This window comes from Pelobates fuscus, chromosome 1 (assembly GCF_036172605.1).
Source record: "Pelobates fuscus isolate aPelFus1 chromosome 1, aPelFus1.pri, whole genome shotgun sequence".
NCBI lineage: Eukaryota > Metazoa > Chordata > Amphibia > Anura > Pelobatidae > Pelobates > Pelobates fuscus.
The window spans coordinates 469,216,482-469,504,839 of NC_086317.1; the positions used below are offsets into that span (position 1 = coordinate 469,216,482).

General features: G+C 42.9%; 2 protein-coding genes across 13 annotated transcripts; both read right to left on the reverse strand.

The window, feature by feature from the left end:
* Window positions 1-2,571: 2,571 nt before the first annotated feature.
* On the reverse strand, window positions 2,572-220,369 carry CREBZF (CREB/ATF bZIP transcription factor). Its single transcript, XM_063431474.1, has 2 exons — window positions 220,364-220,369; window positions 2,572-3,279 (listed from the first exon to the last, which is right to left on the reverse strand). Exon 2 carries the CDS (start codon window positions 3,112-3,114, stop codon window positions 2,572-2,574), a length of 543 nt encoding a protein of 180 aa, XP_063287544.1. The 5' UTR covers window positions 3,115-3,279; window positions 220,364-220,369.
* Window positions 35,420-119,559, reverse strand: SYTL2 (synaptotagmin like 2). 12 transcript variants are annotated; one of them, XM_063431382.1, is made up of 21 exons: window positions 119,335-119,559; window positions 85,009-85,382; window positions 76,708-76,862; window positions 75,301-75,457; window positions 74,047-74,122; window positions 72,859-72,976; window positions 67,848-68,600; window positions 67,051-67,098; window positions 64,484-66,112; window positions 62,189-62,248; window positions 57,130-57,219; window positions 54,275-54,328; window positions 51,054-51,148; window positions 46,810-46,929; window positions 45,767-45,936; window positions 44,054-44,156; window positions 43,350-43,511; window positions 42,571-42,649; window positions 39,379-39,478; window positions 37,128-37,333; window positions 35,420-36,579 (listed from the first exon to the last, which is right to left on the reverse strand). In XM_063431382.1, the coding sequence occupies exons 2-21, from the start codon at window positions 85,107-85,109 to the stop codon at window positions 36,434-36,436; spliced, it is 4,422 nt and encodes a 1,473-aa protein (XP_063287452.1). In that variant the 5' UTR covers window positions 85,110-85,382; window positions 119,335-119,559; the 3' UTR covers window positions 35,420-36,433. The 12 variants fall into 12 exon arrangements, with proteins under 12 accessions (XP_063287452.1, XP_063287469.1, XP_063287461.1 ...); XM_063431399.1 differs by having other exon boundaries at window positions 75,301-75,376; window positions 119,335-119,558; XM_063431391.1 differs by lacking the exon at window positions 119,335-119,559 and adding an exon at window positions 88,408-88,458.
* Window positions 220,370-288,358: the final 67,989 nt, after the last annotated feature.

Consider the following 288,358-nt stretch of genomic DNA (forward strand, 5'->3'; position numbering starts at 1 on the left):
CAATGTTTCAACTAGGAGTCAATTCTTACACAATGAGATATCCCATCCTCAGGACAATTCATCATATATTTAGAAGTTCAGACTTTCATGAATTCCAATACTTGCATTCAAACATCAAGAAGAAATATAAGAATTCCTGATATTACCTCGGTTTCCTCATGTACCATACTACCTTTTAAAACAAAGCACGACATGTGATCAGCAGCTGGTCCCGGATCTTCCTCCCCATACAGCTGAATCCACTTTAGCATAAAAGAAAATAAGGATGCTAAATACACATATTCAATGAAAATAAATGAGATTTCAAAAAGAATAATGGAGTGTGTTGTGGAACAATGGCAGATGAAAATAACTCAGTTTGTGGTCTCTGGTACACTGTATAGCTTTAGGAAATATTGATACAGATTGCTACTCCACTGGGGACCAGTCTTGATTCTACAGCGATAGACTGTTCAGCATCATAGAAATTAACCCTCAAACCTCTGCAGTGGCTTAAATTAGAGGGACAAAGGTTTAAAAATAATATCAGGAAGTATTACTTTACTGAGAGGGTAGTGGATGCATGGAATAGCCTTCCAGCTGAAGTGGTAGAGGTTAACACAGTAAAGGAGTTTAAGCATGCGTGGGATAGGCATAAGGCTATCCTAACTATAAGATAAGGCCAGGGACTAATGAAAATTGTGCAGACTAGATGGGCCAAATGGTTCTTATCTGCCGTCACAGTCTATGTTTCTATGCTGAGGTTAAGAAAACACTGCTCAATGCCAAATATGCATAACACTGTTAGTTATGTTGCAAGTTAGTAAAAGCATTTAAAATAAATCTCTCATGACTACACCCTGCATGGCAATATATGTTCATTTAAACAGTCAAAATAAAACCAGTTGTAATTGCCAAAAGAAATTACGTAAACAGGTTTCTAATGGAGAATAGTGAATACTGCCGCAACAACACACTTTGAATTCTTTGTGAAATCTCACTTTACAAATACAGTGCAAAGATTTAACAATTACACAAAATATAAACATTGTGTGCAATGTATAAAAATATTCAGCTTTCTGGGCTTGTGAAAGTACTGCATTTTTTTATGGATGCCGACAAGCTGTGATGAAGGAAGGGATATTCGCTAAACATCTTACTGGGCACAATAACCCATGCGTACTTTTTGACCTCTCCAACACCAAGTTAGATTGACAGCTCCATGGAGTGAACAGATATCACATAGCCAAAAAGTTAACGGAAAGCTGGACATTTGTTATCTATTGCTACAAAATGTACATGCGAGATGTGCTTCTCTGTAACGGACAGAAATTTGCCATAGATTTTGCTATCTTTAATGAGTTAACTAGCCTTTGCTACTGATGCCCTTTGAACTTCATAGTTTGATAAACCTAAAACCATAATGGCTACATTTGGCACTGCAGCTGTCAAAACATTTACCAGTGATGCTTAGTCCCCTACATGAGCTTTATGGGCAAATGTGTTCAGTAAATATTCAGATAATCCATGCTACCATAAAGGCATTAAAACTATTTAAGGAGGCTCTCTTGAGAATACAGAAAGCTAATGGCTGCAATGGACAGAATAAAGACTGCCAATGCTTCACCAGCCACAGTTTATACAAACTTTGCATCGTGTGCCCCTTGAACAAAATGAATAAGCATAATGGAATGCAGTTAAGCTCTGCAAAATACTAGTGAAAAAAAAAACCTTAAAATGAGGGTCAGTATCAGGTCTGTATTTTTGCTAGGTTAAATGTTGTAGATGCAGCCATTTGAGTGTACTGTTTGCACAAGAACATATCAATAGGTGATTTTAAACTGTTTACAACTCTGCAACATGCAGTGTCCAAAGACTTAAGTTTGCAAAATACAAAGTAAGTTTGTATTTTCACATGGACACAATTGCTTACATAAAAGCACAGATTTGTAATTATTTATAGGGATCCTTACCAGGTTGCGATGCGGAATCGACTGCTCTTTAACTCCTACAACTGAGCAAGGCGAGAAATCACCTAAAAAAGAAACTGTCAGAGAGGTTTACTAGCATTGTATAATGGATGCAGACAATCTTCATGCAGTTGCACCATAAAAAAAAAAAAAAAAGGATTAAACTGTTATTGCAGGCACATTTGAGCATTTTATCACCACTCATAACCATGTCCCACTTAATAAAAATACAAATCTTATCACTCAGTTAACCCTTAAGCAGTAAATTATGGTCTAGCTGTGTAGAAGATACCAATAACTATTCGCCAATTCCAAGTGGTCCAGCATTCAGCTACAATAAAGTTTTCTTCTCATTACAAAAAGTATAAACCACTAAGTGGGTGAACAGGAACCCAGTAAGACCTCCCACAGCCTGTGTAGATATTCCCCATGATGCTCAGCAAGGATTGGCCTACATTTCCCATGGGGCTCAGTAGTCATCCAGTTAGACAGGCCTCCTGGGAAGCATAGCCCTCCATAAGTGCTGGCATTATGGGAATGGCTGCAGTTAGAGCACTAGGAGTGCCATCATGGACACAGTGTCTATAGTAACAATCTGTCCTCTGGCTGAGCTGCTGTAGTCCTACATTTTGGTGGCAGACACGGCCTTCCTGGCACACGAGGCGCAGAACTCCACGGACACCTTCTCCCTGTCCACATGCAGACACACTCCGCAGGGGTGGGCTCCTTCTCCTGCTTCCCTGGCTTGATCTAAGTCCTGGCGGAAGCCTGGCAGAGCGTAGTCATGGTCGCCTCCTGACGTGGCGGGGTCGAGGAAGAGTGACGTAGAGAGCCTGACCCCGCCCAGCCCCGTCAGTCTGCCCAGCAACTGGGAGAGCGAGCTGTCATTGGCCAGCACCGCCCGCAGGTAGCGCGCCTCCTGCTCCAGCTCGCGCACCCGCGCGCCCAGGGCCTGGCGCTCCCTCTGCAGCTGTTGATTCTCGCCGGTCAGGCGCGCGACCGAGCTCTCCAGGCCGCTGACGTACTCCTTCTTGCGCAGGCGGTTGAGGCGCGCGGCCAGCGCGTTCTTGTTGCCCTGACAACGGCTGCGATTCCGCGGGAAGGTTGGGGTTGCGGTGGGCGCCATTTTGTCGGAGTCCACGCTGGCGGAGCAGTCAGCCACCATGTTGCCGTAGTCCGTCTCGGCCTGTAGTCCGTGCGGTCCGTCCACAAACCCCACGATTTGCTGCAGGAGATCGGCCAGCGGGGCGCCCTCCGGCCCGGCCTCTTCCCACCAGTGACAGGATCCGCCCAGTAACTCATCCAGCTCCGCGGCCGGGGAGAGCTCCCCCTCACAGTCCGGGCTGCTCCTCGCGGCGGGCACCGGAGTCCTGTCAGATCGCTGGGCGGGACCGGGAGCCTTCCTGTGCGGCCTGCGGGCGGAGCGGCGCCGTGAGGCCGTGCTGGGGGCCATGGCGGAGCGAGCTCTCAGCCGCCGGTCTCTCATCGGGAATCAGCGGCTCAGGAACCTCATAGCGCGGGCGGGAGGGGCAGAGTATGTCAGCCTTATAGGGGGCCCCTCGGTGTATAGAGCCGGTATGTCCGTGTGGCCGGGCCCCTCGGTGTATAGAGCCGGTATGTCCGTGTGGCCGGGCCCCTCGGTGTATAGAGCCGGTATGTCCGTGTGACCGGGCCCCTCGGTGTATAGAGCCGGTATGTCCGTGTGGCCGGGCCCCTCGGTGTATAGAGCCGGTATGTCCGTGTGGCCGGGCCCCGTGAGGTGATGCGTGTACGTCAGAATTGACAGCAGTAACGTACTAATGGCGTCCGACTGCCAGCACCGGAAGTTATGTACCGGAAGTTGCTGTCCGTTCACGTGTTACCAGGGGGCGGGGTGTATGATGGTGCAGCTTGTCCTGGCTGTCACGTGGTGGCAGGGGCGGGGTTTACCTTAGTGACAGCAGCTTGTCCTGGCTGTCACGTGGTGGCAGGGGCGGGGTTTACCTCTGACTGGGTGTTGCCAGGGGGCGGGGTTATGACCTGCTCATTAACATGTGGCAGGGGGCGGGTTTACCTCAGTGACTGGGTGCAGCTTGTCCTGGCTGTCACGTGGTGACAGGGGGTGGGGTTTGCCTCAATGACTGGGTGTTACCAGTGGGCGGGATTATGACCTGCTCATTAACATGTGTCAGGGGGCGGGTTTACCTCAGTGACTGTGAGCAGCTTGTCCTGGGTGAAGCTCAGTGCGCCAGCCATTGCTAATCCTGTCACTACCCTAATCAATGAATCCCTGGTGTCTGGATACAAACTATGGGAGACTGTGAGAGTTGTACCCATCCATAAAAGTGGTGACAATACTTTGGTTTCTAACTATCGCCCGATATCATTGCTCCATGTATTGTCAAAAATCTTAGAAAAATGTGTCCATACGCAACTATGTGACTATTACCAACAATCAAACTATCTGACCCCTGATCAATCGGGCTTTCGTCCAAATCACTCAACTTCGCTTAAAAGTTTGCAATAACATCCAAACTGGCATGGAACAAGGAGACCTAACTGGAGCTATTTTCCTTGATTTTGCCAAGGCCTTTGACACAGTAGACCATGGCATTCTATTGCAAAAACGTAAAAACTCAGGCATTGGTGAACGTTCGCTAACCTGGTTTCGATCGTATGTTTCAGACCAATTACAATGTGTGGCCATTTCTGATAGCGCTTCCCTCCCTTTTTCAGTCACGTGTGGTGTTCCCCAACGCTCCATTCTCGGCCCTCTGCTATTCACATTATTTATAAATGATCTGCCCAACGTCTGCAAATCCTCAACTGTACACATGTACGCAGACGACACAGTAATCTACGCTAGTAAACCCAAGCTACCACAGCTTGAGGCTGTGCTCCAAAACCAATTCACAGAGGTAGAAAAGTGGAAAGCGGATAACAACCTCTTCCTAAACACTGACAAACACTGACAAAACCGTTACAATGATCTTTGGAACTGTACCTACAAAATCAACAATTGTGTATCAGAACAAATCAGTGACGGATCCAGAGCCTGATCTCGGGCGGGGCACTTGTAGATTATTTAAATAAATAATCCAGACACAATAATCACTACAGCTCAGTGTTTATGGTTATGGTGTTCACTCTCGTGAGATCCAAAACGTTTCTGTGGTACGTGCTCACGAGAGAAGGACCAGGAGGAGCTGCAGGCTGAGCTCCTGGGTCTTCCCTCCCCTGCCGGCTGCCAGCAAAGTGCATCTCTGATCTCCCCTCCGGTCCATGAAGGCACATTGCAGTGCCGGCGCCTGCATGTGCTGGCAGGGGACAGGGAGACCCTCGGTCTGCTCGGTTTTCTCAAAAGGGGGGGAGGAGGCAATTACCCTGTTGCCCCCCACCTGGATCCGCCCCTGGAACAAATTCAAATCGCACACTGACAGCAGTCTGCTTTTTTCAATATCTAGGTATGTTGCTAAACTATCCTTTGGCCATCACATTGAAAAAATCTCTTTTAAACTTTACCCAAAACTAGGTGCCCTGTACAGAAACAAATCCTGCCTAAGCCCTACAGTAAGGAAACGGATAGTGCAACGGTCATTGATTATGGGGATGTAGTATGTGCACCTGCACCGCAAACCCACCGTAATAAATTTAGAACGTTATATAATTCGTTCTGCCGCTTTGTACTTTACCCACCACTGTGACATGTTAAAAGAGCTAAACTGGCTGTCACTGGAATCCCAACGCACTCTTCATCTTTCCAGCCTTGAGCATAAGAGCATTTCTGGCAAGCTCCCACCCTACCTGACTAGAATGCTCTCCCCAGCTGTTCCCATCTCCTATAACCTCCGATCCAGTACTAGCACGATATTTAGCATACCGCAATTCAAAAATAAAGTGTCTCAATCCTCCTTTTCCTACAGAGCACCGCAATTATGGAAAAACCTCAGGGACACAGTCAAATCTTCATTCAATCTAAAATCTTTTAAGAGGTCTATAGCAATATACCTCAGCACAGAATGCACCTGTCATGGTTTAATATATTTATTACCTGTTATGTATTAAATGTATGTGTGTGTGTATATATATATATATTGTTTGTATATTGTAATATTGTATCCTCTTGTAACAATGCAATGTTTTGTGGACAAAGGCCCAGGACATATTTTAAAACGAGAAACATCTCAATGTATCCATCCTGGTAAAATATTTTATAAATAAATAATAAAACTAGGTGGCAGGGGGCAGGGTTTACCTCAGTGACTGGGTGCAGCTTGTCCGGGTTGTCACCTGGTGGCAGGGGGTGGGGTTTACCTCAGTGACTGGGTGCAGCTTGTCCGGGTTGTCACCGGGTGGCAGGGGGTGGGGTTTACCTCAATGACTGTGGGTGCAGCTTGTCCTGGGTGTCACATGGTGGCAGGGGGCGGGGTTTACCTCAGTGACTGTGGGTGCAGATTGTCCTGGGTGTCACGTGGTGGCAGGGGGCGGGGTTTACCTCAGTGACTGTGGGTGCAGCTTGTCCTGGGTGTCACGTGGTGGCAGGGGGCGGGGTTTACCTCAGTGACTGTGGGTGCAGCTTGTCCTGGGTGTCACGCGGTGGCAGGGGGAGGGGTTTACCTCAGTGACTGATGGTGCAGCTTGTCCTGGCTGTCGCATATAGAGTTATTCTCCAAACTGAGCAGATTTAGACCTTTAATACCAAAATCACTGAATTGGAAATTTTTCTACTCCTTTTTTTGTTATTTTGGCAAAAATTCTGATAATTTTGGATATGGATAAAAATTATAGAAATTGTAGAGAATTGGTAAATCAGTTTGATACATAGCGCAGTTGGATATTTTCTCTATTTAAATGTGTCCATCAGCAGGTTTTTGTTAATTGAATAATATTTTTACAGAAATACCAGTGGGGAAAACTGATATTCAATTAGCAAACGTGAAGGATTGGTTTAACGTGGTTATTCAAGTGAGAATTCTAAGTGAATTTTAATTTGGCTATTCTGGCTTTAAATTTCGAATTTATCTTGTATTCGCACTTTTAGTGAAAAACGCTGCCAGTATTATAACAAGTACAAACGTGCTTTATTACAAGGTTTATAGAGCCTAGAGCTCTTTGGCCTCATTCTAGTTTTGGTGAAAAATATAGCTGTATTCTGACCGGAATTGGAATTCTCATATTTTAAGGATCACTCAATTCAGTGGGCTTTTAGTTTTAACCCTGCAATCAAAAACATTGCTGTTTAGTACATATGGCATTGTTATGATTGGAGGGATAACACACCTATAGTGAGCACAGAGTCAGACTCCGTTCTTAATAAATTGCTGCTCATAGTATTTGATTGGCGCAGTGTGACAATTCCACACACATGCTCTAGCCTCATTGAATTGGAAGTCATTAACCTTGATAATCTCAGCCAGGACGGCAGCGAAGTAATAAAGATATGTAACACTTGCTTTTCACTTCACATATGATGGGGGGGGGGGGGGCACTACACGGTTAACTCTTGTGTTGCCAAGAGTATTTTTTTCATCTGTTTGCAAGCTGGCTGATAGTCTTGCTAGCGGCAAGTAATTCAGATTTTTAAAATCCAGACCCTCATTTTAAACGTCCAGGTTTGGATATCCGTCATCAGGCAGCTGTTAGTCCTGCTGCAATCCGGATATATATATTATACTTCTTCAAAAAGGCATATAAATTAGGCATAAACAGTTAGTAACTTTCCTTCCCTCTCCTCCACCCACATGTCACTAACCTGCTTCACTTATTTTCTCTCTAAATTTGTCACATAACTTTCATGACTCGTATTACATTGTAAACTCACCTTGCAACTGTAACGGATTGCCTGGCACCCCGACTAGGTACCTTCCATTGACGGATGCTCATAGTGCTTCCCAAGGGCTCCAAGCACTCCACTAGACAACATAACCACCGCAGACCCCACGAACTGCCGTAGCTTGGTTCGGGTCTCGCCATCTTCCTCCTGCTCTGGGCCCAAGGTCAGAGACCAGCTTCTAGTAGGCAGATCTCTCCTAAATCCAGAGAGCAGGAACAGGAACAAGCTCTTACAAGAGCTTACTGTGGGGAGTATAGTGATTATAGCAAACCCCAGAGTGTAGGTAGTTCTCCAATCCCCCAAACATGAGCCAAGGCTTCATGAAGGGCAGAACAGGTCTGTTTAATTCAAGCCAGCACTCACAATTTATACAATTCCTCAGACCAGAGGCACACCCCCTGGGCCTAATGGAACACAGGCACACAAACCAATCAGAACAATACAACAATGTCTAACCCTCCCACATACAGCACACAAACCCTGCACATGATCCCATGCCCAAAACAGTTCCATACACTCGACGGCAAAACACTGCTGGACAATTTAGGATGGCTGTCGCCACATGTTTGAATCTGTTCCAGTTAAAAGTCCAAGGGGCAGAAACACTGCCTTTAAAATCCAATATGCCCAAATAGTGTTTTTAAAAGGGCAATATATCCCAGGGGCCATAGTCACAGGGCAAGAGGCTGGCAAGCAGGCCTCTCCAAACCCCAGTGACTAAGGCGCTTTCGTCACAGCAACTATGTAGTAAGAGTAGATAAAGTGCGCAGTACAGGATATGTGAAACCAATCTAAAAGCTCTAAAACACCTAGGGTGGAATGACCAAAAACTATGACCAAAAGGTTATAAATTATACATACGTAAGGTGGAGCTGTAGAGATCGATAAATGCTTACATCTATAACAAGAACACAGAAAAAACAAACAGCGCAATATTGTCTGTACATAAATTCTGCAGTAATATATATATCTGTCACGATTGGTAGGGAACCCTAACTCATAGACAGAATTGCAATACCGGTCCTTAGAATGTCCAGGATATGCAAAAGGATAGTCAAAGTACAAGCCAAGGTCAAAGGGAAATAGAGAGACGAAGATACGAGGAGACAAGGCGATGTCAGGAAGCAGAGAAGACAGAGTAAACATAAGACAAGCCAAAAATCAGTAACCAGAATATCCAGACAAAGTAAAACGCGCTATTGGGCTAAGTAAAGACCACAACAGGGCACTGAGGCAAGGGGGAGGTTAGCTTATAAACACACAGGGTGTGTCTGATTGGCTAACCTCCAATTAGTGTTGATCACAGCACGTGGGAGGCGTTTCTTCAGTTGTTATCTCTGAGGATTATCACTGTGTGCCGGATCTCATGACCGACTATATGAGGAAACTGCCTTGGAGCATGCAGCATCAGAAACACTGTCAGTCTGGGGAGCGCCGGGGCGGGGGACATGACAATATCACTCACAAGAGCAGAGTCATGTGGCTCGCGTGTATAGCGCAGTGGGACCATTACCAGGATGTCCCCATCCTTCTTCTCTTTAATCTCTTGTGGGATTAAAGAATATACACATACACAGTTACGCACTATGTTGTGCCCCTCTTAATTTCCTGAGCAGAATCACCACCACTTTTGAACCTATTAATGAAGATTTGAGGAAGTCTTCAGGGTGGATTTACTGCCTAAGGGAAGTTTTATTTTATCTACTTTACCTTTACACTGAATATTTTCACAAGATATTTGCACTTTATATTCTGAAAATTAATTTTAGGTTGTGATTGTCACTATATATATAAATTGATATCTTTGTTTTACTATTTGCAGGTTGAGGTCAGATATTAGAAGGAGTGCCTCATCGTTTCAAAGCTTCAAGCTTTTAATATTTGGTCTGTGTTGAGGATGCAAGTAGTCACCAACTCTAAAAATAAGGCTTGTTTTCATGTTTATTTTAATTGTTTAAAAACCAATAAAATGGCCATCATTAATGTTACCAATTGCCAGTTTCCATGCTAAAGAAAGTAATGTTTTATTATGGCAATTACCTGCTTCTGTGAAGGTTACCATCATCTTAAATACAGTCGCCATGAATAAAGTTTACAGCTACTTCACCTAGGTGTAAATAAAGTAATAAAAACAGTAATTTTACTTACCGTAAATTCCTTTTTTCTTAGTAATACAAAAGAACCAAACGGAGAGTGAATAATGCAAAGAATTTAATCTATATGAAAGAGGAGGGAAAGCCAGTACTGCCACTATACTAAGAAAAAAGGAATTTACGGTAAGTAAAATTACTGTTTTTCCCTACGTATAGTGGCAGTACTTACAAGTGGGATATAGCAAGATCCCTGCACAAAACAAAGGGTGGGAACTCAGCAGGCCACAGCTTGTAGCACCTTTCGCCCAAAAGCAGCTTCAGATGATGAGAATATGTCCAGCCTATAATGCTTGATAAAGGTATGTAAGGAAGACCAAGTAGCAGCTTTGCAGATGTCTTCAGGTGAGGTGGCTGCTTTTTCAGCCCAGGAGGTCGCCATAGCCCTAGTGGAATGAGCCTCTAAGGGGAATCCCTTTTGGATTGATAAGCCAACCTGATTGTATTTGTCAGCCATCTGGCCAAAGAGGGTCCTGAGACAGCACAACCCCTGTTAGTGCCTTGAAAGTATACAAATAGATGATCTGAGGATCTAAACCCCTGAGTCTTCTGAAGATAGATCTTCAGGGATCTTCTAACATCTAGGAGATGCCACTTTCTTTCCAGATCCGATGTAGGAGATTGACAAAAAGCCAGCAGGACAATAGGTTGGTTAATCTTTTTGCGATATCCGTCAGGTAGAGGTACCGTACATTCCAGACAACATAAGTGCTTAGATTTGCTTGTGGCTTTTTTCGGAACAGATGCTGACATCTTGTCTTTATCTGTCTTATCTGGAGATACAGGACTGGACATATCTGTGGGGAAAACACCAAAATAAAATAATTCTAGGAGCATGCATAATGAAAGGTTGAAAAGGAGAGTTTAAATAGTTAAATCTCACCTCAAATCACCTGAGATCCATGTAGGAGGGCTGGTGACACGGAGAACCAGGACTGTACACCCACCCTTGGTGTCAGGAAGGTCCTGCACAGCTTCATAAGTCCAAATGTTGAATTTGGGGCCAAACACCGTTTTGCGCATGCTCAGTAGCGCGATTCTGTGTTCGGTGGAACGCAACGCCTCCCGGGCGTGCGTTCCACCGCTGTGCGCATGCGTAACGAGCAATGGAGGACCGCCCGGGAACTCTTTCAGAAATGCCACAAAAGCCAGTACCCGGCCGCGTTCCGTAACGCGAACCCGGAAGTACTATTGCCGCTCAGTTCCCGCCAGGGAAGCTATCGGGCACTCACCTCCCGGTCAGCAACCTGTGCTGACCGCACCAAATCTCCACCTGCACTGTGGGGGAACCGGTCCGTCCTGTTGCCGGGACAAGAAGAACTGGTATGTGACTCTGGGTTACAGATTATATGGAGGCAGCAGGCGGAGCACAGCAATTCAATTCTAAGAAGGGGGAGCTTCTTGTCCAGAACCATAAGGAACATCCCACTTGTAAGTACTGCCACTATACGAAGGGAAAAACAAGTTACTGACTGTAATCTCCCAGTGCATCCTATTTGAAGAAGAAATGTATTCAATGTCTTATTTAAAAGTACAATTAAGAAAGTTGTTGCTTCCTATCTAAAAGCAGTTATGATAACATTGAGAAATGAAAAACCAGTGTCATAATGTGGCCACTACCACTTTAAGACCCTCCGGCAAGTGTTTCTTATCTATGTCTGTGATGTTTGTGTCCACCATGGTCAGTACCACAATGTCCGCCTTACTTCACATTCCATCCTGCTAACTGAACGCCTGTTTCCTGATATAGGTCAGAGCTTTAGGACGTTTTAAGTAAATACACTGACAGGAAGTGGGTTGTTTTTAGGGCACATCTTATTAATATTGGTTAATGTATTTTAATGTACTCCACCTTTTTAGACTCATGTCTAACTGAGTAGTTACAAATAATGTCTAACAATGCAAAATATGTATCAAATGAAGTGTGATCCTTCCTCACAATGATTCACTCAATAAACAAACCTATTTCTTTAACCCTTTAAGGTTGACAGGCGTACTTTACCAACCTGCAAAATGTGTTCTTTAATGGTGCAATGTAATTATATATATATATATATATATATATATATATATATATATATATATATATATATATATATATATATATATATATATATATATATATATATATATATTAATATCAAAATACACTTAGAGGGAAATTACATTATTTTATTAATTATATATTGAGGGACCTGTCTAACAACCTATGCGGAAAGTCCAGAGAATTTAATGTAATTGTCATTCCTGGGCTGCTATACAATTTCCTAGGCAATATAGGCCCAGCAAACCAATCTGGCAAATTTCAATGTGTAAAAACTGAAAAGGGGAAAAGTGCTCTATTTGACCCTTTAACTTCCCAAAACCTGTACATTGGGGGTAATGTTATACTCATGAGACATTGTTAAACAGAAATGTGTATTTTATTGCTGTAACGGACCGTTTCAGCAGACAAGGGGTTAAAATCCGTTTAGGCGATAATCCCCTTTCCCATAGACCAGCAGCTACTGCAATCACCAATCTCCCGAACTGCAAACTGTACGAATTCACCAACTCCCAAACTGCAAACACACGAACCCTGGAATCAGCCGAACAGGAAAAGCATACAATCCACTTACACTCCTGGCAGTCAGCATACAATCCAATTCCCCCAAAGAACGAGACGACACATCGCTTTGAGGGTTAAGCAGGAACTGTTTTACTGAGGGCTACCTGCCCAGTATTTATGCAGGTCTCCCACCTGGTGGACACTCCCCTAAGGGACCAAATGGGAGACTGAAACAGCAGACAGACATGCATCACTTTAGTACATACAGCCACAATACTTTCCCACAATGCATTCTGGCCAGGGCCGGACTGGGCATTAAAAGCAGACCTGGAAAAAAATGTTTTACCAGCCCCATAATGCGTCGCGCCAGCATAGTGTGCAGATACAGAGTTAGAAAAGAGAACTTAAAATTAAAAATTATTACTCCAACGTAAAAAAAAGCACTCATATGGTTCAAAATAAACAAAAGTGCTGATTTATTTTAAGCAGATGTGCCTTTGCATGTAATCAATGTTTCAGTCCAACTACCATGACATATTAAGGAAAGCTTGGTAATGGGACTGAAATGGTGAATGTATGTTGGGCACAACTGTAAAAAATTGACGTTATCTTGTTTATTAATGACATTTCTCTGTGTATTATGCATATATAAATGTACATTAATATATGTGTAAATATAATAGACATAATTATATATATATATATATATATATATATATATATATATATATATATATATATATATATATATATATATATATATATATATATATATATCTAATACACACATTAATATACATGTCATATACCAGTGGAGGATCCAGAGCCTGATCCCGGGAGGGGCACTTGTAGATTATTTAAAGAAAAAATCCATGCACAATAACCACTACTGCTCTGTGTAGTGGTTATGGTGCAAGGAGTGCCGGTGTTCTATCAGTCTGCTATACCTCGTCAGATTTCTATACCCTCGTCACTTCCGGGGAGGGGAAGCAGCTGGATCCTGTGCTGCACATGCGTGCTAGCACTCCTGCTACTCCTCCACAGCCAGGTCCTGGAAGGTAAGTAAAAATAGTGTTACACTTTCATTATATTTAGTGCATTCACTAAGCTTAGGCACACGGGACATTTAGGGTTAAGTGAGGGTTCAAATTAGGGTTAGGTAAGTGCTTCTAACCTCTCTCACTCTCTATTCTTACCCTAACCCTTGGGGTAAGGGTTAAAATAGAGTGTGAGAAATCCCTATTTAGTGATATTCCCCTATTGTGAAATATCACTAAATGTGAACAAGTCCCTAATCCTAACTCTAATTTGAACCCTAACATTACCCCTAAATGTCCCATGTCCTAAGCTTAGTGAATGCACTAACTATAATGAAAGTGTAAAACTAGTTTTACTTACCTTCCAGGACCTGGCTGTGGAGGAGTAGCAGGAGTACTAGCACGCATGTGCAGCACAGGATCCAGCTGCTATCCCACGCATGCTTAAACACTTCTACTGAGTTAACATCTACCACTCCAGTTGGAAGGCTATTCCATGCATCCACTACCCTCTCAGTAATGTAATACTTCCTGATATTATTTTTAAACCTTTGTCCCTCTATTTTTGAGACTATGTCCTCTTGTTATGGTAGTTTTCCTTCTTTTAAATATAGTCTCCACTTTTACTGTGTTGTTTCCCTTTATGTATTTAAAATGCTTTTATCATATTTCCCCTGTCTCGTCTTTTCACCAAGCTATATCCTTTAACCTTTCCTGGTGAATTTTATCCTGCAATCCATGAACCAGTTTAGTAGCCCTTCTTTGAACTCTCTCCAAGGTATCCATATCCTTCTGAAGATATGGTCTCCAGTACTGTATCCAGTACTCTAAGTGAGGTCTCACCAGTGTTCTGTACAATGGCATGAGCATTTCCCTCTTCCTACTGCTAATACCTCTCCCTATGCAACCAAGCATTCTGCTAGCATTTTCTGCTGCTCTATTACATTGTACATTGTCATTAACAGCCAGAAACTGGAGAACAAGAAATGTGAATTAATGTATAGCTATTTATAAGCTTAACAAAATCTCCATTATCTTTTCCATTTATTTTGCAGAAGACAATGTTATTTGTCTATTTTGTATGTTTTAAAAATACATTATCAGTGAAGAGTAGAATAAATTTTATCCCATTTGCGAGACATAAAATTGTGATAATGTATATTTGTGATATAAGTAAGAATTACATTTTGAGATGTTAGATATAAATTAATAAAATAAAGAACAACAGTCAGGGATAGCGTCTGTCTCCACGGGCACAAGTCTGGTGTGGGAGAAGTGGTGGGCTAGCCACTGCGGGGCACCCACGGAGTGAAACGTTCGAGGCCTGTGCAGACAAGATGAGCATGTTAGCCTTTTATTATTTTTCTCTAGGGAAAGCATAGGGCCAGTTAATAGTTGTTGTACATGGGCTATTTGCAGCCTCCATTGCATTTCTACCAAGTCTTGATTTCTGATGTATCCTCCATTGCTACATCACCTGACTGCTCCCTTACCTGCCCACCCCCGCTTACTCCTTCCACCGATCCCTCCCCTTCATCTACAGTCCCCCACTTTCTCCTCCTACTCCTCCCTATACTCCACCTTCTCCTCTCTCCTCCTACTTCTCCTCTACTCCTCCTCCTACTCCTCCCTCTACTCCACCTTCTCCTCCTCCTACTCCTTCTTCCTGCTCTTACTCCTCCCTCCTCTTCCTACTCCTCCCTCTACTCCACTTTCTCCTCCTACTCCTCCCTCTACTCCACCTTCTCCTCTCTCCTCCTACTTCTCCTCTATTCCTTCTTCCTACTCCTCCCTCTACTCCACCTTCTCCTCCTCTTACTCCTTCTTCCTGCTCTTACTCCTCCCTCCTCTTTCTACTCCTCCCTCTACTCTACTTTCTCCTCCTACTCCTCCCTCTACTCCACCTACTCCTCCTCCTACTCCACCTTCTCCTCTTCCTACTTCCCCTGTCCTTCCTACTCTACCTTCTTCCCCTCTCGCTCTATCCCCTACTCATTCCTCAATCTCCCCACTACCATATCCAGGCCCGGACTGGCCATCGGGCACACCGGGCAAATGCCCGGTGGGCCGCGATGACCGTGGGGCCGAGGCCGGCAGGGGAGATCACAGGATCTCCCCTGCCAGCCCCTGCAGGGCCAGCTCTACCCGAGCGCCAGCCCTGCATAGTGCCTCCATGGGCCGGTGGGGAGATCAAAGATCTCCCTCACCGGCCCAGAGACACTCAGGTGCGGCCGCCGGCTGGGGAGTGTGGGAGGGAGGCAGGAGAGAGGACCGGCGGAGCTCTAGCCAGCAGCTCCGCCGGGTCCTCTCGCGAGGTCTGAGCGTTGCCGCGGTAACCGCGGCAACGCTCAGATCTCGCGAGAGTGAACTCTAGCCTGCAGGGGGCTAGAGTTCACTCTCACCACAGGACCACCAGGGAAGAATGGCAGCAGGGCACCCCTCCTCCCCCCAGGCAGAATGGACCCCCCCTCCTCCCCCCAGGCAGAATGGACCTCCCAGGATAAAGGTAAGAAGGGGGGGGGATATAATTATTTTTTTTTCTTTTCTTAATACAAAAATATATTTAAATAAAATATACATTCACACTCACACACACAGCACCCCCAGACACACACAGCACCCAAACACAAACAGCACCCCCAGACACACACAGCACCCAAACACACACAGCACCCAAACACACACAGCACCCAAACACACACAGCACCCTCAGACACACACAGCACCCAAACATACACAGCACCCAAACATACACAGCACCCAAACATACACAGCACCCTCAGACACACACAGCACCCTCAGACACACACAGCACCCTCAGACACACACAGCACCCTCAGACACACACAGCACCCAGACACACACAGCACCCAGACACACACAGCACCCAGACACACACAGCACCCACAGACACACACAGCACCCAGACACACACAGCACCCAAACACACACAGCCCCCAAAAACACACACAGCCCCCAAACACACACAGCACCCGAACACACAAAGCACCCCCAGACACACACACAGCACCCAAACACACAAAGCACCCCCAGGGTTCTGTGTGTGTGTTTGGGTGCTGTGTGTGTTTGGGTGCTGTGTGTGTTTGGGTGCTGTGTGTGTCTGAGGGTGCTGTGTGTGTCAGAGGGTGCTGTGTGTGTCAGAGGGTGCTGTGTGTGTCAGAGGGTGCTGTGTGTGTCTGAGGGTGCTGTGTGTGTCTGAGGGTGCTGTGTGTGTCTGAGGGTGTTTTTATGTGCCGTCACATTCTAGGTTTCTAATTTTCTTTGTCTGTTAACTCACTGAGGGTTATTTTATATATTATATATATAATATATAAAATAACCCTCAGTGAGTTAACAGACAAAGAAAATTAGAAACCTAGAATGTGACGGCACATAAAAACACCCTCACATACAGCACCCCTCTTACATACACACACTGCGCCCCTCACACATACAATAAGTCCAAATATATATATATATATATATATATATATAAACACACACACACACACACTACAGCACCCCTCACACTGCACCACTACACACATTACGCTCCAGATACACGCTAGATCCCTTACCCTATATGCACTCTTAAGCCTCTACACACACACACACACACACACTCTCCTATACACACTGGGTCCTTTACACACACTACATTCCTTGTCAGCAAACACATACAACATTCTCTAAACACACCCTCTCTACAACCCCTACACACACTACGTCACCTATACACACACACTACAGCCCGTATGCACACACTCGCTACATCCCCTATAACACTATGCCCCCTATATACACACTCTCTACAGCCCCTAGCCACACATATTACACCACAAACACAAATGAAATTTACCTATTTACACAATACCACACCACACTCTACACACACGCAATCCCACAAGCACGCTCTAAACATATGCACCACACACTTTCCTGGCCCTTTTGTCCTCTGGTATCCCACTTGTGGAGACACCAGAGACAATTTAAAAGCAAACACAGCGCAAGCATGTTATTAAATTTGCTTGCGCTGCGCAGAACAAATTCAGGGCCTTTTTCTAATGCCAGAACTCTTCAGCGGAGCTCTGCGCATTGAACCAACATGCTCACTTTGAGAGGGGGCGTGCTTGTCATTAGTGATAACAAAACACACCCTCTCTGGCCCCGCCCTCTTAGGGGGCCGCTCTGATTGAAAAATGCCCGGGCCTAATTTTTTTCCCAGTCCGGCCCTGACCATATCTATATCCTTTATATGCCTCCTCCCTTCTTATTCCTTACCAATTTCCTCCGCTCATAGACAACTCTGCCTCTACCTGACAACATTATATTTTGAAGAAAAGTTGCTCTGGACACTCTTCCGCCACTTCCCAGGGGGGAATACCACACTAACGAAAAAATTATTCTAACGAAAAATTATTCAGACTGGTGGAGGTGCACTTCATCATGAAAGAACTGTTTTGGGCACTCTCAAGGAAATAGTGCGGTCCTGACCCAGATTCCCATGGAAGTAAGACACCTGTAAGGGAGGTGGCTGTCCCTCATGTTTTTTCTTCACTAAGTCCCCAGAAATCTCATGAAAGGAACCTGACTCATTAGAACAAAACATGAACAATCAATTTACAACTCTCTACAGAGGGGGGTCAGTAAGAGAACTGTAAATAGAAAGACAAATGCCCCCCAATCTCACACAGAAATAGGTGAGGAAACCTCTTCTACTGCTCCTCATGGTTGCTTTGAACAGATGAAAGAAGAAACAAGACACCTTTCAACAGAGCATGCAGTAGCTTTACCAGATCCTGACTCCACTCTGTTTGCGGATAAAGAGGAAAGGTACTGTAACGGATCGCCTGGCACCCCGATTTGGTACCTCCGTTAATGGATGCTCCTAGTGCTTCCTGAAGACTCCAAGCACTCTGGCAGACACCACAATCACCGAATCCGAGAAACCTTTTAAATTCTCCCAAGCATATGAATACTGTAGACCATTGAATAGGAACCATACGAATAGGCTTGTACTCCTAGCAGTCAACTGGAACAGCATGCAATAAATCCTTCCCCCAATAATGAGACGACACTTCACTTTGAGGGTAAAACAGGAACTCTGGACTGGCTCATCCAGCCTGGCTTTTATTTCCAACTCACACATACAGGCCACACCCAGGGGGAGGCATAAAAGAACCAATTACATAGATGTTACCTCCCACACATCCCCTCCCCTTAGTGTGACACATAATCCCATTATGCATACAGTGTAAAATATACTTTTACACAACTATCATAACTTTAAAACCATACATCACATTCACATAAAAATACATATCCACAATCAATCCATTCAGGGGAACAACATATTAAAAAATGGCATGAATCCGACCAGGGGTTCAAAAGTTACTAAAAGTATCTTTTGTTCCTTTCTGGCTGGCAGAAAAAACATCCCCACAATGCACCCTGGTTTCCTCCCTTCTGCCCTGGAGTTAATTGGAGAAGTAATCCAATTACCCAGGACTAAAGGCAGACTCCATTAACCACATGGTTGCAAAACAACATAAAACACTTTAAAATACATAAAGTCACATTTACACATAACACACAGACATTTCACCTATCCCCAGATAGCTGGGATCTGCACGCACAAAACTACCGAATAGCGCGCAGATCCTACTCACACAGTACAATTGCCATGGAGCTAAAGTCTTTCCCATAGTCTTTCATTATATGAATAGGCTCCATGGTATGGCTATCTGGGGTATCACATTCCCATAAAGTCTGGTCCATAGTCCAAAGGCAAGAGGCGGGCAATCAGCCCCCTCCAAGGACACGTGGCGAGGTCGGTTTCGCCACACTTCTCCCCTTTACCCCCCAGACTAACAGGGTACTTGACCTCCTGCCGGTCAGTGCCCTTGTTAGTCCAGCAGCCCACCCACAAGACAGAAACAGCAGAGCAGCCCACCCACAATAAACAGTTACTACACCTGGGTGAGGGAGAATCTTGTCCAGGTTCAGGTGCCTCACCACGGCTGTGTGGGGGACTGGTAGGCTGCCTTGGTAGGTTGCTGAGGGGGCAGAGACCAGCGGTACTATGTCCTGTTGCCAGCACTACCACGGGAGTAGTCTGGTTGGAGCCTGGTTGCTGGAGACCGACTGTCTCCCCTTTAAATACACCGCTCTGCTGCTGGAGACCGACTGTCTCCCCTTGAGTTACACCGCTCTGCTGCTGGAGACCGACTGTCTCCCCTTGAGTTACACAGCTCTGCTGCTGGAGACCGACTGTCTCCCCTTTAGTTACACAGCTCTGCTGCTGGAGACAGACTGTCTCCCCTTTAAATACACCTCTCTGCTGCTGGAGACCGACTGTCTCCCCTTGAGTTACACCGCTCTGCTGCTGGAGACCGACTGTCTCCCCTTGAGTTACACAACTCTGCTGCTGGAGACCGACTGTCTCCCCTTTAGTTACACAGCTCTGCTGCTGGAGACAGACTGTCTCCCCTTTGGCTAAACAGCCCTGTTGTGGGGGGGCAGGACCGACTGTCCCTACCCCCTGTGCTGGAAGTGCAGAGACCACAGTCCCATCTGCACAGGTGTGGGGCTTACAGTCTCCCCCTGGTACATTAAGCTGCCGCTGGGGAGAGGTGGTAACCAGCTCCTCTCCCATTAGAACACTCTGCCGCTGGGGAATGGAGACTGGGCTCTCTATTCCCTGTACATTAATGATCCGCGGCTGGGGAGAGGTGGTAACAATCTCCTTTCTCTGAACTGTAACCTGCCGCTGGGGATCTGGGCCGACTGCCCAGCATCCCTGTAGGGCCGGTAGAGAGACCGCAGTCCCATCTCCACCTGCCATCTGTGGGTCTTCCCAGGACCAATCCGTGAGGCCCCGCAACATTTGTGAGTAAGGGCCCGGTGGAGAGACCTTGGTCCCATCTCTACCTGCCTGTTGTGGTTCCTCACAGGACCAGTCTATGAGGACCCCCACTTCGGGTTCCTCCCGCCGCCTCAGGGAAAGACGGCTAACCTCCTCGGATGCAGCCTCTACTCGGCTGCTGTACCGCTCCTGCTGCTGAGCATACTTCCTCTCTTTTGCCAACCGGAATTCTCGGTCCAGCCTTGTGTTTCGCTCAGCCATGACCTGGTTCCAGATCACCCGGCGTGTCTCCATGGGTATATCATCCCCATACTCGGCCACTCGCTGCCTCACCTCGGCCAGCCAATCATCTCCAGAGCCAGAACCTTCCATACTTGTCTGCTCCCAGGGGCGCTGCACGACTGCTAGCGTTGCCCTCAATTTGTAAATCCAAACAGTGTCTCTGAGCTGCTTTACCTCGCACTAGGACGCCATCCCACCGCTGCCACCAATGTAACGGATCGCCTGGCACCCCGACTTGGTACCTCCGTTAATGGATGCTCCTAGTGCTTCCTGAGGACTCCAAGCACTCTGGCAGACACCACAATCACCGAATCCGAGAAACCTTTTAAATTCTCCCAAGCATATGAATACTGTAGACCATTGAATAGGAACCATACGAATAGGCTTGTACTCCTAGCAGTCAACTGGAACAGCATGCAATAAATCCTTCCCCCAATAATGAGACGACACTTCACTTTGAGGGTAAAACAGGAACTCTGGACTGGCTCATCCAGCCTGGCTTTTATTTCCAACTCACACATACAGGCCACACCCAGGGGGAGGCATAAAAGAACCAATTACATAGATGTTACCTCCCACACATCCCCTCCCCTTAGTGTGACACATAATCCCATTATGCATACAGTGTAAAATATACTTTTACACAACTATCATAACTTTAAAACCATACATCACATTCACATAAAAATACATATCCACAATCAATCCATTCAGGGGAACAACATATTAAAAAATGGCATGAATCCGACCAGGGGTTCAAAAGTTACTAAAAGTATCTTTTGTTCCTTTCTGGCTGGCAGAAAAAACATCCCCACAATGCACCCTGGTTTCCTCCCTTCTGCCCTGGAGTTAATTGGAGAAGTAATCCAATTACCCAGGACTAAAGGCAGACTCCATTAACCACATGGTTGCAAAACAACATAAAACACTTTAAAATACATAAAGTCACATTTACACATAACACACAGACATTTCACCTATCCCCAGATAGCTGGGATCTGCACGCACAAAACTACCGAATAGCGCGCAGATCCTACTCACACAGTACAATTGCCATGGAGCTAAAGTCTTTCCCATAGTCTTTCATTATATGAATAGGCTCCATGGTATGGCTATCTGGGGTATCACATTCCCATAAAGTCTGGTCCATAGTCCAAAGGCAAGAGGTGGGCAATCAGCCCCCTCCAAGGACACAGGTACCATACTGGATTTGCTGTTGCTACAGAAGATCAGGTACGTCAAGCATCTTCACTTTCCTCACCCACATCTGCTCAAGACGCTGAATTGACAGCCTTCTCAGTGGCATACAAAATGCCTGAAGGAAGACATGCCAATACCTACACTGACTCAAGATATGCCCTGGGTGCAGCACATTATTTTGGATCAATCTGGAAGATAAGAAGCACCACTCAGCTGACCAAAAGCTGCCAACCAAGCCACAAGTGCACCAAGGGAAGTGGACAGAATGGTGTCCGCTAAAGAAACTTCTATACTCACCATGTAGGTCCTACCCACAGATCTCAAGCTTCTGAAAGAATGACAAGCAGCTGCTGACCCTGAAGAAATACAAAGCTGGAAAAACAGAAAGGGGCAACCCTTGAAGACGGGCTGTACTCCAACACTCTCAAGTTCTGTTTACCCAAAAACATGTACTGGGCAGTGGGCCCATGGAACTTTATACCTATTCAAGACCCTCATGAACTCTTTGATCTCTAAATACTCTAAAGCACCTAGAATTACTCCTCTAATCATCAGTTACTGCCGATCCTGTGTTATTTGTGCCAAGGACAGCTCAGGCAGAAGAGGAGGAGAATCCTAAGCACCTAGCTAACTCTCACTATCCCTTTCAAGAATCCAGGTGACAAAGAGCTGCTGGGTCAAATATGCACTAGTTATAATAGACATTTTGTCAGGATGGCCAGAAGCCTAGCCGGTCATCAATGTGACAACCAAGACCATATACCCAATAGTGCATTGTGAAAGTTGCAGAGATCACTCAGTGGATTCATTGTTCCAGATTGAAGACTCTCTCTCTCTCTGCAACATGAGAAGTAACATTTGTTGATTTTGACACACTTTTGACTCTAAAGGAAAAATGACTTGTTAAAAAAAATAAAAAGATACCAACAAGTAGGTGTTTGATGGCCATAATAATGCCTGACCACCTGCCATCGATGGAAAGCCGAGGACCCCAAAAGGAGACCTCGTGAAGCTAAAAAGATCCAAACGCCAAGCTTCCTCAGGATTATCTGCCCATCCTGAGTTTGTGGTGATATTAATATTGACTAAATGATCCGAGTCCACCTACGCTGATGTAGCGTGGGACAGGTTTAATACTACGATGCATAAGCAAATGTGCCCTAGCCAAGGTTATTATGTCCATACACATAATACATGACAAGGTACTCTTGACACACCACATTCATGCTTCAGAACACAAAGAGGAGCACCCCATCTAAAGGGAAAGTTTGACACATATATATATTGATGCCATAGGTGTGCCAAGGGGGGTACCAGATGATTTTGCAGTAAAGGGAAAGTTTGAGTCCATTTTCCCAAACGTCACTGCTAATAATAATATTTTGATTTGCATTTATTATATCTATTGCAACCAACCATGTTTACCTGTCACCATGACTTGTTGTGCCTATACTCCAGATAACACAGGTCCATATGGTAATGTAAGCTTGTCTATTTTATGATGTCCCTCTGAAGAACTAAGAAGACTTTAAGAACCGTTACTTCATAGGGTTTTGTGCCTTTGGGCTAACCTGTCTTCTGAAACTAACCAATAAAGTTTATCTTTTTTAGAATCTAAGATTTCATAGGGGGGACTGATGTAGAATTATTTAAAAATCACACACAGCACCCACAGACACACACAGCACCCAGACACACACAGCACCCAAATACTCACAGCACCCAAACACACACAGCCCCCAAAAACACACACAGCCCCCAAACACACACAGCACCCAAACACACAAAGCACCCCCAGACACACACACAGCACCCAAACACACACAGCACCCAAACACACAAAGCACCCCCAGGGTTCTGTGTGTGTGTTTGGGTGCTGTGTGTGTTTGGGTGCTGTGTGTGTTTGGGTGCTGTGTGTGTCTGAGGGTGCTGTGTGTGTCAGAGGGTGCTGTGTGTGTCAGAGGGTGCTGTGTGTGTCAGAGGGTGCTGTGTGTGTCAGAGGGTGCTGTGTGTGTCTGAGGGTGCTGTGTGTGTCTGAGGGTGCTGTGTGTGTCTGAGGGTGTTTTTATGTGCCGTCACATTCTAGGTTTCTAATTTTCTTTGTCTGTTAACTCACTGAGGGTTATTTTATATATTATATATATAATATATAAAATAACCCTCAGTGAGTTAACAGACAAAGAAAATTAGAAACCTAGAATGTGACGGCACATAAAAACACCCTCACATACAGCACCCCTCTTACATACACACACTGCGCCCCTCACACATACAATACGTCCAAATATATATATATATATATATATATATATATATATATACACACACACACACACTACAGCACCCCTCACACTGCACCACTACACACATTACGCTCCAGATACACGCTAGATCCCTTACCCTATATGCACTCTTAAGCCTCTACACACACACACACACACACACTCTCCTATACACACTGGGTCCTTTACACACACTACATTCCTTGTCAGCAAACACATACAACATTCTCTAAACACACCCTCTCTACAACCCCTACACACACTACGTCACCTATACACACACACTACAGCCCGTATGCACACACTCGCTACATCCCCTATAACACTATGCCCCCTATATACACACTCTCTACAGCCCCTAGCCACACATATTACACCACAAACACAAATGAAATTTACCTATTTACACAATACCACACCACACTCTACACACACGCAATCCCACAAGCACGCTCTAAACATATGCACCACACACTTTCCTGGCCCTTTTGTCCTCTGGTATCCCACTTGTGGAGACACCAGAGACAATTTAAAAGCAAACACAGCGCAAGCATGTTATTAAATTTGCTTGCGCTGCGCAGAACAAATTCAGGGCCTTTTTCTAATGCCAGAGCTCTTCAGCGGGGCTCTGCGCATTGAACCAACATGCTCACTTTGAGAGGGGGCGTGCTTGTCATTAGTGATAACAAAACACACCCTCTCTGGCCCCGCCCTCCAGGTGACAAAGAGCTGCTGGGTCAAATATGCACTAGTTATAATAGACATTTTGTCAGGATGGCCAGAAGCCTAGCCGGTCATCAATGTGACAACCAAGACCATATACCCAATAGTGCATTGTGAAAGTTGCAGAGATCACTCAGTGGATTCATTGTTCCAGATTGAAGACTCTCTCTCTCTCTGCAACATGAGAAGTAACATTTGTTGATTTTGACACACTTTTGACTCTAAAGGAAAAATGACTTGTTAAAAAAAATAAAAAGATACCAACAAGTAGGTGTTTGATGGCCATAATAATGCCTGACCACCTGCCATCGATGGAAAGCCGAGGACCCCAAAAGGAGACCTCGTGAAGCTAAAAAGATCCAAACGCCAAGCTTCCTCAGGATTATCTGCCCATCCTGAGTTTGTGGTGATATTAATATTGACTAAATGATCCGAGTCCACCTACGCTGATGTAGCGTGGGACAGGTTTAATACTACGATGCATAAGCAAATGTGCCCTAGCCAAGGTTATTATGTCCATACACATAATACATGACAAGGTACTCTTGACACACCACATTCATGCTTCAGAACACAAAGAGGAGCACCCCTCTAAAGGGAAAGTTTGACACATATATATATTGATGCCATAGGTGTGCCAAGGGGGGTACCAGATGATTTTGCAGTAAAGGGAAAGTTTGAGTCCATTTTCCCAAACGTCACTGCTAATAATAATATTTTGATTTGCATTTATTATATCTATTGCAACCAACAACGTTTACCTGTCACCATGACTTGTTGTGCCTATACTCCAGATAACACAGGTCCATATGGTAATGTAAGCTTGTCTATTTTATGATGTCCCTCTGAAGAACTAAGAAGACTTTAAGAACCGTTACTTCATAGGGTTTTGTGCCTTTGGGCTAACCTGTCTTCTGAAACTAACCAATAAAGTTTATCTTTTTTAGAATCTAACATTTCATAGGGGGGACTGATGTAGAATTATTTAAAAATCACACACAGCACCCACAGACACACACAGCACCCAGACACACACAGCACCCAAATACTCACAGCACCCAAACACACACAGCCCCCAAAAACACACACAGCCCCCAAACACACACAGCACCCAAACACACAAAGCACCCCCAGACACACACACAGCACCCAAACACACACAGCACCCAAACACACAAAGCACCCCCAGGGTTCTGTGTGTGTGTTTGGGTGCTGTGTGTGTTTGGGTGCTGTGTGTGTTTGGGTGCTGTGTGTTTCTGAGGGTGCTGTGTGTGTCAGAGGGTGCTGTGTGTGTCAGAGGGTGCTGTGTGTGTCAGAGGGTGCTGTGTGTGTCAGAGGGTGCTGTGTGTGTCTGAGGGTGCTGTGTGTGTCTGAGGGTGCTGTGTGTGTCTGAGGGTGTTTTTATGTGCCGTCACATTCTAGGTTTCTAATTTTCATTGTCTGTTAACTCACTGAGGGTTATTTTATATATTATATATATAATATATAAAATAACCCTCAGTGAGTTAACAGACAAAGAAAATTAGAAACCTAGAATGTGACGGCACATAAAAACACCCTCACATACAGCACCCCTCTTACATACACACACTGCGCCCCTCACACATACAATACGTCCAAATATATATATATATATATATATATATATATACACACACACACACACACTACAGCACCCCTCACACTGCACCACTACACACATTACGCTCCAGATACACGCTAGATCCCTTACCCTATATGCACTCTTAAGCCTCTACACACACACACACACACACACACTCTCCTATACACACTGGGTCCTTTACACACACTACATTCCTTGTCAGCAAACACATACAACATTCTCTAAACACACCCTCTCTACAACCCCTACACACACTACGTCACCTATACACACACACTACAGCCCGTATGCACACACTCGCTACATCCCCTATAACACTATGCCCCCTATATACACACTCTCTACAGCCTCTAGCCACACATATTACACCACAAACACAAATGAAATTTACCTATTTACACAATACCACACCACACTCTACACACACGCAATCCCACAAGCACGCTCTAAACATATGCACCACACACTTTCCTGGCCCTTTTGTCCTCTGGTATCCCACTTGTGGAGACACCAGAGACAATTTAAAAGCAAACACAGCGCAAGCATGTTATTAAATTTGCTTGCGCTGCGCAGAACAAATTCAGGGCCTTTTTCTAATGCCAGAGCTCTTCAGCGGGGCTCTGCGCATTGAACCAACATGCTCACTTTGAGAGGGGGCGTGCTTGTCATTAGTGATAACAAAACACACCCTCTCTGGCCCCGCCCTCTTAGGGGGCTGCTCTGATTGAAAAATGCCCGGGCCTAATTTTTTTCCCAGTCCGGCCCTGACCATATCTATATCCTTTATATGCCTCCTCCCTTCTTATTCCTTACCAATTTCCTCCGCTCATAGACAACTCTGCCTCTACCTGACAACATTATATTTTGAAGAAAAGTTGCTCTGGACACTCTTCCGCCACTTCCCAGGGGGGAATACCACACTAACGAAAAAATTATTCTAACGAAAAATTATTCAGACTGGTGGAGGTGCACTTCATCATGAAAGAACTGTTTTGGGCACTCTCAAGGAAATAGTGCGGTCCTGACCCAGATTCCCATGGAAGTAAGACAGAAACCGACAGCTGTCCCTCATGTTTTTTCTTCACTAAGTCCCCAGAAATCTCATGAAAGGAACCTGACTCATTAGAACAAAACATGAACAATCAATTTACAACTCTCTACAGAGGGGGGTCAGTAAGAGAACTGTAAATAGAAAGACAAATGCCCCCCAATCTCACACAGAAATAGGTGAGGAAACCTCTTCTACTGGTCCTCATGGTTGCTTTGAACAGATGAAAGAAGAAACAAGACACCTTTCAACAGAGCATGCAGTAGCTTTACCAGATCCTGACTCCACTCTGTTTGCGGATAAAGAGGAAAGGTACCATACTGGATTTGCTGTTGCTACAGAAGATCAGGTACGTCAAGCATCTTCACTTTCCTCACCCACATCTGCTCAAGACGCTGAATTGACAGCCTTCTCAGTGGCATACAAAATGCCTGAAGGAAGACATGCCAATACCTACACTGACTCAAGATATGCCCTGGGTGCAGCACATTATTTTGGATCAATCTGGAAGATAAGAAGCACCACTCAGCTGACCAAAAGCTGCCAACCAAGCCACAAGTGCACCAAGGGAAGTGGACAGAATGGTGTCCGCTAAAGAAACTTCTATACTCACCATGTAGGTCCTACCCACAGATCTCAAGCTTCTGAAAGAATGACAAGCAGCTGCTGACCCTGAAGAAATACAAAGCTGGAAAAACAGAAAGGGGCAACCCTTGAAGACGGGCTGTACTCCAACACTCTCAAGTTCTGTTTACCCAAAAACATGTACTGGGCAGTGGGCCCATGGAACTTTATACCTATTCAAGACCCTCATGAACTCTTTGATCTCTAAATACTCTAAAGCACCTAGAATTACTCCTCTAATCATCAGTTACTGCCGATCCTGTGTTATTTGTGCCAAGGACAGCTCAGGCAGAAGAGGAGGAGAATCCTAAGCACCTAGCTAACTCTCACTATCCCTTTCAAGAATCCAGGTGACAAAGAGCTGCTGGGTCAAATATGCACTAGTTATAATAGACATTTTGTCAGGATGGCCAGAACCTAGCCGGTCATCAATGTGACAACCAAGACCATATACCCAATAGTGCATTGTGAAAGTTGCAGAGATCACTCAGTGGATTCATTGTTCCAGATTGAAGACTCTCTCTCTCTCTGCAACATGAGAAGTAACATTTGTTGATTTTGACACACTTTTGACTCTAAAGGAAAAATGACTTGTTAAAAAAAATAAAAAGATACCAACAAGTAGGTGTTTGATGGCCATAATAATGCCTGACCACCTGCCATCGATGGAAAGCCGAGGACCCCAAAAGGAGACCTCGTGAAGCTAAAAAGATCCAAACGCCAAGCTTCCTCAGGATTATCTGCCCATCCTGAGTTTGTGGTGATATTAATATTGACTAAATGATCCGAGTCCACCTACGCTGATGTAGCGTGGGACAGGTTTAATACTACGATGCATAAGCAAATGTGCCCTAGCCAAGGTTATTATGTCCATACACATAATACATGACAAGGTACTCTTGACACACCACATTCATGCTTCAGAACACAAAGAGGAGCACCCCTCTAAAGGGAAAGTTTGACACATATATATATTGATGCCATAGGTGTGCCAAGGGGGGTACCAGATGATTTTGCAGTAAAGGGAAAGTTTGAGTCCATTTTCCCAAACGTCACTGCTAATAATAATATTTTGATTTGCATTTATTATATCTATTGCAACCAACAACGTTTACCTGTCACCATGACTTGTTGTGCCTATACTCCAGATAACACAGGTCCATATGGTAATGTAAGCTTGTCTATTTTATGATGTCCCTCTGAAGAACTAAGAAGACTTTAAGAACCGTTACTTCATAGGGTTTTGTGCCTTTGGACTAACCTGTCTTCTGAAACTAACCAATACAGTTTATCTTTTTTAGAATCTAACATTTCATAGGGGGGACTGATGTAGAATTATTTAAAAATCTTTATTGCACCTGTATTGAATTATTGTACTAACTCCATTTTAATCTCACATAACCTCACATTATGACAGACCCTCCATTTTGTCTACATTACATGACAGAATTTCCTAACAGCATTTAGTATAATGAATAGAGACTGTATTTTCTATAAAGACATGACTAACCCCGGAATTGCTGAATCTCCTGTAATTTGCAACATAGTATAATCTGAAGGCCATGAGAACACTGTACTAATGAAATGTTCTATTCATAAAAAGAACCCTGAGCCTGATCACGAGTCTGACATCACTAACTACCCAAAATGGCTAGCCGCCAGATTCCCCCTCCCATCGAGTAAAGACGACATCCCATGATGGGAGGGTGCCCCACTAGTCACTCAAATCCCTGAGCCAATTAATAATATTGATGGGTGGACATTGACATAGCCACTTAACATTTAATCCAATTAATGATGTTTATTTGTTATTATCTGATATTCAATGATGATGTCATTTTGGTCTTATAAGGGCCTGCAAGCCTGTTTTTTGCCCAGATGCCATTACATTTTCTGAAGTGCTTTTAACCTGAACTCCATGTGTCAGTGTGAACTTACTTCTGCGTATATGCAATTTAATCATCTCAGATTTGGACAGGAACAGATAGACATTTAAACATATTTGTTTATTTCTAAATTAATCTACATCACAGACATGTAACATATCCCCAGATAGCTCAGGTCTGAGTGCACATTATCAGGTGAATGGCACTCAGACCACACGAATACAGTTTAATTGCCATGGAGCTTAAGTCTTTAATTATACGAACAGGCTCCACGGCAGGCTATCTGGGTTAAAGCATTCACATAAAACAAACTACCGAATTTACATGCATTCGTTTAATCCATACGAATTAGAACCAGGGGCTGGAGGTTCAGCGGTGCCTGCACGTAAAAGTGTCCGTATTTGGTGCATGAAAGCCGGGCAGAAAAGCGCTGGCTTCCCGGGGAGCTCCAGAACACCGCCACCTAGCGGCCGCTAAGTGTAACAGAGGCCACCCAGTAACAATCAATTAAGCTGCGGTTAACCGCAGCTTCAGGGAGGTAAATTTGCAGCACACTACAGCTTCTGGGTGGTCAATTAACGGCGCCGGTCGGCTTCCCACGGCTCTGGGGAGGTTGCAAACAGGCTGTTTGTTCGGTAGATAAAATCTACTGAATGGCTGTGCAGAAAGGGAGAAATAAATCCTTCTGCACAGTGAAATTAACTCTTTAGCTGCCGGTCCATAATCTAAAGGCAGCAGGCGAGCAACCAGGCTTCTCCAGTTCACAGTGGCGAAGTTGGTTTTGCCACAATTGCAGTAAAAGCTAACAGTATTATGACATTCACAGTTAAAATACCACGTGGAACTTAAAAAATCTATTGAACAGCGCTACGGAATCTGATGGCACTATATAAATAATAAAATAATAATAATTAAAAAAATTAGAAAATGTCTTAATTTGTCAAATTTTTATATTTTATTCATATTAGGTTATGTTTCATATATAATTATTGTGAAATTAAAGTCCTGTTTCGCATGAACAAAATTATATATAATAAGTGTGGGTACAATGTGGATTGTGGTTGAACAGACATATAGCTCAAATGCTAGGTTTTGTTTTGATCAGAACTTGTACAATTGCCTCCGACCATAAGGGGTTGAGAGAATACAATGCCTTTTGCTTTTGTGATGGATAATCTTTAACACAGTATATATATATATATATATACTATAAATATGTGTCATAAATATCGCAAGACAGGTGTATGCAAACACCGAGGGTAACAGAGTCAATCTGAAGACCAGATAAAAGTAATTCCGGAATAAAATATAAATCCTTTATTAAACATAAATGTAATTGCCATCTAGTTAACCAATCATAAATCATGTTTCAGAATCACGAAGGTGGCAATTGTTCCGGATTCTGAACTGTGGGGCATTTTATTGGACAATTATATGCTAATTTTATATCTCCATGGTAAGTTAATATAATGCAAATTTTAATGATCTACGCATGTCATAAATTATTTTAACAGGGATAAGTGTGTAAAATGCTACTTTAATGCCACCATGCCTTTATACTATGTATTTTCAATAAGATAGACTTATTATAATTGTGAAATGTTAGATAACACAGAGACAGATTAAGATTGCCCAGGGCACTAGACAGTATGCCTGATTGGAACCCTGCTTAGTTTTGTGAATGAGGGTGGCTATTGCTAGATGATGTGTGGGTGGAGGCTGAGTGTGGCGTGTGGTGGCTGACTGTGGCTGTATTTTGTGTGTGGAGGATGACAAGTGTGGCAGGGTGTTGTGTGCTTTGGTGGAGGAGGATAAGTCTGGGGGTGATCCCCACACATCTATTATTTTCCATTTTCCCTAATTCCTTTTGATAGGAGGAGGTGATATACTTGGTTGTCCACTGGAGGGCACTCTAGGATGGATCCCTGTTGGCCAGGTGCCAGGTTGTGGTTTTTACCCCTATCAAATGCAGATCAATTTTAGAGCTTGTCTGCTGTCCAAGCACTCTGTCAGTGACTCAGAGAGCTAGCTGTAGTATTCTTCCCCTCTTTAGAAGCACGGGGAACTCTTAAATGTTTTCTGCACCTTGAGGTATTGAGGTGGTGCAACACTGAGCAAAGATGGACCTCCAGGAACAGGCAGGGTCCTACAGGGTTTAGGTAGCTCCCTATTGGGTAATCCAACTCTGACATATTAGTGATATATATGTGTATATATATATCCCTTCCCCCTGGATAATCAACCAGGAGCATCTCATGCTGGTTTATATACTCTATTCTTATGTCATATAAGGTAAGATTATCCCACACGTTCAGTTTCACTCATCACAAAAGATGAATAGCTCTTAAAACTTATTGTAACTGTACCATGTTTGCCATCAGTTTATACATAGCCTAGTGCAAAGTATAGATTGGAAGAGCCAAACTCATGGAACATAGAAAAATAGAATGTGATGGCAGATAAGAACCATTCGGCCACTCTGTCTGGGTCCAAGTCTAGCTGACAAGCAGTGCCCTCACAGACCTAGTGGCAAGATGTTAAAAATAAAATTCCCCCCAGAACCCTCTTTCCCTGGGCAGCACCCACACACGTTATATATTCCTGGACACCTCCAGGTCGTAAAATCCACTCCTGGAATACAGCATGTTAAAGTTTTACCAGGTCGCAGCTAGTCTCTGGGGCTTGTGGCTGTTGAGTCATGGTCTCACAAAATGTGATTCCTGTGGCTCTGAGCAAAGACTAAACCCCCACATTTTATACAGTTGTAATAAAAATTATTCAACCCCCATTGAAAAATCAGGTTTGTCAAAATATACAGACTTTCAGCGGTTTGCAATGAACCAATGAAACAAAAGCAATTGCAATAGTGAATAATGAATGCTTCAAGTGATTTCCCCAAACTCAACTTATAATGACTTCTCCAGTATCAAAATTATTCAACCCCTTCATGGCAAGTATCTTTAGCACTGCTTCAATGTTTTCCTATGGGGAAGTCTGGACGTGCACACAGTGCTTGCATCACAGGTCCCCGATATGCCTCAATGAGGAGCATTGGATTGGAGCATTGTGAAGGACATCTCCACCGTGACATTGCTGGAGGTAGAGAGGCAAGTACAAAGCTTTATATTCCTTTTGCAGGCACGCCTATCTAACTACAGACAGAGACAAAGTGTTAGGAATACAAATTTGTATTCCTAACTCTTCAGTGTTCATTTACATAACTTAAATTACACCTTATTTATAGAAGATATTGATAACAAAATAGTGACATATTCCATAGTCCTAAAAACATAATATCCTCTATGTTCTCGTATGTGTATTGATATGTTGACACTTTACCATGGCACAGCTTATACTACATCACCCTCACATTGCCGTCATGGACACACATGCCTATACACACTTACACACAGGTGCACAGTGACACACATTGACAAATACAGACACAGTCGCAATGTGTGACAGGGTGTATGTGTGTTTGAGTGTGTGTCTGTGCGGTCTGTTTATTTTTATATCATTTTTATTTCGTTCATCAAAATTTTGAACAATACAAAGATTTCCAGAAGCGTACAATACAGTTTAAGTCATAGTAAATTACAGACATGGTTAGTTTACAATCGGACACATTAAAAATGATAAGGTTGTGCCCTGAAACCAGGTAATAATGGTTAAGTGTCCTAGAAGATATGATTTATGTACGTCCATGTCATAGATGAACCTTTTTTTCTTTACAACGTTAAGTGTGGATGTATCGTGATGTCAACATCGATTTTACACATCGTGTGAAGGTTTGAGCAGGAATAAAAATCCTGTCCGAAACAGATACAGCAGTGGGGTGGGTGGTTTGTTTATGTGCCCAAGAGTGTGTATCTGACAGTGTGTAACCTTGTGTGTTAAAGTGTGTCTCAGCATACGTGTGTGTATGGGCAGCTGCTTGTGATTTTTGTGTGTTGTGTTTATGAAGAGGCTGCATTTCAGGGAGTATGTATGACGGAGTGTCTTCAGGGGGTGACAGACAGCGAGGGGGGACGAGTGAGACAGGGTAAAATGGTGTTAAGTGTGTAGGGGTGACTATGTATGGGGGAAGGCTGTGTTTTTGTCCAGCCTCCCCACACTGCGTATGAGATTTCTCTTTTGAACCTGGGCTCAGTGGTTGGGTGATACAAAGACAATCTGCTTTGAGGCATTACTTACCCTGTTGAATTATTGGTTTTAAAGATTTTTCCCCTTTAAACCATATGCAGCCATATACACTCTGGCAAAACTCAAGGCACTGTGTTTTATTGTAAATGTTTTCTTCCGATGGTAGTTGCTGAATTTTTCTGACTTCATAAAACGTCCATCAGGCTTTTCTGTGATTCTTTCCATATGATTTTCAGATTCTTTCTTTCAAGCTTAGCAACAATTCACCAATGCAGCAGCTTGTAACAAACAAGTCTTTATTAAATACAAAATTACTAAAACTGGAACACGCAGTGGCTCGTCGCTAGATGTTTTTCATGCCAACCGTGGCACATAATCAAACCTATAATCTCTGTAACGGAGGATTGCAGCATTTTAGACCCATCAGGTAATGCTAGTGGAGCTTGTTGCCCTAATGTTTTATTTTATGCTGGATTCTTAAGCCTTTTTTTCTCCTGGGCAGGGAGATTGGCAATAATCCATTCTCTGCGGGTACAGTGGGCAACCTCGTGGTTCGAGACAGGGAGCCAATGTATAGCTATTTTGTATGCCCTGGAACATGAAGTGTAGTAACCTGCGGAAATGCTCCAATTGGCTGGAGCTAGGGAGACAGTTACTCATGGTTCGCTCCCATTGGACACAGACCAGAAGTGCTTGGCTCTGTGTCCCAGTACCAAGCCCTCTGATACCCTCTGCTGGCCATGGACCACTCACACATGACAACCATCTCCAAATCAAACGCATGCTTTCATTGAGCAATATACATTGTGTGCTTTGGTGGGAGTTTTGCAGCCGTTTTATAGGCATCACAAGGGCTGGGGGGCATTTTCCTCTCTGCATCATCAATTTTACAGTCATGTAATGTTGTAAAGGTACTTGTAGTGCTGGGCCAGGGGCAGAGTACCATGCACACATTCATCTATGAAAGCTATATTCACCTATAGTTGGTCAAGCATACATGCCTTTTATGTTTCATATGATCACTGCGTCAATACAGAACTTCATATTTATCAATGACATTTTAAAAACATTATAAATGCCTTGACCCAGGGGTTGCGGTGATCGAACCATACCTTCACTTTACCAGACTGACTAATAAAAAGGGTGGAGAAACTCAGCTTACTACATCTAAGAGTTAACATTTTCATTCCCAGGCAACCTATTGGGCTGCAAGTAATAAAAAAGAAAAACCACAACTAAAAAGACATTTACCAGAATTAAATCATTTTATTGAGATCGTTGCCATATATTTACATATTTATTCTAAAAGATTTTTGCATATCATTTTTCCTTTGTACAGTACCCAATATGCATGTAAACAGCAGCCATTATATCAGTATATGCTACATCATTTATTTAAAGTATAGAAAAGGAACGAACAGACAGGGAAAAAAATCTGAACAATCCACCTTCACAATCCATAAACCCTCAAACAAAACCACACAGTATGTGGCATTCCACTTCATAAAACAATTTATTAAATATAAAAAGTATTTATAACAAATGAATATTTACCATATTTTACAACGTTTTGCCCTTTCCCCATCAGAGGTGCACATGAAGTGAAAGGACCTCTAAGGTAGCGTAACAATATAAGATGCCGTCACGAAAAGAGTAAAGAATAGGAAAAAAAAATAAAAAAATATCCACATTTTATTGTGAAATACAGCTCTGTAGTTTTTTTAGGATTGTTTTTTTGATAGCAGCTTCATTGGAAAAAAAAAAAGTTTTGATTTGAACAATTATTACAATTGAAATCTTTTTTTTTTAAAGGGTTCGGCTGGGAGGACATTTCCCCCCCGAGCTGAAAAAGCCTACTGGTAAACAGTATCATGAAAATCAGCGCAGTCAATCAAAAGCCAAGCAGAGATTCCCTGCACAATAACAGTAGAGATTAACAGGCCAGACATATATATCTTAAAAAATAGCTTTGGCAAAATTAGTAAAAACTTGTCTTCGGCATATCAGTGTCAGACGGGTCACACAAAACACCCAGATTATAATGCAGTTATATTCTATAACCACAGGTCAATGAAAGATATTTTATTAACAGGAAACAATGTTACTGGCGTAATCGTTTAACCCAATACATGCATTCTAGACCCGCTACATCTTTTAGTAGGAGGTCCAAACTGGACGTGTGGTTGGAAGTGCACCTTCTGTTATGGTAGTGAACGAATGACTGGACTATACTATTGGAGTGATCGTGAATGCATAACTTTTATTTGGCAAGCTTGGCCATTTTTAGCATCCTTAGTGGAAGTACACCTTCAATCCAGGTGTTTGAAGATTTAATCATTTTTTCCCACAAAGCCGCCTCCTCTGCGTTTGAATCCATCCAGTCTACAGCCGTTCCATAACTCTTTCCTAAAACAGAAATACACATTATAATAAATGTATTAATAGAGTTTTCCTGACACTCTGGATTTCAGCTTACCTTGGTCTACCGGGTCTTAGAATGACCACACTCACCCAATTTATATTGGTCTCTCTCCTTTATGTTTGTCTCTTAGCTGCTTTTTTTCTCAGTAGCCTTGTCCTTACCCACCAATCTCGCTCTCTCTCAGAGCCTCCATCTCCATCTCCAAGCCAAAGCCAACCCTTCTTTTGGTTTCCTTATGCCCATCTCTTAGCCTCCCTTATTTAGGTCTATCTCTCTACAGCCCATATAAACAGGTTTATCTGCACCTGTATCTGCTTATGTGGGACTAACCTTATGAGACTTGGTATATATCACAGCTTTCCTCATTTCCCCTCCCGTACAGTTTTCCACCCACCAGACAGATCCAATCACCACAGTGTGAAATGTGGTCCGGGAACTATACTCCCACTGCTTACCAAGTCCATACATTAATTTTGTAGGCCATGTATCTTTTTTTGATAAAGGTTCCAATGATGGTGAACTTGAATCATACCTGTTCCAAGGCCAATACGCAAGCCTCCCAAAAAGTGATTTGTTAGTTTGTTGTGGTCCCAAACTGTGAGTTCCACACAGGCCTCTGTCAGGTCTTCTCCTTTAAAACCATCATAAACCATTGTATGATTGAACACTGGATTGGGCGTTTTGTCCACAGTCCGTGTTTTCTGACGACTTTTTCTGCTTGTGTCAGGAAGTATTGTGCTAGGAGACAAAATGAAGACTAGCATAAAAATTCTATTGTTTCCACTAAAGTTTGACAAGATAATAGTTTACCTCATTAGCTATCAATTTGATTTGGGTGCAGTTTTGTAGATATTTAGCATATTAATAGCAAAGTGTTAAAGTCTAAAGCAATGAACATTTAACTCCCTCTAATATCTCCTATCACATTGCCTTCTGGAATATGCACACTGTGTACATCATCACTAAAACTACTGCTGTCCATGATGGTACATGCATAAATCTACTGGGTCTTCGAACGACCACACTCACCACATTTATATCTGTCTCTCTCCTTTATTTTTGTCTGTTAGCTGCTTTTTTTCTCAGTACATGATGGTACACACATAAGCCCATCCTTGCAAGCTCACTGTCTTGGTGTTATCTTTGATTCTGGTCTCATCTTTGCACCTTACATCCAGTCTGTTGCCAAATCCTGCAATTTTCACCTTAAAAACCTTGCCTGGCACTGCCCCTTTTCTTACACTAGATGCTGCTAAGGAGCTTGTTCATGCTCTAGTAATCTCTCGATTGACAACTGTAATTCTTTCCTAAATGGTCTCTCCAGAAACCAGACTGGGTCTCTGCAGTTCACCACCCGGCAGATTTTTCTCTCCCTTTGCTCCTCTCACACCTTGCCCCCTCTGTCAGTCATTACATTGGCTTCCTGTACCCTATTAGGAGTCAATCCAAAATACTTACACTTACCTATAAAGCTCTAAACAACTCTAATCCCCGTTACATTCTACACTAATTCGTAGGTATGCCCCTTTATGATCTCTCCACTCTGCCGGTGGCCTTCAGCTCTCTGCTGCCCATACCCTTACTGCTAACTTGTGCTTGCAAGACTTCTGGTGGGCGTCTCTTTTTTTGGCCTGCCTACCACCATCATACTCTCCTCAAATCTAAAGTCATTTAAGAAGTCCTTATGACCCATCTCTTTAGAAAAGTATATGGCCTCCCAGAGTAACTTCTATTTCACAAACCTGTCTCTTGCTATTTTTATTTAATAATTTTTTTTTTTTTTTTTTTTTTAAGGGTGACACTCCACTCTCACCATCCAATTCCGCCAGTTTCCACCTTGTTGCTATCTTCCACTCTGCCCTTCCTGTTATTTTTTTTTTTTTTTATACACTGCCTCCTCTAGACTGTGAGCTCATTTGAGCAGCGTCCTCATCAACCTATTGTTCCAGTAGCATTTTGTAATGGTCTCATTTATTCCTCCTTTATAATATTGTTGAGCACTGCGGAATAAGTTTCTGCTATATACATGCTAATAATAAAATATACAGTAAAATCTCCATATCATTTGCAGTTCTCTAAAAACACCTTACCTTTCATACAATTTGACATTAATGGCATATACAATACTTTAATGTCTGTTTAGAAAAGTACACACACGTCGACATAAAAATAAAGCTTAGCCTTTAAATCAGTGTTCTCAGTCTTTGTTGTCCCAACCGTACCACATGGGGGCAGTGCATATTTTAGAACGAGATGTTGCTGAACTGCTAGCAAAAAGTATATAGATAATAAATCTATTTAAAAATATGGTGATTCTTCTCACCTGGACCTGTCCACCTTAAAGCGGTGGTCAAGCAGTACCCTCTAATTTAGTATCTCTAAAGTCTCTTTGGTAAAGTTACATGTCTTTAAGGCAAGAAAAACATTGTTGCCGTTAGAAGACCTATATTAAAGAAGAAATCTTTACTTCCTCTAAGCCATTTCAATCTAACTAGGACTTCCCACCTCCCGTCTCTCAAACTGTGACTTTGTAGTTCGTGGAGAATGAGAGAATACTTTGCACAGTCCCATTCACAAAATAATGGAAGGGCTGTCCAATTTCTAGTACCAACAGAATACAGCTTCCAGTTGATTCAACAGTTCCACTCAGATCACAGGTCTGACCTGGTTTGGAATATTAAGGTGATATAACAGCATACCGGGGATCCGATGTAGCCTTTTTCAGATACCTGAACAGATCACGATCAGAATGTTGGTAAAAAGTAACATTAAAACAAAATTACCATTTAACGAATGAGTTTATTTTGTTTCCTCTGAGCATGGGGAGCTGATTGCAATCTTTGATCCAGATGTGAACTTCGCCAGTTTGGGAGGTCTTTACACCTGCTGTGGGGATATTTATGGGATGATAATATTAAACAGTTGAGAATTGCCCACTATTTCAATTCTCTTAGATCTAAGAGATCGTTATCATGTAAGTGAAATGTATTCCATACAAATAAAATCACAATTTGTTATACAAATAGATATAATTTATTGTGACAAATAAAATAATAATAATATTAGGCAGCATGCATGATAATAATCAGTGAATATTTAGTATAACATAAGCATGCAATACAATGGCTATACACAGTACAAAGCTACAGCATCAACTGTCAAGACAAGATTTATGGGGTACTTCACAGACAGAAAATTAAACTTCACACAGTCCAGCGAAAAGTCGTAAAACCTTGGCTAACAGTTAAATCAACTGAGTAACCCTTTCAATGCTGGCTAGATCCTCCTAGGCATATAATATCCTAGTCTCATGTAATTTTCAATTAAAATAACATTCAAACCAGCTCATTAATCCATTTCCTGGAACCATCCGATAAGAATAATCTACCAGATTCTATAAGCCGAATTTTAATTTGCCTAAAAAGATATCTTATCTTATTTAGAGCAAATCAATACACCTGGATAAAAACAGCTGTATGCCAACACGTGATAATATCACATTAATATATAATTATTCTTAATTCCACCTGCAGAATGGAATGGTTATAACTATATATTCTTTAGTTAACTAAGATTTCTAAATATTGAAACCTGACCATGATTTATCCAGTCATATATCATGCTATTAGATTTTTAATTAATTTAGATTAATTAAATAAAACCAGCATAATTACCAGTTAAGTAGATATTCTCATCAGAGGAGTAGGTAGTCCCAGAGTGAATATCTGTGCTGGATCTCTCTGCATGTCCGAATCTGAAAGCCCAAACTAAACTCTCTTCCCTTTGTCCTAACTTTTTAAAGGGAAAGATTCTCTGTACGTCATCAGTTGGTATAACCAATAGGATACTAGAGGTGTGGTCAACCTGCAGATTGCAATTTAGGTATTTGGTCCATAGAGGGCAGTCTCGTCTCACTAAACCTTCCTATCCAGGAAAGAGTTAACTTTTCCTGATGACGATTTTGACGTCATTTGGTTTATCTAAAATGACTACCATAACTTAAATTTGCTGTCAGTTCAAAGCGTTTGCCTCAGTCTTTGTGGCAACGACTTTGATCGTAATTTCTAAAATTGACAGTTCTAAACTCAGTTTCACCCCTTACTTACAATGGGACCTTGTAAAATGTAGAAAGTAACATTAATTACTTTGTCTTCTCTGTCACTAGTGTCTGTGTTTAAAATTATTTCTATTCTATTAACATTTAGACAGAGCATTCCACCCCCCTGCTTCAATGCTTATCACTTGGCTTGTTTATATAATGCATTCCTTAGCTCAGGCTAGTGGTTAGTTACAGAAAGGATAGACATTTTGTGTCTTTGTTAGCCTGAAGATCCAAAATGGAGTCCCGCTCTGTTCTGAGTGACTCTGGCAATATACACTTTTCATTTCTATCTTAGCACAAAATGTCTGCCGATATAAATATCCTGACACTGCATAAAATTGAGATGTTTTAATTTACCAATTGGATCATTTGTCATATTATGCTTCTCAAAATTTACAGGTAGAAAATCTTTAAGAAAAACAGATATAAACTTTCTTTAGGAATATTGAGGAAAGATGTATTTAAACACGAGATGGCTTGCTTACACTTGCTCTGTAATAGGTGTGATCGAATATGTATGGTTGTAAACCCATTAAAGTGGTCATGGTGCCTAGAGCCTGTATGTGCATTGTTTTATTATGAATAGGGATAAAATGTAATGCCTTTGCTGTCGGAGTTCCGGGTTTCTGTTAATTTAATGCAAATTTTCATGCACACTGTGCCGTTCATTGGCAGCAGAATCCGGCATGACATCACCCGGCATGACAGGAGCATCTAAGGTAAGAGGGCATATCGTTGCTAAATGGTTTGCTCCAATACCAGAGAACCAAACAGGGTACTCCTGGCATCATTACTACAATGGGCTGTAGTGGCTGTGATGCTTGAAGTGACCCTTTAAACACAAAGTTTTAGATCACTTTAGAGCAACTCCATTCTATTCAGTTGGAACACTGCTCTTGGTCATTGTTAGGGTAGCAAAATACCAGGGGATTTGAGCTCAAAAGAAAATGTGGTGATTACTACACAAAAGCAGGCATGTATTGGTGTGGCGCATGTGCATGGATGTGTTTGGGAATGCAGAGTTGTGTTGGTGTGTGTGAATGTAGTGAAATATGTATGATATGTTTGTGTGGATAAAGGGGGTAATGTGTGTTGCGTGGAGGAGTATAAATGTGGTTGTTTGTGATTTCCAAGTGTCCCACCTAACTCTTATGCTCTTTGTGCCCTCTACCCCTTGTGTCTCTATGTCCCACAGTTCGCCTTGTCCAGTGTGACCCATTATCTCACGGATATTAATCTATCTCCTTAAAGGCTCTTTGATCTGTGATGGAGCTCAAGGACTAGCTAGTGTATGTTAGGCTGCTGCTGCAATGTTGCTCCCCCTGCCTGGTCTAATTTAGTGCAGGCCAAGAGCTGAGCACTCTGTTTAAATAGAGACTTTGTAATATGACATCCTGTTGTGGAGTTTCTACGTACAATATTCTTCTGCCAGTGCTTGGTGAAGGGGAGGAAGCCAGAAGCGGCAGTAATTCTTCCCAACCGGCTGGCGAGAGATTTGAGGCTCTAATCCTCCCAACACTACGTAGTGACTCATAGGCTAGCTCTCTAAATACATTATCTGCAAAGTTCTGAACAGGTGAAGAGTTCAGTAATTCCCCAGTGAAATTCAATAGCACTTATTTTGCACTAGAAACCTATTAAAGTTCTACAAAAAGTTTTCACCACATTCAACACAAAGGACGTTACATTTAAATGTGGCTGGGTCACTTTACTTTACATTTAGCTGAATTCTACCATCCACAGTCATTTAAATGAGTGAAATACAAAGGTTTTGATTGTATAACTTTTTGTATACATCACACAGACCACTTTTAAAAGAGTTCATGTTCCAATGACTTCTAGAAAAAGCAAGCTTCATAAAGTAGTTACATACCAGGACTAGGCTCCGGAACATATTTCAAAGACAATCTCATCTCTCCTCTTTTTTCCAATCCAATGCCAGCTGCTGGTGTCTGAGAAGATGGGAAGAAGTACAATTCAAGACCAAACTGTGCAAATCATCAAGAACAAGTCTGCATTTTTCATTTTAGAATGATGAAAAACATTTATTAAAACCCCTGCAGATTCATGAGTAGAAAACAAATATACATAAAGTATACGCTAAACTGAACAGTAATATCAGATATAAAAGAGGTTGTGGAAATGTACAGAGGTCTAAGCTTGGTGGGATGGTGATGTAACTGGTACATCATAGTTTGAGGAAGTGGCAAGGTTGTCCACCTGGTTATGTCGCAAACTGATGTCACAACTTTCAACCATTTACATGGTAACCTGATAAGGGAGAACTTCATATGTGCTAGTTAAAGGGCCTAAAGAATTGAAAGGAGATTAGGAAAGAAGATTGTAACGGTGGAGAAGGCTCTAACATGGACAGAGAAGCTTATAAGGATTGTTGTAGTTACTGTATCAAAAGGGTGAGAAAATCGTGTGGGGCATTAAATGGAGTGAGGAAAAACAAGAGTCAAATGGTGCAACAAAGTAAAAAGACAGGGGGAGGGGAAGGGAAGGGGACTCCACAGGAAGTGGGTCTTTAATTCTTACCCAAAAACCCGACTTACATATTCATTATTAGTCTACCTAGATCACCATTGATTCTCAGTACTACAGTATTATTTAATAATATGAATAGCATAATGTGAACTTGTTCCTCACCCGTGGCTGAAGTGGATACCAGTTCATCTGCTTGTTATTCCAATCCCACTTATCCAAAGCAATCTCAACTTCACCAAGGAAACTATTGCGACCAAGTGCATCATTGTGCCAGACAGAGACGTTTAGTCTTTGAGTCTGAAGTGCAGCCTTGTCGATTTTATACTGAAAGGAAACAAGAACGTCATTGGGAGGGTTTCATGAGGACAATACAGCAAGCCAAACATAACAAATACATGGATCTCTCCGACACTCTAGCATTATATATTAAAAAAATGTATTTAGAATGCTGGAGTGTTTCTTTAGAATTGACAGTTTCTTTACAATATTGTTATCTTTACTAGTAGACACATCGCCATATATGTTTTGATACCTGTAAAGTAAACCTAATTGTTTTTGGTTAGTTTTTTTTTTTTTTTTTTTTTTTTTAAACTGTCGTCATTCATCAGAACAGGTTTCAGAGTCCTGTACTCTAATGGGGATCAAATATGTTAACATCAAGATCTTTACCAACTACTACAACCCTTAAATTCTTACAAAGGAAAAATAAACAAAACAAGAACACTCAGAAAGATACTGTCGGAGGTTGATGGAAGCTAAACTCAACTGCTGACGTGATCACAACCAGCCAAGTAAACCAATGGCTTATCCTTAATGGGGTGAATAAAAATAAACAAGTGGGGTGGCTTTAATATCTGAAATCTTACTCGAAGTATTTCATTGTACGCAGGATTTAAAGTCTTCTTCTTGACAGCGGTTTTTCTTTTGCCCATTTTGGCTTTTTCTGGCAATAAATAGCTTTTCACATACCTGACAAGAGAAGAGAGAAGGGTTACTTCACCAGGTAGATTTAGGAGTGTTTTAAAAAGGGCTCTGTTCTATACACCATACTCTGACGTCTTCAGCTTTATCTACACTAAAAAAAACATGCATGTCGACAAAGATATTTATCATGGGTCCTATACATTGGATAGTCAATATAGTCTCTTACGAATGTAGTACAGAGTTTTTCGGATTCTTTGTGGTGTACATGGAGTACTGCAATAACCCTTACTAGACATTGTTGTACCAGTGATAGGGTAAGAAGTTTGGCTCAATGTTTTCATAGATACTATTTGTTATGTCAAAAGAAGGAGAGGGGGTGGTGGGGGGAGAGACCCTCCAGATTATATTATAAGGGTCATTTAAAAAAGATTAAAGGCTTGCCCATAGAATAATTGATTGGATGATCTAAACAGGCATATACAATTGTACAGCTCTGCAGAATTTGTTGTCGCTTTATAAATGCCAGTAATAATAATATACAAGCTAGACTTACTTCATATACACATTCATGTGATTTAATATTCAAACATAAAGCAGAGACACTGCACAGGGGAAACAAGGAAGTCACGGTAATAATGATTAAAGCGTGGGCATTTGTGCCTTTGCCCCCCTTCCTTATGTTAACAATATCAGTAGTTCATTAAAAGTTACAAAACCATGATTGGAAAGATTAGGAAATCCATTTAAAGAGTATGACAAACAAGTCTTTCTAACATGAAATATATAATCCATTACTTCCCGGTTCTGTTTTATTTATGTTTTTTACTACTTTGGTTAAATGCACCATTTGTTAGTCTGTAACCAACATCGATCAGGCCATTTAGTAAAACGCTAACACGTTTCACCACAACATGGGTCTTTCTCAAAGTGTCCATGTTCTGGTGAAATGCGTTAGTTTGACAGTTATATTCTGTTTTTATCAATTTATTTTATTGCATCAAAATATGGATATTATTCCCAAGACCCCTGTTTTATTCCAAATATCTGCTGGATTCCAGGTCTATGGAATGAGCAAAACCTTAATAGCTAGTCAGTGGATTTTCACATAATTGCACTTATTTTAACACAGTGTGCACTATAGATTTATTTTTTGTTTTCTGATGTATTGATCATGGAGGAGACATGGCACTATCAAAATATCCTAGAGTGGGGAATATACCACTTCACGCTGTTTAAAAAGAGCCATTTAGAAGGCTCCATTACATGTGAGTGCAATTTCACATATTTAGCTGTCCCATACCATCACGATTTACCATACTATATAGTTTTTTTTGTTTCATACGTTGGACTGTCCACTTGGACAAAGAAATACTACAGATCTTTAAACAGGGATTGTACATCAATTCAGAGCCATCCTCCACTGTCCCATTTTTCTTATTCCATATACCATCTGAGGACACATCAAAGTGCTACTCCCACTTCTCCCTACAAGTATCTCCTATTTTACCAGACAAGAGATTCCAAATGTTGAGCTGCCACCAGTACCCTTTTAACGCAATTTTTTTTGCCTGTGTTTTCATTTAGTCTTAGATTACTATGCCAAGATTGCAAATTGTATCGCCTGCCTGGGCTTTGATTGGTCAGATTTTACTTACGGGTCAGAGCGTTGCCTCTTAACATCTCCGATCGCCAAATCCTTGCACTGTGACACAAAGACATGGAATTCTTTCAGCTGATCCACGTAGTCAATGGCAAACTGGATGTTGCCTTTTATGTCCACATTACCAAAATCTCCACTGTAGATGCTCATGACACTTCCGCTTACCTAGAAATTCATACAATTAATGAATTACTAGTAAAGAAACAATATAATTGGGGGATATTTGTGAATTATTTAAATGCATTTAAGTAGGTGATGTCCACAACATCTGGAGTTCCAAAGACCACCTACACCTGGCAAAGATGCACTAAGCCTCTTTAATGTGACAGTCATATTATGGACAATATAATCCAATGCGCACTTGACTGAGTGAATACTTTGAAACTCAATTGGTACCTGCAGTTCCTGCCAGCATGGACAGGCCAAGTCAATGTAGACACAAAGATCCCCCGCTTTCTGTTTACCTAATTTTCCAAGCCGTGTTCGGTATTAGCCAAACTTAATATAGAGTGCAGCGCAGCAATGTAAAACACCCTCTCTGTAGCCAATTACTGGCTTTAGTAAAAGTAAAAAGACCCACTGAGTTCCAATACGCATACTTAACATAGTTCAAAGATTAAGATATTCTACATGTCTAAACATCCCTGAAATATGTCAAGTTACAGAAATTTTAACAAGAAGTTTTTAGGAAATAAATAAGTAAATAAATAAAATCTATCCTCCCTGCCAACTCCCCTTTGGGGGGTCTCAAATTCAAAAATAATTTACATTTTAGGGCACAATATCTGTAATTCTCATGTTCTCAGTTTGGCTATTTTGAAATTAAATAAAAATAAAATAAATAAATTAAAAAAACAGAGGAAAAAACAAAACAATTTATCCCATCTAGTCAGAGACAGAATTACAAGGATACATGTTGTACAAGGAAGAAAACCACATGCTAGAGTTCCAATTCATACAAGTTAGATACAGTGTTACTAGGAGTACCATATACACAAGGACAGGATTAGTATAAGCAATGTGTTACAGTTTACATACAGAGGACATGGACGCCATGCCAGAGGAGCCACTAAGATTGGTTAGAGAGCTGGGACTCTTCTTGTGTTTGCCACTCTGAAAACTGTTTTCTGATGCAGAATCTGTGTCTCTGCCATCGGTCTAGAAGACATTACATACAGTCATGGAACAGCACAATGTACACAGCGCAGTGCCACAAGCAAATAATGCATTTTCAGCCACATAGGTGGATAGATTAAACAAACATACAGCAATCCTGCGTGAAGACGGCAAAGACTGTTATAAAGCTCAACATTTATAAAACTCAAATAAGTAGACTTTCTACTGATAAAAATGCTACAAAACAACATTTAATTCTACATTTGTTTTCACACATTGTACTCTTAAAATTGTGTTTAGTCATTGCATTCATTTAGCATAACTTGTAGGTTATCATTTTTTGTTAACTGAGCAGTGAATTGAACAGAAAGTGTACGATTTAAGTCTATGGGGAACATGCAGCGTCTCAATGCAGAGCATGGAGACATTGAATGGAGGTGCTGCACGATGTGCAGCTCTAGACTAGGAAACACCTCTAGGGACCATCTGGGTGACAGCCACTAGTGGTGCTTTCTCTGAAAATGTAGCATTTTCATTGCCGAGCCTGCATGGACAGGCTATAGACACCTTAACTACGACATTAAGCAGTATTGGTGCTGGCGACTATAGTGCCCTTTTAAGCGGTGTGCTGTACGTTTTTTTTTTTTTTTTTTAATCTAATATTCCTATATGCAGGAACAGAGTCCTATTTAAACAAGAGACAAATAAAAAACAAATGAACATAAAAAACAGCAGTGTTTTATACATTCTGTTAGAGAACATGCATACATGCACCAACACAAAGAAGTGCAAACATAGGTTAGCAATCATTCCCACATACCACAAACACAGAAACCCAAATAACATTCCTTTTAGAATATGTACAGGTTGACAAAATGCCCATATTTAAACAAAGAGCAATAGAACATCCACAGCTCCTGTCCAAGTTCTCTACCTCCCCAATTTCCATTGCAATACCAGGATCTTGTGCCGTGCGCTTCACTTTCTATGAGAGCAACAAGGCATCAAGATACTGCCACACAACTTGTCATGGGGTGCAAAGATAATAAACAGCCAGTCACAACTTCCCTCGTAAACATATACCATACAGATGTATTCACTAAACACCAAGATGCAGTGAATTAAAGAAATTGCAGAATTTAAGCAAAAACTTGTGACAATGGCCGATTTATAGAACATTTCCAAATCTGATAAACAGTAGACATGTGCAATTTGTTTCGGTCCGAATATGAATTCGGACGAATTTCGGGCAATTCGGACATTCGGGTCCTTCTGAATGTCCGAATTGCCTAAGTGCCGATTTCCCGAAGTTCCGAAATGACCGAATTTCCAAAGTGTCGAAGTGCCTAAGTGCCTAAGTACCAATATACTTACCCACTGAAAGAAGAAGAATGTTACGTTGTATACAATTTTAAATAAAAAGTATACAAACATAGCCAGGATTCAGCTGTAAGCATTTGCAACACTTACATTCAAATAAAATGTAAGTTACTTGGCCAGTCAGTGTAATGACAGGAATGAATAAGTAGATAACTCCCTAATTCCCACGGTATTAGGAAGCTATCTACTAAAAGGCTGAAAGACCTAAATTGGTCTTTCAGCCAAATTTAGTAAATTATGCCCCTACTCGCTTTTCAACTAAAAGGGGGACCAATTGCCCCCCCCCCCGGCCCCCACCCCTGAGTGGCGGGTGGGGGCCCTAATGTAAAATAATGGGGGGTACCTTTAACTAAGTACCTGTAAAAAAAAAAAAAAAAAGGTACTATTCGATGTTTTCTTTCTTCTAAAATCTTTTTTCAGCCCCAAAAAAGGCCAAATAAAAAAACCATAATAACCGACGCAATTAAAAAAAACTAAACAAAAAATAACTGCAAAAAAAAAAAAAATCCATCTTCACCCATGGAGGGCTCCGCGCAGACTGAGCTCTGCAGGGCGGGGCAAGGCTTGTAAAGCCTTGCCCCGCCCTGCAATTAGGCTCAGGGCACTCTGATTGGTGGGTTTAAGCCAACCAATCACAGTGCTCTGACAGGTAAATGAAGAGACTGACAGGTAAGTTGGTGGTAATTGGTGGATTAAGTAACCAGAGTTATGAGTCAAATTACACAGCATGGGGAAAATCCAAAGAACTTTCCCACGCTGTGTAAAATGACACAGAGCACTCTGATTGGTGGATTTCAAACCAACCAATCAGAGTGCTGTGACCGGTAAATCTAGAGACTTACCTGTCAGTCGCTTCATTTACCTGTCAGAACTGTAACGAGAATATACCCCTACACGCAGGATCCAGCTAAACAGAAGGCAGAACAGAGGAGAGATACGTCTACCGGACCTTAGAATGGCCGGACTCGACGTATATAGGAGAAGTACAGAGTCAGGAACAATCCGAGGTCAATGGCACAAAGAGACAGCGTAAACGAGGACAAGCCGAGGTCTGGTACACAGGAAACAGCAAGCCGGCAAACAGAACAGACAAGGAAAAAGCGAAAACGAAGTCAGAATACAAAGCCAAGGTCAAGTACGGAGGAACACAACTGAACACAACAAGCGCTAAAGGGAACTGTAGCAGAAACCAAGATAGGGCAAGGAACTAAGGGAAAAGGGTGAGTGTAAATAGGTTCAAAACTAATGTGATTGGCTCCTGTCACTTCCACACCCCCAAAAGGTAAGTGTATGGGGTGTGTGGGATGACAGGGGCCAATGGGAGCCTTTTGGCAATTTAGGCTCCCACTGTCTCTTTAAGAGCGCGCCCGAGACTCACGGCGCGCTCTTAGATTCAGGCAGGACATGTGACCGCATCTCGCGGTCACTGCCCACCTTCCTGTCTGAAGCGTCGGATGAGCCGCGCGCGGCTCGTGCAGCCGCAGGAACGCGCGCGGCTTGAAGAGAGGACCGCGGCCGGCCCCTGGGAAAGGTGAGTAACGCTACAAGAACACTCTGATTGGATGGCTTAAACCCACCAGAGTGCTCTGAGCCTAATTGCAGGGCGGGGCAAGGCTTCATAAGCTCAGTCTGTGCGGAGCCCTCCATGGGTGAAGAAGGATTATTTTTTTGCGCTCTTTTTTTTTTTTAATTGCGTTGGTTATTATGTTTTTTTTATTTTACCTTTCTTGGGGCTGAAAAAAAGATTTTAGAAGAAAGAAAACATCGAATGGTAAGTTTTATTTTTTTACAGGTACTTGGTTAAAGGCCTCCTCATTATTTTTAGGGTGAGGGGGTAGGTAGGGGGATAATTTTTTTTGGGTGGGGGTCGGGGGTGACTAGGAGTTTGGAGACCCCTAGTCACCTGGGGGTGGACAATAGGTCCCTCCCCATCATTTTACTTTAGGGCCCCCACCCGCCGCTCAGGGGTGGGCGCCAGCGGGGAGGACATTAGTTCCCCCCCTTATTAGTATTTAGGGCCCCCACCCACCGCTCAGGGGTGGGGGCCGGGGGGGGGGGGAGGACAATAGGTTCCCCACCCCCCCATCATTTTACTTTAGGGCCCCCACACGCCACTCAGGAGTGGGGGCCGGGGGGGGGGGGGAATAGGTCCTCCTTTAGTTAAAGCGGTGGGGGTTCGGGAGGGGGACCCTATTTTTTTTTTTTTTTTTTTAAACACTGTTTACTAGACATGCCCCTACTCACGGTATAGCGAGTAGGGGCAAAATTTACTAATACAAAGTCATTTTTACTTAGTATTAGTAAATTTGTCTGAAAGACCAATTTAGGTCTTTCAGCCTTTTGGTAGATAACACCCTAATACCGTGGGAATTAAGGAGTTATCTACTAAGTGGCTGCAAAATAAGTACCGAAGTCCCGAAATGCCGAAGTTGCTGAATTTCCGAAGTGTTAAAGTGCTGAATTGCGAAAATCCCGAACCGAACCGAAAATTTTCCCCATGCACATGCCTAATAAACAGTGATTCGTTTTGAATTGAAAGCAGATTTTTAGAATTTAGGTTAATCTAGCAGATTTGGACATGTTCTCTATTGACTTGTATTCACAAGTTGGCTATTACGACCAAACTGGTTTCAGTGCTATCAAAAAGTGCTTAGAGGGAACACCAATGGTATGGCTCTCTCTTTGACTGTATTCACAGATTGGCTATTTTAACTCACAGTTTACAACAATATAAAAATATAATTTGGTACACTTTGCCCATGTACTTTATTTTTTAAAAGACATACCTCCTCGTGAAGAAATGCTGGCACAGACTTGCTCATTTGTTTGAGTTTCTCTGGATTTGAAAACTGGCTTTCTTGAACTTCGATATCTGTAGGAACTAAACATAACCAGTGCTCTTTAGATCAGTCTTTAACTCACATTAGTTTATATGCACTATTACATATACTGGTTTATGCAGAATTAGAAATCCCTCCCATACTTCATTTAAAGGGTTAAAGTATTAACTTAAATATAATTAAATACTATCAAATTAATCATAGTCTGCCAGTTCTTCCATCTTCCACACTTTAGTGTGTCTTTAAACTTCTGGACTAATTGTGGCTTGTGCCATCATCAGCTGGTCTCTAGGGATACTTTTGCAAAATGGAGTTCCTTATTCATTAAAACTCAACCAAACTGTATTGAAAACCCACGATTAATACAAAATATATCCAATATCTGTTTCAAATAAGTGCTACATGAGTATTGTAATATTAAAGCTGATCTGTTCTTTTCAGTATTTCGTAATTATATGTTCTTTATAAAATACTGATTAAGGCTACGTTAGGATTGTAATAAAATGCCAACGTTATCCAAAGAGACCACAAGACAAAGTATGGACTATTTTGTCTTATAGACAAGCCTGAGGTTGACATAAAGACAGAGAGTTCCGCAGTCAACTTTTGTCCAATCTCAGCATTTGTCCTAAGTAATTGTTGTGGGATTCAGACATTGATCTATGAAAGCTCCGACAGTTTCACAAATAAAGCACGAGCCAGAGAGGACCGGCAGGATGAAGATGGTGACACCTTTAGCCCCATAAGGACACATGACATGTCAGGATTCCCTTTTATTCCAGAAGTTTGGTCCTTAAGGGGTTAAATAAGCGGGAAGGGAAAAAGGAAAAACAAAACTAAAAAACAAACAAAAAAACACCACTGGACACCCAAGCTGTCACGGATATGGAAAGACCCCCGAAAACGAAAGATCTGCTTTTAATATATGGTCTTTAAATAAACCAACAATATACAATAGAAATAGGCATCACAGTGCAGCAATTTCAAACCGTGAGAAGTTAAAAATCCCTAAAAATGGTACACACATGAAAACAGAACTGATATGTTGATAGGTTAGCTCTAACTTAATTCCTCTAGCCCCATTCCCTCAATGATCGTATTATTCAGCAACTAGGGCATTGTTAGAATCCACTCTGCTGGAGCTAGTTTGTGTCAACTAGAGCAGTACTTTGCCTTATGAAGATCTTTGACATTCATACAGATTACAGTATGGCCTATTGCTCTCTTTTTTTTATCTTGAAAGTAAATTTTACCAAAGACATACTTGCTGAATTATACTACCATTCAGGGGAGGAGACACTGGAACAAGCCCAGAGGCATTTATGCAACATTTATTAGCTCCGTTTCATGTGAGTGTCCTATTTTTAGGGACTGAAATCTTTTAGAGTTTTGAAATTGCTGCATTATATTTCCTTTTTTTTTTTTAGCCTGTAATGTTCATTATTTAAAGACAATATACAATAATAAATGTGCAACACGAGTATAGTAATAATAAAACAAATACTGGGTAGAATAACCAAAAAGACAAAAAAAATGTATAAAAAGGTTACTTGCGCTCTATTCCAAATCTGTATGGAATGTGGTAGCAGCATTCAACAAATCGGAGAAATATACATTTGTACACATATACATACAAACGCGCGCACACACACACACACACACTAATAGCACCGATACACAATTGCATGTTTTTGTTTGTACTGGGAGGCAGAATAGAGCAGCAAAATCCATGCATTGCATAACCAAATACACTGGTGCATAAAAGAGTTCACTCATTCCTAAAAACATTCATCACGTCCATGCTGTGTCGAGCTGGTCTGTGACTGAACAAAGTTGTCACAGGCAATAAATAATCCACTCCGTAGAAAGATGTAAGATTGCAGTTTCCATAGAGCGATTAAAGAAACCTGTCTTGCAGGTCCTTTGCTCTCATTCCAGGTAAATAAGCTGGATCATCACGTAATCTGCAGTTTTATAGATTCCGAGAGACACATGCATCTCGATCCAGCTAAACCAGAGCTACATTGTGTATAAACCTGCTCGCTACTGCTAAACCAGTGTGGCTTCAATTGTACTTAAACAAAGGCTTCAAACTTAATGCCCAAAGGTCAACTAAATCAGTATTTACAGAAGCACGAAATAGAGTCATGGCACGCCATTGCATAGTCTTTTCTCACCTAGTTTATGACAATTGGGCTTTAGCTGTTTCACTGGATCTTTAATAAAATTAAAAATAAAAAAAAATTGAATTTTTTTTAAACAAAATTTACAATTGTATGCCTATGCTCTCCCAGCTCAGAAAGCCCTGCCTCTCTGCTACCTCCATGATATCGAGGACGTTTCCTTTCTCCGTATAAGCTTCATCCAGGTCTGGACAGCAACGATGGGCTGCATGTACTGGGTGAAAACTGTCACCACTGCGCACACCGGCAGCCCACCACAGCTAGACATCTATATTAACTAGGAGACAGCAGGAGGGATGCTGAACTTCTCCAGGAATTCTCAGTATTTCATAACATTCCTCAAAAACTACTTGCAAGAATCCAGAAGGAAAAACCACTTCTCGCACCACAATTATTATTAAGCTATATAGCAGTTTATAATAAAAGTGCCCAGAGTATCTCTCCAAATCATCCTGCCCTTTCATTCTCTCCTTTATTCTGGTTTAGTTGCTCACTCCGTACTGTTTGCAGGCAATTACAGACCACAATGTCTTAACTGCTCCTCCTCTAAAGAAAAAAGGATGCTCAGTGTGAACAGATACCATACGCAAAGGAAGCCTTCTCTTCCTGATCAAAATAAACATGGGTGAAAATAAACCTAGCTGGATGAAGCCAATCGTTTTTCTTTTTAAACAGACCCCGTTCAGAATTAATGTCCTGTTTACACTTTGCCTTTGTTGTTCCTTTAAGGCCAAAGATTCTCAAACAAAAACCGTAACCATTTGAACAAAAACTAAATTTTCTTTATCTTATTAATCTTATATTTTCTATTTATATTTCACCGACAAGTTATCCCAAACTACATATTTTATTTTTCATGTATAACTATTCTCCTATTTTTTCTAAGTGATTTTCAAAGTGATCATTCAGGATCTCTCAATTTATTTATTTATTTATAATTTTATTAAAGGTTTAGAAAATATATATATATATATATATATTTACCTAATGGAGCTTCAAGTTCCAAATTTTCTTTTAGTTCGGGCATCTCTTCTTCATCTGTGCAGGTAAGAGAGTGCAAAGAGTTAATCATGCAAGAGAAACCACATTTTATTTAGATATTTACCTTACCTTAACTTACCTTAAATGCTAGAAACAAGAGGAGGTATAAAACAGTAATGAGTGGATAGGGAATTGCAGGCAGTGATCCGCGGCAGGCACATATTTAACATGCAAATGACATGTTGGAAATCACAGCCAATATTTCCACACAAAGCATAATCTAGCTTCTGTGAAGTTAAATATAAACGGTATAATCCAAATTGACTATAATTCTATTTATTGGCTCACTAAACCCTGCCCCAATCTCTGACACAGGACTAGACTAATAGTCTAGTTTGTATCTTATACTTATTATATGTGAACCTTCCAAATGGCATCCCCTGCGTACATATAGGTGCTCCAATGCGCATGTTTGGAAAATAGAGAGTCTGGCTTTAAATGCTGCAATGGGACAGTTTAAACTGCATATAATGGTCGGGTAAAGGGTAATTGGCCAATTTATTAGTTTCCAGCTATGTCAATGGGGTTACTTCTGACTCCTCCTTCTGATTCATAAACACTGTATTAATTTGTCCACTTTATCTGGTAAGAACCCATCATATTAAAAATTCTAATTGCATTTAACAATATATGTGAGTTATTTGGATAGATGGATAATCTGTAACCATTCATCTTAAAACCTGTAGATTATTAGGTTTGTGGCACTAATTCGGTATTTACTGTGCTAGTGAAATCAGCAGCAAACGTATGGATGTTGCATTTACCTGAAACTTGGGTCCCAGACCCCCAATGCCAAACATGCAGTCACTATTAGTTTATATTTACACGGATAGCACAGATCTCTTAGAAATTAGTTCTTAAGTTAAGATCGCAGCTAACTGTATGCATGCTTGCAATTTGATGACAACAATGCATGGATTCAAATAAATAGATTACCCATAAAGAAACATCGTGTCCTATTCAGAAAGCAGGGAGATACTTAAGGATACATACACCGCAAGACAAAAACGGAACTTCAGAATGACCAGACCAAGGAAGCAATCTATCTGCCAACATACAGTGTCAGAGCACTTCTCAATGACGATTCGAGCCAAGCAACGTCACTTTACCATAAAATGCCAGTCCTGATCACGTTCAATCTGCATAGCATTTATTCCCTTTTTTCAATAATCATGTCTCAGCAGATACTTTCGAACAGTAACAAGGAGAAATAAAATAGTTTATCTAAGATTTTTTTCGCCCTTTATATCAAAATTAGACACTTACCTATATCAAGAGAGTCAAAACAATTAGAAGAAAAAGTATTGTAAATTATCTAGTGTGAAAATAAAAAACTTATGCAGCATTGTAGGAGAGAGACTGAAAAGTTCTAAAAAATTTTTTTAAAAAAAAGTTATTTCATTGTGTAACTGAAAATATACTAGAAAGTTGTAGATATAGTTTTCATAGCCACTTAAACATTAAAAGGGATATAGTACTATGAAAATTCACATCCAAAAAAATCTGCATCTGAGCAGGTAGCACTCCGGCTGGTAATGAGATTCAAATGATCAAAGGGCTCTGTAATGTACAACGAGGAAATGTCACAAAATACCATACGGATATGATCATTGTAAAACCAGAAACCTTACCAGGTAATCCCCCACTGGTTTGATAATCATATACATAATGGATACAATGTGATACATCCCCTTCAAACTTGTAGTCATGCATTTTATTTAAATATGCATTTTCTCAATCACTATACATCACATTCATTGGAAAACTCCCTTTAGAATGATGAACACACATGCATGGACTCAAAGAGATACCTGTAGTCTGTGTTGGAGAAAAATACAGACAGGTGCATTCTGAGAAAGAGATACAAACATGAGAGCATATGAAATGTCAAATCGGATATTAAAACAAAATCTAATTTAACTGATGATCTGCAGTGCATGGAAACACTCACTTTGGGAGCTTTATTTTTTTCATTATTATAAAAAAAAAAAATGGTTAAAGAAAAGCCATCTATAGCTTTTGTATACAAATAGACCGTTTGAACTACATTTATAGGTGTTGACCGTTTACAATTATTTGAGGAGGTAATGAAAGATGCAACAAAAAAAAAAATTTAGTGGGGAAGGGAAAAAAAACCAACACATTTTTAAGTTCTAAGCAACCAATCAGAAAAGTGATATATTATTATCACGGACCAGAAAATGCAAAGATGAAAAAAAAATGATTAATGATAACCTCCTGCATTTAATAAGACACACCATTTGTCTAAAATGTGTTTAATAAAACCAAACTAAAAATAAACAAATGTTCGATGCAATCTGTTCCTATTTCATAACGGGACTCTGCTTGTCAAGACAGTTAATACTAGTGACCTTTAAATGATTCACCGATCTGATATTGTTAATAATTAGTTAGGTCAACGATGTTTTCAATAATGATTGAGAAAATGACAAAAATCCAGAAGAAAAACAAAAAGTAAAAAAAACAAAAACATCACAGAAGTTTTAGATGTATTTCAACCTCTCATGCAAACCCATTTAATACATAGATGTGACCAGAGGGTTGGGTTTCATAATATATTGGAAACGGATCATATTTAAACATGATCTGATGGAAAATAAATCCAGAATTTCTGGCAACATTATGCATTAAATCCCAGGAATCGAGGAGTCAAAGGACACAACCCACTTTTAGTTGTAACTTAGTGGTTAGTGTGGCAGGCATATAGACATGAGATTAGAGCATGTTAGCTAGTTTAGTAGGGCCTTAAAGAGATAGCAGACATGCCACATTCTCACTTGAACTTGGTAGGGCCACATCCTGTACAGGTTTGGCAAGTGTTTTAGCTTCACTCCTTTTCAACGCGCTCAAAATTGGATTGTTTGAACCTGTTGTAAAACAAAGCATGTGAGGTCTACGTAGCAAATAAAAAATAAAAATAACTAAAAAATTATTCATAAGAAATCCTGATTTTACCATGTTTTTTTTTAAATAAATAAATAAAAAAATCTAAATTGATTGGTTGGTTCTGTATGGAGAATTGGGGAGACTTCTTTCGCCTACATTTTGTAATTTACTTGAATTGTTTTTTTTAAATCTAATTGTGCCATTTACAAAGACAACCACATATATGTATATAGAATGGCACCAAAGAACAAAAATAATAATTTTGTGGGAGAAGATCATAAATAAGGGTATTATAGAGTAATTCGGTCAATTAGGATTTCTTTTGATACAATTAAGAAAACAAGGAAATCTAATAAAAACCTACTACACATTAATTAGGAAATATTGTGAAATAAAACCTACATTTTTTTCCACCTTCTGAAGTGATATATCCGGTGAGCACAAAGTCCACACTTTTGGACATCTCTCGTCGGTATGGAGTTTCGAGGAAAAGCTCCAGAGTACTCCTCCTTAGTGAGCTGTTCGACTGATTAATGGGTGTACTACTTCTTGATGATGTAATGAGTGTGGATTCAAACTGGTCTTCAAAAACTGTAGATTTTTCTCCATTTTGAGAAAGATTTCTGCCCAGTCTTCTGTCTGAAGACCTACTCTCCAATGTTTTATCACCAACAGGTGGAGTTTCAGAGACTGCATATTCCAACGAGACACTTGGTCTCAGCTCGGCTTCAAACCCATTTGGTTCAAAAAGTGCAGTGTTTCCTATACATTTAGCCTCCTCATCATTCCTTGCTTCTTTCTGAAGTTTTTCTAAGCTTTTCACAAATGATTCCCTGGTTGGTGCAGTCGTTTTTTCAATGTGTTCATCTACTTCCTTATCCTTGACATCAGTAAATCTTTCATCATCGCTCTTCTCTTCAACTAGATTTGTGTCGTAAGAGCCTACATTTTCTTCTGCATCTTTGATGTTAGGACTTTTTAAGTCAGCAGACAAAGAAATCCCTTCCTTACAGATATTTTGAGCATCTTGTTGAGTGTTCTCATGTATGTGTTTGTTTATGCTTTCAGTGGCTTGCAGACACTTAGAGGGATCCATTGTCTCATTGTATAATTTTAGCAATCCTGATTCAAAGTAATTAAACTGAGTTCTAGGTAAAATGACCGGCTTTTCAATTTTTTCCACAATTTCTTTTCTACTCTGCCTTTGTGGCATGTTATTGCTTTCTTCTATATTCCTATTGCAATTTACCAAATCTGGGATTGATGCAGAAACCTCACTTGCTTGAGACACTTTGTTACTTACATCAGATTTGCTTACTGGGTCATGAACAATTTCAGTTAACGAGGTTTTTAAAACGATTGGGGGCAGGTTAGTGCTTGAACGGAATACAGAATCATTTTGACCGCTTTTAATTTCAATTAGTCTTGTCCTCTGAGGAATATAAGCTTGGGAAACTTCCATGGAGTTTTTAACTGTAAGATTGGCAGACCTTTCAAGATCTTCCAATTGACTTAATGACTCATCATTTTCACTGCACTGTTTTGTGGACACACTCAGAACTACAGATTGGAATTTTGATTTTGTATCCTCGTCTGGAAGAAATGAATTCTGGCCATTCACATTATTTATTGGGGATATATGCGCTGAAACATTCATAGAGTCATCTCCAGATTTAATTTTGTCATAAATTGTAAGGTCCTCTGGTTTCTCATCAACACTAGGTGCCACATCCAATGACTCCTCATACATTTTTTGAAGTCCTGCATGAAAGTCACTAAAATTGTCCCTGTGTGAAACCGTTTGTTCAATTTTTTCATCTAAAATTATTTCACCTGCATTGTCAGAGTTATTTTCTGTACTAGGAACCTCTCTCTTATTGTTTTCTTTAAAATTAGTACTTTCAGAGGACTCCAGGTCTCTAGATTCTTTAGCCAATTTAGAAAGACCCACATTAAATGCATCTACACTTCTAAGATGATGTGATTTCTCAACTACCTCATCAACTTCTTGAGAAAGCAGTTTCTCCCCATTTTGTACTTCTTTTAAATTACTCTGACTTGTGCACTTTTGGGTTTCATTATCCAAAGTTTTCTGTTCTTGTGAAATCTTTCTAGAAGCAGGTAAACAATATTCTGTAGACAGTTTTACCAAATCATTATCAAATGGATAGGATTTGGATTCTTTTTCAACTATTTCTTTTGCTTCTAGGTGCACTCCATCATTACCCTTACCTTCACTCAGCTGTATTTTGCCGTCAACATTCCTATTTTCAAGAGGTTGGTTTTCAGAAATACTGGTGGACTCCTCTGATAATTCTCTTCTCAATTTATTTAAATTTATGCTAAATTCACTCAACTCAGACTTTTTTGGAACATTAGATTTTATGATGACTTCAGATACAAGTTTAACAGAAGGGGTTTGTTCTGGTAATTTTGGCAAAGCTTTTTCCTGGTTTTGGCAAACTTTTGGTTCAGATTCATTAATTTGTGCCTTTTTTGATGAAACCTCTATTACTATTGGCCGATTTGGAGAAATATATGAGTTTGTCATATCGTTTAAGGACGCTGAATTGCTCTGGTTAGGTATATCATTTGTGTTCAGAGAACCTGCAGATAAATTTGTGCTACACCCTTCATTTAATAACTCATTGCTGGCTAGAACTGTATCTTCCTCAGTTAGTTCCCCTGATCTAGTTCTAAATTCAGAATACTGATTGTATAGAGTCTGTAAACGTAAACTGAAAGAACTCTGCCGAGGTTTGATAATTACAGGATTTTCGATGACTTCCTGAATTTCTTTAGCACCAGTTAACGCACTTTGATCTTTCAAATTGGGTTTATCAAAAACGCTATCGGCAGTAAGATTTTGAGATTGTAAAACTGTGGACCCAAACTCTGCAACTATTTTTGGTTTGCCAATGTTAAATTCCTGTTCAACATTCTTGTCTGAAAAATAGCCGTTTTCCTCTTGAGGAACAGTCATGGGAGAAAATGTATCAATTTTGCGATCTGAAGAAAGAGGACTCTCTTCGGACAACGGATTCTCTAGCTTTGGTTCATTCTCAATCTTATCAGGTTTTTTTGAAACAATCACTTTGGATTCAAGAACATTTAACGGCTTTACCATATGTACCTGGGAAGCCGTTTGGGGAGTGGAATCATTATCTTCTATGCCCTGTAAAGTGTTCCTTCCCTTCTCTTTTGAAAAGACGAGTTTATTACTTTTAAGACTGTCAGGAGTAATAGATTGACTATTGTTCCCAACATTCCAGAAGCTTCGTACACTATGAAAGGTTGAGGGCATTTGCATATCTGATGCCTTGCTTGCTCCATCACTTACAGACATACTCCTAAGAGAAGGCTTGTGCACAGTCTCTGCAGTGTGTTCTTTTTCAAAAAAATTATGTAATGTGTGTCTCTTTCGAAACTTAATACTGGGATCTTTTGTATACCATCTGTCCTCATTTAAATCTTCACTCATTAATGACTGTGTGCTGGAAGCCTGTTTAACAGCAAACTGGCTAGTTTTAATATTTGACAGGCTTGCCCCTTGTTTATCTTTTGGATTTTGTAATTTGCTCTTTTCCCAGAAGGATTTCAACTGAGAAACACTAGGAGGATGTTCATCATCTTCCACAATAACTTTTTCAAATGTTACCAGGCTTCCATTGTCATTGGTATCAATTAAACCACCCTTCATAGTTGTTCCATCAAGCTCTAAGGTCACTGGGATCTCTGTGGGACTAACTACACTTTTATTATCATTTATGACTGGTTTTGTGGACACAGACAGAGACTTTCTATCCTCTGCCAATTCTAGATCACTTCTGTCTTGTATAGTACTGGGTGCTCTAGATTCGTTTATTATTGGGTGTTCAAGAGATTCACATTTTTCGAAAATACCAGGCTTCTGCCATGCTACTGAAACCTCTTCGTTTTGTGGATCAAGAAGTACTGGAACTTGTTCTGCAACATCAGTTACAGATTTAACTAGTGGGACATTTTCCTGGCTTTCATTGTTATCATGCTCAATTAAACTACTATTAAAATCAATGGTAACTGGGATTTCTTTTGGAATATCAATCTTGTTTTCTTTAAGGATAGCTTCTGTGACTACAGATGGAGATCCAACTTGCCCTTCCTGTTTTAGATCACTAATACTGGTCTGTATGCTAATGGGTGCCTTGACCTCATACCTCAGTGGCTTTTCAAGACATTCATGTTTTTCTAAAATACTAGGCTTTCTCCAGGCTAATAAAGGCTCTTCATTCTGCTGAAAACCTGGGACTGGTTCTGTAACATCAGTTGCATGTATGTTTACAAGCGAGACATTCTCCTGTGACAAGTTTATTGGTTGAATCGTGGTTTGTAAATCTTCATTTTTCATTTTGTAATGGTCTTTCTTCATATCTTGAATCTGTACACCGCTCTCCGTTTGGTCTGTATCATGGAGTATTTGTTGGTCTCCACTAACTACCAAAGTTTCTGCATCATCTAGATTTGAAATTTTTAGATCTCTGTTTAGAACAGATGTACCATCAAGATTGACAGGTGTCTGTAAGCCATCATTCAAGATATCTGCTTGGACAAGTGTATTAGAGTCAAACTTTTGATAATCCATTGCTTGTGATTGTTCAACTACGCTTGGTGGATCAAGATCAGATTTGACATCTTCATTTACGTTTGTGACGAGTTCTAAATGCTCAACATTCTTTCCAACTTCAACGCTAGTTAAATCTCTGCTGATGTCTAATGGTGATTCAGTCTTCTCAGATTCTCTTCCCAACACATTTACACGAGTAGCGTCATCATCAATTGTTTCATAGCTTCTATTAAACCAATCTAGTACTTTAGATATAGACTCATCCTTTGCCTTCATGACCTCAATTGTATATTTGTCAGGTCTGAAGGAGTCTGTTTCATGGGGAATGGCTACCTGTGCTGGCTTACCTTGCTTAGAGTCTACGGAGGGTTTTGACACTTCAGGGGATTCAATTTCTGGCTTCTTATCTGCAATATAGAAATGAATAACTTTCTATAGGCCAACCTTCTATTGACAAGCAAAAGCATTTTTCCTACTAAAAGAGAAGTTACAATGTAGTTAATATCAACAGCGCCACAAACTTGGTCTTATGAATGTGGGCAAAGTAGAATGGTGACAAAGTGGTCATGGGGGTTAAAAATTGGTTGTTGGAATTGATGCCACAATGTAGGCGCCTAATCTGACCTGCTGAAATCTAGCCCTGCCCAAATCCATTATTGGTTAAACCAATGATGGAAAAATTATTTTAAAGGAGATGGCCCTTTAGAGCTTGTTATTACATTAAAAAAAATATATATATTTTTTTTTCTATGTTATAGCCATCATCAGCTCCATCTTTTTGTCTCTACTTTCTTTAAATAATCTATCACCAATAACTTCTTATACATGTACATCAAAGCAAGGAACAGAAAAACACCACATTAACAGGTCATCCATTAACAGAAAGGACAGTAAATCGTCTATGTACCCTACACATCTTCTAGCATAGCCAAAATCTAGGATTCAGAACCTTAAGCTGGTCTATCAGAGTGTGACCTACACTGTTGCATAGCATGGTAAAAGTTGCTTGATAACTTGCACTCTAGAGAAATTATAGCTGGAAAAAAAAAAGTGATATGGCGCTTCATGAGGTACCATAAAACCAGAAATAAAAATTGGATGCCTCCTAAAAAAAATAAATGCAACAAAAACCAACATATAAAAAAAGTGTGTAAATTACAATAGGTATAAAAACACTATTTTTTCATCAACCATACGGTGACAAAAATGTTTAATTCTCAAGGTCCATAAATCTATTATTAATTGGATTAGAGTTTTGATGGTTGAATATCCATTTTTGTATTTCTTACAGGTTATGAATGGGGGGGTGGGGGGTGGGGGGGGTTAATAGTGGGGTACCGTCACTCAGGTTTTATAGGGCTCTAAAAGATGTGAGTGGTTCCAAGAAATAGCTTATAGTGAAACTTGTATAATATAAGCAGAGCTCTGAATACCTTTTTATTGTTTATTCTGTTGCAGCAATTTTGCAGCTCAAGAATTTAAGAGGAAAAATATAACATTTTCTGTCACTGTGTAGTTGACACACAAGATTGTGTTTTTATACTTCTTTACTCCACTTTGCACACTTCATATTTTTTTTAAATCAAGAATTGAGCCTTAACCAAAAACACTCATGGAATACACTGAATATTTGCATACAAGAGTTCAAGAAAACAAAAATAATTAGCAACTTTGCAAAAAGCATATAGTTGGCGATCTATAAAAATGCCAATAATAACACAATTTCTGAATAGCAGTCGATAGCACACATTTAAGCAGTGGTTCCCAACCCAGTTACTTAAATACACCTCTTGTCAGCAACCCCACAGAAATAGCTTTGGGAAATGCCTACATCCCCGTTGGTCTACTTTGAGGATCTGTGTTCGGAATCACTAGATTTATAGGAATATAAAAATTATTTTATATGAATCTGCGTTACGTTGGTAAATGAGTGTATAAAAGTATTTGACAGGTCTAATCCTACTGCGATTAAGCAGCTCTGCATTTGTCAAGGAGAACTAATAACTGCTGCAGAGAGATACAGAAGAAAAATGGAAACCATTTTTATATTTAACCAAATATGCAGAAAGATGATCTGAACACGTTATTCACTAACCAGAATAAGCAAAAATGAATAATCTAATGGCCGCAGAAATCAATCTGAAAACCCGCCTTTGAAGTGAATCAAACCTTTAAAAAAAATTGACCTCAACCATTAATTGAAGCAGTTAAGCAATGGAAGGGGATAAAATACTTAAGATTTTTCACCATCTAAATCCGAATGATGTACACAATTGTAGGACAACGTAAACGGGTTAACGTTTTTGTTTTGTTTTTTAAAGAAGGCCGGAAGGCTGGGGCGGTGGGAGGAGAAAGGGTAATAAAGGCTTTTTTGGATTCCTTTGCAATCACCTAATATAAATTTTGGATTGCATCAATTTTCTGCACAAAAAAAACCTCCCCCAAAAAACAAAATGGTAATGCAGAATTGAAATGAAGACTAAACTGCTCACTTAATCCATTCCCCGTGCTTGTCCTGTAATTGATAGGGTAATCTGTTTTGGAGAGAATACTTTTAGGGCGGTTTTTATTGGCAGAAGCAAGGTAAATATCCAGCAGGGTTCTCTCTTTTACTACATCTGTTGGGTCAGAACCTTTATCACCTGTTGAAGAAGCCTGCTCGTCTTTCTCAGTGGTGGGCATGAATTCAATGCTTGGGTACACCTTTTTGGAAATGAAGACTTCTTTATTAGGAAATTGGGAGACTTTAATCTCGTCTGTTGCAAAATCTTCCGGTACTTCCACACTGTCATTTTGTTCCCCATTTGGTTCATCACAATCCTCGGTCAGTTTCTCTTCTAGTTGAAGTAATCTGTTGCGAAAATCGACAGAACTTTTTTGTGTTTCAACGGCATCCTTAATAATTTCCTCCTCAACAACTGATCGGGTTTGCTCTTCAGAATTCTCTGAATCAGCTTGGCCTGTAGTAGAAGCTTCCATCTCTAGCTTCTGTAAAGCAGAAATAAATTCACCAGTGTCATTTTTTCCCACTCTTGTTTTCTCAATTACTTCGTCTGTTTCCTGTAGATTTTCTGGCACTGGAGCAAATTCATCATTTTCCATCAAATTTTCAAAACCGATTTTAAATGAGGATTCAGCTGGGGCAGCCATTTCTGGTAAAATTTCTTCTGAGGGTTGACCATTTTCATATATATTGCCAGAATCGTGTAAAGGCTCAGATGCTTTCAACTTATTCAAGGAAGAAATATAGTCCTCCTGTCCCCTTCTTGGTGGCACTTTAGCCTTCTCCATAATTTCCTCAAGTTCACTTTGAGTGCTATCAGGAAGTGGTGTTTGTGGTATACCTGGTGTAAATAAAGTAGGTCTGTCATTGACAGAATCAGAAGTAATCTGCACAATTCGATCATAGAACATCCTTTCATTTGGTTCAAATTTATTAGGAGATTTCTCTTCCATGTCATGAACTTGGGGTTCTACGTTGGTTTCAGGAAACTGGGCATCTTGTGATGCTTCATCTATAAGTTTTTGTAATGCGCTACTAAATTCCTCATCCTTTAATTTTTGCCTTTCATCAGACTTCTTCACTTCTACTGTTTTTTCATTGACCTCTTCACGATCTTCGTTAGAATACATGGGATCATCTTCATAAAGGGACGATGTTTGTGCCAACCAGGTGGCTACTTTGTTAGATGTTTGGTCTTCCTCAGAGAGATCTTCATAGTTTGGTAGTATCAGATCTTCTGCCATGTCTCCAGAGTTTTTGTTCTGGGGGGGGTCTCTCCTGGACCTCCGGAGTACTTTACTTGGTGATACATTTCTCTCTTGGGTAGGTGGGCTCCTTCCCTCAGCATTCCAGAAGTTTTTTAAGCTTTCAAACTGAGATGGATTAGACGTCACTTCCATTGAGACATCATTAATTCTGTCTTTAAGAGACATGATTTTAAAGTTGGATGACTGGAGTCTCTCAATCCCTCCTTCAGATTTAGGCTCCATGAGATTAAATGATGGTCTCCAGACTTCATCTCTTTCCAAGCGGTTTGGTCTTCTCCAGCCTGGAACAAAAGGAGGCACATCCATTGGATTAGAAGCATCGCTTTCTGGATTGTCCAATTGTGCATTGGAGAGGATATTAATATCTTCAGCGGATGACACTGGATTACTGGCAACAAAAGCTTTTTTACCACTGCCACCATAACTCTTCCCAAACTGCAGTGGAGTTCCCACTTGGCCATTGAGTCTTGGCTCCATTGGGGGTGCTTCCATATCAAACTCTGTGGGAATATTAACATTAGCTGTATTTGCATAAGAACTTAATAAAAGTACAGTAAAAATCAAGTTTAAAGGGACACTCCAGTTGCTGAAGTGCATGAATGTATCTGACAGATCTTGTATGTATATATATTATATTTATATTAAAAAAAAAAAAAAAAAAAAGTGTGCATATGTACATATCTTTCACTATCGAGAATACACAATTATGGCACCATGAATGCACACAAGCTTAGCAATTCTTCTATAAGAATATAATAGCTGATAAATCACAGCCACTAACTGGATGTTGAAGGATCAGATGTCAAAAGATTTTATGCAAAAAAAAACAAAAAACTCACTTTGTTTTTTAAAAGTTTATTTTAAGGATTGTGATGCATGAAAATGGGTGATAAAACCATTCTGGAGTGTCCCTTTAAAGAGTAAAAATAGATTATATCATCATGTAAAACACTCGAACCGTGAAGGAAAACCTAACAAGCATGCAGAGTTTTCTAACTTGCACATAATAAACAAAAATGCATCGCATCTTGGAGGTTTTCTCAAACTTTCTTTTTAACATATATGGAGTATATAGGATACAATCACATGTGAATTAAATAGCTGGTTGCGGATACAAATGGAGACGCATGTGAGAATGTAATCTATAACGTCACTTCTACAAAACGGTTCAGTCTAGCACAATTATTCTATACACGCGCGCGCACGCACGCACACAATATTCACAGACCATAGACTTGGCTTTAGCTCCTTATTATGAATCTCTTATTTGAAATTTTATACTGTGCAATATACATACAATATGTTTCTACTAAGACTGTTTCCAATAAACTTAAAAAAATATATATATTTTTTTAAAGTCTCTCCTTCCCTGCCCCCCACACCCCATTGTTTTAGGATTTAGTCAGCCATATACAATAATTAAAAATAAATAGTTTACCTGGTGTTTTTGGAGATTTCTTTACTTCAGCATAGAGGTGTTCTGGACCTACAGTTTTGAAGAGAAAAAAAAAATTACAGTCAAAAATAGTGTGTAAAAACCAACATATACAGCATTTCCAAAAAAAATTAAAAATAAAAATAAAAATAAAGTGTAATTTCTAATAAAGTTAAAAAAATATATATAATCTGCAAGGACATATTAACCAAAATAGTTTGTAAATAAACATTTATAAATATATATATATATATATATATATATATATATATATATATATATATATATATATATATATATATATATATATATTAACCCATACTGTGTGGTACATGTTGACATCTTGTAAAAATATTGGTGTAAAAGCTATTGAGTAACATTACACTAGCAGTTCGATACAGAAATCTCTCAATACTGAAAAAGTAAAAAGGAGTTTACTAATTTACAAACTACTTTGCAAAAAGTTAAAAATGATGGGTGTATGAGAAATCACAAATGTTCAAGGTCAAGTCATATTACAGAAAATCCAGAATTAAATCATTTGTCAATTGCTACATGCAAATACATAAGACACATTTTTACTTTTAATTGGAATTTCACAAATTTGATCAAAGAATGTTTCTTTTGAGGGGACTTGGGGAAATATAAATGAAATAAGATTACAACCAATTTGTATTACTGCAAAAATCAAGAGACGTGCAATCAGGTGACGCACAAAAGGAATAAAGGAAAATTAAAAAATAAAATAAAAGTGTAAAACGTTTGACTGTTCATCATAAACATTTTACAAAATCCCTTACCAGTAGAGGTAATATCTAGATCAGGAATTGACGATTCCGATAAAGTCACTTTTTTCTTTTCTTCACATGAAGACGAAGCATCTAACATATCACCGACATCAGAAACAAGTGATGCACTGGAAAGAGTTGACGTACTTACAGAAAAATCAGGAGTTTCCAGAGAATTTTTATTAGAAGAAACTTCTACTGGAGCCTCATTCAGTTCAATAGCCATGGTGTCTTTAAAAAACTCTTTATTATTAGTGACTGAAAGGTCTGATAAACTTGGATCAAGTATTCTGAATTCATCAATTTCTTGGCCAATAAAGGGCTCTGGACTCTGGGGTGGTGTTTTCTGGAGAACCTTTGGGGAGAACCTAACATGTTTTAATCTGTCCACTGATTCTGGAGATCCTTCCACTGTCACTGTACTTTCTCTTCCCACTTCAAGAATGGGAGAAACCGGCATAATAATTCTATTTGACTCATTATGCGCTAATCTTATATTTTCAGAGTCTGTAGAGCTTGAACTTGAACAACGTTTTAAGATGCCCCTTGGCCTGCCCGTACCATTGACAGAGTCCTCTCTCTTCATTTGAGAATTAGACCTGTCCAAGGCTTGATCATTTTTTAGCAAAGTTCTTGGTTTTGGGACTGGAGGCTGCCCAACAGATTTTAATGAGGCATTAGTTGTTCTCAATGAAACTTGAGAGTCTTCATCTAGTTCTGGGTACGGTAATTTCACACCAAACTTAACTTTTGGAGATAATTTGTCTGGAAAAAACATGCAAATAAGAGCAAAGATGAAATAAAGAGTATGAAGGACAAACACCAGCACACCCGAGAAAAATCAGAAAATGGAAAGCATGGATACAAATTAAAATCACAAAAACAGATTTTTTTTTTGACTGGTTTAATTTTATTAATTATTATACAAGAATGTTACAGTACACTAGACAAGATGCACGCACTTAGACAAGCACAATACAAAAAAATAAACACACAGAGTATTTGTTTAATCATTTATTTATCATGCATGGTACTTATCGAAAATATTAAATTAAAAAAAATCTTATTAAAATATATAAAATGATAGGTTTTAAAATATTAATGTTCAATTAATACATCAATACATTTTTAAAAAATAGGATGTTAAAACAAAGAAAATTGTAATGTAAAATTGTAGCTCTCGATAGATATATTTATCTATCTATCCATCTCGGTTTAAATGGATTTGAACAGTTTACATTTCCTCTTCTTTCACTATTCAAAATTTTGATCTTGTAAAGTGACTTAATTTTATTGTAGGTAAACACAGTAAACATTTATAAATTTGTGTTTTACATTTTGTAATTTTTTTTTATTTTATTTTTTTTATTATTATTTTTTTAAGTACACCAGAGACATATCTCTTGGCATAGGTTTTTGATACTGGATGGGTCAGGAAGTATGAAATTGAGACGGGGAGTGTGTGTTTTTGGGGTCTATTAGGGTGTGCCTGTGTCACCATTTGCATTACGGAAATGAATGCTCAAAATGTGCAGTGTTGCATGGAAATTAAACTTCGGGCAGGCCATGCACAAGCACCTGTGCATGGTCCTAGCTTAAATGACACTATTATGCACAGCATGAGCACATATAATGAAGTGCTCATATTACTCTTGCTGGGGACTGTTCACTGGTGTCCCCAGATGTGGGACACCAGGGAACCATCCCTGCACAGTCCTGCCCGATCTGAGATTATTTAGCGATATTCAGAGGCACTAATTAAAAAAAAAAAAATTAGAAAGGTGGCATATAATTATGCCATTTACACACTGAAATATAGTAAGCTGAAAGTAATTTCATAATTTTTTTTAAAATTTAGGAAAAGTGACTATAGCCAAGTTGGAGATTATTTTTTTTTTGTGCAATCAGCTTTAGGAATTTGGCAATTTCCTTTTAACTTCGTACCAGTTTGTAGTTTAGTGTCTAAAAATCCTATGTGATGAAAGTGGTGAGTATTACACTGTAGATGAAAATGTGATCATATCTATTCGACTTATTTTTTCATTAGCAACTGGAAAGGGCCAACCATTACTTTCATCATAGATGTGATTAAAGCTTTATGCGATTCTTGAAACACATTTGACATTAACAACGCTCTCCAAATGTGTATTGCCATTGCCTTTGTAAACCAGACCCAAAACATTAAATTGCATTTACAGAAGCATAGCAAAAAGACAGACAGAAACAGTGATAGCTCGAACTTATGGCAGAGCAGTGCAGTCATGGTGCATGAAGTTACCCTCATGCACGGCATTCAACAAAGAACCAGATACCAGAAAGAATATATCAGATTGTTGGTCTACAATCTGATAAAACTAAACAAAACAAACAAAAACCTAGAACTATACTAAAGAAGGGAATAGAAGGGAACCCAGGAGAGACAACCAGCACCTAGAAAGTGAACATGTAAGGAAGAGTGTGGTATGTTGTTGGGATCAACAAGAGATCCGAAAAAAAGATGAGACACCGCAAGAGAAACATATGTATGGAGGACCGATTCTTACTTGGAGACAAAAAACTGGGTTCAAGTAAAAGGAAGGAAAAAAACCCACAGCATTAACCTACAAAATGTAACTGGATAATGGCCTGTATCCACCGCAAAGTATTGATGCCTTGATTTAATATCTTTAGATACATTTTCCAAGAGATTAACAGGTTTGGATATTCAAATATAGCACGATGCATATTTTACCGAGTGTGGGCAGTTTTTTTTTTCTTTTCTACTTCAAATTTCATTACAATCAATTACAAAAAAAGCTTTCCTTGAGGTTTAACAATCTAAATCAGTGGTTCCCAAACCAGTCCTCAAGGCACCACTATCAGTCCAGGATTTAGGGATTACCCATTTAAGTCAAAAGGTGATTTATTTTGTTTTTTTTTTTTCTTCTAAAAAAACACCTTGGACACAACTGGGAAACCTCCAAATCCTGGTTTGGGAAGCACAGATCTAGAGTATTGCTTTGTAACCTTGACAAAAGGCAGGCTGAGCATTTTTAGTTCAGAAACACCCAATGTTCCAACATTAGCCAGTGCAGACCTAGGCTGAATTCTTCTGAGAGGTAGAATTTAAAAGGCTTTGAATTTATTCTGCCTAGGCTTATCCCTTGCTTGATTTGACAAACGCCTTAGCTGGCTGAAACGTTGTCACTGTGCTTGATGTTCCTATTAAAGTCCTCACTTTATATGACTTTCAAAGTCCCTGGACCTTTCAAACTATATAAGTTTCTCCCTTTGACTTTCCAATTTGCCATTTTACTAGCAATGGGCTAAATATTTGAGATCCCTGTTCTCACGCCTTTAATTTAAAATATGTTTCTCCTTGTTACCATTACATTCCAAGAGTGAAGCTCAAGTTTGTTATATCTATATCCGGTTATGTGGGGTTAGGATCCTGGTGCCTTCTAATACTGACAGTCTTTGGGACACCTTTCAGACATGCATGATTACAGAAGCATAACAAAATTAAACTGCAAAATGTCCAATGCAGGTACAAGGTCCCATATTAGAATTGAGTATTCTTTGTTCACATAGGAGCCAGCATCCAGGTTTAAAAGGTGTAAGGATTTTCAGAAACTGACTGTGTCTTCCTCCAATAGTTCGTTTCTTGGCTAGGAATGGATTCACCAGCTCATGGGGTCAGTGCCAGGGTTCAGGTGGCAGAATTCCTCCATTAAAAAAAAGGGGTCAAATAGATATGGTCCTTCATGCAGTTCTTACCATCTTTTCATACCTTATAGAACATTTTAAACTAGATTTATCATTATACACCATGTACACTAAGGAGATTTATGTAGTTACCGATTCTGACCAAAAACGAACTACTACTTTCTTTAAAAGTTTGTTTTGGGTTTTTTAAACGAGGCTAATAGAACTTTTCAAGACCAGATTTAGCCTCCGTAAAATTCGAGACCTTACACTGTACATTTTAGTGAGAAGGTTATAGATTTGCTGCCAAAGTAGCAAGGAAATCTGGTTCCATTTCATTCAGCCCTTAACGGAGTCGGAGGAATACACTGGCTTCTCAAAAAGGAGAAGAAACCTCCAAGATCTTTCCACGCAGAGTCTTTACAAGTTCCCGGATCAAGTGGAACTCATAACATTCTCAAAGTGTGACGAGATTCATCTGCCCCGTTTAACCATAGAATAGTGCAGACAGATAACGCTATCCATCTATTGCTGTTCAAAGACCTAATAGGACCCACAATGAACATCCAATCCAAGGGCAGCAATGAGAACTGCCTGATGGTTGAATTTGAAGAGTTTGCGAAAAGGCGAGAATCGAATTGAATGAGAATTGAATGAGAGAACTCCAGAAAAAAAAAAAAAAAGCTGATCAAGTTACCATATATTGATAAAAAGAAAAAGCATTATTAGTCGGGACGAAGTGCTCTTAAGAACATATCATAATTTAGTTCTACAATCGCACACACGAGGAGACTCAAAGAAAATGAAGCAGGTATTAACCTACTTCTACTGATAAAGTAAACTGAAGAGAATAGAAGAGAATAGAAAGCAAAAAAACAAATCTTTCCTACCACAACAGAGACTTACATGCCGGAATCAATGACTCAAACATCCTACAGATCCGATACCACTTTCCTCATTCTATTAATATTTAATTACCTGCTTATCTCTAAACATAACTCGAAACTATTAATTGGGTGCAGAAAGCTTCCCCTTTCTCTACCAATGGGAGAAGGATGTTGGCAAGAACAGAAAAGATAGATACAAAGGTGGTGGTGAAGTTGCAGTTTGCAAGCCACGTACAGAAAGGGGTAGTGGTAAATGGCAATCTCTATGAGAACAGATCTGTACATCAGTGGACCAGCTCTTCATACATGAAGCCAGACTAGTTATGTAACATATGGCCAAAGAAGGCCATAACTTTGAATGTGTCATATGGCGGTTGCAATGCAAAATAAAAAGAGTATGTTGAGGATGTGAAATTCTTTTGGTGGGGACCGAATATGGGTCACACACTTACCATTTTTTGGTAGGTCTTCTACAGGCTCAGTGCCATTTTCAAGGGTTGGAATTTGTTCATCTGCTACAGAATCTGTTACATCTTCGGCATTTTCTGAATTAAATGGATTTTTTCTTAGCTAATAATAAAAGCAAAAAATAAAATATTATGCTTTAACTATCCATAAAAGTAAACACATAACAAGGACTTCAATTTAATTCCTGTGAAATCGATCAAACGAATCAAATCCAGACCACTGAATCCTTCTTACCTGTGCTGGTAAAACCACATATTCAGTGATTCTGAACAGACTCAAAAGATCTCCATGAATTTTGGCCTCAATTTAATATTTTTGAATAAACTTTCATAAATATATATCCGTATTTCAAATATATTGAAATATTTTTTTAAATTTTAAATAAATGTAAAAGTTTACTCAAAAATAAATAATTTTAAAATCTTATCCAACAAAAAAAAAAAAAAATTATGCACCAGCCTAATAAACATAACTTCGAGCAAATAAAGCAAAAGTAAAATGACATTGTAACACTAAATTAAAACCACGATCGAAGATTAACATAAAGCTACTTTTCGAATATGTAACATCGAGATGGAGAGACAGTCACTTTTTATAAACAGATCTGTTTTATTTATCTGCCAGGATAGACAGACACATTCAGATTATGTATACACGGTCCTAAACGGTCACATTTATGACTGTACAGACCGCCTTTATATTGGCTAGGCATTTGTTCCAAAAGTAAAGGTAAAAAATAATGTAACATCACACATTGCTTACTATACCATTTCAAGTTATAGGGAAGAGAAAAATACAATATTATGACTGCATTACTGCATTAAGACACACTACCACCCCCATAATAAACTCATTTAAGTTGTTATGGCGGTGGGAGTGTCTGGGGGCCTCCTTAAGTTCTGGAGTGAACACATTTGGCAACTGTAACTCTAAAGTTGGGAGAAAGATTCTCATGAAAAGTATTTATTTAGGGTTCTATACGTCAGATTTGTTCACTTTTGCCTTACTCTGCTATTAATAGAATAATCTAGATAACGTGATCACAGAATAAAGGTATAAGATCTTGGTCCTTTTCCCCTGTTATAAAGCTGCTTTCATCCATTGTGTTTCCAGTAACAGATTATTAGACAATCGCAATAAATAATGCGTTCCCTTGAGAGGAGTAATTTTACCTTTGCTGGTGAAGCTAGACCGTTATTCAAAGTGTTCTTCTCTACGTCAGGTGTTAAGAAGCTCACTTTTCGTGCACTAGTTAAAAACACATCACAACATTTAATGAAAATGAAATACAATTTAGAAATATGCCACAAAAAAAACCATGATGACCCCCAAAATAAATAAATGAATGATTAGACTGCGCAGACTTTAAAAGAAATTGAAAGGCAATAAAACATGTGACAATATGTAGGTTACTGCACCAATCGTAGATTATGGTCTGGTTTCAGTGTTTTCTTACGTTCAGTTAAAAAACAAAAAAAAAACACAACGCTCCAAACACTTCCAACTGCATCCATCTTCACTTCCTGTAACTTTATATTGATGTTGTACTGTTTCTCGAGCTAAAGGCTCAAGGTCGAGCCTGCACCACATTATCCTAGATGTCATAGTATTAGGTCAACACAATGAGAAAACTACAAAGTCGGTGCATTTTGTACCCTTTCGCCTATTCTAACTGGATCACATAAAAGGAACAATTTCTAGTTAAGTAAATATCTGCCGTGAAGAGCTTTCACATGGCACATGTCCTTTGTGAGTTAGGTGTGTGAAGTTTATTTTGGGAGGGTAAATCTGACCTGTGTAAGCATTAATAGTGACTCAATGTCAATATTAACCAAAGAACACAATAACTCAGCCCCAAAAAGTAACATTTCTATCACGGACAAGGTTATACACTAAAGGAAGAGTTGTCAGGAATTCTACATTAACCAAGTGAATTTCAAATTTAAGGTCAACGTAGACAATGTGGAAAAATTCTCCAGGCTAGCTATGCCTCCAGATTGGCTACACTGGCTCTTGAATGAGAAATTTACTTTAAATTAACTTTGAATTTCTAGCAATTTTTATTCAAATAACCCTGTGGGGTAAACAATACATTCCAACAGAAGCATAGTGTGCTACCAATAACTCTGCTGACGTGTACTCAAGCTAAATACATTGGTGATCGGAATCCTAATAGGAGACAGCCTATTGGCTTTTTTTAGATTTCATATTTAATTAACACTTACTGTTTTAAGAAATTATAAACTTTATACAACTTGTGGCCCTTAAGACAGACATTACATTTCACATCTAGCATTCGTAATGCAACCTCAAAGTGTTCTACAATTTTTCCTATAAGTAGACAGGCCTCTTTAGCCTTTTAAGTACCGATTATGGTGTATTTTGACATCTATCTGTAGCTGAAACAGACCTATAAAAACTATTACCTTTGATTTGTTTCCACCTTAGCCTGTTTGAGCTCTTCAAGTACCTCTTCAGGACCTTCCATAACACCATATAACTCTGGAGGGATAAAAAGGTCTTTGTTGACACTATTCACCCAGCTCTTCTTTGCTCTGTTCTTATTGCTCATACCTAGTTCTGCTAAAATATAAAAAGTTGCTGTTAACATTCATTGCTTTCAAGCTGTGGCCACAAAGGCCTTAGCATGGAGAACACCCTCTGGATTCATTCGTGTTTGTATTGTGCTGGCAAAATCTTCTCATAACCTAAGACTGCACATTTTACTCAAGACTTGTTTATGATTTGGAATACCTGCCACTTCACTCTGTTTCAGATAACTGTTGAAAATCTGTCTTTGAATAGGGTATGCTACCAATATTTGTTTATTTTCAAATAAATAATTGTATGTGTGAATGTGTTAAACATAGGTCATTTGAACATTTAGCACTTTTGCCTGAAAACACTCCACCTACGCGTTACCGTTGCAAAGAACAGGCCAGTCCAGGAAAGTCTTATCTGTCTCGTAATCTAGCATTTCTGATTTTAAAGAAATGTTCATTAAGATATCTATTTGTATACAGTAAATCAAATGCTATAATTGCATCCTCTTTCATCTGTTATTCAAGATGTAACCTCACGCCCAGGCATCAACTTTATAACCTTCAACCTAATCATATCCTTATATGATCCTTATAGTCTTCCAAACTTTGATCTTATCCCACCTCTCATCCCTCACTGCGAAAAGACCAGTGCCACCAAAATGCATGAGTCACTAAGACACTTACTGCAATGAACTCGTGGGCTCCTTTACTCAAATTTTATGACATTTACCTAGACTTCCACAAAGACCTACCTACATTTTGGAAGTTCTGCTACATGTGTATGCATATACTGTCTATTTTTTAAGGACTTTGGTATATCCAACATATACCATATGAGAATGCAGGCCATCTCAATCGAAGCACTTTCAACATCTGAGGGAATCAGATACATAGCTGAACCTTACCAGGAGAGGAGGCAAATTCCATATGCCCTGTTGACACTTTCTCTACAATGTAATTGAATATGGATTAAAAATGGAGAATAAATAAGCGTATTGCTGTAACATTAAAGTCATAAATAATCTTTTCCCGTAAAAAAATCTTCCACCACCTTAGAACATGCTTCATTTCAAACAGCGAGGATCTCACCCACAACCAATTTTTAACACTGCTCCATTTATAAAAGCCTTAAAGAGTGTCTACCTTGGCAGATGCTTTAGCATACTATGTTTTTAGCTGGAAAAAATGGTTTAGAAAGCTTCACAGTTGGGAAAGAAAAACAAAAACAAACTATAAACATTTTTAAGAAGACAACTCAAAACACAAAAAGCAGTCAGTCAATCTAAATACCTATAGTTGTTGGCTTTTTTCGTTTTCGAATTGATGCTCTAACAAGATCTGCTCCATGAATTTTGTCACGGTGTCTCTTTGATTTTGCTTCATAAAACCATTGGCCAGTTTTGTATTTTAGTTCACTCTCATCCTCAACTGCATCCTGTAGATGACTACAAAAGCAAAAAAAACAAAACAAAACCGTGAATCACAACTGCAGTAAAACCTTCGGAGGAATCAGAAGTAGCTTTGAAACCACACAGGAAAGATTGTTGTTGCCATTAGTTTTGTATCTAAACATCTTCACCTCCTCTTAAACCAAATACCATAAGCACACTTTCAATAAAATAGCTATTTTAGTTTAGTAAAGTTGTACATGCTTGGAAACTAAAGACATTCTATTGCTTTTCTGAAATTCTTTACAGATTTACATACAAATGTTTCGATGTAGACAACCAACATGGCTATAGAACCATTAATAGTCTAACTCTAGAACCTCATTTTAAATCTTGCTTTGTGGTGTGGGTTCCCCCCACCCAGCAGTGCCAGTATGTCCTATGGAAGACTGCCAGTCTGGACACCCAGTGTTTAAAGCACACATACTGTAGAATGGTGTTGGAGCGGTGGCGGTAGTAGTAGCTTTCCTAAAGTCAAATTGTAAAAGATGTAAACTGGCAAGGATAAGGCCAACATACAGCCAGCATAACCAAGTCAATATGAACTGAGCCAACATGAATTAGAGGAGCAGAAACGCTGAAGCCAAGACAAAACATACAAAGAAAATGAAAACACGCAAACATTGAATTATAGACCTTGGGTGGCTGGGGGTTTGGCATCCGTTATGAAGGACTAGGGCTTCTATTGCCAACATAGTGGTGACCTCAAAACAACAGAATGGCTTCAAGTACAGCGCATTATTTTTCCCCAATGCACACTTAACGTTATCCCTAGTCTACACACACACACACACACACACACACACGACGAGACAAACTTGCCAGTCTGGTCTTGAAAGTTTAGCATGTGGTAGGTAGGTGGTCACAGCAATATTGTTTTTTGGAGTATTCACCTGCTTCTCCTAAAAGACCCACATAACTGAAACAGACCTCCTTTCACCTCCAGACAGGTATGTTATTTTGTCTCATTTATAAAGGACACTGGAGGAGACCAAACAGAACAGCTACTACATGCAAGTATAAAATATCGATAGACCGACCGGTTTCGCCGATTATTAGAGCCGATATTTGGCATATTTCTAATTGGTATCAGCCTTGTAATTTACAGATATTACCAATACTCACCTCTTCCAGTCACCGCACGCCATCTTCAGCATCCAGCCAATGAGGCATCACATCACAATCACATCACAACCTCACGTCACCCCTACCTGTGAGTGCGAGTCCCCGCATGCGGAGCTCAGCTCAAGGCAGGAAGGTGTAATGTACTGTAATGTACTAGGCTGGCTTACAGAGTGATAGGCGTCTGAATGCTGACAGCAATCACACTCCTATCAGTAACAATACTCAGTGATCCCAGCATGTATTGGCTAGCTGAGAGTTATTGGAGTGTGATTGCTGACAACAATTACACTCCAATCAGTAACACCACTGTACATGCTGATCCCAGCGTGTGCCGGCTGCCTAAGAGTGATAGGAGTCTGATTGCTGTGAGTATGTTCAGTTAATGTCAGATTTGTGTAGAGATTGTATTGCTTTTTAAAAATTTATGAAATAGAATTAGCGGCATTGGTTTATCGAAAATTGTCCTGAAATGTGACCGATAATCTGTATTGTATTGGAATAATGATATTGGTCATCACAACATACGTCACACCAGAGTGAAGGGTAACTACGCCACTTTCCCTATCACCTGCGAGTTTAGAATGGTGGGAAACGCATAATATCACGCCATTAATAAAAATCTATTTTTAACTCTGCCATTTCTGTTTAAATAATAAAAGGTAGAAAAAAAAAAAAAGAGCTAAAGGTGGTCTTCTAATAAAACATTTAATTGAATGGCCATGGGGAGGGGGGGGGGGGGTGAAGGTGGGGAGAGGGTGGTAGGGATTTAAAAAACAATAATAAATAAAAAGATTTTTAAGCTACTGAGTTGTGTGTTGCTAGAGTCTGCAATCATATGAAGGAAAAAACAAAACAAATTGTAATAAAGTATATATTTCAATTACAAACAAAAACAAACACTTCCTATATTGAAAGCTGTAGATAAAAGGTAAATACACAACGAGTACTATATAGCCGACAGAGCAGACTGTATTACAGTAAAAGAAATGGATACATACCATTCTGTACGGACGACGTTACAGCCTTAATATCCAGCGTACGCAGCTCAGAGAACCTACGGCACGGGTTTAAAGTTAAAAGAACTGTATCACGATGTTGACCTGCGGCTTTGAACATGCTGAAAGGTAGAAACCCGAGGCAAATGCCATGGATAAGTAGATTTCAGCGGATCAGCTCCAGCAATCTGTATGTCAAGTGACTTCTTAGCTCACATGATAAAGTAATGAAGAAGAATGCACAGGGAGGTTTAAGGAGCTGTGAGAATTAAATGATTAAGAGATATAGATCTTTTTTTAAATGTTGAAGTGCTAGGCAACGGAGGTTAGTAAAAGCCTGCGCTGCACATGTATTCCAAGAGGAGATAAAATATGCAGTCAGCTGCTGGGAATCTGCTGCATACATAGCAAAATGTTTAGGAGGAAGATTTCAGCTATGTAGATTTACATTTCAAAAAAGGATTTTTTACAGTAATGGAATGCGACGAAGCCCTTCCATGGGGCGCACAGAGTGGTTTATTCCACACATTGTCTCACAATGCAATGTTGGCTGAAAAACAGATGCAGCCGATCTACAGATCCTCTCAGAAACAGCTGGAGATTCTTCGGGCAAACGTGACCGAAAATGTACCATGAAGGCTAGCAAAGCATCATGGGAACCAGTTCTACGACAGCTGGAGGGATAATGTTCTGTCCCAGATTATGGCTACAGGGACAGGGTGGGTAAACGTTGGCATTCCAGACTACTGTCCTATAACGCTCAGCCAGCAGCAGTATAGACTTTAAAGTCCCATTCACCTGAGTGACAAAGCAATGTATGTTTCTGTTTTCTAAGGATTTAGAGAACTCGTTGCCCTTGTTATACATGAATCACAAAGCATAGGCGTTACTGCAGAGGGGGGGGGGGTGAATTGCCCCTCTAAATTGTGCCTTGTCCCCCCCCCTCTCCCTCCCCCCCCCCCCCCCCATGTGCCTCCCCCCCCCCTCCATGTGCCTCACCCACAACAGATTTTCATTGCAATTGGAGAGATCAGATATCTCCATCACTGGTGTTCTATCATATTCTGTTACCCCAGCACTCTGATTCTCCAGAGCTATGCCTTCTGTGACATAGGCTGCCAGTGCCTGGCCCGCTCCCTCTCTCCTCCCATCATTCTTCTGTTAAATTCTGCTGTTATCACTGCTAAGCCCTCCTCCATTACGCCCAGGGCCAACAGCAAAATTCCACAGAGGAATGAATGGTGGGAAAGCCCCTATTACCCCATGCACCCACTACAGCCCCTATCCCCCACCGTTGCACTACAGTCCCTATTCCCTGAAATGTGTTTACATTGCTGCCTAGTAACACCTTTAGCGACAGTCACTCAGACGGCCACTAGAGGGGATTCCTATAAGAGTGCAGCACCAATATTCAACGTGCCTACTCTCTGCAGGGAGGTACTGAACGTTCCCCATAGAAATGCATTGATTAAATGTATCTCTATAAAGAGATGCTGATCAGGGCAGCATTTTGCCATGCATGCGCAATAACCTCCCCAATGCTTTCCTATTGGCAAGCATTGGATTGGCTGAGATAATCAAAACTGAGGCAGGGCCAACCGCGGCATAAAAAAATAAATAAAAAAATAAACATTTTTCCTAAGCGATCTAAGTGGGGCTGGGGACCTGAATAAACAGGAATACAGACATCCCAAGTCTCCTGGTAGTTCCGGGAGACTCCTTCATTTTGCATCCCTGACACCTGCAGAATATGTATAATAATATCACGGAAATCATACACAATCGGACATACAATGTATATCGGGTTGTGTGTGTTGGTTTTCCAGGATATTTTACATGATTTGTGCCCCCCTATCTCACCAAGCAGATCCGGTGTAGTGCTGGCACCACAGAATCAGCCGGCAGAGTGGAAGTGATGACAGCCTGTCACTTCCTCACTGCTTCACAGAGAGCCGCACGGGAGGACTGGAGGGAGGAGGCAGCATGGGGCAGAGGAGAGGCTGGAGTGAGCTTCTACTGCATGCCCACTCCCATCAGCCTCAGCCAGAGCTCCAGGACACAAAGGTAATGTAACATGACGGTGGTGAAAATATATAAAGTACGTGTGTCATTGTGTGTATCTGCCAGTGTGTGTGTGTGTGTGTATGTGTGTATCAGAGTGTGTGTGTGGGTTGGGGGGGGGAGGTGTGTGCGCATGCGCGGAGGGTAAAGGGAGGGGGGAGGGAGTGGCGCTGTAGATGGTAAATAACCACCTCCCTGAAATGCATTTTTCCATGTTGGGATGTCTGGGAATATGTAAATTTAAGAAATCAATACCCAAGAGTTGCTCTGCTTCAACCAGAAGGGACATGTGCAGGAGCAAATTCAAATAGACACACATTGCTTCCCCAATCACATGACAGGAGGCAGCGGCATGCATGGTCTACAGTGGATGTCAAACACCACACTTGCACAATGCTCATTTTGTTATGTCGGATCTGCAGTGATTCTGAACAATTTTAGTGTTGTCTACTTACCACTTTAAAAAAAGTGCAGTTTTAAATAATTTGATATGAATTATAAATATATATGTAATTTGCACAAACCTGCACAATGAAAAAAAATAAATTGATTGGAAACAAAACAAAACACACACAAAAAAATAAAAGAGCACAACCGACAATATTTTGCTTTAAAAAAAAAAAAAAAAAAATTAAAATAAAATCCCTTTGTACTCAATTGAAGGACATTGCAGATAGTAAATAAAAAGTGCATTAAGGCGATCAATAGACATTCTGCACAGTTATGCAAAGTCTGCGGAACAGGAAATAAGATGTGCGCCAGCAAGACACAGACGGGCACTAGGAGACAGCATTAACAGAGTTACAGGTAAATTGATAGAGCTCAGGGAATGCAAATCAAGTACTGAATGCGTCTTTGAGCGAGGGTAGAATGGACTTCATTGTTTGTGCCTTATACACGACTCTCTGATGTAGCCATCACTTCCCAATTAAATAATAGCTATATCACACAAGGAGACCCATTTTATCAACGGTGTAATCAGGGCGCACATTTCTGTTACAAATTAAGGGCTAGTTTGATATTTGTACATTCTATATATTGTACCGTATCGAACATTCTATAATAGAATCCCTTCACACAGTCACCTGACATTTTATACAATAAGCCAAATGTAGGCATTCTAATAGAAACAGGCACTTTTAGAAATTCGAATTTACATGAGATGATCGGGATACAAAGCACTCAGAGGGACAATTCTAGTTTTTGTAGTTTAATGTGTATAATCCATCAAAAAAATTTAAACATTTATCTTTTGCACTTGTATATGGATAACTTTTTGCGTGACGTTTAAAGCGGCATGGTAACCCTGAACTTACCTTTCTCCTATTGTTTCCTCTTATCTTCCTCTCAGAATATGTTCCGCTTTTCTTTATTCCTGAACTAGTTTTCCTTAAAACAGAAGATAAAGTAGGGACTACTTTACGTGTGCATTCTTCCTATGCTTGACCAGCTATGACCCAAGGAGGAGCCTTAGTCCGCTCCATTTCCTGTGTCAAGGAGGAGTGCCAATACTTTCTCTGACAGGAAATGGAGCAGACTTAAGCACCTCCTTGTGTCAGAGATAGTCAGGCGTAGGAAAAATACATAGGACAAAGTAGTCCCCATTTAATCTTGTATTTTAAATAAAACTAGAGTTTAGAAATAAAGCAATAAAGAGTAACAGATTCTGAGAATGGAAGAGAAGAGGAAACAATAGGAGAAAGGAACGTTCGGGGTGACCGTGCTGCTTTAAGTCAGACATGTAGTCTCGGCTGAAATTCAGCTTCTTTCGTAATTATAGTTTTGGGCTTGCTTGTGTTTTGTTCGATTCTTTTTACACAGGTGAAGTTTAGAGGTTAATGGAATCCTTTATTTTAAATTCTCCTTTTCTAAAGCTAGTCTATGATTCAGTGCCATTTGTGTTCCGTCTATAGTGTATGGGAATGTTGCAGGTGAACAATACTGGCTGCTGGAAACCTCTGTGTAAGTTGTTGGTTTTCCAAGTCGACAATTTAGTTTTCCTTAAATGCTTTAAAAAGCAGATTTATTTAATTAGAAGATTAATTAATCCTGTGCTGTACATAGGGCCCTCTTACTTCTATGCACCCGATTTGATAGCACACAGCGGAGGAGTGGGAAGTGACTAGTTATGGAGTAAAACATTTTATCAGACTCCACAAACAAAGCAGGGTGTCTGTGGTTTTTCTAGAAACTACAGCGGCTAGCCTCCCTTACTATTCGCTAGAGCATGATGAAGGATGTGGAGGTATGTCATCTTATTTCTCCATGCTATGCACCCTCAGGTGGATTGCTCCCTAGATATCTGGATCCAGACGTGGCACCCCTGGTGCGTGGGAGAGGTGGGAATAGGTGTAAAATGTAAGGAGATACATAGTATAGATCTTGTTCAGACTAGGGCCACCTTTTTTTTAAAGGGACACTATAGTCACTAGAACAAAATAGCTTATTGCATTTGTTTTGGGGAGTATAATCAGTCCACCATAGGGTGGTTTTAACACTACAGGGTCAGGAATACAGGTTTGTGTTCCTGACCCTATAGTGTTCCTTTAAGTGTCTAGTAGATTTTTAATGAGGTTTATTATAAAAAGTCTTCATAAACTAAAACACTGTACAGTAAATTGGCAACATTACATTCTAAATGGATATATGTACTACAATAAATCTTCGACCCAAATGAAAAAAATAAAATCACTGTATATTACAAAATCTGATAGAAACTAGTTTAAATGTTCTTGGTTCATTCATTTCCAACTTCTCATTCATTCGCAAACAGCGGAAGTTGAAACTTGTTTGTGTTGTGTTGAAACACTGTTTACCAAATGAGTGCGTTGCCATGGCAATAATGTCGTTTTGTTCAGGGACTGCATAGATTGATGCAATGCAACTTTCATTGAGGTGGTTTGCATAGTCTTAAAAACATTGTATTAATCTCCTCCTGGGAGCAAATGAGATATTTCAGGAAAATATAGTTTTAGCACCCACGGCACTTGAATCTGAAATTGTTTCACTTCCTGTGTTAGGTTTTCCTTTTTTAGACGTGCCAGCAAGATATTGCAGGAAATACTTTTTGTGATAAAAAGAAAGCATGTCAGCTTTAAGACGTGACATTCTGATATGCACGTTAATAAAAGCATATTATTACTATACAGTCTATAAATAACTATATTAAAGATGCAGAGTTAGGGCTGTTTTTGAAGCATTGTGCATTAAATGTAGACATTGCTCATAATACGAGGATTATTTATTGAAGGGTTTATTATGCCAGTAATAAGAGCTGCTGATCCTATAATAATAGACAAATACATGATTAATGGCACACTACGCTAAGCGCCTTCAAAATCACCATCGCACAATGCAGGGAAATGGATTGGAATTCTACTGCGGACATCCCAGACACACAGAAAAAAAAAACCATTGTTTATCTACATAATTATGTCATTGCTATTTTATGTAGAATTTGTGTCTTATATACACATATTTATGACAGATACACACACACACACACACACACACACACACACACACACACACACCAGAAAAAAGCACAACCCCTTAATAACTTTAAACTGCTTACAACCACAGAGCCTCATGAAACCACCTAAAATTGCTATATAGTCAAGGTACTGGCTGGTACACAGTAAAATAAAAATAATAAAATTTAAAAAAATATATTATTATTATTATTATTATTAATAATAATTATATATTTTATAATTTTCAGATTTTAAAAGAAACTGTTTAAACCGCAAAATATGGCGAACCACTTCTAAAATGCATTATGAGAGTTGTAGTCCTCAAAGAACTGGGGTCTGCATTTTGCCCACTTGTGCTCTAGTAAAAGATTTCTTCAAGCAGCATAACATTCCATTTCCAAGCAACTTTAGAATAGAGCGATATTGTATTCCAGTCATTCAGCAAACAGTTGGTGCATTTGGGTAGAAAGAAAGTGAAAGGTCTCTTACCGAACACGCTCTTCTTCCACCTTCTTGAGATCAGCATCTCTTTGAAGAACTTGGAGGATGGCCTCCTGCTCCGTCTCCGTTAAAAAGCTCAGATCAATCATTGTGAGTTTCTGAATCAATAAAAGCACAGAGCAAGCGAGGTCTGAGCAAGTCCCTGTTATCAGACTGCTAGCACACTATCAGAGCGTCTCTTACACCGGGTGCAATTCGTTGGCTTAAGACAAGAACATAGCATCACTGGTCATCGTCCGGCTTATAAGAAGGGGGCTGCTTTTGTTCCCCACTTTCTTCTGATCACATGCTCTTGAGCCCAGCATTCAATTATCACAGGGCAAATCCTTTTAACTGGAGGCAGTCATGTAGAATAACATCACCTAATAGGGAAAAAACACAAACAAACAAATATAAATATGTGATATGGTAATTACGACAATTATTGTGCAAGTTAAAATGTGTTATATAATGCGTTGAACATGTGGGTGTGGATGGGAGAAGGAGTTTAACTTGAACCCTTTAAGGACCAAACTTCTGGAATAAAAGGGAATCATGACATGTCACACATGTCATGTGTCCTTAAGGGGTTAAAGTTCCAGTATTTACTGCACCAGGAGATAGTTGTGGAAAAAAAAAAAAAAGAAGATACATTTGTCAATAGGTCACTCCATTCTTTTAAGCAGATATTTGAGATACCAATTTCAGTACCGGCAGCAGTTTCATTAAAATAGAATAAAAGAAGCTTTGGCCTAAATTGAGAGAAGACATATTAGGTCTATCTGCTTAGCATGACTGGTGGCAAGACAGACGCCTTCATAGAAAACTATGAATGAGCCTGCATGCTTTGCACAGTCTCACTTTTTGTGACAGCCACCATAGTTACTTGCCATGCAAAGGGGTAGAATAGCTCCCCCTAGTGGACCATTTCAGTGGCGGAAGGAGCTTACACCTGTAGCTATTTTTTTTTTTTTTTTTTTTTTTTTTACAAGTTGCTGAAATTCTAAGACAGAGCTTGGAGACTGGGGCCGTGTCTGCACCTATACAAAGATCATAATGTAACCAGTCTTGGAGAGTCATTTTAAAGGCGGCCTGACATCCACAAATCACGTGAATGAACGCTCACATTCTGGTAGAGATAGATACAGTCTATATAGAATACTGGCAATGTATAGAATGAAACAGATTTATCCAACTATCTACTCCGGCAACAATGCCACAAGGGAAGTGATCTGATTGTATTCTGAATATTTGGATTATTGTACACCAAGCACAACATATGAAGCCAGTAGCCGTCTTACACATCATACACACAGGGTAATTCATCAATGTGAGGATTCAAAGTGAATTTCAAATTCAAGTCCAAAGTAGATGAAATGTAAGTATATCTCACTTAGAGAATGTTGCCAGTTCGGCTGTTTTTATCTTGAATTTTAAATTTGTTTTATTATTCTTACTTTAGAGAATAACCATTAAAACTAAAACCATCGCACATGCCTTTATATCAAGATCTTTTACTTAGTTTTACCCAAGCCAGGCAATTACCTCTGCTCCAGCACACTTGATACATCAGTGAAGGACCGAAGGTCTACAGAGAGACACATTCTATGGAAAAAACAGCCAGAAAGGTTTTCACCAATACACCACAGCCGTCCAATTATTCACTAAAAAGGGAATATCTGTGTGACATGTCATGATTCCCTTTTATTCCAGAAGTTTGGTACAATCCGTTTTCCTGGCACTGAAGGTTCCCTCTTCCTCCCACCCCCCAATCCACGGTTACTGAAGGGGTGAAAACCCCTTCAGTCACTTACCTGAGGCAGAGACGATGTCCCTCGTCGCTGTCTCCTCCTCCTCGCTCCTCCTACTGGCTCTGTCGGCCGGTTGGCGAGACTGATCCCGCACACCGGCCGAGGAGACCTAATGCCACTAGAGGTTGAGTTAACCCTGCAAGGTAATTATTGCAGTTTATAAAAAACTGCAATAATTACACTTGCAGGGTTAAGAGTAGTGGGAGTTGGCACCCAGACCACTCCAATGGGCAGAAGTGGTCTGGGTGCCTGGAGTGCCCCTTTAAGGGGTTAAACCAGCAGCTAAGTCGGAAAAATACTGAGTGAAATAAATTTTACTATTCAGCCATTTTGGTCCTAAATGTAATGATCCTGTGAGAGTTGATCCCACTATAATCAGAAGACACGTTTTGTCTGGCAATAACCTGAAATTATCTCGCCCTCTACACAACCCACGGAGGGTTCTCCTGCTCTACACATGTTTAACATGGAGGGTGAAAGGCATGTCAAAACAATGCTGTGTAGACAGACTGATGAATTATTACAGGACATACACACTTTGTTTTGGGTAACCAATCATAGCTTTTCATAACAAAATAGCCAAGATAAAAAATATTAATGTGCACTGAACACAATAGTGACACAGTGTGTTAATTTAGATATATTGTCCTACGGCATCCTGGGATTAACAACATTTTAAAAATATTGGTTGCTCTCAGCATTTTGTGTGTCTTTTTAATCTGCTACTTACTATGTAGATTAATCAGCCAGTCTGAACCTTTAAAACAATATATTTTACACAACCAAAGAGCACTCATACAACGAATGCAGAAGGAAGACTCTATAGAGGAGAGCATTTGTAAAGCAGGAAAACCCCCGAACGACCTATTGGGAAGAACAGGAAGTCTACTCCATCCATGTGGTCAACTAGGCAAGACACTAAACGTATCGAAAATCACTTTCCACACTCTGTTGTATTGGCTTTGTATGGATTATCGGAGGATCCGACATGTGGGATGAATGTACTTTACAGGCTAGGATGAACACGTTATAGAATAAGTGGCTTTCCTCTTGGTCACTATTCCCCCAGGTAACAGACAAGGGACCGTGATCAAGAGGAAAACCGCTTGCTCCATAATGTGTAAAAAAAGTGTTCATCCTACTCTGTAAGAGACATTCATCCCACATGTTGGATTTAAGAAGATGGGACATGTAGGACTGAAAACACCATGAGCCACAGCCTTACACCGAACAGACATAGGACTGTGAAATAGCACTAAGCAAAATATGTTCTCAAAGTTAGGCAGGGCAACAAGATATACTTCCCTTTCACTAATCTTCATGTCCTTCCTGGAGAGAGTGATTACCAACCTCAACACCCCACAATTTTGTGAAACATATTTCCCATAATGCTTCATCTGCACGGTCATTAAGTGAATTTTAATTAACCATTGCAGATCCATGGTACAGAGAGAACTGTACGTAAGACTTTATTAACAGAGATTCCCAGAGAATGTGATTATAGAGCAGACAGGAAATGAAGTATTCTGACACGACTACAAAATATTAAAAGGCATTAATGCAAAAACCCGGGAAAGGGTAAGAGAAAGTGACTTACAGAGCACCGAAGGCTGGTGTCCATGTCTGATGTTCAGCTAGCAGTGAGAGATCTGGGAAATTAAGTCTTTAGTTAAACGCCGAGACTGACCCAACCAGTTTCTGGTTTAGCAACATTCATTTCAATCTGTAAAGTAGTTAATGCTACAGAGCAGGCTCGAGAAATGTTAAATATGCTGGTTCACGCAGTGACGAGTTCTGTTAGTCACAACTTATTCATTCTCCCAGAAACACATTACTAGTAAAATTGAGGCAAAAGTGCCTCTCGGGCATAAAAAGCAATTCTTTTACCAGTGTTAAATGGTTCAAATTCTCATTTGCTAAAGCAGATGTTAGCCTGTGGCTAGTGTCAGAGGCTGAATGTGACCCCCTGCATTCCACACATATTGTACAGCTTCTCAGTCAGTTTCCTGATTTGCTGTCCTGTAATAATTAAACAATTTGATCTATACAATGTGCCATGCCATGTTCTGGCTGCACATGTACACAAATTGAGTTTCAACAGGCTTCTCCCAACAAATGGGACACCAGAGTTAACACGACCACTCATCTGTTAACAAATACATAGAATTATCTGGTTTTATCGATAACACCCCATGTCATTTTATCTCCACTTCATTGAAATTTTTACTACATCCATGCCAGCACGCATGCACTAGGTTTCAGATTTAGAAATGATACTTTGTTAGAGCATTCTACTCATCGTAAATCTTAAATGTTTCACTTCTAAATATCCTGATATAACCACTTACTACAACAAACAACTGTTACTTTCCTAATGAAAAAGTATTGTCGGTCTTAAAAAGATCGAGCAATAGTTAGGCTGGTGACAAGCAATTCACAGATTTTGGATCAAGTCCAGTTGAAGAATCTAGATAGAGGATCCATTTGGAGTTTACATATCCAGTTCTATTACAGTTATTTCACCCATCGAACAGATCTCAGATACATAACGTGTATAAGATATGACACCAGCCTCCTCCTCCCCCCCACCCCTTACCTTGACTGCCCAGGCAGGTTCTTTCTTCCACAACCACATTCTTATGTCACTATACGCCCTGCCTCGTTTAATCTGGTTGATAAAGAAACAGGGCTGTCCTACAGAAAGTATGTGGTCAAACGAACATTCAGAAACGTCTGCTCCTTGACCAAAGAGCATGGTTGCCAAAAGATTAAACTCCTCTTTAGCTAGAAAGGACTACAACTACAATGAAGCTTTGCTAACCTTCCTGCTGGATTTTATTTCTACAAGAGCTGGATGATTGCCTGATCTGTTGCAACATTCTATAGCGGGGTTCTCCAAACTCTATCCTTCCAGATTTTACTGAACTACAGCGCCCATGATTCTTTGAATGAAATTGATAGCCAGAGAATCATGGGAGTTGTAGTTCAACATCATCTGAAGGACCAGAGTTTGGAGAACCCAAAAGATCTGCAGTATCAGAAGTGGCTGGAATTCAAAACCTGAAATTACCCACAAGTGCATCACGGGGAGTAAATAAAAATCATCAGGGATATATAAAAGTAAGAGTTTACATACTGATTAAAATTAACACTTTTTTGGGTCAATCCTACACAATTTTATGGGAAATTTGTAGAGCTCTCTAAAGTCCATTCCCATGTGGACACCTTGTCTACCTAGAACAGGGATTACAAAATATTCCACACTGGTCACCCAGATGTAGAAGGCCCAGAATTCTTGGAATTAAAAAATTGCCCACAGAGTCATGGGAGTTCTATTTGTTCCCAGAATCATCGGGGAGAGGCAAAGAGTTGGAGATTCCCATGTTCAATTATCCTAATCAATACAGTGTTTCCTACGGTCTTAAAAGCTCAAAAATAAAATAAAAATAAAACAGGCTATTTTTCCTTTAACGAATATTCTGGAGTTAATAGTTCCTGACACACAATTGCAATTTAGTTAGTAGAAAACAAAAAGTGAGCTGCCCACACAAGGTTGTTGTGGCCATTTTATTTTAAATCCGCTTTTAAAAAATGGTGAAAAAAAAATTTAAAAGATGGTGTTTTGCTCTGATGCAATCTTAAAAAGCAGCAATTTGGCCTTTACTGGCAAGAATTGCTGTGTGCAGAAAATGTCCCCATTTTTTGCCAGCACGACCCTGAGCTGGCAGGATCTGATGAAGCAGGAGTTAAACGTATTTCACTCAATAAATCAGTTTGGATTAGGACGGGGGTTCCTGCTTGCTGAAGACATTTTTTTAAATGGGAAGCAGTTTCTATTTCTGGAACAGTCAATGCGGTTTTATGCACTATGTCCATTATATATGTAAATGATTAGTTCAGAGCCTGCAATGTAGACTAGATTCTCTAAATAAACTGCAATCATTTGAAAGCTGAAATGCTCAATTTAGGCTAATAACACAGTGTCTGTGAATAGCAGATTTTTTTTTTTTCTCCAGCCATTTTGGTTTTCAGTTTAGGACATTTTACAATTTAGCAAGTAAAGCTCAGAATTTGCACTTACAATATAGAATATTTTATGCCAGAAACCAGTACCAGAGGCAATGTGCCCAAACAGAAAAGTGGCCCAATTCATGTTCATGAATTTTGATGCAAGATATATATAAAAATAATTGCACTAATTCAGCTTTTTTGGCATTTCATTTTTCCTATAGTCGCTATTTGGCATTATCTGTGCTTTGTAAAAAGTTGCAACTTTGCTCATTTAGACATCTTTAGGCAGACTATACAAGGTAAATATAACAAAGTATAACAGAGCATGCATGGTTTTCAGGACTGCACCATTTCAGCAGATTTTAAAAGTGCGTCAAACACCATAACCACTACAGCTCAGCACAGATGGTATGCAAGCTCAGCGCTCTCGGCATATATTTGCCATCAAGAAATTGCACTTTATACTTAGCAAGTGTAGTTTACCTAGTCTCAGTAGGGCTGATGAGAGTGTAGACTGTTCGTGCTGGGACAAAGCCAGTTTTTAAAGACATCTGTAGACTTTCAGAATGAGCAGTACAATGTACTGTACAGGTTATGGTGCTTTGAATCAGGGTCGATCCTGGTGCCAGGGAGCTGAGGCAGAAGGGCCTGACCCGGGCTAGAGACTTGAGTGGGCCCCTTAAGTGCCCAAGGTCTAAAATGTTCCCTTGTGGAGGCTGGGCTGAGCCCTCTGCCAGGCAAGCTCTGGTTACAGAGAGTGCTCTGACAAGCTGCATCTCCCATCTGGTGGTCACCAGGGATCAGTAGTTCCCAATTCCTGGCCAAAGAGGGGTTGCATTTTGTTTTGTTCCCATTTAATTAAAGCCACTGATCTAACTCTCTAGACCAGCTCACCCAACACTACAGCCTCTATCCTCCACACTACACCCCCTAACCACCCCACTGCTGCTCCTACATCATCTAACCCCACTTTAGCCTGTAACTCTCCCTCCTATCGCCTTTATACCCAAGTACCACAGCTCCTAGCCCCCCCCACCCACTACAGCCTCAAATTGAGAGATGGAGCTGTTGCCATAGAAACAGGCATTCCTTGACGATTGCAATGGGGAGAAGCACTAACAACATCAACAAAAATGTTTGCACACAAGCATCTGTGACCCTAGGATCAACCCAGATTAGAATGTTTATTAAAGAAAAAAGGGAAGTTGTATAAAACAAGCCAGTTTAACACACACACTGAGGAATACCACCAATTTGACATTAAAAATGGGTTTAAAAAATAAAATACGAATGACACAACAAAGTTTTCTTGCTGTGAAACCTAATGGAAGTATAGAGAGTCCTTTAAATGGACCAGTATATTCTGCAGTAGCCAGAAAAAAGTAACCTCCTTCATAAAACTAGTTTAATACAAAGCATGAGAAATGTGAGGGTGAGACCATGGGATCACTAGCAATGTGCGGAGAGACAGGAGGATTGGTACAAAGACAGAAATTAGCAGTAAGGTGATAAGCGTTCAGAAAGAGATTAAGAGAGCTTTAAGGGACTTTAGAAATCTAGGGGAGAGTCTAAAAATGTAATGCTGGGGTCAAAGGTCAGGTGGAAGTTCAAAGTTCTGCCCATTCACTAACATCCGTACTAGACTGCGTTCAGTTCCAATGCCAGCGCTAGTGCCAGGATAGCAAGGTGACACTAGCACCCGATTCCGCCCGACTGCCCACACCTGCTCAGCCGTACTATAGGAGGGACAGTGATTAAAACAGAAAAAAGAGGCATGGGAGAGAGATACATACACACAAAATGGAGGGGATGGGGAGAATGTGACAAATTGGGAGGGGGAGGAAAAGATGGATAGACAGAGTAAAGAGCATGTGACCACATCAGCATGGCTATGGATTGCATGTTTGTTGCATTAGCGCATACTTCCTTAGTGACCCCATTTCGGAGGGACAGTCCCTATTTTAGACCATATCGATGTGTCTGAGTGTATAACAGAGCTCCACAGCAATAATACTCCCAGTAATGTGCGTGTATAACAGAGCTCCACAGCAATAATACTCCCAGTAATGTGAGTGTATAACAGAGCTCCACAGCAATAATACTCCCAGTAATGTGAGTGTATAACAGAGCTCCACAGCAATAATACTCCCAGTAATGTGAGTGTATAACAGAGCTCCACAGCAATAATACTCCCAGTAATGTGCGTGTATAACAGAGCTCCACAGCAATAATACTCCCAGTAATGTGAGTGTATAACAGAGCTCCACAGCAATAATACTCCCAGTAATGTGAGTGTATAACAGAGCTCCACAGCAATAATACTCCCAGTAATGTGTCTTTAGACTACATTTGTTTAGTCTGTGTAAATAGGATACATTGTTCTTGTTCTAAGTTACATTTTAGTTGTATAAATTGTCATTAGTCACCTAAAAGTTCTCAGGGCAGCCCTGCCCCTGGCCACACTCCCCACTCACCCCCATAAAATTAGAGTGCCCCTCTATGTCCATCTGAAATGTTGGAAGTTGCGCATTAGCAGGTAGGTGTGTGTTCAGAAGTATATCTTACGCTGTCCGTTTGTGTTCTGCTGTCTGGCTAGATGTGCTGTGTATGTATCAATATTGTATCCTGTTAATTTACTTTTGCAAAGGAAAGAGCCAAGCTGTAAGAGCGCAGCATACATTTATAATTGAGAAAGTCAGATGTGGAGTGAGACGTCCTCCAGCAGTTCTGGAAATATCGAGTCAGCTTGGTGTGCCAAGGTTGTAGTTGGGGGCGAGTGCTGCATTTAAGTGTAGGAGGTGCCATGATGTCTAGTTGAGAGTAGAGGGTGGAATTGTAGAAGGAGGTTGCAGAGCTAGGGCAGGTGAGATTTCAGATAGGTAAAAGGAGAGTTTGGAGGTTAGTGGTGAAGTTCTCTAGGTCAAGACATTGGAGTTTTCTGTGATATTGATGTGCAGAAGGTGGTGTCAGTTGGGTCCTGGGTGTGCTCATGTCAAAAGTCAGCAGATGGTGGTCAGATAGATGAAAAGGAATATTGGAGATTAGAGGCGGTACAGAGGTTAGTGAAGGCAAGATTAAGAGTGTTTCCCACTGTATGGGTTTCTGAAGTAGACCATTGCGTGAGGCCAGAGGAGGAGGTTACAGAGAGCAGACAAGAGGCATCAGTGCAGTTGGGGTTGTTGACTGGGATATTTAAATCCCCAAGTATAAGGGAAGGAGTGCTAGGGGAGAGGAAGTGAGGTAGCCAGGAAGAAAAGTGCTCAATTAATAGCCTAGGATGACCGGGGGGCAGTAGATGATAGCAATTCTTAAAGGAGTGGGTTTAAATATGCGGACAATGTGAACTTCAAAGGAATTAAAGGATAGGGCAGGGGAGATTGGTTGAAAGGTACATTGAGGGGAGAGAAGGAGGCCTACACCACCTCCTTTACAGTTAAGTCTGGGAGTGAGAGAGAATTGTAGCCCACCAAAACAAAGAGGCAGGAGTAGCGCTATCATATAAAACACTTTATTAATCTACATGCTTTTGTGATTTGGAGCGTCACTTTAAAGCATTCTCCATATAGTGCAATAAAAAGTGTGGTTAAATCCGTCCCAGAATGTCTATTACATAGACATTTTCTGGCTGTGCGGTTACAGACATTGTGTGGAGAGGTTTTATTGCCTATTCTGCATAATTCTAGCAAATCTATTTTAGAATTTAATTCTACATTTGGTTTAGGAAAAAGCATGTAATTGTTAAAGTGGCAAGTCAGTAAAAAAAAAAAAAAAAAATGAACAAACCACAAACAAGTATTTTGATAAGCAATGGTAAATATAGGCCATTCTTGCCTTGACTGTGTCAAAGCAAAAAAAAAAAAAAAAAAAAAAAAAAAAAAAAAAATCGCCACAAGAATGCAGCCAGACTACAGCAGCCAAATCCTTATTTGGACAGTGGGAGTTTTAGAGAAACCCGTGTTTAGTTAATCCTTTGAACAGCAGAGCTCCTCCATCAATCTCTATCAAAGAGTTAGTGATCAGCAGGTAAAAACATTTCAAAAAAATAAAAAGTTATTATCAACAAACCCGAATAAAATAAAAAAATTAAATAAAAGCTTATTGGGTTTATTATCTGAACACGGAGTTGATATCCCAGTAGTTGCTAGATTCAGTTTAAAACCAGACTTGGAGAAAACCATTCTGCTGATTCATACCTCAACATGATGACTCAACGTTGTAATTAAAAAGTGCAACAATGTTCTTTGGCTCCTACAGTGATGTTTGCAGATACAAGGAAACCAATTATAGATGTTATCGCTCTAATTTTAGTGGTATCACTGAATGTGTAATTCAATACACAGCAAGTAACATCAGCAACAAATATTTATGCAACAATTTTGACATTTGATTGTGGGATGGGGTAAGGGTCGTTGATGGCAGCCATTGGATTTGTCATGCCCTCATTGGCATTACCCATGTTAAGAATTATACATCCATGAGGTCGGCTTCACATTCACCTTACAGCAACGTTGCTCATTACAAAAGACATTTCAGCTTTTTAACTGTTTTTTTTTTTTTTTTACAAAGCTGCAGAGTAAGGATTTATAGCACAACAAAAATGAGAAATGTGAATATTTGGTTTTATGTGATCAGTTCTCTGGCTCAGTCTGGCATCCAATGCAAATATTAAAGAAAAAACATGTCCCATAAGTCCTTGCATATGACAAGTAATTATATGAAGTGCTCAAGAAAAAGTGAACCTGGCAACTATGTACATAAGTCAACAATAAAGTGAAGATCGCACAACTCACACATACATGACAGGTATGTTTGTTTATAATTCCCTTCACAGTACAACTCATCACAGCAACTGTATAAAATAGCGTTTCAGAGAAAAGGGACGATAAGTGTTGCACAAAAAAGGGACCATCTCTTTCTCTCTCTCTATATATCTATATCTATATCTATATATGTAGTATACAGCAAACAGACTCAAAGGAATCCACGTTTATAATGAAATAAGGCAAAAATGTGATTCTTTGTTGAACTAGTTTGCATATGCCCGCCCAGAATCCTTTGCGGTAGTAACATCACTGCAAAGTTGTGATTTCTTTGGGAAAAGCAAGTCTTATGGCTTGACTGGTGTGCAGATTTTTGTTTAGCAGTGTATTGAATACAGCAGAACTCTACAATGTATGCATGTTCAGGTGAGTGTAGCCCTCTTGGTTTCTTTTATATATTTGGGAGTCCAGGCCAACTCCTTGGTTTTGCACCCCTCCCTGTCACAGGTGCCTCATTCCAGGACCCTATTTAGCTTTGAGTTGCAGAGAGTCCCAGTAAGGAAGTATTTCACAAGTAAGTGGATTAATCTCATAAGGGCGGGCATTAAGCTGCTAGAATAGGACCTGCCAAGAATAGGGTACATTAACATTGTGGTAGGCTTATGTAATATAATGTAACTAAACCCCCATTACTTTTTGCCTAGTTGAGGTGTTTTTAAATAAAACTATGAAAATCTGTAAGATTTAAAAATCATTGTTTAGTGAATAAGCGAGTGCGCTGCAATCTGCAGATATCGATATAGAGAAAGAGAGAGCGAGAGATTGTGATCATTTTGACATATTTAACAATGATAGCCAGGTTCCATCATGTAACAGAATATGAAGTATTAAATTAGGTTTTATACACAAGTCCCTGCCTTGGCATTCACACATTGTAAATTGGGAATACGTCCAAATAACACTGCTGTTATGTCACTGCCGGCCCTGAATGTCCTTACCACCAGTCCATTGCACATGTGCAGTTATTTTTATGTATGACTACATCAGGGCAGAATGGACATGGATCTACGGTTGGATTAGTCTTAACGAATTCTGGAATATGCCCCGCCCATGAGGAACTCATTCTGAAAATAAAATAAGTTGGTTACATGTGTTTAGTAGCTCTGGTGCAACAAATCCACAGTCCATGGCTACTGGAACTACCTAACCATGTACAAGTATATTTTCACATTCTTATTCATTGTACCCAGAAAATGGAAGGCTAGGTTTTTAAAAATGACTTTAAAACCACATACTGCAAGTCAAAGCAGCTACACGTGATCTATTCCAACATGGTTTGTGAGATTAATATCTAAAACCAAACAATGAAGACTGAAAGCTACATCTTAAAATAGAAGGAGCAATTGAAGCCAGTCTGCAGAATATTTTTGCCAAAAAAGGAATTAGCTCTGAAGCATCCAGTTGGCGTTTGCCCATAAAAAGCTGGACAGTCTAATAAATCATTCACCCGAGTGGATGTTTGCTGGGAATGTGACTTGAGGTTTGCTTCTGCAATTTAGATTACTAAGGCACAATTAACCCTTTACATTCCAAAAAGGGGTTTGCAACTCACTGCTCTGTTAAAGCAACATTCAACACAAAAAAAAAAATATAAACACAGACACCAAATACACAATCTTTTTATACTATGCTGTGGTATTTACATCACACTTTTTTCTAACCTTAAAATTCACACTAACCAAGTTATTCACTAAACGGAGAATTCAAGGTGAATTTAATTTTTTTATTTTTTTTTTAATTCTTTATTTTAGATGTGCAGTGTTGAATACAAGCTTTGTCAAGATGTGCTGCACTTTTTGTTTCTTAAAACAGAGAACTAGCTTTTCGTAGAAAACTTAAACATAGCGAGGTAATAGAAAACATGCAAATTGTCAGTGCATTAGTCTAGAAGCGTATAAAAGTTAACAATTAGGCAACACATGAGAGCATTGGTGTGGCATAATTAAAATATCATCTAATCCAAACATTTTCTTGTAAGTAAGCAATTTGGTCACAGTTTAAGAAAAAATATGCTTAGCAATAGTGTGCACCACTGTCTGAAGTAAAAGGCTCTATATTAGTATATGAACAAGTGTAGACTGCACACTGAGTAATACATTTGAGATCCTTATATATGTTGAAGTGGCTTAAACAATATGTTAGACAATTCCTAACACCCAATCTGCTCCAATTAGAGTATAAGAAGTACAGTGTGCTAGTGGGTTGCGCAGGCTAGAGCAGGGGTGTTAAGTAAGCTAGTCACAGGTTAAACATGCTGTGTAAAATTCGTAACATGCCTGAGTAAGTAATGCCAGCTGAGATTGTCAGATATGTTATCTAACTTTTGCGACATCTCTTATACTCTAACTGCCATAGTTAACTGATTGATTCTCAAGTATCTTATTAAATACAAAACTTTGAAAAAAAAAACGTTGGGGTTTACACAGTAAAAAAGAAAAACAAAAACTATCTGTCGTAAACTCAAAGCTGAATTCCCAAACGTAGGCAAAAATATCAAGCTGTGACTTGAGCTGGAGAGTATTTTCACAGCTATATGGTCCCGAATATTACAATTTGGCTGTCCACTCGCTATACACAGTTTAGCAAGTAGTCTTCTCCTGGGGGTAGTTAGAGGGGTCTCACTCCTGGTTTTGAGTCATCCATTGCCCCTTCTGGAGGGCTACTGTCGATTCGGGCATGAGTCCATCGTAACATAAGCGTGTGGGGCTGCAGCCAGTTCCCGTCGCTGGTTTTTCTCAGTCGCCGGTAGTTCCGGGTGCTCTCGTATGCGCGGTCAATGGGTTGTCAGCCTGTTGGGGGGCGAGAGTAATGAGCCATGTTCGGGGGGTGTGGGGCCTTCTGATGTGACATATTCTCGCAGGTGAAGCCAGAGTTTTGGGGAAGGAGTGGTGAAAGGGAGCCCCTGAGGTAAGTCCTTGTTGTGGTGTAATACGGCTCGCTAGTCTAGGATTGTGATGTTGCGCCTACTCCGTGCTCTCCGCCTCGTTCTGTAGGGGGTGGTAGGCGGTTTACGGATTGTGGCGTCTGTGTTCGTGTGCCTTATTGTTACCGGTATCGTGCTGTGAGGTGAAGACCCGGGCTGGTGGGTACCTTCTTGTGTCTAGGTCGTGATTGTCGCATATACGTGCGGCGTGGAGACTCGGGGGGTGAATGGTGTGGTCAGGTCTGGGTCCCAGGTGTGGGTGCGATTTGGGGAGCCGCTATTGGCGCTTGCCAGCCCTACCGGGGGCATGGAGTCTTGAGGTAGATTCAGGCTCTGCAGGAAGGCTGGGGCGTCGTGAATATCTTGGATGGTATGCACGACTGCCCCTCGTTGGACCACCAGTGTCCTAGGGAGCCGCCAGTGGTAGTCTATCTTGTGGGCACATAGCGTCGTGGTGAGTGGCTTGAGCGACTTACGCCATGCCAGGGTGCCACCGGACAGGTCCGAGTAGAACGAGAGGTCCATGTTCTCGAAACATAAGGGGGTCCTGCCACGGAGGGTGGACAGGAACGTCGCCTTTTCTTTTGTGTTTCGGAGAGTCACGATGACATCCCTCGTGGCCCTGATTGAAATACCTCCACTGGGGTGATTGTTGTGGCCTGTCCGGGTGGCAGAATAGCTGGGATCAGGCACCCCAGAAGCTTAGGTAGGTCGGCCTCTGGGATGTTCTCCTGGATTCCCCTAATCTTGACGTTGGAGCCGCGCCTGGCATCCTCAAGCGCCGCGAGGCGGTGCTCATATTGCTGGTTCTGCTTTTTTAGGTCTTGTACAGTATGGTGCAGTGCAGTGACTTCCTGGGCCTGAGAGTGTACAGAGCCCTCCAAGGTGGAGATGCGGCCTGTCAGGCCTTTCAGGTCTGCACGTAGTGTTGTGATGTCCTCGTGAATACTGCTTTTTAAGTCCAGCAGCAGTGCCTTCAAGACCGCTGTGGTGACCGGTTCCGAGTCTGCTTGTTTGCCGCGTTGTTTTGCCTTCTGTGGTGAGGGCTGGGAGGGCTGTGTGGCAACAGGGTGAGTGTATCCCCCATCCTCCTCCTCCGACAAATCCTCAGAAAAATCTGAGTACCCACCATGCAGGGCCGCCATGCTTGTTTCAGTTGCTCCTTGTGCCTGCCTCCACATCTGCCCTATCGTGAGTCCCGTGGAGGGCTTGTTCGGGGTATTTTTGTTCCCCTTTTTCCCCATAACAACTAGGAGGTTTTGCCCAGCTTTTGGGGTCTCGGTGGGGGATATTTCTGCTCTTTTCCTCCGGTAATAGTTAGGAGCTCCTCGTGTGTGCGACCGTTCGCTTCGGCGTGCTAGCTCCGCCCCCTCTCGAATTTAAAATTTAAAGTAAAAAATAGCCAGACCGGAATGTTTCAAAGTCTGCTATGCTGTCATTTCAGATACTCAAAAGGAACACTATAGTGTCAGGAACACAAACATGTATTCCTGACACTATAGTGTTTAACTAGTCTTGCTGCGGCTGGCCCCACATCCATGAAGGAGATCGAGCTTAATGATTTCAGCCAATCCAGCGCTTTCCCATAGGAAAGCATAGGAAGGCTATTGTGCATGCGCGGGAAAATGCTGAACCACAGAAGCAAAAAAAATGTAAAAAATAAAAGGTGTGGTGTAACTTTACAAATCTCCATGGAAGTGTGAGTATAATACAATACCTGGGAAATCTTTTTAATGTGATGTCTCAGAGTCCATATACACATCGCAAATGTCAAGAGGAAATTCTTCCAAATTTTTAAATCACTTAAATTTATATGAAAGACAAACATAACATTGTAAAACCAACACCAATATAATTAGGCTAAAATATTGCATTCACAAACGTGGGGCCACTATAAGTGGTCAGTAGGGCACGTAGAAAGGTCTAAAAGACCTGCATTGTGCAGCAGATAAGTCTCTGGCAATGGATTTGGCCCTCAGTCCACCATCTTGTGCTGGGTCCAGATCCCTTCCAGTGGGGGAGTAGATAAAATCCAAATAAGTTTTAAATAGCCAGGTTGGAGAAATAAAGGCATTAATTGCTCCATGATGCCAACCAGTTTCGGCTCTCTGGACTTCAAGGCAGACAAAAGGCTCAGAGATGCGTTGAAACATTCAGCTTCTCCATTCTGTACACTGTGCAGCACCGGACTAGGAAGCACCTCTAGTGGCGATTTGTGTGATTGCAATTAGAGGTGTTACTAGGCAGCCATGTAAACACGACCTTTTCTCTGAAAATGCAACATTTACATTGCTCAGCCTGCAGGGACAGGCTATAGACACCAGAACCACTACATTAAGCTCTAGTTGTGGTGACTATTGTGTCCCTTTAAATTTGAAATTCACTTTCAATTCCCACTTTAGTAAATAACCCTGCCGAACGTTCTTTCATTCCATCGCAGAGACAGCCTCTTCTGAGCCGCGTGATCCTCACACATTTAGTTGCATTTGGAATCATCAGGCGGAATACAACAAGTAAATGAACGCGCTTCCAAAAATCAAAGGATCTGGCGGAAGAATCAGCTCTGATGGCAGCTCTGTTGAAAGCTACTAGAGCAGAGTTTTTAGCCATATATGAACACTGTCATTGATAAGTGGTAACTTTGGAGAGTTCAGTGTCCTCTTAAAGGTCACACTACATTTTAAAATGCATTATCAGACAAAGCAGAAACTTTTGGGGACAAAAATGAAAAGTCAGAATGGGTCCAACTCTTTTTGTTCTGATTTGCAGCATTTTTTTCATTTCACATAAACCCCAAGTCAGCAGCCTATGTGTAATTAGTCACATTCTAGCTAGACCCTTTGGAAAACAGCACGTGCATGCTGACAAGCAGTCCACAACGAGAATAGGAATCAGGGAGGGAGGGATACAGTGCAATAGAAAAAGCAGGTGACTGCCAAGGTCACTAGAAAGGGGAAAGCAAAGTGAACACACCTATTTGAGACACTTTAGAGTCACTCACTGTATAAAAAAAAATTGGGGCATCGTTAGCTAGTCAGGAACGAGAAATCCAGGCTGGCTAATGCCAATTCCCTTTATATTTCAATACACAGAATGACATTAATTGGCTTAGGGTGGCTAAGAAAATGTATAGGCACGAGAAGGAGAGAATTGTTGATGGCTAATAATAATAATAATAATAATAATAATAATAATAATAATAATAATAAGTGGGTTATCTAACTAGCTCAGCCTTAATTTTGGACATTGCCACAAGGAAGGTAAAATAAAAGCATAAAAAAAAAAAAAAGAAAGATCAAAAAAGAAAAGATCAAAAAATAAAAAATGTTTAAAAGGAAGAAAAATAGAAAAAAAGATACAATAAAGGAGAGAAAGCAGTGTTTAGAGTGGCTCATGTTTTGACAAGTTAAGTTTTGTTATCTTTTATAAAATAAAAGAAAGAAAGATGGAAAAGAAGTAAAGGAAGGAGAGAATAAAGAGAAAAGGAAAAAAGAGACCCCTGATATATTGATATAATAGAAGGAAGGTGAAGAAGAAGGCAGGAAAGTTAGAAAAAAAAAAAAAAGGGTGAATTTCTTTTTATGGGGACACGTAATAAATATTGGCACCTAATACAGTATTGTTTTGGGTGTTTGTAATAAAAGGGAAAAGGGGGTGGGGGGGTGAGAGGACTGTGTGGAGTGCAGATCAAATCGTGGTAAGAGTAAAAGTAGTTGTTAAATTGTGCAACAAATTTAGAACCCACGTCTGGAGAAAAAAAATAAAAAATTTGCTCGTGGCTATTTACCAGAAATGTTACCATCAAGAAAGATGCATTAGTGGGCGGTAGGTATAAAAAGGTTGACTATCCCTGATCTAAACAGTTAGCAGATTTTTATCCCCCTCCCCCCCCCCCATGACTCCTCTGCTGCAACAGTAAAAAAAAATAACCTACTAAGTTCTCAGTGAATACTTTTCTAGCAACCTATTTCATTACCCATTACTTATACCGTTTGTGTCACTATACCCCACTCACTCTAGCATGTAAGCTCATTGAGCAGGGCCCTCAATCCCTCTGTTACTGTGTCACTATACCCCACTCTCTCTAACATGTAAACTCACTGAGCAGGGCCCTCAATCCCTCTGTTACTGTGTCACTATACCCCACTCCCTCTAACATGTAAACTCACTGAGCAGGGCCCTCAATCCCTCGGTTACTGTCACTATACCCCACTCCCTCTAACATGTAAACTCACTGAGCAGGGCCCTCAATCCCTCTGTTACTGTGTCACTATACCCCACTCCCTCTAGCATGTAAGCTCACTGAGCAGGGCCCTCAATCCCTCTGTTACTGTGTCACTATACCCCACTCCCTCTAACATGTAAACTCACTGAGCAGGGCCCTCAATCCCTCTGTTACTGTGTCACTATACCCCACTCCCTCTAGCTTGTAAGCTCTTTTAGCAGTGCCCTCCACCCCTCTGTTCCTGTGCGTCCATTTGTCTGGTTACAATTACGTGTCTGTTGGTAGAATTTGCTGGTGCTATAGAATAAAATTAAAATAATATCGAGACCTGCTAACAGATCATAATTACAGATGAGATTTATTTGGTGAACCAGAAACTGTAAGGAATGCCAAGGGAAATTGCAATTGTTATGCCAATTTGTGCCTAAAATTAAATCTTTTACAATTGTTTTTTTTTTGTTCTGCTATTTTGGTTGCCCTGTAAATGTTCTATTAATGTAAGACTGATCTTACCTGGAGACCTAGTAGCCCTTCTAGAGAAATGCATACACCTGTATTGTCGGGATTTTAATAGAAAGGTGAACACAATTCTACCGATTCAATAGTCTCCTTTGAAGCATCAGGACAAAAACACATTTAAATATTTTAAGCAAGAGAATGAAACTGAGGAACTAAATTTCACCACGAGAGCTTCTAAACTGAGCAGGACCTTCCACAATAATGCATGTTCTTTCCAAATTAAAATAGGTTAATAGTTGAGCTTTTTTCCCCCCTGCGGTGAACAATAAGGTTCTTATGAATAAGCCTCTTTACGGTCTCATCCCGCTAACACTGCACATCTTTCTGCTTTTCATGGATCTCTCTTGGAAAGCATCCAGAGGCGAGCACACAAGCCATCGCAAAACAAGACGGGAGTTCAAGTCACGGAGAAGGTTCACAGTCTAGCCTGTTCTCACTCATTTGCTAAGACAGTATCTATATCAGGCAGATGGCCAATCAGGTTACAGAGATTATTACGGATACAGGTATCAGTGTTTGTGTTCTGGGAATGTCTGCTTCTCATACGTTCCATTGTTGTGCATATTTTATAAAGCAAGTCATATGTTTAACTTCTAAATTGAGCAATATATGATTGGCAACACTAATTTCAAACAATGACATACTGAGCTCTGAAGAAAAAATAAATAAACCCACACCATTGAACAAAGACAATGTGGCAAGGTATGGCCTGTCATATCAGAGTTCTGCAAGTATTCTTATAGGTGGTAAGCCCAAATTAAAGGAACACGATTGCATTTTTTTAAGTCATCTGAATGGTTTTAGTCTAGGTTTTAGTTGGCTAAATCTCAAAAATTTGAGTCTACTAAAATGGTTAGTCGACAAAATTAACATTAAAATTAGTCGACAAAATTAACATTAAAATTAGTCGACAAAATTAACACTGCATCGTGGCTGGTCAGCAACCAAAATGAGTCAATGGGTGAAGACACTCGTAACATACACTGTATGGTTAATCGCACCCACGTCTCCAGCAAATGAGGTGACATACCATACAGAATCGACATGCAATTAGTACAGATCCCCCTGGCACCTTTATCAAGCCATACCTTTGTTAGTTGGCAATACCTGTAAATTCCCTTCACCATGTACCAATAGAATACAAAGTAATACAAAAAGAGGGAAGAAAATAAGACCAAAATCAAAAAGTAAATCCCCTCCACCCTTAAAAAAAATAAAAAAAAATATTTAAAAAAAATCTACAAAGATATGGAAGACCGGTATAAGAAAATGTTCCATACCAACATCCTATTCCAGTCCAATTTCGAATCCATAACTTGAGTTTTCCTTGAACAATAAAGCGGTTTTCTGGTACTTAATTCAGCTCAAGTTTTATGAATCGATATGTAACCTCCCCCCAGCCTCATATTAACCACATATTGATAGCCTCAAAGTGCCACAGCCTTTTTTTTTTTTTTAAGTAGCTTAATCATTATTTTGCTTAGCCCCCCTCCCCGCATTAATGAGTGTCACTTTAAGAGCCTTTTAAATGCTTCCACTTGGCTAGTAGGAAGGAAGGAAATGGCAGTAAAGATGGAGAGGGGAGATAAGGTGTGTATAAGCAGTTTGAAAAAGATGATAATTCAATGCAAATAAAAAAAATACAAAATTTAAAGTCTTACAGTTACATCCCCAAATTTCTAACTAATTTTATAAGGTTGGGATGAGGACGGCCACTCCGCTTCCCCCGCGCTTCTGGTGCGAAAACCCGGTTCACAAATTTGATATATAATGATAAATAAATTCCAAAATGTAGTGTACGCTAAACCTTGTCATTGGTGAGTAAATCTTTAACTTCCCACAAAGATACATTGGAGTATTCAATATAAATTATTCATAACAGGTTTAAAAAAAAAGTTTAAAAGGTTGAGGACAAAATACCTTTATTGTGGGTATTAATCCAGAGGGGACAAATGTCGAAAATCTCCTTTAAACCTCAAGCTAGCAACACATCGACTGACTCGTGTTCGTTATAAAGACACGGCAGAGTTTCCCAAAGGAAGTGAAGAGAACAAATGTTAAATCGTGGAGTTTTACATTCAGTTGCACAATATTTATTTCTATAAATGGACACTATAGTCACCAGAAAAACAGCTTAAATGTAGTTGCTCTGGTGTCTATAACCTGTACCTTCAGACTTTTTTTTTTTTTAATGCTCGCTGAGTTATGCGTTGCTGTGCATGGTCGGCTCACTGACAGACAATCCGTTCCCCATTAGCAATGTGTGCCGTCGCCGGGCTTTACTGGATTGTGATGTAATTTAATAATTCGAATTAAAAATAAAAAGTACAAATTTCCCTTTAAAACTAAATTTCAAATCCCAAAAGAAAAAGTTCTGATCTGTAAAATTGTCTAACTCTGCTAGTCACGGCTTGGCCATTTTGCAATCTGCTTTCAAATCATTACAATTATGAAGGTTTATGCTTGCTCGTATTTATTTTAGAACTAAAATGTAACATCACATCACCCAGTGCTTTGACATTGCACAAGGAAATACAGTTTCTAGAAAAAAAAAAACCTTAGTCAATTTATTAAACTGTCTCATAAAATCTAATTGTGTGTGTTTAAAACATGTTCCATCAAGACAAAACATTCAGTGCAGTAACTCAACTGAACACGCTAAGTTATGGCAGCCAATCCTTTAGTTTTCGATACACTTGAACGGGAGGAATTAGCAACCGTGTGTAAAGCATGGCATCATGCATTGGCATGCGCATGCTCCAGCAAGGGAACAGAACGTTATACGTAAATACTCTTCCACCAGTGGAACGAAACCTCCAATGACTGCGGTCTTTCACCTGCACAAAGGATTTGTTTGTTTTTTCCGGTTTTGTCTCATCCTCCGAGGTGTTAAACCACCAAGGGAATCACTTTGATACGACCAGGATAGGGGCGAAAATCCATTACAGTTACCAGGTAACCAGAGAGAAGCTAATCAACAGCACAGAAGTTACATTCGCCCAACGTACCTAAGGGCATTCGTGGTAATCCTGTATATGCAACGCATTAACCAAGCGAGGCCATGGGGTAAATATCCGTAATAAGGGACAATAATAAAGGTAAGGGAAATAGTAGGTGCTCTTATTTGTGGGGAGTCCAATCTTCACACCATCTAAAGCTAGGGATCTCAAAAAACTGCGTACGTCAGATGTTTATTATTACGGCTATTTATAAAGAGACAGCAAATTCTGTAGCGCTGTGCATTTGGGGAAAATAGAATAAAAAAAAATTAAAAAAAAGAAGGCGAGGGCCTTGCACTAGAACTGCATTTACAGCCGTTTCATACAAAGTACTACGTTAGATGGTTCATGAGTATTCAATCTCAAGCTATCTAGCCTAGAACTTTGCAAGAAAGGGCTGTAAATGTCGATTCCCACCCAACAGGCAAGATCCTCTATAGAGTTATTAGAGACATTAATTCAGCTCGATCTATGAGCTTAAATGTGTCTTTGAATAAAACAGTCTCAGAAGAGGTTTTTAAAGAGTTGATTTGGGCTACGAAGGAGTAAGAAGAGAGGACAATACCTGCTAAGAAGAGGGCTAGGAGATTCCCACCAGGCCAGTATCTACATGGGGCACTCTCTCAGAAGAGATATTGAGGATATTAATGGTGGCAGAAGAAAAGGGATCAATAAAGCAGGACAAGTCTGAATCACAAGTTAGGGACCAGCCACCCCTGTTCCACTTGAAATGTTCTATATTTTAACCATCAGAAACTGTAAAGTCCCACTGTGTGAGTTATTGCTAGAGTATGGTGCCCAAGGATTGAATCTTTAGGAGTTATAGATTCAATCCTCAAACCAATGTGTTAGAACCTTCTCTATCACAAAGCACCATAACCACTATAGCTTTTTGCGGTGGTCATGGTAAAGAGAGTTTGTCAGTCCCATCATTTCAATTTTCAGATATTCTTGTTTTTTGGTAAATTACTATCTCCAATCTCTGCCGAGCTCAGAAGCTCAGTTGCGGTGGCAAAAACACACGATGCCAATAATTTCTCCCTTGTGCATACAAAAAATAAATAAAATAAAATAAAAAGATGGAACAAGATCCAAAGATTTACGCAAACATCCTGACTAAACATTACTCAGTGGATTTTGAACATTTTAGCAGCTGGAAGAGAATCTGTCTTGTAGGCTTGTAGAAACATGTACATACTCATACATAGCTATGGTTTAACCCTCTGATGTTTAGATCATAGAAATATTAATGCCAAGTCATAGAATGAATCAGGTCTACTCAACTCTGTTCCGGAATGCCTACAGATAAGTATAATCAGCGCACAGGTGGCTGACACGGTAAGCACTAATGTACCCTCCCTGCATTTCTTATTGCCTTTTTTTGTAATCCCTCCCTCCCACCCCTTCCTGGCTCAAAGCCCATTCATGCGCTTTGAGCCGGGGAAAAAGGTTCAACCAAATTCATCTATAGGAGAAGAAATTGATTGAACCATGCGAGGGAGGCTGTGACATCAGACAAGGCATGGAAGCCAGCATGGTGACATTTGCTCAGTGCTGGATTCCAGATATTTTAATTTTTAAATTGTTATAAGGGGGTGACCCACCTACTTGATAAAAATGCCCAAAAGGGCACTGTAAAGTTTTTGAGTAACCCTTTAAGGATTCAACGCAGTACAATCGATTTTCAAAGAAAATGTATGACTAATTTGAAACATTGCTGGTTAATTCTGTAGGCTGAATAAAAGTTAGGCCTGTTCTCTAAAAAGGTATGTTTACCATTGACTTCCATTGAAACTTGCTCAAAAAGAGATTAGAGGGAAGAAAAAAAAATACATTAAGTCTTGCCGATCAATCACAATTCTTGCTAATGCAAAGAGACTTCTGAAGTGGTAAAAGTCTCATCCTGTGATACTCTGTATAGTATCGACATTCCTGTCAAACCTCTAATGCAGCCCGAGGAGTGCCTTGTGCCTTAGAAACATGGTGTCAAAAGATGGTCATGATTATTATTGGTTTATTTCACGGGTAGGCAGACAGAAGTGGGCAGTTATTCTCATGTTATTACTGTATTGAGACCCATCTCATGCCAACAAGTAACTTCGAGCAAGGAATGGACTTTCTCAGCCAAAGATACAATTCTGCAGGAACAATACAGGGTAAAGGAGGATAAATGAAAGTTTTACAAGTATGAGTGTCAAAACCACTGGCTATCTTGGCATTTCAAAATGCATTTCCTATCCAGTTCTTATATAGATTTACTGATAATGAATTAAAATCCGTGAGACAGCAGAAATGTTATCAGTTTAGTCTGTTCAGTTTGTTTCCTAACGATTTTTAAGTGGTTTAACAAAACCTGAAGGGTTTGGGATGACCAGTGGGCTACCATAGACAAGATGAAGAATTAGAGGAGCTACGGTGGACAAGGTGAATAAGACCTTCATCTACATGAACACAAAAAGAGTTTAGTTATACAATGTTTGAGCATTGTCAAGAGGAAGTTACCGTCACAACTAGAAACAGATGGACTACACAAAACATACACGAGTTGTGAGAAGGATGAAGTTCCCATACCCACATCCATCCTTACAGATGGTTGCTATGCTGAATTTCTGCCCCAAGATGTCATAACATAGGATTGTATTAGAAAGATGGACATAGAAAAGCTAGCAGACCTTGACCACCAGAAAAGATTACCCAAGATCACAGGAAAACTGCCTCCATTTTCATTTTGAGTAATTCCTCTATCTTAACATGGAACTGGCACCTTCCTGGCAAGTTAGCAATTTAATAAAACATTGAAAAAGGAGGTGTTAAAAGTGAAAACTTTCACTTACACATACAGGAAGTGCAGAATTATTAGGCAAATTAGTATTTTGACCACATCATCCTCTTTATGCATGTTGTCTTACTCCAAGCTGTATAGGTTCGAAAGCCTACTATCAATTAAGCATATTAGGTGATGTGCATCTCTGTAATGAGAAGGGGTGTGGTCTAATGACATCAACACCCTATATCAGGTGTGCATAATTATTAGGCAACTTCCTTTCCTTTGGCAAAATGGGTCAAAAGAAGGACTTGACAGGCTCAGTAAAGTCAAAAATAGTGAGATATCTTGCAGAGGGATGCAGCACTCTTAAAATTGCAAAGCTTCTGAAGCGTGATCATCGAACAATCAAGCGTTTCATTCAAAATAGTCAACAGGGTCGCAAGAAGCGTGTGGAAAAACCAAGGCGCAAAATAACTGCCCATGAACTGAGAAAAGTCAAGCGTGCAGCTGCCAAGATGCCACTTGCCACCAGTTTGGCCATATTTCAGAGCTGCAACATCACTGGAGTGCCCAAAAGCACAAGGTGTGCAATACTCAGAGACATGGCCAAGGTAAGAAAGGCTGAAAGACGGCCACCACTGAACAAGACACACAAGCTGAAACGTCAAGACTGGGCCAAGAAATATCTCAAGACTGATTTTTCTAAGGTTTTATGGACTGATGAAATGAGAGTGAGTCTTGATGGGCCAGATGGATGGGCCCGTGGCTGGATTGGTAAAGGGCAGAGAGCTCCAGTCCGACTCAGATGCCAGCAAGGTGGAGGTGGAGTACTGGTTTGGGCTGGTATCATCAAAGATGAGCTTGTGGGGCCTTTTCGGGTTGAGGATGGAGTCAAGCTCAACTCCCAGTCCTACTGCCAGTTTCTGGAAGACACCTTCTTCAAGCAGTGGTACAGGAAGAAGTCTGCATCCTTCAAGAAAAACATGATTTTCATGCAGGACAATGCTCCATCACACGCGTCCAAGTACTCCACAGCGTGGCTGGCAAGAAAGGGTATAAAAGAAGAAAATCTAATGACATGGCCTCCTTGTTCACCTGATCTGAACCCCATTGAGAACCTGTGGTCCATCATCAAATGTGGGATTTACAAGGAGGGAAAACAGTACACCTCTCTGAACAGTGTCTGGGGGGCTGTGGTTGCTGCTGCACGCAATGTTGATGGTGAACAGATCAAAACACTGACAGAATCCATGGATGGCAGGCTTTTGAGTGTCCTTGCAAAGAAAGGTGGCTATATTGGTCACTGATTTGTTTTTGTTATGTTTTTGAATGTCAGAAATGTATATTTGTGAATGTTGAGATGTTATATTGGTTTCACTGGTAAAAAATAAATAATTGAAATGGGTATATATTTGTTTTTTGTTAAGTTGCCTAATAATTATGCACAGTAATAGTCACCTGCACACACAGATATCCCCCTAAAATAGCTAAAACTAAAAACAAACAAAAACTACTTCCAATAATATTCAGCTTTGATATTAATGAGTTTTTTGGGTTCATTGAGAACATGGTTGTTGTTCAATAATAAAATTAATCCTCAAAAATACAACTTACCTAATAATTCTGCACTCCCTGTAGACTTATATGGTGATAAACACCTTCTAAACCCTAAGATCCCCCACTCCTTGGAACCGCTAGCTAAACTCTAGATGTATAAAAGAAAAAAGGGCCACCGCACAAAAGACGATATCACTCATGTATAACTGCAATGTTTTTATCACAAATGTCTTATCTTGTCTAACTGCCTTGAATCACCCGAATAAAATAAAGAATAAAAAAAATGTAAAAAGTGAAAACTTTCAAGTGTGATACTCCATTTTGTTTCACAATGTACAGTAAATATTTACGTGACAACACTCCATTTCAGTCCAGGCACAGCCATGGCACACAATGCAAATGAGGAGAACAGAAACATTGTTTTGGTGTCAGTCAGTGATGTCTATGTAAATGTATTACCCAGTTTATCAGCATTATAGCAGGAATAGATGCCTGCAAGACATTGTTTTGTTTGAACACTGTACATCAGGAAACACCCAATGATATTGGTTAGAATTCAGTTTTTTTTGGCAGAGTGCCAGTTTCATGATCGCAGTATCCTATACGGATTTTAATCTTTTCTACTTAAAGCAATATTGTTGTTTTTCTTACACGCCTAATGTTGAGTTTTTCTGCCTCCTTCATTCTAGCTCTGGAGTGGTCTCTGAATGTTCTCTGATCCAGCTTATCCTGACATTGCTGGAAGCATTAAATAGGTGAGACCACCAGTTATAATAGAGGAGTGGAGGTTCCTACAGGATGGGGACCTCGACATATTCTGATATCAAGGAAGTAGACCACTAGAGTATTTCTGGTCTCTCTCAAGAAATACTCAGAGATGCACTGGTTTCAATGCCTCTCTATGTAAAGACAAATTGCATTGATGGTCACACGTCTGGTTCCCAATACTTCTTCACGTAGAAAATGGGCCTGGCTGATAGATTGTCACTTGTGATGTTCTCCAAGATGGGGAGAAGAGCTGTCGAGAGGAACCCCCCCTACCTATTTTAGACTGGGGAGGCCCAAAAATATCACAGTAAAAGCAATCCTCCAACATAAATTTTATTTTTATTTTTTTAAATAAATAAATTATTTAATATTTGAGTGTTTCTTTAAAGGTATGTGTTAATAAGGAAACAGTAAGTCACAGTTTACCCTTGGGAGTAGCAGGATAAAGATGCAAACAAACACAATTAACACAATGGAATGTAAGAAGGTCAGCCAGGTTGGATCTCCCCCCCCTAATCCCCCGTTAATACATTAAACAGGTAAAATATTAAACACTTAGTGGGAAGTGGTACGCACTGCTGACATTTCTACATTTGCTGCAAGTCTCCAGGATCTGCAGGAAGAGCCCCCACCACCAGGAAGTGGTTACAATCTCTCGGCCATTCCCGGTGTCTCCATTTTTGGTGAGAATGTCATCGCCCATAATCCCCCCTCTACATTGATTATGTCATTCCACACCTGCAGTCAAACCTTTCTTCGAACACAAGGTGAATCTGGCATCCTAATTTCTGAGTCCGTTCTTTCCCTCCTGTCACCTAAACCCCCTATTTAACTGACAAATCCTCAGGGCACAGATACTTCAAAATCTATTTTACATTTTGCTTCAGAACCATCTTCTCATCCCCCCCTTACGCCACCACGATCTCATGGCATGTCTTGAAAACCACTTCCTAACCTGGCTGTGCGGGCTAATTTAATATATACCGACATATCTCCCAAGTGTCCCTATTTAGCAGGGACAGTGCCTATTTTGGTCCCAAATTCCTTTGTCCCTCTTTTCAATACCAATCTCCCTATTGTCTATGAGCTCCACATTGTTGGTGTGTCTGAGTGTATAACAGAGCTCCACAGCAACAATACTCCCAGCAATGTGTGAGTGTATAACAGAGCTCCACAGTAAGAATACTCCCAGTAATAGTGCAATAAATGTGTCGAGAATCAGTCTGTGTAAATAGGATACACTGTTCTTGTTCTAAATTACATTTTAGTTGCATAAATTGTTATTTGTAAGTCCCCGTAAATTACTAATAACAGCCCCGCCCCTGGCCACACACACCCATAAAATTAAAGTATTCCCCTTTGTCCATTTGAAATATTGCAATATCACTGGAGTTTAACCAGTAGGCCATCCACAGCCAATGATTCAATTCTGTGTATATGAATATGCTGAGGATGATGACACCCCACTGATACCACTACAGGTGCAAATATACCCCCGGCAGCAGAGAGCATAATTTGTAAAGTTTCACAGCATAACAATGCACAGACAGACTCCGGGCACCATAACCACTTCAAATCACTGATGTGCTCATGGTGCTTGGAGTAACACTTTAATGTTACAATTTATACACAATAGTCCTACAAAGCTTCAGTTAAAGCCTTGAGGAAATACCGATCCTCTAAATGTAAAACGGGGCAAAGTACATTATGAAGCTTGATCAATCTCCTTATCGCCAACCACATGTTCGATACAAATGATTGCACAGAATTTAGCACTTGTGTAAATTGAGTGGACACGGCAGGGTGGTTATATATTTGCTTTTGTGTTAACTCCCTATTTAATCATCTGTGAGTCATACTTCTGGTGACATCGCTTATAATCAAGAACATTTTAAAAACGAAGAAACAACCTTTGAAAGGAGAATATAGTTCATTATGTGCTAAATGCCTGGAGTAAGACAAGGCAAGCTGTAAATCCAGTTATTGGCAAGGGGTGAAAGAAAAAAAAAAAAAAAAAAAATCAGTCACATTCCAAAAATTACACAATGACAAAAGGTTACACATTCACTAAACTGGCTAAACTACTAGACACCAACATGTGTCAGAGCACACACTCCATAAAGAGCATTCAATAAAAAGAGAAATTATATGTAAATATTTTTTAGAAATGTGCATGTAGGTTGCTAGATGCCCCACTGATGATCCAAAATACAGAAAATATATAAAACACAGCCTCTTAAAGTGGCATGATATCTAAAACATTGGAAAGGACAAATTAAATTTTAGCCAAGTTACACAATTTGCATGAGAGATATATTTTGTTTGTATTCAGAACTTATTATAACAGTTGAGTAAACAAGTAAGAGTGATATTTATAAAGCCACATAAACGTGTGACAAACTGTCTCCCCCTCCTATAGTTAAAGCTGCAGGAATGCGGGTCTCAAATAAAACAGGCTAATGCAGACAGATGAGCCCCAGAGAAACATTCGAAGAAACCTGTTGTGGAAAGGCCAAGCTCCCTCGTGAACATGACAAATGTACAAACCATGAATGTATTGGCGAGAGCCATCGAGAAGCTGGGCAATGAATTTCTAACAGATGCTCCATTCACCAAAGACCCCTGCTGCAGTGGAGAGAACCATTCAACCCAAGAGACTTTATTCAACAGTGACCAGATTTTAGGTGTGATACCCATGTGAATACCACCTTCCTGACGTTAGGGCGTGCTATGCCTCCTACAAATGCAGTTAGGGTGGCATTGCATGCCCTAATGATCTGGCACGAATAATTACCCCGCACTCAGATTGCGATCAGAGGACTTGTCTGACAACCCAGGCAGTCCCCCTTCACTCAATGTTCATCGGTCTGAGTCAGCCTGTCACTTGCAATAGTTGTTACACTATCTCAGTTGATCAATTGTAACATTGGCCGAAACATTGTTCTCTGCCCCTCTCTTGTACCTTTGATCTGAGATGGGAGATGTAGAGAGATCAGTTACTCCGGGCGGGCTTTGTGACTAAGTGGCTACTAAAAAAGACTAGACATACAGAATTTTCTCCTCTTTTTGGTTTATGTTGCAGTACATTTGCGTGGGCTTAGAGGGACCCCGTGCTCACTCTGCCTAGAGGGGTATCAGCTTATATCTCATTGAGGAGGCCGAAAGAAATTCAAAACAATCATCTGGGGTTAATGCATCTCTTGTACAGCGAGAATATTTCGGTTCTGGACTGCCCTGATGGGCGTGATCAGTCTGATATGCAAATTGTTGAGGTTCACTCTGTAATGGCACAAGTGAGCAATAACATTTTTAACACCTGAATGGGGATGATCTGAAGGGCAAACTTCTGAGTTTCTCTAAGCTTTTGCCTGTTCTCATATTCTCTGTTTTTGTTGCAAACCATTTTGAATACCCTGGGCTGTCTACTTTTGCAAATGGTATGCCATGATGGGGGTAATGCTCATTCCTAGGCTGCCATACAGTCTCAAAAAATAAATAAATTAATTCAGTAATGTCCTGCTGAAATGGGATGGCTGGAAAGTCAACCTACCAATCAACCTGTTAATGCCAGTGCAAGTTTGGGAACAGAACAGCTTTACATTGCTTCTGTTATGTTTTGATTTTAAAGCCTCCAATGTAAGAATTAAAGGTTACTTGTCAACAGATTAGCAACATTTTTTATTTGAACTATGGTTTGTGACTCCATAATGCTCAGGAGACTTGGAGCTTTGTTTCGATCTGAATTGCAGTTCAATCAAATTTGAGCCAATCGGGTGTTTGGGTTAGTTCCCGATCTCAGAGCCCAAATCAAACAAAATGAGACAAATGCAGAACATGTTCATTTTGAATTGTGATTCTGAATTCAGCATGTGGTGCTGAAAGCAAAAGATAATTAAGGGGAAAAAGTGAATTTTCCCCCTACTCCTCCATGTATTGGTTACTTTTCTTGCTTGATCTGTGAACCAAATGGTTATAATATTAACTATATATTTTGCAGTAAGCTAGTCTATTTTTTTCTCCTTTTTGGTTTCTTCTTCTTCTTCTTCTATAAAAAAAGCAACAAAAAAAAAAGTTGGAAGGAGTTCATAAATTAAAAACTATATTTTTGGATTGATGACTGTTTCTTTAAATACAATAGACCGAGTGCAGCAAATTAAATTTTCTGTACACGTTTCTGAATATCCACACCAATAGTCATGCCTTTCCTATCATCCTAAGGACTGTTCTAGATATTCGTAAGAAAAATGTAAAACCATATGTTAACATTATATCTGCAGCCACAGACACTCGCTCTGCATATGTGAGGAATATAAAATGTGAATGAATGCCCTTAAAAAGGGGGAACATTCTCTCCCATATAAATATAATTTAGCAGTCAACGTTTTCTAAAAGCACCTCTAGTTAGGCAAAAAAAAAGTCTGGTTAACATTGTGAGAGAATAATTGTCTGGGGAAAAAAACAGTACATCATTGGATGTCCTCTGAATGTAACTACGCAGGAAAAATGGAATTCTTTACAAACTGCATTCTGAATGAAGAATTTAAATTATTAAGGCCAGGGGCTCATTAATAATGGTAGAATGTTCAAAATAGGGGCAGGACAACCTGTTGCATTCCTGCTTAGGAAGAATAAAACTGCGTGAAGATTGTTTGTGTTCCAAAAATCTGATTTACCAGTGTGTTTACTGCCCCAGGTCGCCTCCAATAAATAAATATTCAATCCCTCCCACTGTCAAAGCAATGGCAACTCAAAGCAGCAAAATAAAATAAACAAGGGTCATGTGCCATCACCTGCCCTCTAGTGGGCTATATGTTTACTACAAATCATTCTTCCTTTCCTGGTCTATAAAAAACACATTAGCAGCCTTATCAGAGGGCCTTGTTTGCTCTTAATATAGACAGACTGATAACCACTGTGCAAATAGAATACACATCACAGTAGAAACAATAGACTTTCTAGAATCTAGAAGAATTCATTCTTTGTCGTAACATATGCTCTTATTCTAATGATTTGTACTATTTAGAGCATGTTAAAAATGCCCAAGGTGCAGAGGAATTTAAATGCTTTATCCATACCTCTGTCTATTCACTTCCTGCTAACATGGCTAAGATTTGCTCATAAGTTACAGTTCTAGGGCAGATCGGTCACCTAAAATGTGAATCTTTTTTCAAACACAGGAATTCCAGATGCTCAGACTCCAATTCCCACAAATATATTTGCTATAAAAAAAAAAAAAATACAAAAAAAACCACTAAACCGGAACTGCGAGAACTCCAAATTTCAGCATTTGATTAACAAGAACAGCATTCTCTGATTGGCTGTTTTAGCTAAGAAGCATGCTTAGGTTATGGTGGAAGGATTGCCCTTCCAATCTGAGTATTCTGCACCTGTGTTAGAACAGAATAGAATAGATCCAATTAAGATATTCTAACCTAACCAGGAGATTCTGTATAGTCCCACGCAGGACGTATCCAAGAGATGAAATACAATATTCATATTCTCATTGTTTCGTTTGAGGACCACTGAAAGGCTATTACAGATTTATTCGACAAGTGAGAATATGTGTGAATTCAAAATGAACTATCGAATTTTTGCCAAAAATTACCAAACTAATCTACATTTTGCCATTTTAAATGTAAAAAGTAATTCAAATACACTCGTTACGTGGTGGCATTTGCAATCAAACAAATTAGATTACATTTAAAGGGACACTATAGTCACCCAGACCACTTCAGCTCAATGAAGTGGTCTGGTTGCCAGGTCCCTCAGGTTTTAACTCTTCAGATTTAAGCATAGCAGTTTCAGAGAAACTGCTATATTTACATAGCAGGGTTAAGCCAACCTCTAGTGGCTGTCTTCCTGACAGCCGCTAGAGAAATGCTTCCCTGTGGACTGTTGGAATGCTGCGCATGCACATTCTGCACCACTCGGGAACTGACGTCGGCGGGGGAGGAGAGGTCACCAGCGCTAAGGAAGCCCGGCGCTGGATAAAGGTAAGCTGCCGAAGAGGTTTTAACCCCTTCAGCCCCACAGGAGGGAGAACCTGAGGGTGTGAAAACCGCTTTGTTTTCCTGACACTATAGTGATCCTTTAATGATTAGGGTGGTCACCCAGGTAATGAGATATTACACTAAAAGAGAATGGGAATTGTCCTGTCTTAATTATGACCCGATGGGTAAGTTACTCTATTGTAAAAGGAACAGCACTAGAATAGGGGAGGGGGGAGGGGCATATATCTAGTTTAAAATTTGTGGCATACTATATTTAATGTCATCTTCAGTTTTTCTGCACCCCAAGCATGACTTTGGAATATGCGCCATCTTTTCTACTGCTGGAATGAACGTTATTAAAAAAACTTTAATATTCCTGCCAGAAAATAACTTTTACATTTGGCAGTCTTCTCAAAACGGCCATTTCTGAGAACAACTCGTGAAATTTACTATGAAGAAAAGCCCATCACATTAAGATCACTTTAGGAATACAATTCAAATAGTGTCACAATGTAACTGGCACTTTTCAGAATATCCATATTGCAGAAGTAATGCTCAGTGGTAACATTACCCCAGAGTGTTGTGAATGCCCAGCAGTGGGGTAAGTGACTGTGCTCTTGGAGCAGATTGCAGCCCAAGATCAGGCACATTGGCTGCACTCACTGGGCAAAAAAAGAGGGGAAGTTAGAGGTCATTTCTGCTAAATTTCTATAAAGAGAAAAAGAAAAAACCCTGCTGAACTGTAATATGTTTGCCAACATTCTGAATTTTTTTTTTTTTTTTTAATCTTCAAGTGGTTTTGCTAATTATTTTCAATTTTCACAATATCTTGCTTAAAGAAACAACAACAAAATACATCCACCAGTGTATAGCAAGGTTTCTCTAGAATCACCCTTATATAGAGTAGCCAGATCGCTAGGTTTGTTTGGGGAACAATAATACAATCTGCATTCTGTTTCGCCCCTGGCTATATGCTTCAGGTGTGAAAGCAACTCAATCAGAAAAATACAAATATAATGCAAAGTATTGAGTGCATTTAGGAACCAAAGAAATTCTCCAATCCTCTTTATTTTTGCCCAAAATATTTTGCAATTTGATTAATGGGGAGACTGAGGTAAACTGGGCGCAAAATAAAGAAACAATCAAATAAATCTACTTTATTTATGGAGATTGGATACAATCAAAAGGGTCTCAAACACTCTGATCCCTGGGGATACATCATGAGGACCAATTGGAGCCTTCCTGGAGGCAATGAGAGGTCTCCCAACACTGCACTTGTACACTAGAGATCAATGATGTCCACTAGTCTATAGAGTGTTTATGTGATACATAGAATGCTACAAATATATAATCTGAAAAAAACAAAAGTAACTCAAAAGGACATGATAAACATAGGCTGTGCAGGCTCAGTGTTTACATTTTAAATTACAGTATAGCAAAGTGCTGGAATTAAATACCTCTGCACCCCACTCACACCATCAGATTCTAGAAACCCCTTCAAATAACCTAGGATCTCACTGCAGACATTCAGCAAATTGCATACTTTTTCCAAAACCAGTTATGGGATATCCAAGACTTGGCACAGAGAGTGCCCCCCGACCCTAAAAGTTTACTATTCCAAAGTTAGTGCAATAAGTTGTATCCTCTACAAGCAGGGAGAGGGATGCAGTTATAATGCATTACTGTGTGTAAAGAAATAAAACGTTGGAGTGTTTTACTCCACACAATACTTGCCCACAGAGCTGATAATCTACCAACACAATAACAATCTTTTATAATGACAATACTATCCCTTTACAATCCAGAAACACCAGTCTTACAAGACACTGCAATAATATTTAACTTCCCAGATCAGCTACAGTCACTTGCTGCCTTCTCTTTAGCATAGTTACATACAGGAAACATGTCTCGTGTATTGAAACAAAGTTTTACAAACAAGACTTACTGCTGCTCCAGGCTGTGTGTGCTTCTCCCCCCCTGTAAAGCAGGGCTCTCTCAGAACACCTTGTACTAAAAGGCTTGTGATGACTTAATTGGCTGTGTTGATTTAAGCAGTGACCCCTTTCCAGGATCATATGAGGATCCCAGCTCTGTGCTGAGCCTTGCAGTGAGCTTGTTCTGCAGGGAGGCAAGGTGGAGTTAGTGGCTGGCTAGAAGTTTGTACCAATTAGAAGCCCCTCCCTGGGCTGTGAGTGAGCACACACTTCACCTTCAGCTCCAGCCCCTGCCCTACCCTGACTACCCTGAGGCAGCCAAGTGATAGATTCATGCAGTGTTGCAAAAGTATTACCCTGGAGGGGTAACTAGTGGAGAATGCCAAAAAAACAAAAAAGCTATTTACAGTAGGGAGCTGGAGATAGCTTGTCAGGGCTGTTCTGCTTGCTGGTTCAGTTTAAGGTAGATCTGTATGCTAGTGGTAGTTTTATTAAAGACATGTTTACCTGCATGTGTTTGTAAGGACAATAAAGTGTCAAAGCAGGAAGAGAGGCAAGAGGCTATGGCGAGCATTTTGTGTTAGTATTTATTCACTACTTTGGGAATTGTGATGAATTTAAAAAAATGAATTTACCCAAAGTGGAAAAATAGCTGACGGGAAGGTTAGTCAATAAACTCCAAATTGTAGCAAAATTCTCAAACTCCGCTATAATTACAGTTTGAGTATTTTAAACTTTATTTTGCAATCCAAGTTTAAATTGGATTAGGTCAGGGACTACCCATGTATTCTAAAGATTTTATTTTCAAGTTCTGCTGTTTTGGTCCAAAAACCGGTTTGTTTAGCTGAATACTACTGTATGCTTCGACCTTATTGATATTGCTGTTCAGACCTGCATGTCCATTATGCTTGATGTACCATTCACGCATGTCCTTCCTCATTTCTGCTGTACTCAATAAACTGAGCCATTTTACACCAAAAAGAGGGAGGGTCACGCGTTAAAGTCCCTATTCTGCCTTATGATATCTTTTGCCTGGGTTGGAATTTCAAACACAGTCTTTTATTTTAATCTTAAAAAAAATAGTAAAATTATTTTTGAGGGAGGGTGACAGGGTCTCTTTAATCTCAGATGAAGAGTCTGCCTGATCGTCACATTGTCCTTTGCTGTAGTAAGGGAGCGTGTGATTTGGTGTAGACCAATGCACAGCTGCCACAGGGTACCTATACCGCACTCAGATTCATGCAAATTATGCCGCACTTACCATCTGCCTTTGCCATGCCATCCTATGTAACGGAGAGCCTGAAGCTGTCAGTCAGAGTCGTCAGAATTACATTGACATTCTAATCTGTCTAATCTGGGTAATATTGGGGTCCCTGGGGCAACTGGCTACGGCCAATATCAATTTGTTGGGTAAACTGCAAACCTCGGGGATCTGAAGCTTCAAACAGTAATTAAGAAGGGTTGGAATCTGGATCATCCATGCTTCTAGGTTTGGGAACATTGGCTGCCAGATTGGTAACCTTAAACAGTTAAGGTTACCAATTTCAAAAGACAAAACAGAAGGTCCACATATTAGCATAATTTTCCAAGGTAGTTACATAGTTACATAGGCTGAAATAAGATATGTCCATCAATCAGGGCCGGACTGGGTAAAAAATTAGGCCCAGGCATTTTTCAACCAGAGCGGCCCCCTAAGAAGGGGGCGGAGCCAGAGAGGGTGTGTTTTGTCATCACTAAGGACAAGCACGCCCCCTCTCAAAGTGAGCATGTTGGTTCAATGTGCCAAGCCCCGCTGAAGAGCTCTGGCATTAGAAAAAGGCCCTGTATTTGTTCTGCGCAGTGCAAGCACATTTAATAACATGCTTGCACTGTGTTTGCTTTTAAATTATAATGGGATCATGGGTATGTCAGGTATTGTGCACTTTTCTCTGGCCATCATATATAGGGCACTAATTATATACCTTCCAAACAAAACCCTCAAATCTTCCATATTGCTTCATACCTCCCAACACTGGAGCAGCAAAATCTGGATGGGATGGGTGGAGCCATGAAGCCCACTGCCCACTGATAAGAGCCCATATGTGGGACACCAAGGAAGTAAAGAGGGGCAGGACCGCAAAACAGGACTGTCCACTGAAAGCGGGAATGTTGGGAGGTCTATTGTTTCTTCTAATATTCCTCTTATGTAGGAACAGAGAATATTTGGAATATTTTTACTGTATCACAGAGCTCCACAGCAATAAAATTCCCAGTCATGTATGTGTCGTGTGATAAAACTACCTATTAGTTTTCCAAAAGTAATTTTTTTGCATTCAGTAGATAAATCTACCGAACAACCGACAACCCCCTGACTCATTAAGTTCAAAGAAAACCACAGGATTAGGTTCTCTCCCAGTATGGCTGCCATTCATTAAACCGAACAACACATGCTGGAGAAAACAGCAGCCATCTTGTTGCACGAAAAGAGGCAGCGGGACTTGGTTGTCGAGTGTCGCAAACACTGGTCAACTTCACGAACGCCTGCTTTTTTTCTAAGAAAAGTCCGGAGAGTGCTGTTCGGTAAGTTTGTTCACACGAACAAGGTGAACAAACGCTACCTATGAGCCAGGGGAACCGTTTGTTTTTTTGGGGGGTTTGGAACTCCCGAAATTGACCAACCGCTGCCACTGAAACTATGGGAATGTTTTGGGCAAATGCCTCATGAGCAAGGTTATCTTGTTTATCTGACATCTCCGCTCTCTGACCTCGGCTTGTTGCTTGACTACTTTCCTACTTGCTCTTTCTGCCATTTTGCCTTTTTGCCTTTTTATAGGCTTCCTGTTACTCCTGACCACTCTAAAGGCTGGTAATACAGATTTTCCTATTTCTCCTGATTTGGGGAATTTTTTTAGGATTCTAGCTCTGCGTGTTAGGTATCTTTGATTACTATAACAATGTTTTAAAACTCCAGCACATATAACTAGAAAACTAGAAATAAAAAAGTGCGCTGTGTCTTTAAGACAATAGATCATTTAAGCTGTTTTCCTGGCACTATAGGTATAATAGGTCAGGGTTCGCCTACACACTCAGCCCATGGGGAAAATCTGTTGCTGGAGGTCCTCATGCAGAGTGTGAGGACGTCCAGCGTCAGATAACGGATCAAAGGTAGACAGTGGTAGACAGCCACTGAGGGCAGAGCTGCAATGTAAACATTCTCCGGAACAGCAGAACTAAGTGCAATAGGGACACTGCACCCAGACCACTTCAATGAGCTGAAGTGGTTTGGGTGCCTACAGTGTCCCTTTAATAGTGCAATTTGATTTTCAAACATCTTCATTTATAAAAAAAATAAGTGCATACAATACCTATTAAATGCATTATAATAATAGTGCTAATGCAATGCTGGCAAATAATACAACAATGTGCTATAATTAACTGTGCAAAAACAGGGTAAATTGCAAAGTGCAAAAATCCACTTACATTAGTGTATATCCACATACAATGCATTAGGCAGGTAGGTAGCTTTCATTTAGCATCACATGTAAAAAAAAAAAAAAAGAAACACACTAGGACAATATTGCCAGTTCACCTAAAGTCATAAATAAAGGAAGGAGAAGCACTCACAGACACAGAGCAGTACAGTCTAATCTAATTATATTCGATCCAAATAATATGCCAAGAACTGTGGTAAAGGCACTAACAGTAGTACTTTATTCTAGTCTGCAGGTGCTGACTTTGCCCCTGATCTGCCTCCTTGGCTGACATCATCAGAAGTGACAATCTCAGCCAATTACAATGCTTTCCCATAGGAAAGCATTGGATTGGCTGAGATTGTCAATTCTGATGATCTCAGTCAAGGAGGCAGGCCGGGGGGCAGAGCCACACAATGCCCTGGTAAAATCAGCATTTGTTCATAGAGATGTATCGAATCAATGCATCTCTATGAAAGAAGTTCAGTGTCTCCATGCAGAGGGTGGAGACACTGAATGTCCTCTAGTAGCGGAGTGTTCCCGAGAGGTGTCCCTAGGCCAGTGGCGTACATACTGGGGCCAGCCTCTTCTCCTAGGGGGGCCCAGGAGCTGGCCACCTCAGGGCCCCCCGAGGCTGGCCCTGCTGTCACCCGGCTGGCTGGTCCTGCGGGTGCGTGAGGGAGCACTCTCCCCTGTGGGCTCCCTCTTCAGCTCCCTCGCGCACCGCACTGATACCGGAGCCGGAAGATGACGTCATCTTCCGGCGCCGGCATCAGTACGCGGCGCGCGAGGGAGCTGAAGAGGGAGCACACAGGGGAGAGTGCTCCCTCGTGCGCCGGCCAGCCTGCCTGCCCACCCAGTGACTGGCCACCCAGGAGCCCAGCAGCACCACTGGACCCCAGGGAATCCCCCAGCTCTCCCAAAGGTAAGGAGGCTGGGGGGATTAAATTAAAAAAAAACATGGGTGTGTGCGTGTTAGTGTATGTGTTAGTGTTAGTGTGTGTGTTAGTGTTAGTGTGTGTGTTAGTGTGTGTCTGCTAGTGTGTCTGTTATTGAGTGTGTGTCTGCTAGTGAGTGTCAGTGAGTGTGTCTGTTATTGAGTGTGTGTGTCTGCTAGTGAGTGTCAGTGTGTTACTGTGTGTGTCTGTTACTGAGTGTGTTTGTGTGTGTCTGTTAGTGAGTGTTTGTCAGTGAGAGTGTATGTTTTGTAAGTGTGTGTATGTATGTCTGTCGCTGAGTGTGTCACTGTCAGTAAATGTGTGTGTCTGTTAGCTAGTGTGTATGCGTCTGTTCGTGACAGTGTGTGTGTGTGTCTTCAGCACTTACCTTTCTCCAGCGCCGGACTCCCTTGGCGCTAGGGATCCCTCCGCCTCTCAGCTCCGAATGCGTATGCGCGGCAAAAGCCGCGCGCGCATTCAAACCGAGCATAGGAAAGCATTACTCAATGCTTTCCTATGGACGTTCAGTGTCTTCTCACTGTGATTTTTCACAGTGAGGATCACAGAAGGTCCTCTAGTGGCTGTCAATGAGACAGCCACTAGAGGCTGAATTAACCCTCAGTGAAACATAGCAGTTTCTCTGAAACTGCTATGTTTTCAGCTGCAGGGTTAAAACTAGAGGGACCTGGCACCCAGACCACTTAATTGAGCTGATGTGATCTGGGTGTCGGTAGTGGTCCTTTACGTGTGTGTATCTGCATGCACTGGCGTACATACCGCGGTCGCAGGGGTCACAGCCCTGCAACCCCTGCGACCAGGTGCCCGCCGACATGTGTTGCGGCCCCCGACCTGCGCAGAGTAAGTGGGGGGGGGCCCACGGATCAATTTTCGCACTGGGGCCCCATGGTTCATGTGTACGCCACTGCCCTAGGCTTTAATGTAAACACTGCATTTTCTCTGAAAAGACAGTATTTACTGCGAAAAGCCTACAGGGAATAATTAACTTGTAGTTCTTCTGGTTACTGTACTGTCCCTTTAAGGTCCAAGACAAAAGTGATATCCTCAACCAACTATACCTTCTAAGACAAGAGTGTAATTTTTTTCCATCTGTAATGTTGGGAAGTATTACATTATCCCCATCTCTACTGGGCACTTATATCACACACCTGTGCTGGTCTTTACTTTCTCACAGTTACTGTGGACTGATCATATATAGGTATAGTACCTGGTAAAATATAGGGTTATTTAAAGAATAATATCTGTACACTAAACATGCAGAAATATTTATATTATATATGTTCACTGCACAACACATGCTAACTTATTTATACTTAGAAAAATCAACAAAATATATTATTTAGTTAGTTGCCCAAACCTTGTCATAAAAAATTTACCTACTCTATTTCCATACAGTGATATCATTATTTAAGAACCTCTGCTGAGTCAACCTCCACTTACTTACAGATAACTCAGCCTGGAGAAAAATCTGGTGATTTACTGATTAAAAAAAACCAAGCGATAGAATGTCTCCCTTCATTACATAACAACGAGAGAGAAACAGTGAGCCACCTAAAGTAAATATGACCAGTTTAAATGTTGGTGAATCAAACGTGCCGAGGTACTAATGACATGGGAAATGTAACATTGCCGCAAAGACAAGTGGTGTTGGCAGAACGTTTGCAGACTCAGTGCTTCTGCTATATTGTATCTGCAGATATTCAATTTCATGAAATGTGTGTGATCTGCTGAACTTCATTTATTGTGTGCAGTGATTAGAGGGTCACTTTTGGGCGGGCAGGGTCCGATCAGTCGCACATCAATTGAGTTCTATGTACTTTTTGAAAACTATTTGATTGAATTTACTGGCACTGCAACCATTGGTGTTTGCCTTCCTTCTTGCCTGCTCAACGAGCAAGTGTTGTGATGGAGACATTCCTGATTATTTTTGGGCAGATTTCTTCTGCTTGGTGCTTGATGCTTGTTTGACTTGCTATGCCTGAACCTTGCACCTTGTTTTCTAGCCTGCACCACAATTACTCTTGCTGGGAAGATACAATCTGGGCAGACCACTTGAGGACCTTACAAACTTACTTCGAGCTTTTGATCATTTATGTAAGAAGTTGGAGAGTAGGCTGAGACATTTAATCCAGGCCTTCACTAAGTCGATGCAAGTGCCCCTATAGCCTTTCAGAAAACTATGAAGAGACCCTTGGTTCTGTCTGGTCGCTGGCTCATTACTTGTTGGTTCTGGAAAAGATTTGCTGACTATCGACAAGCAGCTAGGGACATCACTCCACTGCACCGCTTCCACCCCACAAGGATACATAAGGGAAAGCTGCAGAGATCCACAGGTCAATCACATGTCATGCAACATTTCTATCTACAACTTCCATTTGGATCCACAACTGGGATAGACCCTGACGCCTGTGGACTGGGAAACACAATGTTTCTTCCTGCAAGTATGTCTGGAGTAAGGTTGGTGATCCCTCCCGGTTCTTTACAGTCTTGGGCCTGGTGGCTATAAGAAGATTATTCCCCCATACTTATTCCTTGCCACAGCATTTGTTATTATTTCGACAAGTCGACTACCTTTTTCTGACGTTCTAACTCATGGAACAGATCTGAGCAAGTTATTTAGCATTTTATTATTTTCACTGCCTCATTGTATCCTCTAAATCCTCATGCCCAAGGTTTTATAACTGCAAGTTTAACATTTTCATATAAAAAAAAAAAATCTAATCTACGGAACAAAGTAAGATGACAAATACTTTTATGGTGGTTTGTATGATTGAAAAATTTACCATTTAGTTATATTCGACTCCCATGCCAGATGTTTGTACCTCACCACAATGTTACAATAAACCTTTTATTCAGTGTTCCAGTCAAATAACATGACTCATGTTGATGAGAACATGCACTTACTTTTCTGAAGCACAGCAATTCTACAAGAGATAAATCTCCATAGAGCATAATGAAATCTAACGCCCCATCCACTTCAGATCGCCCATCGGTGACTACACCCTATGTCAATCGTGGCTGACTCTGCAGCTAGCGTGAACTATACAACAACATTATTTAGCGAGTGTAAATTCAACCCTGGTGATTATGCTATGGCTTACAGAGGCGAGTAACTTTTAAGGCCTGGCTAATAGCATTGGACTCCAAATAGTATGCCCTGTTAAGCCTACTGGATCACCTGGATTTGCACTTTGCATTGAAGTAATGCATATGCTAAATGTTAGGCTCATCGACAGGGATCTCCGTTCCTTTTGTCTAATTATATTTCCACCTGTCTTCAACCCTTACTTGATGTTAATTCACCCATTGTACAGCTCTGCAGAAATGTCCCTTTACGAATAAACGTTAATTCAAAAGTGTTATTTGGCTTTGGTGTGTAGCGCTCCAGCACGTTGCTTACTGATTAGTTAGAAGCACTAGAGAGTAATGGTAATTAATTATTGGATGGTGGTAATGGGTGAGGCTTCAAGAGGATATTCAAGTTGTTGTATTTTTAAAGTCCTTTTTGTTCCATTAAGCAAAACTAGCCAAGTTGGAAAATTCAGTTATGGTCCTTTTCATTACACGCTAATAACAGAATTTATTTAATTTTTTTTCTATGAAACAAAAATCAGGAAACATCTGTCTGAGGTTATTGTTACGGTTTAGCTTGGGAATCCGTAGATTCCTTGCTGAGCTGGTGGTCACTTTGTGTCTATTCCAAAACATTGCTACTATTGTACTTAGTTCCTAATTACTTGAATAATCTAATGACCCCACTAATTCTTTCTCTATTAATTACACTTCCTTATATTTCTCTGTGAATCAGGGATTTATTGAGCACCTGTTACTGATAACAGGGAAGTTCCTTTAATGGTTAAGGGTATATTTTGATTTAAAAATAACCGCGACGATCCTCTGTCATAAAGGTCCAGCAAAGGGTGGAAACCATATGAATGGGCCAATAGTGAAGATTCTGGTGTTACAATGTACACAACTGATTTCCAGAGCCGATGAATAACTTGTCACAGAAAAATACATGCATTCTTAATATAAACACAAACAAGATGACCCACCTGCTTTCAATATTCAAGGAACACTATAGTCACCTAAATTACTTTAGCTAAATAAAGCAGTTTTTGTGTATAGATCATTCCCTTGCAATTTCACTGCTCAATTCACTATCATTTAGGAGTTAAATCACTTTGTTTCTGTTTATGCAGCCCCAGCCACACCTCCCCTGGCTATGATTGACAGAGCCTGCATGAAAAAAAAAACTGGTTTCACTTTCAAACAGATGTAATTTACCTTAAATAATTGTATCTCAATCTCTAAATTGAACTTTAATCACATACAGGAGGCTCTTGCAGGGTCTAGCAAGCTATTAACATAGCAGGGGATAAGAAAATCTTAATTAAACAGAACTTGCAATAAAGAAAGCCTAAATAGGGCTCTCTTTACAGGAAGTGTTTATTGAAGGCTGTGCAAGTCACATGCAGGGAGGTGTGACTAGGGTTCATAAACAAAGGGATTTAACTCCTAAATGGCAGAGGATTGAGCAGTGAGGCTGCAGGGGCATGTTCTATACACCAAAACTGCTTCATTAAGCCAAAGTTGTTCAGGTGACTATAGTGTCCCTTTAAATTATATTAACTGGTAATGAGATATGAGCATCACTCTGGTGGAATAAAGGTTTAATCATGTTTTTTGCAGGTCTGTTTTACAATTTCTCCTTGACTCTAGGGTTAGTTTCAACATCAACACAGTCCCAGATCCACTATATTTCTTGAGGGCTTAAACCTAAATAACCACATCCTGGACATATGTTGGCTACCAAACTAAAAAGAAGGGCAGAATCATATCACAGTTTGTGAGATAAATGCCCCCTGGATATGTAACAATATCCTAAGTAAGTAGTAAGTGGCTACAGTGATAGAAAGCAACTGTAACAAAACAGGAAAAGTAACACAAATGACTAATAAGATAACAATAAAACCAAAGCCTTATAAGGCTATTCCTCTACTTCACTGTACAGCCAGGAAATTAGAAGAACATGCACACAGCTGGCTTTATTATAAAATTGGCCAATACGAGCATTATTCAATAGAGGGTAAATCCGAAGTAGTGAGAAGTTAGATTCCTTGTCTATAGAGGGTCAATGCCCCTATTGCTTAATAAATTGTGAAAGCTCAGATAGAGTGGGGTTCCAATAATTGTTCCAATAAACTGTGAGATGATTCTGCTCTTCTTTTTGCTTTCTGCATACAATAGAGGTTAAGCACCGAGACACCCTTGGAGTGTCTCACTGGTGTAATGGATACACACAGTTACATGCACTTTGTACATGTGTGCTGGTGCGTTCCCAGCCACAGGATCTTTTTTATTGCTTTGTGGCTACCAAATTAAAAGACGTTCTGAGAAATTCTGAGTTCAAAGAACCATAAAATATTAGAAGGTCACGGGCTGCGCAGAGAGACTGAGAGGGGCATACCTATGGATCAGTGAAGAGATATAAGAGGGGCTAGAATTGGTCAATGCTTTAAATGTATGGGTTAGCACTTTGAATTGACTCCTATAGGATAGCCTTATGCCTATCCCACGCAGGCTTAAACTCCTTTACTGTGTTAACCTCTACCACTTCAGATGGAAGGCTCTTCCATGCATCCACTACCCTCTCAGTAAAGTAATACTTCCTGGTATTATTTTTAAGGAAAATACAGGAAGCCAATGTAAGGACTGACAGAGTGGTGAGGTGTGAGAGGACCTGTCTGGCGGCAGCATTCATTACAGACTGTAGCGGGGCGATATGGCTTTTGGGAAGACCAATTAGGATAATAATTCCATGTGAATGTATATTTCCCATGTTGTGTGTCTTCAGAGGAAATCACACAAACACATTGCTTAGATTAATGGCATAGAAGGGTTATGGGAAATATGCGCACTCATTAGCAAAATGTTTATTTCTCTAGAAACTGATTTTTTTTTCCCCCAAGGAAAATACATCGAAATTCCTTTCATATTTTTACCGTGCACTGGAACACAAAACATAATGTTACAGAGTTAAATATTTAAATGTATACATTACAAATGGTTAAAGGTACACTGCAATGTTAAAAATAAATATATTTATTGTCTATTCTCTTTGCAAATACCTGTTCTTTCTCTTTATTTCCATGTTTTGACACGGTTCTTAACTCACAAATCTTTCGGTAAACAGCAGAGTGTGCTAAGAAACTGACTGACGAATATAGTACATAAAGCATTGCAGGCTCCTCAGCTGCTGTTGGCCACTGACTCCCATCAGATGGCTAACAGTCTATGCAGTTGTAGACAGTAAGTTTGTTTGCGCAGGGCCGTAACACCTACGGACTTTGGTGGGTAATCTGCTTCTGTACGCTGTCGTACTATGACCGTTCCTTATATATGATTTCCCACAGAGAGTCTGATATGTCTGAGAGTCTGATATGGGGGAGGAAGGTTAATCCATTGCAATGGAGCTGTCCGCAAGACGTCCTGTAAGCACGAGTTAGCAGTATGGATAGTTGCCCAGTCGCTAGTTTTAAAGTTTAGTAGATATCCCCCCACCTGCCGCTTGGCATTTGGAGATTAAAAACTTCCCTTTTAGTAATATGGGGTTCTTACTGACCGCCATAGAATTTGGTATTTTCTTTTCTTAAATGTGGCAGCTAGCTAACAAGCACTGGCCAGCCACCACATGGTTAACCCTTTAGCACCAGATTTTTTTTACTATTTGCCAACTGCCAACGGCCAAATAGTACTTGAAATTATCATTAATCTGTTGCAGAATTCTTCAGACTAATGCCCTATTTGGCATTAGTAAATATGAGTATTGCCATTATAGTCAGAATGTGACCATTTTCAACTGATTTTGTCCATCCAGATAAAAGCCATTGTTTATAGAATATCCCTGTAAAAAAAAAAAAAACTACATCTACCAGCCTATGGCGTTGGGAAAGTAAAAGAGTAAAGGCAAGGGTAACCTCTTATTCATTTATCTTACCCTACACCCCACTGTACATGGGGTGCGGAGATAAGGCAGTCATTGCAGTGCCACCTAGTCTATAAGGAACCCCTGACGATGTTTTGTTGAACATTAGGTGGGGTGAGGAGTATGCCTTTTAGAGGGGCCAATTTTTAATAAGGATTGGCTAGTACGGCATTGGGGCTACGATAAAAGAGACAGACAATCCTGATTGACTCTTTACTTACCCTGTGGGACGCTGCTTGTGTTTTTACCCAATAACTGTTGGTCACACGTGCACCCAATATTTTTCAGTTGATTAATATTGAAAATATGGGGGGTGATAAATAGACAAATTATTGCATTTAGTCAATAGCAGAACAGTTATGTTCATTTTTGCATTCAAACCAGCGAATATGCATTTCACAATATAACTATGCAGTTGCAAGAGCGAAGAGCTGTGTTCATGATAACATTGAATTTCAAATGAGTTGATGTTGTTCCCGGTGATTTTTAAGGTAGTGAGAGTGTTCTATGGTGCACACTTTATATCCACCCGAACGTTGCGTAAAAAGCTGTGCACATTCTAATAACATTGAGCACATTAAAGTATTGACTTTAGCACATGATGCACCTATTTCTTCATGCTCCCTGTTCACACGACTGGCTGAGGGTGATGGAAGATACTGACAACGTCAACTAAACTGCTTTCCATTTACAGCTGTCATTCTGATTTATAACCTCATCCTGAAACCAAACTAACAAAATGAAACTGAGTTTAAAACCGTAATTCACTTTCCCTGTAAAGTCAGTTTCTGCTATGACCCAGAGGCTGCAGAACACAAGATGCCCTTTTACATCTTTACAAGTCATATGTTTCCTTTTTATGACATTTTTAAAAATGATACATTTTAGGATTCCATTAAATATTTCTACTTTTAGTCATTTGACAGATTTTTTTTACATTTTAAATGGAAAACTGTGAATCTTGTGTCTGGAGCTCATTATGTAAGGGTGCAGAAAGAGGCTTAAAGGGTTACTCCACCCATCATGACCACTTTAGTGATTTGACGTGGTCATGGTGGTAGGAGCTTGAAACACTGCACATCCTGATGTATTGGCATTTGGCAATTGTGTGCTGGGGGCAAGTTGCACCCCCAGCACACATGCCTTATGTCAGTTCTGTGTTTAATTTATAGTGATGTCGCGAACATAAAATTTTCGGTTTGCGAACGGCGAACGCGAAACTTCTGCAAACGTTCGCTACCGGGCGAACCGGGTGAACCGCCATAGACTTCAATGGGCAGGCGAATTTTAAAACCCACAGGGACTCTTTCTGGCCACAATAGTGATGGGAAAGTTGTTTCAAGGGGACTAACACCTGGACTGTGGCATGCCGGAGGGGGATCCATGGCAAAACTCCCATGGAAAATTACACAGTTGATGCAGAGTCTGGTTTTAAGGGCATAAATCACCTAACATTCCTAAATCACAATGGATATGGATTGACACCTTGACATATGGATTGACACCTGTCCTCAGAGACCCTGATACACACTGACACAGAGCAGAATAGGGACTGTTCCCCCTACATAGGGTCACTTTGCAGATATGGATTGACACCTGTCCTCAGAGACCCTGATACACACTGACACAGAGCAGAATAGGGACTGTTCCCCCTACATAGGGTCACTTGGCAGATATGGATTGACACCTGTCCTCAGGGACCCTGATACGCACTGACACAGAGCAGAATAGGGACTGTTCCCCCTACATAGGGTCACTTGGCAGATATGGATTGACACCTATCCTAAGGATCCCTGATACACACTGACACAGAGCAGAATAGGGACTGTGTCCCCCTACATAGGGTCACTTGGCAGAAATGGATTGACACCTGTCATCAGAGACCCTGATACACACTGACACAGAGTAGAATAGGGACTGTTCCCCCTACATAGGGTCACTTGGCAGATATGGATTGACACCTGTCCTCAGAGACCCTGATACACACTGACACAGAGCAGAATAGGGACTGTTCCCCCTACATAGGGTCACTTGGCAGATATGTATTGACACCTGTCCTCAGAGACCCTGATACACACTGACACAGAGCAGAATAGGGACTGTTCCCCCTACATAAGGTCACTTGACAGATATGGATTGACACCTGTCCTCAGAGACCCTGATACACACTGACACAGATCAGAATAGGGACTGTTCCCCCTACATAGGGTCACTTGGCAGAAATGGATTGACACCTGTCCTCAGGGACCCTGATACACACTGACACAGAGCAGAATAGGGACTGTTCCTCCTACATAGGTTCACCATTTTTAGCCCAAGGCAGCTCATCTCATCAGGCCTTTTTTAGTCGAATGTATCGCCCACTGTCAGTCCCTTCGGGATCCATCCCTCATTCATCTTAATAAAGGTGAGGTAATCTAGACTTTTTTGACCTAGGCGACTTCTCTTCTCAGTGACTTCTCTTCCCTGCTGCACCGAAGGTCCTTTCTGACAGGACACTTGAAGCAGGGCAGGCCAGAAGTTCTATCTCAAATTGGGATAGCTCAGGCCACAGGTCAAGCCTGCACACCCAGTAGTCAAGGGGTTCATCGCTCCTCAGAGTGTTGATATCTGCAGTTAAGGCGAGGTAGTCTGCTACCTGTCAGTCGAGTCGTTCTCTGAGGGTGGATCCTGAAGGGCTGTGGCGATGCATAGGACTTAAAAAGCTCCGTATGTCCTCCATCAACAACACGTCTTTAAAGCGTCCTGTCCTTGCCGGCGTGGTCGTGGGAGGAGGAGGATTACTTTCACCTCTTCCCCTGTTAGATTCCCGTTGTGCTGTGACATCACCCTTATATGCTGTGTAAAGCAAACTTTTTTCACTGTTATAGATTGAATAGCAGTTAGTTGTCTTCAAGCGGGTGTCAGGCCTACAGCGTGTACTCTGCCAACCTCTGCCAGTGCACATTGCCACTCATATCTGGTGTCACAATAGCGTGCATTTAAAACCAAAAAACATTTTTCACTGTTATAGATTGAATAGCAGTTACTTGTCTTCAAGTGGGTGTGTCAGGCCTACAGCGTGTACTCTGCCAACCTCTGCCAGTGCACATTGCCACTCTTATCTGGTGTCGCAATAGATTGCATTTAAAAACAAAAAAACTTTTTTCACTGTTATAGATTGAATAGCAGTTAGTTGTCTGCAAGCGGGTGTCAGGCCTACAGTGTGTACTCTGCCAACCTCTGCCAGTGCACATTGCCACTCATATCTGGTGTCACAATAGCGTGCATTTAAAACCAAAAAACTTTTTTCACTGTTATAGATTGAATAGCAGTTAGTTGTCTTCAAGCGGGTGTGTCAGGCCTACAGCGTGTACTCTGCCAACCTCTGCCAGTGCACATTGCCACTCTTATCTGGTGTCGTAATAGATTGCATTTAAAAACCAAAACATTTTTTTCACTGTTATAGATTGAATAGCAGTTAGTTGTCTTCAAGCGGGTGTCAGGCCTACTGCTTGTACTCTGCCAACCTCTGCCAGTGCACATTGCCACTCTTATCTGGTGTCGCAATAGATTGCATTTAAAAACCAAAACATTTTTTTCACTGTTATAGATTGAATAGCAGTTAGTTGTTGTAACGGATCGCCTGGCACCCCGACTGGGTACCTCCGTTAAAGGATGCTCCTAGCGCTTCCTGAGGACTCCAAGCACTCTGGCAGACACCACAATCACCGAACCAATGCAGCATATGAACCTTCTCAAGCATATGAATGCTGTATACAGCAGAATAGGAAAAACCATGCAAATAGGTTTACACTCCTAGCAGTCAGACTGGAACAGCATACAATAAATCCTCCCCCAATAATGAGACGACACTTCACTTTGAGGGTTAAACAGGAACTCTGGACTGGCTCATCCAGCCTGGCTTTTATTTCCATTTCACACATACAGGCCACACCCAGGGGGAGGCATAAAATAACCAATCCGAGATATGGTACAACCCACACATCCCCTCCCCTTAGCCTGAGAGATAATCCACTTAATATACAGTTTAAAACATAACTTTTACACAATATCTATAACTTCAAAACCATACATTACATTCACATACAAATCACATATTCAGACTCAGCATACTTTAAACATAAACACTTCCAAAATTCAGGCAAATCCCTTCAGTGGATCAAAAGTTACACGGAAGTCCTTTTATGACCGACCGCAAGCACATTTTCTTGCCCAAAACAGTTCCATAGATTTGGGCTGTGCGGTCGGTCAATTCCTGGCATAAAAACGGCTAAGTCCCATTCGAAGTGTGCCTGTACTTCGACTTTAGTCGAAGTGTCGAAGTGGAGTTGATGTTAAGGGTCGGCAGTGTTCGAAGTTAAAATGGCCGCCGCCACGTGGTCCTTTGTCTGATACCGGCCACTTCGACGACTTCGACAACTTCGGTAACTTCGGTAACTTCGACCGCTTCGACCGCTTCGACAGCTTCGACAGCTTCGACAGCTTCGACAGCTTTGAATGTGTCCAAAGTGCCATATACAAAAGTACCAATCTGTCCCCAAAGTATTTAAAGAGCTAGGGACAGTATAATACAATCCACCTGCCAAAAAGTAGTTCTTAAAGGGTCAGTACATTATGGTAGCAGTCCATAAGCCCCAATTCAGTCCCTTAAAGGGCAATATCTCCCAGGGACCATAATCACTGGGCAGGAGGCTAGCAACCAGGCTTCTCCAGTTCTCAGTGGCGAGGTTGGTTCCGCCACAGTTGTCTTCAAGCGGGTGTCAGGCCTACTGCGTGTACTCTGCCAACCTCTGCCACTGCACAGTGCCACTCATATCTGGTCTCACAGTAGCTTGCACACATAGTACCACTAATCAAAAAAAAAATGACAGGCAGAGGCAGGCCACCCCGCAGGGGCCGTCGTGGTCATGGTGCTGTGATTCCCTTTTGCCCTAGAATAATGCCCAATTTTCAGAGGCCACGTACCCTGAACTTGAAAAGTTCTGAGGACATAGTTGACTGGCTAACACAGGACACCCAATCTACAGTTTCCGCTCGGAACCTTGACGCACCATCCTCCTCCAGCTTAGCTTCGGGCACCTCTCAAGATACCACTCACCCGCCTGCCGCCACCACCAACACTAGCACCACAGCCGCTTCACTTTATCTGTCAGAGGAGTTATTTACACATCCGTTTGAAGAAATGAGTGATGCGCAACCATTATTGTAGATAACAGGGATATGTCTCAGTCAGGCAGCATTACACACATGGACGTACGGTGTGATGATGATGATGTTGTACCCACTGCTGCTTCCTTTGCTGAGTTGTCAGATATAAGTGAAGCGGTTGATGATGACGGTGCGTCCATGGATGTCACGTGGGTGCCCGCTTGGCAAGAAGAAGAACAGGGCGAAAGTTCAGATGGGGAGACAGAGAGGAGGAGGAGACGAGTTGGAAGCAGGGGGAGGTCGTCGCAAGGAGCTAGTGGCACAGTCAGACAGCATGCATCAGCACCCGGGGTCAGCCAGACAGCACGCCAATCAACGCATGCTGTTGCCACCACCAGAATGCCGTTATTGCAGAGCTCAGCAGTGTGGCATTTTTTTTGTGTGTCTGCCTCTGACAACAGCGATGCCATTTGCAACCTGTGCCAAAAGAAACTGAGTCGTGGGAAGTCCAACACCCACCTAGGTACAACTGCTTTGCAAAGGCACATGATCGCACACCACAAATGCCTATGGGATCAACACATGAGTACAAGCAGCACACAAACTCAAAGCCGCCATCCTCCTCCTGGTCCAGCATCTTCAGCCACGTCAACCACTGCTGTCCTCCTTGCCCCCTCTCAACCGTTTCTCGCCTTAAACAGTTCCTGCTCATCTGCCCACAGTCAGGTGTCTGTCAAGGACATGTTTGAGCGTAAGAAGCCAATGTCACAAAGTCACCCCCTTGCCCGGCGTCTGACAGCTGGCTTGACTGAACTCTTAGCCCGCCAGCTTTTACCATACAAGCTAGTGGAGTCTGAGGCGTTCAAAAAATTTGTAGCTATTGGGACACCGCAGTGGAAGGTACCCGGCCGAAATTTCTTTGCACAAAAGGCAATCCCCAACCTGTACTCGATTGTGCAAAAGGAAGTAATGGCATGTCTGGCACACAGTGTTGGGGCAAGGGTCCATCTGACCACTGATACCTGGTCTGCAAAGCATGGTAGGTATATAACCTACACTGCGCATTGGGTAAACCTGGTGATGGCTGCCAAGCATGGAATGCTTGGTGACACCTCCACGACTTTCAGGCAGGCCTGCTGCCACCTCCTCTACTCCTCCTACTCCATCCTCTTCCATAACCTCCACGGCTGAGTCCTCTTCTGCTGCTGCATCTTGCTCCACATCAACGGAACCCCCCCAGCTCCCCAGGTACTATTCCACATCCCGGATACGGCAGTGTCACGCCGTCTTGAGGTTCACTTGCATGAAAGCAGAGAGTCACACCGGACCAGCACTCCTGTCCGCCCTGAACGCACAGGTGGTTCAGTGGCTGACTCCACACCAACTGGAGATCGGCAAAGTGGTTTGTGACAACGGAAGAAATTTGTTGGCGGCATTGAATTTGGGCAAGTTGACACGTGCCGTACATGGCACATGTGTGTAAACTGATCGTACAACTATTTGTGCTTAAGTACCCAGGCTTACAGGATGTCCTGAAGCAGGCCAGGAAGGTGTGTGGCCATTTCAGGCATTCCTACACGGCCAAGGCGCACTTTTCTGATATCCAGCGGCGAAACAACATGCCAGTGAGGTGCTTGATTTGCGACAGCCCGACACGTTGGAATTAAACACTCCAAATGTTCGACCGCCTGCTCCAACAAGAAAAAGCTGTTAACGAGTATTTGTATGACCGGGGTGCTAGGACAGCCTCTGCGGAGCTGGGAATTTTTTTGCCATGTTACTGGACGCTCATGCGCAATGCCTGTAGGCTCATGCGTCCTTTTGAGGAGGTGACAAACCTAGTCAGTCGCACCGAAGGCACCATCAGCGACATCATACCATTTGTTTTCTTCCTGGAGCGTGTCCTGCGAAGAGTGCTGGATCAGGCCGTAGATGAGCGTGAAGAGGAACAGTTGTGGTCACCATCACCACCAGAAACAGCCTTATCAGCATCGCTTGCTGGACCTGCGGCCACGCTGGAAGAGGATTGTGAGGAAGAGGAGTCAGAGGAGGAATGTGGCTTCGAGGAGGAGGAGGAAGACCAACCACAACAGGCATCCCAGGGTGCTCGTTGTCACCTATCTGGTACCCGTGGTGTTGTACGTGGCTGGGGGGAAGAACATACCTTCAGTGAGATCACTGAGGACGAGGAACGGGACATGAGTAGCTCGGCATCCAACCTTGTGCAAATGGGGTCTTTCATACTGTCGTGCCTGTTGAGGGACCCTCATATAAAAAGGCTGAAGGAGAACGACCTGTAGTGGGTGTCCACGCTACTAGACCCCCGGTATAAGCAGAAAGTGCCTGAAATGTTACCGAATTACGGCAAGTCGGAAAGGATGCAGCAGTTCCAAAATCAATTAAAAAGTATGCTTTACACAGCGTATAAGGGTGATGTCACAGCACAACGGGAATCTAACAGGGGAAGAGGTGAAAGTAATCCTCCTCCTCCCAAGACCACGCCGGCAAGGACAGGACGCTTTACAGACGTGTTGTTGATGGAGGACATGCGGAGCTTTTTAAGTCCGCATCGCCACAGCCCTTCGGGGTCCACCCTCAGAGAACGACTCGACTGACAGGTAGCAGACTACCTCGCCTTAACTGCAGATATCGACACTCTGAGGAGCGATGAACCCCTTGACTACTGGGTGTGCAGGCTTGACCTGTGGCCTGAGCTATCCCAATTTGCGATAGAACTTCTGGCCTGCCCCGCTTCAAGTGTCCTGTCAGAAAGGACCTTCAGTGCAGCAGGAGGTATTGTCACTGAGAAGAGAAGTCGCCTAGGTCAAAAAAGTCTAGATTACCTCACCTTTATTAAGATGAATGAGGGATGGATCCCGAAGGGACTGACAGTGGACGATACATGCGACTAAAAAAGGCCTGATAAGAGGGACGTAACAGGGTGTCGCGGCTGCCGGCCCACCGCGTGATATTTAAATCCCTAGCTCACCCCAGTACCTTGCCCTGTCGTGGTTTCCTGTTCCTGGTTTCCTGAGAGTGCTTTATCATTGTGAATCTGATTTCCTGGTATCCTGATCTTTGCTTTTCCCTGGTTATTCTGAATTCTGGTTTCCCTGACTTGGCTTGTGTAAACGGTATTGTGTATTTTCTGGCTTCCTTGACCTCGGCTTTCCCTTTGACCATTCCCTGTCTCTAGCGTATTAATCCGCCCATTCTAAGGTTCGGTTTACGCTCTGTACTTTTATTTTCCTTTTCTTGCCTATGTATATGTTTATGGACTGTTTGCGGTTGTTTGCGGTGCGTTAAACGGGGAGTTTGGTATGTCACTGTGAAGCGGGCGTAACCTTTACACTACCTGATCGATACAACATCATACCTGATGTTTTAAAGCAAGTTATTCCAAACAATTTAGGAATGTTAGGTGATTTATGCCCTTTATGGATTAAAACCAGACTCTGCATCAACTATGTAATTTTCCATGGGAGTTTTGCCATGGATCCCCCTCCGGCATGCCACAGTCCAGGTGTTAGTCCCCTTGAAACAACTTTTCCATCACTATTGTGGCCAGAAAGAGTCCCTGTGGGTTTTAAAATTCGCCTGCCCATTTAAGTCTATGGCGGAACCGAAAATGTTATGTTCGCGACATCACTACTGACCACAGATTGGATCTTTAGTTGGCATTCTCTGCCACCTGACTTGACCTCAAAGTATATGACTGAAAAATAATTTTACTTATTGGAACAGCTCAGGTAGGAGACTTGTTGGAGCGACAACAGCTATATTGTATGGTATTAATGTGACTGAAAACCTCCAAAAGTATGTGTAGCTGCAACGAGAGCATATACTGGAATGGGATAGATGGTTAATCCGAGAAGTCGGTGAAGTTAAATTACGTTCTATGGTTAATGCTGTGTCTTCTCTTACTCGGTATGAAATCCATACTTGATTCTTATTACAGTAAAATTGAGTTGACATTTTGAGTCCTACCTACAATATTACAGCCAGCATAACTTACAAGATTTGGACCCAGTACACGCCAGAATAAATCTATATAAGAAAGCGTGCAATGCTTCAAAAAAAAGAAAAAAGTTTTGAGCTGTACAAAGAAAGATAAATAATTAAATGGCGAGTCAGACGTACCATAGCACGTGGGACGGATAATGGTAATTAGCAGCTGTCGAAATTCAGGGTGGAAGTTTTTGCTCTCCAAAAATGATTTGTTTGATGTGTTATATAAACATAGATCTGGTAATAACATGCATGGACAGACAGACAGACGTATATATGATATAGCACAAAAGCTTACACTTCACATTGGAGTGATACTAAAAATTCCTGTTATTTACATGTATGTAAGAATTTGGGATAGTGCACAGGTCATTTTTTGGGGGGAATTGCTGTATTTAGTTGCATTGAAAAATACTATAATGCTGCCTAAGAGTAGTGGGAGTTTGAGTGCAGAGCATTTTGGGTGTTTGTATTTGCTTTGCTTGACATGGCAGGTTAGTTTACAATGTAATGGCCATTGGAGTGTGTGACGATAGTCGTCATCACCAAGAGCTTAAGATGGACAATTTAATTAGGTATCTGGATGATTCCTATGTGTCACGCCGGCCGCGGCTCCTGTCAGAGGGCACGTATTGCTACAGCGGTATTCCCACAAACTAAGGGGAATACTGCCAAACACTCACCAGAGGTGACCTCTCCTCTCTCAGCAGCCGGCTCTGTATCATTACGGGCGCCGCCTGCTGCTGTGAATAATAAAGGGTTTCCTGTTTAACCCTTAAAGGGCCAGATCAATTAATTTTATTTGGGTGTGTTACACACATAATCTTGATCACATGTTTTCCTACAGCCTATCAGGAAACACCTTTAGCTATTTGAACCTAGTTTGTCCATTTCTCTGTGCCCAGTTGGTTATCCGAGAGCGCGTTCCTTGTATTGATTTCTTGTGTATCTGACCTTGGCTTCCCTTATTGACTATCCGATCTCTGTATTCCTTGAATTTTGGCCTGGCTCCTGACTATTCTGAAATTTCCATTCCTTGACCTTTGGCTTGTTTATCGTTTGTGTTATACCTTTGTCTTGGCTTTTCCCTTTCTTTTGTCTTTTGCCTTTTTACGTTAAATCCGGCCATTCTAAGGTCCGGTAATACGTCTTAGGTATTTGCTTTATATCTACTTAAATTCTGCATGTTGGGCATCTACAGAACTCCTGACACTATGTTTAGGTCTGTCAGGGTACCTGAAGTCTCTACCTCGGAGGAGGTTAGACTTCCCAGCGGCCGTCCTCTCAGGGGGGCTGATTCACCCAATCCTCACAGCTCTCATAGCCGTTCACACGCCGGCCGCGATAGCCCCGCTTCCTTTTATGATGCGGCGCTCAGGAGCCGACGTCATGACGGCAATCACATCCCGACCTGTCAATCTAGTTCTGAACAACGAATCAGGGCTCGGCAAGGGTGGAGTCATCAATTAAAGAACCAAGGTATAAAAGAGGGATGTGTGTAATGGTTAATTGCCCTGTCGTGGTTCTAGCTTGTCTGGTCCCTCAGTACTCTTATTACTATTGTCTATTTGGTTTTTGACTCGGCTTGTACTTTCGTTCCAGTTTATCTCTCGTCTCCTTTGACCTCGGCTCGTCTCTCGCTTACCTGTTCTCTCGTTCCCTCGACCTCGGCTTGTCTCTGACCATTCTTTGCTTTCTCCTTACGTTAGTCCGGCCATTCTAAGGTCCGGTATACGTACCTATCTCCTGCTTGTATTCTGCGTGTTGGATCCCTGTCCCGATCCTGACATTACGACAGGGCCATGGATCCTGCAGGTACAAACGCTCAGATTGGTTCTCCTGACTCGAGGTTTGAAGCCATGGACCATAGAATGGACCAAATGGCTCTAGCGCTGCAAGCATTGCTATCCCATCCGAGTAATCAAGCAGAGGAGATGCGTACACAACCCATCTCTCTTGCTAACACAGGCCTAGAGGTAGCCACAGTGGGAGCCTCTTCCCGTGTTACTTCCCCTTTACGGTATGGCGGTTCTCCGGATACCTGTCGAGGTTTCCTAAACCAGATAGGGATTCATTTTGAATTACAACCCCGCGCCTACCCTACAGACAGGGCGAAGGTTGGATTCATAATCTCGCTACTCATTGACAAAGCTCTTAGATGGGCTAACCCTCTGTGGGAGAATGATAATCCAGTAGTCTATAATTATAATGCATTTGTTACTACTTTTAGGAGGACTTTTGATCCTCCAGGAAGAAAGGCCAGTGCAGCTAGATTACTATTACGTCTTAGACAGCATAGTCTAACCCTTGTGGATTATGCGTTAGAGTTCAGATCCTTGGCAGCAGAGGTCAAGTGGAATGAACAAGCCTATATGGACGTATTTCTGAACGGATTATCAGATGTGATCTTAGACGAGGTTGCCACAAGAGATCTTCCTGAAAATTTGGAAGAATTAATTTCATTTATCTCTCGAATAGATGAACGCATGAGACAGAGGCAGAACACTCGTGATAGAAGTTATAGACCTTCCTTAAGACTAGTGATGTAGAATTATTGAAAAAATCTTTATTGAACCTGTATTGAATTATTGTACTAACTCCATTTTAACCCACATCACCATGACAGACCCTCCATTTTGTCCACATTACATGACAGAATTTCCTAACAGCATTTAGTGTAATGAATAGAGACTGTATTTTCTATAAAGACATGACTAACCCCGGAATTGCTGAATCTCCTGTAATTTGCAACATAGTATAATCTGAAGGCCATGAGAAGCTGGCCTAATGAAATGTTCTATTCATAAAAGAACCCTGAGCCTGATCACGAGTCTGACATCACTAACTGCCCAAAAACCATGCCAAGTACTCAAAATGGCTAGCTGCCAGATTCCCCCTCCCATCGAGTAAAGCCTCGTGCTAAAGAGCAATGGCGACTGAATCCTGGTCAGAAATTACGACATCCCATGATGGGAGGATGCCCCACTAGTCACTCAAATCCCTGAGCCAATTAATAATATTGATGGGTGGACATTGACATTGACATAGCCACTTAACATTTAATCCAATTAATGATGTTTATTTGTTATTATCTGATATTCAATGATGATGTCATTTTGCTCTTATAAGGGCTTGAAAGCCTGTTTTTTGCCAGATGCCATTAAATTTTCTGAAGTTATTTTTAACCTGAACTCCGTGTGTCAGTGTGAATTTACTTCTGCGTATACGCAATTTAATCATCTCAGATTTGGACAGGAACAGATAGACATTTAAACATATTTGTTTATTTCTAAATTAATCTACATCAATTTGGCGCATCCAACGTGGGGCACCGGGCTATGGCCTCTGGCCGGTAAGCCGTCCTAAGGAAGACGCTGTTGGACGGAGGAATCCGGGGGGAAGGAAGGGAGACTGATCACCTCTGATTACACGGTAGAGGCTTCTGCAGAGCCACCGGTATGTTCCAACCCCTTTGATTGACCCGTCCACGTGTCTGTGACTGCTTCCCGGGAGGACATCAAAGACAGGTAATATCTTGCCCGGTGTCTTGTTACTCACTTGTTTACCTGCATTTAGTCTATCTGTTGCCTGGGTGTGTTTGTATTGGCCTGTTTTAGCTTAAATACCCGGGTAGAGTGTTTGTCTGTTTACCCCTTTTGGGATAAAGGGGGGTGGACCTGTGGGTTGTTGCCTGGGGGTCCTCTGTTGTCTGTTTGCCCCTTTTGGGATAAAGGGGGGTGGACCTGTGGGTGTTTGCCTGGGGGTCCTTTGTTGCCTGTTTACTCCTTTTAGGAGCCACGTGGCTGTGGCTGTAGGGAAAAAGGGGGTGGACCTGTGGAAGTTTTCCTGGGGGTCTTCTTTGCCTGTTTACCTCTTTTAGGAGCCTCGTGGCTGTGGCTGTAGGGAAAAAGAGGGTGTTGGATCTGTGGAGGTTGTGTAGACTCATAGCTTCCTGGGGGTCCTTCTGGTGTCACTTTGATAGCCTAGCTAGCCTCATTGTGCACATAACTCTGCTTGCAGAGAGGTGGTACCCTCCAGCTTCGAGCGCTGAGGCTGGTGGCATTCCAATTGTTATTTGTGGTGCGTGGATTCGGGCAGGCATTGCTGTCTCCATCACCACGGGGTAGTGAGACTTATGAGTGGGTTCATAGGGGCGCTACGGGGGTGAGGATAGAGGTGGCCACACTTAGTGGACTGCTGTAACGAGGGAGGCTTACGGATCTCGGGCCGGTGTTAGTTGTTTTCCGTGGCCGCTGGTAGTGAGACTTGAGGAAGTCATTCTCCGAGCGGGGACACTACGAGGTTGAGGGAGGTGACTTTGGTCACACGAGTAAAGGAAAGGGATTACTGTTGATTTTATTTGAACTGTGATGCATGCACTGTATTTCAATTGAATTGTTGTTTTAATTAGGAGTCATTCAAACTCCTGTGTCTGTCTCTGCATTCACTTTACCTTTTTACTTTCTACTCTACTTCCTGTATTATTTTACACTTTCCACTCCCATTTCTCTTGTAAGAGAAGTGATTGGTCACACACTTCTCACCCGCTCCAATCCGTGGCTACCACCTCGGGTACACGGAATTAGTGACTAGTCTGCGTTTTGGGAAGATGCACTTGGAGGGACCCATCCTTTCAGGTGGCAGCCGACCATTGTAGACCCTCTGTTCAGAAAACCTTCTTTCCTCTATATCTGGGACGCCTTTATAGAGGAGATGGGTCAAGAATTAGGGAAGCCCAGTAGGGGCTGGTTAGCATGTGATTTAGTGGAAGACAGAGAGGGTGAGGAGATTGCTAAAGTGTGTAAAATTGTTGTGCCTTCATGTGGTAGATTGCAGCCAGAGAGCTGGCGTAGATTACTGACAGAGAAGAAAGCAAGCTTACAGATAATGCTTTACTGGTACAGAGTAGCAAGAGCTATTCAGCAGGAAGGTTGGGTTGAGGAAGAACTAGATCACAAAGGGTTAAGAATGTATGTATATCATAATAATTGTTTTTGTATTTTGTGTTAGCCATTACCCTGGTAGAGGGTGGGGGTTTTGTATTGAGTTTCACTGAGAGTATTACTAAATGTTGTGTTTTTGTGTCTCTTTGCATTTGCAATAATTGTAACGTAGCTATCCTTCTGTCTTGTTACTGTACAGCATTGACATGGTTAAAGAGATTCTGCTTGCAGTCTCTCTCTCTCTCTTGTTCCTCACTCCCACTTCCCCCGCCTCTCTCTCCTTGCCTTCTGTGAGACGGAGGTTCGGGGGGGGAGGGAGGGGGGTTGCAATTCAGATTTGTTTCTTCCGTAGAGTTATTCAGAAAATGCTGAGTTGGCAATGGAAGTTTTTGCTAGAAAATATTCTAATTGTGTATTTTGCTATTTACATAGGAGTGATGTGTCGTATGAGAGGTTTCTAAGGTTTGAATATTGTTATTGTTGTTGCCATTTGTGTGACGCCAACAGATTCCGTAGCGTTATATATATTTATTGTGTTTTGTGATAATGGCTGGTGAATGATGGGGGAGGTTAGTTGCATTCCGTGAGTTTATTTTTTGCACCATGTTATTTCAAAGCTTCCCCGGCTGTTAAATGTATAATGTTTTAAACTGTCTTATTTAATCCGTCAAGTCTGTCCACAGTTTAGTATTTCATTTTGCCGAACAGAATGTTGCTTCTCTGATTTATTTTATTAGGCTATAACTTAGTGTAAAGCTGAAATGCCCTAAAAGAAAATGGCCCCTAGAACAAAAGAAGGTTGTCCTTAAGTGCCCTCACTCTGCCCTTAGTGAGGTCATATCCGCCCATATATCGTGTCAATTCTGGCCATCCATGGCTGACGAGATCTACTCCTACCATGCTCATCCTATCCTAAGACATGCTGTCTTCCTTAATTCCCACATATTATGAACAAGAAAGTTACAATTACTAAAATAATCCTGCTATTAGTTTCCCTATTTCAGAAAAGTGTCTGTGACAAGTGATGGTTAATATGTAGATAGAATATATATGTATCGATTCACGTGTAAGTAACAAATGTGTTTTAACTCTGTGTACAAAAATTGATAACATGCTGGAAGAAGGGTTATCTTAAAGAATATTTACTAAAAGAAATTTCTAATAAACAAAGATTTCTTGAACAAATGGTAATACAATTAAGGATTGGTTTCAAAATGTTTTGATCTAATTAAAAAGGAACCAGTTAACATTATAAGCATAACTATTAACAAATGAATAAGGTGGGAGTGTGTTCCAATCTGTTTTTTACTGGATAATGTTTGCCTCCAAGATTAAAAGACTGACTAACATAATTTTTGTTGTAAACCCAGATATTTTATTATTGCATATGCATAGAGGTTGAGACTTTGGGCATTATAGTGTATTGATTCTAGATCTGTTACTAGCAGCAAGTGCCTTATGCCTATCCCACGCATGCTTAAACACTTTTACTGTGTTAACCTCTACCACTCCAGTTGGAAGGCTATTCCATGCATCCACTACCCTCTCAGTAATGTAATACTTCCTGATATTATTTTTAAACCTTTGTCCCTCTATTTTTAAGACTATGTCCTCTTGTTGTGGTAGTTTTCCTTCTTTTAAATATAGTCTCCACTTTTACTGTGTGGTTTCCTTTTATGTATTTAAATGCCAAATGCCTTTATTATATTTCCCGTCTCGTCTTTCCACTAAGCTATACCTGTTAAGATCCTTTAACCATTCCCGGTAAGTTTTATCCTACAATCCGTGAACCAGTTTAGTAGCCCTTCTCTGAACTCTCTCTAAGGTATCCATATCCTTCTGAGGATATGGTCTCCAGTACTGTATACAGTGCTCCAAGTGAGGTCTCACCAGTGTTCTGTACAATGGCATGAGCAGTTCCCTCTTTCTACTGCTGATGCCTCTCCCTATGCAACCAAGCACTCTGCTGGCATTTCCTGCTGCTCTATTACATTGTACATTGTCATTAACAGCCAGAAACTGGAAAACAAGAAATGTGAATTAATGTATAGCTATTTATAAGCCTAACAAAATCTCCATTATCTTTTTCATTTATTTCGCAGAAGACAATGTTATTTGTCTATTTTGTATGTTTTAAAAAAATACATTATCAGTGAAGAGTAGAATAAGTTTTATCCCATTTGCAAGACATAAAATTGTGATAATGTATATTTGTGATATAAGTAAGAATTACATTTTGAGAAGTTAGATATAAATAAAATAAAGAACGAGAGTCAGGGATAGCGTCTGTCTCCACGGGCACAAGTCTGGTGTGGGAGAAGTAGTGGGCTAGCCACTGCGGGGCACCCACAGAGTGAAACGTTCGAGGCCTGTGCAGACAAGATGAGCATGTTAGCCTTTTATTATTTTTCTCTAGGGAAAGCATAGGGCCAGTTAAAAGTTGTTGTACATGGGCTATTTGCAGCCTCCATTGCATTTCCACCTAGTCTTGATTTCTGATGTATCCTCCATTGCTACATCACCTGTCTGCTCCCTTGCCTGCCCACCCCCGCTTACTCCTTCCACCGATCCCTCCCCTTCATCTACAGTCCCCCACTTTCTCCTCCTACTCCTCCCTCTACTCCACCTTCTCCTCTCTCCTCCTACTTCTCCTCTATTCCTCCTTCTCCTCCTCCTACTCCTCCCTCTACTCCACCTTCTCCTCCTCCTACTCCTTCTTCCTGCTCTTACTCCTCCCTCCTCTTTCTACTCCTCCCTCTACTCCACTTTCTCCTCCTACTCCTCCCTCTACTCCACCTTCTCCTCTTTCCTCCTACTTCTCCTCTATTCCTCCTTCTCCTCCTCCTACTCCTCCCTCTACTCCACCTTCTCCTCCTCCTACTCCTTCTTCCTGCTCTTACTCCTCCCTCCTCTTTCTACTCCTCCCTCTACTCCACTTTCTCCTCCTACTCCTCCCTCTACTCCTCCTACTCCACCTTCTCCTCCTTCTACTCCTCCCTCTACTCCACTTTCTCCTCCTACTCCTCCCTCTACTCCACCTTCCCCTCTCTCCTCCTACTTCTCCTCTATTCCTCCTTCTCCTCCTCCTACTCCTCCCTCTACTCCACCTTCTCCTCCTCCTACTCCTTCTTCCTGCTCTTACTCCTCCCTCATCTTTCTACTCCTCCCTCTACTCCTCCTACTCCACCTTCTCCTCCTTCTACTCCTCCCTCCTCCTCCTCTCTCTACTCCACCTTGTCCTCTTCCCCTCCTCCTACTCCTCCCTCTACTCCACCTTCACCTCCTCCTACTCCACCTTCTCCTCTTCCTACTTCCCCTGTCCTTCCTACTCCACCCTCTTCCCCTCTCGCTCTATCCACTACTCATTCCTCCATCTCCCCACTACCATATCTATATCCTTTATATGCTTCCTCCCTTCTTATTCCTTACCAATTTCCTCCGCTCATAGACAACTCTACCTCTACCTGACAACATTATATTTTGAAGAAAAGTTGCTCTGGCCACTCTTCCGCCACTTCCCAGGGGGGAATACCACAATACCACACTAACGAAAAATTATTCAGACTGGTGGAGTGCACTTCATCATGAAAGACCTGTTTTGGGCACTCTCAAGGAAATAGTGCGGTCCTGACCCAGATTCCCATGGAAGTAAGACACCTGTATCATCACTGGGAGGTGGCTGTCCCTCATGTTTTCTTCACTAAGTCCCCAGAAATCTCATGAAAGGAACCTGACTCATTAGAACAAAAAAAACATGAAACACTAATAATCGATATCAGCTCTCTATAGAGGGGGGCCAGCAAGAGAACTGTAAATAGAAAGGAAATAGGTGAGGAAACCTCTTCTACTGCTCCTCACGGTTGCTTTGAACAGATGAAAGAAGAAACAGGACACCTCTCAACAAGGCATGCAGTAGCTTTACCAGATCCTGACTCCACTCTGTTTGCAGATAAAGAGGAAAGGTACCATACTGGATTTACTGTTGATACAGAAGATCAGGTACGTCAAGCATCTTCACTTTCCTCACCCACATCTGCTCAAGACGCTGAATTGACAGCCTTCTCAGTGGCATACAAAATGCCTGAAGAAAGACATGCCAATACCTACACTCAAGATATGCCCTGGGTGCGGCACATTATTTTGGATCAATCTGGAAGATAAGAAGCACTACTCAGCTGACCAAGCTGCCAACCAAGCCACAAGTGCACCAAGGGAAGTGGACAGAAGGGTGTCCGCTGAAGAAACTTCTATACTCACCATGTAGATCCTATCCACAGATCTCAAGCTTCTGAAACAATGACAAGCAGCTGCTGACCCTGAAGAAATACAAAACTGGAAAAACAGAAAGGGGCAACCCTTGAAGACGGGCTGTACTCCAACACTCTCAAGTTCTGTTTACCCAAAAACATGTACTGGACAGTGGGCCCATGGATTTTTTTATACCTATCCAAGACCCTCATGAACTCTTTGATCCCTAAATACTCTGGAGCACCTAGAATTACTCCTCTAATCATCAGTTACTGCCGATCCTGCGTCATTTGTGCCAAGGACAGCTCCGGCAAAAGAGGAGGAGAATCCTAAGCACCTAGCTAACTCTCACTATTCCTTTCAAGAATCCAAGTGACTATATCCAGGTGCCAAAGAGCTGCCGGGTCAAATATGCACTAGTTATAATAGACATTTTGCCAGGATGGCCAGAAGCCTAGCCGGTCATCAATGTGACAACCAAGACCATATACCCAATAGTGCATTGTGAAAGTTGCAGATATCACTCAGTGGATTCACTGTTCCAGATTCAAGACTCTCTCTGCAACATGGGAAGTAACATTTGTTGATTTTGACAAACCTTTGACTCTAAAGGAAAAATTACTTGTTAGAAGACAAAAAGATATCAACAAGTAGGTGGTTGATGGCCATAATAATGCCTGACCACCTGCCATCGATGGAAAGCCGAGGACCCCAAAAGGAGACCTCGTGAAGATAAAGAGATCCAAACGCCAAGCTTCCTCAGGATTATTTGCCCATCCTGAGTTTGTGGTGATATTAATATTGACTAAATGATCCGAGTCCACCTACACTGATGTAGCGTGGGACAGGTGTCAGGGTACCTGTGGTCTCTACCTCCGAAAGAGGTAGAGACTTAGCTGTTCCTCCATCCAGACGGTCTGATGGCTCCCTTCCCCGCGGTCTATCCTGTCATGCTAGGCCGGCCGCGAGGGAGTGATTGCCTTTTACAGCATCTAGGCAGGAAGTAGTCATCAGGACACTCCTCCGGAACGACCTGTCAGTCAATTACTGCAGGACCAATCAAGACGCCTCGGAGGCGTGGTTACTGCTCTGAACAGGGTATTTAACAGAGCTTCTTTCATTAGCTCATTGCCCTGTCGTGGTTCTAGCTTGTTCTAGTCACTCAGTGCTTGTGTATTCTATTATCCCTTCTGGTTTTGACCCGGCTTGTTTACCTTACTCTGCTTATCTCTGTTACCCTTGATTCGGCTTGTCTCTCGCTTACCTGTCTTCTGTTACCCTCGACCTCGGCTTGTCTTTGACCATTCTATACTGTGCTAATTACGTTAGTCCGGCCATTCTAAGGTCCGGTATACGTATCTGGCTACTGTTTGTACTCTGCGTGTTGGATCCCTGTCCCGATCCTGACATTACGACAGGGTCAATGGATCCTGCGAGTACAAACAGTCAGCTTGCCTCTCCGGATCCTAGGTTTGAAGCCATGGATCACAGAATGGATCAGATGGCTCTTGCGCTACAGGCTCTATTATCTCGTGCCAATAACCCACCAGAAGAGATACGTAATACCCCTGTTTCTCCTGCCGGTTCAGGTCTAGAGGTAGCCACAGTGGGTGCTTCTTCTCACATAACCCCCCCAGTACGCTATGGTGGGGCTCCTGAGAAGTGTCGTGGTTTCTTAAACCAAATTAGTATCCATTTTGAATTGCAGCCTCGCTCTTATCCTACAGATAGGGCAAAGGTAGGATTTATTATCACCCTACTTATTGAGAAAGCTCTGAGATGGGCCAACCCATTATGGGAGAACGATAACCCATTAGTTTATAACTATAACGCCTTTGTAGCTGCTTTTAGAAGAACATTTGACCCTCCAGGTAGAAAGGTTAATGCAGCCAGACTACTGTTGCGTCTGAGACAGGAGAACCGAACACTGGTGGATTATGCACTAGAGTTCAGGTCTCTGGCGTCAGAGGTCAAGTGGAATGAGCAGGCGTATATGGATGTATTTTTGAATGGCTTATCTGAAGTAATCCTTGATGAGGTTGCTACCAGAGAACTCCCTGAGAATTTAGAGGATTTAATTTTGTTCATCTCTCGTATAGATGAACGTTTAAGAGAGAGACAGAACACTCGAGAGAAGAACCGGAGACCTTCTATTAGGTTAGCCCCCGCTTTTCCAAGTCCTGACTCCACGGTATCTTTGCTTCCTGAACCTATGCAGACAGGGTATACCCGCCTCTCTGAGGAGGAAAGACAGTACAGGAGAAGAGAGGGTTTGTGTATGTATTGTGGAGCTAAGGGTCATTCACTCTCAAACTGTTCTAACCGCTCGGGAAACGCTCGCACCTAAGTCTCTCTAGAGGACAGGCCTTGGGTGTTTCTATTTTGTCCTCTAATCCTAAGTATAAAGATCACAGGCTTCTGCTACCAGTTTCCTTAACTTGCGGGAGGGAAGTAGTAAGGGCTATGGCTTTGATAGATTCCGGTGCTGCTGAGAATTTTATCGACCAAGCCTTTGCCAGTAAAAACAATTTCCCATCCCAGCTAAGGGAGACACCCTTGGCCGTTGAGGCCATAGATGGTAGACCACTACTAGACCCTGTTATCTTTCGTAAAACCATACCCATTGAGTTAAATGTTGGCATCCTACACGTGGAGAAATTATCTCTTCTGCTCATTTCGTCTCCTTCCGTTCCCATAGTTCTGGGGTACCCATGGTTGAAGGAACATAACCCTATTATTGATTGGGAGTTAGGGGAGATACTCTCGTGGGGCCAGGGCTGCCAGGATCGGTGTTTGTGCAAGGTTTCTCCATTAGCTAATATTAACATACAGGAGAATCCTACTCAGTCCACAGAAAGACAAATACCAGACCTTTACCTAGACTTAAGGGCAGTGTTTGACAAAAAGAATGCCGATTCTTTGCCGCCACACAGGTCATTTGACTGTAAAATTAAGCTTCTACCCGGGACTATGCCTCCGAGGGGCCATGTATATCCTTTGTCTGTTCAGGAGAACTCGGTTCTAGAGGAGTATATTCAGGAGAATTTAGAAAAGGGATTCATCAGGAGGTCTTCTTCTCCGGCCGGGGCGGGGTTCTTTTTTATTAAAAAGAAAGATGGCACGCTGAGACCTTGTATCGATTACCGAGGCTTAAATAAAATAACTGTCAGAAATGCCTATCCCATCCCACTGATTACCGAGTTATTTGATCGTCTTAAGGGCTCCAAAATCTTCACCAAGTTAGATCTCAGAGGGGCTTACAATTTGGTGAGAATCCAGCAAGGCCACGAATGGATGACGGCATTCAATACCCGGTATGGCCATTACGAGTACACTGTTATGCCATTTGGACTATGCAATGCTCCTGCAGTATTTCAAGAGTTGATTAATGAGGTACTTAGGGAGTTTCAGCATGATTGTGTTATTGTTTACCTGGACGACATACTAATACACTCTAAGGAGATTGAGACTCACCATAGACAGGTCAGAAAGGTGTTACACAAACTTCTGCAACATGGTCTATACTGCAAATTGGAGAAGTGCAGTTTTGATCAGTCTCAGGTAGACTTTCTTGGGTACGTGATTTCTGGGGAAGGTTTTAAAATGGATCCTGGTAAACTCCAATCTATTTTAGACTGGCCTTTGCCCAAAGGACTCAAGGCTATCCAAAGGTTTATTGGTTTTTCCAACTACTATAGGCGCTTCATTAAGGGTTACTCCTCTATCATTGCGCCTATTACCAATATGACGAAACAAGGGGCTGATACTAAGTTCTGGTCTGAGGAAGCTCTTGGTGCTTTTTTTTTTTTTTTTTAAATTCTTTATTTTTGGTGTGCATAAAGGTTTACAACAGTGCTTGTACAGCCACATTTGCTCTCACAAGCGCAAAGTTCAAAGAGTAAAAAGAAAAACATGTGATACGTATGGAACATGCACACATTTTTTGTTATAAGCTTATTTAACATAGTGTCATCAACAAGTTGTACAAAATATAAACGATAAAATTAGGTGGACATATGCTTAGAGTCGAGCGGTGGTTTAACGAACATGTGCTATGAGGGATAGTGCTATATTAGTATGATTGAGTTGCAGGTTATTCGCACATTCTAATGAGGAAGGATTACGTTAGCCTCTCATATTGGCTTAGGTTATGTGGGAGCGTACGTTTAACGCTTTAGAGTGTACGCTAACCAGGTCACATCATAGTAAGGCGGTCTGGTCTTTCATATTATAGCAATAATAATAATAACAAAAGAAATGAAAGAAAAAAAAAGAAAACACAAAGAAAAACATGGTTTGAGCCGGTAACATAACAATAATTTTGTTGTGCTGATTAGTGCATGTAAGGAATGTACGCCATCGTGGCTTGGCCCATGAATAGCAGTGGGTATACTGCGGCTTAAGAACATTCATGTCTGTACATTTTTCAGAGAGCATTGGTAGCTAAGTGCCTCTGCTGTCCGAGTGGAATTGAGTATTGACTATTGCGTTAGTGTGGCCTACGTTGTTATATGCATGGTGCAATATTAATGGCTGTCATGTTGTTGTGGCAGCTTGCTATTAACACGTAAGTGACTTGTGTGAAGATTCCTTACAAGATGACCCATGATCTGCTGGGCCGTTATACTGTTAGGGTAAGGTTATGTAAGTTTAGGTGAGCCGTGTCAGCCCAGCTTTGGCGGTGTAAGTTGTGTGCGTGCTCCGGTATGCCTCGCCACAGTGTCCAGGCCGTGAGCGGTGGTCAAGTATATTTAGCCATAAGTATATGGATGGGTGAGTGTTAGGAGGTGTCCCGTTTGTACATCATATGCAAAGGCTCTATAGGATATTTTGGGCCTGGTAGGACTTGTGTATCCTATTGTGCGGTCAGGTTTGTCCCTGCGCTGTTACATTCTAATACAATTCACATTTACATGAATAAAACAGATTGCGGCAATGACTCTATTACAAATTATTAGAGACAGCGGTCCCCCTCCGGGGTCCGTACGGGCTGGCCTGCATGGAGGACTGAGAGTCTCTGGGTGCGGGGCGTTGACCGTCTCAGTCTGGTCGATCGCCCTGGGGCTGCCGAGGTTGTTACCGTGTGGCTCTGTGGTGTCCCGCCTGGGTTCCTCTCGCTGTATAGGCAAACGTCCCGGATATGTATGGTCTCCCAAGCGATCAGCAGTGTGATGCCGTCCGGCACCAAGTAAAAGTCTGAGGTAAAAAAAAGAAAGAAAACTGGGTACGGAGAAAACTAAGGTCCGATGGTAGGTAGGAACGGCCACGGTTCCCTGTCACTGCTTCTCCTAGGGCGGTATATTGCCGTGTGGTGCCCCATTCTTCTCTGCAGGGGTGCTTGGCTGCCCTAACAGTGGCACGAATGGCTTGATCCTTGCGGGGTCCCAGTTGTGCTTTGAGCTGCTGGCTTCCGCTAGGCCTGTTGGCATAAGGGAGTTCTCTGGCAGGCCAAATGTGGTCAGCAGCTGCTTGGCCTCTGGTAGGTCTTTGACTGTGTGAATTAGGTTGTCTTTGAGGACCTGTAGGGCCCTTGGCGTGCGCCATCTGTAGGTGATGTTGTTCTGTCTCAGGAGTGTCGTAACTGGTTGGAGGGATCTGTGCCATTGCATGGTATCTCCTGACAAGTCAGAGAAGAAGGTAAGGTTGGCGTTTTCAAACTTGAGCGGGGTCTTCCCTTGTAGGGCCTTCAGCATAGTCGCTTTGTCTGCTCCAGATCGAAATCTCACCACCAAGTCCCTGGAGGCCATGGCTGGGGCTGTCCGCGGTTTGGGGATTCTAAACATCGCTTCGAAGCTCAAGGTTTTCGCTTGTTGTGGCTTTAGTATTGTGCCCGTGAGCCTCCTCATCAGGTGCGGGAGTTCTTCTGCCGAGATGTCGTCTGGGACACCCCGGATCTTGAGGTTGTTGCGGCGTCTGTGATCCTCGAGGGCTGCAAATCGGAGGTCCGTAGCTGCTTGGTGCTTTTTGAGCGCCTGTAGCTCTTTACGCAGGTCTGTAATTTCTTGGGCCTGTTTGTCTGTGTGGGCCTCCATGACTCCAATGCGCCCGATCAAGCCTGTCACCTCTGCTCGGAGCTGTGCAACATCCGCCTGGAGCACCCGCTGTAGGTCGCCCAGCATTGTTCTTAGCGTGCCCGTAGTGATCAGTTCAGGCTGTTGTTTGGGTGCTGGTGGTTGGGTCAGTGGGGCGAACATGCCGATGGTGTGCTCATCCAGGCTAAGTTCGTCCGAGGAGTCTGAGTACCCCGCCATTTCGGCGGCCATTTTGGCCCCTCGTGCGTCTTGTGCCCGGCGGAATATGTCCCCGATATCGGGTCCCAGTGTGGGCCTGTCCGGCTTCTGTTTCTTTGTTTTTCTTCCCATAACTCTGGTGGGCCTTTGGGATCGATTTTCGTTAGTTATTTTGTGCGAAATTCGCGTTTTTAATCACTGTGGATGAGGAGCTCGGTGAACGTGCGTCTGTTCCTGTTGGCTGCTAAGCTCCGCCCCAGCTCTTGGTGCTTTTAAGACTCTCAAGGAACTTTTTGCCTCAGCTCCCATTCTAGTTCATCCTGATACGACTCTGCCTTTCCTGCTCGAGGTCGATGCTTCTGAGACAGGAGTTGGGGCTGTTCTGTCTCAAAGGTTAGGGGTGGATAAACCGTTACACCCTTGTGGTTTCTTCTCTAAAAAAATTTCTGGGCCTGAGAGCAGATATGACATCGGGGAGAGGGAACTGTTAGCGGTCATTAAGGCTTTAAAGGAGTGGAGACATTTACTGGAAGGGACACTACACCCTGTTACTATCCTAACGGATCATAAGAACTTGTCTTATATTGGGGAGGCTAAGCGCTTGTCCGCCAGGCAGGCTCGCTGGGCTTTGTTCCTCACTCACTTTAATTATGTACTTACGTATAGACCTGGTTCTAAGAACTCTAAAGCCGATGCTTTGTCTCGTCAATATGAACCATCCACTATAACTGAACCACTTCTGTCATCCATAGTTCCTAAGGGGAATATCATCGCGAACACGAATCTCAGGATTCACTCTCCATTGCTTTCTGAGATCATGAAGTTTCAGCATTTGGCACCCAAACAGACCCCTGGGGATCGACACTTCGTTCCTGCCGCTCTCCAACTGGAGGTGCTACGCTGTCTCCATAACAGCAAGGTGGCTGGGCATCCTGGTATCCGCAAGACTTATGCGCTGGTCTCTAAAGATTTTTGGTGGCCTGACTTACGCAAGGATATTAAAGAATTCATCGGGGCATGTGAAGTTTGTACCAAGACCAAGCTACCCCATTCGCTTCCATGCGGATTTCTGCACCCTTTAGAGGTTCCTGAAAAGCCTTGGTCCTGTCTGGCAATGGACTTCATTATTGATTTGCCTATCTCTAAAAAGCAGACTGTCATCCTCACTGTGGTAGACAGATTTACTAAAATGGCTCACTTCATTCCCTTACCTAAACTCCCATCTTCGCCCGAATTAGCGGAGATATTCGCCAGGGAGATTTTCCGGTTGCATGGGATACCTTCCCAAATTGTCTCTGACAGAGGCTCCCAATTTGTTTCCCGTTTTTGGAGATCATTCTGCTCCCAACTAGGCATCAAATTGAATTTCTCCTCTGCCTATCATCCTCAGTCCAATGGAGCTGCTGAACGCACTAACCAAAAAGTTGAACAATATCTACGTTGTTTCGTTTCAGAACACCAGGACGATTGGGTCGGTTTGATTCCTTGGGCGGAGTTTGCACACAACAATCTCGTTTGCGATTCTACTCATTCAAGCCCCTTCTTCATGAATTATGGTTTTCATCCGTCTATTCTTCCTTCGGATTCTCCTTCCCAGGGGGTGCCGTCGGTTGATGTTCATGTTGCCAATTTGAGGAAGTTGTGGGATCAAACTCGACAAATCCTTGTGCACAACTCTAGGTTGGTTAAGAAACACGCTGATAAACGTAGAAGGGCGGCTCCGGTCTTTGTTCCAGGTGATAGGGTATGGCTGAGCACGAGGAACATCCGTTTAAAAGTGCCATCCATGAAGTTCGCTCCTCGTTATATTGGACCCTACAGGGTGCTGACCCGTATCAATCCAGTTGCGTATCGTTTAGCTCTTCCTAATACCTTACGCATCCCGAACTCGTTTCACGTTTCATTGCTGAAACCACTCATATGTAACAGATTTTCCTCCACAATAGCCCCTCCTCGCTCCGTTCAGGTGGAGGGTCAGGAGGAGTATGAGGTTAACTCTATTATTGATTCTCGAATCTCCCGGGGGAGAGTACAATATCTGGTTGATTGGAAGGGATATGGTCCTGAGGAGAGGAGTTGGGTACCTCAGGAGGATGTTCATGCTCCCCGTCTCCGCAGGGCGTATCACTCTCGCTTCCCATCTCGTCCCGGTTCATTCCGCCCGGTGTGAGGGGGGGTACTGTCAGGGTACCTGTGGTCTCTACCTCCGAAAGAGGTAGAGACTTAGCTGTTCCTCCATCCAGACGGTCTGATGGCTCCCTTCCCCGCGGTCTATCCGGTCATGCTAGGCCGGCCGCGAGGGAGTGATTGCCTTTTACAGCATCTAGGCAGGAAGTAGTCATCAGGACACTCCTCCGGAACGACCTGTCAGTCAATTACTGCAGGACCAATCAAGACGCCTCGGAGGCGTGGTTACTGCTCTGAACAGGGTATTTAACAGAGCTTCTTTCAATAGCTCATTGCCCTGTCGTGGTTCTAGCTTGTTCTAGTCACTCAGTGCTTGTGTATTCTATTATCCCTTCTGGTTTTGACCCGGCTTGTTTACCTTACTCTGCTTATCTCTGTTACCCTTGATTCGGCTTGTCTCTCGCTTACCTGTCTTCTGTTACCCTCGACCTCGGCTTGTCTTTGACCATTCTATACTGTGCTAATTACGTTAGTCCGGCCATTCTAAGGTCCGGTATACGTATCTGGCTACTGTTTGTACTCTGCGTGTTTGATCCCTGTCCCGATCCTGACAACAGGTTTAATACTATGGTGAATAAGCGAATGTGCCCTAGCCAAGGTTATTATGTCCATACACATAAAACATGACAAGGTACTCTTGACACAACACATTCATGCTTCAGAACACAAAGAGGAGCACCCCTCTAAAGGGAAGTTTGATATATATATATATATATTGATGCCATAGGTGTGCCAAGGGGGGTATCAGATGATTTTGCAGTTAAAGGAAAGTTTGAGTCCATTTTCTAAACCGTCACTGCTAATAATAATATTTTGATTTGCATTATTATGTTATTTATATCTATTGCAACCAACAACGTTTACCTGTTACCATGACTTGTTGTGCCTATACTCCAGATAACACAGGTCCATATGGTAATGTAAGCTTGTCTATTTTATGATGTCCCTCTGAAGAACTAAGAAGACTTTAAGAACCGTTACTTCATAGGGTTTTGTGCCTTTGGGCTAACATGTCTTCTGGAACTAACCAATAAAGTTTATCTTTTAGAATCTAACATTTCATAGGGGGGACTGATGTAGAATTATTGAAAAATCTTTATTGAACCTCTATTGAATTATTGTACTAACTCCATTTTAACCCACATCACCATGACAGACCCTCCATTTTGTCCACATTACATGACAGAATTTCCTAACAGCATTTAGTGTAATGAATAGAGATTGTATTTTCTATAAAGACATGACTAACCCCGGAATTGCTGAATCTCCTGTAATTTGCAACATAGTATAATCTGAAGGCCATGAGAAGCTGGCCTAATGAAATGTTCTATTCATAAAAGAACCCTGAGCCTGATCACGAATCTGACATCACTAACTGCCCAAAAACCATGCCAAGTACGCAAAATGGCTAGCTGCCAGATTCCCCCTCCCATCGAGTAAAGCCTCGTGCTAAAGAGCAATGGCGACTGAATCCTGGTCAGAAATTACGACATCCCATGATGGGAGGATGCCCCACTAGTCACTCAAATCCCTGAGCCAATTAATAATATTGATGGGTGGACATTGACATAGCCACTTAACATTTAATCCAATTAATGATGTTTATTTGTTATTATCTGATATTCAATGATGATGTCATTTTGCTCTTATAAGGGCTTGCAAGCCTGTTTTTTGCCAGATGCCATTAAATTTTCTGAAGTTATTTTTAACCTGAACTCCGTGTGTCAGTGTGAATTTACTTCTGCGTATACGCAATTTAATCATCTCAGATTTGGACAGGAACAGATAGACATTTAAACATATTTGTTTATTTCTAAATTAATCTACATCACTAGCTCCCGCATTTCAGAATTCTGAATCTACTACTCTAGCTCTCCCAGAACCTATGCAGATTGGTAACACTCGTCTCTCAGAAAATGAAAGACAATATAGGAGAAGGGAGGGTCTGTGTATGTATTGTGGAATAGGAGGTCACCTACGCCTAAATTGCCCTAACCGTCCGGGAAACGCTCGCACCTAAGTTCCTCAAGAGGACAGGCCTTGGGTGTTTCTATTTTGTCCTCTACATATGATTACAAGGATCATATGCTACTGTTACCTGTTTCTTTAACTTGGGAAAAGGGAGTACTTAATGCTATGGCATTAATAGATTCCGGAGCAGCTGAAAGCTTTATTGACCAAGCCTTTGTCAAGAACCACTCTATCCCATCTCAGCTAAGGGAGACACCCTTGGCCGTTGAGGCCATAGATGGTAGACCATTATCAGATCCTGTTATTTCTCGTGAGACTATACCAGTTAAGTTGACCATTGGTATTTTACACGAGGAGGATATTTCTCTCATGCTTATCTCATCTCCTTCAGTTCCTATAGTCTTGGGGTACCCCTGGCTTAAAAAGCATAACCCTATTATTGATTGGGAACAAGGTGAGATAGTCTCCTGGGGTCAGGGTTGCCAGAAGGGTTGTGTACAGAAAATCTCACCGGTTTGCGTAGTGGACATACCTAGTAACTCTAACCAGCCCACAGATTTACGGATACCATCTCAGTACCTGGATTTAAAGGCAGTCTTTGATAAAAGGAGGGCTGATACTTTACCCCCACACAGGTCCTTTGACTGTAAGATTAGGCTCCTACCTGGTACTATGCCTCCGAGGGGTAATGTATATCCTCTATCCACTAAGGAGAACTTGGTCTTAGAGGAATACATACAGGAGAATCTAGACAAAGGATTTATTAGGAGATCCTCTTCTCCAGCCGGGGCCGGTTTCTTTTTTGTAGATAAGAAAGACGGCACACTACGGCCTTGCATTGATTATCGGGGCTTGAATAAGATAACGATCAGAAATGCTTATCCTATTCCCCTGATTACTGAGCTATTTGATCGCCTGAAAGGCTCCAAGATTTTTACCAAGTTAGATCTGAGGGGAGCTTATAACTTGGTGAGAATTCAGCAGGGTGATGAATGGAAAACGGCTTTCAATACCCGGTATGGCCACTATGAGTATACGGTAATGCCCTTCGGACTTTGTAATGCTCCTGCTGTATTCCAGGACTTAATTAATGAGGTTCTTAGGGAATTTCAACATGAATGTGTTATAGTTTATTTGGATGATATACTAATACACTCTAGAGAGCCTGAGATTCACCACAAACAAGTCAGAAGGGTATTGCATAAGCTTCTACAACATGGTTTGTACTGCAAATTGGAGAAGTGTAGCTTTGACCAATCTCAGATAAATTTTCTTGGTTACGTTATTTCTGGAGAGGGGTTTAAGATGGACCCGGTTAAACTCCAATCAATCTTAGATTGGCCATTGCCCAAGGGACTCAAGGCCATTCAGAGGTTTATCGGATTCTCAAATTACTATAGGCGCTTCATTAAGGGGTACTCGTCTATTATTGCTCCTATTACCAACATGACTAGACAGGGTGTTGATACTAAGACCTGGTCTCCGGAGGCGCTTGTTGCTTTCAGTACTCTCAAGGAACAGTTTGCCTCAGCACCGATAATAGTTCATCCTGACACATCTTTGCCGTTTTTACTCGAGGTAGACGCCTCAGAGACAGGTGTAGGCGCTATCCTGTCCCAAAGGCTAGGTTTGAATAAACCGCTGCACCCATGTGGTTTCTTTTCCAAGAAATTGTCTGGGCCTGAGAGCAGATATGATATTGGTGACAGGGAACTATTAGCGGTCATTATGGCTTTAAAGGAGTGGAGACATTTGTTGGAAGGGACTTTACACCCGGTTACTATTTTGACGGATCACAATAATTTGTCATATATAGGGGAAGCCAAACGCTTATCCGCTAGGCAGGCTCGTTGGTCTTTGTTCCTTACTCATTTCAACTACGTGCTCACTTATAGACCTGGTTCTAAGAATTCTAAGGCCGATGCATTGTCCCGCCAACATGAACCTTCTACTATGTCTGATATGGTTTTTTCTTCTATAGTTCCCAAGTGTAATATTATTGCCAGCACTAGCATCAAGATTCACTCTCCGTTGCTGTGTCAGGGTACCTGTAGTCTCTACCTCTGATAAGAGGAGAGACTTAGACGTTTTCCCGTTCAGAAGGGCTGTTTCCTCCGTTCCTCGCGGTTCCTCCGGTCGGTTACACGCCGGCCGCGAGGGATCCACGCCCTTTTATGACGTGACGCTCAGTAGCCGACGTCATGACGCCAAGCCTGCTCGATCTGTCACTCAAACCCTGAACACGAACCAGGACTCGTCGGGGGTGTGATTACCTCCTAGAACCGGGGTATTTAATAGAGCTTCCCGCTTTTGCTCATTGCCCTGTCGTGGTTCTAGCCAGTCTAGTCACTCAGTGCTCTTGTATGTCTATTGTCTCTTTGGTTCTGACCCGGCTTGTTTGTATTACTCCGCTTCTCTCTGTTATCCTTTGACCCGGCTTGTCTCTCGCTTACCTGTCTTCTCGTTCCCTCGACCTCGGCTTGTCTCTGACCATCCTCTACTTACTCTTTACGTTAAGTCCGGCCATTCTAAGGTCCGGTATACGTACCTACTACGCTTTGTACTCTGCGTGTTGGATCCCTGTCCCGATCCTGACATTACGACAGGGCCAATGGATCCTGCAGGTACAAGTAGTCAGCTTGCTCCTTCCGATCCTAGGTTTGACGCCATGGAACATAGAATGGATCAGATGGCCTTAGCGCTACAGGCGTTATTATCTCGTCCTAATAATCCACCAGAAGAGATGCGTAATAATTCTGTCTCTCCTGTAAGTTCAGGTTTAGAGGTAGCCACTGTAGGTGCCTCCTCCCGTATTACCCCGCCTGTACGTTATGGTGGTTCTCCTGAGAAGTGTCGAGGTTTTTTAAACCAAATCAGTATCCACTTTGAATTACAACCCCGTTCCTATCCTACAGATAGGGCGAAGGTCGGATTTATTATCACCTTACTCATTGAGAAAGCTCTGAGATGGGCCAATCCGTTGTGGGAAAACGATAACCCGTTAGTATATAATTATAATGCCTTTGTAGCTGCTTTTAGAAGAACTTTTGACCCTCCTGGTAGAAAGGCCAATGCAGCCAGATTACTGTTGCGCCTTAGACAAGATAACCGAACACTTGTGGATTATGCACTAGAGTTCAGGTCCTTGGCGGCAGAAGTTAAGTGGAATGAACAGGCTTATATAGACGTATTTCTAAACGGATTGTCAGATGTAATACTTGATGAGGTTGCTACTAGAGAGCTCCCTGAGAATTTGGAGGATTTAATCTCTTTTATCTCTCGCATTGATGAACGCTTAAGAGAGAGACAGAACACTCGAGATAGAACCTGTAGACCTTCCTTCAAACTAGCTCCCTCATTTCTAAGTTCTGAGACCAAAGCCTTACCTTTCCCAGAACCTATGCAGATAGGCAATACTCATCTCTCAGAAGAGGAGAGACAGTACAGGAGAAGGGAGGGGCTGTGTATGTATTGTGGAGTCAGAGGTCATTTACGCCTAAATTGTCCTAATCGATCGGGAAACGCTTGCACCTAAGTTTCTCTAGAGGACAGGCCTTGGGTGTTTCTATTTTGTCCTCTACTCATAACTATAAAGATCATAGGCTTCTGCTACCCATTTCCTTAACTTGGGAGAAGGGAGTAGTAGAGACTATGGCATTGATAGATTCCGGAGCTGCTGAGAGCTTTATCGACCAAGTTTTTGTCACTAAACACACTATTCCATCTCAGTTAAGGGAGACGCCCTTGGTCGTTGAGGCCATAGATGGTAGACCTTTAGTTGAGCCTGTGATTTTTCGTGAAACCATACCCGTTAACTTAACTGTTGGTATTTTACACGAGGAAGACATATCTCTGTTACTCATTTCATCCCCTTCTGTTCCCATAGTCCTGGGGTATTCTTGGTTAACCCCTTAAGGACACATGACGTGTGTGACACGTCATTATTCCATTTTATTCCAGAAGTTTGGTCCTTAAGGGGTTAAAGAGACATAACCCTAGTATTGATTGGGAATTAGGGGAGATAATCTCTTGGGGTCAGAATTGTCAGGAGAAGTGTTTACAGAGTGTCTCACCGCTTTGCATAGTTAATACACCCACTCAGTCTACCGACTCTACAGAAGTACAAATACCGCCACTGTACCTGGACTTAAAGGCGGTATTTGACAAAAAGAAGGCCGATACTTTACCTCCACACAGGACATTTGATTGTAAGATTAATCTACTCCCTGGTACTATGCCTCCCAGGGGCAATGTATACCCTTTGTCTACTAAAGAGAACGTAGTCCTAGAGGAGTATATTCGCGAAAATCTAGACAAAGGATTCATTAGGAGATCCTCCTCCCCTGCCGGGGCTGGGTTTTTTTTTGTTAAAAAGAAGGATGGTACGCTGAGACCTTGCATTGACTATCGAGGTTTGAACAAAATAACCGTTAGAAATGTCTACCCGATTCCTTTGATTACCGAGCTCTTTGATCGTTTAAAGGGTTCCAAGATTTTCACCAAGTTAGATCTCAGAGGGGCATATAACTTGGTGAGGATTCAGCAGGGCCACGAGTGGATGACGGCGTTCAACACTCGATATGGGCACTACGAGTATACCGTAATGCCTTTTGGTCTCTGCAATGCGCCGGCAGTATTTCAGGACTTGATCAATGAAGTTCTTAGGGAATTTCAACATGACTGTGTTATTGTATACCTGGATGATATACTTATACATTCTAGGGACATTGAGACTCACCACAGACAAGTCAGAAGGGTTTTGCGCAAACTTCTTCAACATGGCTTATACTGCAAACTGGAGAAATGTAGTTTTGATCAGTCTCAGACAAACTTTCTTGGTTATGTGATTTCTGGGGAAGGGTTTAAGATGGATCCGGATAAACTCCAGTCCATTTTAGATTGGCCCTTACCTAAGGGTCTCAAGGCCATTCAGAGGTTTATTGGATTCTCTAATTATTATAGGCGCTTCATTAAGGGTTACTCCTCAATTATTGCTCCTATCACCAATATGACCAGACAGGGGGCTGACACTAAGAATTGGTCTACTGAAGCACTTCTTGCTTTCAAGACTCTCAAAGAACTTTTTGCTTCCGCACCAATTTTAGTTCACCCTGATACTACTCTGCCTTTCCTACTCGAAGTAGACGCCTCAGAGACGGGTGTAGGCGCTATCCTGTCCCAAAGGTTAGGTGTGGATAAACCATTACATCCATGTGTTTTTTTTTCCAAAAAGCTGTCTGGCCCGGAGAGCAGATATGACATTGGTGACAGGGAACTACTAGCAGTTATCATGGCTTTAAAGGAGTGGAGACATTTATTGGAAGGGACCTTACATCCTATTACTATTTTGACGGATCACAAGAACTTGTCCTATATTGGGGAGGCCAAGCGATTGTCCTCCAGGCAAGCTCGTTGGTCTTTATTTCTCACCCATTTCAATTACGTACTCACTTATAGACCTGGTTCTAAGAATTCTAAAGCCGATGCTTTGTCTCGCCAATATGAACCTTCTACTGTATCTGAGCCAGTTTTATCTTCTATAGTTCCCAAGTGCAATATTATCGCCAACACAAGTCTTAAAATTCATTCTCCACTGCTTGACCAAATCTTGGAGTTGCAACATCTGGCACCTAGGCAGACTCCTGTGGCAAGACACTTCGTTCCTCCTGAACTCCAACGGGAGCTCTTACAGTGTTTTCACGAGAGTAAGGTGGCGGGGCATCCTGGCATTCGCAAGACATATTCCTTAATCTCTAAAGATTTCTGGTGGCCTTCTTTACGGAAGGATATTGAGGATTTCATTGCAGTGTGTGAGATCTGTACTAAGACTAAGCAACCTCATACTCTTCCATGTGGACTATTACAGCCCTTGGGCATTCCAGAGAGACCATGGTCCTGTTTGGCCATGGACTTTATTGTTGATTTGCCTATTTCTAAAAAACAGACTGTTATTCTCACTGTAGTCGATCGGTTTACTAAGATGGCTCATTTTGTGCCTTTACCTAAACTTCCGACTTCTCCTGAATTGGCGGTAATATTCGCTAAAGAAATTTTTCGTTTACATGGGATACCTTCCGAAATTATTTCTGATAGAGGTTCCCAATTTGTTTCACGTTTCTGGAGATCCTTCTGTTCTCAATTAGGCATCAAATTGAATTTTTCTTCTGCTTATCACCCTCAGTCTAACGGAGCTGCTGAACGTACCAATCAAAAAATTGAACAATATTTACGTTGTTTTGTTTCCGAACATCAGGACGATTGGGTCGGTTTGATTCCTTGGGCAGAGTTCGCACACAATAATCTTGTTTGTGATTCCACTCGTTCTAGCCCCTTTTTCATGAATTATGGCTTTCATCCTTCCATTCTTCCTTCGGTCTCTTCTTCCCAAGGGGTACCGTCGGTTGATGTTCATGTTGCCAATCTGAAGAAGTTGTGGGATCAGACTCGACAAATTCTCCTACATAGTTCCATGTTGTTCAAGAAACACGCTGATAAACGCAGAAGGGAGGCTCCTGTTTTTGTTCCTGGTGATAGGGTATGGTTGAGTACAAAAAACATTCGTTTAACCCCTTAAGGACACATGACATGTGTGACATATCATGATTCCCTTTTATTCCAGAAGTTTGGTCCTTAAGGGGTTAAAGGTTCCTTCTATGAAATTCGCTCCTCGTTACATTGGTCCTTACAGGGTCCTGACTCGTATTAACCCGGTTGCGTATCGCCTAGTTCTTCCATCTGCCTTACGCATCCCTAATTCTTTTCATGTTTCCTTGCTGAAACCGTTAATTTGCAACAGATTTTCCTCCACTGTTTCCTCCCCTCGCTCTGTTCAGGTTGAGGGTCAGGAGGAATACGAGATCAACTCCATCATCGATTCTCGAATTTCCCGAGGGAGGTTACAGTATCTTGTCGACTGGAAGGGATATGGTCCTGAGGAGAGGACTTGGGTTCCTCAGGAGGATGTGCATGCTCCTTGCCTCCGCAGGGCTTTTCACTCCCGCTTTCCATCTCGTCCCGGTTGCTTCCGCCCGGTGGGCGTTTCTGAGAGGGGGGGTACTGTCAGGGTACCTGTAGTCTCTACCTCTGATAAGAGGAGAGACTTAGACGTTTTCCCTTTCAGAAGGGCTGTTTCCTCCGTTCCTCGCGGTTCCTCCGGTCGGTTACACGCCGGCCGCGAGGGATCCACGCCCTTTTATGACGTGACGCTCAGTAGCCGACGTCATGACGCCAAGCCTGCTCGATCTGTCACTCAAACCCTGAACACGAACCAGGACTCGTTGGGGGTGTGATTACCTCCTAGAACCGGGGTATTTAATAGAGCTTCCCGCTTTTGCTCATTGCCCTGTCGTGGTTCTAGCCAGTCTAGTCACTCAGTGCTCTTGTATGTCTATTGTCTCTTTGGTTCTGACCCGGCTTGTTTGTATTACTCCGCTTCTCTCTGTTATCCTTTGACCCGGCTTGTCTCTCGCTTACCTGTCTTCTCGTTCCCTCGACCTCGGCTTGTCTCTGACCATCCTCTACTTACTCTTTACGTTAAGTCCGGCCATTCTAAGGTCCGGTATACGTACCTACTACGCTTTGTACTCTGCGTGTTGGATCCCTGTCCCGATCCTGACATGCTGGCTGAGATCAAGAAGTTACAGCATCTGGCACCCGGACTTATTCCTGGGGATCGGTACTTCGTTCCTTCTAAACTCAGGGGCGTATTAGCCGCGAGGCAAACAAGGCATTTGCCTTGGGCGGCATTTTCCAGGGGGCGGCAAAAAACGCCGACCCCAAATGCCCAAGGCAAATGTCTTGTTAGCCTTGCGGCTAACAGACATGCTGGGCTGGTTGCTGGTTGCTGGGCGGCCGGCGAGGGAGCTCTTCCCCTGAGCTCTCTGCTCAGCTCCCTCGCGCGCCGCCCGCAGAGTGAGACTGGGACGTCATATTCCGTCATATTCCGTCATATTCCGGCTCCGCCTCCCATCCTCACTCTGCAGGCGGCGCGCGAGGGAGCTGAGCAGAGAGCTCAGGGGAAGAGCTCCCTCGCCGGCCGCCCAGCCTGCCCGCCAGTGCCGCCCTGCAGCCACTGGACCACCAGGGAATGGGAGAACCCCCCCACCCCCAGCATTCCCAAAGGTAAGGAGGCTGGGGGGGGGGAGTAAATAAAAAAAATGTGTTAATGTGAGTGTGTGTGTGTGTCTCTGACTCTGTGTGTCTGATAGTGTATTTGTGTGTCTGATAGTGTGTGTGTGTGTTAGTGTGTGTGTGTCTGTTAGTGTGTGTGTGTGTGTGTGTCTGTTAGTGTGTGTCTGTGACTGTGTGTGTGTGTGTCTGTTAGTGTGTGTGTCTGACTGTGTGTGTCTGACTGTGTGTGTCTGACTGTGTGTGTCTGACTGTGTGTCCGACAGTGTGTGTCTGTTAGTGTGTGTGTCTCACTGTGTGTGTCTGTTAGTGTGTGTGTGTCCGACTGTGTGTGTTTGTTAGTGTGTGTGTGTCTGTTAGTGTGTGTCCCCCGACTGTGTGTGTTTGTTAGTGTGTGTGTGTCTCACTGTGTGTGTCTGTTAGTGTGTGTGTGTCCGACTGTGTGTGTTTGTTAGTGTGTGTGTCTCACTGTGTGTGTCTGTTAGTGTGTGCGTCCCAGACTGTGTGTGTTTGTTAGTGTGTGTGTCCGACTGTGTGTGTTTGTTAGTGTGTGTGTCTCACTGTGTGTGTCTGTTAGTGTGTGTGTGTCCGACTGTGTGTGTTTGTTAGTGTGTGTCCGACTGTGTGTGTTTGTTAGTGTGTGTGTGTCCGACTGTGTGTGTCCGACTGTGTGTGTCCGACTGTGTGTGTCTGTTAGCTAGTGTATGCGTATCTGTCAGTGAATGTGTGTGTATTTAGAAGGCGGGGCAGGGGGGAAGGGTTGGGTGGGGGTGGCGCGCGCGCGCGGGGGGGGGGGGTCTGAGTTTTGTCCTGCCTAGGGCAGCACAAAACCAAGATACACCACTGCCTAAACTCCAACTGGAACTAATGCAGTGTTTTCATAACAGTAAATTTGCCGGACACCCTGGCATACGCAAGTCATGTTCTCTGATTTCTAAAGATTTCTGGTGGCCTTCGTTACGTAAGGATGTAAAGGACTTCGTCGGGGCATGTGATGTCTGTATGAGGACTAAACAACCTCATACGCTTCCATGTGGGCTTTTGCACCCCCTAGAAATTCCAGAGAAACCATGGTCTTGTTTGGCTATGGACTTCATTGTTGATTTGCCTGTTTCTAAGAAACATACTGTTATCCTCACAGTAATTGACAGGTTTACTAAAATGGCTCATTTTGTACCTCTGCCTAAATTGCCCTCTTCTCCCGAATTGGCTGAGATTTTCACGAGGGAGATTTTTCGTTTACATGGTATTCCTTCTGAAATTGTTTCTGATAGAGGGTCCCAATTTGTTTCCCGGTTTTGGAGGTCCTTCTGTTCTCAACTTGGCATCAAATTAAATTTTTCCTCTGCCTATCATCCTCAGTCCAACGGAGCTGCCGAACGCACCAACCAAAAGGTTGAACAGTTTTTGCGTTGTTTTGTTTCTGAACACCAGGACGATTGGGTCGGTCTGATTCCTTGGGCGGAGTTTGCGCACAACAACCTTGTTTGCGATTCTACTCATTCTAGCCCCTTTTTCATGAATTATGGCTTCCATCCTTCCGTTCTTCCGTCGGTCTCCCCCTCCCAAGGGATACCGTCGGTTGATGTTCATGTTGCCAATCTGAGAAAGTTGTGGGATCAGACTCGACGAATTCTTCTTCATAATTCCACGGTGTCCAAACGACACGCTGACAAACGCAGACGGGTGGCTCCAGTGTTCTCCCCGGGTGATAGGGTATGGTTGAGTACCAGAAACATCCGTTTGAAGGTTCCTTCCATGAAATTTGCTCCTCGTTACATAGGCCCTTACAGGGTTCTGTCTCGTATAAACCCGGTTGCGTATCGTCTGGCTCTTCCGCCTGCCCTGCGCATCCCGAACTCCTTTCATGTTTCCTTATTGAAACCTTTGGTGTGTAACAGATTTTCCTCCGCTGTGTCCTCCCCTCGTTCTGTCCAGGTTGAGGGTCAGGAGGAGTATGAGATCAAGTCCATTCTCGATTCTCGAATTTCTCGGGGGAGGGTGCAATATCTTGTTGACTGGAAAGTTTATGGTCCTGAGGAAAGATCTTGGGTGGTCCAGGAAGATGTGCATGCTCCTCGCCTCCTCAGGGCTTTTCATGCTCGTTTTCCGTCTCGCCCCGGTTCCTTCCGCCTGGTGGGCGTTTCTGAGAGGGGGGGTACTGTCAGGGTACCTGAAGTCTCTACCTCGGAGGAGGTTAGACTTCCCAGTGGCCGTCCTCTCAGGGGGGGTAATTCACCCAATCCTCACAGCTCTCATAGCCGTTCACACGCCCGCCGCGATAGCCCCGCTTCCTTTTATGACGCGGCGCTCAGGAGCCGACGTCATGACGGCAATCACATCCCGACCTGTCAATCTAGTTCTGAACAACGAATCAGGGCTCGGCAAGGGCGGAGTCATCAATTAAAGAACCAAGGTATAAAAGAGGGATGTGTGTAATGGTTCATTGCCCTGTCGTGGTTCTAGCTTGTCTGGTCCCTCTGTGCTCTTATTACTATTGTCTATTTGGTTTTTGACTCGGCTTGTACTTTCGTTCCAGTTTATCTCTCGTGTCCTTTGACCTCGGCTCGTCTCTCGCTTACCTGTTCTCTCGTTCCCTCGACCTCGGCTTGACCATTCTTTGCTTTCTCCTTACGTTAGTCTGGCCATTCTAAGGTCCGGTATACGTACCTATCTCCTGTTTGTATTCTGCGTGTTGGATCCCTGTCCCGATCCTGACAAGGTCACCCTGTGTCCATTGTGGGTGCATGGTGTGTGTGTAATGTTGTTGTTTGGGGTTAAATGTTTTTGTGCTCTCCTGGCTTGCAATCAACTCAACTAGGTGGATTTGGCTATGGAGCCTGTACAGCGCCACCTGTTGGTTGCAAGGATCTAGCAACAGCCATATGCACTACCTGAATAGCCATGCTTGCTAGTTTGCATATTTGGGTAGATTTGCATATTGTTAATTCTACAGGTAGAAGATTTTTTTTTCTTTTAATTATTGCCTTCCCCACTCCTTTAGAAATATGTCATTATGTTATTATAAATTCCTGTATGTTGTCTAATGTGATTTGACTGTTTGTATTTTTATTGAGTTGTCACAATAATCTTTATGTAATAAACATATGGGCTAATCCCAAGTTAAAATAAAGTATTGTATGTAAGTTCCATTTGGAATTGGGTGTCATGTGTGGATTTTTAGGGACAGAATTGTTGGCCCTGTTTGCTGGCCCAGGGATAACATAAAAGAGCCCAAGAGCTGCAATTGATTTTGTTAAAGGCAAAAGTTCCAGAGAGACCTCAGACAAGCCTTGGCAACTGTGGTTGAAGTGCTCCAGGGTCCCTGCAAGCGGCTAGAAATTTGGTGGGAGTACAGGAGCTCTGTCACAGAGTTTTACTAAAAAATGTATTTTATTGGAATGTGCATAGGGATCTGCTTTTGTTTTTATTAAAAAATAAAAAAATTACTCACCTTCCAAGTTCCTCAGTGAATTGTTTGGTGTTCATGTATGCTAATACGGTTAAGGTTTTTTGATATTAAAATAAGATATTATTCATATATATATATATATATAGTAAGTTTAGCTCCAAAACCCACAAGAAGGATCAGCTTAAGTGTATTCATTAAATTAACATGAACTTGTAATTTTATCTCATTGAGAAAAAGTATTTTGAATAATGTATTATTCTGAATAATATTTAGATATTTTTTTGATACATTTACATATTTTTTACTATATATATATATTTTTAATATTTTAATGTTAAAAAAAACGAATAATTTGGAAAGTTTATCCAAAAATATCAAGCTTGTTAGAAAATAAAATCACTTGTCAGGTTGTACGCATTAAAGACATAGAGTTGATACTCTTACTAAACATTTCCTTATAAACTGGTGAAGATATTTTTAGGAACATCCATGTTTTGTAAACTATATTGTGAAAATCATTGAAATAAAAGCTCTATTGATGGATGCTACTCAATGACGTAGACCTGGATTTAGTTACAATTAACACGCTTACACACCCTTACTTTAAACTTCGTATTATTCAAATGTTTACAGTGCACGGGTACTCTTACTCTTACATAATGCCACTCGCACTAAAACACGTTCTATCATCTTTCATTACACAACACTTACATGTGCTTTTAAATGTCTGTGATGTTGTTCTTGTTGTTTTAGCGTCCCCATTTTAACACATGTAACACCGTATCTTATAGCATTCATGGTTCTCACTATATGGTTCTTAACTTTGTATGAACACCTCTAAGACAAGCATGTTTGCCCTTCACATGTTTGGGGAGCTTTGGCATTTGAAACTTTCCTGCATTACAATCCTAATTTGGTCCAGGTTACTTATATTTCTTTTAATTATGTCCCATGACATCTGTTGAGAAAATCAACATCATTCACTTACATGTTCCTTTAGTAAGATATAGTTTTTTTTGTTTTGTTTTTATTTTAACCCCTTAAGGACACATGACATGTGTGACATGTCATGATTCCCTTTTATTCCAGAAGTTTGGTCCTTAAGGGGTTAAAGGAACGAGTATCGAGACAAAATATATATTTTTTTTTACAAGGCGAAATAGTACATTTATCATTTATCAATTAAGTCCTCTGTATCTTCCAGAAGAATAACTATGCCTGTGTAATATAGCACAAGGCTTACAACACAGTTTCCCATGAAGTGGTTTCCCTATTCTGCCCATATGAGATACCCAACATATCACTCTCCCAATATTCCCAATATAATCTCACATCCCCAGCAAGGTGGCCATTACTCAGGTGCCTTCCTGTCCCTCAGATAAAACTCTTCCATACAAATTCAAATGAATTTTGAGCATATGACCCAACTAGGTCAATCCTCTTCGACAATAAACATTCTTCCCTTCAACATCACCTTCCCTTCTCTGCCTCGTCCTATGGACCAAGGGTCCCTCCTGACTTCTTGTCATCTTTGTCTATATTTTATACTTTATTAATTGAATACTCTTTGTCTTGTCCACATTCAATGCATAGTGATTATAAATTGCTTGTAGGTTTTACCTTCATCAAGCTCACTGTGTACGGTGTACAGATTGCTAAGCAGTACTCCTTACATTGGCACAATCATGGATACATTCTGTTACTTCGCAATAGTATCGTCTCACCACAAACTTTTCACTTAATTTACAATTCCCCTCTAGATTGTAAGCTCATGGGCAGAGTTCTTACCTTATTTTGTCCCAGTGTGTCTAATTATATATCCTCTGATAAGAGTGTTATATTAAAACTGCTAATTAAATACCACTTTGCCACCTCTTGTCCTCCTCTGACTACATCATTTTACAACTACAGACACTCAAATGTCCCAGCCTGAAGTTCCCTATAGCACATAGCAATGCACTTTAATAATGCTGTTTCAGTTACTGTGTTCATGTTCATGTTGACTGCTTTTAAAATGTTATACAGGCTGCAACGATACTTACATACCTACTATGTTCTTGTGATACTGATACTGAACCCATCTGTCTGTAAGGCAAATTTCTACATTTTAGAACATGAAACATGGGTACAGTTCACATACTGTGTCACTTTCAATCATGCTCTGGATCTCCTGGACATCAAGCTAAAAGATACTTAACTAGATAAACTAAGACAGAATGAGTTCTATTGATACTGTCAAAGTCTGTATACCCTAACACACAAACTGTAACATGTTTTGTATTCATCGGGAGTCACTGATTGGCTGAGAGTGTCCCTGCCCAGCGGCACTCCGCACTTCCCGAACTTGAAAATCTATAAGCCAAATGCTGCTTGTGGGTGTGTGGACATCTCTACTGTAGGCAACTTTTAGGGTTAAACCACTCGAGAACGGTTTTACCTCTTAAGGCAGAAGTGCCTACATGGACCTCCTGGCACCATAACTTTATTTAGATAAAGACAGCCACTAGAGGGACTTTTGTGTTCTTAGAACACGAAAAGTGTGTTATACGACGCTGGACATCGTCACGCTATGCATGAGGACCTCCAGCGTCGCTGGAATCCCCACAGGAAAGCATTGGGTAATGCTTTCCTGTAGGGATATCCTAATGCGAGCTCGGCCATGCATGGCCATTGCTGCGCATGCGCATTAGGTCTCCCCTCCTGCTGGCGGGGGAGGAGCGTAGGCGGAGCTCGGCGCTGGATTCAGGTAAGTCACTGTAGGGGTTTTAACCCCTTCAGCAACATGGGATGGGGGGTGGGAGGGAGAGGGGCACTGGAGAGTCCCTTTTAAGCAAGTCCCGGGCAACCAAATCCAAAGGGCTGGGTGATAATCAGGGTCAAACTGTGCAATAGTCAGAAAACTAGACAGCAAGGCTCCTGAATGAGAACCAGAAAACTACAGGGAAGTGAAAAACACAAACAATAATGGCAGTAACATTATAAATATAAAAGATAAACGATTATAGGGGGAAAATGATATATATTTAATTTTCACAACCTAGGTAAAATAAATACATAAATAATAACTTCAAAGAAAAGGAAGTAACTCAGAATCTACATTTAATCCCCAGCTATTAAAATACTCAATTTGTAAATCCAGTGCATGTCTTACTGTCCTAATCTCTTAATTACATCCTCCCCTCTCCAGTGTTTATTCAACTTTTTAAATGCCTACGAGTTTCATGCATTTTTGATCGCTGGAATGAAATTGTTGGAAATGTACAGAGACACTGAGATGGGGAAACTGTTCATTAATGCTCCTGATACGTTCCTCTATTTGCATGTGGAGTGGTCTAGTGGTTCGGCCTACATAGACTTGATTACAAGAAAAAGTGATTGCACTTATCAGATTTGTAGAATAGCATGCAATTAGTTGTTTAATATTATACTTCCTGCCTTTGCCGTCCCATTCTATAATCCTACCCTTTTCAGAACCTGATTTTTTTGCATGCCAGACAGCCTCCACACTGATTTAATCCTATGTCTGTGTTTAAAAAGTGTCTACTACCATGATTCTTTTTATGATTATTATTACGTAAAATGTGTTTTACACTTTTAGCCCCTAAATAGAAACGTAGGGTGCATTAGAACATGCCAGTGCTTTGTAATCACTGATTTTATTGAATTACTATTATCAGCATTATCAGTGTTTGACTGTTTTGAGTAGGTGCAGTTTTTGGAAAGCATTTTGACTGCTCATGTTTTTTCCTTATAAAGAGTGCTTTTTTTCACTTAGTTTTTGAGATATTTAAAATGTCTTCTTTTTTTAATTGTGATTAGTGGCTGCCTACTTCATTAACATAGAATGTGACATAGAATGTGACGGCAGATGAGAACCATTCGGCCCATCTAGTCTGCCCAAAAAGGGATGCTATAGTCACCAGAACAGCTACAGCTTATTGTATTTGTTCATATGAGTAGAATAATTTCCTTCTGGCTTTTTGCAGTGTTTACATTACAGCCTAGTGATAACTACACTGACCACTCCTCAAATGGCGACTAGAGGTGCTTCCTGGGGCAGTGCTGCACAGTGTGATTAACATCCAGTGTTCCCACCCTCTGCATGGAGACACTGAACTCTCCTCATAGAAATGTATTGATTCAATACATCTCTATAAGGAGATGCTGATTGGCCAGGGCTGTGTTTGACTTGTGATGGCTCTGCCCCATACCTGCCTCCTTGACAGTCTCAGCCAATTCTATGGGCAAGCATTGTTATTGGCTCAGATAATCACTTCTGATAATGTCAGTCAAGCAGGCAGATGAGGGTCAGAGGCAGCAATTGCAAACTGGAATACAAGTAAGATTTTACTATATTTAGGAAAACAAGGTGGGCTCAGGAGAGCTAGATAGAGGTTTTAACACTATAGGGTAAGAAATACTGTTTGTGTTTCTGACCCTATAGTGTTCCTTTAATATGCCACTATCTGATATCATGCCTCCCAACTGTCTAGAAATTGAGATAATATAGAACAGTATAACCGATCTACAGCCCCCTTTCTTAGGCCAAAGAACGACAGGAAATTATTCACTAAAAACCAAGTTATGTCCCTTAAAGGAAGATTAAGCATAGAAGAAGGAGGGTTAGAGGAGGGAAATGATGTGAGATACAAATTCAAAGAAATATCAGAAAGGAGGGACAGAAGGCACAAGTAAACATTTTTTATTTAACCTCTACTTATCTACATCGGCACATATTGATTTTATAAACAAGAGATTGAATTACTATCCTATGAGTAAAAATTACCATTTTCCTTGTTTGTAGAGGTTAACAAATTTGTTAGACTATGTTGTTTAAAAAAAAAAAAAAAAAGTGCAGAAAGACCAGAGAGGGATCTTTAGATTGAAGATGAGTTTAAAAATACACAATTGAGAAAAAAAATATATATTTTTTTTCCCAATCAAATGATAAATTACTCTAAGCAACCTTTTCTGAAGTTGTTAGATAAGGATGTTAGAAATATAAATCAACCTCACAAATTCACACACAAAATATATCCAAAATAAGAAGGTTGGCATTAAGAGATTTTGGATCCAGTGAATCAGTGGTTATAAAAGCAGTCAACACTGGTGGGGGCAATGGTCATAATGAGCAGCCAGTATTATCATGATGAAGCCCAAAGATTATTAAGTGATGTAAACACATACAAGAAGCTGAATTGAGATCCTATTTCACAAATTAAAGAAAAAAATATAGCTTTTTTTAGACAATGGTCATTAATGGGTATTTCAAATATTTTACAATTTAATACAATGATCTAAAAATAGCATTTCCTGGAACATTTTTGTTTTATTTTTTACCTAAACTACATAAATATCGCAAAAAGATATATATATATATATATACTGTGTGAGATGAGTAGAAGAGGGTAGTGGATGCATGGAATAGCCTTCCAGCTGAAGTGGTAGAGGTTAACACAGTGAGGGAGTTTAAGCATGCGTGGGATAGGCATAAGGCTATCCTAGCTATAATATAAGGCCAGGGACTAATGAGAGTATTTAGAAAATTGGGCAGACTAGATGGCCGAATGGTTCTTATCTGCCGTCACATTCTTTGTTTCTATTTAAGTATAAAAAGTCATTGCCCGAAAACAGCACGAACAGTGAGCCAAATGCTGAGGCAAAAAAAAGGAAGATGCCGGGCCAGTCGCATAGGAAGTGATGCCGTATGACCACGAAAGTGAGTAGAATGGCATGAAAATCAGCCAATTAACTGTACTATATATATGTAGTGGAGGGCAATGTAAATTCAGATCACTTGAAGAAGACAAAAGGTAAAAACGCGTTGTGCTTTATTAATGTCCTTCAACTGTTTTGTGCTATTTTGCTGGTTGGAGAAGCCTTATTTTTTACTTACATGTTTTAGATGCTATTTTTTTATTTGAATAAATATCTGAATCCTGTTTTAACTTTGGTGTATTTTACTCTTTTGGAGGACCTGCGAAATCCTGGTTCCGGTTTGTTGGGGATCCTTAGACCCATGCTGTTTTAATTCAAACTGGTATATAAGGGCTCAAGAAATGTGAGTGTGCATTTGAGAAATGAGTTTATATTGATTAATCTATACAGAGGTACTGCACAATATATTTCTATTTTTTTCCTATTTTTAGCCTCTTCTCCATCAGTAGGGTACACATGCATGATCTGTATTACATTGCTTTCACCTTGTTTTTACCGTACATAAATACCGCACTTGTCCACCAGGAAGGACTATTATTTCTGCCCCGAGGTCTGTGAGGTCTTGAATTTATATGAATACATTGATTTGTTTTTGAATCCTTTGGTCCAGGGATGTAAATAATATTGGAAATGTTCCTTACAAGTCATGTAGATGTTTAAGTAAATAAAATGATGTGAAGGTTATTGATCTTTAACCCCTTAACGCCACACGGTGTTCTATGTGGTCCTGGGAAACGTGGTTTTAGCACACAGGGCGGCTTAGAACTTATCTAGCACGGTGATCCGGGTTTGGGGTGACTGACTGACAACCCAGGCAGTCCTCCTGCTGCAAATACAGCCCATTATTACACACATTATTAATAAATAAAAACTTAGAACATATATATACACACACACAATTTCATTATAAGTGTATTTTAATATTAATTAAATTATATATATATTAATATCAAAACACACTTAGCAAACTATTCTGAAGTTGTTAGAAATAAAAATCAACCTCACAAACACACGCAGAATTTGTAAGGGAGTGGAATTTTTGGCGCATTGTATTCTGTATGTGTGGCAGCTTGGGCTCCCCAAACCTCTTCAGTCTATTAGTGTAGTTAATGTGCAAAGAAGGGTGCAGGGAGGCAGCGCTACTAAATGAAATGATATATACTGTTGTACTCATGAGAAACAAATATGTATATTTTAAGGCAGTAATAGCTAACAGTATCATGACATTCACACCTATTTTTAGATGTTATTTATATAAAAGGATGTTTCATATATACATATTTGATGTGAATAAAAGCCATATTTCTCTTGAATAAAATGATGTATAATAAATGTGGGTGCACTTCATTTGAAAGAGGTAGTTTATGGTTGGACAGACATATAGTAAAATTCCAGGTTTTGTTTTGATCAACGTGTAAAATTGCCTTGTCCTTAAAGGGTTAAGGACAGGTGACATCACATCACTTTACACCATTCAGGGACTGGAGGCAGTAAAATATATTCTAGATAAGTCAGATATGTCACTGATGCAAGAATACTTGATTTTGGAAAGAATACGATTGATATTACACAATAACTATTTTTGGCACAGTGAGGACTTTTTTTTTACAGATGTCCAGTGCTGTGCCGGGCACGATGTTTGCCCCCAGATGTGCCAATTCTTTATGCCCGATTGAGAAGAGCCCTATATATATGGCCAATATTGTTAGGAGACGAACCCTGTGTCATATCACAGTTATATAGATGACCTTTTATTTTATTTGTGGAAGGGGAAAGAAAAGGAATTAGTTACATTTTTATTCTTTTTAAATGGCAATGATTCATTTAGTCTGAGAACATGGTGAGACCAATGTGACTTTTTCAGATTTTAATGTTTATAGCTACAAAAATAAACTTTAAGCCGGTGGATGCCAATGGCTATATAAATTACTTTAATTGCCAAAATAGCCCATTGCTCAGAAACATCCCCAAGGGCCAGTTTCAAAGAGCAAAAGGAAAAAAATTAAGTGTGATTTAATTGACGAGGATTATCCAGAACAAAAGGTAGAGGAGGCTTTAGATCTAACCAAGGGATTAGATAGAGATTCGTTGCTAAAATACAATACTAAAAAAGAGATACTGTCCCTTTAATTGCTATTATTTCTGGTAAAATTAATCAATAAAATCAATGATTATAAAGCACTGGCATGTTTTAACATGTGATGAATCTTTGTATAATATTATTCCAATGCAAACTACATTTATTTTTATGGGTAGTAAAATTTAAAGGAACACTATAGTCACCTAAACAACTTTAGCTTAATGAAGCAGTTTTAGTGTATAGATCATGCTTCACACGTTTCACTGGTAAATTCACTGCCATTTAAGAGTTAGATCCCTTTGTTTCTGTGTATGCAGACCTTGTCACACCTTCCCTGGCTCTGATTGACAGAGCCTGCATGAAAATAACTGGTTTCACTTTCAATCAGATGTAATTAACTTAAACAATTGTATCTGTTGCTCTGTAAATTGAACTTTAATCACATACAGGAGGCTCTTGCAGGGTCTAGCAAGCTATTAACATGGCAGGTGATAAGAAAATCTAAATTAAACAGAACTTGCAATAAAGGAAGGATAAACTTTAGCTGACTCTTTAAAGGAAGTGTTTATGGAAGGCTGTGCAAGTCACATGCAGGGAGGTGTGACTAGAGTTCACAAACAAAGGGATTTAACTCCTAAATGGCAGAGAATTGATCAGTGAGGCTGCAGGGACATAAGCTATACACCAAAATGGCTTCATTAAAGGATCACTATAGGGTCAGGACCACAAAGATGTATTCCTGACCCTATAGGGCTAAACCCACCATATAGGTGGCTTGCCCCAACCCCCCCCCCCCCTTAAAAGTTTAAAACTCACATTATTTTCAGCGCTGTGCGGGTCTGCCGGTGCTGGCTCCGCCCCCTTTGTGACATCATCGAAATGGCCAATTTTTGGCCAATCCAATGCTTTCCCATAGGGTGGGGCCAAATGCCGTTTTGGCCAATCAGGACCTCCTGCATTGAATCAATGCATCTCTATGACGAAAATCCATAAACGGCAGGGCTGCTTACTGAGCAGCCCTGAGCCAGGAAGCCCCTCCAGTGGCCATCTAAGGAGTTGCCACTTGGAGGTGTCCCTAGGGGCAATTCTCTGAAAAGGCAGTGATTATATGAAAATGCCTTAAGGGAGCTATTATACTCACCAGAACAACTACATTAAGCTGTAGTTGTTCTGGTGACTTTTATGTCCCTTTAAGCTAAAGTTGTTTTGATGACTATAGTGTCCCTTTAAGCTAAAGTTGTTTTGGTGACTATAGTGTCCCTTTAAAACAAGTTGTAAGTAATAGTCATAAACCGAAGAAGCTTTTTAATCACAGATATGGGATTAAATCAGAGTGGAGGCTCTCTGGCCTGTAGAAAATCAGGTTCTGCAAATGGTAGGATTATAGAATTTGACTGCAAAGGCAGGAAGTACAATATTAAACAACCAATTACTTGCAATTCTACAGATCTGATGTATGCAATCACTTGTGAACCACTAGACCACTCCGCATGTGAATTGAGAAACGCATCGGCAGCAGCATTAATAAATAATTCCCCTATCACAGTGTCTCGGTATATTTCCAACAATTATATTCCTGCGATCAAAAATGCTAGAAATTAGTAGGCATTGAAAAGTTGAATAAACACAGAATAAGAGATTAGGACAGTAAAACATGCACTGGATTTACAAATTGAGTACTTTAATAACTGGGGGATTAAATGCAGATTTTGTGTTGTTTCCTTTTCTTTGAAGTTACTATTTATTTATTTATTTCTGTTTCCTAGAAAGTCAAAATTAAATATATACTTTTTTTTCATCATCTTTTATCTTATAATGTTATTGCCTGTATTGTTTTTGGTTTTCACTTCCTTGTAGTTTAAATGGCAATTGGCTGTCCTATAAAACGTTATTGCTGATATGGTCTTTGATTTAATTGCCGTACGTATTAAAACAATGTCAATGAGTGTCGAGCTCTGCATTATTCTTCCTCCAGTTGGGTAGAAATTGGACATAACTTGCTGGCTAAAGGAGACGGTGTAGCGAATGCTGATATCCTGGAGTGTACTGTGTATGGATTCTCGTTAAACTCTGGATATAGAACCGAGTTTGTGCTCTGTTACTTGTTAGTGGTTGGTTCTACTCCGAGAGCTACATTTCATCATTTTTGCTATCTTGTTTTAATCTAACAGAATCCCATGACATGCGCACAGTCGTTATTCGGCTTGTGGCATTTTCTTCCCCATAACCCACCAATAAACACAGACACCAATTTCTGTTGGAAAATAAAAGTCCACAGCTTTATTTAAATATTTCAATAAACAAGATAACAAATTGGGGTCATTGCCAAATAAAATAAATTTACCCCCACCCCCATCCGTACAGCATTAACCCAGACAATGACCCCATACCATAAACAATATATAACAATATAAATAACACATAAATATAACACACGGCCTACCAAAGAGGCCCCATAATTATAACTTTATTAACTGTAGGGGTGTACCGAGACACCCCTACACCACCAGGTTCGGAGCCACCGATGAGCTCGAACCAACAGACCACTTCCAACTCTGGCCTAATTCAACCTAAGCTTAGCCTAGCCACTTGCTAATCCACTTCCATCCCAATTACCCTAGCCCTATCCCGCCACAGCCCGAGACTTGATCCCTTAATGTCTCGAGCGCCCCCCACCACACAGAAATAGGGCCCGGGATATCCCCTCCTGAAAACCGAGGTTAAGCAAGTCACAACCAACCTCCGAAAGGTGAACCCCATCCTTACGATAATACCCAGGTAACATACCCTCTAGCTCCCAATGCCTGACCGGGACCCCACCTGACCTCCTAACGAAAACAGACATGGCCTTGTTAACTTTCCCCCGACATCTCGCCACCGCAGCTGTGTCCCTGGCGTGTCTCCAATTAAATCTAGGAACCATCTCAGACCATACTATAACCACACCCGGCATCCGCTCCCGGAGGCGATCCAAATCCCGCTTCATCCTCCGAATTAGCTCCCTCTGAGGGATAAGCCCCAAATCGTTACCCCCACCATGTATCAGTATTACGTCCGGGGGATTTCCTTCCAACAATTTTCCAAAAATCACTCCACTAATGCTCTGCCAGCTTAAACCACGAAAACCAAACCATTGTAACTGCACAGTGTCCTGAAGAAAGCCCAGTTGTGCTCCATTCCTCCGAACTGCGGCCCTCTTCTGCGCCCAATAAACGTAGGAGTGACCCACCAACCATACAACCCGACCTAGAAAGAAACACAATTTATTAACTAGCAGAGCATTGACACCACACCCTCAACCCAACCAGACCCCCCCTTATCTGTACGTACATAAGTCCTAAAACGCGCGGACTCCCACCGACCTATCTGTTTAATCCGATCATCCCCGAGTCCGAGCCGCGCTGCTTCCGTTGCTGCCCCTATGCGAAATGAATGAGTCCCAAATTGCATGGGATGCAAACCCAACTGCCGCAGCCCCATGCGAAAGACCCTGACAAATTGGAAGCGCGACAGCGCAAGACCATCCTCGTGAACGAGGAAGCACCCCAAGCCTTGAGGGCGAACGCCTAAGTATTTGTGCCCACATGCTACTGGGCAGACTGCCGACCCTGGCAACGCAAACAAAATTATTGTCTTACCTCTCCCAGCACCTCAGGCGTATCTCGACTTTGTCCTGCCCCAGCACCACATCCTCGAACCGGATCCCGTTCGCCCCGAACTTATTAGAGCTGACCAGTTCGCCGATGCGGAACGCCCCAAAAAACGCCCAAACAAAAGCTACGGTAAACAAGAGCACTTCAAACGGAGATGTACAAACGTCATGCAGCCCTTCTATCAAGCCGTGTAGAATGTTAAACGACACAGGCCGTCTCGAGTCTACAGACCTTCGTCCTTTACGAAAGCCGCGCAACGCCTGCTTCACCAAAAAAGTTTTAGTAATATCCTCTTTACCCGTGAATTTAAACCAAAAGGCCAATGCTGACATGTACCGGTCCACCTTCGCGGGAGAAGCCCCTCCCGCGAATAACCGACACAACAACCATAATAGCGTGTCCAACCTACCTGCAGGCGAATTCGCCCCTCCAGACTGCCCCATCATCTCCTCCCATTCATACCATACCTTGGTGTACGCTGTCCACGTTCCGGCCGCCAGGGAACTTCTTATAAAGCCCCCAAGCAAGACGTCCCGAGCCGCCACATCTCCGCCGGGCATGCCTGACCCGTCTCCTGAGCTCCCGGCGCCGCTGCCCGAAAACGCTCCCACTGTGAACGAGATAAGGCGTCAGCGATAACATTCAACAATCCCGGGACATGTTTCGCCCTAAACACAATATTCCAAGACATGCACAGCAGCACCAAGCGCCTCAACAACCGTACCACAGGCAGAGAAGAGGCCGAGATATTATTAACTGCCTGCACCACCGCCATGTTATCGGAGTGAAAGATCACCTTCCTGTTCGCGAGCTCTTCGCCCCATAAAGATACCGCCACTACCACAGGAAAGAGCTCTAGAAAGGCCAGGTTCCTGATCAAGGCGCTTTCCTTCCACGCCTCCGGCCACTCTTCCGCGCACCACCTCCCTGCCAGGTAAGCACCGAAACCTACGCTCCCGGAAGCGTCCGTAAATAAGCCGATTGCTTCTGATGATGTTGCCTCATCCCTAAAATACACCCGACCATTGAACTCCTGCAGGAAACACAACCAAACATCCAGATCCGCCTTCATCGCAGCGGAGACTCTGATATAATGACCTGGCAATCGCGCACCGCAAGTTGCTCGAGCCAACTGCCTGCAAAAAACCCTCCCCATAGGGATCACTTTACAAGCAAAGTTCAAGCTCCCCAGCAGGGACTGTAACTGCCTCAAGGTCACCTTCTTCGAACCCCTGACTACCCCCACCCGCTGGCGGAGCGCTGTCAGTTTATCCGCTGGTATTCACCCTTCACCGAATCTATCTCCAGCCCTAGGAAGTTCAAGCATACCGTCGGGCCCACCGTCTTCTCAGCTGCCAACGGGATCCCAAAGACCTGTGCCACCCATTGCAACACCCCCAGTACTTGCCCACAACGATCGGACCCTGCCGGTCCTACGCACAAAAAGTCGTCCAGATAGTGCACTACTGCACCCCCAGCCGACTCTTGACGCACCACCCATTCAAAGAAAGAGCTGAACTTTTCAAAGTATGAGCAAGAAATAGAGCAGCCCATGGGCAAACACAAATCCACGAAAAAACCTTCATCAAAGAAACATCCCAATAAGTGGTGACATGTCGGGTGAATAGGAAGCAACCTGAAAGCTGCCTCCACGTCCACCTTCGCCATCAACGCTCCCGGCCCCGCTCTCCGTACCAACTCGACCGCTTGATCGAATGATGCGTATGACACGGAGCTGAGGGCCGCGTCAATGTCGTCGTTAACAGAAGCCCCTTTTGGGTAAGACAAATGGTGTATCAACCGAAATTTGCCTGGTTCCTTCTTGGGGACCACCCCCAACGGAGACACCCTCAAGTTTGGCAAAGGTGGGACCACATAGGGTCCCGCCATCCTGCCAAGCCGTACCTCCGACATCAATTTTTCCCGCACCACCCCTGGGTGATCCCGAACGGATCGTAAATTCAAACATAAAGTCCCTGGCCCCTTCCCTTTGAACGGTATCATAAACCCCTCTGTGAATCCTTTCCTAAAAAATTCCGCGTCAGCCCGGTTAGCGTAGCGCTTTAGCCACGGCAGCATCTCGCCTACCTTCACCGGAGTTGCCCCCAGTGGCAGCGGCAGGAGCCGTGGTGCCGCTGGGACCTCCCCCGCTAACTGGTTTGCCTCTCTTGAAGCACCTATTGACTCCATGCGCACCGCCGCAACCGGAACACTCGTGTTTGAATCTACACGACGAGCCCCATTTACATTGGCCCTCGTTGAAAAGCCAGCAGAAACCCTTCTTTTGTCCGGCCGGCGCCGCTCCTCCAGGTGCTGCACCGGCCGCCCCGTGAAAGGGCGCAGCCTTCTGCGCCATCATGAGCCGCATCCACAGGGGCAGATCCATCTGATCCCATCTCATGCTCGGGTTCGCTGCTAAACGTTGGCGGAATTGCTCATCGTATTTCCACCAAGCAATCCCACCGTACGTCCGGTAAGCGTCCCCTATCCCGTCCAAGTAGCAAAAAAGCTGCGAACAGCGATCGGGAAACTTTTCCCCGATGACGCTGGCCAGTATGCAAAAAGCCCGCAACCAGTTCGCAAACGTCTTGGGGATCTTCCGATACCTACGCTTCTTCTCTTCTTCCTCCTTCTTCGCATCCTTTTTATCCTCATCCTTTAGATCGAGGAACTCCTCCAGAGGAAGGAGAGAAAAAACCTCTACGAACTCACCTTTCCAAATCCTGTCCTTTACCACAGACTTCAGGTGACATCCCAAGGGGCCCGCCAAAGAGACATGTACATTCTGCCGCGCCGCATCAGAAACCTCCCCTCCTCCGACCGAACCTAAGCCTGTCCTCTCACCTGCTTCGGGCGTACTCCGTCCGGAGACACCACTCACCGCCCCCTTAGCCTGACCCGTTGTCCCGGAACCCGCTTCCGGAACCCATACCCTCGAAAATTGCGGTGAAGCCCCCTCCCCACCGACCCATGAATCTAACAACGATTTTAGGCAAGTTAACATGGAATCAGAATGTGATGTAACAGGCAACTCACCGCCAGAGCCTCCGGCCGCGGAGGGCCGCGGGGTCGTTTTCCTTCCATCAGCCGCGTGCGGCTCCGGAGTGTCCAGTTGACGCCGACTCCCTTCCGCCGGATCCCGCCGTGGGACCGTAGGTGTACCACTCCGCGACCTGTAAGGAGAAGAACACCTGGGTAGTCTGTTCGAGTGCCCATCTACCCGCCCTTCCTCCTTACGTTCCCTGTCGTCAACCCTGCGCCTCTCCCGCCTAGTAGCCAGGCCCTCTAGGCCGTAGGAACTATCCGGCCGTCCTTGGGTGCTCCCGTTGGAGGACCCAGACTCGCTGCGCCGTTCCCTTCTCCTCCTTGCCCTGCAGACTGATCCCCGCCTACTGTACCCGTCAGTAGACGGGCTCCTCTCCCTGACACACCCTGCCCGGTTTTGCCTGGCGCCTGCCCCGCGCCGCCTCTTGTCTTCCGCAGGCCTAGGGCTGTCTCTGTAGTCATGCCGTCCCCGGGAGCAACATTTATGGCCCTCCCGTACACTCCTAACCCCGCTGTCAGAGTGTGTGTCATACCCCTGTGACAATCCCTCACTGTCCGCTCCTCTGCCCACTGGGGAAGCGCTGTGCTGGCCCTGACAAGCGGAAGCCCCTTCCGTTGTCGCCCTGACTTGGTCCTGCTGCCCTAGCTGGGTGACCTGTCCTGCCGTCCCCCCGCTGCCTTGCCTGGGCCTCGTCTCGCCCGCATGATCAAGTCCCCCTCCACTGGAGTCCCTTGCTGCCCTCTGAGGTGGTGTCAGCCCGTCCTTCCCAATCCCCAGTGCCTTTCCTTGCCGCCCGGTATTTAAACCAGCGGCAGACTCACCGGGACGTGTCTGGGCTCCATCCACACCTCCGACATCCTCTGCGGTCCCGGTCTCCTCGGAGGCCGTCGCTAATTTTGCCGCCTTGCCGCCCGCCGTCCTGCGAGCAGCGCTCCTCGTGGTAGGCCGCGACACCATGCCAGGCCTAATCACCGCCCTTGCCTTACCGGCGCCACGTCGCACAGACGGGGCCGGCGGCGTTTGCGTGAGCTCCGACCGGACTGCCTCCCCAACCGATGAGCCGCTCGCTTCCCTGGATGGACTCCGTCTCCGACGCGCTGCGGGCATCACGCCCGGGCTCAGCCGCTGGGGCGGTCTCGCCCTCCGCACCGATCGCCTCTCTACAGCCGCTGGGGGGTTACCGCTGGTCCCAGGAACCGCCAGTTGCTGCTGCAGCCATGCCATCCCCCTGTCTCTCACGGCCGCTCTCACACCGTCCAGGATCTCTTCAAGCGAAGCCATCTGAAAAACAGAAGAAAAGAAACCACACAACCTGCCAAAACAATTAACAGGTAAGTGCAGATTCTGAATTAAAATGGCCACTTGCTAAAATGGCCGCTTAATATACTCGCACTTTTCACACCCTTTGACATGCTCCACCCTAAATCCCCACCCCTAAATCTATAGCTCCACCTGCCTACTCCTTGGCTCTGTCAAGGCCCATTCCCCTGACTGCGCTGATCCATGGGCTTCATTATAACCATACTGTGCATTTGTTTCTTTATGATTTTCCTTATATTGTTGCACATTTTCTATATATTAATGCACCTTTTTATTATGATATTTATTAATATTATTATTATATTTTTAAGTTAGTAATAAGGATATATGTACACATTTCCCATTATTATTTTGTTAGGACTAATTGCACATTATTTATGTGATATGTGTACATAATTCCTGCACTATATTTTATGCATGTTTGTTCACTTGTACATCGATATTTTGGAAACATGGGCCTTTTGCGATATGTATTTGAGCAGGTCCCTATCTTGTGTCTCTCTAATTTTTGTTTAACTGTTTTAGAAGGCACAGTTTTCAGGGTGTTTTTGCTGTTCACATTAGTTTTTTTTAGATATATAGTGGTCGTAAGTAGCCTTAGTAGTCAGCATCAAGCTCATGACTCCAAAATGTACGCAACGAGTGTCGCCAAAATAACGTGGGCTGCCGCAGCTCCAGAAGTTGAAGTATTAACGGGTATAGGTAGCTGCTGGAATGGAGCGATACGCATCACAAAGTTTACCAGAATGATGTACGGCATCAATACATGTGCAGTGGTGGCATCCGAAGAATCCTGCCGTAAAGCCACCTTGTGCCTGTATTCGTGGGGGAATGTGGGAAAGTAATACATTCTATCAATAACCCTCATCTTAACACTTGTATAGAATTTATATAAACTTCTGTTTAATGTTTAACCTCACTAGAATTACAGCATGTTTTGTCATGTGTAACACTGTAACATAGTAATACAGGTAAATAAAGGATACCGGTCCATCGAGTTCCTCTTTTTACAGATCCCTGTTGATGTTGCTGAAGTAGGTAAAAGCCCAGCAGAATGTTTACTGTTTAAATATTAATGTCCTAAACAGGAAAAATAGTCATTCTTGAATTTCTTGTAAATGGCAATACGTTTTCGATTTAGATTCCATATTATCAGCTACGATATGTCTGCATATTAGACATAGATATCCATTCTAGAGAGTAAGTTCCTTTTCTTTATTTTCTTACCGTAGAGACCCCTTTTATTTGCTCTCTGGAAAATGTTTTTTGTTCTAGTCAGTGGTCAGTGTCAATGGATATCCACTTGTCTTCTTTTTATACAAACCCGTTAATAAATAGGTCACCAGAGAGTTTCCCATTTTCCTATGTTACCTTTTGTAACTTATTTAAAGACTCCTGTCATTATCCTTCAAAAATCCTCAAACAGAGTTTAGTATGTATACTTCCTTAGGCAGGGCTCTCTTTGCCTCTCGCTGCTTATAACCTATTGTAAAGCCTTGCAGAATATTTTGGTGCTATATAAAACTAATAATAACAATTTAGATTATTCATTGTCAGGGTATTTATATCGGCAGACATTTTGGGCTATGATATAAATTAAAATGTATATTGCCAGAGTCACTCTGAACAGAGCAGACTCCATTTTGTTATTTTTAAGCTAACAAAAGACACACGATTTCTATCCTTTCTGTAACGCTAACTACTGAGCTGGGAGCTTAGGAATGTTTGTATATACAAATCAAGTGATAAGAAATAAGAACGGGGGATGGACAGACTGTCTAAATGCTAATGGAATAGAATACATTCTAAACCCAGACATTTGTGACAGAGAAGATTAAATAATTTAATTTTACTTTCGATATTGTATAAGATCCCATTGTAATTTAGGGGTCATATTTAGTTATAACTGTCATATTAGAAATTATAGCAGAATTTGCCAGACACATAGTCTGAAGAAAGCCTAAAGAAACACTTTGAACTGACAGAAAACTTAAGTTATAGATAACCATAAAGATAAGCTAAATGACGTCAAAATAGCCACCAGGAAAAGTTAACTCTTTCCTGGATAGGAATGTTTAGTGGGACGAGACTGCCCTCTATAGACCAAATACTTAAATTGCTATCTGGAAGGTAACCACACCTCCAGTTTTCTATTGGTCTATCACCTAGTGACAAACAGAGAATTTTTCCCTTTAAAAGTTAAGACAAAGGGAAGAGAGGGTAGCAGCGAAGGAGGCAAAGGAGTGAGAGTCAGGGGAAAAAGTCAAAGAGTCGGAAGCAGGCTAAGAAAGAAAAGCAGAGTCAGAGCGAGAAAGAAACATTCCTTGACACTTAGCTACCTGAGAACATCTGATGAGAATGTCTACTCAACTGGTAATTATACTGGTTTCATTTAATTAATCTAAATTAATTAAACATTTTCTAATAGCATGATATATGACTGGATAAATCACGATCAGATTTCGATATTTAGCAATCTTAGTTAACTAAGAAGTATATAGTTATAACCATTCCATTCTGCAGATGGAATTAGAATAATTATGTATTTATGTGATTTATCACATGTTAGCATGTCGTGATATTTATCCAGGTGTATTGATTTGCTCTAAAATAAGAAAAAATATCTGTTTAGGCAAGTTAAAATTCTGCTTATAGAACATGGTAGATTACTCTTATTGGATGGTTCCAGGAAATGACTAATACGCTGGTTTAAATGTTATGTTATTTAAAATTACATGAGAATAGATCTTATATGTCCAGAAAGATCTAACGAGCATTGAAAGGGTTATTCTAACTGTTAGCTAAATTTTATGGCCTTATGCTGTAAGCTGTGTGAAAGAAAGTTTCTCTGTGAAGCCCATCATAAATCATTGTCTTGACAATTGGCTGTGTTAACCATTGGAATGTATTGCCATTTGTATTGCATACTCATGTTATACTGAATATTCATTGATTATTATCACGCATGTTACATATTATTATTATTTAAATTTTTTACAATAAATTGTATCTATTTTTATAACAAATTGTGATTTTATTTATATGGAATGCATTTCACTTACATGATAACGATCTTTGGGATCTGAGAATTGAAATAGTGGGCAATTCTCAACTGTTTACTATTATTATCCCATAAATATCCCCACATCATGTAGTATATATCACAAATACATCACCTTGTCATATGATGGAGCAGAGACCCTGGGGGGCTGAAAACCTGAATCTAAGGCCTTATATCTTGTGACGGACCTACAGTACTCTGGCTGAGTAGCTCTGTCAAAGTTTCCACTTACTGGAAAAGAAAGCACTGAAGTGACTATAGCCCTTTCCCTAAACACCAGACGACAAATATCAGTGGAGTGTCTATATATTGCATTATATGTATATTATACAAAGCACCATCTCACCCCCTCCACACACTATTGCCTCTACCCCATAATACATCCCTTACATATACATAGTACATCTCCAGCACACATCACACCGCATCCCCCACACACTGCAACTGCATCATTAGCAAATACATTCCTTACACACACTTCATTCCCTACACACACCATACACTGCATAACCTGCAAACACACACTACACCCCCTAAACACACTACATATCATGTACATACTCTAAGACCCACAGACACACACACTACAAAGAAAAACTATTTACACATAAATGTGAAGCTCTGTGATACACTACTATGCATATTATAGTAAGATTTTGTGCTAGTCTGTATGTGGCAATCTGTATCTGTCTGTGCATATGGGTGTCTGTCAATGCATGTGTGTACTTGTCTGTTGCTGTGTGTGCTTATCTGTGACTATGTGTACCTGTTTGTGTTTGTGTCTGTCTATGCTTATGTGTACCTCTCTGTGCCTGGGTGCACCTGCCTGTGCCTATTAGTGTCTGTGAATGCATGCATCTACCTGTCTGTACCTGTAAATGTCTGTGTGTGCAAGTCTTTGCCTGTATATCTTTCTGTGTATGCCTGTCTGTATGTGTGTCTATGTTTGAGCATGTCTGTGTCTACTCATCTGTATCGGTATGTGTATGTTTATCTGTGCATGTGTCTGTAAGTATCTGTGTGTATGTCAAGAGGCATATTAATCATTGGAATTGGAGATCCACTGGTGATTTTCTGACCCTAGCAACACCCCTGTAATGGCGAATATTTAGATCCAATAAAAATTCACAGTTTAGAAGCATTATAAAAAGATACATTATTTATATCAATATTCGTGTCATCACATCCTATAGCTAAAACCACATTTGGGTATATCTGATCTGCTTGGCTGCCTATGGTCCCTTTATTAGTGAATGTATTAGTGTATGCATGGAAGATTTGCATAAATAACTGCACCTTTTCATTGCGTTAATTATTCCACCTTAAAACCATGTCTCCATGAGCTCCTTATTCAGTAAGCTTGGACTCTAATTTGTTGTTGCTGACATTTTATGTAGCAACCTTGCCATCCCAGAAAGTAATATTCAGTAAAGAAATACATTTATTTCAAAATGAATAGAACTTTGTGAATTTGCTAAAATACTTTGAGGGTAGATAACACAATCCATGTGACAGTTCCGTTAAACGATAACTGGGCAGTTATGAAGCATCTTGTAAGATCTTATAAAGATTTTGTCATAATGCAATGTTTATGTGAACACAACGAGCTCTTCTGGGTTCTTAATTTATTAAAGTTATGGGTAAGTTAAAGGTATGGGTATGGGGACACTTAAAGAGCAACCATTGCATTATGGTGAAACAAGAATATTGCAAATCCTAGCTTTTGTTTTGGTTCACAAGTCAGACAATGCCTATTTGCAACCAAGGTATGTATCTCTCTTTTGCTCTCTGTAGGGCAAGCATGTCAAACTCGCGACCCATGGGCCGCATGCGGCCCATAATGGACATCTTTGCGGCCCGGCGAGCTGCGAATACATGCTTAGTGTTAAAGCAGAGTAGGCACCTGATTTCTCCACATTGCAGGTACCTACTCTGCTACAATTTACCCGGCCGGAGAGGACACAGGCGGCAGTTAGGGAGCTCAGTCTTACTGCGCCTTACTGCTCCCTTGCACACGCCCTCTGTAGTAATGCCGGGTGCTGGAATATCACATCATATTCTGGCACCCGGCATCACTAAACTGCGCGAGAAGGGAGCAGTGAGGAGCAGGAAGACTGAGCTCCAGGGAATGATGTGAGTGTGTGCAAGAATGTGTAAATGTGTGTGTGTGTGTGGGTGTGTCTGTCTGTCTGTGTGTGTCTGTCAGTGAGTGAGTGTCTGTCAGTGAGTGTGTGCCTGTCAGTAAGTGTGTCTGTCAGTGAGTGTATGTCTGGCGGTGTGTGTGTCAGTGAGTCTGTGTGTCTGTCAGTGAGTGTGTCTGTCTTTGTGTTTGTCAGTGAGTGTGTGTCTGTGTGTGTCTGTCTGTCAGTGTATGTATGTCTGTCTGTCAGTGTGTGTGTGTGTCTGTCAGTGAGTGTGTCTTTGTGTGTATGTCTGTCAATGAGTGTGTCGGTCAGTGTTACGATGGCCGTGGAGTACCTGGGGGTGCATAGAGGCAAGCAACGCCACATTCCGACACGATGTCAACGTGCTCCACCCTCACAGAGTTTCAAGAAGTAGCGGGAGCACCCGCTTTGGTACAGGGTGCGGATGGCGCCATTTGGGGTATACCAGAGGCCGGACTCCGGAGTCGCATACTGGCAGCGGCAATGTGAGTGGAGTCTGCTTGTTGACTAACAGGGGTGCTGGGATTTAGTATATGGGGGGACTGGGATTTAGTATATGGGGGGCACTGGGATTTAGTATAGAGGGGGGGACTGGGATTTAGTAGAGGAGGGACTGGGATTTATTATAGAGGGGGGGGCTGTAGTTTAGTAGAGAAGAAGTTTTTTTTTTCATATATTGTTATTTTCAAAATAAACCTATGAAAATGTAAGGGTTTTTTTTTTGCGGCCCACATAAACTTAAACCCTGTTTATTTGGCCGTGTTAGCCTTTGAGTTTGACATGCTTGGTGTAGGGCCTTAAAATTTCCACTAGACGTTGACTAGTAATATGTGAAGTAAATTTGTCAAGTAAAATATATGCAAACTCAGAGAGCAATTTGCTTAGATGATTAGAATTAGCTAAGACAACCTATCGTGTCATCCTGCTGGAGTTGCTCAGCAATTAATTGGAAAATTAGACTTTTTCTTGATCTAGGTCCAAGTTGCCAAACAGTAAACACTAAGAGGTGTAAATGCAACAAACCTTTCTTGAATAAACCAAAACTGTTTATCGTCTGGATTTCTTTGTTGTTTGATGTAACTTTAGTTCTTGTCTTTGAGGAAGCAACCTACAGAGGGTTTTGAACCGAATGCTTTTTCTTAGTTTAGTTTATTTTGGTCACTTTTTATTTTTCCTTTTATATTGAGCTAATCACACCAAATGATATAAGTAGTTACTAATACATACAGCAATGTCAAAATATGTGTTAAAAGGCATTATCTGCTCAAGTTATTGTATCCAATTGCCTCTCAGGTTGAAACTGACCAGCTCACCACTGGATCAGGAACTGCCGGCGAAATGCAAAGGGGAGAGTTTTTACATACGTTTGAATTAATCTGTAATAAGCTCTCCATGTGTTAAGTCAGTGAGAAGTATTCAATACAATATATGTTATTACAACTGCTTACTTGAAAGTTGCATGCTTGATTGTATGGTACAGAGCAGCCTGCGGGGTGATGACATAACTAATCCTGGCACTGTACCATCTCAAATGTAGATATTGGCAATGGAACAGAGGCAGAACCAACATTAGTAAAGTACTTTTGGTTTGCATGCTTGTGAAATGTACATATCTTATTTTGCCTGCGTATTACCTACGGCAGGACCAAAGCTGTTTTTCGTTAATATGTTTGGAGAGATTGATAAAAGTGCTATAAACAGAAGCGATGAGCAAAATTCTTGAAGTAGAACAATCAGTGCGGAAACCAGTGGGGCATTCTTGCCTATTCCATTCATATCTAAAGTGATTGGAACTTTGCCCCCCATTTTTTATTTGTTGCATTTTTTTTATAAATCCAATTTGACTGGATTTAATCTGTAGTGTTTTTTATTTGAAGGGACACTCTAAGCATCAAAACAACATTAGCTTAAAGGGAAACTATAGTCACCTGAACAACTTTAGCTTAATGAAGCAGTTTTGCTGTATAGAACATGCCCCTGCAGCCTCACTGCTCAATCCTCTGCCATTTAGGAGTTAAATCCCTTTGTTTATGAACCCTAGTCACACCTCCCTGCATGTGATTTGCACAGCCTTCCATAAACACTTCCTGTAAAGAGAGCCCTATTTAGGCTTTCTTTATTGCAAGTTCTGTTTAATTAAGATTTAAAATAAGATAATATATCTTTTTAGGCAAGTAAAAATTCAGCTTATAGAATTTGGTAGATTTCTCTTATTGGATGGTTCCAGGAAATGACTAATGAGCTGGTTTAAATGTTATGTTATTTAAAATTACATGAGAATAGATCTTATATGTCCAGAAAGATCTAACCAGCATCGAAAGGGTTACTCAGTTATTCAGTTAACTGCTAGCCAAAGTGTTATGGCCTTTCGCTGTGCTGTGCATAAGACTTTCTTTCTCTGTGAAGCCCATCATAAATCTTGTCTTGACAATTGCTGTGTTAACCATTGGAATGTGTATTGCCATTGTATTGCATATTCATGTTATACTAAATATTCATTGATTATTATCACGCATGTTACATATTATTATTATTATTTAAATTGTCACAATAAATTGTATCGATTTTTATAACAAATTGTGAATATATTTATATGGAATACATTTCACATGATAACGATCGTTGGAATCTAGAGAATTGAAATAGTGGGCAATTCTCGACTGTTTACTATTATTATCCTATAAATATCCCCACAATCTTTAAATTAATTCAACAAATAACCACTTTTTTGCCTTATTTATTCCACTTTATACATGGATTCCTTACTGTATATGTCTGCTGTACACAACAGCTGATTGTATTGGACAGTATAGATTATTTTGTATACCTTGTCTTGCATGTAGATGCAGACATACTATTTCACCCCAGTGTAGCGGTACTTACCCTCTCCAGGGGCCGGCCGGGGTCCTCTCTTCTCGCCGCGCGCGGTCCTGCTCCTGCACGAGCCGCGCGCGGCTCAGCCAACGATAAGATCAGTCAGGCGGGCAGTGACCGCGAGAAGCGGTCACGTGTCCCGCCCGACACTAAGAGCGCGCCGCGCGTCTCGGGCGCGCTCTTAAAGGGACAGTGGGAGACTAAATTAGAATCAGTCTCCCATTGGCCCCTGTCATGCCACGTTCCCCATACACTCACGTTTTGGGGGCGTGGATATGACAAGGGCCAATCAAAGTGAACCTTAGGGTATTTATACTCACCTGTTTCCCTTGCTCCTTGCCCTATCGTGGTTTCTGTCCAGTTCCCTTTAGTGCTTGTATCGTTCAGTTGGTTTTTTGGTGCTTGACCTTGGCTTTGTTCCTGACTCCGCTCTCTCCTTATCCTTGCTTGCTTATCCGCTGTTTTGTCCTCTGTGTACCAGTCCTCGGCTTGTTCTACGTTACGCTGTCTCTCAGTTCCCTTGACCTCGGCTTGTTCTAGACTCTGTCTTTCTCTCGTCCTAGTCCGGCCATTCTAAGGTCCGGTAAGACGAACCCTGTTTCTTGTCTCTTGACTATTGAACTATTCCTGCGTGTTGGGGTATATTACCGTGACATTACGATAGGGCCATGGACCCCGCAGGTTTAGGACAACAGATGGCCACTCATGAGGCTAGATTCGCAGAACAGGATCACCGTATGGATCAAATGGCTCAAGCCATCCAGACACTGTTATCCAGATCAGCTCCGGTACCTGTACCTGCGCCTCCTGTAAACCCTATACCAGACACAGCTAATATGCCTAATGCTTCAGCACATCTAACCCCGCCACCTAGGTATGGAGGGGACGCTAAGACATGTAGGGGATTCCTTAATCAAGTGGAGTTCCACTTTGAAATGTACCCACGTTCATTTCCCACTGATAGATCTAAGGTGGGTTTTCTTATGCACCAGCTTACGGATAAGGCACTAGAATGGGCAAATCCTATTTGGGAGGCTAATGGGCCTATGGTACACGACTTCACGAGCTTCCTCACAGCGTTTCGTAGAACATTTGACACGACTAAAAGGTCAAAAAATGCCGCCAGGGCATTAATGAGAATAAAGCAAGGATCTAAATCTGTAGCCGATTATGCTATTCAGTTCCGTACCCTTGCCTCACAGGTAGATTGGACTAATAATGGGCTTACTACTGCGTTTATGGAAGGTCTGTCTGAAACTATGTTGGATGAGGTAGCAGCTAAGGACCTCCCTGTACCCCTGGAGGACCTGATTGACTATCTTATCGATATAGATAACAGGATCCGTGACAGGTTATATACCAGGTCCAGAAATAGACATTTTGTTCCCGTTAACTCCCCTAGAGCTGAGACTCCCGAGGGATCTAAAGGTTCTGAGGAGGAACCTATGCAGTTAGGGGTTGCCAAACTTACTGACGCTGAAAAGCTTTATAGGAGAAAGGAGGGACTTTGTCTTTATTGTGGTAGGAGGGGTCATATGAGACAAGAATGTCCCGTGCGTCCGGGAAACTATCGCACCTAAGACCGTATAGAGGACTGGCCTTGGGTGTGACATCACAGTCCTCACATTTGCCTCTTAATAAATTACTTCTTCCTGTTTCCCTGCACCTTGGTAGTAACTGCATAGCAGGGAATATACTAGCCCTGGTTGATTCCGGAGCGGCCGAAAACTTTATTGATTCCAGTTTTGTCAAGGAGAATAACATACCCACCAGAGAGAAGGAGACACCCTTGGCCGTTGAGGCCATAGATGGTAGACCATTATGCTCTCCAGTTATCACACATGAAACTGTTCCACTACATATGTCTACAGGGGTGTTACACTCTGAGACCATTCGGTTTCAGATCATTACTTCTCCTTCCTCTAACCTCGTGTTAGGGTATCCTTGGTTACGTACTCATAATCCCACCATTGATTGGGAGTCAGGACAAATAGTTTCTTGGAGTGATTCTTGCCAAGAGTCTTGTATTGTTAAAATCACCCCTTTGAATTCTACTAATATTCCTCCCGTGCCTACGGTCATACCCTCTCAGTACCTGTCTCTTAAATCTGTTTTTGATAAAAGGGAGGCTGAAAAATTGCCACCTCACAGGCCTTACGATTGTGCTATTAATTTATTACCTGGTACGATGCCTCCCAAAGGGAGAATATATCCTTTATCTCCTCAGGAGAATCTGGTTATGGAGGAATATATTAAGGAATCTCTAGAGAAGGGATTTATAAGAAGATCCTCTTCCCCGGCAGGGGCGGGTTTCTTCTTTGTATCTAAGAAAGATGGCGAATTAAGGCCTTGTATTGACTATAGGGGCCTAAATAAAATCACCGTCAAAAATGCGTACCCCATACCTTTGATCACAGAACTATTTGATAGGCTTAAACAGGCCACAGTTTTTACTAAATTGGACCTTAGGGGTGCTTACAATCTCATACGTATCAAAAAGGATCACGAGTGGAAGACCGCATTCAATACCAGGAGTGGCCACTACGAATATACTGTGATGCCCTTTGGTCTTTGTAACGCCCCAGCAGTTTTTCAAGAATTTATTAATGATGTCCTACGTCAATATATACATACATTCGTTATAGTATACTTGGACGACATATTAATTTATTCTACTGATTTGCAGACTCATCACATGCATGTTAAATTAGTGTTGAGAACTCTTCTGGTTAACGGTCTCTATTGCAAACTCGAAAAATGTTCATTTGATCAATCTGAAGTCCAATTCTTGGGTTATATAATCTCTGCCAAGGGTTTTCGTATGGATCCCAAGAAACTGTCTGCCATTATGGAATGGCCTCTACCCCAGGGTTTGAAAGCCATTCAGCGTTTTCTGGGGTTCTCTAATTATTATAGGCGTTTTATTAAAGGGTTTTCTGCCATTGTAGCACCTATAACCAGAATGACCAAGAAGGATGGTAATACTCATGTCTGGAAACCAGAAGCACTCGAGGCCTTTGAATTCCTGAAGGCTACATTTGCCTCTGCTCCTATTTTGCAGCATCCTGTCCCTTCACTGCCCTTTATTCTTGAAGTTGATGCTTCTGAGATAGGGGTAGGTGCTATCTTGTCTCAAAGAGATTCACCTGAAAAGCCGTTACACCCTTGTGGCTTCTTTTCCAGACAGATGTCCAAAGCAGAGAAGAATTATGATGTAGGCAATCGTGAACTCCTTGCTATCATTTTGGCGCTCAAGGAATGGAGACATCTGCTAGAGGGTACTAGGGATCCCATCCTCATTTTAACGGATCACAAAAACCTCTCATACCTTAGTGAAGCAAAAAGGTTGTCTTCTAGGCAGGCCAGGTGGTCTCTGTTTTTGTCTCGTTTTAATTACATAATCACTTACAGACCGGGTGATCGTAATACTAAAGCTGACGCTCTGTCCAGACAATTCGAGACTACTGACAAACTCGAGGTCGATGTTACCCCTGTCATTCCGCCTGACCGAATAATAGCGACTACTGTTCTTTCTATTTCGTCTTCTCTCTTACAAGCTATTCAGGCTAAACAAAACTTGGCTCCTGGGGAGAGGCCTGCTGATAAGCTATTCGTTGATATACCGGAGAGACGAGACATCTTGTCATTATATCATGACACTAGAACTGCTGGACACCCTGGTATTTCTAAGACATTCTCAGCAGTTTCTAGATATTTCTGGTGGGCTTCCTTGCGCAAGGACGTCACCGATTACGTTAATGCCTGTAGCACTTGTGCCAGTATGAAGTCCTCCCACAGAGTTCCTTGTGGGTTGTTGCATCCGTTGCCCATACCCGAGAGGCCGTGGTCCAATATATCCATGGATTTTATTGTTGAATTACCTCCCTCTAATGGTAAAACTGTCATCCTGATGATTGTGGATCGTTTTTCTAAGATGGCTCATTTTGTGTCTCTTGTCAAATTGCCATCATCCAAGGAACTTGCCTCTATCTTTGCCAGGGAGGTGTTTCGGTTGCATGGTATTCCCACTTCGATCGTGTCCGATAGGGGTAGCCAGTTTATCTCCAGATTCTGGAGAACGTTTTGTACAGAGATGGGTATCTCCCTCTCGTTTTCTTCCGCCTACCACCCCCAGTCTAATGGAGCTGCTGAACGTGCCAACCAATCTCTAGAGCAGTATCTTCGTTGTTTCGTGTCCCATCAGAACAATTGGGCTGACCTTCTTCCTTGGGCTGAGTTTGCTCGTAATAATGCTGCTCATGAATCCTCCGGTAACAGCCCTTTTTACGTTGTTTATGGCCGGCATCCCGTGGTTCTTCCAGCTGCATTCTCCTTACAGGCATGCCCGGACTGGCCATCGGGCACACCGGGCAAATGCCCGGTGGGCCGCGGTGGCCATGGGCCGAGGCCGGCAGGGGAAGGTCCCAGGATCTCCCCTGCCGGTCTATGCAGGGCCGGCACTATCCGAGCGCCGGCCCCGCTGTTTTCAATGAAGGGCCGGTGAGGAGATCATAGATCTCCCTCACCGGCCCCCTTGGAGAGACCTGCGGCTGGGGAGGGAGGTAGAGGACCCGGCGGAGCTCTATCTTGCAGCTCCGCCGGGTTCCTCTCGCGAGATCCGGCGCGTTGCCATGGCAACGACCGGATCTCGCGAGAGTGAACTCTAGCCCTCAGGCTAGAGTTCACTCACCACTGGACCACCAGGGATGGTGTCGGAGTGCCGGTCCCCCCCACCCACTCACCAGCATGCCGGTCCCCCCCTCCCAGGCTAAAGGTAAGAAGGGAGGGGGGGACATAATGCATACTTTTTTATTTATTTTACCCCCCCAACACTCAATCCCTTCTAACATTCACACACAGCACACACATCACTATCACACACAGCACTCTCACTCCCATCACACACAGCACTCTCACTCCCATCACACACAGCACTCTCACTCCCATCACAGCACTTTCACACACAGCACTCACTCCCATCACACACAGCACTCTCACTCCCATCACACACAGCACTCTCACTCCCATCACACACAGCACTCTCACTCCCATCACACACAGCACTCTCACACCCATCACAGCACTTTCACACACAGCACTCTCACACCCATCACACACAACACTCTCACACCCATCACAGCACTTTCACACACAGCACTCTCACACCCATCACACACAGAACTCTCACACACATCACACTCAGCACTCACACACATCATCCACAGCACTATCACACTCATCACATTTAGGACTCACACACACATCACACTCAGCACTATCACAAAACACATCATACACAGCACTCTCACACACATCACACTCAGCACTCACGCACATCATCCACAGCACTATCACACCCGGCACTCTCACACACAGCACTCTCACACACATCACCCTCAGCACTCACACACATCATCCACAGCACTATCACACTCAGCACTCTCACACACATCACACTCAGGACTCACACACATCACACTCAGCACTATCACAAAACACATCACACACAGCACCCTCATACACAGCACCCTCACACACATCACACACAGCATCCATCATACACACATACTGCACCCCTCACATACACACCGAACCTCCCCAACACACACATACACAATACTTCCAAATATATATATATATATATATATATATATATATATATATTATATATATATACACACACGCACACACACACTACATTCCTGACATACACACTCTGGATACCCTATACACACACTAGATTCCTTGTAAGCAAACACATACTACACCCCTAAACACACACTCTCTACAAACACTACATCACATATACACACACACACACACTATAGCCTGTATGCACACACTTGCTACATCCCCTATACACACATTCTTTACAGACCCTAGCCACATATGCATTACATTACACCACAAACACAACACGACTAAAACCGACCTTATTACACAATACCACACCACAATCAGCTCACTCTATACACACACACACACACACAATCCCACAAGCAGGCTCCAAACACAGCACGATACTCTTTCCTGGCATTTTTGTCTCCTGGTATCCATTTATAGAGACACCAGAGACAAGTTGCAAGGAAACACAGTGCAAGCATGTTATTAAATTTGCTTGCACTGTGCAGAACAAATACAGGGCTTTTTTCTCATGCTAGAGCTCTTTAGCAGAGCTCTGCGCATGGTCTGCCCTGGCCTGCACTTTGAGAAGGGGGCGTGTTTGTCGTTAGTGACGACAAAACACGCCCTCTCTGCACCGCCCCTTCTTAATGGGCCGCTGTGATAAAAAAATGCCCGGGCCGAATTTTTATCCCAGTCCGGCCCTGCTTACAGGGCATGCCAGCTCTGGACGAACATTTGGCTAGTCTACGTAATACTTGGGAGCAGGTTCAGTGTTCTTTGGTGGCCTCCGCTGCTCGCCAGAAGGTTCAGGCAGACAAGCATCGCAGGGCGGCTCCATCCTATGCTGTGGGAGACCGGGTTTGGCTTTCTACTCGCAATATTCGTCTTCGTGTGCCTTCTATGAAGTTGGCCCCTCGTTTTATTGGTCCTTTTCGAATCTTGCATGTGGTTAATCCTGTCTCGTATGCATTGGATCTTCCTAAAAATTTACGCATTCCTAACGTGTTTCATACCTCCTTGTTAAAACCCCTCCTGTGCAACCGTTATACTCGGCATGTCCCTCCTCCTCCTCCGGTTTCTGTGGAGGGCCATGAGGAGTTTGAAGTGGCGGCTGTAATTGACTCTCGTTTGCTTCGGGGTCGCCTCCAATATCTGGTACATTGGAAGGGCTATGGGTCTGAGGAACGCAGTTGGATTTCCGCTGACGCTGTTCACGCTCCTCGCCTTGTGCGTTCTTTCCACGCTCGTTTTCCTGCCAGGCCTGCTCCTCCCCGCCCGGTGGGCATGTCTTCAGGGGGGGGTACTGTAGCGGTACTTACCCTCTCCAGGGGCCGGCCGGGGTCCTCTCTTCTCGCCGCGCGCGGTCCTGCTCCTGCACGAGCTGCGCGCGGCTCAGCCAACGATAAGATCAGTCAGGCGGGCAGTGACCGCGAGAAGCGGTCACGTGTCCCGCCCGACACTAAGAGCGCGCCGCGCGTCTCGGGCGCGCTCTTAAAGGGACAGTGGGAGACTAAATTAGAATCAGTCTCCCATTGGCCCCTGTCATGCCACGTTCCCCATACACTCACGTTTTGGGGGCGTGGATATGACAAGGGCCAATCAAAGTGAACCTTAGGGTATTTATACTCACCTGTTTCCCTTGCTCCTTGCCCTATCGTGGTTTCTGTCCAGTTCCCTTTAGTGCTTGTATCGTTCAGTTGGTTTTTTGGTGCTTGACCTTGGCTTTGTTCCTGACTCCGCTCTCTCCTTATCCTTGCTTGCTTATCCGCTGTTTTGTCCTCTGTGTACCAGTCCTCGGCTTGTTCTACGTTACGCTGTCTCTCAGTTCCCTTGACCTCGGCTTGTTCTAGACTCTGTCTTTCTCTCGTCCTAGTCCGGCCATTCTAAGGTCCGGTAAGACGAACCCTGTTTCTTGTCTCTTGACTATTGAACTATTCCTGCGTGTTGGGGTATATTACCGTGACACCCAGGCACTGGGTATGGCAAACATACATTATTATTATTATGTTATTATTTATATAGCGCCAACAAATTCCACAGCGCTTTACAGTGGGTGGACGAACAGACATGTAGTTGTAACCAGACAAGTTGGACACACAGTAACAGAGGGATTGAGGGTCCTGCTAAATGAGCTTACATGCTAGAGGGAGTGGGGTATAGTGACACAGTAACAGGGGATTGAGGGCCCTGCTCAGTGAGTTTACATGTTAGAGGGAGTGGGGTATAGTGACACAGTAACAGAGGGATTGAGGGCCCTGCTCAGTGAGCTTCCATGCTAGAGGGAGTGGGGTATAGTGACACAGTAACAGAGGGATTGAGGGTCCTGCTAAATGAGCTTACATGCTAGAGGGAGTGGGGTATAGTGACACAGTAACAGAGGGATTGAGGGTCCTGCTATATGAGCTTACATGCTAGAGGGAGTGGGGTATAGTGACACAGTAACAGAGGGATTGAGGGCCCTGCTCAGTGAGTTTACATGTTAGAGGGAGTGGGGTATAGTGACACAGTAACAAAGGGATTGAGGGCCCTGCTCAGTGAGTTTACATGTTAGAGGGAGTGGGGTATAGTGACACAGTAACAGAGGGATTGAGGGCCCTGCTCAATGAGCTTACATGCTAGTCTGCTAGAGGGAGTGGGGTAAAGTGACACAAAAGGTAAGGATAGTATTAGACTAGTGACAGTTGCAAGAGAGGAAACAGTCTGGAGCTATTAACAGTTTAATTGATACGCTTTTATGAAGAAGTGGGTTTTTAATGATTTTTTGAAGGAGTGGAGACTAGGTGAGCATCTAACGGAGGAGGGATAGCATGGATAAAAATGGCCAAATAGCCTGTTTGTTGGGATTTTTAAGGAATCTGATGATTGCAACTTCCTAAAATGCCACCAAAATACAGAAATAATGCCTGTATGTGAGCATAGTTACCACCTACAAGAAGTACAGTTGCTTGGCTAAAACCAATCATCTGTAGCATACATGGCATTAAATACAGTTAATCCTTCCAGTATGGGTTCTTGGATAGGAAATTACATGTTTGTTTGTTTTTTGTTTTGTGGTTTGTTCTTTTGTTACTTTGAGCATGAACCTTTTTCCAATGAGATGATTCTGTAGACTCAAATGTGAGTTGTTTTTCTTTGTCTTGCATCATGATTTTGCTCATAAATATTCACCTCTGGCTGTACTAACACTCCAAATGTCCATTAATTTCTAACTTGAAAACGGGACACATTTCCAATAGAAATAAATAAATGAATGACGGAACAAATGCCGGTAGGTTGGTTTTTCATGAACAAGCTTATCATGCAAATTAAAGTCACATTAGATCCAATCTCAAGCAGACATGTCAACTCAAAAACAAACATTTTCAAAAGTGGCAAAATAACATCACATTTTTTTAGGCAACCTAAAGGGAAATGTATCACTTTGAGAGCTTTAGCTTTGAATGAGACAGTTGCCTCACTCTACAGTCTGAAAAAAGCAGTTAAATATGATTTTATTTTGTACATTTGTCTGCTTCTTCCTTCTTATGCTTTCCACACCCACTTCAGGGGGGACACAATTTTAACCAATCAATGTCATATCCCTAGGAATGCTTGAAAAGTGCACATGGCATGCCTGACAGATTTTCACAGTTGAAAGAGCTCTTCATCTTGCCACATCCTGACAGGGGGAGAAAAGAGGGAGTCTGATTTGTGCAGATCATGCAGAGCAGGCTTCAATGTCGGTTTTCTCTCCTTTGCTGCTGCACAATAATGCCCTGTTTCTATCATTAGTGACTGGTTTGAAACTGAGATGGGTATGTGGGGGGAGGGGGAGGCGGAAGAAACTGCCCTGACTGAGAGGTGTACCCAATAATACAATCTGATCAAGTTTATCGTAAGATTATAAATACTTCTTGCATACTTTTCAAGTGTTTCCTGTTTTATTTCAGTTTATATATTTGTTTAAAAGTGTTTGCTTGCTGGTTTAAAAAAAACTAATTGCCAAGTGATGCATGTCCCTTTACAACTCGCGTTTCGGGAGAAGTGACAGTTCCGTGTTCCTTCACCCCAGCAAACATTATATCAGCTTTTACTGGGATGCACAAAACAGCAGAGGTAAATGAAATATTTCCTTAACTCTGCAGCAATTACACCATTCTATCATCTTCTTGATGATATTGCGGAATACCCAAATCTAATTAATAATAATTATTGTTTTCATAGAATAGAACCTATCAACACCGTCACATTGTGACACAACCTGCGGTGTGTATATTTTCTTTTATTAAAAATCCTCTCTTGGAATTGTGTCACCCGTTTGTCCGATCCCTGCATTTTAAATCATGAAGTGTACATGGTATGTGTATGTGTGCGTACAGGCTGCAGCCACAGGGAAGTGTCAGAGCGACTAATCTCACTGCCAATCTTAAGGTTGTTTATTTTTAAACAGCTGGGATGATATTAACCTTTAGTCAATATTTGTATTCTGGGAGGGTGTTCGCAGAGAATGCAGCAACGCTTGTTAATATGTAATACTGTGTATATTATAACCCTGCTCCATCCAGACACAGAATCTCAGGCCATCCCATTACTATTTCACTCAGTAATATGCTCTAAGAATAGGGTGGGCACCTGGTAGATAAACAGCTGCTGTTTAACTTTTATTACCACAATGCTTTGCCAGCCTTAAGCCCGTAAAAGGAAAACTCCAGTGCCAGGAAAACAATCCGTTTTCCTGGCACTGCAGGTTCCCTCTCCCTCCCACCCCCCAATCCCCAGTTGCTGAAGGGGTGAAAACCTGAGGCAGCGACGATGTCCCTCGTTGCTGCCTCCTCCTCCGCGCCGCTCCTCCTACTGACTCCGTCGGCCGGTGGGCGAGACTGATCCCGCCCACCGGCCGAGGAGACCTAATGCGCATGCGCGGCAGTGCCACTCATGCGCATTAGGTCTCCCCATAGGAAAGCATTGAAAAAGATTTTCAATGCTTTCCTATGAGGAAATGAGCGACGATGGAGGTCCTCACACAGCGTGAGGACGTCCAGCGACGCTCTAGCACAGATAATCTGTGCTATGAGTCAGTTAGTAAGCTCTAGTGGCTGTCTAGTAGACAGCCACTAGAGGTGGAGTTAACCCTGCAAGGTAATTATTGCAGTTTATAAAAAACTGCAATAATTACACTTGCAGGGTTAAGAGTAGTGGGAGTTGGCACCCAGACCACTCCAATGGGCAGAAGTGGTCTGGGTGCCTGGAGTGTCCCTTTAAGGACATGTGACATGTCATGATTCCCTTTTATTCCAGATGTTTGGTCCTTAAGGGGTTAAAGGGACACTGTAGTCACCAGAAAAACTACAGCTTAATGTAGTTGTTATGGTGTCTATAGTCTGTCCCTGCAGGCTTTTTAATGTGAACACTGCCTTTTCTATGCTTACATTAGTGTCTAGTAACACCTCTAGTGGCAGTCACTCAGACGGTCACAAGAGGCGATTCCTGGGTCAGTGCTGAACAGTGTGCAGCATTGACGTCCAGCATCTGAATGCTCTGCATGGAGGTGCTGAACGATCACCATGATTCAAAGCATCTCTATGAGGAGATGCTGATTGGTGCAGCATGGTGCTTTGTCGCACAATAGCCTCCTAATGCTTTCCTATAGGAAAGCATTGGATTGGCTGAGATCGTCAAATTTGATGATCTCAGCCACTGAGGAAGAGAGGGGCAGGGCCAATGGTGAATTTGAACTTTTTTTTTTTTTTTTTATAATTCTCTATTTTTGCGGTGACAGAGGATATGACATATTTTCTCAATGTAGGCTTGTGCAAAAGCCAGTGCACGGTTCAAAATTGAGCAGTTTGTACGGAGAATGGTAGTATACCTAATATGTCTTATTTGCACTTGTGGTGTAGTCGCCATCTGTCAGAGTTTTTCGTAGAACATGAAGAGAAATTGCTTACATAACAGGAAGTAACAATGGGTTTAACTGAGGTAGTATTTCAGTAGCTTAGTGTGGTGGATAGTAGGCCGGGGTACCGGTTGTCTCGGCCTAGAAGAAAGAGAGGTGGGGGTTGGGGGTAAGGAGAAAGGGGGGGGAGGGGGTACATAGGTGGGTTTAAGGATGGCGTCTTGTTTGGTGTATTATGTGTTGGTTCGTTGGTCGATCCGGCTGTCATTATTGTTTGTCAATGTAGTTTTCCCATGGTTCCCACGTCCTGGAGAATGACTTTATGGAGCCTCAAACTTGGGCTGTCATTTTGTCCATAAGGTGACATTCCTTAATTTTGTTGAGTACTGTGGTCATGGGGGGTGTGGTGGGTCGTAACCAGGTTTGGGCAAAGGCCCGTCTGGCTGCTAGGGACATTTTATTGAACAGCTGTTGTTCTGGCCTGGACCAGTTATCATATGGTTTAGCCAGGAGGAACGCCCATGGGTTTAGTTCGACAGGTCTGGATAGAATCTGGGATGTCAGTGTTTGGATGCCTTCCCAAAATGTTCTAACCTGGGGACAGGTCCACCACATGTGGGTGTATGTCCCTTTTGCTCCGCAGTACCGCCAGCAGAGGTCTGTGGGTGTCTTTTTCATATGGTACAATTGGACTGGCGTGGTGTACCACCGGAACATTGTTTTATATGATTGTTCTTGCATTGTGACGCATATAGAGGTTTTTGAGTTGGCCTCCCATATGTCTTGCCAGTCGATACCCTCTAGTGATTCGCCCAAGTCGGTTTCCCATTTATTAGTGTAATGTAGAGTGCCCCATTCCTTGGTGGTGGAACAGAGGTGGGAGTAGAGTCGGGTGATCATGCCCCGTTGGTATGTCTCTGTGTGGCAGATTTGTTCAAAAAAAGGTCGGTTTGGTTTTGGCAGCGTTTTTTACTGTCGTTCGGGTAGCGTAGTTTCGGAGTTGAAGGTATCTGAAAAAGTCAGATGGGGTTAGGGTTGCTCTGGTTTGCAATTCCAGGAATGAGACCACAGAGTCCCCCACATATAGTTGGTGGACTCTCTGGAGGCCTGCGCGCTCGAGGCCCTTGAAGTCCCACGGTCTCATGCCCGGCAAGAAGGCCCTGTTGCGGTATATTGGGGTGAGGGGGGTGTAGCGTTACTCACCTTTTCCAGGGGACGGCCACGGTCCTCTCTTCGAGCTGTGCGCGGTCCTGCTGCTGCACGAGCCGTGCGCGGCTCATCCGACTGCTTAAACAGGAAGGCGGGCAGTGACCGCGAGAAGCGGTCACGTGTCCCGCCTGAATCTAAGAGTGCGTCACGAGTCTCGGGCGCGCTCTTAAAGAGACAGTGGGAGCCTAAATTGCCAAAAGGCTCCCATTGGCCCCTCTCATGCCACACACCCCATACACTTACCTTTTGGGGGTGTGGATATGACAGGAGCCAATCACATTAGTTTAGATGCTACATATACTTACCCTTTTCCCTTAGTTCCTTGCCCTATCGTGGTTTCTGCTACAGTTCCCTTTAGCGCTTGTGGTGTTCAGTTGTGTTCCTCCGTATTTGACCTTGGCTTTGTATTCTGACTTCGTTTTCGCTTTATCCTTATCAGTTCCGTTTGCCGGCTTGCTGTTTCCTGTGTACCAGACCCCGGCTAGTCCTAGTTTACGCTGTCTCTTTGTGCCCTTGACCTTGGATCGTTCCTGACTCTGTACTTCTCCTATATACATCGAGTCCGGCCACTCTAAGGACCGGTAGACGTATCTTCCCTCTGTGTTGTCTTCTGTTTAGCTGGATCCTGCGTGTTGGGGTATAATCTTGTTACATTACGATAGGGCCATGGACCCCGCAGATTTAGCTCAGCAGATGGCGTCTCATGAGGCTAGATTTGTAGAGCAGGATCACCGAATGGATCAGATAGCCCAGGCTCTCCAGACGCTCTTAGCTAGAACCATTCCAGCAACCACACCTAACCCTCCTACACCCCTTCTTCCTGAAGTATCTACTTTGCCTAATACTTCGGCCCATTTAACACCTCCTCCTAGGTATGGAGGGGACTCTAAGACATGCAGAGGGTTCATTAACCAAATAAATTTCCACTTTGAGATGTATCCACGTTCATTTCCCAAAGAGAGGTCTAAAGTTGGGTTCTTTATGCACCAACTTACCGATATAGCACTTGAGTGGGCAAATCCTATTTGGGAAGCTAATGGACCTAAGGTGCATGATTTCAACAGTTTTCTTACGGCTTTTCGCAGAACTTTTGACACAATGAAAAGGTCAAAGAATGCCGCAAGAGCATTAATGAGAGTTAAACAGGGTTCTAGGTCTGTGGCTGATTATGCTATTCAGTTTCGTACCCTTGCCTCACAAGTAGATTGGACCAACAATGGGTTAACTACTGCCTTCATGGAAGGTTTATCAGACTCTATATTGGATGAGGTAGCAGCTAAGGAGCTTCCTATTGCCTTAGAGGACCTTATTGACTACCTCATTGATATAGATAATAGGATTCGTGACAGGCTCTATACCAAGAACAGGAATAGACGTTTTGTTACACCTATTCACCCCAGAGTTAACATACCGGAGAGTGTTAAAGTATCTGATGAGGAACCTATGCAAATAGGGGTTGCCAAACTCTCTGATACTGAGAAATTACATAGGAGAAGAGAGGGACTCTGCCTATACTGTGGTAGGAGAGACCATATGGTAAAGGAATGTCCTTTGCTCCCGGAAAACTCTTGCACCTAAGACCTTATAGGGGACTGGCCTTGGGTGGGATTTCTAAGTCTCCTAAATTGCCTCCTAACCGACTGCTTCTCCCTGTTTCTTTACATATGGGAGAGAGTTGTATAGTTGAAAACATATACGCTCTGGTTGATTCCGGGGCAGCTGAAAATTTTATAGACTCTGGTTTTGTAAAGAAAAACAACATTCCCATCATAGAGAAGGAGAAACCCTTGGCCGTTGAGGCCATAGATGGTAGACCATTAATTTCTCCAGTTGTTACTCATGAGACTGCACCGTTACACATGTACACAGGGGTTTTACACTATGAAACCATTCGGTTCCAGGTCATCACCTCTCCCTCTTCACAATTAGTGTTAGGGTATCCATGGTTATGTGCCCACAATCCCATTTTTGACTGGGAGACAGGGCAGATAAAATCATGGAGTGAAGCCTGCCACGAGTCTTGTACTATTGAAGTCACGCCTGTGAATTCTATTAATGTTCCTACCATTCCTCCTTTGTCTACGGCTATACCCTCTCAGTACTTATCTCTAAAGACTGTCTTCGATAAAAGGGAGGCTGACAAATTACCGCCTCACAGACCCTACGATTGTGCTATTGACTTGTTGCCTAGCACTATACATCCAAAGGGCAGGGTGTACCCTTTATCGGTTCAAGAAAACCGTGTCATGGAGGAATACATTAAGGAATCATTAGACAAGGGATTTATTCGGAGATCCTCTTCTCCGGCTGGATCGGGGTTCTTCTTTGTATCGAAAAAAGAAGGTGATTTAAGACCGTGTATCGATTATAGAGGTCTAAATAAAATCACCATCAAAAATGCATACCCTATACCGTTAATCACAGAATTGTTTGACAGGCTCAAACATGCTACGGTATTCACCAAACTGGATCTTAGAGGAGCATACAATTTAATACGTATCAAGAAAGACCACGAATGGAAGACAGCATTCAACACTAGATCAGGCCATTATGAGTATACTGTTATGCCATTTGGACTTTGCAATGCCCCAGCAGTATTTCAAGAATTTATTAATGATGTCTTAAGAGACTTTATTCACACATTTGTTATCGCGTACTTGGATGACATTTTAATATACTCTACAGACTTACACACTCATCACATACATGTTACGACAGTTCTGAAGACCCTTCTTGCTAATGGTCTTTATTGTAAACTAGAAAAATGTCTATTCGACCAATCAGAAGTCCAGTTTTTGGGGTATTTGATTTCCGCTAAGGGTTTTCGTATGGATCCCCAGAAGCTCGCTGCTGTCATAGAATGGCCTCTACCGCTAGGTCTGAAAGCCATTCAGTGTTTTCTTGGTTTCTCCAATTATTATAGACGTTTTATCAAAGGTTTTTCGTCTATTGTAGCACCTATTACCCGTATGACAAAAAAGGATGGCAATACTCGTGTGTGGTCTACCGAGGCACTCCAGGCTTTTGAATTTCTTAAGACTACGTTCCCCTCTGCCCCTATTTTACAGCATCCTGTCCCCTCACTGCCCTATATACTTGAAGTTGATGCTTCCGATATCGGGGTAGGTGCTGTCTTATCTCAAAGAGAGTCGCCTGAAAAGCCATTGCATCCTTGTGGCTTCTTTTCTAAACAAATGTCCAAAGCAGAGAAAAAGTATGATGTGGGTAATCGCAAACTCCTTGCTATCATTTTAGCACTTAAAGAATGGAGACATTTGTTAGAAGGAACTAAGGATCCCATCCTCATATTCATGGATCATAAGAACCTATCCTACCTTAGCGAAGCTAAAAGATTGTCTTCCAGGCAGGCTAGGTGGTCACTGTTTTTGTCGTATTTCAATTATATTATCACCTATAGGCCAGGTGATCGCAAAACTAAAAGCAGACGCTCTGTCCAGACAGTTCGAAACTACTGACAAACAGGAGATTGATGTTACTCCTGTCATTCCCCCAGACAGGATAATAGCAACTACTATATTGTCTATTTCCTCGTCCCTCTTGCAGGCCATACAAGCGAAACAAAGCATGGCACCTAGCGAGAGGCCTAATGATAAATTGTTCGTTGATGTTCCCGAGAGACGGGATATTCTGTCACTATATCATGATACTAAGACTGCTGGACATCCTGGTATTTCCAAAACGGTGTCAGCTGTTTCTCGGTATTTTTGGTGGTATTCCTTACGAAAGGATGTCACTGACTATATAATTGCTTGTACTACTTGTGCCTGTATGAAATCCTCTCGTAGAGTTCCTTGTGGGCTGTTGCATCCGTTATCCGTTCCCGAGAGACCTTGGTCTAACCTATCAATGTATTTTATTGTTGAATTACCCCCTTCGAATGGTAACACAGTCATCCTGATGATAGTAGATCGGTTTTCCAAAATGGCTCACTTTGTGTCTCTTCGCAAGTTGCCCACATCCAAGGAACTGGCTCTTATCTTCGCTAGAGAAGTATTTCGGTTACATGGTATTCCCATATCTATTGTGTCCGATAGGGGTAGCCAATTTATTTCCAGGTTCTGGAAAGCCTTTTGTTCGGAGATGGGTATTTCTCTCTCATTTTCATCCACTTACCATCCCCAGTCTAATGGAGCTGCTGAACGTGCCAACCAGTCTCTGGAGCAGTACCTCAGTTGTTTTGTGTCTCACCATCAACACAATTGGTCTGACCTGCTTCCTTGGGCTGAATTTGCTCGGAATAACGCCACTCATGATTCTTCCGGCAAAAGCCCTTTTTATGTTGTCTATGGCCAGCATCCCGTTGTTCTTCCGGCTGCATTCTCCTCACAGGGCATGCCAGTTCTGGATGAGCATTTGGCTGGTTTGCGTAATACTTGGGAGCAGGTTCAGTGTTCTTTGGTGGACTCTGCTGCTCGCCAGAAGGCTCAGGCTGACAAGCATCGCAGAGCGGCTCCTTCCTATGTTGTGGGGGACAGGGTTTTGCTTTCCACGCGGAATATTCGCCTCCAGGTGCCTTCTATGAAATTGGCTCCCCGCTTCATTGGTCCTTATCGTATTATACATAAGGTTAATCCTGTTTCATATGCCTTGGGTCTGCCTAAGAATCTGCGTATACCTAATGTCTTTCACACCTCATTGTTGAAGCCTTACGTACGCAACCGCTATACCCGGCATGCTCCTCCTCCCACTCCTGTCTCTGTGGAGGGTCATGAGGAGTTCGAAGTGTCTGCTGTTCTTGACTCTCGTTTCCTTAGGGGTCGGCTTCAGTACTTGGTACGTTGGAAGGGTTATGGGCCTGAGGAGCGCAGTTGGATTTCTGCTGATGCTGTTCATGCCCCCCGCCTTGTGCGTTCTTTCCATTCACGTTTTCCTGCCAGACCTGGTCCTGCCCGCCCGGAGGGCGTGTCCTTGGGGGGGGTACTGTAGCGTTACTCACCTTTTCCAGGGGCCGGCCGCGGTCCTCTCTTCGAGCCGCGCGCGGTCCTGCTGCTGCACGAGCCGCGCGCGGCTCATCCGACTGCTTAAACAGGAAGGCGGGCAGTGACTGCGAGAAACGGTCACGTGTCCCGCCTGAATCTAAGAGTGCGCCGCGAGTCTCGGGCGCGCTCTTAAAGAGACAGTGGGAGCCTAAATTGCCAAAAGGCTCCCATTGGCCCCTGTCATGCCACACACCCCACACACTTACCTTTTGGGGGGGTGGATATGACAGGAGCCAATCACATTAGTTTAGATGCTACATATACTTACCCTTTTCCCTTAGTTCCTTGCCCTATCGTGGTTTCTGCTACAGTTCCCTTTAGCGCTTGTGGTGTTCAGTTGTGTTCCTGCGTATTTGACCGTGGCTTTGTATTCTGACTTCGTTTTCGCTTTATCCTTATCAGTTCCGTTTGCCGGTTTCCTGTGTACCAGACCCCGGCTAGTCCTAGTTTACGCTGTCTCTTTGTGCCCTTGACCTCGGATCGTTCCTGACTCTGTACTTCTCCTATATACGTCGAGTCCGGCATCTCTAAGGACCGGTAGACGTATCTTCCCTCTGTGTTGTCTTCTGTTTAGCTGGATCCTGCGTGTTGGGGTATAATCTCGTTACAGGGGGATGATGAAGACATTAGTTCATATTTAAGGGCAGTCGTGTCCCATAGCTGGATGGAGTTAGTGATGGATGGGCATGCTGTTCTTGGTAATGCTCTGTGTTCTTTTGGGGTCCAGATGTAAAATTGTGGGAGGTCTGATTTCATGAGTAATGACTCCAGGTCAACCCATCGTCTAGTTTCTGGGGGGGTATGCCATAGGGTTATTTGCGTTAGTTGGGCCGCTATTTAGTAAAAGTGTAAGTGGGGTAGTCCAAGGCCGCCTCTCGTCTTGGGGCGGTAGAGGATGTTGCGGGACACTCTGTGTCTCTTGTTCTGCCAAATGAGTCTATTGCTCGTTGTAGGGGGGTGAGGTCTCGCTTTGTGATGGGGATGGGCAGGGCCTGGAATAAGAATAATATACGGGGTAAAATATTCATTTTGACCGAGTGTATTCTCCCGATCCAGGAGATGGGTTTGTCCGCCCAGGTTTCCATGTCCGATATGAACGTGTCGATCATGGGTGGGTAATTTAGACTATATAGTGTGGTGGGGTTCGCTGGTAGTTTGATTCCTAAATATGTAAGCGATGTGGGTGAGATGTGTAAGTGATGGCCTGTGGTGATTTGGGCAATGTCCGCCTGTGAGAGATTCATGGGGAGAGCGCTAGATTTCTCCATGTTGACCTTGTAGCCCGATATGGAGCTATAGGTCTGGATGAGTGGGGTCAACGCTTGCATAGATGGAATGGGGTCGGTCAAAGTGAGCAGGACGTCGTCTGCGTATCCAGAGATTAGGAGCTCGTGGTCTTTGATCTTGGCCCTAGAAATCAGGGGGTGTTCCCTGATCGCCTGGAGGAGTGGTTCCAGGGTTAGTACAAAGAGTAGGGAGGATAGTGGGCATCCTTGTCGGGTGCCGTTGCTTATGTTGAATAGTGGGCACGTCGCTCCCGATATTTTTATTTGTGCTGATACGTTAGTGTTAAGTGCCCGGACTGCTGTGACATAGGGTGGGGGAAATTTTAGGCATTCCAGTAGCGCAAACATGTAGGTCGAAGGCTTTTTCAGCGTCTAGGGAGAGGGCTAGGGATGGTGTTTTGGCCGCCGCTAGGGTCCAGATTACGCCTATGTTTCTGCGTGTGTTCTCGAAGAGCTGCCTACCTGGGATGAATCCTACCTGGTCTGCGTGAATTAAGTGGGTTAGGAATGGGTTTAGTCTCCCTGCTAGTATCTTGGCAAAAATCTTGCTGTCGTGGTTGATGAGGGAGATGGGCCAGTATGCTTCCGGTAGGGAGTGGTCTTTGCCCGGCTTTGGGAGTAGTATTATGTTAGCTTGTGTCATGTCCCTGTCGGGGGGAGTCCCTGCCTTCAAATCTTGGAATAGGGTTTCCAGGTGCGGGATTAGTTCGTCTCGAAAGGTTTTGTAGTAGCTCCCTTCGAAGCCGTCTGGGCCTGGAGCCTTGTTGCTTTTAAGGGTTGAGATGGCTGCATTTATTTCGTCTTTAGTTATGGGTGTTGAAAGTTCCGTTATGGCCGCCGTGCGTAATTTAGGTAGCTTTAGGTGGGTGAGGAATTATGAGATGTTACGGTGTGTGTTAGTGTCTGGCATGTTGTCCTGAGGAGAGTGGTTGTACAGTGTTTTGTAGAATGTTGTGAAGATTCGGGCTATATCGGCCGGGGAGGTTTTTAGTGTCCCATCTGGGGCTTTAATTGCTGTGATGTGTGGGTGTTGGGTATCGCACTGCATTGGCTCTGAGGAGGTCGGTGACAGGTTTCCATTCTCTTCTGCGCTGGAGGGTTGCAGGTGCGAGATCCTGATAAAGGGTAAGATCTTTTCCATTATGTTTTATTGGGCCATCCCGGGCCTTTTTTAGTACTGCCTCTTTGGTTTGGAAATGCAGGAAGCGTACTATAAGGTCCCTGGGCATTGCGTTGTCGTGGCGCCGGGTGCGGAGGGCTCTGTGTGCCCTGTCAATGTTCCAGTGATCTTCCGGGAGCTCGGGCAGGAGAGGCCTTAGGATAGTGAGGACTGTGTCTGTGAGTGGGCCTTCGTTGTGTTGTTCCGGCAGGCCTCGTATGCGTAGATTGTTTCTGCGCGACCTGTTTTCTAGGTCCTCTAGCGCCGCTTCTGAGGCTTCCAGGCAAGTGGTGAGCTGGGTGACATGGGCGGCCATTGTGTTATGGGCCACTGTGGTAGTCTCCACCCGCTGTTCCAGGTCGGAGGTCCTCGCTCCCAGTGAGTGGATCTCTGCCATCACTGCCCTGGAGTTGCGCTCTATTTTTCAGGCCAGGAAATGTTTTACTGCCGCCAGTTCTGAGAGTATGTGGGCAGTCTCTGGTGCGGAGGTGCCTTGTGGCTGGGCCACCTCTGCGTCTGCTGGGGAGGCTGGGGACCGCGGGCTGGTGCCGCCGCCATCTTGTGTGTCTTGGCGGTGCGTGCAGGAGGTCGTGAGGAGATCCAGCACTGTGGCGCCTATATCTGGGTTCTTTTTGGTCCGTTTTCGTGGCGTGCGTTTATCCATGGTGTCCGTGAGTGGGTTTAGTGGGTGTAAATTCGTGGGTTTCTTGCCTTTGTTAGCGTTTGGTAAGGGGGTCGGTGAGGAGCTCTAGGCTAGCACGTCCAGCTCGGTTCCCGGCCACGCCGCTGAACACTTTTTTAAAGTAACGAGAGGGGTCCAGTAACCGAAACTGTTATTTCAACACTATAGTGTCAGGAATACTTGTTTCTTTAAGGTTACCTTTTAGTCACTTTATTCCTACGGTCTGTGCGTGTGTGTAAAAGCAAATAATGGTAAGATAATTATAAAAATAGGAAATGAGTATCAAATACCTGTAATCATTACTAATATGAAACTTAAATTGAAAGGGATTTCTGTGACAAACACCACAGAACTCCACCCGTTGAAAAGATTATGATATATTTGAAAATTCTAGTTTGATATGTTATCAAAATGACTTATGGTCCAAGTTTCCAACAACTGCTTGCAAAGTGTAAAATTAAATTATAGTTCTTTAGAATTACATTCTATGCTGCCATGTTCATTATCATGTATTATTAATATATATTTCCATAGTATTTATAATAGTTAAGGCAAGAGACATATTCTGTCCATATTATTAATAGACTTGACAGGTGTATAGTCGCCATTTTGGGCAGTCGGAATCCAGGACAAACCACCCCCATAACCTAACCCAATAACACACGGACACTAAGTATTATGGGGAAATTTGTCCACAGCTTTATTAACCAATAATTATAATAATAATAATAATAATAATAATAACAATAATAAATTAACATATTTAACATGGGTCATTGCCCCCCATACTCCGCCCCCTCGCATCCTGTTCCTTCGGCTACCATACAAAAGGCAATGACCCCCATATAATAACACCTATACATATTTATAACATATTTATAACATACACCAACATTCCAAAGTGCCAACCAACCATTAACCACGGCAGGGGTATACCCGGATACCCCTGCCCCACCAGGTTCTGAGTCACCTCCAGGACTCGAAACCTCTCAACCACCGATGACCACAATCTGTTTATTCCACCTCACGTTCATCCAGGGGAGCCTATTTCCTCTCCTTCGGCTCCCCGTCCCGCCGCTGTGAAAGAAACGGGTTAAATAAACACATAACAAACAAAGGGAGGGTGGGTGGGACAAACTCAACCAGGTAGAAAGTTAGAATGACTCACCTAAAATGGCTGCTCATTTAAATAGCCAATCCTACTTACCCATAATCCAACCCTTGCTTACTTCCTCCTAAGCCCGCCTCCTAACCCCTGTCAAGGCCTTTTTCCGCTTAGCTGCGCTCTAGCTACATGGGGCTACATGACAGGTGTATAGTCGCCATTTTGGGCAGTCGGAATCCAGGACAAACCACCCCCATAACCTAACCCAATAACACACGGACACTAAGTATTATGGGGAAATTTGTCCACAGCTTTATTAACCAATAATTATAATAATAATAATAATAATAATAATAACAATAATAAATTAACATATTTAACATGGGTCATTGCCCCCCATACTCCGCCCCCTCGCATCCTGTTCCTTCGGCTACCATACAAAAGGCAATGACCCCCATATAATAACACCTATACATATTTATAACATATTTATAACATACACCAACATTCCAAAGTGCCAACCAACCATTAACCACGGCAGGGGTATACCTGGATACCCCTGCCCCACCAGGTTCTGAGTCACCTCCAGGACTCGAAACCTCTCAACCACCGATGACCACAATCTGTTTATTCCACCTCACGTTCATCCAGGGGAGCCTATTTCCTCTCCTTCGGCTCCCCGTCCCGCCACAAGCTCAGACCTTGACCCCTTAAGCTGTCTGAGCTCCGCCACCCCGAAGAAACAGAGCCATCCGGATACCATCCTGCCAACCCAAGTTGAGCAGGTCCAAACCCACCTCCGAGAGGTGAACACCATCCGAGCGGTAGTATCCCGGCAACCCTTCCTCCAACTCAAGGTGCCTTACCACCACACCCCCTACCTTCCGCACAAAGCTTGCCATCAAGCTATTCACCTTCTTCCTGCACCTATCCATAGCTAACGGATCCCGAGCGTGCCGCCACCGGCGCCTCGGGACAATCTCCGACCAAACCAACATGACCCCCGGAAGCAGGCCCCTCAGCTTATTGATGTCCTGCTTCATCCACTTCACCAGCCATCGTTGCGGCGTAAGGCCCAGGTCATTACCCCCAATATGCAGGACCAGTAAGTCTGGTGTGTATCCCGCCGCCAGCATCCCAAACAGTTTACCACAAACATCCCCCCAGCAGAAACCCCGATACCCAAACCAGCGAACTGCCAACTGGCCTCTCGGAAAACCCAGCTGCTGGCCTTGCGCTCGAGCTGCGGCCCTCCTCTCGGCCCAGAAGACAAAGGAATGGCCCACGATCCATGCCTCACGCCCTGGGGGGAAAAAACAAATGATGAGGGAAGTCCGACAGAGACCCCCACCCCAGCCCAAATAACACAGTGAACCATTGCAGTACAGCCAGTTACAAGTCTCTCATCCCCAAAATATATATATACCTTTTTTTTTTTTTTTGCATAAAACGGTCCCCAAACTCATTACTCCAACAGACCCAATCGGACATAGGAACGGAATCTTACCGATTCCCACCTCCCGATCCGCTTCACCACCTCGTCCCCCAATCCCAACCGAGCCGCCTCCGTGGCAGCCCCAATACGGAACGAGTGCGTTCCAAATCGTTCAGCACGAAGCCCTAACTTGCCCAAGCCCAACCGAAAAACTTTCGTGAACTGAAACCGAGAGAGGGAGGATCCGTCGGCATGTACCAACAAGGAACCCCCCATCGCTGGCCTCCGTGCCAGGTACTCTGCCGTAGCAGCCAACGGGCACAAAGCCGAGCCCGGCAAGGCCCCCAGTGCCACGTCCCGGCCCACGCCGCGGACATCCGTTTTGGATCTGCCGAGGTGCACCACCACCTTCCCAGCCAAGACACGAACCCCCGAAAATTGCAGGCCCCCCTGCACCCTCTTATTAGCGCTCACCAGTTCCCCAATTCGGAATGCCCCAAAAAACGCCAAAATAAACGCCACCTTGAACAGCGAAGCCTCGAACCCATCGAAACAGATTTCGGGCAACAAACCCACCAAATCCCCCAGTAGTCGAACCGACACCGGGCGCCTGGTATCCGGCGACCTGCGTCCCTTGCGATAGCCCTTCAGGGCCTGCCTGATAATGAAGGTCTTAGTAAAGTCCTCCTTCCCATGCCATCTGAACCAAAACGCCATCGCCGCCATGGACCTGTCCACCATGGCAGGCGACGCCCCTTTCGCCAGCAACTGACAAGTGTACCACAGGAAAGCATCCCGCAGGGCCTCCCCGCTGTCCATGGCCAGCCCGTCCAGCGACCGCTCCCACAAGCCCCAAACCTTACTGTACGAGGCCCAAGTGGCCGGCGCCAGGGAAGCCTTCACAAGTCCTCCAAGCAGGATGTTCCCAGCTGCCAAATCTCGTCCGGGCAAGCCTGCCCGTCCTTCGAAGCCCCCGGCGCCACCAGCCAGAATCGGGACCACTGAAAACGAGACAGAGCATCAGCCACCTCATTCAAATAACCGGGAACATGCCGCGCGCGAAAAACAACATTCCGAGACATACACAGCAATACCAGTCGCCTAAGCAGCCTAACCACCGGCCTTGAGGCCGCAGACTGACGATTCACCGCGTGAACCACCGCCATGTTATCCGAGAAAAAGACCACTTTTCGATCACGCAGCCTGTCGCCCCATAGTGCCATCGCAACCACTAACGGGAATAACTCAAGGAAAGCCAAGTTGCGCATAAGAGGGCTCGAACCCCAAGAGTCCGGCCACCTCTCCGCACACCAGCAGCCACCAAAGTATGCCCCAAAACCCACGCTGCCCGATGCATCCGTGAAAAGCTCAAGCTCGGCCGATGACTGGCCCTCCTGCCTGAACAACACTGTCCCATTAAAATCCCGCAAGAAGGCATCCCAAATGCCCAAATCCGCCTTCATGGCCGCCGACACCCGGATGAAATGGTGCGGAGACCGAACCCCCGCAGTAGCAGCCGACAGGCTGCGACTGAAGACCCTTCCCATCGGGATTACCCGACACGCAAAATTGAGCAGCCCAATCAAAGACTGGAGCTGCCGCAGAGTAACCTTGCGCGCCCCCGCCACAGCAGCCACCGCCCCTCGAAGCCTGTCCAGCTTATCTCGTGGCAGCCGACATTCACCCAACCCAGAGTCAATCTCCAGACCCAGGAAACTCAGACACGTGGTCGGGCCTTCAGCTTTATCCGTCGCCAGCGGAACCCCGAAGTGGCCCGCCACCCACTCAACCGTCCGCAGCAGGCGCAGGCAATCCAAGGAATCAGCCGGCCCCACGCACAGAAAATCATCCAGATAATGTACGATAAAACGATTCCCTGCTTCCACCCGTACCACCCATTCGAGAAAAGTGCTAAATTTCTCAAAATAGGAGCACGAAATGGAACAACCCATGGGCAGGCACAAGTCCACGAAGTAGTCCCCTTCGAAGAAACACCCCAGCAGGTGATGACAGTCCCGGTGGACCGGCAGCAGCCGAAACGCGGCCTCAATATCCACCTTCGCCATCAGAGCCCCACGCCCGGCCCGCCGGACCAAATCGACCGCCCGGTCGAAAGACGCATAAGACACCGAGCACAAGTCCTTATGAATACCGTCATTCACCGACTCCCCTTTCGGGTACGAGAGATGGTGAATGAGCCTAAATTTACCCGGCTCCTTCTTGGGAACCACCCCGAGTGGGGAAATCCGCAGGCCTTCCAGCGGAGGCACTGCGAACGGGCCCGCCATGCGGCCTAGCCCGACTTCCTTGCCCAGCTTCTGCCTAACCACGTCCAGGAAGTCAGCCACAGACTTCAGGTTGCGCAGCCTCCCCGATCCCCCCTCCCGCTCCTGAAACGGAATGAAAAACCCCTTCGCAAAACCCGCCAGGAGCACAGCGGCATCCGCCCTGTTATCGTAGCGGCTTAGCCATGGCTCCATCGCGCTTAGCCTCACTGGGGTTAAGCCCAGGGGAAGCGGATGCTCCCCCTCCCCCGGCCGCGGCCGCAGCACCGGCGCCACCGGACTTCCCTTTCTTGAAGCAGCGGTTGAGCCCATGAGCGCCTCCGCAGCCGGAGCACTCGTGCTTGAAGCGACAGGTGGTCCCCCATTTGCATTGGCCCTCATTATAGAGCCAACATAAGCCCTTTGGTAAGGCGGCCGACGAGGCGGACTGCCCCCTAGCGCCGGCCGAGTTCTGAAAGGGCTGCGCCTTTTGCGCCATCATTAACTTCATCCAGAGCGGCAGGTCCATTTGGTCCCACCGCATACCCGGGTTAGCCGCCAGCTGCTGCCTAAACTGCTCATCATACCGCCACCACGCCAACCCCCCGTAAGTCCGGTACGCTTCCCAAATGCCATCCAAATAACAAAACAGAGAGGAGCATAACCCCGGCGATTTCTCGCCGAGCACGCTAGCCAGCACACAAAAGGCCCTCAGCCAATTCCCAAAGGATTTCGGAATCTTGCGATACCGCTTCCTCTTCTCCTCCTCCTCCTTCTTCTCGTCCTTCTTATCCTCCTCCTTGAGGTCTATAAAGTCCTCCAAGGGGAGGAGGGAGAAGATCTCACAAAACTCCCCCTTCCATATCTTATCCTTCACGTCCTGCTTCAAATGGACCCCCAACGGGCCCGCAAACGACACATACGCGTGCTGTCTAGCCGCGTCGGGAATACCCCCGGTCAACTCAGCCCTCTCGCTCCCAATCTCCCCTACTTCCTGCGGCAACACCATGTCCCCGCCCGAACTAGGCCCTGTGGAGTTCCCAACCCGAGAGCCCGTAGCCACAACACCCGGAGCCCACACCTGACCAATGCCGCTAGTGTCACCCCCCGCCCCCAATGAGTGGAGTAGTGCCTGAAGTGTGGTAATTAAAGCGTTAGAGTGTAGTGACCCACTGGACTCACCGGCCAAGCCCCCCGAAACCGGGACGGTGGGGGCTGCAGTGCAGATCGCCCGACATCCAGGAAGAGGAACTTCCGCTGCTGTCTCGCCGACCGGGGAGCCCACCCGGTGACCAGCCTGCAAGGAGGCGGAACGGCTCCGAGACCTAGGACAAGGAGAAGAAGTCCTGGGTAGGGTGTAACGGACATCAATACCCCTCCCGTCACGACCCCGGGAGCGCCTGCTCTGTACCGAAGCCTCCCGCTGACCTCTACCACCACGTGGCACCCTGGAACCCCTGGGGCTACGACTCCTCCCGTCTCTACTAGTAGGCCGCCCCTGCCGACCATACCTAGGGGCTGCCGCACATTCCCCTGCCGAGCTGTCCGAGGGGGAGCATTGCCGACCCGACCTCCCCCGCGCCTCCCGGGACCCCTGCGATCTAACGGGTGATGGACTGTCGCTACCACTCCCAGAATCCGGGCCCCCCCGCCGCCCGACCACTACCGAGGATCCCGGTCCCCGACCTCCTTTATTCTTCCGACTGACCGCCTCCGGAACCCCTTTTCCTGCGCCTATCACCACCGCCCCTTTACCCTTACCCCCCTTCTGACTAGACCCCGACAGCCCGGACCTACCCACCACCCCTACGGGGGACCCGCTCTCTGACCTGGCCACCTCTCGAGACCCCCCCCCACCCCTGGAACTCACACCTTTCGATCTACGTTTACGCTTAGGGGCCCCGGGACCCTCCCCCCTTAGGACTATGGCCTGGGCACCCCCCACTGGCCTACTCCCGCCTCTCTCCGTGGCAGAGCTCCCCCTAACGACCTTCCCGCCAAGAGGGCCCCGGCCGGAGCCCCCTGCACTTGCCTGTTGCCTCCCAGGCCGGCCATGCGGACTCCCGGATCCAGCCTCGTCATCCTCGGTACTCTCCGATGGGGGGGAAGCCCGCCCAGACCTCCCCTCCGTGGGTCTTGCAACGCCAGGGGGCCGCCCGGCCACTTCCGACCCGACAGCAGCAGCGCCCCCGTCCACGACATCCTTCTGCCTCCGAGTGCTCGTCCGAGGCTCCGTCCGCACGCGGGGAGGCAAGGCCTCGACCACGCGGCTCCCGGGCCTGCTGCCGGTCGCAACCGAAACCCCACTGCTTCCGGGGACAACTTCACCGGGCCCCGTGCCCGGGCTTAGCCTCCTCGGGGGCCTCCGGGCCCTGACCGGTCTCCCGCCATCGCCGTCCCGATCCGCCGCCTCCGCCAGGGCAGGGCCGAGCTGTGCCCGTAGCCAGTCCACACCCTGATGCCGTGCTGCCGACCTGATCCCCTCCAGCAACCGCTCCACGTCGTCCATTGGCCCTGCAGAGGAGACAAAGAAAATCCAACCAAGCAAAGTCCGCGCACACCGAGGTGAACACAAACTCAACCAGGTAGAAAGTTAGAATGACTCACCTAAAATGGCTGCTCATTTAAATAGCCAATCCTACTTACCCATAATCCAACCCTTGCTTACTTCCTCCTAAGCCCGCCTCCTAACCCCTGTCAAGGCCTTTTTCCGCTTAGCTGCGCTCTAGCTACATGGGGCTACATTACTTACAACAAATTAGGTGGGTTTATCTTTTTGTTCGTAACTATTTTATTACCTAGCCAAGCAGAATGCATGATCAACATATCTGGGATTTATTTTGGAACCACGCAACATATCCTGGTTAATTTATGTCAGGTATCCATACCCAGTATAATTGGTTTTAGTCCTGCAACAACATTTATAATATATTGAAATCCTGCTTGCATTTGTGGAATCTGAATTCCCCCAAATCCCAGAAGAATTTTTAGATACATTTCAACTACTGCATGAACTAAAATAGGCGTAGTAAAAAAACGTCAACCTGCCAGATATTCGAGAATTGGAACTCCCAAGTTATTTTATATGTTTTATGCAACTGAGGGTCTTCTTTTTGTACATATTCCATTGCATGCTATTTTTCCTGTAGGAAGGAGAGTGAGACAATGGATACTCTGTAATCTCTATGATCTTTAATTCCTCTTTCCCAATTTTTCCAAATAAGCAAACAAGTGACATAGTACAGTTCTTTAATATATCTTAGAGTTATAAATGTCATGGTACAGTACAGTAGCATTGTTATTTTTCTCTGGCACACTTACAAGTAGCTCAAGGACCATTGTCCTGGTACAAAGCCAGGGGCGGGAAGGTGCTGTCTCATCTAAATACTTATTACATAAACTTGCAAAACTATTTACATTTTGTTTACAGTTGCTATCTTGATAACTCACCTTTTTAACATTTGTGGATAATTATTCACTATAATGTTTCAATTTGCTTCATAAGAAGCAAAAGTTAATTATTGATTCCCTTACACACTAAACATGGGGTTAAAATAGCTTGTACTTTACAGCGACCCTGACATATTTTGTTATTGATTTTCCTTTCCTTGTGCCTCCTGTATCTTAATGTCATTTGCTATTTACACCTTATTTAATTCATTATCTTTTTTTCGTGTCGATTTCATTCTCTGGGTGCCGCCATTTTGTTCTCCTCTACCCATGATGCCTGCTGTTTTCCCTTATGTGAGATTGGTTTTACCGATGGATTGAGGGTTAGCTTGATTGGCAAGTGAAACAGAACCTTTCTTTAAGCGCCGTCTATTGTCAGACTTTGTCAACTTGACTGCTAAACATGAGGAAAAGTAGTCCCTACAAGAAAAAAATAAAAACAGATTCAGTCAAAGAAAACTATGTAGAAACAGATAGTATAATTTTTTTTGGTAACCGAGCCGTTTTAAAAATACCTTACAGTCTCCATGCATCAATATAATACACACTCCCCTTTTGAAATTGAAGAAAATAATTAAATAAAATAATACATTTAACTTCAAAAGCTCACCTTTAGAGATGTCGCGAACATGACATTTTCCGTTCGCGAATGGCGAACGCGAATTTCCGCAAATGTTCGCGAACGGGCGATGTTTAAAACCCATGTGCGAATTTTGATGTGCGAATTTTTTTTTATTTTTTTTAATTCTTTATTTTGGTTGTGCATAAAAGTAACAAGCATAAACAATGTGCCACAATAGCACGCAGTCAGGTAACATCTGTGGATCATATTGGGCATTGATTAGAGTGCACATTTTTTAATTATTTACAGAGACGTGAAGGCTATAGTAACAACTGTCAGACTGATATTTATGCCTAGTCTTCCACTTGGCATTAACTAGCAGTAGAAACAAATTATGATTTTGTGTGGAGAGAAATAGTATTGGCAAACAGTGTTACTGGTATAACTCGCTTTGTGGTTGTGTGGAGAAAGCAGTGTGTACTGTGGTTTGATATCACAGTTTAAGTGATCTGGGTGTACTCATGGGTTGCCATTAACTGACATCCAGTGAGGGTGTAAGACGACTAGCGGTCCACCTGCGCATATCGGGGTGTCTTACTGGGCGGGGGGGGGGGGGGGGTTGTCGTCTTTCAGTCCATGTAAAGTTGGGGCACTGGGCGTGCGCTGTGTTTACGAGGGGTTAACCTGTGAATAGGGGTATATGCCTTGCATATGAAAGTAGGGCTACTACAGAGGTTCTCGTCAGGGCACGCAGCCGTGGGGGTTAAGTGGTGTCGGTCGGTGTTGTTGGCCTCTAGGGGGTGATGTTCCAGTCAGCTCACTAAGCTCCCGAGGGGAGAGCGGTACCTCCAAACCCCACTTGTACCAGAACGTTGTGCCATATTTATGTGTCCAGTGACCATGTGTGGGAAACCAGGAGACTATCTGTAGGTACTCGGGGGAAAAGGGGGGTGGTCATTGGGCGTGGTTCCTTTCTCCTGTCCCCTGTCCACGTAAATGCAATTCCTATGCCTGTCCGATGAAGGAGGCCTTGTATAAAATCTAAAATAACAGTAAAATAGAGAGGCGAAAATAGAGAAAAACAAAACTGGACATAAAACGTAAAATAACATATGAAAGGATAATTATAGTCTTCAAGCTTCAGCTGTTGGCATGGCCAACAGTCCCAGTGGGTTGGCATCAGCCGGCCTCAGCCGGGTGTCTGTGGCTAATCAGGTGGTTACCGCAACATAGGCATCTGGCCTCGTTTCCCGGGGCACAAAAGGGAGTACTGTGTCCAGATTCTAGGTGTGGGCTGCCGGGGCCGCGGTGAGCGGTGTGGCTGATTACAGAGCATCCCTAGACAGTCCCAAAGCTGGCAACAGGTCTCTCGCTTCCTTCAAGTCCCGGATAGGGTGTGTAGCGGTGCCGTGTTGGACCTCTAGAGTGTGTTGCAATCTCCACCGGTACAGGATTCCTTTGTCTCAGAGCAGGGTCGTGAAGGCCTGCAGCGATCTTCTCCAAGCCATGGTGTATTCTGAAAGGTCTGTGTAGAAGGAGAGCTGCATACCTTCAAAGGCGTAGGGCGAGTGGTTCCGGACGGCTCCCATGACTGCCGATCTGTCTTTGCTGCTCTGGAATTTCACCAGGAGGTCTCATGGTGCTGAGCTCGGTGCTTTCGTCGATTTTTGCAGGCGGAACATCCCCTCTAGGCCCACCTGTTTTGCCTGTCTGGGTGGTAGTAGTGCTGTGAGGAGGCGCCGCAGCAGGTGTGGTGTCTCCGTCTCCGGAATCTCTTCTGGTATACCTCTTATCTTGAGGTTGAGGTTGCGCCTTTGGTCCTCTGCCACCGCCATCTTTTGATCTGTTTTGGCTTGGTGTGCCTGCAGATCCAGTACAGCCCTCTGAAGTTGGGTCGTTTGTTGGGCGTTTTTGCGGGCATCGCTTTCTAGGACCTCCATGCGGTCCTTTAGGCCCCGAATCTCTTGTCGGATTTGGACCATATCGGTCTGTATATTCCGTCTGAGTTCTGCCAGGAGCCCTCTCATTATAGCCGTCGTTACCGGGGCAGAGTCCGGCGGAGAGCTGGAGGGTGCGGTGGTTTGTGGTTCCACTGTATTTCCCTCTGTTAGTCCCAGGCAGTAGTCCTCCGATATGTCTGTGTCTTCGTCTGAGCAGTCGGCCATCTTGGGACCCGCTCCACTCCGGGCCTGGCGCCACAGGTCGCCGATATTCATGCCCATATGTGTTTTTTTTTATTTTTGTTTTTTATTTTTCTTCCCCATGGTTTGTAGGTCAGGGCTTGGGGTGGTGGAAACCCAATTTCGCGGCTATTAGGGCGTTTGTCTGCTCGGAGCTTCAGGAACATGCGGCCGCTCGGTTCAGTGGCTTCAGATGTGCGAATTTTAAAACCCACAGGGACTCTCTCTGGCCACAATAGTGATGGAAAAGTTGTTTCAAGGGGACTAACACCTGGACTGTGGCATGCCGGAGGGGGATCCATGGCAAAACTCCCATGGAAAATTACATAGTTGATGCAGAGTCTGGTTTTAATCCATAAAGGGCATAAATCACCTAACATTCCTAAATTGTTTGGAATAATGTGCTTTAAAACATCAGGTATGATGTTGTATCGATCAGGTAGTGTAAGGGTTACGCCCGCTTCACAGTGACAGACCAAACTCCCTGTTTAACGCACCGCAAACAGTCCATTTGCACAACCGCAAACTACCCATTTGCACAAGGTTGGATACCAAGCTAGCCATGTCCCGTTCCTTGTCCTCACTTATGTCATTGAAGTCTTTGCAGACCAGGTATCAGTGGTCAGATGGACCCTTGCCCCAACACTGTGTGCCAGACATGCCATTACTTCCTTTTGCACAATCGAGTACAGGTTGGGGATTGCCTTTTGCAAAGAAATTTCGTCCGGATACCTTCCACTGCGGTGTCCCAATAGCTACAAATTTTTGGAACGCCTCAGACTCCACCAGCTTGTATGGTAAAAGCTGGCGGGCTAAGAGTTCGGACAAGCCAGCTGTCAGACGCTGGGCAAGGGGGTGACTTTGTGATATTGGCTTCTTACGCTCAAACATGTCCTTGACAGACACCTGACTGTGGGCAGATGAGCAGGAACTGCTCAAGGCGAGAGACGGAGTGGCGGATGGTTGAGAGGGGGCAAGGAGGACAGCAGTGTTTGACATGGCTAAAGATGCTGGACCAGGAGGAGGATGGCGGCTTTGAGTTTGTGTGCTGCTTGTACTCATGTGTTGATCCCATAGGTGTCTGTGATGTGCGATCATGTGCCTTCGCAAGAAGTTGTACCTAGGTGGGTGTTGGACTTCCCACAACTCAGTTTCTGTGCCACTAGCTCCTTGCGATGACCTCCCCCTGCTTCCAACTCGTCTCCTCCTCCTCTCTGTCTCCCAACCTGAACTTTCCCCCTGTTCTTCTTCTCTTCTAGCGGGCACCCACGTGACATCCACGGACGCATTGTCATCATCAACCGCTTTACTTGTATCTGACAACTCAGCAAAGGAAGCAGCAGCGGGTACAACATCATCATCATCATCACACCGTATGTCCATGTGTGTAATGCTGCCTGACTGAGACATATCCCTGTTATCTACATCCTCTGGCAATAATGGTTGCACATCACTCATTTCTTCCAACTGATGTGTAAATAACTCCTCTGGCAGATCAAGTGAAGCGGCTGTGGTGCTAGTGTTGGTGGTGGCGGCAGGCGGGTGAGTGGTAACTTGAGACGTGCCCGAAGCTAAGCTGGAGGAGGATGGTGCGTCAAGGTTCCAAGCGGAAGCTGTAGAAGATTGGGTGTCCTGTGTTAACTATGTCCTCAGAACTTTTCAAGTTCAGGGTACGTGGCCTCTGAACACTGGGCATTATTCTAGGGCCAAAGGGAATCACAGCACCATGACCACGACGGCCCCTGCGGGGTGGCCTGCCTCTGCCTGTCATTTTTTTTTTGATTAGTGGTACTATGCGTGCAAGCTACTGTGACAACTGATATGAGTAACACTGTGCACTGGCAGAAGTTGGCAGAGTAGGCGCTGTAGGCCTGACACACACGCTTGCAGACAACTAACTGCTATTCAATCTATTATAGTCAAAATTATTATTTTTTAAATACACTATTACAATACTACAATACTGCAATACTACACTAGTACACTACTGTTACACCAGATATGAGTTGCACTGGTGTGACACTGTGCCCTGCCAGGCCCTGAAACGCACACGTGTGAAGGAAACTGACTGCTATTATTTCACAGTCAAATTTCTATTTTTTTTTTTTTAATGTACACTACAGTTACGTAAGCAACTTCACAGAGTCTTACTTACTTAAGTGTGGCCTGGTGCTCACCGGGCGGGAGAGGCGGCCAATCTCCCGATCCTGGGATGCCCAGGAGCAGCTACTTCCCGACAGCAGCACCGTTACCCCCCCTCGGACCGGTGGGGGTTATCCCGGTCCACCCCTGAGAGGCTGTCTGGAGCTAATGGACGCACAGAGCACAGCCGCCCAGGCTGACATACTCATCTGCGACTCTCCCAATATGGCGGCAGACGCGTGTCCTCCTGGTACCAGCAAAGCATGGCAGGATATTGAGTCTAAGCTGGACAGACTCTTTAATCAATTTTGGAAGCAAATAACAAGCAGGAAACCCCAACAAGCTCCACCACAGCTAAGCGAAGCAGTCCCCATTAAAATACACCAAGGCAAAAGGCGTCGAAGACGGGACCGGAGGCACAAACAGAAATGCAGAGCCTGCCCCACGTCAACCACTCGCCTCCACCTTAAGCCACCACAATCCCGCACCGGACGTGAAGCACCACCGGGACAGATCCGACCACCCGACAAAACAAGCTTCCACCACCTCAAGTCGTGAACCCGGCACTCAGCCAGAGACTTGCCTTTGTTGTTCCAGGTATCAGGGACTCCCAGGGTCTGATCGGATGAGCACAAGCAGTAAACAGCAGCCTGCCAAGCATGTCCCACTATAGCCGATCCTCCACACCATGCCTTTGATCACATGAACTGCTCTCTGCACATTAACTAATCGTAAAGTAGCAAGCGTTTAAACATGTCATTATTTCACCTCCTAAAGAGTTTATTGTCGTAGTTCCTTACATGCCTTTACCTTAACCGTTCACGTATCATGTTATTCACTAGTCTCATCTCATGGGGTGACTCACACTTGATTTATAACTAGTGGTGGAGCTGCTGATATAAATACACAGTTGATAACATGCAAGCTACACCCTAAACATGACAGCCATCTTTCACAACAATGTACTGCTATATACTCATACCCTCAGTGCAACTAGCCATGATATACGCACATTCAGCCTAGCATGCTCAAATATAACACACTTCTGTCTAAAAAAAAGAAAAAAAAAAAAAGAATGCAGCTTCCATATTAATCTAAAATGGATGCTGTCCAGGATGTGGGAGGGTCTGGGAGGGAGGGTCTGCTGCTGATTGGCTGGAATGTGTCTGCTGACTGTGAGGTACAGGGTCAAAGTTTACTCAATGATGACGAATAGGGGGCGGACCGAACATCGCATATGTTCGCCATCCGTGGTGAACACGAACAAGCTATGTTCGCCAGGAACTATTCGCCAGCGAACAATTCGGGACATCTCTACTCACCTTCAGTCCATTACATACTCTCGTTCCATGCCGGCTAATGATGCTATACCTCAATCAGTAAATATCATACTGAGACACTGCACATACAGTTTTCAAGCACCATGGCCACTTCAAAACACTGCATTGGGCATGGTGCTTAGAGGAACCCTTTGTAATGTAAGCAAAACAATGAAACTAACAAGGGATTCATTTCACTATATTTTGTTTTTTGGCGTTTTTTGCTTTGTTTATTCTAAATAAATCATTTTATTGGCACAACCAATGACACTGTTAAAGAACAATGTATAGGGGAAGACGATTTTGGCATGTGAAATACGAATAACAGTTGGTTTCATTTAAAATATATTTTATGTTAAGGGAACGTAAAAGAGGAAGTTTCTATGGAAAACATGAAAACCACAATCCCTGGCACCTCTCTCTAATCTACTCTACGTGCCCTGTGAGACAAAATAACATGGAGGACATATAAAAAGATACAATGGAGCAGTGTTAATATATTAAATACTATGAGTATAGAGTTGTTATCCTCACCCTGCTGCAGGGTAAAGCTAATCCACCATTCTCTTCCTAGTAGGGGGTGTATGGACTCTCACATCATATTTTCCCTCACAATCTAAACATGGGATGCTGGGATTCTAAATTCTCTTCCATTTAGGAGTTAAATATCTTTGTTTTTGTAGCCCTAGCCACACACCCCCTGGCTAAGACTCACACAGCATCCCTTCACACTTCCTGGAAAAGAGTCTACATTTTTAACTTCAATAATGGCAAAATATGTTTAATTTAGAATTACTAATGCCATGCACTGTTAATGCCCTGGACCTACATCACCCTCGGGTGTGTGATTAAAGTTCAATGAACAGAGCAGGAGATGTGAACTTCTAAAGTAAACACCCTGTTCCGTAAGATCTGATTGAGAATAAAACCCTTTTTTATGCGGCAGTGTCAGCCAGGGGAGGTCCCTTGTGATGATGTCAGCAAAGGAGGTGGATTGGGGGCGGAGCCAGGGCTGGCAGGCTGGAATAAAGATAAGGGGGGGGGGGGTAATATGGGTGACCCTTTAAAATTTCATCCATATTATCTTTAGCATAAGACCTAAGTAGATTTTGTATTTCACTTTCATTCAGTTTGACCATTCTTTGCCAATTTTGGAGATCAAATACAAATGTTTTCTTCCTGTCATCCGGTGATGGCTGAAGGCAGGGCTGGAGGAAGAGCCCATTGGGTGCTGATTACAGAATGTATGTAGTGAAGGTGTTGCTGGAGGAAACTCACAGGATGAAGGTATAAGAATACACATACCCTATTCTAATCTCTTGTTTTTGTCTCTCAACCAAACCCATATCCCCAAACATTGATGTCCTGTGAAGCAAGTGGGCCAATGATGCGATTCACTACACTGGCAATTTCAGTGAATTTCTAATGCAGTCAATATCAGAATTTTATAAAGATATTTTTTTTTTATAAAATACTGAGAATTGACACAGCCACTTTGTCCACTGAAATTTTGGGATCCATGGTATAGCTCAGGCATAGGCAACCCTGACACTCCAGATGGTTTGCACTACACCTCCCATGATGCTTTTCCAGCATTATGGGTGTAAGAGCATTATGGGGGACGTAGTCCACAACATTTATAGTGCCAAAGGTTGACTATCCCTGGTCTAGCTGCTCATGGTTAGATTCATTACTAAAATAGGCAGATACATTTTGTCCCTGCAAGGCTTCCTAGCCATAATTGACTTTGTTTTTTTTGTTTTTGTTTTCTTTCTATCTGTCTTTCCAAGTGTTGTTAGACAAGCCGTGTCTAGATATACAGAGTAAGGCTTGTTGATATAGCTAGCACGAATATAGGCACCATCATTTCTAAACGGTTTACTTGTTCTGAGGTGCCACTATCACTTTAAGAGTGCTGATAAGGATATGTTTGTCACAGTGTTATTCATTTATTTACAAACCTTTATCAGATCAATTCTCATGAAAAGGAAATGTCTGCTGACAAATTTAAAGACTGAAATAACAACGAAGAGTGTAATAGACTTAATAATATAAAGGATCATTACTCGTTTAATTGCTAGTAATACCTAGTTTCACACTATTGTAAATAATAATCTTCTGTGAGAGCAAACACTGATGCTTTGCTGTTAGCATTGTTTATACAGGTTTTATCTTCTGATTGTAAGATAGACACCCAGACCACTTAAGCTCATGGAAGTTGTCTGGGTACAGTGTCCCTATTGCTCTTAGTCCTGCGATTTTATAACTACAATGATTACATTGAAGCACTAAGTCAGCCTCTAGTGGCTGCCTACAAGACAACCACAAGAGTCGCTTCCTGCTTGCTAGGCAACTTTTGGTCGCCTAACTGATGCTAGACATCCTCACGCTCTGCATGAAGACATCCAGCGTTATTGAAAACCCCATAGGAAACTATTGATTCAACATTAGGTTCACCAGTCAGATGGCGTCAGAGGAGGCGGATCGACGACTCAATGCCAAGGGTCATCGGCGCTGGTATTGGATGATAAATAAAATATTTATTGGCGTGAAAGAAGGGGGAGGCAGAGGGATTTATAGTGTAAGGGATACAGAGTTGTTTTCCTAACACTATAGTATCCCTTTAATGAGTCCCATGACTTCTTTTGCATCACAATGGGCGTAGTGATGTTAAAGGGACACTGTAGACACTGTAACTGCTTCATCTCAAAAAAAGTACTTAAAGTGTCAGGAGAACTCTAGCACCATCGTTACATTCATGGTTTTTAATGCCAATAGGAGGCCCTAGCAGCCTACCCCCACTGTGCTAAGTTGGATAATGATGAAGCAATAGCCTGAGCAGCAATGGGCAGCTGTAATTGGCTGAGAGTGTCAGCTGACTGCATTCAGCCTATCATAGCGCCCATTGCTGGTATGAACAAATAGCAGGTTATTTTTTACCTTTATTTTAAAATATACAAAATGATTAATTAAAATGAGAATTGTTTGGAGATTTACTAATTTTAGGCCAAATTAGCTCAGCTGAAAGTATAACTGATTTGGAGATTTTTGTTTTTTTCGCTCTTTGGTCCTAAAATTTCAGAATTCCTGGAAAATGTCAATTTTTTTATTTTATTTTTTTTTACGAATTAAGGAATTTAATTAATAAACTTGTTGTGTTTTAGTTCATTATATCATGAAATAAACTCCCTTGTTTACCTTTGATTCTCTTTCAGATCTCCAGAAATATTATTTATTAAACAAAATGTTTAGATCTAACATATGATCATCGCAAACCTCAGACCGCTTCCTCTGGTAAACCTTCTGCTAACAGACAGGATGTCCTTCTCTCTAACAAAAAGCAAAATAAAACAAAAACAGGCATGATTCTGGTGATCTCTATCTTACGTTTTCCTTATTTCCTATTGCATGCTATAATTGTATTCACGAGATTGCTTTTTGTCTCTAGTGTATAGCACTAAATCTAATGTAATTTTGGTGTATCATGCATTTCATATTCCTGGTCACCCTCTAGCTTTGTGGAATAAGTAGTTGCTGTATAGAATAACATTTTTAAGAAGTACATGACTGCTTATGTCTATGGCCACCAAGATCCACCAATACTCACAAAGAAAAATTAGATGATCACCTTTTACTGGCAAAGGGCATTTGCCGCACCTTTTATTAAAACTTTCATTCAGCAATTAGCCAAACTAAAGTGTGACCTTATCGGGGATAATTGGTCGTGGGCATTCGGCTTTGAGTTTATTCCTGACCTCTTTTTCGAGAGGCTTGCGGAGCCATAGTCTACAGAATTGAGCAATATGCTCTGGTGGAGCCTATTCGGCTGAACATGGGTGTTTAATTAGTCTTGGGTCAAAGAAAGGGTGGCCTTGAGAGTCCAGCAGTGTGTCAGATGACTGATCCTGCTGTGACTTAGCAGAGGGGGTCTGCGAATGAGAAATAATATTTTCTTTGACATATTGTGATGGGGTAAAAACCTTATCATCAAAAGTGATGTCATCATCGGAATAGCCAGACTTATATTCATCAACGACTTGTAAGTCGTGAGAAGTGGAGCCCTCTAAAGTGTTAAAGGAAAATGACTTAATTTAGGAGACTTGGACGGCTTTTTCCCCTTACCGACTGAAACGCTATTACCCTTCCCGGGGCGTTTGCGGGAACCCCTTACCTTGTCAGATAGATTCTGAGACTCCTCAGAGTCGGAAAGGTGATGTAATGTATCTTTAGGAATGGGGGTAGGTTGCTCCTGTAGGGCAGCAAGGGACTTGGGAATCGAGTCTGCGATAGCAGAAAAAAGACAGGGTTTGAGTTCAGCAGAAATCCAACGCTGACAGAAATACAGTATATATTGAAGTTCACACCGGATTCAGTTGGAGTTCAGCCAAAGTGAAAGAAAATACATGGGATTTACCCAGAGGTATTTGAAATTCTGAAATGGGGTCAGCCACTATTAGACAACTTAATGTGGGGTCAGCCACAACATATACCAGTAAGTACTTAGTAAAAATGGGGGTCACCCAGTAAATAGCACTTAAAGCGGCACTGTCATGCCGAACTTACCTTTCCTCAATCTCTTCCTCTTCTCCGCCTCTCTCAGGATCTGTTATTCTTTTCTTCCATTCTTCTTTAGTTTTCTTTAAAATTATAAGACAAAGTAGGGACTCTTTGCCTTATGGAGGATTCCTCCGCTTGACCAGCTCTGACCAGCGGAGGAGCAAAGTGTGCTTCATTTCCGCTGGTCAGAGCAATTTTCCCATGATCCCTAGCTTTCCTCCCAGTTCCCACAATACTTCCTGTCAGTATTGCCGAAAGTCCTGTCACTTAGACAGAACGCCGGCAAAACTGCTGAATTGCATCCTAACAGAATGAGCACCGTTTCTCCATTGGTGTTAGGATGCAATTCGGTACTTTGTTCGTATCGGAATTTCATTCTAATGAATGAAACTCCGATCCTATTCATTGCTGTGGCTGCATCTTGCAGCCGCTTAGTAGATAACTCCCTAATTCCCACGGTATCAGGGAGCTATCTACTAAAAGGCTGAAAGACCTGAATTGGTCTTTCAGCCAAATGTACTAATACTAAGTAAAGATTACTTAGTATTAGTAAATAATATGCCCCTACTCGCTATACCGCGAGTAGGGGCATGTCTAGTAAGCAGTGAGCAGCCTGTGGCTGCTCACTGTAAAAAAAAAAAACACCTAATAACCCCCCCCCTGCGCGGGGGTTAAAGATGGGGGGGACCTACTGTCCTCCCCCCTGGCCCCCACCCCTGCGCGGTGGGTGGGGGCCCTAATAAAATAATAAGGGGGGGGACCTACTGTCCTCCCCCCCTGGCCCCCACCCCTGCGCTGTGGGTGGGGGCCCTAATAAAATAATAAGGGGGGGGACCTACTGTTCTCCCCCCCTGGCCCCCACCCCTGCGCTGTGGGTGGGGGCCCTAATAAAATAATAAGGGGGGGGACCTACTGTCCTCCCCCCCTGGCCCCCACCCCTGCGCTGTGGGTGGGGGCCCTAATAAAATAATAAGGGGGGGGACCTACTGTCCTCCCCCCCTGGCCCCCACCCCTGCGCTGTGGGTGGGGGCCCTAATAAAATAATAAGGGGGGGGGACCTACTGTCCTCCCCCCCTGGCCCCCACCCCTGCGCGGTGGGTGGGGGCCCTAATAAAATAATAAGGGGGGGGGACCTACTGTCCTCCCCCCCTGGCCCCCACCCCTGCGCGGTGGGTGGGGGCCCTAATAAAATAATAAGGGGGGGGACCTACTGTCCTCCCCCCCTGGCCCCCACCCCTGCGCGGTGGGTGGGGGCCCTAATAAAATAATAAGGGGGGGGGACCTACTGTCCTCCCCCCCTGGCCCCCACCCCTGCGCGGTGGGTGGGGGCCCTAATAAAATAATAAGGGGGGGGACCTACTGTCCTCCCCCCCTGGCCCCCACCCCTGCGCTGTGGGTGGGGGCCCTAATAAAATAATAAGGGGGGGGACCTACTGTCCTCCCCCCCCCTGGCCCCCACCCCTGAGCGGTGGGTGGGGGCCCTAAATGAACCCCCCCCCCATCAAGGTGACTAGGGGTCCCAAGCCCCTAGTCACCCCCCCCACCCAAAACATTCTATCCCCTACCTACCCCCCTCACCCTAAAAATAGTGAGGGGGGAATAAAATAACTAACCTGTAAAAAAAAAAAATTAAACTTACCATTTGACGTCTTCTTTTTTCTAAATTCTTCTTTCTTCAGCCCCCAAAAAAGCCAAATAAAAATCCATCATACCCGTCGCACTTTAAAAAAAAAACAAAAAAAAACCGAGCGCAAAAAAAAAATTAATCCATGTTCACCCATGGAGGGCACGCCGCGTACTGAGCTCCGCAGGGCGGGTCAAGGCTTATATAGCCTTGCCCCGCCCTGCAATTAGGCTTAGAACACACTGATTGGTTGGTTTAAGCCAATCAGAGTGCTCTGTGTCATTTTACAAGCGTGGGAAAATTCCAAAGAACTTTCCCAAGCTTGTAAAATTACACAGAGCACTGTGATTGGATGGCTTGAAAACCATCCTATCACAGTGCTCTGTGTCATTTTACAAGCGTGGGAAAGTTCTTTGGAATTTTCCCACGCTTGTAAAATGACACAGAGCACTCTGATTGGCTTAAACCAACCAATCAGTGTGTTCTAAGCCTAATTGCAGGGCGGGGCAAGGCTATATAAGCCTTGACCCGCCCTGCGGAGCTCAGTACGCGGCGTGCCCTCCATGGGTGAACATGGATTAATTTTTTTTTTGCGCTCGTTTTTTTTTTTTTTTTTTTTTTAAAGTGCGACGGGTATGATGGATTTTTATTTGGCCTTTTTGGGGGCTGAAGAAAGAAGAATTTAGAAAAAAGAAGACGTCAAATGGTAAGTTTAATTATTTTTTTTACAGGTTAGTTATTTTATTCCCCCCTCACTATTTTTAGGGTGAGGGGGGTAGGTAGGGGATAGAATGTTTTGGGTGGGGGGGGTGACTAGGGGCTTGGGACCCCTAGTCACCTTGATGGGGGGGGGGTTCATTTAGGGCCCCCACCCACCGCTCAGGGGTGGGGGCCAGGGGGGGAGGACAGTAGGTCCCCCCCCTTATTATTTTATTAGGGCCCCCACCCACCGCGCAGGGGTGGGGGCCAGGGGGGAGGACAGTAGGTCCCCCCCCTTATTATTTTATTAGGGCCCCCACCCACAGCGCAGGGGTGGGGGCCAGGGGGGGAGGACAGTAGGTCCCCCCCTTATTATTTTATTAGGGCCCCCACCCACCGCGCAGGGGTGGGGGCCGGGGGGGGGAGGACAGTAGGTCCCCCCCCTTATTGTTTTATTAGGGCCCCCACCCACCGCGCAGGGGTGGGGGCCGGGGGGGAGGACAGTAGGTCCCCCCCCCCTTATTGTTTTATTAGGGCCCCCACCCACCGCGCAGGGGTGGGGGCCAGGGGGGGAGGACAGTAGGTCCCCCCCCCTTATTATTTTATTAGGGCCCCCACCCACAGCGCAGGGGTGGGGGCCAGGGGGGGAGGACAGTAGGTCCCCCCCCTTATTATTTTATTAGGGCCCCCACGCACAGCGCAGGGGTGGGGGCCGGGGGGGAGGACAGTAGGTCCCCCCCCCTTATTATTTTATTAGGGCCCCCACCCACCGCGCAGGGGTGGGGGCCGGGGGGGAGGACAGTAGGTCCCCCCCCCCCCTTATTGTTTTATTAGGGCCCCCACCCACCGCGCAGGGGTGGGGGCCAGGGGGGAGGACAGTAGGTCCCCCCCCCTTATTATTTTATTAGGGCCCCCACCCACAGGGCAGGGGTGGGGGCCAGGGGGGAGGACAGTAGGTCCCCCCCTTATTATTTTATTAGGGCCCCCACCCACCGCGCAGGGGTGGGGGCCGGGGGGGGAGGACAGTAGGTCCCCCTCCCTTATTGTTTTATTAGGGCCCCCACCCACCGCGCAGGGGTGGGGGCCGGGGGGGAGGACAGTAGGTCCCCCCCCCCTTATTGTTTTATTAGGGCCCCCACCCACCGCGCATGGGTGGGGGCCGGGGGGGGGAGGACAGTAGGTCCCCCCCCTTATTATTTTATTAGTGCCCCCACCCACCGCGCAGGGGTGGGGGCCAGGGGGAGGACAGTAGGTCCCCCCCCCCCTTATTACCATTTATGTTTTTACAGTGAGCAGCTCACTGTTTAGTGGACATGCCCCTACTCGCGGTATAGCGAGTAGGGGCATTGGGGAGATTTTAATCTCCCTTGTGCTATTATGGGGGTCATATTGACCCCCATAGAGTGAGGGGGGACCTGGGGGGCTTATGAAGTGGTGGGGAGCACAGCTCCCCACCGCTTCTGTCTTTACATATTACAAGGAGGGAGCTGCACGTCGGTAGCTCCCTCCTTGTAATAAACTGATCGAACAAACGAACACTGATAATCAGTGTTAGTTTGTTCGTCTGATTTTTTCTATTCATTCATTCGTCTGTCTGATGAATGAATGAATAGATGAAATTCCCGTTCGCATGTCCAGATGTTTCACTGGGCATGTGCGGGAATCTCACAGTCTGTGTAGTGTGGGTAGATGACGTGTCCCACAGGGACTTCACCTACCCACACAAAGATGGCGGCGCCCTGAATAAAGATCGGGGCAGAAGATACAGATTTAAAAATAGGTAATCTGGGGGGCTTAGGGGCATTTGGGGGTGACTAGGGGGTCAATTGGATGTAGTGGAGGCGGGAGGGGGGTTAAAAAAAAAACGGGATTCGGCATGACAGTGCCGCTTTAAATAAACAGACAAAACATTGAGTTTAAAGGACCACTATAGTGCCAGGAAAGCATACTCGTTTTCCTGGCACTATAGTGCCCGGAGGGTGCCCCCACCCTCAGGGACCCCCTCCTGCCGGGCTCTGGGGGGAGGAAGGGGTTAAACTTACCTCTTTCTCCAGCGCCGGGCGGGGAGCTTTCCTCCTCCTCTCCTTCTTCCTCGCGACGTCATCGGCTGAATGCGCATGCGCGGCAGGAGCCGCGCTCGCATTCAGCCGGTCGCATAGGAAAGCATTTACAATGCTTTCCTATGGACGCTTGCGTGCTCTCCCTGTGGTTTTCACAGTGAGAAGCACGCAAGCGCCTCTAGCGGCTGTCAATGAGACAGCCACTAGAGGCTCTGGAGGCTGGCTTAACCCTCAGTATAAACATAGCAGTTTCTCTGAAACTGCTATGTTTATAAAAAAAAAAAGGGTTAATCCTAGAGGGACCTGGCACCCAGACCACCTCATTAAGCTGAAGTGGTCTGGGTGCCTAGAGTGGTCCTTTAATGTAAAATATCGTAATGGAGGCAAGTGGGGGTCACCCGCTTCAGAGGCAAAAACAAATTATAGTGGAGGCCCCCCACAGCATGGATGATGCTAGATTTAATTAACTAGGGCAGTTTGACATTATACAAGAAAATCAGTAGGGATGGTGACTTAACTGAGGGGAGAGCCAGGTAATCTGTAAAGAAAAAAATAAGAGTAGTGAATATAGGTTCTAGTAGAACTACTACCCAAAGATCAGATTGCCGAAATACAAACGAAGAAAAAACTGACCTTGGATCTAGGAGACAAAGTTAATGAAGGTAAGTACAATGAAGATCCGGAATGTACAGTGTGACCGTTAAGGTGTAACTGAAAAAAAGGAGGGACAACGCGGAGCGTCGTTCTGAAAATGGCCGCCAGCCCCTCGCAAGAGGGAAGGGCGGCAAACAGCATTTGTGAAGTGAAATCAAAGCGGTTGGCCTGCAAAGCACTAAGTGCAGCCCACCGCTGTGTGCAGTAAAATCAGCAAAAAGAAGTATACAAGCGGAGGGGAAATGTGCAGTCCAGAGAGAGTAAAAGTGAAAGATCTCTCTGGCAAGCTAGAAAAGGCATCCCTTAAAAGGCCACTATAGTGCCAGGAAAACAAACTTGTTTTCCTGGCACTATAGGGTTATTAGGTCCCCCCACCCTCATGACCCCTCCTGCTGGGCTGTGTGTGTGTGTCTCTAAGTGTGTGTGTGTGTATGTCTGTGTGTCCAAGGAGGGGTGTATGTGTGTGTGTGTGTGTGTGTGTGTCTGTAAGTGTGTGTGTCCAAGTGCGTGTGTATGTATGTGTGTGTGTCTGTAAGTGAGTGTGTGTGTGTTTAAGTGAATGTGTGTGTGTGTGTTTCTGTGAGTGAATGTGTATGTGTCGGTCAGTGAGTGTGTATGTGTCGGTCAGTGAGGGCGTGCGTCTGTCAGTGAGTGAGCGTCTGTCAGTCAAAGTGCATCCTTGACAGGTAGGGGTGGGGAAAATGCTCGAGCAGCACAAATCCTAAATACACCACTGGTTTTAATCAGAAAAGGAATAATTTATATGAACAGCAAAAATCAATGAACTAAATGACCTGTGTAATTAGAATAGACTCACCTGAGAGGCAAGCAGCAACGAAAGTGGGAGTGGGAGGAACTTCTTGACCCTTTGTGATTGATATTTGTATTGTGATTGTTTTTTTTTTTTACTCATCATGTTAACCATTTCTTTGCTGCTGGGAGGTTTGAGTAAAGAAAGTAAAGCAAATATAAAGCCTCCTTTCTTGCCATAAAATTCTCATGTCCTGCTCACTATAGTTCTGCAGCATGTGCTACACTGGTGATTGTTACCTTCCATTTGCAGGTGCAACCATGAAAACACAAACACGTAATTTTGGCATCTCTTTGTGAAAATGTTGATAGCGGCGGTGCAGACATTATAGGGTCTACCTTAGATACAGCTCTTTGCGGTACCCTGATGTGAAGAACTAAGCACCAAGTGTTACACCAGGGGTTTGAGAAGACTTTCAGTGGTAATTCTTTGGTCAAGCCACTTCACTTAGAAAACAGCTGCCAGACTTTATCTTCTGCAGTAAGATGCCGATTCTTCTCTATTGGAGCATAAAGAGTATTAAAACGGTATAAAGTATAAAAAGGGTGATGACTAACGCATTACACCCCAGATGTGGGCTTTGTCATGATAATTCGATGTTTTACAAATAGTATTATAACATCTAACATTTGTTCTTAAAAAGATAAATCTCTAATGCCTGAAACCATGCCTTTCTGTTTGATAGAACACGTTCTACCTAATCATCCGACATTTGATCAACAGCACATCATTATAAAGGGGCTTTTTGGGGGTCGGATAGTTAAATAGTTTGTCTTGGTTAAGAATAGACCATATCTTTGATTAAATGCATTACATAGATAATGTATTAAATTAGAGGGGCAAAGGTTTAAAAATAATATCAGGAAGTATTACTTTACTGAGAGGGTAGTGGATGCATGGAATAGCCTTCCAGCTGAAGTGGTAGAGGTTAACACAGTAAAGGAGTTTAAGTATGCGTGGGATAGGCATAAGGCTATCCTAACTATAAGATAAGGCCAGGGACTAATGAAAGTATTTAGAAAATTGGGCAGACTAGATGGGGCGAATGGTTCTTATCTGCCGTCACATTCTATGTTTCTATTTGTTACAAGTTATTTTGCAAAAGAATTAAGAAAAATACAAATAAATAAAAAGTAAAAATGTTACCAGCAGAGTGTCCCCCTGTGCAATCCTTAGTAGGTCTGTTTGCAGTTTTACGCAGGTCTGTCACACAACAAAAGGCGAAATTCTAATCAGGCGCATCTTATTCTGGTCTATAAAAACTGAACTTATCTTAGAAACCTGTGACCAGCAAGGATGGTTGGAACTGTTCAATATACTGATAGCAGTCTGTCACGACGAGTTCACTATCCTACCAGGAATGGCAAATCCCACAAACAGAGGTACTAGATGGACGTATTACCAGGTCTTAGAGTGGCTGGACTTAACACTACCAAAGATAGAGACAAAGTCAGTAAAAGCCTTAGACAGGATAATAGAAATATGGATATACCAAAATAACAAGGCGGGTCAGGATACCAGAAAGATATGAAGTCAAAATACCATCCACAGTCAATATCAGAATATCAAGACTTACTATAAGCACTAAACGTGTATCAAGGCAGAAACCATGATAGGGCACTGAACAAAGGCCCACATAAGCTTTAAATGGGCTTACTCATATTCTGATTGGTCCACATCATCTCTGTGACTCCAAAGAAGTAAAGAATGATATGGGGTCGCCCAGATGACGTGGTCTCTTTAACCCCTTAAGGACCAAACCTCTGGAATAAAAGGGAATCATGACATGTCACACATGTCATGTGTCCTTAAGGGGTTAAGGGCAGGTGTCACCACCAGTAATTTAAATTACATAAGGATGCGCCATTCAAGCGGGCAGCTTCCAACTGCAAGGTAGCAGCGGCTGTCGATAAATTCACCCCTCGCGAACCAGGAGGAGGAGTCATACAAAGCTGCCAAATTGTTAAGTATCAGCATTCGTTATTTTCTTTTCGTGGCCGAACGAGTGGAGCAGCACGGCTGCTTGGATCAGGTAAGTTTGTTATGCAGTCTTACTGCATATATTCATTTTAGAAACAGGATTTTGCGTGTGCCATTCACATTCTTTACACACTAGAGGGGCTAAATTGACATAGGCAGCCAAGGACTGAACCCAAACCCAAAGATTTCACAGTATTTACTTATGAACTACATCATGGTAATAGTCTCTACGTTTTTGGTACTGGAAATTCTGGCATTCCATATAATTAGCTATAAAGTAGTCGGTGCATAATATGAAATCTTGGCAGTTTTGTGTTTTCTAACAGCAGAAAAAATAAGTAAATAACGTGTGAATTTAGGTATTAAATGCCACTAGGTGTACATTGATGATCACATGCACTATGCTATGCATGTATTTTCTAATCACCAGATTTGCTCACATCACTGGAAACGTCATACAACAATACTCAGCATTGTTTGCCGGTAACTGATCTTCAAGTTTCTGCTTAAAGGGAAACCCGTGAGACTTGAAAGTTGAAGTCTTTCTCACAATGAGCATATTTGTACTTCAAGTCAATCCAACATTAGGTTGATGTACAACACAGTTCACACAGCTGACCATCAAATAATTCCCGGGATATTTACTCCACCAGGACTCATTCCATTTCCGAATATCCAGTTTACAGTAATAATAACAATTGTAATATAAGGCTTGGAGATATCAGCAGTTTGTTTCCTCTGACAGCCTGCAGTACTCTTGTGTTTCCATCTTTAACTTAAATCGAATCTGTCACTTTCAGGGGTCTTTGCATGTGTTGGATCCGTTGATGGCAGGATGCAGAGGAAGGTAGGTTTTGCTTACCTGGAGCTTTTCTTCAGCTTCTGGTGATTCTTATGTTAGTGCTGTACTATCGCGCATGCGCAAGACTGAGGTCTATGGAGGATCTTGCAAGTCCACAGGAGCCTCGATAGGTTGATGCCTGAATCCCATAGCCCTCACTTGTGACGGCTGGTGGAAATGGCCAAGAGTTGATAGCAGAGCTCTCTGCCATTAGTCAACTTTTGCCAACCTCAGGCTTGTCCATAAGACAAATTAGTCCCTACTTTGTCTTACGGTATCTTTGGATTGAGTGGAAGTTTCAATGACATTCCAATGAAGTCATGATCAGAATTTCATAAAGACAATAGCTTTATGAAATACTGAAATGAGACATAACCGCTTTAAAACCCATTTATTATTTAACTTGGGTCACCGCCTTTTCTGATTCTTTCTTTATTCCAGCGCAAAATCCATCAATTTTTAGAGACCTTCCAATAAATCACTTTCAATACGTTTGTTGAAAATATGGGTAATAAAACTCATGTGCTGCTATCCAATCATTTATATTTACATAGCCAGGAATTCGAAAAGATCACTAATGTGGCAACTCTGGAAATATTTTTTAAGAATAAGATAATATGAAAAAATATATATTTTTTAATTAACTGCTTGTCATAAAAATGATAAAAACCCATCCCTTCCTTCAGATTTGACAGGATCCTTCAGCCTTATACATGCGTCTTCTACATGCACACTAATGTGAAAATTTAAAGTGAATTTCAAATTTAAAGGGACACTATAGACACCAGAAGAACTCCAGTGAGTTCTGGTGTGTAGAAGCAATCCCAGGGCCGGCGCTGTCATTAGGCGACCCAGACTGCGCTCCCCTCCAGCCAGTTATTTCTTGTAGCATGGCCGAGCACAGTCCAGGTCTTACCTCCCGCGGAGCACAGCCTTCTACCGCCCGCCCAGCCTCCTACACTGGTGTCTGCCACAGGCTGTGTGGAGAGGGCGGGGATACGAATGACATTATATCCCTGCTCCCTGTGTACAACACAGTGCGGCTGGCGCCCAGTGATGAGCCGGGCAGGGTGCACCCCAGGGACCAGATTGAATAGTTGTAAGTATGTAATTGTGAATGTCTGTGTATGCATGTATGCCTCTGTATGTATGTCTATGCATGCCTGTATGTCCTATATGCCTGTATGTCCCTATATGCCTGTATGTCCCTATATGCCTGTATGTCTCTGTATGTATGTATGTATGTGTCTGTATGACAGTATACCTCTGTATATATGTATGTCTCTGTATGTATGCATGTCTCTGTATGTATATATGTCTCTGTATGCATGTATGTCTCTGTACGTGTGTATGTCTCTGTGTGACTGTGTCTGTATGTCTCTGCCTGTGTGTGTGCGTGCCTGTATGTCTCTGACTGTATGTCTCTGACTGTATGTCTCTGTATGATTATTTCTGTGTTTGTATGACAGTGTACCTGTATGACTTTGATTGTGTGCCTGAAAAACGATACATGGGTGGTAGTTCCGCCGCTGCACGATCCTTTGGGTCCCTCAGGAGTAACTGGGCCCAGGGCAGCTGCCCCATTTTCCCCACGTTAAAGATGACCATGCCTACCCCCCACACCCTAATAATAGTGAAAATGAACCATTAAAACTAAAACCTGTAAAATACATATTCTTATCATCTGAAGTCTTCCGTGCAAAAACGAGCAAACAAAAAAAGGAACTGATATCACAAATGCAACTCCATCTATGCCAAGCAAGGGCTCTGCACTGAATGAAGGTTTAAAGCGGAAATAAAAACCTTTATAAAGCTTTCTCATGCTTTAAATTCTCACTACAGGGCTCTGAGTGGTTGGCCAACCAATCAGAGTGCTCTGACGGGCAAGCCTAACTTCTCTCGAGACTTGTCATAGTCATTTTCCCACCATGGATGTGGCCTTTCTAGCGTCTAGCTGCCCAGTTACTATTTTTTTATTTTTTTTTATCAGTAGATAAATATCTAGACTTAAACCATCCTTATCGTAGTCTGGGGATCTTAACTGACCTCCATAGGCTTTTTTAGTTAGTTATTTTTAAAGTGGTGGCTGACTAGAAAGCGTTGGCCATAATTAACTCTTGCAGCAAACCTAGTTTAGATTCCAAGCCTTTGTGCCTGGACTTTAGGCATTCAGGACCAGATGTAAGCCACCTGGCAGAGTTTGGACTAGCTTAAATCAGAACCAAATCCATGCCAAATTCATGCCAAATTCATGCTAAATTCACGCCATTGTTGAATAGCATGAAAAATGTCTGGGTTTTGCAGTCCGTATGGCCCCATACACAGCCAGATGCTTTTGCTACGTTCATTATGGGGCCATACAGACTTTAGCGAATAATTCTGATCGACTTATTATTATCAGTTATTAACCTAAATGTTGCCAATTGCATTGTAATTCGCCACAAGTGCATTCCACAGGATTTTTCACAAAAGTGTAAATTTGAGGTCAAAATAAATCAACTGATAATATAGCTGATATGTAGATTTTTGATATTCAGCTGCTTTGGTCTAAAATGTTAAATTCTTCTTGAATTTCTGACAATTCACTCCAGCTTGCCAAAGTGCTTTAGAGGTGAGGAGTAACCTAGTTTGACCACAGTTTATAAAATGCTAATTTTCCATAGAGCTCACACCAGCTCCTCCAGACCTCAGACATGATGTGCGCATGTGCACGGGCCGGCACACACACATGCAACAGTGCAGAAGCCTATGATTGCTAATTTCCCTGTGAAGAGACTGAAAATCTCTTTTGGGAAATAAGGGGAGGGCTTGCTATGGCTGCAGTTCATAAGATCTGCAGCGTTTGCAAACTCTTTTAAGAAATGCTCACAATGAATACATGCATGAAAAATTCACGCATGTATTCATTGGGGTATATCTACTAAACAGTGATTTTCTTTTTCTTACATTTGAGCTGTGGCATGTTCCTTTAACCCCTTAAGGACACATGACATGTGTGACATGTCATGATTCCCTTTTATTCCAGAAGTTTGGTCCTTAAGGGGTTAATTGGTTAACTTAGACAGTTCTGTAAATATAGCATATTAAAGACAATAGATGGAAATTCATTTAAATAATTTATTTATATCAATGATTTCCAAGGAATCTTTTTTTTGCATATTTCTGACATTGAGAGTGTGGAACATGGGTGGCAACTGCTGTGCTGTGCTGGCAATGCCCATCATAGACAAGCTTTGAATCTATGGGTAGCAATGCCTTTTGCTAGCTCTGGGGCACAAACCAAAGACAATCCAAGACGCTATGATTAACAGCCAGTGAGGTGCAATTTAGAATCTTCAAAAAAGTGCAGAATTTTCTTTAACTCAGCACTTCTATAAAGTGAGGAAGAGGGGGCATTCTATTAACGTTGAAAGCAATACAGCAAGCGAAAATGCTTTAAAGGATCGGAGTGTTCCTTTAACATTCTTCTCATTGCAATATATACCTGACTCACGGAATATAGTATGAGCAATTCAGCCATCATGGCATGTTTGATCCATTTTCCGATGTAAATATTTGTACGGTGGAAGTTTCCCCATGATCCCTTGACGGCTGTCTGTCATAGACCAGTGGTACTTAAGTCCTGATTTAGTACTCGCAAAGGGTCGAATCAGCTTTAATCTCAGCAGACTCGACACTAATGCAACAAATGATTCATAGTGAATACATAAAAGGTAAAAAATAATAATCTAATTTGTTTTCAGATCTAGCCTACTGATAATATTACAGGCAAAACCACTGCAGAATGTCTCCTCCTGTTCTTTGTTCTTCAAAGAACCAATAGAGGTGTGGATGGTAACACGGGGGTTTTATTAACTAATCTGAGACTTGTGAAGAATTGACAAAAGGTTTGCTAACTTTAGACCAAGTTAGAAACACAACGTTTTTTTCCAAAACATCTATTTTTGCTTAACATCTGCGCTTCTCTCGTCAATACCCTTAAACCTGGTGTTCGATGATCAAAACAGCTCCACTTATTAGATAATCATTTAAAATATCTGCATCCCTTTACCCTACTTGGTAACATTGGATAGTACTTTCTACAATTCTATATTATATAGATATGTTTCTGTAACCGTTTTGGACTTTGTGACTGATATAATGTCGGTATGCCAACTTTGGCTAAAATTTAACTATGAAACCATAACGTACTCCTTCCCATATTTGACCTATAGCTTCCTAAGATTAATTTAAATCCTGGACAAATTAGACATTTTCACAAACAGAACTAATGAGCGGATCTGTTAGTGAGTAAGTTTACACTTGCAGTAGTTGGTAAAAACAATTACTATGAGCAAAATTTGAAAACATTATTATTTTATTTTCCCATATTGCTTATTATATTTGTACTCACAGAGTTATGCACTAAACACGAGTGAAAATTACCCAATTTCTAATGCTATTACCAACGACAAAGTGAGATGTTCCGATGTATTATAGGGCCACAAAAATTTAATAAATGATCTCTACCCTCCAATGTAGCTCAGATTGGAAGATTCAGTTATGGGTTCATCTGATACTTGGCAACTCTTATGGGTTCCCTCTCACTTACATTCTCCCTCTGCAATGCGACTACAATTCTTTACGTTCTCCCTTTCAATGTGGCATAGACAGGTAGACAAATTGGTAGCTACCACACCTAAACCCCTACTACCCTCACTGAGGTCACTACAGATGTACACACATGTTCTCCATCTGAGACCCTGGAATCAGGCAGACATCACACATGTCCATCAGCTTGTGTCTAACTCGCAGGTTAAGCAGACACAATACAAGGACCCAGTAGAATTATGACTGTGCATCGACTGCTGGTTGCGAGATCGTGTATCGCACGTCACTGGAAGAAGTCATTTGCCATGCCCTCACTCTCTATGGTGCTGGAGACAACAAACTGAGATGTATGAGGCCATGCCCATGACCCACAGACTACCCAGCACCCTCCTGAAATACGAGAAGGTATGGGCACCAGGGGACCGGGTGTATCAGACTTTGTCAAACTATACACACTGGCACATTGTCATAAATATGATGACTGAGGCATATGTTTGCAAATATGTACCATGCCACTGTCTATAACTTACCGTTCCTATGGATTGTAACACCTATATTTGAGCTGGCATTTAAAGGATAAGCTGTACGTTAAGTTGTTTCTATACTTTATTTGAAATCTCAATAAAAATCTAAACATAAAAATGACTGGATTCTAACTACAATGGCAATTCTCATGTTTTCTAAAGCCAAATACAGTCTGAATTCGGTCGGTCCGTGCGAATCAGCAACAATCACATTTCCCTTCCACAGAGAGGGTCCTACTGACAGTCAGCATTGCCTCTGGCATATAGATGTTTGATGCCTCTGTTCCCCTAGAAGTGAAGTACAATGAATGCATGTTCTAGGTCAAGTCGAGTGCTTATTGGAGTTTACTTCAGTTTAAGACAAACTAATTGTCCTCATATTTTTACTCTGGTATGCATGTATTTACAGTATGTTTGTGTATTTGTGTATTTGTGTAAGTTATGCAATGCAAGGCTAGGGGCAGTGGGGTGTGGGCAGCTCAAATCCCCGCAGTTCTTAGAAAATCTGGAGAGAAGAATGAGATATGACTAAGAAGGTATGTTTTGCGGTTAATGGAAGAGGTCATCTGGCATGTGATTTGCACTGAGATTTAGGAAGGAGATATCAGTGTTGATAAAATAGGACGGGCCAGTGCTATAAAAAAACATCTATCCACAGAACTTACTGCCTGAAACTAAGTAGGGGACTGGTGTACGTTATTGTTTAGGGAGACCTAGAATTACAATTATACATTTAAACAAATTTCATTTGTAATCTGTTCATACTTTATAAAAAATGTTGGAGGAATAGAAAGGCTTAGAAACAATATGCTATCCCTCTTCAGAGAGAGTTTAAAATATTTGCATAGAACCACAAGTACCATTTTTTGTCAAGTATAGATGTGAAGAAACTGATCAATGAAAATTGTCAAATAAACTGCATATGGGTGTTTGCAAGGTACCTGTTTTTTTTCTGAATGCAGGTTTTTTTTCTGAATGTAAAATTAATCCTATTAATCCATATACTGTAACTTTAGTTATACTGAGTATCTGAGTAATACAAGACTTCTGTTGCAGCTTGCAAAGAATACATTAGTGTGCCCAGTGTGTTCCAATGCCCCATTCCTACTTCCACCTATCTCACCGCCCATAAGCATGTATTTTGAATTGCAAGATGTGGGTGATAACGGATGTTGTTTTTTACAGTCCCTCCAATTGAGTGAATCTGTCCCTCCCAAACCTGAATCTGTTCTTGTCATCTGAGTTCTTGTCTAATTTTTTAGTGGTAAAATATCTAATGAGACAGAAAGGAGTAGAATTGAGAACACTTATTAACCCTTAAAGGAGCACTATAGTGCCAGGAAAACAAACTTGTTTTCGTGGCATTATAGGGTTATTAGGTCCCCCCCACCCTCGAGGCCCACTTCAGCGCTTGTGACCTCTGCTCCCCCTGCCGACATCAGCACATGCGAGGCCAGAGCTGCATGCGCATTCAAACCGCCCATAGAAAAAGTTGACGTCGGCAGGGGGAGGAGAGGTCACCAGCGCCGAGAGGGGCCACGAGGGTGGGGGGACCTAATAACCCTAGTTTGTTTTCCTGGCACTATAGTGCTCCTTTAAGGGTTAATAAGTGTTCTCAAGTCTACTCCTTTCTGTCTCATTAGATATTTTACCACTAATAAATTCTACAAGAACTTGGATGACAAGAACAGATTCAGGTTTGTCTGCATACTACCAACGTAAAACAGTAAGTTCATTCTAGCTTGGGGATGAAATGCCTGCCTTTCTTCCATTTAGCTACAGAGAAAGGAATCCCCGACAAGCAATGCTCGCTTTGTGTAGAGGAATCCAGCATTCCAGTAAGCGAACCTTCAGAATGCTGGTTTAGAGGTACACCAGAGAGAATGGAGTTAATATATTGTGAGAGTGTGGATTATATATGATACAAAATATCTCTGACAGTCACAGTTATTGTTAATATATATCTAAAAAAGGATTGTAAATGCAGGGCTAGAGGGAGGAATGGTATTTAAAGAATTAGAAACCATGAAATAAACACATTACTATATGAAATATGGATGATAAATAGGTGACAAACCGAGTGAGTCATCTGAACTATGTAATAAAAATATAACAAAATGTCCCTATATTTCTTGTAAAGCACTATATCTAAAAGAAAAGATTAAATAATGCTTTTATACTTTGAGGTATTAGGTAAAAACTATATATCTTACTGTTTATTAGAGAGATTTATGTAAAATGCAAATAGTGTTGCTTTATTTTAATCATTTCTGGCCTTAGGGACACGCATTTCATATGTGTCCCTAATTAAAAGAATATCTCAAGCACCATAACCACTACATCCCATGAGTAACCTCATTTATCAAACCACTTTTAAACTGCTTGACAACTAACCTGGGTCCCACATCCAAAGCCCCGAAACAAGATTCTCTTTGTAGGAGAATTATTATAATGATGAGTAAGACCTTCATACATATGGAAGATGAAAGATGTCTAGTGTAAAGACTGAATGCCGGGTTGTGAGACAGGAGTCCATTATGCTTGGGAAGAGTGCCTTGTAGATAGTCTCGAATCCAGGAGCCAAGGCACTAAAGGACCACCACATCCACAGGCGGGGATTGTACCGCCCAGGCACTACCATCTATAGCTCCCGAAAATTGTAAGTATGTTTTCACAATCACCAATTGTCAGAAGATACTACACTATATTGTTTTCTCTTGGTTCTTTTCTCTCCACATATCCACTGACCATCTCCTGGATTCGAAACTATCTGCAAAGCGCTGCTCTCTCATTTCCATACCAAACTGTACTTTTTACGAGAAGGAAGATACTCTGGTTTGGGTTGTTTTAGCTGCCTGCTGATACTCTCATTAGCAGTAGAAATCCTTTATTTGTTTTATAGGAGTCCATTATGAGTTAGAAGAAGAATAAAGATGCTTTTATTGAGTAGTATGAGATCTAACCTGGCTCCTCTTTGGTCATGACCCAGTAGACTTGAAATAAATCAGGACTGTACACTAAAACTGTTCAAAGACATGTGCCATGGTAATATACACATATATCCCCCAAGCACAAATATAAACTCCATACAAAACCTGCATCAACAATCACACACAAATACACCTAGATACAGAAATACATACCTTTGTTTCCACCAACAAACTTACTTACATGCCTGACAAAATGACATGTAATGTGGGATGATGAGATGGATTATAGGATAACCTGGCTTGGGATCATGGAATGATATATGGGCTAGCAGGGATGTTTGGATGATTGGATGGAATATTAGATGGCATTGGCTGAGATGGAATATAGGATAACCTGGCTTGGGATCATGGAATGATATATGGGCTGGCTGGGATTTTTGGATGATTGGATGGAATATTAGATGGCTGAGATGGAATATAGGATAACCTGGCTTGGGAACATGGAATGATATATGGGCTGGCTGGGATTTTGGATGATTGGATGGAATATTAGATGGCTGAGATGGAATATAGGATAACATGGCTTGGGATCATGGAATGGTATATGGGCTGGCAGGGATGTTTGGATGATTGGATGGAATATTAGATGGCTGAGATGGAATATAGGATAACATGGCTTGGGATCATGGAATGGTATATGGGCTGGCAGGGATGTTTGGATGATTGGATGGAATATTAGATGGCTGAGATGGAATATAGGATAACATGGCTTGGGATCATGGAATGGTATATGGGCTGGCAGGGATGTTTGGATGATTAGATGGAATATTAGATGGCTGAGATGGAATATAGGATAACATGGCTTGGGATCATGGAATGGTATATGGGCTGGCAGGTATGTTTGGATGATTGGATGGAATATTAGATGGCTGAGATGGAATATAGGATAACATGGCTTGGGATCATGGAATGGTATATGGGCTGGCTGGGATGTTTGGATGATTGGATGGAATATTAGATGGCTGAGATGGAATATACGATAACATGGCTTGGGATCATGGAATGATATATCGACTGGCAGGGATTTTTGGATGATTGGATGGAATATTAGATGGCTGAGATGGGATATAGGATAACATGGCTTGGGATCATGGAATGATATATGGGCTGACTGGGATGTTTGGATGATTGGATGGAATATTAGATGGCTGAGATGGATTATAGGATAACATGGCTTTGGATCATGGAATGATATATGGGCTGGCTGGGATGTTTGGATGATTGGATGGAATATTAGATGGCTGAGATGGATTATAGGACAACCTGGCTTGGGATCATGGAATGATATATGGGCTAGCAGGGATGTTTGGATGATTGGATGGAATATTAGATGGCTGAGATGGAATATAGGATAACATGGCTTGGGATCGTGGAATGATATATGGGCTGGCAGGGATTTTGGATGATTGGATGGAATATTAGATGGCTGAGATGGAATATAGGATAACCTGGCTTGGGAACATGGAATGATATATGGGCTGGCTGGGATTTTGGATGATTGAATGGAATATTAGATGGCTGAGATGGAATATAGGATAACATGGCTTGGGATCATGGAATGGTATATGGGCTGGCAGGGATGTTTGGATGATTGGATGGAATATTAGATGGCTGAGATGGATTATAGGATAACATGGCTTTGGATCATGGAATGATATATGGGCTGACTGGGATGTTTGGATGATTGGATGGAATATTAGATGGCTGAGATGGAATATAGGATAACATGGCTTGGGATCATGGAATGATACATGGGTTGGCAGGGATGTTTGGATGATTGGATGGAATATTAGATGGCTGAGAGGGAATATACGATAACATGGCTTGAGCTCATGGAATGATATATCGGCTGGCTGGGATTTTGGATGATTGGATGGAATATTAGATGGCTGAGATGGAATATAGGATAACATGGCTTGGGATCATGGAATGGTATATGGGCTGGCAGGGATGTTTGGATGATTGGATGGAATATTAGATGGCTGAGATGGATTATAGGATGACATGGCTTTGGATCATGGAATGATATATGGGCTGGCTGGGATGTTTGGATGATTGGATGGAATATTAGATGGCTGAGATGGAATATACGATAACATGGCTTGAGCTCATGGAATGATATATCGGCTGGCTGGGATTTTGGATGATTGGATGGAATATTAGATGACAGGAGGTGAAATATTAGTTTGTTTTACTGTTCTGATGTCTGGGAAAGTAAAAGTAAGGGCCAGTTGACGTTGACCCATGAGTCAGGTGGTGGATCCTGGAGGTGTTAATGGTTGGGGATTATAAGGAGCTCGGGTGGGTTTTGGGAGAGAGGTGATCTAATATCATTTTGGGTTCATGCCTCATGTATATTTCGGAACCTAGCAGTGCCCCTGACCCCAAGGAAAAGGTGTGATCCACCCTCACTTCTCTATGGAGTGTGTGACCATGATTTATTTCTTCTTTTAAATTGTGTCATTTGATACTTCCTTTTAGGACTTTAGCATCTCTTCTACAAACAATCTCATTAGATTCAGAGCTTCAGATGCCCAACGATGGCTACGATAGATCCAGGGCTTTCGTTGCATACCTCACCCTGCCCCCTTGGGAACCAGAAAGAATCCTGTGGACCACTCCCCTGTCACATGACTGGGTGGGAAATAGTATTACACATCGATATGACTAATCCAGCAATTCTCAATCCACCCAGTAATAGCTTTAGGAGATCCCAGTGGTAACTGTGTGCTTCATACCTCGACCATGTCACCACGAAAGGAAGTGTGAAAATGAACCTTGCCCTTTGCTAGATATCTAGAAGCCCTGAGTTCATTTAATTGAGCTGGCAACAATGTTATCAGCTGATTGGAATGTGTGTGTTGAGGGAGTATTTAAGTTTGTAATGTAGATTTTAGCCTTGGAGTCTAAAATGGTGGAAACTATAAATCCCATGACCCTCAGACAGAGATTATCAAAATGTCTCAATTAACATCAATTATTCCTAGAAAGTAGAAAAAAAAAACAATTTTATGATGTGCAATAATGTCCACCTGACAGGAATCCATCTGCTGTGGACTAAATCTCCCAAAATACTCAGCCAACCTAGAGGCCATACTATTTATTTTTTCGTCTTTACTGACGATGATTCTGCCAGAAATACCCAAAGCTTTTTTTGAGGCGTGTTAACGTGTTAGAGCCATATCTCCCAGAGATATTATACTGCTCATTCATTCTGTTCTTAGAATTTTTAACTGTATCAATGTTCCCATAGCCACACACCTATTTTGTACACATACCCATTAAAATAACATTCCTCAGCCTCTGGTGTGACTTGTTTGCAAACCACATATTTCTCTGTGTAATGCAGATTCACGGGTAGAACAGGATTGAAAGGGTCAACTTTTAATTCCAGGACTCGTAAAGAAAACTGTCTTGGACCTTGACCAGCAATGTCTCCAATGGGGCCCCATGGCTAACTCTGCTAAGGAGGCTCTCACCTCTCCTCAAAAACGAAATAGCACCGGTGCAGAAAATATTCCAGGAGGGGTCTTTCTTGATGTTATATCCAGATTAGACAATTTAAGGTTTATTTGTTGGACTGTGAATTAGAGACAATTAGCACAAAATTGTAAATATAAGGCTATTGTAAATTGTAAATATAAGATATTTTACTCTAAAAGTTAAACTTTCCTGTCCATCTTCATATTACTGGGTTAGTGAAGAACCTATCTCTGAGTTTATTACGTGTTAACAATCACAGACATACTTATTACTGATCAATCCAGCGCTTCGTGTTAGACATTTTTAAAAGTAGGAATTTCGAGAGTGATTAATCGATGACCCTCCTACTGTGTTTGTCATATGTTTTTATTGACTTTTTTGACTCTATTATCATAGTACTCCGAATGCCAACCTTAAGCTATGTGTGGCTCTATTAGTTTTATAGATCGCTGAAAAAAAAATCGAGAAAGTATTATTACAAAAAGCAGATGATAAAAACCTGATATTTTAAACCTGATATTTTACAATGTGACCTAACAATGTGAATTAAAGGACCACTTGTATCAGGGCATAATTGGAACATACATGCCCTCGCCTGCCTGCCTTTAGGATTAGTACATTTTTTCAAGGTACTACCCCAACACACAAGCAAGAGGCAACAGATACTATACTAAACAGCACATATTACTGGACCTCAGTGTGGCTGGGCTTAACGTAAGGAGTATAGAATAATATCCAGCGGGAAAACAAGGATGACAATAAACAGGCCTATGCCAAGGATAGGAGAAAGTAGGCTAAACCAGTATACTAAGCCAAGATCAGTAATTCTAGAGATAATAATAGTCAAAATACAAAGCTAAGTCAAAACCAGAAAACACACTGACCACTAGAACGCACTCTTGGGGTTCTAAGACCATGACAAGGGAAGGAAGTGAGGTCAAAGAAGGGCTAATATAGCTTCAGGTGAGAACTGACTGGCTGGGGAGAAATTATGCACAACATGAGTAGTAATCAGGCATAGGTGTTTGCCCCCTTATACTGATCACCACTGACAGGTGAAGTGAATGACATTGAGTATATTGTTACAATGGCACCCGTCAAGGGTGGAATATATTAGACAGCAAGTGAGCTAGCTGTCTGTTCTTGAATTTCATGTGTTGGAAGCAGGAAAAATAGGCAAGCAAAAATATCTTAATGGGCCAAATAACTAAACGACTGGGTCTGGGTCAGAGCATCTCCAAAGCAGGAAGTCTTGTGGTTGTGGGGGACTTCCAGTAAGCAACCAGTGAACCAGCTTTAGGGTCATAGCCTCATTGGTGCACGTGGGGAGTGAAGGCAAGCCTATCTGTTCCTATCACACATATATCACACTGAAATACTTTATGCTGGCCATGTGTCAGGATCGGGACAGGGATCCAACACGCAGAGTACAAACAGTAGCCAGATACGTATACCGGACCTTAGAATGGCTGGACTAACGTAAGTAGTACCGTATAGAATGGTCAAAGACAAGCTGAGGTCGAGGGTAACAGAAGACAGGTAAGCGAGAGACAAGCCGAATCAAGGGTAACAGAGATAAGCAGAGTAAGGTAAACAAGCCGGGTCAAAACCAAAAGGGATAATAGAATACACAAGCACTGAGTGACTAGAACAAGCTAGAACCACGACAGGGCAATGAGCTAATGAAGGAAGCTCTGTTAAATACCCTGTTCAGAGCAGTAACCACACCTCCGAGACGTCCTGATTGGTCCTGCAGCAATTGACTGACAGGTCGATCCGGGGGAGTGTCCTGATGATGACTTCCTGCCTAGATGGTGTAAAAGGCAGTCACTCCCTCGCGGCCGGCCTTGCATGACCGGATAGACCGCGGGGAAGGGAGTCATCAGACCGTCTGAATGGTGGAACAGCTAAGTCTCTACCTCTTTTGGAGGTAGAGACCACAGGTACCCTGACAGTACCCCCCCTCTCAGATACGCCCACCGGGCGGAATGAACCGGGACGAGATGGGAAGCGAGAGTGATACACCCTGCGGAGACGTGGAGCATGAACATCCTCCTGAGGTACCCAACTCCTCTCCTCAGGACCATATCCCTTCCAATCAACCAGATATTGTACTCTCCCCCGGGAGATTCGAGAATCAATAATAGAGTTGACCTCATACTCCTCCTGACCCTCCACCTGAACGGAGCGAGGAGGGGCTATTGTGGAGGAAAATCTGTTACATATGAGTGGTTTCAGCAATGAAACGTGAAACGAGTTCGGAATGCGTAAGGTATTAGGAAGAGCTAAACGATACGCAACCGGATTGATACGGGTCAGCACCCTGTAGGGTCCAATATACCGAGGAGCGAACTTCATGGAGGGCACTTTTAAACGGATGTTCCTCGTGCTCAGCCATACCCTATCACCTGGAACAAAGACCGGAGCCGCCCTGCTACGTTTATCAGCGTGTTTCTTGACCAACATAGAGTTGTGCACAAGGATTTGTCGAGTTTGATCCCACAACTTCCTCAAATTGGCAACATGAACATCAACCGACGGCACCCCCTGGGAAGGAGAATCCGAAGGAAGAATAGACGGATGAAAACCATAATTCATGAAGAAGGGGCTTGAATGAGTAGAATCGCAAACGAGATTGTTGTGTGCAAACTCCGCCCAAGGAATCAAACTGACCCAATCATCCTGGTGTTCAGAAACAAAGCATCGTAAATATTGTTCAATTTTCTGGTTGGTACGTTCAGCAGCTCCGTTAGACTGAGGATGATAGGCAGAAGAAAAGTTTAATTTAATACCAAGTTGAGAGCAGAAGGACCTCCAAAAGCGGGAAACAAATTGGGAGCCTCTGTCCGATACAATTTGAGAGGGTATCCCATGTAGGCGAAAAATCTCCTTGGCGAATATCTCTGCCAATTCGGGAGAAGACGGAAGTTTAGGCAGGGGAATGAAGTGTGCCATCCTAGTAAACCTGTCAACCACGGTGAGGATAACAGTCTGTCTTTTAGAGATAGGTAGATCGACAATAAAGTCCATGGCCAAACAGGACCATGGTTTCTCTGGAACCTCCAAGGGTTGCAGGAGTCCACATGGAAGCGTATGGGGTTGTTTGGTTTTAGTACAAACTTCACATGCAGCGATGAACTCCTCAACATCCCTCCGTAAAGTAGACCACCAGAAGTCCTTAGAGATCAAGGCGTAAGTTTTGCGAATACCAGGATGTCCCGCCATCTTGCTATTATGTAAACACTGTAAAAGTTCCAGTTGAAAAGCAGGAGGAACGAAATGACGACCCGCAGGGGTCTGTTTAGGTGCGAGATGTTGCAACTTAATGATCTCGGCCAGTAATGGAGAATGAATCCTGAGATTCGTATTAGCAATGATATTGCACTTCGGAACTATAGAAGAAAGAACTGGTTCAGGTACAGTAGAAGGTTCATATTGGCGAGATAATGCATCGGCTTTAGAGTTTTTAGAACCAGGTCTGTAAGTCAGTACATAATTGAAGTGAGTCAGGAATAAGGACCAACGAGCTTGTCTAGAGGATAAGCGCTTAGCCTCCCCAATATATGACAAGTTTTTGTGGTCTGTCAAAATCGTAATAGGGTGTAGTTCCCTGTCTCCGATGTCATATCTGCTCTCAGCCCCAGAAAGTTTCCTGGAAAAAAAACCACACGGGTGTAATGGTTTATCTACCGCTAATCTTTGTGACAGAACCGCACCTACTCCTGTCTCAGAGGCATCGACCTCGAGTAGAAACGGCAAAGTCGTATCAGGATGGACTAATATTGGAGCAGAAGCAAAAAGTTCTTTGAGACTCTTGAAAGCAGCGAGAGCTTCAGGAGACCACGTCTTAGTTTCTGCCCCCTGTTTGGTCATATTGGTAATGGGCGCAATAATAGACGAGTAACCCTTAATGAAGCGCCTATAATAATTGGAGAAACCAATAAACCTCTGAATAGCCTTAAGTCCCTTAGGTAATGGCCAATCTAAAATAGACTGGAGTTTGTCCGGGTCCATCTTAAAACCTTCCCCAGAAATCACGTAACCAAGAAAATCTATCTGAGACTGATCAAAGCTGCATTTTTCCAATTTACAGTATAGACCATGTTGCAGAAGTTTCTGTAATACCGCTCTGACCTGTCTATGGTGAGTTTCAATCTCCCTAGAGTGTATCAGTATGTCGTCTAGGTAGACAATGACACAATCATGTTGAAACTCCCTAAGTACCTCATTAATCAGATCCTGAAATACTGCAGGAGCATTGCAAAGTCCAAACGGCATAACTGTGTATTCATAGTGACCGTACCGAGTATTGAACGCCGTCATCCACTCGTGTCCCTGCTGGACTCTCACCAAATTATATGCCCCTCTGAGATCTAACTTGGTGAAGATTTTGGAGCCCTTAAGACGATCAAATAACTCGGTAATAAGTGGAATAGGATAGGCATTTCTGACAGTTATTTTATTCAAGCCTCGGTAATCGATACAAGGTCTCAGCGTGCCATCCTTTTTCTTAACGAAAAAGAACCCAGCCCCGGCCGGAGAAGAAGACCTCCTAATGAATCCCTTTTCTAAGTTCTCCCGAATATACTCCTCTAGAACCAAGTTTTCCTGAACAGACAAAGGATATACATGGCCCCTCGGAGGCATAGTCCCAGGTAGGAGCTTAATTTTACAATCAAATGGCCTGTGTGGCGGCAAAGAATCTGCATTCTTCTTGTCAAATACTGCCTTTAAGTCTAGGTAAAGGTCTGGTATCTGTCTTTCTGTGGACTGAATAGGAGTCTCAGGTATGTTAACATTAGCTAATGGAGAAACCTTGCATAAACACCTATCCTGGCAACCCTGGCCCCACGAGAGTATCTCCCCTAACTCCCAATCGATAATAGGGTTATGTTTCTTCAACCATGGGTACCCCAGAACTATGGGAACGGAAGGGGATGAAATGAGCAAAAGAGATAAATTCTCCACGTGTAGGATACCAACATTTAAACTAATGGGTATGGTTTCACGAAAGATAACAGGGTCTAGTAGTGGTCTACCATCTATGGCCTCAACGACCAAGGGTGTCTCCCTTAGCTGGGATGGGAAATTTTTCTTAATAGCAAAGGCTTGGTCGATAAAATTCTCAGCAGCACCGGAATCTATCAATGCCATAGCCCTTACTACTTCCTTCTCCCAAGTTAAGGAAACTGGTAGCAGAAGCCTGTGATCTTTATAATTAGGAGTAGAGGACAAAATAGAAACACCCAAGGCTTGTCCTCTAGAGAGACTTAGGTGCGAGCGTTTCCCGGACGGTTAGGACAGTTCGAGAGTAAATGACCCTTGGCTCCACAATACATACACAAACCCTCTCTTCTCCTGTACTGTCTTTCCTCCTCAGAGAGGCGGGTATAACCTATCTGCATAGGTTCAGGAAGCAAAGATACCGTGGAGTCAGGACTTGGAAAAGCGGGGGCTAACCTAAAAGAAGGTCTCCGGTTCCTCTCTCGAGTGTTCTGTCTCTCTCTTAAACGTTCATCTATACGAGAGATGAACGAAATTAAATCTTCTAAATTCTCAGGAAGTTCTCTGGTAGCAACCTCATCAAGGATTACTTCAGATAGGACATTCAAAAATACATCCATATACGCCTGCTCATTCCACTTGACTTCTGACGCCAGAGACCTGAACTCTAGTGCATAATCCACCAGTGTTCGGTTCTCCTGTCTCAGGCGCAACAGTAATCTGGCTGCATTAACCTTTCTACCTGGAGGATCAAATGTTCTTCTAAAAGCAGCTACAAATGCGTTATAGTTATACACTAATGGGTTATCGTTCTCCCATAGTGGGTTGGCCCATCTCAGAGCTTTTTCAATAAGTAGGGTGATAATAAATCCTACCTTTGCCCTATCTGTAGGATAAGAGCGGGGTTGCAATTCAAAGTGGATACTAATTTGGTTTAAAAAACCACGACACTTCTCAGGAGCCCCACCATAGCGTACTGGGGGGGTAATGCGAGAAGAAGCACCTACTGTGGCTACCTCTAGACCTAAACTGACAGGAGAAACAGGGGTATTACGTATCTCCTCTGGTGGGTTATTGGCATGAGATAATAGAGCCTGTAGCGCAAGCGCCATCTGATCCATTCTGTGATCCATGGCTTCAAACCTAGGATCAGGAGAAGCCAGCTGACTGTTTGTACTTGCAGGATCCATTGGCCCTGTCGTAATGTCAGGATCGGGACAGGGATCCAACACGCAGAGTACAAACAGTAGCCAGATACGTATACCGGACCTTAGAATGGCCGGACTAACGTAAGTAGTACCGTATAGAATGGTCAAAGACAAGCCGAGGTCGAGGGTAACAGAAGACAGGTAAGCGAGAGACAAGCCGAATCAAGGGTAACAGAGATAAGCAGAGTAAGGTAAACAAGCCGGGTCAAAACCAAAAGGGATAATAGAATACACAAGCACTGAGTGACTAGAACAAGCTAGAACCACGACAGGGCAATGAGCTAATGAAGGAAGCTCTGTTAAATACCCTGTTCAGAGCAGTAACCACACCTCCGAGACGTCCTGATTGGTCCTGCAGCAATTGACTGACAGGTCGATCCGGGGGAGTGTCCTGATGATGACTTCCTGCCTAGATGGTGTAAAAGGCAGTCACTCCCTAGCGGCCGGCCTTGCATGACCGGATAGACCGCGGGGAAGGGAGTCATCAGACCATCTGAATGGTGGAACAGCTAAGTCTCTACCTCTTTTGGAGGTAGAGACCACAGGTACCCTGACACCATGATAGAAAGGTGTCAGAACACACAGTGCATAACAATTAGCTGCGTATGGGGCTGCGTAGACCCTCAAACAGGGAAGTAAGCATCAGTACTGGAACATTAAGCAATTCCCACTGGACCACCAGGGAACAAAATATGTCCACCCTCCTCCCAGTAAAGGTAAGAAGGGAGGGGGGACATAAAGTACATTAATTTTAATTAAATTTAAAAAAAGCCTCCCTACCCTCCTTCCCCCCCATACAAACACTGCCCCACATACACATACTACACACACTGCCCCCATACACTGCCCACCATACACTGCCCCTATACACACACTACCCCCCATACACTGCCCCCATACACACACTACCCCCTATTCACTTCCCCCATACACACACTGCCCCCATACACACACTACCCCCTATACACTGCCCCCATACACACACTGCCCCCATACACACACTACCCCCTATACACTGCCCCATACACACACTGCCCCCATACACACACTACCCCCTATACACTGCCCCCATACACACACTACCCCCATACACTTCCTCATACACACACTACCCCCCATACACTGCCCCCATACACACACTACCCCCCATACACTGCCCCCTATTCACTGCCCCCATACACAAACTACCCCCCATACACTGCCCCCATACACACACTACCCCCCATACACTGCCCCATACACACACTGCCCCCATACACACACTACCCCCTATACACTGCCCCCATACACACACTACCCCCCATACACTGCCCCCATAAACACACTACCCCCATACACTTCCTCATACACACACTGCCCCCATACACTACCCCCATACACACACTACCCCCCATACACTGCCCCCATACACACACTACCCCCCATACACTGCCCCATACACACACTGCCCCCATACACACACTACCCCCTATACACTGCCCCCATACACACACTACCCCCCATACACTGCCCCCATAAACACACTACCCCCATACACTTCCTCATACACACACTACCCCCATACACTGCCCCCATACACACACTACCCCCATACACACACTACCCCCTATACACTGCCCCCATACACACACTACCCCCCATGCACTGCCCCCATACACACACTACCCCCCATACACTGCCCTCATACACACACTACCCCCTATACACTGCCCCCATACACACACTGCCCCACAAACTCTGCCCCGGGTGCCCCCCATACACAGACTGCACACACTGCCCCACAAACACTGCCCCCATACACACACTACACACACTGCCCCACAAACACTGCCCCCATACACACACTGCACACACAGCCCCACAAACACTGCCCCCATACACACACTACACACACTGCCCCACAAACACCCTACACACTGCCCCACAAACACTGCCCCCATGCACACACTGCCCCACAAACACTGCCCCCATACACACACTACACACACTACCCCACAAACACTGCCCCCCATACACACACACACACACACACTGCAACCCTGACATACACTGCCGCCCTCACGCACTCGCACACACACTTCACCACTAACACACACTGCACCTTTCACACACACTGCACCCCTAACACATACCACTGCTCCTATGCCCTATATCCCAGCAGGCCCCAGGTAAGTTGTCAAACTGTTCTTAAACAGTTTGACTACTTAATCTGGGATGGGATCCTGGCACTACTGGTGCCATAACTACTACACTGAACTGTAGTGGTTATTGTGCCTGGATTATTTCTTTAAATAATCTACAAGTGCCCCTCCCGAGATCAGGCTCTGGATCCGCCACTGTGAGGAAATGGTTTGAGGAACATGACAAAGAGTTCAAGGTGTTGCCTTGGCCTTCAAGGTCCCCAGATCTCATTCTGACTAAGCATCTATAAATTGTGCGGGCACACTAAATCCGATCCATGGAGGACAACAAGGGGGACCTACACAATATTAGGCAGGTGGTTTTAATGTTGCGGCTAATCAGCATATATTAGGTTTCACAGTAGGCATAAATAGAGCCGAATAACTGCGTTCTGCATCAGGTATGTTCCATGTCAGAGAAACATTTGATGTCAGTGCACATGCCACCTACTGTGTGCATGCATTTGGCATCGGCAGAATGCAGGGACGCAGTGTGTGAATATTCAATGTCGGACACATGAAGAGGAACAGTGTGTGGAGGTTTGACATCGGACGAATGAAGAGTGTGTGGAGATTCAAATACTTGGGCCGGTCGCAGGTATAATAGTAATAACCTGGCAAGCTGTGTTTTATTCCTCAGGTCCTCACCCAGCATTTCATGGCAGGTGACTAACTCAAAAAAGGCACAAATAAAGGGTTACTACAAGAATCACAATCACTACAGCCACTGCAGTGTCTATGATGCCAGGAGTACCCTAGTCGTGTTCCTTACTAATGGGGCAAACAATTTAACAATGATTTGTCCTCTTGCCCGGGTCTCCGAAGAGGCTCATTCCAGCTCTGGTGACATAGTTCTGCAGAAGTCAGAAGCCAAACAACTCACCATTCATTGGCCGAGAGTGTCAGCTAACCGCTGTCAGCCAATGAATGGCACACTGTGCATGGAAAATTGCACAGACTTGGCCTAGCCATCCCAGACCCCCTGTACCAAGCTGGTAGCAAAATGCTACACATACAGACTCGGGGCACCATGATTCCTTGAAATCACTGAAGTGGTTATGGTGCTTGCAATAACCCTTCAATGTTAGCAGTTGCAAGTCAGACCAGGATGGTACCTCCCATCTATCTCAAACAGCAGGACAGAAATATAGCAGTGCTCCACCAAGAATGAATGGAGTCCTAGGGTGTATGCGTGTCCATTTCCATAGCAACACATAACGCATACATGACAGTGAAGTGTGTGGGGAAATTCTTAGAAAAAATATGTCTATATCGGGCTTCTGGAGGAATTACTTTGGTGATCTGTAATCGCTCCGGGTGACATCCACTTGATGTCATTATTTTCCTATCATACACGTGTCACCATTATGATGTTTATTGTTTATAGAGTTGTTGTTATGTTCTTGTTTACAATTCTGAGTGTTCTCACAGTGCCGACTCATAAGTCTTCTTTTTTTCCTGCATGTCTATTCCTTCATTTCATTTTTTTTATATATATTTGCGTTTTAATGTGGTTAGTAAGGCTGATCACTACCGTTGTTGCTTTTTTTAAGTCTTGGTGCAGCGATACACTTAGAATAACTGTTTATGTTAATAGCTGCTGACATCACACACCGGAAGTCAGGGCAGTTATTTACTCAGGAATTACTGCGTTCTCCAGCTTTCCTTTGGTTCTAAGGATTCTCTGATTCAAGCACTTACAGCTATGTTTTTTTTAAATTGTATTTATCATTTGGGTTGAAGATACATCTTTACCCGCGTCATGTAAATCAGGCTCTTGACACGAATCACCGCAATTTACCAGTCGTTGTTGAACCTTCTTTGTACAATGCATTATGTTTGTGAATCAAGAAAAAGAGCTAAAAGCAGCACAAAAAAAAAAGAAATTATGGAACGGGCTCAGTTAAGGAATATTTTGGCAGAACTAAGTACATAAATAGGTGGAAATACGAGAAATATAAAAAAAAATACCATCATTTTCATACACAACTCCTGGTTAGATTGGTGTGATGAAGCGCGAACACTTGCTAAGAGACCTTCTAAATGATAGTTTGGCTAGGTCCGAATAGGGAAAAGGGGGATATAGTCAGAACCACTAACCAGCAGGTTGTTGTCTTCCAGGTATAGGAACCCAAAGCACGCTCAGGCAGTACTCCATTATAAAGTTACATCACTGGTTCTCAACCTAGTCTACGCAGACACACCCTGTGACACTCTCAACCGGAACGTCCACTTTAGCATATTAGTGTAGTACGAACATACGCGCACAGGGATGTGTAAAAAAAAACAGCTTACGTAGGGGCAGCACCACAGGACTTCTGGCACCATAACCACTGCAGGCTGCTGTTATGGTTATTGTGCGTAGAATATCCCTTTAAAGTACCTTTGCCTTGTTATTTTCCTAATGCCCCATATATCTTAATTATTATACTCCCCTTTGCCTTTATTTACTGTATATCTATTATCTTTTTTCCTTGTGCCAATTTCAGTATCTGGGGGCAGCCATTTTGTTCTCCTCTGCCTATGATGTCCACTGTTTCCCCTTCTGTGGGATTGATCATGTATTGTGGGTAAATCTGATTGGCTACTGAAACAGAACCGTGCCTTAAGCTCCGCCCATTGTCACGATTTGTTAACCTGACCGCTATACATGAGAAAAAGCAGTCCCTACTTTTATTTATGTATTTAATGAAAACTAGAGCACTCAGGCAATAAATAAAAAAGTAAAAGTGCACGTTCTATAATGTAACAATTAAAAATGTTAATATAGCGCTAACATATTTCGCAGCGTTGTACAATACAAAATAAAGAATAAAGAATATTGCAGCAGAGTAGTGAGAATTACTCTAGCAAGTGAAGCCTCCAGAGGGGTGGAGATAAGCGACACAGCTAATCTTTAAATTGGCGTGATTAATGCAGACGTCACGAACGCCAGAAACACGCTAAAAGGCTAGTGCGAGCAGCAAAGGAGTGCGAATGGTAAATTTATTCTGGGCCAGGGAGGGAGAAAGATAATCTCATAAGCTGGGTCACAACGGAGAGGTAGAAAGCAAATTATCACAGTACGACGCTGTCACCAGCGTGGACCATAGTAAGGGTTATGCTGGTTTATTTAACTTAACGTCTGGGCAGCGTCAATTATGTAAAAAAAAGGTACAAATCAATATATTGCACAGGAGCATCAAAATAGGAGCAACTACAGGAAAATGGTGTCAGAAAATGGACTTGATTGCCAGGCTACTTAGGTGGAACGGCCACTTAATGTTGGGTAGTGTGCTCATGGGTAGAGAGGAGGGGGCATAACATAGAGAGGTGGGGTACATTATGATATATCTCGCACCTCTCTATAAGTGTAGCGGTTATCAATTTTTCTTTTGGGCTTAAAACCCCATGGGGTTCTGGAAGTTATAAATGCTCGTGCACTACCTAATTCATACCTATTGTTTGGATAGCTGTCATTTATGTACATACCACTATCTTCATTTGGTTCCTGTTCACTATTTGACATTTTGCCCTATTGGTGGCTTGTTGCTACCTTGTAGATACCTTATAGATACCTTATAGAAAGCGTTATTATTTACACAGTTCCCTTAGTAATCAATAAAGGTAAGTGTTTTCATTGTTTTGTTTTTTTTGTTCTTTCCCCCATGAAAACGTAAGTTTCCAGATTTCCTGTGGTCTTCCCTCCTTTAACTAATTCATGCTCGTTTTGCCTCTGAGCAAGATCCAGATCCTGTTCAAACCCAATCTGCCATAAGCATATTTGCAAAATGGGCACAGCACCACTTCAAATGGGGACAATTAGAGGTAATTTTAGGTGACCGAGGTGGAAATGTGGCCATCACTAGATTATACTACCAATCCCCCTACGTCACCTACAGTTGGCATCCCAGATGTGTTAACTATACAACCATGATGCACAGCCTGATCTGTGAGGTTCAAGGTTTGCCATTATTATTACCATCACACCTGGCTACTTAGGTACGCGCACCTACTAAGATATTAGAAATATTGGCAAGTACACAGTCTAGGACAAGGCGTTATGCGCACTGGACCTAGATGGATAAGTATTTGTAGAAGAACGGAAAAATATAAAATCACAAATTATTCTTGCTCAGTACCATGAAAGGATTAACTTGATTTAAAAGGTTTATTGAGATTCTTTGCATTCTTTAAATCAGAAGACCAAGAAATTCTTTGAAAACAAAGCTCGTTTTCTTTCCAGCGGGGTGGATTTTATTGGCAATAACTAGTTATATAGGTTGTACGGTGAAAGTTCTATAAGCTTCTACCGTGGAACCTTGAGTTACCTCAATCAGCGGCAGAAAATCGGCTGCTGAATGATTTTTTAAAAATATTTCTCCTTGTGAAAGTCAAGTAAGGATCAGTTACTAAAGTTTGGTGGATTGAGAATGGAATTGCAAACATTCAATCCAGTGTAACATTCAATCCAGGCAAACATTCAATCCAGGCAAACATTCAATCCAGTGTAACCGAGTTTGGAAATAAAGGCTGCATTGTAGTTAACCTTCTTGGTTTACTATAAATCCGTGTTTGGAAAACAAAGAGTTATAGCATTTGTTTATGCAACCAAACTGCCAGCCAGACCATGGAAATAGAATGCACGAGTTTATATGTTTACTTTATTTTGTCGGCAGTGTGAGATTTTATAATCAAACGAGAATTTAAAGTTAAAAATAAATAGATTTTTTTTTATTTTAAATGGTATGTTTGTATCCATGAGCTTCACCATATTCACCTTCACCATAGTCTTAAATTAGAGGGACAAAGGTTTAAAAATAATATCAGGAAGTATTACTTTACTGAGAGGGTAGTGGATACATGGATTAGCCTTCCAGCTGAAGTGGTAGAGGTTAACACAGTAACATAAGGCTATCCTAACTATAAGATAAGGCCAGGGACTAATGAAAGTATTCAGAAAATTGGGCAGACTACATGGGTCGAATGGTTCTTATCTGCCGTCACATTCTATGTTTCTTTCTATATAAAACTATAGAACTGGTATGATGAGCTCTAATCAACATCTCTTTATTCACGTTAACTGTAAGCCTTTCACAGAAAGCAATTACGTAAAATCTTATAGACATCAAAGATACAACTCCATAAGGAGAGATTCACTCCATATTCAATTGCAGTAACTGTTCCCATGCGTCCTTCACAATGTTGGTATTTATCACCGAAACCATTTTGTTTGCTGGAACGTGAATGTCATGGTACATGCATTCCTGGTGTTTTGGCTGAGGAACCGCAAAATGTGCTTCATTGAATCCTTTGACGGAATGAGTCCCTGTCCATAACGATGCCACCGTCTGTTAATCTACTGGTATGGAAAGGGTAATCTGCAACTTTGAAGGATTCCTTCTCAATACCTGAATCTTTAATTATTATTGTACTGCTATTAGAAAATCTTTTAACTCATTGGTGGTCATTTTTGTGGCATGGAATCTTGAGCCTCTGCTGATGAACGTTTTGGTAAGGCTGTAGTGGCCCCACCTGGTGTTGGTAAGCAGAATGTGAGTGAATCTCATCATACTGCGAGAATATGATCCAATCCCAATAACCCTAACATGCACAAAGGATGTAGTAAAAAAAAAGAACTGTTTTGCAAAAATACCACTTCCACCACAGAAAGACCCCTTCATTTAATTGACAAATGTCTGTAAACGGCATGTTTAATTGGATTACTTTTGATTGAAAGGTTAAACAAGTCTAGAAGCAAATTTGTAATATTGTTAATATTATGCCAGTGTGTGTAACTTTGGCAAAGAATAAATCCCAATTCCAGGCAGTTTAGCATGTCTTAGGAAGGATTTTCCTATGATTACATTTCTAAAGGTGTTTTTGCTATGATGCTATGATTTCTTATGATATCTGGAATCCACACAGTGAATAGCTGCACAGAAGCTGAAATATAGACTCAAAGGAACAGAATTGAATGTGGAGTCAGTAATCTCATCCTATGGTTAGGGTAGGTGACACTGGTTTGGTTTAGGATTGGTAGACATAACCGACTTAACTAAACAGAACCATAACAGAACCATAGTGTGAGACCAGGCACCAGAGGATCAAGGTCAGCAAGTAAAGTCAAGGTCAGTAATCAAAGTCAAGGTCAGCAATCAAAGTCAAGGTCAGCACGCAAATTCAAGGTCAGCAAGCAAAGTCAAGGTCAGCAAGCAAAGTCAAGGTCAGCACGCAAAGTCAAGGTCAGCAATCAAAGTCAAGGTCAGCACGCAAAGTCAAGGTCAGCAAGCAAAGTCAAGGTCAGCACGCAAAGTCAAGGTCAGCACGCAAAGTCAAGGTCAGGTCCGTGTAGCCCTCTAACTATGAATCCAAATATTATTCAGCTTTGGTGAAGTTATGGAAATATATATATATTTATTGTTGTTTCCTTTGCAAAGAAAGCTACTCTACAGACACTCCTTGAATATCTGTTTATTTAACTTATACTCCAATTCCATCGAGATTTAAAGAATGTGTTTTGCAGCAACAGCGACAGTGACAAGAGTCTATGCACATGACTCACTAAAGGAAAAGTTTAGTGACAAAATATACAAGAATGCATTCGAGAGCCATGCAAAAAATGTGAAACATTACACTTTTATTGATTTATTTATAGGTCTTCCATGATGTCGGAAGTATTTCTTAAAAAATCACCTATAAGGTTTCGAAAGAAAGGTTCGGTAAATGTAAACCTGTACATTTCTAATAATTTAATATGCGCTGAAGGTATATACTTACATGGACAATAACGCTATTTGTAATTTTTTTTTGAGTGAGACATTACAAAGAATATTTATTTGCAAGATTAAAGTCCAGCATATTCCCTGTCGGGGTGTTTTTGAAATTGTCGTAACATATCAGGTAGCGGTTCCTAAAGTAATGAATGTATCATATATCATACTGATAAATTACGTATTTAATTACGTATTTGTTTTGGAAATGTTAAAGTAATACCTCATCTCAGCACTTCTAGTTTCACCATGATCAGAAATCTGTGTGCGTTACACTTCCTCAAGCAGGGCAGCCGGAAACCCCAAGAGCACACTCGCTATACTTTCCAAAATCTCACTATTAGAATTTGTGCTACTGGTCTCGTCCATCCATACTGCCAACCAATAGAAATAGAAAAGGTATTCCCACTTCCCTGCTTCACTCTCTCAAGAAACAGGGAAGACCGTAGAGACTGCTGGGTTCTAAAAACTGTCTGACCCAAGGTGTATGTATATGGCTGAAGGATCCTGTCATATACTACAGGTTCAAATGGGTTTTTCCAATTTTTTTTACGTATAGTTTATATTTTTTTAAAAATCTATATCCTTTCAAAACTTGATGAAAACATTGTTATTTTTTAAAAATGTTTAAGGTGAGAGTTGACATTTATGCTGATATGGTAAGGGCTGTGTGATGGTATGTGGATCAATGTATTGTAATAGAATTTCTTGTAATTTTTCAGGCTGTGTGCAGAGTCGATATGGTCACTATGGATTATATTGTTATTTGATCCTTATATGAAACACAAAACCCCAATAAAATGTTTCAATAAAAATAATTGAAATTCAATTTTGAATTTTATGCAATTTGCAGGTCACTAAATAAACATCAAAACATGTGTTCAAATGTGTACGGGTGCTATCAAAATTTAAAAAATAATGTTTGTTCAGTGTAAGTAAGTAGTCAGTCCAGGGATGAGCAGGTAAGAGGAACATTAATATAATGGCCTGAAACATTTAGCACACCTAGACTATAAGGTAATACACATTGTTAACTATGGCTACATATACAAATGCAAATAAAACCTAAACAACCTGGTTTGAAACACCAGTGTAAGACCTGATATCTTGGATTCCCAACTCCCTCAAGTGGCCATATGTGGAAATGCTACTTTAGAAATCTAATACTTACACTACAAAATGAATTGTAGATTATGCTAGCTTTAGTGTACCTATAATCTTAATTTTATTAATGACAGGAGGCGAGTATTTGCTTAAGTCTCTCTTTACTAGAACTCCACAGCAGCACAGAAAAAACAACCAATCAGAAAAAAGTTAGATACTATAAAACTCCCCTCCCCATGCATCATTTCCTCTTTCAAGCTGCGACAAAAACAGAATAAAAGGCAGAGAACATCATGGGGAAGAAACAAAGTCCTAGACACGATGAATATAATGACGTCCACCATCCGAGAGTAACCGTCAAACTAGATAGTGTTGATGGACTGTAAGCTGAAACGAGAGAAAAACAGAATCGAACAGGTTGATTATCCAATGAAATGTACTCTGAATAAACATGTGTGCACCCATGTAGCAACCAAAATGACCTTAAATTCTAGATATCCCAACCCTACTTATGAAAGAAAAGACATAAGAGCATGCAACAGGTAGCAGAGACAACAAGCAGAGTTGCATACGTACCTGATCAAACCAAACTATAACATAGAACAAGGGAGGGATAAAAATGGGTGGGAAATACTCGCCTCCTGTCATTAATAAAATTAAGATTATAGGTACACTAAAGCTAGCATAATCTACAATTTTATAACATGACAGGAGGCTTCGTATTTGCTGTTTCAACGCTCAGATCACCAATCCAACGCTGGTTGTGTCGCTGGTACCTATTCCAGGAGATAGCGGAGTAATCCTAATTGTACTTACCAACTGCGAAAAACGACAGTAGACGGATCAATGAAGATGTCAGCCGATGAAGCATCTCAAAACACAGAAAAAACACCATCTGCTGATAGATCCAACAAACTTGTTGTTGTCACCCGCTTCCTAGCGGTTGGGACCCGAGCTTGCAAACTGACCTATCAGCTATATTCCTGTAATTGTAAAAATAACGAAGGCCTTTTGCGGATGCAAGGCCGCGAGAAGAAATTGCCACCTTGTCTCAACTCTTGATCTGTAGGGTGGTTCCTTCGATCGTGTCAGGGTCATCCGGCGACGCGATCTTGCAGGTAGATCCCCAATCACAAGGAATGTGTCTAAGTCCACCACCAAGACGCAATATAACCGAGTATGATCCTTCGTTCACTCCTGGTCTACCTGGTGAGATGTCTCATCCGAGAATAAAACTGTAGTGTTGTCAATTAGCCGTATCCTAAGTGATTCCGACATTCCAAATGGACTGTGTAATCCTCGGACTCTGTAGAGAAAAGATTCCAAAAGGACGTCCAGTCATGGTTCCGAACTGAACTCGTGTGGAGGAACAGTGGTCGACTAATTTCTGGAATAGAGAATCCCAGAAACATTCAAAGGGATGGAGAGTGCAAACCGGAGTGCAGATTTCCATCCAGGTATGTCCTCGCCTAAGAGTGAAAGGCGTCTGTGTAGGAGTCGGGGTACCCCAGGTACTCTCCCAAGGTCCGTAGGTCTCCTCGACGGTAGTTGAAGAGTAGGTTAGCGTGAATCAAAAAGCAGAATGGCTCCCGCGAGGGGTAAATAGCTAATAGACGGAGAACCCACCAACTCCGAATCCTGTTCGCCAGGTAAGCGTTCCGAGGAGATGGGGCCGTCCTGCCCCCTTCCCCCAAGATCGTATGAGCAGGGAACTCAAGCCAACCGGGATGTCCGGTCTTACCATGTGACCCATGTGTGCGGTTACCTAGGGACCGGATAACTGGCCTTCTTTAATCTTGGTACCCGAGCAAGGCAGTGTCCTTTCGCTCCATGAAGGTTTCCGTAGCTCCTGTCATCTTGACATGGGAGAAACGGTCTGTGCGGTTGGTCCGCAATAGTCTGGATATCCAAAAACAGAAAGCAGGTTTCCGATTTATAAGGTGCAGAAAATACCAAAAACCTGCACTCTCGTAATACCTGAGGCCATCCGTTAGCCGTACTATCTCCAGTAGTGTGTGTACCTAAGTGATCCGGACCCAGTAGAGCCCTCACAGGAGATAGAATAGAGGGATCCAGACTAAATTTATATCTTGTATGACTAGGCAGTCCTCTATAACGAAATCAGTAGTACGGGCGTCAGATCTAATCGAATGCAGGAGGGACGCCCCGCTATGCAGTCACCAATGTCTTGCACAGGTACAAGCCTGTGTAGAGTGTCGAGTGTACGAGAGAGCCGCGTTCTCATCTAATGAGATCGACTAACGTGATAGCGTCCGGCCGATAGCCTGAGCGGCCGCGCCTGTTAACAACCAAAACAGTAGGGTTTACATCCGTGACCGGTTCCTTCTATGAGAATGTGTCCTCCGAACATGTACTCTGTATCCAGCCCAGTATTCGGCCGAGGTTGAGGGAGGGCTGCGCCCTCCAATAACAAATCAGTGTCCGTCCTGTATCTGAGAGGGTACGCTCTCTGTTCCTGAAAATAAAGTATTCTTGAATCGGGATGATGGAGGGCCGCACCCTCCTGTGGTCCAAACTAGAGTCCCTAGAGAATCAGGGTGACCAATTGCAGGGTACACCCAATACCAATATCCGTATAAGGCTGATGGCAATCCACGGAAGAAAACAACAATGGAAAAGAAAAAACTACCAACTGTCCGCCCGGATCCCGTGCGCCGCGCGGGGTCCAGGACGACCGTTGGTAGCCGGAGGAAAGCTGGAGACGTTCTCCGCAATCCACAAGCACCCGGGAGGTCGGGGGAGGTCAAGTCAGGCCTCTCGACGACCCGAGCGAAAGGAAAAAGAAGTTACGAAAACGAAAAAATTTACGCAGATAAGAGAAAATTACATAAATTCTTGAGCACCGATCCTTGCCCGTGCGAAGTCTTCCTTGGAGATGTATGACCGGGTACCTTATAAAAAACCCTGCCCTTCAGGCATGAGGTTTAGGGCCTTCACCCTAACCACCGTATTCAGATGGCCGTATACTGGTTTCCTCTTGGATAGGTTGGCAAAGATGCCAGTCTGGACACCTGCCTATTTCCATGTCACTGGTGGGCACCGGCATTTCCCCAGTGATATTCCCCCAGGTCTGCGGCCTAGCAGGGGTACGGCACCCAGACATAACAGGCCGTCTTAATAGGTACCGACATTCTTAATAGGCACAGACGTAGTCGGCCGTACTTATGGGCACAGACATAGCAGGTCGTACTTATGGGCACAGACATAGCAGGCCGATCTTATGGGCACAGACACAGCAGGCCGATCTTATGGGCACAGACACAGCAGGCCGATCTTATGGGCACAGACATAGCAGGCCGTTCTTATGGACACAGACATTGCAGGCCAATCTTATGGGCACAGACATAGCAGGCCAATCTTATGGGCACAGACATAGCAGGCCGATCTTATGGGCACAGACATAGCAGGCCAATCTTATGGGCACAGATATAGCAGGCCAATCTTATGGGCACAGACATAGCAGGCCAATCTTATGGGCACAGACATAGCAGGCCAATCTTATGGGCACAGACATAGCAGGCCGATCTAATGGGCACAGACCTAGCAGGTCGATCCTATGGTCACCGACATAGCGGGCCGTTCTTATGGCACAGACATAGCAGGCCGTTCTTATAGGCGCAGACATAGCAGGCCGGTCTTATGGGCACAGACATAGCAGGCCGGTCTTATGGGCACAGACATAGCAGGCCATTCTTATGGGCACAGACATAGCAGGCCGTTCTTATGGGCACAGACATAGCAGGCCGTTCTTATGGGCACAGACATAGCAGGCCAATCCTGAATTGTGTATTATTGTTATATTATGATAACCTGTTATTCATATAGCGCTCTCCGATTCCGTAGCGCGTTCCAATGGGTATGGAGTGAGCAATGGGGACCTCCGAGTTTCAGCAGAGGTCCCTAAAAAAAGCAGATCCTCAGAGCATCCTGTGACATAGGACCTCTAGACGCCAACCCATAGGCAGCGTAACGCCGTATGAATAACCTGAACCGGGACTCGCAGTCCCTCAATGCCCAGCAGGCAAATAGTGGTATTCCATTCGTATAGGGTATAAGCGGAAGTTGTTCCAGTGACTACCATGTCCATGAATGTAAGATGCACTGAGCAATACTCTCCGTAAACTGCAAATTGGTATGCCCATGTTCACACAGATCTGTGGAAATTTCTTATCATATTATAGATTACCCTCATCATACCACCTGAAGGGTATTGAAACCATGGGCACGTCCAGGAGTAGGGCTAACGATAGCCAACTCAATGAATTCCCCCGGGAAACTGGTAAAAAATTATGGTATCAGCGTAGACTGGTCTCCCTTACCAGTTTGAGTCAGAGCCAGGTCTGTAAGCGAGAAAAATATGCCAGGGACAGAGAAATCATACCAGAGTAGTCTCACAGAGACTTCCAGCTGGGCAGAAAAAATATATACTGAGACGGAGATGAATCCTAGAGCTAACTGGCACTGTAAACACCATGTACAGAGTCTGTGTAACTGAGTTCATATATCTGCAACTCACAATAACCTGTGACGTATCCCATCAGGCACTCACAGAAACCTATAGATATACACTGACAGTAAAACTCACAGCGATCCGTGACATACACCGTCAGCAAAACTCACATCAATCTGCGATGTACACAATCAACAGAAACACTCAGCAATCCGCGCTATACACCGACAACAAACCCACAGTAAACCGTGATACACACTGTCGGTAAAACTCACAGAATCTGTGATATACACTGTCCGCAGAGCAAACTAACATGTGATATCCACTGTCAGTAAAACTAATGTGTGATCTACACTGTCAGTAAACCAATATGTGATATACACTGTCAGAAAACTAATATGTGATATACGCTGTCAGTAAACTAATATGTGATATACGACGTCGGTAAAACTAATATGTGATATACAAAGACAGCAAAGCAAAGCTAAAATGTGAGCTCCACTGTCAGAAAAACTAAATGTGATATACACTGTCAGTGAGACTAATGTGATATACACTGTCGGAAAGACTAATGTGATATACACTGTCAGAAAACTAAAATGTGATATACACTATCAGAAAACTAAAATGTGGTATACCCTGTCAGTAAAACTAATGTGTGACGTACACTGTCAGTAAAAACTAATGTGACCTACACTGACAGCAAAACTAATATGTGAAAAACACTGGCAGAAAAACTATGTGATATATGCTGTCAGTAAAAACTAATATGTGGTTGTCAGAGAAAAACCAGAGCAAGACAGAATATCCAATAAAAACTCACAATATACAATATATCTGAAGAAGTGAAAAATGCCCTAAGACACACAGTATTCTGTGAGATATATGCTGCAAATACATAGTACATGGGAGGAAGGCATGGGATGCAGCACAGAGCCCTCCGTTCCACACAAAACGGAAGGCAATCCGCCGGGGAAAAAGCAGGGCAGCGATAGCCGCGATCCGACCACCGTGGGCGGAGGAGAGGCCGCGGGTAGGTGCACACTCCTCCACCCGGTCGGCCGCCTGCGGCTCTGTGAAGAAGTTGAGCGCGGCGGTCGGCCATGTGGTGGACGGGGCGGCCGCGTGTGTGAGTGGAACGGCCGGCGGGTATTCGCGTCCGACCGCGAGCACCTCGGTCGCCGGAATGGAACAAGGGGAACGGGGAAATCAGGAGGCAGCCAGAGGCTAGTCTCCTGAAACCCCTATACCGTGCAGGCAGCCCGCGGAAAATGGCGGGCAAAGAGAGTGGGCAGTGAGGGGAGGGAGGGAAGACATGCGAAACAGGGAAGACCCCCAAGAACTCCCCTAAAACTACCACATGGAAGGGAAGAAATCCCTAAGACGACAGGGGAAGCAAAGGCAAGGGAAGAAGAAATATATGTAAGCAGACAATGACACAAAATATAACATAATATATAGAAGTACAGAACACATGGTACTAAATAAAGGTACAGATAACAAATAAGTAAATGTACTAAGAAATCAAATATAAATCCTAATAAATCATAATACAACCCAAAGCCACCCACATAAGCAGGAGGCAGTGGTACTCTGACCTGTACTGATGCGGAGCAGCAAAGAAAGAGGAAATGATGCATGGGGAGGGGAGTTTTATAGTATCTAACTTTTTTCTGATTGGTTGTTTTTTCTGTGCTGCTGTGGAGTTCTAGTAAAGAGAGACTTCAGCAAATACGAAGCCTCCTGTCATGTTATAAAATTACTGTTCACCGGTCATGCCAAACATGGCCTGTTATAATTTTATATAAAGTAATATTTCAACTTCATATACTGCTTACCCAAATTGCTTGTGAATGTGTATAGGTTAAAAGTTATTCCCATAGTTTAATGTTTACTTTCTCACCAAACTGTGAATTACCAGGAATTCACATTACATTCAAAGTGAATTTCAAATTTTAGGCAAAAAAAAAAAAACTAGACTGGAATTTTTCCACTTTGGCTATATTGACCGCAAACTAGAAATCAACTTTGAATGCTCTTTCAATTCCCAATTGATATATTGAACTTGTGTGAGTCTTTACTGCTTTGTTCTCATTGGTATGGAGGTAACGACTACAGCTATAGAGGCCACTTTAGTAGTTGAGGTAATAAACAATGTAGGTCAGGGGTGGGAAAATTGTGGCCCATAAGCCACATGCGGCAGTGACCGAGATCCCGACACCAGTGGGGGGTCCCGGCGGCTTGCTCAAAATGCCGCCGGGTGCGAGGCCCCTCCTGTCTGCCCGGCCACCATCGCAGACACCGGTCTGCAGCTCCGCAGTGAGCAGAGCTGCAGCTCCGCAGTGAGCAGAGCGGAAGACCATGTGTCTCGCCGAGAATTGGCCAATCAGAGCATTGCCGCAGCTTACCACGACAACACTCTGATTGGATCTCGCGAGATTCATGGTCTGCGGGGAGCCCACCGGACCACCAGAGTTATATTAAAGTATGTAGTCCCCTCTCACATCACCCCCCCTCCCTCAGCATCAACCCCTCCCCCTCAGCATCACCCCCCATCATCAACCTCCCTCCCTCAGCATCACCCCTCCACCATCAACCCCCCCTAAGTATCACCACTTCTCACCATCAACCCCCCTCCCTCAGCATCAACCCCCCTTCCTCATCATCACGCCCTTGCCATCAACCTCCCTCACTCAGCATCACCCCCCCTCGCCCTCAACCCCCCTCCCTCACCATCACCCCCCTCCCTCACCATTAACCCCCCTTCCTCACCATCACCCCCCCACCATCAACCCCCCTCCTTTACCATCAACCCCCCTCCCTCACCATCACCCCCCCACCATCAACCCCCCTCCCTCAGCATCACCCCCTCCATCAACATCATCCCTCCTCACCATCAATGCCCCTCCCCCACCATCAACCCCCTCACCATCAACCAGCCCCCTCTCAAATCACCCCCTCCCTCACACCATCACCCCCTCTCCCTGTCACCATCACCCTCTGCCACCATCACCCCCCTCTCCCTCTCAAATCACACCCCTCTCCCTGTCACCATCACCCCATCTCCCCATCACCCCCCTTTAATGCTGTGACATTGGTTGACTTTTACAAATCTTTGTCTGCTGAAAGATTTCCACGTATGAAGACATTTGCTGGGAAAATGTTCTCTATATTTGGGTCTACATATATTTGTGAGCAAAGTTTTTCTTGAATGAAAATCAACAAGAGTAAATATAGATGCTCTTTGACAGAAATTAACTTGCAGGTTGTGATGAGAATCTCCACAAGCAATCTCTTGCCTGATTTCAAAAAAATTGTCAAAAAGTGTGCTAGGGTACATTTGTCTCATTAAACTGATTCTAAAATCAAATGTGCTTACAGCTCTAGATGATATGAAATTAGCACAATAAATAAATTGAATAAAACTACCACTATTTTATTTAATTTATATTTATTGATTTTTATGATACAACTTATACCTTTTCTGAAATGCAAAGTTAACTAATGAATGCAATAATTTTAAAAGGTGCGGCCCTCCGCTAACCTCCGCTCCCTCAAAGTGGCCCCCGAGCCAAAACAATTGCCCACCCTGATGTTGGTCATAATATTAGCTGCACTTTGCAGGGTATTTCAATAGACTACAAATGACCCTGTACCAAATAGGGCAAAACACCGTGTTGAGTTTTCAGGTTTCGTGAAATTGGTGTATCTATTTGTCTAGATGGATTGACAGAGTTAACATGTTCTAGGATTCGGTTCTTAAAGGGTCTAATTGTCTTACCCACATATTTCATATTGCAACTGCACGTAATGAGGTAAACCAATCCTATTGTTTGGCAATTGAAGAAGGTTTTAGTGGTGTGAGTTTCTGTATTTGCTGAGTTTGAAAAAGTTTTAGATTGTTTTCTAATGAATTTACAGGCTTTACAATGGCCACATTGGAACGTACCTACTACGGGGGATTTTAACCAGGTCTTGCTGGAGATGGGTAGAGACAGATGACTTGGTACTATGATGTCTTTCAGGTTTCTACCTTTTCTAGCTGTAATAGATACGAAGGGAGTCAAGACATCTTTAAGGTGTAGATCTTGGTACAGTAATGGACAAAACCTCTCCAATGTCTTTTTAGCCATATCCCAACCCGAATCAAAAGTACCAATGCACCTAATAAACTTCTGGTCGGCATTTGGTGTGGAGCTGTCCGTCAAGACGTCTGTTCTCTCTGTCAGGAGAGCCCTTTGGTATGCCTTTTTGAGGCATTTATTCGGGTACCCTTTTGTCTTAAAGTGGGACCTAAGGGTTTTAGCTTTTAGTTTGAAATCCTCAAGAGAGGAACAGTTCCTTCTTAATCTTAAGTATTGCCCGGTTGGTATCCCTCTTTTTAAAGCGGGGGGGGTGATGGCTTCCCCAATTCAAAAAATTATTAGTTGCCGTGGGTTTCCGGTAAAGTGTAGTAGAGAGGTGGTCGTCATGGTTAATGCCTAAAGTGACATCAAGGAAATTGAGTTTCTGTCCACCGATCTCATAGGTGAACTTAAGATTAAAAACATTACTGTTCAGTTCATCCATAAATTTATTGAACAGGTCATCAGAGCCTGTCCACAGTATCAGGACGTCATCTATATAACGTTTCCAGAGGCTAACGTGTTCTGTATATTTGGCAAGATGAGGGCTAAAAACAACATTTTGTTGTGACGGTTAGCGTACGAGGGGACACAAGTTGTCCCCATCGCTGTGCCCCTCACCTGGTGGTAATATCTGCCCTCAAAAAGAAAATAATTATGTGTCAAGATAAAGTGGAGCAGTTTTAAGATACATTCATTTATTATGTTCCTTTAAGGTTGAGTCTCTTGTCTCGAGAAACCTTTTCACGTGTTTCATCCCAACAATGTGGGAGATGGAGCTATACAGACCCTCAACATCCAAACTACATAGCTTTGCATTGGTTGGTATGATCATATCGTTAAGAATGTTGAGGGTCTGTTTAGTGTCTCTCAGATAAGAGGGGAGAGATTTAACCAAATCACGGAGGATAAACTCCACATAGACACTACAGTTTTGCGTAAGATTATTATTGCCTGAAACCATAGGTCTCCCTGATAGTGTGGCCTGCTGTTTATGGATCTTGGGTAGTGCGTAAAAGGTTGCTATTGTCGGTTTTTTATTGAACAGAAACCTAAATTCATCGTTAGTTATTAAATTCGATTGAAGTCCTTTATCTAAAATGTTCTTTAATTCCCTAAGGTACCTAGTTGTAGGGTCAGCTTTCAGAATATCATACGTGTTCTTATCATTAAGGATACGGTATGCCATTTGGATATAGTCACATCTATTCATGACAACATTGTTACCCCCTTTGTCCGATTGTTTTAATAATAATAGAGTCATTCCTTTTCAGAGCTTCTAGTGCTTTTCTCTCAGGATGACTCAAGTTGTTACACTGAGGCTGGAGGTGTATATCTACCTCCATGTTCTCGATCTCATTGCAGGTAAGTTCCACAAAAAGGTCGATATACTTAAATTCTGAAATATGTGGGGTAAACCTACTTTTAGATCTCAGAGTAGTAAATGGTGCCCCTAATTGTGTTGGGGAATCACCACTATTCAAGGGGTCAACAAGGTTGTCTAGGAGATCCTGAATTTCTAGGCCTAGCCTGGTAGCTCGTTTTGTTTTTTTAATACAATGACATTTATGGAGGGCTAATTTACGTGCGAAGAGGTGAATGTCCTTTGTCCAACAAAATTTGTGAAATTTAGGTGTAGGGACAAAGGACAGACCTCTTCTAAGGACTTGAACTTCCAAAGTGGTTACTTGGTGGGTAGATAGATTTATGATCTGACTCTCCTGAGTTAGTAGGCTTTCCTCCGCTTTTGGCCCTGAGTATTGGATCTGTTTCTTGTGTTTCTTTGTAGAAAAGTGTGATAGGGTACATTTGTCTCATTAAACTGATTCTAAAATTAAATGTGCTTGCAGCTATAGATGATATGAAATTGTTATGGTACTTTTTGAAAGTAAACCAAAATGTTCAAATGTCTATCTGTTCCTGTCCAAATCAATAAAATTAAATTGCGTATATACGCTGAAGTAATTAAGTCTGACACACAAGGTTCAGGTTAAAATAACTTCGAGAAAGTTTATTGGCAAGTGAAGAAAAAGCGGGCGCGCAGGCCCTTTTAAGAGGCATTTTGCGTCATCATTGATTATTAGAATATCAGCAAATAAACACCATCAATTGGATTAATTGTTAAGTGTCGGTGTTAGTGTCTTACCTATTGGTTCAAAAATAAAAAGGTTAGTCCCGTGCCCACCCATCAGAGGTGGGATTATTCTGGACACGGGTGGGGATAAGGGGGTCCTAAACGTCATTTTACACGGTCAATGATATCAGGCTTCATGTCCAGGTGCAAGGTCTCTTATGAATAGAACATTTCATTACTACTGTGTTCTGTGGCCTTCAAACTATACTATCTTACAAATTCTAAGGAGTAGCCGGCAAGTCTTAAGGAGTAACCAGCACCTCCTGGTATTTGTCCTTGTAGGAAAACACAGTCTTTGTCTACTGTACTAATTGGGTTGAGAAGTTCAGTCACGTAATGTAGTTTTAAAATGAACAAGTTAAGTCATGAGGACAAAATGGAGGATTGAAGAAGTCAGGTTAGGAGGACAAAATGGAGGAGGAAGTCACAGTATAAGGTTAAAATGGAGTTAGTACAATAATTCAATACAAGTACAATAGTAATTTTTAATAATTCCACATCAGTCCCCCCTATGAAATGTTAGATTCTAAGAGATAAAAACTTTATTATGTTAGTATCAGAAGACGTGTTAACCCAAAGGCACAGAAACCCCATGGCCGCTAGCTAGGTGTTAATGCAAAGTGCAAGTCTGTCCCTAGATCTGACCCTGATAGGCTAACTCATCCGTCAGTATGGCTCTCGAACACTTCACACCCATGGGTATCCCATGGCAGCTAATCCACCACTTCTCCAACACGGGGCCTTTACCATTCACTGACAGATGCTGTCCCTAAGCTAGTCCCTTCCTAGAATTCCTGCACTTTATCAACAAAGGGGAATGTTTGCAGCGGCAGACAGGGTGAATTGATGTCTTGGGATTCTTGGTCATCAACTTCGAGATGGGTGAAAGTGGGTGCCGCTTGGTCAACAGTCTTCATGAGGGATTTTCTCAGACATGGGAGGATACAACAAAAGAGAAGAGCAAAGATAAAAAGAAAAATTAGTATAGCCATACCAATCTGCATTAAAGCCTTTTGCCATCCTGTCATCCAACCAAACCATCTTTCCCAGGGATCTTTTATCCCAGAATTCCTTTTTAACTCTTCAGACAGGTCATTTAGTTTTTCTATGGCTAATGTAACTTTACCATTAGGGCCTGTGTTTTCTGGGATATATGTACAACATGTCATGGTGTCGGGCAAAATTTTACAAACCCCTCCTTTTTCGGCTAAGATCATATCTAGGGCCATTCTATTCTGGAAAGCCATTTGGGATGTGGCCTGCAGCTGTTCGGCCAACCCCTGGAGGGCGTCTCTGGTGTAATTAACAAAACGCTGTTGATTATAATAAATGTAATTTATCCAATTTAAATTCTTGTTTGCGGTAACTATGGTAAAAATTGATTCAAATCCTGCGGCAACTTCATCCCTTGCTTTAAACTCATTGGGCACCCCCCTAAGCACTCCAATGGCATCAATATACACATGAGGATCAAAACTTCCTTTCACTGTTGCGTCACGCTTAACCTTAGTGTGGCTGGACTCATGGGTGTTGAGGTGTGTGTCAGAGATAATGTGTATAGGCATAATGGCCTTAGTCAAAGTACACTCCCCCCACCATTCCGTGTCCATTCTGGATCTTAGCTGTAAATCCCCACACAACCAGTAAATGTCTCCTAGTGACCTAGTGTGATGTTGCAGCAAGCGTACAGGGACAGTTCTGTATGTAGCACAATAACCTTTGGAAAAGTTACCTACAAATTTACCAATACCATCGTACATGGCATAGCAAGTGTAATTACCTTTATATACGGTAATACCATCAGGGGGTTTGACATCTTTGGCTAGGAGAGGATACTCCTTTGTCCATGCAATGCATATGGACCTGTTAAAATTATAGTGATAGGCAAAAAGGCTTAAAACACATTCTTCTATATCTACGGGTAGGATTAAAGGTACGGTACCCAGGTGAGGCCGGGCACCGCCACACACATAACATGCAGTTCTATTATGCTTATTAGCATTATATTTCATCCATTCTAACCATAAATTTACATCATTAAAACCTGTTTCAGCGGCCATGGTATCTTCAAAAGTGGGGTTAGCAATGGCCATCATGTCTTGAAAGGTCTGGATATGAGGTTTTAATGGGTTAGGGACCATATGGGTGGCCCCTTGCCACTCAGAAGAGTTGCACATATCTTTGAGGTAGAAATGCCCTAACTTTTTATAGGAACCCTTTTTCCAATACATTCCCATCACATACTGGTCTGCATCTGTTGGGCTTGGATGCTCAATGTTAAGAATTAATTTCATTGGTGTACTCCCCCCAGGCTTTCTCAAAGTCATCCTCTGGAGGAGGGATCTACCATGATCATCTATTTTAGATACGGCACTTTTTGGTTTGTAACCCCAGGCAGGCCCGGCATTCCATCCCGCCGCCCCCCAATGGTCACAATTGTGCCCCCATTGCCTGTCAACTACACAAACATATGGGTCTTTCGAATGAGGGATATCTCTATAGATGCTCTGGATTTGTGGTGTGGGAAATGGGCATTCTACAATATCACAGTAGTCAAAGGTATAAGTAGCCACCTGGGTGCACGATGAATTATACCAGAAAGTGTACCCACTAGTGTCTTTGGTAATGGCTACTTGCTGGGCCTTCATAAGGCTAATTAAGGAGAAGATGTACCAGAGATACATGTTTGTGCGATATTCGCTTCCTCTGGGGCAGGAGATTTCTTGCAGTGGGAAGCGTGGACCCAATTTGGCCTACCGGCCAATTTGACGGAGGTTGCGGTAATCAGGAGAACTTGGAATGGACCGTCAAATCTTGGTTCTAGGGTATTTTTCCGCACAAACTTCTTGACCAGGACCCAATCTCCGGGAAGTAGGTTATGGGAACCTGTATCCAATTCGGGATCTGGAATTGAAGAGAAAACTTGGGCATGTATTTTGTTTAGGACACTTGCAAGTTCAGTTACATAGTCTACTAAAACATCTGATTGGAGTTGCAACTGCTGCGGATAATAACAACCTAGCCTGGGTGCTGTCCCAAATAGAACCTCATATGGGGACAGTGAATGCTTCCCTCTAGGTGTGTGCCTAACACTAAATAAAGCTATTGGTAGGCTTTCTGGCCAGGGCATCTTTGTTTCTTGTGACATTTTTAACATTCTGGTTTTTAGAGTGCCATTCATGCGCTCCACTTTACCACTACTTTGTGGGTGGTAAGGGGTATGGAAGGCTAGAGTCACCCCTAGGGCAGTCCAAATTTCTTTAGTCACAGTTGCTGTAAAGGCTGGGCCTTGATCACTCTCAATGACTTCTGGGAGTCCGAATCTACATACAATATCTGTAAGTAGGCGTCTTGCGGTTGTTTTTGCAGTGATATTGGCCACTGGGTAGGCTTCTGGCCAGCCTGAGAACATGTCCACTATTACTAGTGCATATTCATGGGGCCCACTCTTGGGCATTTGGATGTGGTCAATTTGAATCCGCTGGAAGGGGTACATGGGCTTTGCCAGGTGTTTCGCAGGTACTTTAACTGGTCTTCCTGGATTGCATTTTGCACAAATGACACAGGCCTTGCAGAAGCTATTGATCAATGTTGTGATTCCAGGTGCTTCATAATACTTCTGTATGAGGGCGGCCATCAATTCTTTTGACAGGTGTGCAGGCCCATGTGCCCATTGGACAACTGCTGGATACAAATTTCTGGGAAGACAAAATTTGAAGTTGTTGTAATATATTCCGTCCTTTTGGACAGCTCCTTTCTTTTTCCATTTCTGGATTTCTTCAGGAGTGACTGCAGCTTGCTGTTCTTGTAAAATTCGCAAATCAGTAGGAAGAGTTTGCAGAGCAAAAATAGGGACTTCTTCTTCTTCTTGTCCGGACACTTCTTCATCCACTTCCTGCAGATCCCTAGCCGCTAGCTTAGCAGCCTGATCAGCCAAATGGTTGCCCTTTGCTTCATCTGTATCCAATTTCCCATGGGCCTTGACTTTCAAAACGGCCACTTCTTCGGGAAGTAGGAGGGCATCCATTAGCTCCTTGATTGCAGTGCTGTGTTTGACTGGTGTACCGGCGGTGGTAAGAAATCCTCGTGTCTTCCAAATTAGGCCGAAGTCATGTGCCACACCCAGAGCATATCTTGAATCTGTATAGATGTTGGCACGTTTTCCTTCGGAAATTTTGCATGCTGAAGTCAGAGCCTGTAATTCAGCTTCTTGCGCAGACATTGCTGGCGGTAAGGATGATGATTTGATGACTTCGTCTGTTGTGGTTACGGCATATCCTGTGTGATATGTTCCTCCTTCATCGGCATATCTTGATCCATCCACAAACAGGGTAAAATCCGGATCTGGTAATGGATTCTCATGCACAGTTGGTAAGTGCACTGTTTCCATTTTCATCTGTTCAAAACAGTCATGAGGTGTTTCTGGGTCATAATCATTCTTTATGACCAGGTCTTGAAATTCCTTTTCCAGGAAATGGCGTGGCCATGCTTCCAGAAGGTCAGTTGTTGGGTATTTGGCAATACCATTTTCTTGTAGCTGTTCTTCATTCATGGTGGCCCATAGTTTTGCCATGGGCCCAAGATCATTCCATGACCTTGTCTTCAACTTGGTAACAGGAATATGTGGGATAGCGGTATCCCAATGGCGGTAGAGGTAGTTAAGTTGTTGAGGTAGCTGGACCAAGACCATGCTATTACCTTCAGAGTCACAATAAAAGTCTTGTGCAGTGAGCTTTACATCGGTCCAGTGGTAAAGCTCATCTTCATAGCAAGGTTCGGGAGTAATATTTGGCTTGTACCACATGGTACAGAAGGCGTAATCCGGGCCTTCACAAAGAGGTGTCTCATCTTCATGAAATGACAAATGTGGATGCATGACTTTCTTGATACATCCACAGAGCAGGTAGATGTAGGTTTCATCTGTGATAAATCCATAATAGATACCCCCCTCAGGGAGTGGAAGAAGAGTGGACGGGTTAAGCACTTGACATCTTTGGATGGAAATGTTGTCAGGCAAAAGAAGATGACACTGTAGGCGCAGGTGTCTGGCTGGAGACACGTGCTTGAGCTGGACTTGGTTGATAATAGCAGAAATGTCATGAGGGGCCAAAACAACCAGAGGGTGGCCAAGGACCAGGTCTGAGGTTCTTTCAATGAGCTCTCTTGCGGCAAAAACAGCCCTGAGACAGGAAGGAGTCCCTCTGGCCACAATGTCTAGTTGACATGAGAAATATCCAATAGGCCTCTGGCGGCCTCTTAAGTCATTCGTTTGGGTGAGAACTCCTGTTGCGTGGCCTTGTCTTTCAGAGACAAATAATTTGAAGGGTTTGGAGTAGTCAGGTAGGCCCAAGGCAGGAGCAGAAGCAATGGCACGTTTTAAAGCATCGAAATTGGCTAGGGCTTCATTGGTCAGACAGAACGGGTCAGACTTAAGAGCATCATAGAGAGGTTGCATAAGCAGAGAGGCTTCTGGGATCCATGCTCTGCAGTAGGAAATGAGGCCTAGGAAGGCATGAAGAGACTTTGAAGTCCTTGGAGGTGGAATGTCCAGAACAGCCCTTACCCGGTCCCGAGTAAGATGTCTGGTACCTTGAGATAGGCAATGTCCAAGGAAGATCACCGAAGATTGACAGAATTGTAGCTTGATGAGTGAAGCTTTGCATCCCTGTTCTGCCAAATAGGAAAGAAGGCTGATTGAACACCTTTCAGTAGTGGGAGAATCATCTCCACACAGCAGTAGATCATCCACATACTGAAGCAGGACAACTTCTGGGTGCTCAGTTTGCCATGGGTCAAGGATGGTACCCATGGCCTTTGCAAATTGACTTGGAGAATTTTGTGCCCCTTGGGGCATGACAGTCCAGGTATACTGTTGCATCTCATGAGTGAAGGCAAACAGGTATTGACAGGATGGGTCCAGTGGAACACTGAAAAAGGCATTGGCCAGGTCAATAACTGTGAAGAATTTGGCAGATGGTGGGACTCCAGAGAGCAGAGTATGGGGATTTGGTACAAGAGGGGTGTCCAGGACGGTAGCTTCATTAACAGCACGGAGATCCTGAACCATCCTGTACTTCTCTGGCTCACCCTTTGGAGTTTTCTTTTTCACAGGAAACAATGGGGTGTTGCATTCAGATTTACATTTCACCAGGGCACCCTTCTCCAAGAGTGCCTTGATGTGGACAGAAATTGCAGCAGACTGTGCTGGTTTTAATGGATATTGTGGTTTTCTTGGTAACTTAGCTCCTGGAATGAGCTTTACCACCACAGGGGGAACATTTAGGTGACCTATGTCCTCTGGGCCTGAGGACCATAACTTAGCGGGCACCTGTGTTTTTAATTCTTCTGGGAAATTGGACCTTAAT

Bases quoted from the DNA above. Each gene is read 5' to 3' on its own strand.
- SYTL2 (XM_063431373.1), bottom strand. From the start codon at position 62,117: ATGAAGGCAAAGGATGAGTCTATATCTAAAGTACTAGATTGGTTTAAT. The intron at 54,329-57,640 runs GTAGGTTTTATT...TTACCTGCACAG, and splicing joins TTCAGAAGGTGGAAAAAAAT to ATGAAGAAGAGATGCCCGAA. The intron at 39,479-42,570 runs GTATGTAACTAC...TCCCCACAGCAG, and splicing joins TGTTCCGGAGCCTAGTCCTG to GTGTAAAGACCTCCCAAACT.
- CREBZF (XM_063431474.1), bottom strand. From the start codon at position 3,114: ATGGTGGCTGACTGCTCCGCCAGCGTGGACTCCGACAAAATGGCGCCC.